This window comes from Strix uralensis, chromosome 19, assembly GCF_047716275.1.
Source record: "Strix uralensis isolate ZFMK-TIS-50842 chromosome 19, bStrUra1, whole genome shotgun sequence".
Taxonomy (NCBI): Eukaryota; Metazoa; Chordata; class Aves; order Strigiformes; family Strigidae; genus Strix; species Strix uralensis.
The window spans coordinates 8879350-9151834 of NC_133990.1; the positions used below are offsets into that span (position 1 = coordinate 8879350).

Genomic DNA, 272485 nt, shown 5'->3' on the forward strand with positions numbered 1-272485 from the left:
AAAGGGGACAATGAGAGCTCTCCAGGCCTGGCCAGGCACCACGGTGTAGGGCTGCGACGGCGCTTGTGGCTGCTGGCAGAACAGGCAGGTCCTTGCTCAGGAGGGTCCTGGGAGGGTGAACAGGAGGGTTTTCTGGCTGCTCCAAGCTGAGTGTCCCCAAGGCTGCAGGAGCAGCCGAGCAAGCTCACAGGGTGGCTGCATAACGGGTGTCTGCGTGCGGGCACCTACTGCTCGCTCGGAGGGACTGCGGCTGCCTGTGAGAGCACAGCGACAGAGAGGAGCTGGGGGGACGCTGCAGCCGAGCAGTGTGCTGCTGCCGTGGTGCAAGCAAATAAACATCCTCTGCCATGGCACAGGAGAGACGGGATTTGGGTTGGGTGACACCAGAACCATTCCTGCCCACCCAGAAGGGATGAGGGGCAGGCAGGAGTCTCCAGTGCTGGCAGCGTGAGGTGAAAGGCAACAGCCCCTTGTCTCACGGGGCAGCCCCTTGTTCCAGCAACCCACGTGTCAGGGCTTTAAGGAAGGAAACCAGATTGCTGCTTATGACGTTGCTTTGAGCATGTTTTGGATTTTAAGAGTATGTTTAATTAAGGGTATCTTCTGTTGACAAAGAGTTCAGAGCTGTTTCGTGGTTACAAGGCAAAGACAGTCGGAGTCTGGGGGGTCGGTGGCTGGAGACCCTTTTTGGCTGGGAGCATTCACCCACCCGTCACCCAGGCACCTCCCCAAAACCAGCCCAGCTACTTCAAATCTCCTAAAACATTTCCCAAGGTCCTTCCAAGCCACATCATCCAACCACCCCAAATCCTGCCTCCTCCAGCCCCTATTGGGATGGAGAAGGTCAAATACAAACAAAACTTCGGCAGGAAGGTACCTGGCCTGGGGTAGTAGCATCTTCCTGGATGGGGCGCAGGTGGCCAAGCAGATGGCACAGACTCCGTGGCCCCTGGAACTGCTGGGACAGATGAGGACACCCCGAGGGGAATTTTCCTGGAGGAGGAGAGGAGCGCTAAGGAGCTGGGTGCTAGAGAAATCCCTCCAGTGCTGGGGAAGAAACTCACGCTGGGAGCTGATGCCTCGAAGGTGAGGAGGGCTGTAAGGGGCGGTTATAATTTGCTTTTAATGGAGGGGGCTGATCCAAAGTGTGGGGGCAGCACCTTGCAGCTGCAGGGGGAAGGCTTGCAGGTGGCCAAATCCTGCAAAGGAGGAGGATGGGGATGGGAGAATTGAGGCCTGAAGTGCATTACCCCAGGCTGCTCTAGGAAAGGCCTCGAGATCTTGCTGCCTTCAGGTGCGTTTTTACAGGGGAAGGTCCTGCTCCGGACCAAGATGACTTGTTAGAAGGGCAGAAAACAGGATTGGGATTGTTTTCTGGGTATCGCTCTGCTGAAAAGCGAAATAGAAATTTCTGCTCCCCTGCAGCAGCGGGCCCCCCGGCGCATCCCTGGGTCCCCCAGCCCTGCCCGTCCGACCCCTCCAGGAGGGGCTCCCCCACCCCGGGGCCGGTCCCCAGACGGCCCCGTCTCAGCCAGATTGGCAGGTGCCCTCCAGCTCCCCATGGCAACGCCCAGACCAATGGCAGGGCCGGAAGCTGTTTACGGGGCGGAGCGTCGCCGTGGCAACGCGGGAAGCCTTTGGGAGCCGGTACTTAACGGCGGCCCCTGAGCGGCCGGGAGATCACGGCGGCTCGGCGGCAGGGCCCGGCGCCGGGAGCAGCGCGACCTGAGCGGGGACAGCACCGACCACCTCCCGCCAGCCCCCCCACTCCGCATTTGCGGCTTTTTTGATTTTTGGCTTTTTTTTTCTCCTCAGCGTGGTTTTTTTTTTTGCATCTCCGTGCTCTGGGTTGACGTTTGGAAGTTGGGGGCCATCGCTGGGACGGGGTAAGGGCCGGCAGCGGTGGCCGAAAGCGGCGGGGAGCGGCGGGCTGGCTGGGGAGGGCGGTGGGACAGCGGGACAGCTCTGCCGGGGGCTCGGCCGGGCAGCTCGGGCGATGCCGGCTGGCAGGGGCCGGAGGTTTGCGTGGGGGGAGAGCACGGACTGTCCTTTTTACGCTTTTTACTCTTTTTACGCATTTTACTCTTACTGCCTCTCCCGCCCCGCCCTCTTCCGCGAGCATTCCTGGGATCTCCCTTCCTGAGGGCGCAGGAGTTTGCAGGGGAGGGGGGGTGACACTGGGGACCAAGCTGCCGCTGCCCTGAGCCTTAATTTGAAGGGGCACAGGCCGTTTGGTGGGAGCGGGGCAGGTGGTCCCACGCCCGCCCCCCCCCGAGGCGGTTGAGCCCGGCATCATTCCAAGCGGGGAACCCCACCAGCCGCCGCGGCGCAGCCGGTGCGCGGCTCCTCGGCGCCGGCCGGGGTCTCCCCTGGCCCCCAGAGCCGGGATTTCGACTTTCCAGCCCGGCACAAAAGCCAGAAGCCACATCCCCAGGGGCCCGGCACTAAGCGAAGCCTCAGTCTGCCGGCTCGCTCGGAGTGAGGGTGCGCTCGGGGTGTGCCCGCGCCCCCCCGGGCCGGGCTGCTGGGGGGGCACCGGGTGAAGGGAGGAGCAGAAAGAGCAGGAAAGCGGGGGGAGTCGGTAGCGGAGGGGGGACTTGAAGGGACTTGGCGGAGGTGCCGGGTGCTGAGATTTTGTCCTGCTAGCGGCGGGGAGGAGAAACATCCTCCCTTCGTGGCATGGCAGGGCTGCATTTGGACTGTGGGGTTGGTTTTTTTTTTGGGGGGTGGGGGGGTTGTTGCTGTTTGTTTTTGAATTTTGCTTCGGCCGAAGGCTTTGCTGGGCAGCGGCAGCCGAGCGGGGTGTGGGTGAGCCCGGGGCACGGCGGGTTGAGGGCATTTCCCCGAGGTTCAGGGCCGCTGAAGCACCCCCGGGGGAGGTGTTGCAGCTCCCGAGTGCAGCAGCCCGGGGATGGGGCTGAGCCAGCGGCAGCGGGAGCAGCCGTGCCCAGCCCTGCCCGGCTGCCAGAGAGCGGCTGCACCTCAGGCAGCCTCAAGCCTCTCCCTGTTTTTCTTGCAGGATCTGCCCCGTCCCCTCCCTCCCCTTGACGTGCGTCCCGTCAAGGCAAGAGCTGCTGAGCCATGGCTGAGGGGTGGCCGAGCTGCCAGCGGGCAGGAAAAAACAACAGGAACACGGACAGCATGGAGGACTCGTATGAACTGGATGACAGCCTGACCAGCCTCATGTGGCTGCAGGACTTCTCAATCAAGAACACCAGTATGGGAAAGTCCTCCTGCTGCCCCAGTGGCCCAGGTCCCCTCGATGGTCACGGCATCCCCAGCTTTGCCGCTCCATGCTCGCCCCTGGCTGCTGACCCGGCGTGCATGGGCATGCCCCACGCTCCCTGCAAGCCCATCTCCTCCTCCACCTCAAGGGCAGCACACCACGCCATGGCCACGCACCCTCAGCTCGCGGACGACGTGGACTACAAGACCAACCCGCACGTCAAGCCGCCCTACTCCTATGCCACCCTCATCTGCATGGCGATGGAAGGCAGCGATAGGCCCCACATCACCCTCTCTGCCATCTACAAGTGGATTACTGACAACTTCTGCTATTTCAGACACGCTGATCCCACCTGGCAGGTAGGAGATGTGGAGACCCCTTGCTTGTTCTCTCTGCCCGCAGGGCTGGGGAGGGCTTTCCACAGCCTCCAGCGGGCAAGGCAAGCTCCCGTGGAGATACTGCATCCCGCTGGGAGCAGAGCGGCACCGGCAGCCAGTGGGGAAGGGCTGTAACGGGAAACTGTCCCCAGCTCCACCTTCCTGGAACTCTCATGGGGTGCTGGGTCTCTCGAGGCTGAGCACACACGAAATCACCAGGTCGAGCATCTCGGGGTGCTGAGGACCAGGTGTAGCAGAGGATCCCCAGGGAGATGCCGCTTGTTGGACAAAGCCCTCGCTGGGCAGGTTCCGAGCAGAAGTGCTGCTGCTTTCCAAGCAGGCCAGAGGGCAGGTCTGTCCCTTTGGACAGGCAAAGGAGGTTCCATCACTGTGCCGAGCTGGGGAGGCCTCAGAGGGGAGCCCGAGAGAGGGCCCGTAGGGCTGCTGTCCCCAGCTAGCACCAGCGTGTCCCCAGGCAGTAGGGGACAGCCCCGCAGCTCACCAGCTTTGGGGGCTTTTCCCAGCCACCTTGGCTCGCTGCCCTTCTCCATCATGCAAGGGGACCTTCGGCACGTGACGCTCTCTAGGATGCGGCAGGGCAGGAGGGACCCAGGTGGCTCATCCCTCCGCTCCGGTTATTCCCAGCCCAAATCCGCAGTGTGCCGGCAATCCCGGCGGCCGGGGCTCACCCAGGCAGGGCTGGGCAAAACCACTGCAACCCCCCTGTCCAGGTGTTGCCCACCTTCTCCCCAGGCAGGCGGGTCTCTGGCAGCTCTTGAAGCCCATCACGGGGAAGGGAACTCTCCGCTTCCTCTCCAGGGCCACCCGGGTCCCCTGGCCTCCCCTGTGCTGGGGGGACCTAGGGGAGCGAGGAGGGAGGACGAGCTGTGTGCCAGCGGGTTGACTTTCTCCTGCAAACTCATGGCTGGAGAATCACCACAGTTTTAATTAACGGGGTGCCTTCCAAAAAGAAAGAAGGTTTCCAATCCCTCTCTGCAGGGATGCAGGGGGTTCACAGGATTCTTGCAGGCAGGAATGATAAATATGTTCTCTGACCGGGTGATAATGGAGGGCAGCCCAGGCTGAATGAAGTTTGGCATGGGGAGGGCAGATGGGGAGCAGAGAATTCAGCTTGCAAGTCTCTGACCCTTGTAAAACTTTGTGAAACTGTAAATCTGGAGTTACCACAGCCTGGATTGTTTGCAGGGTTATCTGTGTTCCTGCTGCTTCTTTTTTCTTTCTGTCTCTTTTATTTTCTTTCTGTCTCTTTTATTTTTTTTCTGTCTCTTTTATTTTCTTTCTGTCTTTTTTTCTTTCTGTCTCCTTTTTTTTCTTTCTGTCTTTTCAAGGCTGTGTTCTCATCCCCTATCCCGATTCCCGTACGTGAAGACAGCCTGGAAAGGTCATGCCACCCATACTCCAGGGGGAGATGGATATATTCCTGTGGGAGCTGAGTGCTTTGGAGAGGAGCCAACACACCCAAGGAGCTTCAGCCTAGAGGAGGGTTTTGTTGTGTGTGTGTGTGTGTGTGTGTGTGTGCGCGTGCGCTCGTGTGTTTTTCAACAGCTCTAAGCATTCAAGCCTTGTTTTTCCTATTCGGCACTACGGATTATGGATGAATAAGCATAAAGATATCCAGGCAACATTAAAAAAAAAAAAACCTCTACCATATCCAATCTCTTAATACAGTCTTGGCTTTGTGGAGTCCAACACTGGGTTATTTACCCAATAACTGAGTTTCCTTTCTGATTATTCACATCACTCCAGGCATATTCATGTTGTCAGAACAACTCGACGGGAGCAGAAAGTCCTCTTTTTCTTTTTTTTCCTTTTTTTTTTTTTCCCCCCCTCAGCTCATTTGAGCAGTGATGAAGATGCAGTGATTCCACACCAAGCTTCCCCAGGCCAGGATGCACCTCTGGGGACACACGGGGCTGCAGTGGAACAGCCCTTGTGTCTCTCCAGTTTTGCCCATCTGGCTTGGGTCAGCCTGGCTGTGGGGAGGAATGGTGCTTATTTTTTGGCCTTTTCCCCTCAACACTAACAATAGGTGCAGATGAAGTGGGGGACTGAAGGAGGACCCAGATGATGCCATCTGCCATGTGTTGCCATTTGTAATGGGGTCCTGGCCACAGCAGTGTAAAGACCCTCCTCTCCTTCCTTAGCCACGGAGGAGGACCCGCCCTCCTCCAGCTTAGCTCCACACCTGGAGCAAGTCTGGCTGGGTCCTGCCAGTGCTCGGCATGATCCAAGGCCCCATGGTCACAAGTTACAGCCAAGGACAGTTGCCCCAAAGTTCCTCTTGGTTGGCAAGTCCTCGCTTGACCCCCTTGGCTCCTGCCACCTCTGGTTGGAGCAGACAAGAGGCAAGAAAACTGCCAGTGACTCAGGGCAGGGGACTTTCTGCTGGGCATGTAGCCCGGGATGGCTTGACATTGCTGTTTCTGCTTGCTTTTTCCCAAAGATCCTTGCTGAAAATGGCCTTTTCCACCAGCCTCTGCACACAGGTAGTGGCTGCAGCAGCAGACAAGCATTCAGCCTTGTTTTTTTTTCTCTTTTGGGTCTAGAATTCCATCCGGCACAACCTGTCCTTGAACAAGTGCTTCATCAAGGTGCCTCGGGAGAAGGGTGAGCCAGGGAAAGGTGGGTTTTGGAAGCTTGACCCCCAATACGCGGACCGGCTCAAGAATGGTGCCTCCAAAAAGCGGAGAATGACCCCAGTGCAGCTCCACCCGGCCTTCACCGAAAGAGCCCAGCCAGAAGCACAGTGCGTCACCAGCCCAGCTGCTTCGGGTCCCGCCTCCAAGAACATCTTCAACCTCAACGTGGAGTCACAGCAGCTGCTGGAAGAGTTTGAAGATGTCACCAGCAACCTGAACTCCAATCCAGCAGGGCGCAAGCGCAAGAAGCCCTCACTCGAGCAAGTGGCTAAGGTGCCTCGGCTTTCCAGCTCTGCCTTGCTGAGCCAGGATGAGCAGACTGAGCTGGGATCACTGAAAGGGGACTTTGATTGGGAAGCCATCTTTGACACCAGCCTGAATGGGGAATTCTCCCTTTTTGACGATCTGGAGCTCACGCCTCCGATCAACCCCACAACAGTCAACCTGGACTTGACAGGAGATGGGCAGCACATTGAGTGTCCCCAGGGGCAGGAGCAGGTGTTCACCAAATCCAACCAGAGCAACCTTGACTTTGGTGAGACCTTGATGGCCACTTCCCTCCTGCAGCATCCCTGGGATGAAGAGACAGAAGATGACCTCTCCAACTCTGTCAACATTGAGCAGTTGTTTGACCTCAGCGATGCCTCTTTGCCAGCGGATGGGAGTGACTGGAGCAGTCTGGCATCTCTCATCTAAGAGGCCAGACACCCTTCAAAGGCCACACAGACTTTAGGAGGATGCTCCTCCCCGTGCTGCTGGCACTCCCAAGGGACAAGATGTTCCAGAGACAGAGACATCTACATTGCCTTTGACCAGCTTCATTGTCAGATGATTTACTAGGGGGGAAACACCAGGGGAGAAAAAAATACCACCACAAGAACTGCTTGCTATATCTTTAAAGGACACATCAGCAGTCTCTAGTGCATGAGTTTCCTCAAAAGAACAAATATAACACTACTTATTTTTCTACTCTTAAAGTAAAAAATGTGAATTATCTTTTTTTTTTTTTTTTTCCCATGGGCTGGACATATGTTCCTTCAGGGCTAAAGGAGAGCACCTGTTAAATCCCATCCAAGACACAAGATTCCTGGTGGTTTGGGACTCGATAGGCTAAGTGCAATTCCCTCCCCGTTTGTCTGTTTCTCTTTCCTTTTTCTGTTTAGAGTAGTTGGTAGGTATAGTGTGATAATTAGCTAGCAAGTAGATAGGAGTCCCTTCTGGATTCTCCCAAGTTCAACCTCCCTCCCAACTTATGCTTAGAGAAGAAGAAAAGGTTTATAAATTCAGCACGTTTGCTTTTTTTTTTGTTTTTCTCTAATCTATTAAATATGATCTATTCAAAGAAACCTCTCTTTTTAACACTAGCATCCCTTAATAGCGGGACGCTAGGGGAAATGCAGTTTGGGCGTTGGGTGGGGTTGGTGTGGCGGCGTTTTGGTAGCAGGCAAGGGGCTACAGGGGTGGCTCCTGTGAGAAGCTGCTAGAAGCTTCCCCAGCTCCAAGTCGGCCCCGCTGCTGGCCAAGGCTGAGCCCATCAGCGCTGGTGGTAGTGCCTCTGTGAGAAGATATTTAAGACCTGGGGGGAAAAACCCCCAAGAAGCTGCTGAAAAACCTGCAGCAGGGAGAGGAGTGGGATGTGAGAGAAATCCCTACACAGACCCCAAGGTCAGGGAAGCAGCAGCAGCAGCAACAGGCTTCATTAAGGATGCAGGACCTGGTCACTCTCAGAACCAGCTTTCATCCTTTTTGTACCCCAAATCATCCCTGCAGTTGCTAGAGGGTCTAGACAAGCATCAACCCTCTCTGTCTTTCAGCAGCTGACATAGCCCCTCTCCCTTGTTTTGGTCCGAGACCGCTGCTTTCCACTTCTTTTGCTCATCCAGGGCAACACAGGACCCCGATTCAAGGTGCACTTTTGGGAGAGCTGTAAGGAAAACACTGTGGCATGGCCATCAGGTGGTGGCCATGAGGTCACTCCACAACGAATGCTCCCAGGTGGGACTGAGAGGGAAGAAATCCACATTCAGGCTCCATTCAGGAGCTCAGGCCACAGACGGGCCTGGGGACCGCAGCACAGATGAAGTCCCATCTCTTTGGGAGCAGCTCGTCAGCCAGGAGAGCCGGGGGGACTGACACAAACTGAAGCTTTGGCCCTTTGGCTTGGTGTGCAGCAAGAGCGTGGCAGGGTCTCTGCAAAGTAGCTCAGAAACATTTTGGGAGTGGAGCCAAACTCTGCCAAAATGGACTTGAAGCCCTCGAGAACTGGACTCTTCACCTCTCCTTCGCTGTAGGTTATTAGAGATAGAGCATCCATTACCTAATGGAATAAGTAGAAGCTGTAGTTTTCGTGGCGTGTCTTAGACTTGCCAAAAACCTGAAGATTGTAAAGTTTCTTTTTTGGTGACGAAAGCACTTGGGACCTTCAATGTGAGGTCCTATAATTTAGCAAGAGTATAGGTGCACTATAACAAGCTTAAAAAAAAAAAATTACCCTTGGAGTAATTTGCATCCGAATTCGGGGAGAGGGTTGGAGCTGTGGAGGTGGGAGTGCAGCTCCCACATCCCCCCAGTAAAGCGTGGGGCAGGCTGAGAACCAACATCTTCAGCTCATGCAAGCAGCAGAGCTGGGGCTGGGGACGCTGCTTTTCCTGCATACCAGAATCTGAAGTCCCATGCACGGCTGGGGATGGTGTCCTGGGGCTGGGGAGCAAGGGCAGTGTCTCTGGGGGGCTTTGGGGGTCGGTGTAGATGTTTATCTCTGTATTGGCAATGCTGCTTTTTATTCTTGTTATATTTTTCTGGTTTGGGGCCTCTATACTGATGCTGAAGAACTGCAGAGATACGTGTGCATTTAACCTTTTTCACGGGAAGTTATTTACCAATTTTAAAAAAAAGAAAAAAAACAATGAAGAAGAAAACCCCCTTAGGCCTCCTTGTTTCCTTCCAGCACCGCCTGGCTCTGTCTGACCCTCTTCCCTGGAAGTAGGGGACATTCCACTAGCCCATCCCTGGTTGCACACCAAGCCCTGGTACATGGGTGCTATCACCCCTCCTCCACGGTGGCACAGCAATGCTCCGCAGGGAAACTGAGGCACAAACCACCTGCGTGGCAATGGTTACACACTGCCTGTGTGGCACAAGGGTGGCTGTGCCCGCTGTCCAGACTCCTGGGAGCTGCTCCCAACCCCTGGAGCATCCTTCCCTGCCCCTGCGGGGAGCTCCTGGCGGTGACATGGTGTGCGTGCCTGGCACTATCCCTCTGCTTGTGCCACGTCTCCACCCAGCTCTGTGGATGCCCTGAGAAACACAAGTGGCTTCGGAGCCCTCCTGGGTACAGGGCGGTGAGAGAAGCTGCACAGAAGCTGTAGGAATTGCCAAGCCCTCGTGAGGCCAATTACATTGAGGTTGGGCTCTGCCAAGGCAGGGAGGAAAAGCAGCGTACACTCAGCTGCCAGCCCACCTGGCACAGGTGGGGGGGGGGGGTGGCGGGTCTGGGGGCAGTAGGTTTGGGGAGCCCCATGGGGAGGGCAGGTTGGCTCAGGGATGAGGGGCTGGGTGCAAGGCTGGCCTGGGCCGGGCTGTGGGCACCTCTCTGTGCTCACAGCTGTGGGGCAGGGCTGCCACTGGGATGGTGGGAGAAGGAGGCTGGAAGGGGACTCTGGAGAAGGGTGGTCTGGCCACTGCTCGGTGGCTGCCCAGTCCCCCCTGTCACATCTGAGCATCCCCAGGGACAGAGATCCCCCTCCAGACCCTGCCTGCAGCTCATCCAGATTGGCGCTTCAGATGGACCCGCTCCAGGGTGTCCCATCCCTCTTGCACTGGGGACACAGCCCTTCCTGTCTCCCCAGCACATGAGGAGCACCCTATCACCTCCCCAGTGATCTACTGGATCCCATCGGCACCAGGCACTGCAGCAGTCAACCCCAGGGCTGCCCATTTGCTCTGCAGTGGTCACAGCTTCTCCAAATCTGGCCCATCTCAACCCAAAATAAGAGCTGAGCTCACTGCAGAGGCTGGCTCTGGCTCGTGTGTGCTCTGTGCTGGGAGGGCAGGATGCAGCCCTTGGGATGAGGTAAGGTTATCCCTGTGGGGGACAGCTTTGATGTGTCTGGGGGGGAATTCTGGAAGCAGATCTAGGCTTTCCTTTCAGCCTGGGGCCATGAACCCTAAAAGGTGATAAGGAATTCCCTGTCCTGGCTTCTCCTTCTCATCTCCCCCTTGGTAGCACTTGGGGACCTGCTCTCTACTTCCCCCCAGTAGTGGTGGCACTGGCAGGGCTGCAAAAAGCTGGCAGCCTCTTTGTGCCTCGGTCCACTTATTTACTTTGTTTTGCCAGGCACAAGTGTGTAGTTTCTGTTTTTAAACCCCCTGGAAAAAGAGGAGCCCCCAGCAATCCCCACCCTGCAAGAGGACTGAAAAAAATTACCTTGCCAGGAAAAAATATTCCAGGCTGCTGGAGCCAGTTGAGGGTTTTAAAGTGAGAAAGGGTGAATATAAAGGAGGCACCAGGCAAGGCCTGAAACAACCTCGGTTTTGTTCAGCTTCTGAAAGCAACAAAACCAACTTGGATGTGAATTTTTTTTTCTTTCAGTGAGATGGTTTGGGGCGGGGGGGCGTAGTTTTTAAGCAGTAGCCATGAGGTGCACAAGTAGGGGTGCTATGGGTGGGAGCATCGCTTCCCGCGGGCATGGAGGCAGGCAGGACGCCACGCTGCTGCCCACACAAAGCCCATATGTGCTCGGGGTGAAGTGCGGTGCCAGGAAGGAGGTCGGGACGCGGCAGCACCCGGCCTGCCCGGGCTTGCCGGTGGCAGCGGGATTGCAGCCTGTGGCTGGGGCTGGTCCAGCCCTGCGGGCTGCCCTGGCTCGCCTGGCACAGGGGTGGTGATGTGTTGGGGACCCCCAAGTTGGCAGCGTCCCCCCTGCCCTATGTGTGGGCAGAGCACCATGCAGTGAAAACCCAAACCACTGCAGCCCAGAGCCAGCTGCGTTTTCGGGCATCCCACCATCAGCACCCACCAAAGCAGGTCTGGAAAGTGCCCAACTCCAAAAACTCTCTGCAAAGTCAGCCTTCACAGCCCCCACCAGGTCCTTCCCCAACCGGTTATCAAGCACATGGCAATTATTCCTTTATTATTTATTTCTGCTATTCCCCCAGCCCCCTCATCCATCATCCCTCCCTGATGGGCAAACACTGACACCTCAAACCAATCTCCCGCTCACAGAGGGGGAAAAAATATACACATAAGCCCTTCTTTTCTCTCCTTTTCTTGCCGAGTCTTTCTTTCCCTTCCATTGAGTGCGGGGCTGGCATGGAGCCATTCTGGCAACAGCCGGCTTTCACTTGCTAATCATCCTAAATATTGAAAATCAACGCTTAGAATAAACAGCTCAAAGATTGGGGCCATCTCTGCTCTGTTTGGAAATGCTAATCTCCCTGCCTTTTGTTTTTCTTGTGTGGATTTGGTGCTGTGCGTTTGGAGGAGGTCACAGCTCATGGGTTCTCCCTCCACCCCAGATTTCCCCCCCCCCCATCGTGAAAAATTCAGCCCATTTTAATGTCCCAGGCTGGGACGGCCAGAGTGGTGAGGGGGAAGAAGGGGGAAACAGGATGGAGGAGGGTAGGGAATGAACTCGCCTTGCATAGCAATGAATGAACCTCCAAAGTTTGGGAAAAAACAGGTTCCCAAACGTGCATCCAGGAGTTCACATGGATGGGAAATCTCATGGGAAGCACACTTGGGCGAGGAGCTCCACCCTTGGTACGGGACAGGGGTGGGGGTGGCATCGGGGCAGCCTGGCCCCCAGCCCTGCAGTGAGGGACAGAGCTTGGGGATGGCTCAGGGACTCCCTGCCCCTATGACACTGATTTTTAGAGGGTTTTCCATCTGAGGGAATGGAGGTGCCATAGCAAACCCCAGACAGGTTGTGACAGGCCCCAGGGCTGGACCCCGATGTCTTTGCCTGGAGGGATCAAGCTGGATGCAAACACCTTTCAGGGGGTTGCAGGGGCTCTGGGAAAGGTGGCTCTGAAAACTGAAAGCCCCTTTTCTGTTTTTCCAGCAGTGACTTTGCATTGCTAGCAGAGCCCTGTGGGGCCTGTGGCATTCGCATAGCTTGGGTGGTTTACAGCATCCTAATAGGGAAACTGAGGCAGGGCAAGGCAGTGGTCTGATATGGACCAGAACCTGATTATCTGACCCAAAGTACCTTGTGGGGACAACCCCCACGCTCTGGGCATCCCCCTGTGCCCCGACCCCTGGTCCTGCTCCCCAGCTCATGCTGCTGAACCTGGGTTAGGTCCCTCTGCGGGGACCGGGGCTCTGCTGGGGGCCACATCCAGCCCAGAGCAATGCTGGGGCAGCGCTACGGGAGCATGTGTGCACTCTTGAGTTTTCAGCTGTGTTTTCAGGGCACAGATGGGGGGTACACCCTCTGGCACTGGGGAGCCGCCCGGCAAAGCTCCCTGCCTCTCTCTGCGCCTCAGGCAGCCCCGGGACGGGTCAGTGGGCCGTTGCCAGCGGCCGTTCCCGGCGGCGTGGCTGGCACAATGCACCGGCAGGCCGGGGCTTGCCCTGCGGTGGGGGGAGTGCCGGCAGCCGCTCACCCGAGCCACAATGCAACAGCCCCTGTGTAAATGCCGTCACGAGGAGACACTCGGCATGCTGCCCCTTCCTCCTCATCCCTGCCATCCCCCCAGTGCGTGCCCGGGTAGGGATGTCCCAGCCCCACAGGGCTCCTGCTCCTCCAGCTCAGCCCATGTCACTGCAAGCGGCCCCCGCGGATGGGGGGGATGCATCCAGCCCCCGCAGCAGAGGGGCTGAGCCACTGGAGCAGTGCCAATATTGCCTCTTTCTTTGGGAAACCACGTCACGCCAAGATCGAAACTTGGCCAGTTTGCAAACAAGCACCGGGGCCACCATGATTTCTTTACAAAGGCTGTTTTTTCAGGTGATTTATTTCCAGGTTTGGAGCATTAGGGCCATCCCATGTCCTGAGGTGTTTTTTTTTTTCACTGCCATCAGGACAGTGAGAAACTTGCTTTAGAAATCCAAAGCAAACACCTCCTTTGGTGTCTGAGTCCAGTGGATGGGCCTTTAGCCCCCCACCCCCTGCCAAAAAGTACAAGCAGGGGCAGGCTCTGCACCCTGCAGACACAGTTCACCCCTTGGTGCTGCTGCGGCGGAGCTGGGCAGCAAAGGTAGCACAAGGGCAAGCAGGTGCATTTGGGGAATGGCCCAATTCAGGGCAACGTGGGCATAAGCCCCAAATATCCAGGGGTTATGGATGAGGCCAGCTGGGCTGAGCAGTGTGGGGACACTGGGTGCAGATCCCCAGGGATGTGCCCATCCTGCACACAGGGGCCGCTGGGCTGGAGGCCGGCGCAGGCAGCGGGAGGGCTCGGGGGCATTATGAGAGGCGGGTGTTGACCTAGAAATCGCAAAGAATTTGGCCTGGCGTTGTGCTGGCGGGCGGTGTGCCAGCCTGGCAGCAGAGGGAAGCGCGGCTCTGCTCCAAAACGGCGCTCCTGCTCCCCATGCCTGAGCAGGAGAGGCGACTGCCATCTGCCCTGGGAGCTCCGTGGGCATTTTGAGTTCACTGGTGTTGAGGGGTGGAATGCTCATCGCTCCTAGCAGAGGCAGGCATAGCTGCCTGAGCATGAGCCAGGGATTTGTTTTTGCTCCTTTGGGGAGTGCATGCTCCCACCCAGCATGGGGTCGGTGCCAATTCCTGGCTGGGGAACAGAGGGAGCAGACCTGCAGGTGCTGGGGGGGAGTAACACTCCATCCTGGTGGCTTTTGGCCCGTACAAGACACATTAACAGGCAGGAATGTACAAACATCCAAAGGTTGGAGCAGTGCAGTGACAAGGCAGCTGCGGCGGCTCCAGCCCCCCCAGAGTGCAGCAGGCGAAGGCAAGACCCCCACTGCAGGCAGAGAGGGATGGCAGAGGAGGGTCCCCTCCACAGGAGCGGGGTTCATTGGACCAGCACCACTTGGCGGACCCCCATGGCCTCGCCAGGCAGCTCCCCGCCAGCCCTGGGGTCACCAAGCGCATTCCTGTGGAGGGGACAGGGCCAGCTGCAGCCCTGCATGGCCTCCCTGTTCCCGTCACGTGGGGAGACGCATGCCCGATGCTGACCCGCATGGCAAACACCCCCCTTCCTTCCCCAGCAACGTGGCAGAGAGAGAAAATGAGCATCGTCCCCAACCCGGCCCCCAGCTTACGAAATACAGTGCCCTGTAGTTTCTCTGTCTGCAGGACCAACACTCCTGGTGCACGCACACACATCCCACCCATCCCAAACCCAGCTGGGAACCTCAGCCGCTGCTCTAGGGAGATGAGGAAGGGCTCGGCCATGTGCTGGGTGGCACCATGTTGGTCTCCAGTATGTATCAGCTCCTTGGTGTCCCAAGGGGCTCAGCAGGAGGAAGGGGTCTCTGCCCTGTTCCCCCCACTCTGGCGGAGCACTAAGTAAACAGTGACGAGGGGAACCTCGTTAATCCTGGTCATTCTTTTACAAAAAGCCATTTAGAGCTGGCTATGCAGGCAGTTATCAGAGCACAGGGGAGGTTTTCCCAGCAGGACCGTAATTCCCTCTGCAAATAAATCCAGAGGGAGGGAGCGCACAGCTTGTATATGCAATGGGTGAGGGCTTGGGGGACTTTTGGGGCCAGCCTTCAAGGGGCTGATCCCCATGAACCCCCTTCCTGCAAGAAGAGAGGGTTGTTGAGGGATTCCCCGTTAGGCGACTGCTTGGGCGCTGTTTCAGTGCCACTGCTGCCATGCCACATCCTTTCCCTGGAGCAGTGAGGCTGGCGTGGTCCTCAGTGCCTCAGGGGAAGGTCTGGGAAGCCCAGACATACAGGGAGCCCAAACATCAACCCTTGTCCCACATGGACCCGGTTTTCCGTGAGCACTGTGCATCCCTATGGCACATTGCAATGCTCTGGACCCAGGTCAGGATCAAAGCGAAGCCAGTAGAGCTTGGAAACATTACCAGGGAGGCAAAGTCCTTTGGTGGATTTAGTTCCTGTCTCATCCCTTCAAGTTCATAGGCACGGTAACAGCCCTGTCTGTGCACTTGTTCCCTCTTTCAGGGGCTCTCCCCTTTTAACCCCACCTGGAGGGGAAAGTTGGGGATTTCTCAGCCAGCTCAGAGCTCCTGGTTTTTCTGGCTGAAGATTAATCTGGCTAAAGATTAATCGCTTTTTCTATCCGGCTGACCTAAGAGGAGACAGAATAGGCTGCATCTGGGGAGGAGGCGAGGGCAGTGCCACTGGCGACGGTGTTCCCACGCGTTCTTGCAGCCTGGGGCACTGGCAGGTCACACCATGGGGGCACACAGCCCAGGACGGCCCTTCAGCCCATAATGAAAGTTTTGTAATTTTATGTTAATCCCAGCTACTCCATACTCTGATCTCTCTCCTCTCTCACATCAAATGCAAAGCCCTTTCGGAGGCTCCTGGTTGTATTAATCTTGTTTTGCCTTCGCCACCGCACGCTGTGTGCCTCGCAGGCAGCTCCTGCGGCTCGGGGAGCGCTGCTGCCCCGTCGTGTCCCGTCGTGTCCCCACTGTCCCCTCCGTGCAGGAGTGAGATTAACCCTGCTGGTGGGACGCAAGGGTAGGCATAATTCATTTTTTGCAATAAAATGACTATTTTTAAAGCAGGAACTGTTCCTGTGGTGAGCAGTAGCGAGCTACAATGCAGGGGACAGAAAGTCCCTGCTTTGAGAGCTACTATTAATTGAATTTATCCGAATCTTGTCAAGATTACACCTTTTTTGCAATGACCTTTGCCACCATAAAGGCAGCCAATAGAAATATGGATCTGGGGAATATCTGGGTCTTTCCAGTGACTCGGAGCCAAGCCCTGAGCAGGCAAAGCAAAGCCCCTCTCTGCCTCAGTTTCCCCACCTACAAATCAGATCGATTCTCTTTTCTGCAGCGTTTTCAATGACCAACGCCCTGAACACCTTGTCCTCAGACAGAAGCGACTGTCACGTCTCCACAAACAGGAGCCACTTCCTCATGCCTGTGGCAGCAAAAACTCCTGTTGCTGAACAACAGGGTCATGACGTTCGAACCCCACAGCCTCCACACCACAAAGGTGTTGGGCTCCGATCTGATCCTGTGTCTTGGGTTTCGGAGCACTGGAACAAGCTTTGCTTGGCAAATACTGCAAAAGGGACTCGTTAGCTCTCTCGTTAGTGCACCAAAACCCCAACAGAACATTGCACTGAGGATGCAATCCTTATTCAGCTGTGTTGGCTGCATTTTCTGCCTTCTGTGCCCATGCTGATAGTAAGCTCAGCCACCTGGATGAAAATCGCTTCTCCAGGGGAGAAAAAGGGGCTTTTCTCCCTCTTCTGTCTCATGGAGGGGGAAGCAAAGGGTGACTCAGCATTCCTCTGCAGCCACTGCTGAGTCACCACATTCACTTCTCAACTGCTGCGGCAGCTTCAGCACAGAAAGAAATTCCTCAAGGGCTTGCGGGGACCCTGCGGCTGGCGGTTTGCAGGGCGGGAAGAGCCGCGCGGCCGTGGCGCTCTGGCGGGAAGGCAGCAGGACCAGGATTGTCTTGGAGCTGTTGTTCCGCCAGCTGTACCCACCGCCAGAGAAACAGCCAGCAATAAGCTGGGGGGTGTATTTACAGCCTAGAGATCCCAGGTGTGCTTTGTGCCCTTTTGCACTGTATTTCAACACACGTTCAAACTGCAGTGTTTCTACGCTTTCTTTTTCCTTTTACCAGACGTAACCCCTGCTGCTTTGACTCTTTGCATTGACCAGTAAGCCAGGTTTTTTCTGCTGCCTCCCCTCAGATGTGGCATTGCACCTCGTGTTTACACAGACTCGGGCACTTTTTACACTATTTATTGGCAGACTGACTTTCTGCACACTTTACCACCCCAGCTGGCAGCTGGGATGTGGGCTGGGTGCCTCTATCCCAGCTCCCCCTCTTTGCTCTGAGGACTCAGTCACCCTATGAGGGGGTGAGGGAGCCTTTTCGCTGGCTTTTCAGGAGATAGACAGCACTATTCAGGGGAGCACAGATACCTGTTCCCCACGCTCAGTGAGGGGAGATTTCCTTTTGGCTCTGACTGCCCTTTGAATGGGGGGGTAAGAGTGCTCTAAAAAGAGATGGCTCTGCTGTACAAGGGAAAAAAACCTTCCCAATCACACCAGCCCAGTGGGAAAAAGCACAAGAGGCGCTGGGTACTGACCCTGGACAGGGACCTTCTCTCTTATACCCAAAGGACAAGATCCTCTCTAGCAGGTGTCCCCACAAAACACGAGCAGGCAATCATGGCTGGGCAATGTCACCCATAGAAAACACAGCGCCCCGGCTGTGCCTCGTCCCTCACACAGCCAGAGCCCAGGCACAGCTGTTTGCAGCATGATAAGGTGGGTTATGAAACACGCTGAAGTTGTTGAACAAAAGAAGCTCTTCGGGCTGTTTCAGCTCCTTTCCAGAGCCTGGGGTGGTTTGACAAGATGGATGGGAACAGGCTGCGTGGCAGCAGCCTTGCCTCAGAGCAGCACAAGACGGCGGGAGGCTGGGACTGTCTGTACTGATAAACCCAGCTCCCTGCTCCAGGCTGGACATGGTTTATGAGACGCAGAACCCTGTAATTGCCCCAGCATGTGACAAACCCAGCCACCCCCACCTATGCTGGAAGAGAGATCAGATGGCAGCTTCCCTGCGGTGGTAGCCTTTCTTTCTAGAAAATGCATGCAGAACGGGGGTAGAGTGACCTGCACTCCCGCAAATGCCTATATTTCCATAATTCACATTCAAAATTCTACAATTTCATTTCCCTGGACCCAAACCCCTGTAATCTTCTTCTACACCTTGCTTCTACCCTCAGGTGCGTGGCAGAGTGGGCCTGGGCTTGGCCACCCCCACAGCTTGGCAGCGGAGAAGCTGAGTGGCTTTAGACTTCCCCCAGGACGCCGTGTCCTGTGGGGATGTCGCAGACATCAGGAGGGGTTCGGCTCGACCAGGCCGTAGCGGGGATGGCGGGCCTGGGGAGCCAAGCCCTGACAGAAAGAGGGCGCTACACTAAGACCCCCCCCTCACCACCCCCAACATGGCGCCGCGGCCGTCCTGCCAGTGCCCGACTCGCAGTTAACGGCGGGCAGTGCGCAAGCGCCTCCTCCCTCTGGGACGACAGCGTATGCGCCTCACGGCCGGTGCCTTTCCGGCCCCTGCTTAAATGGCGGCCACTCTCTAGATGGCGGCTGGTTGTATTGCGCATGCTCGGTGTGTTTTGCCGCTCCTAAGATGGCGGCGCGGCAGTGACGGGAGGGCGGAAGAGGGTGTCTGCGGTGGGACCGAACGGCGGCGTGCGGCCCCGGTGCCCCGCGGCAGGATGATCCCCACCGAGGAGGTGTCGGCCCGCAGGAGGGAGATCGAGGACAAGCTTAAGCAGGTGGGACTGGGCTGGGGACCTGCTGCGGGCTCTGCCTGCGCCCGCGCCCCCAGCGCGTTGCCTAGGAGACGGGGCTGGGAGCTGGCCTGGAGGCCCTCACCGGGCCTGGGACCGTCCCGGGACTCCCTAAGGACCTGGTTACCCCCCTCCGGGCCTGGCAGCTTCCCCAGGTCCTCTTCAGGGCTTAGGGCCCCGGTTTTCACGGTGAAGGGGTATCTCTGCCCCCCCCGCTTCGGGCCTCGGGTCCCCCCTCTTAGGGCCTGGTAGCTTCTGGGGGCTCTCTCTTCAGGGTCTCAGGTCCAGCCTGTGAGGCCAGCCCTTGCAGGCTGCTATTCCCCCCCTATCTCAGGGCTTTGGTGACTTGAAAACAGACCATAGTGGTTGCTTTACGTTGGCCACTTGAGTTCACGGTTGCGCATGGGATTTGGATGGTGCCTGTGCAACACCTGTGCTGTGCCGTGGCAGGGAAGGATATTGTCTGAGTCAGTGTGCCTCTGTGGTAAACGCGTTAACTTTATATTGTGCTGTGACTTTAGTGTGCTAAGGCTGCTGGTATCAAAGGGATCCATAAAAACCTCACTCGTTATGTGTCTCTCACCTTGGGTCAGTGGCCCTGATTTCTGTTAAGAGGTGACGTGTTAAAATGTGGCCTCAGCATCAGACCAAACGTGGTTTGCTGCTGTGTTTACCAGGACTTGTAAAAATCTACATGTAATGTTTAGAGACTTAAATGCTTAGTGTTCAGAATTGAAGACTATTTTTTTCATTCTACTGACAGGAAGAAGAAACACTGTCCTTTATCAAAGAGAGCCTTGAGAAAAGTGACCAGCTTACAAAGAACATGGTGAGGAGGTCCTTGAAGTTCAGCCCTAATGTTGGGCCTGGATTTACTTTTTCTTAGGACAGTTTGTTTCAAGGGTGTCATTGTGCCCATCTGAGGAATGCAGCGTAATGAAGCACTTGCTCTGCATCTGTGTTTTACTTTTCAGTGGCTGGGCAGAGGGGAAAACTAATGAATGTTTCAATCCTAAGCTTCTCTCCTGGGGAGATGAAGGCTCAAATGAGCTGTTGAACTCGTCTCTTTAGAGTCTGCCCTCTCTCTCAGGAAGAGGTATTAATAGACCCCAGACTAGTTTGTGCAACAGCATCATGTTGTTGCTTCGTAAAGTCAGGTCTTGTTTGGAGTTTTATTTTGGGAGTGTTCTGTTCAAGAGGTAGAAAGTAATTACTGTGCTCTAATTGCTTGTAAGCCCTCAGCTAGTATATTATGTCCAGTTTTGGGGTCAATGCTTTAAGAAAGTCGTAGAGGCACTGCCAGAGAAGTGTGGAAAACATAACATAGGAGTGAATTTTGAAAGAATTATATTTTGGCTTAGAAAAGATGACATTAAAGCACTCTTTACAAGCTTACCAAGGTTTTCCACCTTTCAGAAGCAATATCGCAGTCCCTTATAAAAACCAAATGTCTATAATGGAAAAGAAGGTTCTCACTATACTGGTCCTGTGCCTTCATGTTGCGCATCTCATGTTTAGGTCTTAGTGGTGTGGAGCAAAGTGGCTGCCGGTTTATGCTTTTGTTGCTCTTTTTATCTAGGGCACCTGCAGGAAGTTCCTGTGGATTTCTTTTCTGCTGTCAAATAAAATTTTGCTCCTCCCTAGTATTGTCTTGGAACACTATCTTCACATTTTACAAACATTTAATTCAAGATTGGCCTGTATCTGTATGGCAGGTGATCTGCGGGTGATCTTTAATCATGTAATTATTAACAGAAATTAAGACATAGAGGGATTAGACAGCCCACATAAGGAGCTATGGCAAATTAGTAGCAGAGCCCAAAAACAAGCTGGGACCTGAAGGTCCCCAATTGCCCTGCTTTAACTATTACCATACTGTATGCATCCGTGTGGAAGGATGTCCTCAGCTTTCAGAACCATGTGAAAGGATGTCCTTAGCTCTCTGTTCTTCTCTTGGCATGTAGGTTTCTATCCTCTCCTCCTTTGAAAGTCGTTTGATGAAGCTGGAGAACTCCATCATCCCTGTCCATAAACAGACAGAGAACCTGCAGCGCTTGCAGGAGAATGTGGAGAAGACTCTGTCCTGCTTGGATCACGTCATCAGTTACTACCATGTGGCTAAGGACACAGAGAAGATCATAAAGGAAGGGTGAGTTGAGCAGCCAGATCTTGCTGGGGAGCTTTATCCTGTTGAACTTCTGGGGTAGAAGTTCCTCATACTCTTCTCATGCTCTTTCCCCACCATCAGACCACAGTAAAGCTGCCTGACTTGACCTTCAGCAATCCCTAGAGGGCAAAGCCTGCTCAGATTCTGCACTGGTGTCTCTTCCAGATTTTGTAGACATGCTGCCATGTGAATCTTATGAGCATTGGTGGCTTCTCTTCTTTCCTGTGCCCTTTTCTCAAAGGTCCTTCCTGCCCTGTTGATGTTGTCGCTGCATCCAGGACGAATCAGAACTGTTCTGGAACCTGCTTTCAGTCTCCAGGAGGGTGTTGTGATGGTCCTTCTCTAGGGTGGGATGTGCAGCTTCCTCTACCTTCCCATCAGGGCCTGACTGGGAGAGGAAGGCAAGGCTGAGGGTTGTGTGCTGCTCAGTCATCAGTACTTTTGCACTTCCTATGTGGATTGGGTATTCTCATGTGGCACTGAGTGGAAGCAAAAGGAAATCCCATGATCATATCCTAGCTGAAGAAAAGGGAATTGAAATTTTCTTTGTTACTTTTACCCTGAGTTTGGTCTAGTGCTTTTTTGATATCTTCTTTCTTTCCTTCTTGGGGCACTGCTTTTTATTTTTGGGTTTATTTTCAGCCCCACTGGGAGGCTGGAGGAATACTTGAACTGCATGGACAAAATCCAGAAGGCGGTGGAATACTTCCAGGACAACAATCCGGACAGCCCAGAGCTGAATCGTGTGGTAGGTTGTGGGTCTGGAACCTGGCATGGATGAGAGAGGGCCAGACGTAGCCCTGCTGCTTGCCCTCTTGCTGGGAGAGGCTGACGGGCTTGCTGCCTGGTGAAGGAGGTGTTTGGGCACAGCTGAAGAAATAATTGTTTTGGCTTCTGTTTCAGCCTGCACTCAGCAGCATTTCTGTCTGCAGCATTTTGCCCTCTCTATGCATTGTGCCAGCAGGACTTCTGAAAGTGTATCTTGTACATCTGGTGGAGTTGATTGAACCTCCTCCTGAGGAGCTCTTGTCAGTCCTTCAACTGCCTGAGCGGAATGGGAGATCTGTTTAAATCCCACTTGAAGACTGAGCAGCTCCCAAGCCTTTTTTTAATTTAATTTGTTTTAAAAGTCTCTTAGTTAGGCATTGTTGGAGTTTGAAGCATGCAGTACTTAACAGTGGTTAGAAACGCTGCAGAATGTACGTTCTTATGCAGAAATACTCATGAGTGACTGATTACAGAAGTCCTGTGCTGCTTCTGCCCTTCTGTTTTGTGCCAGAAATCCCTCTTTGAGAGGGGCAAGGAGTCCCTGGAATCGGAGTTCCGCAGCTTGATGACACGACACAGCAAGCCGGTCCCACCCATCCTTATCCTGGACCTGATCAGTGGGGACGATGAAATGGAGACGCAGGAGGAGATGTCTCTGGAGCACCTCCCGGAGAGTGTCCTGCATGATATCATCCGCATTTCTGGCTGGCTGGTGGAAAACGGCAGGAATCAAGGTTCGTAGTGCTGCATGTTGTTCCCTTGTAGGTTTGTATCAGGTGAGTGCTCTCCAACTGCTTACCACATGTGGTTGGGACCAAAAGTAGAGTGTTGAGCACTGCACAGCTTGGCTTGTAGATCACACACCTTCAGCCATGAAGCCTCTGCTCAGGTGCTGCTGTGGCTAACAAACCACGAGTCACGCTGCTGTTGGTGGCTAGCAGCACGAGCAGAGCTGGGGACTGCCTTAGTGGCACCTTTTGGGTGAGTAGTTCAGTCTCCTTTCAGTCACGTTCAGATCCTGCTTTTTTTACAGTGTTTGTAGTGAGACTGAAGTGATGGTTTGTCCGTTGAACAGAGTGATCTCCTGATGGATATGACGAGAGAAAGAGCTGTGTAAATAAAGCGCAAATTATCTTAATGCATAGTCTGTGCTATAGCAGAAATCCATTTGACTTGCATCCGTAATGCCCTCTGATGGAGCTGCAGCTATCTAGTGCTCAGGTATTGTAAATGTGTGAGCACCGGTCAGTTATTCCTATTTGGGAACTATTTATGAACAGAGCTTTCTGTATTAAATGTGACCAAGGGTAGGGGGAAAACAGCACAGAAGACTTAATTCAGTCAGTACATGTCTCTTCTTTCCTGTTTTGAAGCATCAAAATATGCCTATAGCTTTATACTCCTTTATTAACTTTTCCTTTGGGAGGGAACGACTTTGTGGACTTGTTACAGGAAACCTGTACTTTCACATATATACAGCTACTAGAAGCACCCCCTACCTCAATGATTTACTTCTGAGTGGGGATTACTGTGCTTACTAAGTATGATGAACGTCTTTAAAAGCTTCTTAAGAATTTTTCCATGATCAAAGGCAGCTCAAGCATATATAGCATATTTTGTTAGTGAGTTTATATTCTGCTTTCAAATGATGAACACCTCATTTAATTCCTCAGTGCCCTGAATCCTGAGAAGTGTGTAAAGTCTCTCATGCTAGAAACTGAGCACTTGAATTGGCAATGTTTGCACAAATATTTCCCAGCAGTTCCACAACTGATGTGCTCTTGGTAGTGGTGCACAGACTTAATGGTGTGTGTGGTGGGAGGGCTGGAATGAATACTGCAGGAGAAGGAAGAAGTTGTTTCTGAAGAAAATGGGAGAGGCTCTGAAAGGGAAAAACACTTACTTGGGGTCCCACATCAATGCTAGTAAGTGCCCTTAGGGACACACAGTGTTTCAGGAAAGGTTTGTTTTACCATATCATGTTCCCTGTTTGCTTATAATCTTGTTTCTACCTTGACTCCTTAGATTTCATGACTGTTTACTTCCAAATCCGCTCTGTCCAGCTTGACCGCTCCATCAAGGGACTGAAAGACCATTTCCGTAAGAACAGCTCCTCCACGGGAGTGCCGTATTCCCCTGCCATTCAGAACAAAAGGAAGGACACCCCCACCAAAAAGCCAATCAAGAGACCGGGTGAGTCGCCAAAGCAGGCGATCACTGTGCTGTGTATCCTCTTGCTTGGATATCAAACGCATACCTGCAGGCCTTCTCACTTCTGAGGTAGCCTCTGTGTCTAAAATGTGCTTTTAGGACAGGAGCAGGGGTGAGATTTCAGAGATAAGCACCTCTTCTCTGCCCTGCATTCAGCATTGAGGTTACAGACATTTTCTGTCTCTGTCAACTCATCAGGTTTGTTCTCTGGGCGATGTAAAGGGAGGAGAGGGGTCATGTATACAGGGAGAGAAAAGGCCGTTGCCTTAACAAAGGAGATAAGTAAAAAGAGACCTGAGAGGGCTATAAAAGGATATGATCTGAGAACACCTGTCCTCAGCCTTGGAATACAGAATATAGACTGTGCCATGGCAAAATAGAAAACTCCGATCTGATAAAACACATCACTTTAATCATTAGTTATGAATAAATGATTATTATTCTAGGCAACCAAAAACTCATCAGGAGTTGAGATGGGGACCGAGTAGGCGCCTACACAAATGAGATCCAAAATTGTCTGAATTTTGGAAGGGCTGTTAAAGCTTTTGCCTCAGCCTGTCTTTGGAAGAGCTGTGAATGCGGCTGGTGGGTTATTCCACCTCTCCTCATAATGGAGTTTTGCTGGATTTTCTGCAGCTTGTAAGGCCGGTCACTCCCATGTGCCGGAGCACAGAGCTGGAGTTTCTGTCTCTGAAATGTGCCATCTAGTGGGAGCAGGGCCAGGAGGAGGGCCGGCAGAAGCTAGCCAGTACCTCCCACAGCAGCACAGTGATGTCGTACCTCTGTGTGTCACAGCACCCCGTTGTCTCCTTTGTAATAGTGATGAAAGTCAGAAAAGCTCGTATTTCTGTGGGTTCACCTGGCCAATACTCTCCCACCCTAATATTTTTTCCTGTGTTGTCCAAATACTCTTACTGGGTTTAGGAGAATAATACATGTGGGTAGGGACTGGGAATGGATGGGATGGGGAAAGGGAGGAAAAGAAATACCCATTTTAATTGTGTTGTGTTTATTTTTATAATCCTGATGTGAATGCAGTCCTCATCCCAGGTAATGTGCGTCTATGTGTGTGTGTGCTGGCCCTGGTGGTCACTCTCTTCCCTTCTGTGTTTGAAGAGGCTTTGCTGGGCCTCTTCTTGCTAAAGCAAAGGGTGTGCCTGGGATATTGGGAGTGGGAGGGCTGTCTGGGGAAGGCTGTGACATCCAGAGATCATCCCTCTGGTCTTTTAAAATCAATCTGTACCATTGCTGCTGTGCCCTGGAGCTATTCCTGAAAGCTGATGTGTGAGGTGCAGTTGGTGAATGCAGTAGTCTGAGAATTTTAGTGGATTTTTCCCCCTGTCAGCAGAGAACCACCTGACAAGGAGATGTCTCTCACCCCACACTTGGCTTTCTTCTGGACTTTGGCAGGTAGTTATTTGCATAAGAATTTGCCTCCAGTGTTGGGACACCTGTAGAGGACAATATCCTCCTGCTAAGGAGAGCTAGCTATGCTGCAGATGGCAAAAAACAGTGTTCAAAAATGCTCCTAAGCTTGATGGCAGTCGTTTGTGTTCAGCTCCTGAACAGAGGTTCCTGCCCAACAGTGTGATTACAATAGGTAAAATTTATTTCTGTGTGGTTCAGTAGCTCTTTACTGGAAAGATGCTATGTGGGGGTCTGTAGTTGAGCCATGGGGAACTCAGGTGGTGGGTGCTTCAGATGTGGTCCACAGTTCTCAGTTATCCTCTGATACTGAAAAGGTCCCTGGGTTTTGATTGCTGTGAAGTCAGCGTGGTCAGCAAACATATCTGAGCAACCTGACAAATGATAACATCTCTCCTATGCTCTAGGTAAATAGTGAGAGATGGAGGATATTTTTTTTCAGGGGCAGATTTAAAAAAAAAATCGTTAGGATTTTTTTAATGAGTCTCAGATCTTGGATGCTCGCATAGAGAGTGCAGAAAGGAGCCCCCACGTTTGAGAGCACAAGCATTTGTTCCCTACAAACAGGGCTCCTCCAAAACGGATGCATTTGGACATCCAAAATTACTTGTCATGATGAATGTCTTGGCTGTAGATTTACCAGGAGATTTTCACATCTTTTTGCCCAGTTTAATTGGAGTTTGTGAGATGGGCCAGGCAGAAAGCACAGAACACTGTCTGAATGCACTTAGAGCTGACAGTGTATGAAGGAAAGAGCATTTCAAATGATCTATTGGGCTTTTGTCAATCTCAAGAAAAAATAGTGGCTGATTTGTCTCCAATCTTCTGTGAACAAGGACAGAGAACCAAACTGTAGCTCTTGAAGGACAGTGGTGGTTAAACCTCATACAGCAGCCGTCTCTTACGGCTACTAAATTGTACTTCTGTGAAATTAAAAATGGGGAAAAAAATAGTCTTTGAGCAGAGATCACCATTTTTACTGCAGTTCCATCAGCTTTCAAGGACAGTTCTTGAGGTGGAGGTCTTACACCCTCTTTGCACTGGCACAGTGGCCCTCTTCATAACAATATTCATCTGGTGGTGGTGGATTCCCCTGGTTTTAGCCTTTGTTCAGTTATGGACAAAGAAATGTTTTTCTGTGCTATTGCTTCAGTAAGTAAAGTCAAGTTCTGCCAATTTGGGTTTCAGACAAGGAGGTTTTCTCACGGTTCCAACAAGTGAGTTGACTTCCTTAGTCCTTAAGGAAGAATATCCCAGTGCACACCCCAATGCACACTTTAACCTGTTGCAAGGGATAAATAACAAACTAAATCTGATGTGCTGTAACTTGTTTACCCACAAGGCAAAGCGCAAGAGAGGCTACAGCTAAAGGGAAGGTGAAGTATTAGGGACAGGGTAACAAGGCAGAGAACCCCCCTCTCCCCCAAGTACTGTGTTGCATTCTGGAGAACATGCTCCATATCCATGTGTTGCTTCAGAGGGTCTTCATCTCTCTGCAACTGTTTTATTTGTTGGTGTACCCTGTACCATCATCTCCTGTTGTTACAGCATGCAGTTGAAAATCTGACTGTTGGAGATGGCTCTAAAGCAGAGTTGTCTCCTCTTAAATGAAACTTTGCCAAGTCAAGTTGAACTGATGAAGCAATCGGTGGGCTTTTTTTTTTTTTTTTTTTTTAGTAGTTTGCTGTTTGAAATATCATCAGTCTGTCTTGGAGGGCAAATGTATTCAGATTCCCAAGTCATCCTGCTGCAGACATGCACATAAAATACCACTTTTTCGTGATGCCTGTAGACCCAGTGCTCTCTTGTTGGTTTGAGAGAAGCAGGTAGCTCAGAAGCTCTGCACTGCTGGGGAAGGATGGGGCCAGAAGATGCTGGTAGGGGCACCCAGCCTGGCTGTATACAAGCAACAGCCAGAGAGCTTTAGCCACTTTTATGCAGACTCTGCACCTGGTGCTTAAGAAAAGAGGATGCATTGCTTCTGCTTGGTTAGAAAACTGCCTAACAGAAGAGAAGAACAGGAGAACAATGTGCAGTTGGAAAGCTGTGCCTCATGTATGCCCCAAAGCCACTTTATTTAACAGTTGGGCGACATGAATAAAAGTTTCAGGTGTTTTTTGACTTTTAGGGGTTCTGGGGGCTCTTTTCAAGCTATAGGGGAGCCTTTTTCCAGTGTACTTAGTGTTCCAGTTTACCTAGCAGTGAGGTGCTACCTGAAGGCAGGCAGTGGAGTCTGTGTGTGGCAGAATAAAGACCCTGTTCCTGCTTCCCATATTGATCACTGCCTAGCTTGAATGTGATGTTTTCATTAGTAACTGAAACAGCCCCATTTGGTTTGCGAGCTGCCTAATAGGGGAAAACAATCATGGAACAAAAGCATTTGGCTTCCACTAGAATCCATTAAAGCCTAATTACAATGCTAAGTAAGAGGGATACAGCAGCACTGAAGTGGTGCCCGTGACCACTGAATACTCGGTGTGTGTCAGCGTAAACACAGGTAATTGTGCTTATGCAAATAAAATGCAGCAAAGGCGTTTCAGCTCTCATCTGAGAATAAACTGTCAGTGGTGGGCTGTGGAGATGTGCCCTGCATACCTGTGAAGTGAGGTCCTATTGTCAGCAGCAGCGGTTGTACTGTCTGCTTGGTTTTCACACCAATTTACCTTCTTTTTTTATTCTTTTCCCTCCCCCTGGATGCTTGAAAGTGGGAAAGATGAAAGAACTGGTAGAAGAACAGTACGTGGGTTGAGCTGCTCTGCATCTGCTGGGCCGTGGTAACAGCAGTAAGAAAGAGCTTAATGTGTATCTCCAGAGCTTGCTACAGCCTTGCTTGCTCAGAGGAACTTGCTGTTGTTTTCAAGCTCTGAAGGTTTCTGAAAGTAGCTAAGAATAAAGTGGAAGTGTTGGGTGTGAAGAGCGTTGGGAGGCTTGAAAGAGAAGGCATAGCCCTCTTATTTATCACATGGCAGAAACTAGGAGCAAATGCATCAGCACAGCAAGGGCATAAGTCTTCCCACCTCCCTGCTGTGGGTCGAGAGGGGAGAAGTTTCCTGCTAGAAGAATGTGTTTTATGGATATTATTTTTTTCTTTAAGTGCTTGAGAACACTTTGAAGTGATAAGAAGAAAAATGTTGCCAGTGAAACGTTACGCTTTGCAAGCCATGTTCTGTTGTTTAGTAAGTGCGCCAGGTCAAGGCAGCTTGGTGATTCAGTAGGAGCCTCTCTCCTGTTCTTCCCCATTAGATGCACTGTCTGGAGGACTTGAAGTTTCCTTCCCCCTGCCATATATCCCTTCATGGGATGAAGCTGTCCCCCACCGCAGGATGCTGTTCTGCAGCAGTGTGCATCCCCTCAGGATAGCAGTCCTTGGCATTTGGGCAGCCAACACTCATTTCCAGGCTGCACTGTGGCTCACAGTAACTGGTGGTAGTAGGGATTTTCTGCATGTTTGAAGTATTTATTACTTTAAAGCGGAAGAACAATTCGTAATTTTGGCAGCAGCATTTTTATTTCTTGGATCCTTCTTCATTTACTCAGCCCAGTTCTGTTTCATCTGGGTCTCCTATAGAAACTTCTTCTACCTTCCCAAAACTTTCTGTTCCCTGTTGTGCAGGCAACAGCAAAGCTCTGCTGTGAGAGGGTGTCCATGTGCTTGTGATAATTGTAGCTTGTTGCATGACGACTAACCTTTTAATGTGGAAACAGTGCTTAGTCTTCAGTTGTCACATTAATGCTTTGTTTTGTGCTTTCTAGCTGTATATCCAGCACTGGCTTTTGTTCAGTTCTGTCTGTTTTTTGTGTGTGTTAAGTATAAATCTTTTAACCCAGTGTTATTTTTTTTTTCCATGGTTTTAATTGATTTGCAGTTCCTTAGAAGAGAAGTGTCTTGGGGATTAGGGTGACTTAATGCGAGTTAGACATGGGTGGGCAGCATCCATTATTCTATGATTCCTGTGATGGGAATTGCTGCTGCAATTGCTCTCTCAAGCCCAGAGGTTGTCTCCCTTTTATCGCTTCCTGTAATGCCAGAGATCATTCCTTGTCTTGGCTGTGGGGCTCCTGATGGGTCTGTATTGAGCATGCTCAGAAAATACCCCTTGGAAAGGCACCTTTCTGTAGCTCTAAGCAAGCAGCTGCATTGTGGCTCTGGGGAGCAGGCAACATGTTGCCAGACAGGAATTGTCTGTACTGCAAAGCCCTGCTTCCATAGCTGAGGAAAAGCAACAAACTTTGTACGCTTGGATGCAGAGTACCGGCTTAAACTTGATGCAGGGAAGGGTGCTTCATTGCTTCCCTTCTCTGATGGTGTTTCCTCACCTAGCCATACCACCTCACAGAACTGATCTGAGCACTCCCTGACTCTGTAACCCTGGCTGGAATTCATGCCCCCACCCTCGAAGCAGGGAAACAGTCTGGAAATGCCATTGTATCTGCACACTTGGACATGAGTTTGGGGTTCACGTTCCTGTACTGAGCATGCTCATTGGTGCCCAGCATCCTCTTGCTGGGCCCAGGTGACTTGCTGGTGGAGGGCTGGTGTTCTGGGTTTGTTTTCTTTCACTCATTTTCTAGGTCTTGTCTCTTCTCTCTGGCTCTGGTGACAGGCACGATCCGTAAGGCTCAGAACCTTCTGAAACAGTACTCTCAGCATGGTCTAGATGGGAAAAAGGGGGCCTCTAACCTCATTCCTATGGAAGGTAATCACAGCTCTAGCTACTTCACCCTTGACTTTCTCTGTGTATCAGCCTTGCTTTTCCAGGTGGGATTTCCATTTGCCTAGTGCTTGGTGGACAGCATTGGATAGGTACAGCTGTCCTTGGGGAACCAAGGAGATGCTGGAGGGCCAAATTATTTTTCTGAATTTGGTGTCTGAATTTCAAAGTCTCTAAACATGAGTACAGGTGGAGAGGAATGTTACCTTAAAGCAGTTGACCCACCATAGCCACCTGGCTAATGGAAGCTCTGCTCTGATGACATCTGCTTGTGGTGTTTCTGTTCTCTTACCTTTTTGCTTGAACTTTGAGACATTCAGTTTCCTAGTGACCTTTCCAAACCTGATGCTGAAGTGTCAGACCACAGCTAGCTCAGTGCATCATGCCTGTACATCTTCTTTGTGGAGACCTACCTAAACGGTCATCTTATGTATTCTGATCTCCTCTGTTTATAGAGGTTGTACCAGATAAGGGAGAAGAGGTCACTTGCTTCAAAGCATCTGTAAGACCTTTCTGCCTCCTGCTATGTACGCATCCAAAGTAGATCTCTGCAGCCCCTACGCTGTAGTCTAATAAATCCCAGGTGGTGACTAACATCACTCATTTGGGGGAAAAAAATTCCTGTGCTAAACAGGAGATGGGCTTTGAGTTTGGATTTGTAATGGTTGTGGGTACAAATTGGACTTCTGGTGCCTACTATTCCATTCAGAACTTATGGCAGGAGATTCAAGGGACTCCTGTGTCCGAACAAATGACTTAACTCGCACTTCTCATCAGGTTTCAAAGGGTTGCTACCGTTACATAGACCAACAAAGGGATTTGGTCAGGTAGCATTCCTGGGACTGTGTAGGGAAAAAAGTATCCCACAGATCAAATAAGCCAAGCTTGAAGCGGCTTCCAGCCAGTGTGAGCATCCATGCTGTAACCACCCTGGATAAATTGCGCCTTCTGTTTGTGCCGGCTGACATCTCACTAGGTCATGAGCATGATTTACGAGTTAAACACCTTTCCGATACCCTGAGCGACAAGCATGGGCCGGCTGCTGGTAAGTACCATGTTGTCACTTCATAACAAGCTGGCTAACATCCCTTCTTTTCAGCATGTTTCACAGTAGTTTTGTAGCCAGTGGCTGTTCATCTACGTGGGCAGTCCTGGAGCATGGGCCTTCTCTGGCTAAGAAGCTCTGGCTCTTCTCAGTAGAATTCACTCCTACTAATCACACACACCCCAAGCCCTCAAACAGGGAACCCCAACTTTGTCCAACCAAAGACTGGTGGCCACCATGCTGAGGGACACTTTCCTATAGGTAGCTACTGGCTTGTTCGGTGCTGAAGGGAAGCAAACTGGAAAGGGATCACACGTGGTGTGCAATACAGCGGCCCACTCCACCATGGACAGTCTGTAAAACCACATCATGTTTGCGTGTTCCCTGCTGACCGTAACTTCTAAAACATCAACCCGAGGGACCTGTCAGTGTAGGGAAGAATTGGTTCTTTCTCCATCAAAGGTTGCAGATATTGCTGGGAGGACAGAAGCAGCAGCAGCGGCCCGTAGCTTAGAGAAGGCCCCTCTGTGTAATCTTACTGTCTGTAGTAGTTACTACAGGAGTCTGAGTAATGCAGGATGGCGTGAGTCCTGCTGACACAGCTAGTGGTTGGCATGAGTTGGTGTGGGCCCTTGTATCATACCAGCACTTCTCATGCCTGCCATGTAGGTTCTTTGATGGATCTTTGTCTGAGACATTGGTATGCTAGGACTCGAATATTTGCATTTATATGCAGCATTGTGTGGCAGATAGCTCACCTAGCTGTGCTGATACTCCTGCTTCGTAGGATTTAAATGTTCATCTGCCTGGTTTTTATCTTCCCTTTCTGCCTGTGGGAAAAGGCTGCCTTCCAGGACAGCCTTGATTTCCCAGAAATGTTGATGCAAAATGGCAGTTCTTCATCTGCATGATGGATGGAGATAAAGAATTCTAAAAATACAAGCAGAGATGTTGAATAATTCACCTCAGACCTTCTGGAGTTTAGTACTCTGTGTTCAAGCCTTTGATTAAATTTAGTCTGTATCCCAGAAGAGCTCCAAACTTGCCCTCTGTCATGAGGCCAGAAAGAGCCAGTGTCCTGATGTGCCTGTTTCCTGAACTGCAGGTGACTTTGGCAGCTTCCCAGGCACAAACCCAGGGGGCAGGTTTGGTAAGAAGATGATTCTTGTTCTCACAAAAGGATGGGTGCAAAGCCAGAACCACCTTTTCCAGAAGAACCTTGTGCTCCTTGTTTAAACCAAGGCCTTGGAGTGAGCGGAGCTGCTGGAAGCTGTGTGAATTTCACTCTCTTAAAGCCCTCTTGCACTTACAGGGAGGGATGACGTCTTCGACATCGAGATTGATGCGTACATTCACTGCGTTAGTGCCTTTGTCAAACTGGCCCAGAGCGAATACCAGCTCCTGACAGAAATCGTCCCGGAGCACCACCAGAAGAAGACCTTTGATTCTCTCATCCAGGTCAGTTAAGCCTCTCTGCTTGGCTTTTCTTCTAAAGGATAATCACAGTCTTTTTTCCTTCCTTTTCATTGTGAGGATGTGGATTCCACCACCTGCTGTCGGTGCCCAAGAGCACTGCTGGGGCTGTCCTCCAGGACCTGCTTAGGGAACAGGGGCCGGCACAGACCGTGGAGAACATGTGCTCAGTGTCACTCACTGGGTACCACAAATGACCCACCATCAGCTAAATCGGCTTCCTAACGGATATCCTGCATTGAGCCTCTTGTGCTGCCTGGGCAAAAGCCATGCTGCTTCCTTCTGACTCTCTGGCTTTTGTTGCAGGAGTCATTAGATAACTTGATCATGGAGGGGGATAACATTGTCTCGGCTGCCCGGAAAGCCATCATCCGGCACGACTATTCGGCTGTGCTCACGATCTTCCCCATCCTTAAGCATCTAAAGCAGATGAAGCCAGAATTTGACCAGGTCTTGCAGGTGAGCGTGATGGGATTGGAGAGGGTCTGTGGCTTGGGTTTTCTGGAGAACTTTTTGAAAGGGATTCTCACAGTGGTTTTGAATGAAGCAATGCTGCGTCTGTCCTCCAGCAAGGACTGGAAGTGACACAAATGCAGCTTGTTCCTTTCTGTGATGGTGAACTAGAACTCAGCATCTCGCAGCAGCAGTTCTTTTCAGGTCAAGTCATGACACAGTGATGGACCATCTACATTCTGCTGTATACATGGCCTCTGAGGTGTTTCATCTCTGATATTGTTGAGCTTAGTTTAGACTGTGCTCACTGACATCTGGGAGATGGGCTGCTCTGAGGAGAGCCTGCTTGGGCTCTGCCACAAGCTTCTCTAGGTATCAATGATGGCATCAAGGTTTAGCAAGGCTCCTTTCCATCTGCTTCCAGCTGGTGACTGTGATGCACCAACCTCCTGTATCAGGTTGCATAAGAGGAAATGTGAGAGGTAGCAAGTCCTGGTCACCGTTAGGGTCACAACATCTTCCCTTTCTGGCTGGCAGAAGAGTGCAGGATTTCACCTGTTGATGGTTCTGTAAATATTCTCCTGGCACTTGGGAACTGAGAGTGAGATGCTGGGGTGGGGGATCAGGGAGGGTAGGTGCCGGATGAAGGTCCGGATACTGTTTGTTTTCCTTCTCTGATCTGTTACGGAACTATTCCAGGGAACTGCAGCAGGCACTAAGAACAAACTGCCAGGGCTGATCACTTCCATGGAGACCACTGGTGCAAGGGCACTGGAAGAGTTTGCAGACAACATTAAGGTAGGATTCTCCTCAATGTTCTTTCTGGCAAAACCAGCAGGCTTGGAAGAGGGGTTTTCTGAGCAGAACCCCTAGTTTAGCTTTCAGTTTTCCATGAGACCACATTGTTTCTGACTCTAAAGCAGGAGCTTGCAGGATGACATTGGACAGTCAGCTGCAAATACCAAACAAATGCTTGGTCCTGAGTTCAAATACAGAAGGCCTCTGCCTAAGATCCTTAACAGGCATACTACAGATAATTTGACATGAGCTTCCAGGCCTCTGCAGATATCAAGTCAGTCTCATAATTTGATTCTATTTAAAAAGAAAGGAAAGTTGCTGACTTGAAAAGTTTTGGAGGACTCCTGTTAAACTGTCCCTGTGTAAAGTGGGCTTGGAGAATGCCCTGCCCAGTAGGTGAGCTGAACATCTGATGGTCACATGCTGAACAAACCCCTGTGGTTCTGAGCTGCCAGTGCATAGGAGCTGTGGTTTCTGAACACCAGGAGATGGCACTGCAAGAGCCAGGTCTGAGGATGTTGAGAGAGGCTGGATAAACAAGCCTACAGCTCACTTGCAGCAGCAGTTGTATTGTAGGTGCCTTTGGTTTCCTTACATGCTTACCTTATGTCTCTCTCTTCCCTCCTTAGAATGACCCAGACAAGGAATATAACATGCCAAAAGATGGGACAGTTCACGAACTCACCAGTAATGTACGTGATGATGATTTGAACCATCCCTTGTGAAAAACGGCTTCTGAAGAGGTTTTAAAAAGACCAGTAGGGAAACTTCTTCAGTTAAGCTGTCTTGGTATTGGAAGGGCAATTAACTGGCTTCCATGGAGAGATTAGCTAGTTACCCTTGCTAAGCCACGATGTGACTGTGTGGGTAAAACGCAGCAACTCAAAGGAGTGTAGTGATTTGTTTCTTGAAGGCTTTTAAGTGTGTGGGGACAAGTGGTCCTTCATGATCCTTAATAGCAGAGCACAGGAGACACAATGTCGGCTGCTCATAACTTCCCTCCCTTGCTTCCAGGCCATCCTTTTCCTACAGCAGTTGTTGGATTTCCAGGAGACGGCGGGTGCCATGCTGGCTTCGCAAGGTACATACATGCGTGAGGCTTGTTTGGGCATGCAGTTCCTTCCCCAAATTGTCTGGACATAGTCCCTAAACAGATCAAACCTCAACATTGCTATGAGCTTGTTCTCTTCCTGTCCTTCACCCTGTGGTTTGTCTTGTCCTCCGATCTGCCATGACCAAGTAGTTGGTTATCTGGAGAACTCCAAGGGATGCAGAGGGTTTCCCTGCTGGCCTTCCACACTTGCTCCGATCGGGTACTCTTGGGATGGTGTTTATTGCCTATGTGCTCTGTGTATCAGGAGAGGATGCCTTAGTCATTTAGCTTCAAATCTGACACTGGGCTGGTCCTCAGTGACTGTATTGGAGTGAGGGTGATTGGTCCAGCTGAGTTAGCTTTAGTTAGGCTGGGTGGTGATGAAATGCCGCCTTTCTCTGCCTTATCCTCTGGTCAGAGTATGACAGCAGCAGCAGGAATATTCTCCTCAGCATCTGGCTATGGCCAAGCTGGGACTCCTGAGCTATTTGTGTGCCCTAGCAAAGACAAGTTTTAGCTCTGCTCTCCAGGATGCTGGAGACTAATTCCAGAAAGAAATACATAGATCAGAAGCTGAGAGCTGCTGCCTCATGTAACAGGATGCTGCTGCATATCAGCTAGAGCATGATTCTTGGTTCTGTGCAGAGCAGCAGCTCCCAGCTCTCTAGTGAGCCCTTGGCCTTGGCAGAGCTCATGCTTTCAAGTAGGTTGGAATAGAGCAGGCTGGAGAGGTGGAGAACTGGAGATTCAAGGGTGCAAGGACCTGAGGAGGTACAGGCCACTAGCTGGTGTTTGGAGAGGGTTAGGGAGCCCCTGAGGAGCAGAAGGGGGAAGCTTACAGCTGCCTCCAGAATTTATCTGCAATTCCTGCTTGAAAAATTCTGCCAGTTCTAAATTAACTCAAGCTAGAATGTCTCTGCTTCTTGCCGCATCTCTTGTAGCCACTGCCTCGTGCCCTCTCCACTTGCAAGCTCAGTGTGTTCAAAGCCTCCCAGGCCTTGACTCTTTCCTTGGCCAAAGAAGTAGTTTCAGTTTTTTCTTGGAGAAACCAACTGTTTCCCACGTCCTTCCCCAAATGGTGATGTCAGTACTGTTGTTTCAAAGCCTTGACATGTTGTCATGCAGTAGAGATCTGTCATAGGAGCTGATTCAAAAGGTAGCCTAGGCTTTTCTATTTTTTTATATTGGTCATATAACAAAATGTGACCATATCCACGACACAGTTTTTAATTGTGGCTTGTGGTCCCATTGGGTATAGAGGGATCCTGCTGTGTAAAGACAGCTTGAGAAAAATGGCTCTTTGCTGTCTGTTCAATTATTAAAGCTTGAAGTCAATGTAATTGTAACAGATCTGGTAACTTAGGCTGAGGTGTCGTACCTCAGAGCCATGCATGAGGTGACCCACAATCCAAGTATTGTAAATCATGTCCTCTCCGTCTGCAGTCAGGCCTTAGAGACTGTCTGCTGCCAGATGCTCCCTGCTTTCTGCCAGTGTTATCCTCATGCAGGAACAGCTCTGTTGCTCCAAAAGCTAGGCCTGACCCAGCACAGGGCACCCATGCAGGGCAGAGCTGGTCTTATTTTGAGTGATGCTAGTTACTGAATGTTGGCGAAGTTGTGGTCCCTGTCTGGCTGTGGACCTGATATCACCTTAAACCAGGCATCATCATATCAGAGGTGATGATGTCAGTGGTGGTTAAGGGGGGAGTTGATTCTGTGACCAGAGGCATCTGCTTTGGGATGGGGACTTGCCCCCAAGGGTGCCTCTCTAATGACAGCTCTCAGTTGCTAGCTCAGGTGTGGGTGTCTGGAGTTGCGTTAGGTAACTCCCACAGTGATCCCAAGGGGTGAGAAATACATGCAATTTTTTTCTGTGACGTTTGTCTCAAGTGGTAGCAAAAGCAAGTTGATCAGTTAAATGCAGTGATGCTGATCCCTTGCTCTTGCCCACCGAACAGCTCAGTAGGTCCCTGTGGAGCCATACAGGGATGCTGAAGTGCAGACTGAGGGTGGGATGCCTTTGCTTGGGTGCTTGGGAAGGTTATGTGGGCTCTGCAGTTCATTTTAAGGACCAGTAAACTGCTACTGGCATGAGGGGAAGCTTTCCTTTGCCTTGAAAGTGGGTTTGAGCTGAATTGGAATGAGGTGTCTTGCTAAATACAAGCAATGACAATACAATGTCTCTAGCAGGTGAAGGAGGTTAGACTCTGCCTTTCCTCGGTGATCTCCACTCTGCTTGTGGCCTTGGAGGGACTCCTGCCTGCTCTCCTGTGTAGCTGTCTGTGGCTGCTCTGTGTTAATATCTGCTTTGTTCTCAAATGGATGGTGGTCTCTAACCTGTCTTTTTGCACTTTGCGTTTCTTTTTCTCTCTCTTCCCTCCCCTTTTCTCTCTGCTCTGCCTAATCTTTGTAGTTCTTGGGGACACATACAATATTCCTTTAGATCCCAGAGGTAAGCACACTTACCCACACGTACCTGTTCATACTGCCTCGGACTCTGGTGATGTATGTTAACTCTTTGTCCTCCAGGAGTGGTAAATAAATTAACACATAATTGAAAAGGGAAAAAGGGGAGGGTAAGTAATTTTTGCCAGTGGGCTGGAGAGAATAGGGAGGGCTTGTCACCATCAGACAGTGAGGGATGCCACATGAGCATTTCTTTTCCTCTCTCCTCCCTCCCTTTTTCTCTCTGCCTAATCTTTGTAATTCTTGGGGACACATACAATATTCCTTTAGATCCCAGAGATAAGCACACTTACCCACACGTACCTGTTCATACTGCCTCGGACTCTGGTGATGTATGTTAATTCTTTACCCTCCGGGAGTGGTAAATAAATTAACACATAATTGAAAAGGGAAAAAGGGGAGGATGAGTAACTCCTGCCAGTGGGCTGGAAAGAATAGGGAGGGCTTGTCACCAGCAGACAAAGAGGGGTGCCACATGAGCTGAAACAGGCTAAAGACACTCTCATGGCACTGAATCTCATTGGCACGGGTAGCACATTGGCCCAGCTGGTATCATGCTTTGTCCCACGTGTGCTCAGCTCCTTATTGTCCAACTCCCAGCAACAGGAGCCTCAAGACCTTTCCCATGGGGTGCCTATGAACTCAGACCACCCGAACTAGGCCTGGCTGCCAAACACTCTGGTGGGGGGAGGAGGAGATAGCTACCCCACGTGTCCTGTGGGACCCGTGCCCACAAGCCCTTGAGGGCAGAAAGCCATCTCTTGTGCACAGATAGAGGAACATGTGCCAGCCTGGAGTCTCTGCTTGTAAGGGCAGGCTCCCATGCTGGTGCAGTCCCTTGTACAGAGCCAAGCAGGCCCTATCAGCAACCATGGGGATGGCTGAAACTTTCCAGAGCCCTTCTGCTTGTTTCAATTCTTGTTGTGTGCCTGCTGTTAACAGCTCCAGCTCATTTGTTCTCCGATTGCCAATTTCTAGTGCTTACAAATCCTTTCCAGGTGGTGGGGGAAGGATGGGGAGGATGTGTTTAATGACTCTATTTCTCATCAAGAGGGTGTCCTCTGAGCACTAGGAGGGAAAGGAGAGATTTCTGCCAGGGTGCTCAGCACTTGATGCAGATACAAGGATTGAGGGGTGCAGAGCTCTTCCACCCTCACCCTGGCTAAGCAGCTGACAGTCGGCACTGAAGCAGGGAGCTAATTTCACTGTCGATGGGAGCTCTGCACTAATTCCATAGCAACAGGGATGAGGCTTGTTTGAATAGAGGCAGGCTGACCACACATACCCCCCTTCCCCATAGCATGTTGACTGGCCTAAGACTTTTTTCTTTTCAGAGACCAGCTCTTCAGCTAGTAGTTACAGTTCAGAGTTCAGCAGGAGGCTGCTGAGCACCTACATCTGTGAGTACTCTGCACACCTTCCCCTTTCTGCCCCACCAGCTGTCCTTCATTTAGCTCATTCTTGGGTAAAGAACACAGGCTGTGTCTCTTACTCTATGTGATCTTTCCATGTTTGAGCTGGAGTCTGAGGGGAGCGATGGAAAAAAGGGTCAAACTGGGAGTTTAACTGTTACATTTAGACAGGGCAATGCACAGTGCAGCAGCTTGCTGTGCTGCAGAGCTTTTGTGATCAGTTGCCTCAAACCATTCTCACTAAGTACTTTGCACCATCAACCCCACAGAGGCTCCCAGCTGCCAAAGGGGCTCTGTAAAATCTCAGTCCCATGTTTAACAGTAAGATGGTGAGATGAATTCATGGTACTACCTCGTGATAATCTGTTACAGTGAGATCAGGTCCTTTGGCTTCCTTGAGATCTGAGCCTGCATTGTGGTCAGGCTGTGCCCAAGTCCTGGGACTTGTTCTGAACACAGGATGCACTGTATTGCTAGTTGCAACAAAGGCACTATTTCGCAGAGAGGTTTTGGTGACTTGCTGAGGAAAGATCTGTGTAAGGCTTGTAGGATTAAGCACAAGTGATTGTACCCTTGTCTGCACCTGCAGTTGGGGCTGTGCTGTTCACTGCCCTGTGGGCCCACAGTGACAGTACAGACTGCTCTGTTTGGATTGTCGCTAACGAGAAGTGTCAGTGCAAAACCTTGTTCTCTGTTTTTCCCTCTTTAAGGCAAAGTGCTGGGCAACTTGCAGCTTAACCTTCTTAGTAAATCCAAGGTTTATGAAGACCCAGCTTTGAGTGCCATTTTTCTGCACAACAACTACAACTACATTCTGAAATCTCTGGAAAAGTAAGTGTGTATCTGGGTAAATCTCCCTGAAGTCCCGGTTGATTATAAGCATGGTTTTGGAGCAGGGCTCTGCGTTGAGTGCATTTACGTTCCAGCCTCTCTCATATCTGCTCTTCCATTCTTGAAACTGCCCTTCTGAAAGCTTTGCACTATTATAAACATCACATTACATGAGAGTGGAAGATAAAAGCATCAGAGATGCCTTAGGTTGTAGAGAATCCTTTGATATTGGGAGGACTGAGAACATGGCTTTAGAAAGTAACTTGGAGTAGCTTCTGTCTCCCAATGTGTGCGTTTCAAGGTGCCTTTTATTGTAAAGGGCAGAAGAGAACTTGTTGATAGGGGCTTGAAATGTTGCCATCCTGCTTGCAGCCCTGAGAGCAGCTGGCTCACGTGCTTCCTCAGGTTTTCTGTTCTTTCAGGTCTGAGCTGATCCAGTTGGTAGCTGTGACACAGAAGACAGCTGAGAGGTCTTACCGGGAGCTCATTGAACAGCAGATCCAGACCTACCAGCGCAGGTCAGGTGACATCCTCTGCTCTTCCCTTAGTTTTGTCAGTTGGAGATCTACTTGGGAGCCAATGCTGCGGGAGCAGTGGGAGACATTAGCCGAAAACAGAAACTTGTCTAAAACCAAAGCCAATATTTTGGTTTTCAAATGATTAATCTAACTTGGGAAGGGGTCACTGGAAAGTTTTGGGGTGTCTATTGTCTGAGGTGACCTTTGGGTCATGGATGAAGACACAGATGTTCTGGTGAGGCATGAGTAACTCCTCTTTGCCTCTTCCCTATCTCATTTCACATGCAGCTGGTTGAAGGTGACAGAACACATCTTGGAGAGAAACCTGCCTGTCTTTCAGCCAGGAGTGAAGGTGAGAGGATGGGCAAGGATGGTTTTGACATAATAGAAATGGCCAGAAACATCTCCTTTGTCATTTTAAAAAATTCCCAGAAACCTTCTTTCTATCTCATGCAGAGTGAATACTGTAGCTGGGACAAGATGGAGAGCAGCACTGCTTTCTAATCAATCCTGCCCCAGATTCATACAAGTCTTTTAACCTCTGCCTCCATTCTTACATTTTCATCTGAGCCGATGCTTCTATTTTGGATTTGCAAAACCCTGAGACCTTCCCCTAGAAAGGGCTGGAAGCATAAAGAAGTCTATTTTTATGTCTGTTCTGTCCGAAAATTACCCTCGTTAAACCTACTTCAGATGAAAGCAAATTGCTGAATGTAGGGTGTGATGCTCGCTGCAGCGCTCTCCTCCCTGCTTTAGGAGAGGGAACTCAAGCCAAGTAGGTAGGATATTACTTAAACTGGTTAGGGAGTTGTGGTCAAACACCGATGTTGGAAATTTATTTCTGGAGATGAAATAAAATCCTTTCTCTCCTTGTTGCAGCTCAAGGATAAGGAGCGGCAGATGATAAAGGAGCGCTTTAAGGTAAGGAGGTGTTAGACAGCATAAGAACATCCCCTAGTTGATTGGGACAGACCAAAGATCTGCCTAAGGAGGAAACCTCTCTGTTGGTGATCAGCAGTGGACAGGAAAAACATCAGACTCCGTGTAGAGCTGTGATTGCAGACAGGGTGCTCACTGAGTTTTACTTTGGACAGGGTTTTAATGATGGGCTGGAGGAGCTATGTAAGATCCAGAAGGCCTGGGCAATCCCAGACATGGAGCAACGGGACAGAATCCGCCAGGCACAGAAAACCATTGTGAAAGAGACCTATGGTGCCTTCTTGAACAGGTGACGACCTCTTGCAACATTGTCCTCTCTCCTTTGGATTTACTGAGGTCTTTGGGGCGTAGAGTAGCCTGAACTGAGGTACTTTTTCTGCTGTCCTGTTTTAGCTTTTCTACTGTCCTGTTTTAGCTGTTCTCCCTTGCACACTAAAACATCCCCAAGCTGATCTCTACTAGTTGTGAACATCTGATGTCACCCCGATTCCTTGGTCAGGGTGAGTGCAGGTGTTCTAGCTAGTACAAAGCTCTGAGCCACCCTGAGACCAGTTGTAACCAGGTCACTTGCTCCCTACAAGATGCCCTGTCAGATTTAAGTGGAGTGTGCTGGAGTGGAGCTGATTTGTGACAGGAGAGGCCCGTGGGTCTCTCTGCTGCTTTCCAGTCCTTTGTCACCTGTCGTCTTTTGCAGATATGGCAACGTGCCCTTCACCAAGAACCCTGAGAAGTACATCAAATACCAGGTCGACCAGGTGGGGGAGATGATCGAGAAGCTGTTTGACACATCGGCATAGATCTCAAGCTGTTGTGTACTCTCCAGCTGCCAAGTACAAGTCAGCACTTTCTCAGCAACTGCTGGGACTCCCTTCCCTTCTCCCCTGCCCCATTGTGGTGGGCAGGGTGTTATACTTGTATTTATCAAATTTATAAACCTGTGGAAACACTACCTCCTGGCTGGTTTTGCCTTCAGTGGATCTGGAGAAAAGGCTGCTCTGTGGGCTGTTTGTGCATCTTCAGGCCTGGGTAGAAATGTTAATGCTTTGATATGCAGCAGACAAAAAAAACCCACCCCAAAAAGCAAAAGAAACCCACAGAACTGAAAACAAGAACAAAAAACCCCACCAAAAATCCAACAACAATAAAACAAAAAAACCCTAACGAACAAATAAGACACCCCAACCTTTTGTGTACGGCCCTTCTGTTAAGGGCAGGAGGCTGTGAGCTCTCAGTGGTGCTGCCTGCTTCCCTGATGGGCTTTGGGAATCTCAGTTCTGTAGGATCCCAAAGGATTTTCCAACTGTTAACTAATTCAGCTCGGTGATGGGGCGCGATGCCCATTCGGTGGTGTGGTGGTGTCTGGCCGGGACGGTGCCTGGCAGGCCTGCAGTCTGGTGACGTACAGGGGCTGTTTTCCCCCAAAGTTCCGTGAGCTACCCCAGCAGTGGTTCTCTGCTGTGTGAGGCACTGGCAGGCTGGAGTCACGATGGAGCAGTGAGAACCTGAGGGAGCTCTGTGGTGTCCTGACTGGTTGCTGCTCCTCTGACCTGAGGCAGAGTGTGTGTAGAAGTGTTCCCATAGTGATTTCTGCAGAGCACCTTCTTCCCATCCCTGCTTTTCTTCATCTCCTGTCTTAAATCAAACGTATCTTTCCTGCACGCAGCCAAGTCTGTTTCCTTCATTTAACGTGTGTTGCATCACATGAGAAACAAGTGCTCCGTTCCTGCGTGCCTTGGAGTGATTCTGGCAGGCTGTGATGCAGGAGCTGGACTCTGTCTTCACTCCAAGGCCTTTTGGAGCTCTGGGGCACGTATGTTGTTTCTGTGGTCTCTGGCCAGGCACCTCCTGCTCCCACCTCACTCACTCCTGCTGTGTGCTCTATTGTGGGATCTTTTCCATTATTTGCCCATGGTAACACTCGAAATACAGGGTTTCCATAGAGCTGGGAGTGCTCACAATAGCTGCTACTTTGCAATTTGGAGCAAATCCATTGTTCACCTGAGCCTGTTTTCAGGAGTGAATGTATGCTGGTGTCTGATGAGCCCGGCAGCGGAAGAGCTGCTGTGTCACTGTCTGGGGCGCTGCAAACAGAGCACGGGGAGGTGGAGAGGGCAAGGCAGACCTCGGCATGAAACTGGGGGAGAGAACAGATGGCAAAAAGGTGGAGAGCTGCATTTTAACCCTTCTGCTGTTGTGCAGCTGCCTTTTCTTTTCCCAGCAGGGGAGGGTGCTCTGTGCAGTGAGCGTCAGGGCTGTGAGCCGGGCTGTTTCCTGGGGAAGTCAGGGTTGCACGTCCTGGGAAGGGTCTGCCCCGGGCCAGAGAAGTGACGACCCATCTCACCCTATGTCGCATGGAGTTGGATCTTAGATCCTGGATGAGAACACGGGTCCTGCTGTGGCAGAACCAGCCCCTTGCCTGGGCTGCTGCCTCCAGACAGCTCTTTTTTGGGTAGCTCCTGGCTTTTCTGAACCCCTGGTCTCCTCTTCCTCCTCAGCCTGGGCCTGAGCATGGTCTGAAACACTACCTGCTCTCAGTGGTGTAGCAGATGCCTGAAAAAGGTTTGTCAGGCTTGTCTAGCCCAGAGCTGGACCGCTGTGTGGGTTCAAATCATGATCGCTCTTGCCTGGCTATTTCTCATGTGTGGCCATGCAGGCTCACAGCACCCACCCCAGAGCCATCCTGCTCTCAGATCTCAAATGCTTGAGGAAACCTGAAACTTCAGTGCTAGCTGGTTTTTTCCTCTGTCAGCTCCAAGAGCCCCTGAAGGCTGGCAGGTGCTGGACAGTGTTTTTAAGCATAAGCAGAGCGCTGCTGGCTTGCATTACATGTGGCATCGAGCCTGCTGGATACTTCTGCTGACGTTCACCAGACAGAGCTGGATTCCATCTTTCCGGATCAGTTTCTTCCACAGCAGTGTCCTAATCTGAATTTCTTTCTCCAGGAGAGCGTGTGGAATTCACTGTACACAGGCTGAGGCTGTAAAACCTATTTTACTGCAGCTGATCCCAGGGTGAGGAGATTCACCTGGAACGGTTGTAGGCAAAGCCAGGGGAGGAAAGGGGGGAGCTTTGCCTGCAGCGTTTCTGCAGCATCTGAGCTTTAGTGTGCAGGAGCTGGTATCCTCCCTGTGCTGATGCTCTTGTGCTAACCAGAGCCCAAAGAAAACACATGAGATCCTTTAGGGTCTGGGATGGGGCCACATCCCATTCTCCAGAGGCTCTGGGAATGCCTCTGCATGGCCTGAACTGAAAGGGGCATTTCTGGCCTGTGCTGTCAGCCCATTCCCCCAGGAAAGCTGTACCAGTCTGGGACTGGTGAGGAGCTGGTCCAGCTCAGCTCACAGGTGGGGCGATACAGCCACAGATGGGATGTAAAATGTCCTGCTCCCTCCTGGTCTCTCTGTTAGTAAGGCCAAGTTAGCCGGATTGTTTTTTACCCCAGGGATGCCCTGGTCACATCCGGAGGAAGGAAAGGGGGTAAGAGGCTGCTGGGGGCTGAGGGTCTAGCTTGGTGGCAGCCACGCAGCGAGGAGAAGCTGGAGGTGGTGAGTACCCAGGGAAAGACGTAGCTTCTGTGGCTCCCAGGTGTGTGGCTCTTAGTTGGGAGTCCAAGACCCTCGTTTTCCCTGAGCTAAAGAGGAAGCAGAGCCACCCAGTCCCTGTTTCCTAAATCCAGCCTCCCGCTCGCCCTGGTTCTAACCCTTTCCGCACCTCCTGCCTCTCCCCCCGCAGGGAACAAACATGGGGAGGCAGACGGGCTCTCAGCCTCACTGAGCAGCCGCTGCGGCAGCCAGACCTACGTCGGGAGCAGCAGCACGCTTCAGCCAGAGCCACCCCTTCCTTGGGGTGGGAGCAGAGGGAGCTGCTCGGCCCCTCCGGGCTGACCTCAAGTGTCCGAGTCGTGTCCGACGCTGCGCAGCACTGGGGAATGGCTCCGCATGCTCCTTGGCTTTTTATGGTAAGGAATGTCTTTGTAACATGTTAATTAAGAGCGATCATGGCAGCCAGCACCGTCCGGACACTCTCACAGTTGAGCATTTCACACCCCCTGCTAAGAGCTGAGCGTGGAGCCACGAGCGATGCTGAGACCGTGGGAAGGGGCCACGGACCCAACCTGGGGGGCTGAACCCCCTCTGCCTCCCCCTTTGCTTCCTCCAAGGCTCCTGCAGGGTTTAACACCCTCCCCTCACCTCCTGTTCTGCTCTGGCTGCTGGTGAATCCCCCTACACAATGGGGACATGCCGGGGGATGTGTCTGATTCCCAGGGTTTTGGGGCTGGACCCCCATTGGCTGCTTGATTTTTTTTTTCTGCAGTGGGCCAGGTCGGGGGGTTGTGTCAGGGTCTGGGTGCACTACCTGCTCCCGTGGCTGCCTTGGCACTGACTGTCACTTTGGTACAGCAAAAGGGGTTTATCAAACCTGGCTGGGATGGGGACTGGCTCCAGGGTCCCTGCAGCCACCCAGAACTGCTACTGGTGCAGTTTGCAGCTGGGAGCAAACCAGAGGGTGGGAGGCTGAAAAGCCTCAGCCCCCAACCCCCTCAGCTACCTCATCATACTGGGGAGCAAATTTGGCAGAGTGTTTGAAAACAGAACAAAACCACAGACCAAAACAACTTCTTCAACCCCAGGGATAAATCCGTGTGCTGGAAAGCTCGTGCTAACCTGAGGTTTCAGCCAAGTGCCCCTTGTCTCTCTGCCCATTGTTGGGCTTGATGGGAGCTGAGTTTAGCCTATTTATTTTCCACTCCCCGTTGAATCTGCTTTTATTAAACTTTGACTGGAACATGGGGACTTGTAATGCTGTTCATTTAAGATAAAACCTCCCAAGGGGACAGACCAGGAGCCTGTCCCCACACAGCTGGGAAAGCGCTGAGCAGCGGCAGGTCAGGATGCTCTTATACTTTCCATCTGGGCCAGATATGCTCCATTATTTGGGAGGAAAGTCGCTTCCCACCGTGGTTTTGTGTTGGCAGCAAAACCTTGTGCTTACCCTTGAAGGGCTCACCAAGGCATGGGCCGGGTGGGAGGGCGATGGTTTCATCCTCAGATGAGCAGAGGCAATGATGGATAAGCTGGAGGGTGCTTTTTTCTCTATTTCTGTAGTATCCTGTAAATGGCGTAATCATCAGGCAGCTGGCCCAGGCTTCACTCGCTGCCTGCAAATGAGTAAGTACCAATCGATGGGTGAGGATCCATAAAACGAGGAGGGCAGGTTGGATGTGTCACACCACAGAGACCTGTGAAAGCCCAGACCTTGCTGTCTAATCATGGCAAAGCACTGTGCTGCTCCTGCCTGAGGGTGAGAGCAGCCATGCGAGCCGTGGGGCATGTCAGAGGGGATTTGGGGGTGCTGGAGACAGGAATGAGGTGCAGCCCCACGGGCTAGGTGCTGTGCAGAGCCTGCCCCCGGCCTGCCATCACTCTCTGGGGTCTTGCTGCTGAACAGTGACCAGAAACGAGCTGTGTCAGTGGTGCCCATGGCCTAAGGGACAGAGTGATGGTTTGGGCTGGGAGCTGAGTTAGGGGTGTCCTTGGATGTGTCTTCAAAGCGGTCATGGGGATGGCTGGGCAGCTCTAGAGCAGGTAATAGGGTAGGGCAGGGCTCAGCCGCGGGCTTGGGAGGCTGTCGGAAAGCCTGGGGGCAGCTTTGCACAGGCTGGAGCTGGGCTTCCAAACTCCTTCCTCTGCCCCATCGGTTTTCTGCTGTTCTCTTAAGCTGTTCCCATTCAGAGCCTGGACCTTGCTGAGCCCCAGCACAAGCAGCACACGGGGAAATGTCTGTCTGCAGGTGGAGGGCAGCGATGTCCTTCCCGGCTCTGCCTTACAGACCCTCTCAAGGTCTCACGCCCCAGAGACCTGTTGTGTCTCTGGAGTGCAGCTCCCAACTCCATTAGTGCCCGCCTGGCCCTCGCCAGCGAGCAGGAGCCAGGCAGCAATGAGTTAGTGAAGTCAATTTTTGGGTTGTGTTCAATGTAATTAGTGGATGTGCTGGAAGTCTCTGCAAACCACCTTGTTCACCCAAAATTATTCCTTGTGATGCTTAAAAAAATTGCTCGTCCTTTCTTTGCTGGGCTTTTTTGCGTGTCCACGTACACGCTCCCATTGATTCTGTGTGTTCGACTGCAGCATCACAGCACTGCTTTTGTGTCTGTCCAGCTAAAGACAGTTCCTGAGTCTTTCCTTTGGGGGACCAGCTCTGCTAAGCTTTGGCAAAGGCTTTACTTCGTTATCACATTGCTCCCTTCTCATCTTGCCCTCTCACCTTGCCCTTGCTTGGGAAGATGCCAGCAGACCGTGGGGTACAGTGGTGGATGCACGGCTGGTCTGCTCAGGGGGATGCCCAGGGCTGGGTGTCCCCTGGGGCGGTGCAGGAGATGGCTCCTGTTTAATTTAGGGTGGGAGGCATCATGGGCAGGCTGTTGCATAGGTATTAGTTTGCTCTTGCACACAGTTATTTGTCCTTTGCACCTTCTCCCAGTGTCCAGGCTGCCGCTGTCAGATGCGGGTGACAGACGGGCCATGGGGTGCTCCAGCCATGTTGTACCTGCAGCAGTCAGCAGCTTGTTCACGAAGCTGTCCCAGTGCCCCACAGCCTGCAATCCGCCCCTGGGATTTGCCAAACCCCACCCTTTTCCCACCGATTCTTTATTATTATTATTATTATTTATTTCTAAACCCGTTTCTGCCAGGGCTGGACGTGAGCCTTGCAATGGGGTGAGAGTGCCTGCATCCCAGAGTATGCTGTGCTGGTGTTACAGCAACATCAGGGCTCCTCAAAAAGACCCAAAGCTGCAAACTGAGCAGCCCCCTACAGCAAAGCTGAGCCGAGGGGGAGCAGCGAGCAATGTTGCTGCAGTGTGTGTGGTTCTGATGAGCTGTTTTGAAGAGGTGACCCGTCCCCTTTTCTCCTTTGGCTGGTTGTCACGGCTCTAAGCTAATGCTATTTTGAGCCTCCTTTCCCGTGCAATGTCAAAATACTCGTGAAACAAACTGAGTTTACAAAATCTATGGTAATTTAGCACTTTTCTCCTGCTGGCTGTTGTGAGCCTGTTTTTGCCAGGGTGGAACTGCGGGATTCAGCTCGAGTGCTGTTAGTGAGGGTCAGAGCCACCCATCAGAGTCATCTCCCTCTTCTTCGGTTGTTTTGTGGTGGCCACGCTGCTGCCAAAGGATCCAACGTGGCTGCAAGAAGTGGGTCCTCAGAGACCCAGCTTTGCTGTTCAGAGTTGTCTCCCAGCCTGGGGACAGCTTGGTGCTGGGGGTTGGAGAGGTTGGTGGCCACACTGTGAGCCCAACTTTTCCCATGGCCAGTTCAAGGGTAGCACCAGGAGCCTCCCTGGGGCTGGGCGAGGAGTTTGGGGCACAGCTGGCTGCACTTTACCTGGCCCTGCTCCCCATGGGTCCCCCGGGGCCAGGCACCGTGTGCTGGGTCATGGTGAACAGCAGCAGTCCAAATACAGCCCTGGGGGGTTGCTCCCCCTCATAGGTCCTTCCCCCCCACCACGGTGAGATGAGATACCCAGGTACCAGCCCGGTTTCTCCCCTCCCCACAGGGCTCAAAGCAAAGGCTCGTTCTTTCTGGGTGGATTTTGAGCTTCTCATGGGGGCATGATGCATGGACTGAGGTTTGCTGGCTGGCTTGTACATCTGTGAGCTGGTTATTTTTATTTTCTTGTGAACGCTATAAAAAGATGAACTCAGGAGCAACTCCCGTCCTTTCTGAGAACTCAGCCCTGGGTGAAGGGGAACAACCTGGGCCTGAAAGCGAGCACTGACTCTGTGGGGCCTCCTGTGGTGCAGCCCCAGCACTGGCATCGTGATGCCCGGCAGCATCTCAGGTTGAGATATGCAGGTGTGGCCAGGTCTGATGGGAAAACAGGTCACAGGGGGGGTGAGAAGGAGGGGAGGGGGGTCAGTGTCTCCTCTGTGATGGCACGAAGGGACAGGGGACATTGCACCTCCAGCCATGCCAGCACAGGGACCCCTGTCTTTGGGCAGTGCAGAGGTGGTGGGACATCTCCATCCCCAAGGTGAGGTGATAACTGTGTCCAGGAGGGGGGGCTGACCCCTCGTTGTCAGGGGGATCCATCAGAGCCAGATCCCATGGCTCTCTGAGCAGAAGTGGATGAGGGCAGGAGGAAGATAAGGCTTTTAGCCATGTTTGCATGGCTGATTCAATGTTTTCCCTGGCTGGGAAGTGTTGAGCAGAGGAGATAAATGCAGATGTAAGTAATGGAGCTGTTTATACACTCGCTCTCTATGACTTATGCCATGAGCAAGGCTAGACTAAATATAATGGTTATTGATATGAGGCAGCGGCCGATTTATGGCCCTCTGTGCGAGGACAGGAAGATCTGGTTATAATAACACTCAGCAGGAGAAAACAAATGTTTTACAACCAAAAGCTTTCTGGGAAGAAAGGCCAAGTGCTGGGGATGGGTGGAGGGCAGCATGGTGTGGAGGAGGGCTGCATCAGGACCTGGGTCCTGGAGCAGACCCCCAGGGAGAGCCAGGGTACCGGACAGAAATAGTCTGCACTGCGTCCCAGCCCCGGGGAGCTCTGCTGTGGGGATTCACAAGGAGGAAATCTGTGCAGACAGACTGACAGCCTCTGTAATGGCAATTTATAGAGACCTGATCTTCACAGGTGCTTGGTGCTGTCGGGGTACAGACCTGGGAATTGTAGGGATGCTCAACACAGTTCGTCCCAGCTCCCCTGTGCTCTCACCACCTCCTTTAGCTGTGCTCTGACGCAGGGTTTTCAAAAGAGTTAATTGATCCTATTCCAGTGATGCTCTTCTGGTACAGAAAATGATGGGTCTTTAAATACAGCCCTCGGCTGCTGGTGGTTGCAGGGCTCAGTCACTCATGGAGCCTTTGCCGTAGGGGTACGTGAACCATGTCAGCCCCTCACATGTGGGTACAGCTGCACTGAGGGGAGTGCAGTGCCATTCCCCACACCGCGGTGGCCCCCCCTCGATGGTCGTGCTCAGACATAACCCACACCCTCCACCCCCTGCTGCCTGCAGCTTCCCTTGGGCCAGCGCGTCCCACCACCCCTCCAGCACCCATCTCTCCTCGCTGTGGGGTGTCTCAAGGGAGCTGGACATGGGACGGGGGGGCTTTATTGAGGCTTCCCTGGCTGGCTGAGGTCCCCTGCACTTGCACAGACCCCGATGTGGGTCCAGCCCCACACTGCGGCTGCAGAAAAGCAGTGCCAGTGCTCTGCTTTGCTCTTCGCCCAGGCTGAGACGCTGAGCCATGCCCAAGCTGCCTGAAAGCATTAAAATCCTCCCCCAGCGCTGACCTGCTGATGTCCCGTTCTGCTTCCCCTGGCAGCACAACCTCTCCCACGGGGCCATGGCTGTGCTCCCCGGCAAACAGCCTCCCTCCCCGCTGGTCCTAGGTGACCTCCGGACACTCTGCAGAGCCTCGCACGCACCAAAGCGTCAGGGATGAGCCACGATCAGGTGCCCTGTGCCCTCAGCAGTCCCGTACTTGGGCTACAGCACTTGTCTCAGCGATAGATGCTGCTCCCAGCTGTGCTCCATCCCGGGGAAGCCTTCCCTGAGCCACGAGCCCCAGGGAGATGTGAAAGCCCAACTGGCACCAGCTGCACCAGGAAGGTTTGTCCCATGATTTCTACACTTCTTTGCTGGATTTTCCTACCTGGGCCGGGTTTGTGCCCACGTGGCTGTGGCCAGTGCTGCCCTGGGACACAGCTCTTGAACTGGGACGCAAACAAACCAAGACTTCCCAAATGTCCCTAAAAATGCACCCCATTAACTCCAGCCAGACGCTGCATTGGTTGGAGGGATCAGAGCTTTCAATAGGCTCCAGGCGTAGATGCAACAGGGTGTAAGTCCGTCTGCAACAGAGGAACAGGTGATTACACAGGAGAGTTGATTTGGGGGTTTGATGTCTCTGCTGTCAGCAAGTGCTTGGTGAAAGCAAATGCTGCCTTTGGATCCTCGGTCGCTTGCTTGGCTGAGTCTGTAGTCAGCAGCATTGCTTTAACAGTTACAATATCTGGGTGCATTTGAATGAAAAAGGGTATGGTTTGATACATTTCAACCCAAAAAGTAGCCCATCCCCAGGCCTGTGATGCTGCAGGAGACTGCAAAGCCGTGGGGTGGGAAGAAGCTCTGCTAGGTGACATTGAAGGTGATGAAGGAACCATCTGCTTTCTGCTGATGTCCCACCAGCTCTGCCTCCCCCCAGGGCTGGGCTGGGACCCTGCAGCGCACAGACGAGCGCCCGGGCAGGGCCTCGCTGACGTGGGTCACCTCGCTGAGCTCCGCCTCCAGCGTGCTGACAGTGTTCATCACCTGGGCCACGTGCACCTTGTTGGCTGCCTTCTTGTGCAAGAGGCAGATGAAGATCTTCTTGAAGCCCTTGCGGAAGTGTTTGGAGACCAGGGCATAGACGATGGGGTTCACGCAGGAGTTGGCATAGGAGATGAGATGCGAGAGGATGCGGAGCACGTATGTAGCGTGATTGAGGGGAAAGTATCCGAACCAGACGCAGAGGATGACCAGGTGGTGGGGCAGCCAACAGAGGCAGAACAGGACAGCTACAATGATGATCATCCTGGTGACCTTCCGCTTGGCCTTCTTGGATTCTGACACGTCTTGGAGAGGGTCCACAGACCTCCACAGGTAGTGAATAGTCCGCACGTAAGTGAGGCTCAGGATCAGCACTGGGATGATGTAGCTGAAGATGAAGGTGCAGATGTCCATGACCTTGCGCTGGGAGATCTCCCAGATGGGGTGGCAGACGGTCAGGTTGGCCAGCTGGAACTCCTGGTAGTAGCTGAGGTAAGGGCTTGAGAAGATGAAGGAAAGCCCCCAGATGAAGCAGATGGCCATGAGGGCATTCTTGGGCGTCCTCAGCTCCCTCGAGTGCAGAGGGTATCGTATGGCCAAATACCTGCACGGGAAAGGGAGAGGGACATGACTGCAGTCCAGAAGCAGATTGGAGAAAGGGCAGAAGTGATGGAATTGAGCTTTCCAGGGCAATTAGTCACGCAACTGCTTCCCTGGTGCTTCTCAGGGTCCCTGTGCAGCACAGTGGGGTGAGGAAGATCTCCCCCAACCCTGTCCTGTCTCCCTCTCTGCTCCCAGCAGCGGCTGGGGGGAAGATGGGGATGGTCCTTTCTGTCCTCTCCCTAATCTGGCAGATCCTCACTTGATCATCAGTCTGTCTGGCACAAGCGATAGCAGTGGTGAGGATATGAAGGCAGGAGCAAGTCCCCAGGATCCAGACAGACCGTGTTCCTCACACCACAGAATCACAGAGTCATCTCGGTTGGAAAAGACCTTGAAGCTCCTCCAGTCCAACCATGAACCTCACACTGACCGTTCTCAGCTCCACCAGATCCCTCAGCGCTGGCTCAACCCGACTCTTCAACCCCTCCAGGGATGGGGACTCCACCCCTGCCCTGGGCAGCCCATTCCAACGCCCAACAACCCCTTCTGGAAAGAAATACTTCCTAACATCCAGCCCAGCACATGCAAAAGCACGTTGCCCATTTTCAGTTCTGCGATTAGCCGATTCCTTAATTACATCCAGATGTGGGGGCTTGTGCAAGCCCCTGCTTGCTTGACACCTCCACTTCTCCCAGCTCTGTGGGATGCTGGAGAAGAGGCAGCTCTGCTTTAGCTCCTGGGGGACTTGGGGGGCTGTCCCGGCAGCCAGTGTGATCAGACACATCCAGCCCTGACCTGGGGCTGCCGCAGCTCTTCCCAGGGGACTTTCGCGGGGACTTTCCACATCCCATCTCACATGTTTTGGGCACTGAGTGGAGCAGCACTAGGAGCTCCCTGCCTCTCTCTTGCTGCAAGTTGGTAACTCACCAGCCCTTGCAGAGGCTGGGGGCTGAGCCAGCATGGGGTAAAACACAGGCAGGAGCAACAGGCTGCCTTTTACAGAGCTTCTGGCTAAAACCCACCTTGGGACAGTCACTGGGACAAGGGACAGCACTGGGATAGAAAGGGGGTTTTTGCTAATAAAAGAGGAGGGTGGGAAAAGCAGTGTCCCAACTGAAACATCCCTGTGCCTTCTCCTGGAGGTTTGCCTGCTTTGCTGTGGGCTGTTGGGAGGGTAGGGGCTCTCTCCACGAATCCTGGGAAGAGCTGGGGCTGTGCAGGGACTGAGCTTTGTTTCTCTGGTTTTTTATCCCCCCTTTAGCTGCCAGAGCCTGTGGATAAACTCCAGTCCTACAGCTTTGGAGTCTGAAAGCTTCCTCCAGCAGGGCACTGGGGACAGGGATCCTAATCCACCCCTCTCTGCTGGACCCCATCCTTGGTAGTTACATTTCCTTGCACACAGGACCTGGGAAATGCTCCTGGATTCCCCCAGGAGGTCACTGGAATTGGGGCTTGGCTCCAGGGGATCCAGAGAAGGGGGAGCCTCAGGGTCCAGGGAGCCCCCCCATCCCCTTTCCTACCTGTCAAGGGAGACGGTGGCCAGGGTGAAGCTGCTGGCGTACATGGTGAGGTAGATGAAGAAGTGGACGGCTTTGCACATGAAGGGTCCGAACACCCAACCCTCCAGGGTGTAGATGGTGGCTTGGAAGGGGACGCAGAAGAGGATGAAGCAGAGGTCGGCCACCCCCAAGTTGAGGATGAAGAGGTTGGTGGTGTTCTTCACCTGCCCGTTGCGCAGCAGCACGGCCAGGACCAGGCAGTTGCCCACCGTGCCCACGAGGAAGATGATGAGGTACACCAGTGGGATGATCACCGACTCGGGCTGCCAGCCCGCCTCAGAGCCCGCCGCCGAGCCGTTCATGGCCGAGAGCGCACGGAGCGCGCAGCGGGGATGGACGGGGGGAGCGCGCGTGGAGAGGGCACTGGGGAGGCGCGCAGAGAGGGGGCACGGAGAGCGCGGTGGGGATGCACGGGAAAGGGGGTGCACCGAGAGTGTCACGGGGGGTATTCCAGGGATTGCACGGGAAAAGGGGTGCACGGAAAGGTCAGGGGGAGCGCAGCAGGGACGCAAGGAAAAGGGGCTGCACGGAGAGTGTGCTGGGGAGCACAGCAGGGATGTAAAGAAAAAGGGGGTGCACGGAGAGTGCAGCAGGGAGCGTACCGGGGATGCACGGGAAAAGGGGTGCACGGCGAGTGTGCAGGGGGACCCGTCGGGATGCAGGGAGAGCGGCCGCGGTTACACGGGGCGCGCAGGGGGGGATGCTCCGGGAGCCCCGCGGGATGCTCCGGGGGTGCAGGAAGGGGGATGCAAGGGAGCCGGGCGCCCTTCACCTCCTCCGGGTCGGCTGGCAGCCCGCGGCCGCTCGGTGCGGCTCCGGCGGCGCGGCTCGGCGCTCTCCCTCCCACCGGCGGAGCGGGGGGGGGTCCGGGGGGGGGCTCCGGGGCGGCGGCTCCCGCCCGGCCCCGCGCATCGCGCCCCGAGCCCGCTCCGCAGCGGCCCCGGCGAGGGGAGCCCGACCCACCCCCGCTCCCCGCAGAGAGAAATACCGGCGACAGCCGCAGGAACCACCCCCCCCCAACCCCGGGAAGAGGGGCTCGGGCCGGGGCCGGTTTGCTCCGGGGAGGGTGTAAATCCGGCGGGGTAAAATGTCCTTCGATGCCGCGACCCTTTGGGAAGGGGCTGGGGTAGCCGGGCTGGGCACCCCAAAGGGAGCTGGACACCCGAAGTGGGGTGTCCGGGTGGTTTCCTTATTGCTCCCCCTGCAGCGATCACTGGGAGAGGGCTCGCCTAACCCAGGGGCTGCAGGGTTGAGTGGGGGGGTCCTCTCCGACTGCGAATGTGTCTGAATTGTCCAGCACCCAGCTAAATCCTTGCACCAAAACACCCCAGAGGTGAGCTCAGGTTTGCAGGAAAATCTTTATTTCTCCCCAGGGGTGAGGGATCAGAATAATTCACTGCAGTGAGAACAAATATTTTTCACATCTGTCTTCTTTTCCTGCCTGCAAAATTGCCTGTTTTGTTCTTCAGAGCCTTCACAGATGGAAGTCTCGGGACTGCCCGGTGCAATCAGCTCTCCGAGGACACTTCATCTGGTCCCCAGGCTGCCTGGCTTTGTTCCTGTGAAGACAGAAATATTGAATGTATCAATTATTCCTATAACTAACCCACTCCACAGCTTCTCAGTTGTCTTAATGGACATTCAGATCTAAGGCTCCTGGCAGTGATGGGACATCTGGGGACAGTCACAGCCCTGGGACATTGCCACCACAGGATACAGAGCACTTTTCACCCTCGGCAGCCCAGGAGAAGCCCCACAAAAGCAGCTCCCATTCAGATACGTGGGTGAGGTACGTGGGGAAGCGAGTACACCACGTTGGTGTGGGGGTGCTCTGCTCCTGACGTTATCTCACAGGGAAAAGCAGGCAATGAGGAGCCACACAGAGCAAAGCTGGCCATCCCGCAGGGCACAGGGAGGTGCTGAGACACAGCAGCGCAGCTCTGCCTTCCTCTCCTGGTCCCAGACTGGCCACACGCCCCCGAGGAGTCACTCCTGCCCTCGGCGAGGGCTGTGCCGCATCCCCAGCCACGGCCATGGAGGCTGCAGGGCCAGCTCCTGGGGAAAGCCCAGCCCCAGGGAGCTTTCACCCTGTGGGAACTGCCCCAGGTCCCTGTGCCCTCAAATACCCACGGCAGGGCACTGGCGTTTGGGTCTATTGTGACACCAGCGGTGTCTTTGGCTTCCCTTGACCCCCTTGCAGTCAGCTCACAGAGAGGCCAGGTCTACCCTCAGGCTGCAGTGACTACTAAAAAAGATGAGAGAAGACACCCAGTTTCTCCCCAAACACCAGTGCAACTTGTAACCCACAACATTGTACGCAAAGATCAGTAGCAGGATCCCCCATGCAGAAACTTCAAAATAAATTCCTGGCCTGAGAGGTAGATGGGTTATTTGGGCAGGGGTGTGGCAGGCTGAGGATCTGTCCTCCAAGAGCGGCCGAAAGCAAAAGGAAAAGGCACGTTGTAAAGCTACCAACCCTCCCAGGCTGGTGGCACAGGGATGGTCCATGCATGGTGTGAGTCTCTGGAGCCAGTAACCCTCAGTGGATTTATTCTCTGCAGCTCTCCCTGCAACACCAAAGGCAGCTCAGACCCACCACCTCACTGCAAGGCGCTCAACCAAGGCTCTGCTCGATGCGGTGCCGCAGGTTTCTGTTGTCGTCTTCTCTCTCTGCCATTGGGGAAGAGCAGACCCAGCTCTGCAGCAGGAATCCATGCACCGAGCCAGCAGTTGACAGTTTTATCCTCCCACTTACAGGCTCCAGAGGAGCAGAAAAGCTTTGTGCCAGTATTTGAGGATGGTGGCATGGCAGAAATATGCCTGTGATAAACCTGACAGCTGTTCTGCCATTGGAGTGGGTCCCTTGGTGTGCAACATGCACGTGTTTGCATTGGGCATCTGAGCACGTGTGATGCAGTGCCAACCTAACCCCAGTCTGTCTGAACTACCACGACCATGAGAGAGGACTGTTGTTTGTAAAACACGCTTCAGCTGACTTGTCTCTGCTTGGTTCAAGCATCATCTTGAAACACAGTTTGGTTTAGATAGAGAATGTATCCCTGGGAGATGTGGTGGAAACCCAAGAGCAGACAGAAACAGCTTAAAAGATTTGCAGTGAAACGCTGCAGCTTGAGGACTTGGGTTTTCTTTCTCCCCTTTGAGCTTTCATGTCCACATGAGGGAAGGAGAGCTCTGAAATCATAAATAAGAGGTCATAGCTGAGCCCTCTGAAGGGGAGAGCAGCAAAAATTGCTGCTTGCCATAGTATGGCAGCAGCAAACTGGAGCCAGCCTCGTTGGTCCCAAAGGCAGGCAAAGCCCTGGGCTGGCAGAGACAGGTCTGGGGGGGTGAGCCCAGTGGGAACAGCTGTCAGAGCAGCATGTGATGCTCAGTGTTATAATGGCTTTGTTTGCATAAGTATTTAGAACGGTAAGTAAGTATCCAGAAAACAATTTGGTGTTTGTCGCTAAAGAGGTATCTCTAAGCTTGGTTCAAATATTTAAACCCTTTGTGCAAGAGGAGCTGGTCTTAACTGCTTCCATCAGGTTTATATCTTTAAATAGCTGTAGGGAAGCGCTCCTGGATTTGGGTGAGTTTGGGGCTTTTAAGTAACAACAGAAGGTCTCTTCTTTTACCAGGCATACAGTCAGATGGGGGTAAAGGTGCTCCCTGCTGCCCCCAGCTGTGGCTGGAGGTGAGAGATTTTGGCTAGTGCTTGGCCTGGGGAGTTTAAACCCACTCCCCTAAAGGGCTGCCCAGACCAGCACGCTCGAACTTGTCCTGGGAAGGTGCTAAGGGAAGGAGAAGCTCCCCCGGCACTGCTGCAGCAGCATGGACGGTGCTGCACCAGCCAGGTACAGCATAGCCCTGCTGGGACCAGGTCTGCAGTGCCCGACAAGTCCCTACTCCCAGCAAGAGGCACCTTGGGGGTCTTTGAGGACCAGGGTGGGTACGTCTGCCTTTGCCCCTCAGCAGCCTGCCATGAGCCATCTCAGCTCAGGCACTGTCCAGGTTTGCAGACTCCTGGCTCCCCAGGGCTGCAGCTGAGCCTGCAGCCACAAACACATCCTTAGTCCTTTCCTGAGATGCTTTGGGTCATGAAGGTGCTGCCATCTGCTCAAGACTCCTTCGATCAGTTCAGCCAGCTCTCGGAGGTGAAAACCTGAGCCAGCCCTGTAGAACAGCTTTTCGTTAGAGTTTCCAAACCTACACCCTCAAATCATGCTTATTTTCCTAGGAAAGCCACGGTTTCACTATGTTTCATCAGCCTGGCTGGTGCTGTGCAGGGAAGAGCCAGCCCTTTAGCCAGGGGTTCAGGAGGGATAGGGGGAGGCCGGGGGGGTCAGTCCCGGGTGGGCTGATCCTGGGGGCTGATTTGGGACCTGGGGGGTCAGTCCTGGGGTGACTGAGGGGGACAGGGCAGGGGGAGGCTGATCCTAGGGCTGGGGGGTGACCCTGCGGCCTGGGGGATCAGTCCTGGGGCAGAGAAGGGGCTGGGGGCCCGATCCTGGGGGCTGGGGGGGGGTGGTCAGCCGCGGGGTGGATGAGGGGGGGCAAGGGCAGGAAGGCTCGATCCAACCGGGGGTGGGAGATGTATCCAAATCCTGCGTGAGCGCCCGGACCTCACCCCTGGGAGCCAGCCCACTCCCCGCCTCGGGTCCTCCCGTATCCCGTCTGCCCCCGCGCCGGCCGCGCTCGCCATGGCCTCGGCGTGCGCCTCTCCTCCCCCGGCCCATGATGCAGCGCGGCGGCGGCCCGGGCACAAGATGGCGGCGGAGCGACAGGGCGCCGGTGGCGGCCGTGGCGGGGCGGGAGGCGGCAGCGGAGGAGGAGGAGGCGGCGGCGGAGGAGGTGGCGGCGCGGACGAGAACAAGGAGAACGAGAGGCCGGCGGGGCCGCAGGCCGGCAGCCTCGGCGATAGCCTGGGCCTGGAGAGCATCCTGCGCCCTGGCGGTGGCGGCGAGGGGACGTGGCAGGCCCGGCCCCGTGGGTGGCGGGGGGACGTGGCGGCCGCTGTGGTGGAGCGCGGGGGCTCGCAGGCCCCGGGCGGGCGGGCATGGCCGACTCTGCGTCCCCGCGGGAGAGGGCCGGGCGGGACGGCGGACACTCCGCTGTCCCTGCGCGGGGGCGGCGCTGAGGGCGGCGGGTCCGCCCAGGCCGCGCTGCCCCGTGCCTCGGGCGGGAGCCGCGCTGCGAGCTGGGGGGTCGGGGCCCCGGAGGTGCCGGGAGCGTGTCGGTGCGGCGGCCGGGGCTAACCCGCGCCGTCCCTGGCGGTGAGGGTTTGGTTTGGATGAATCGGGGGAGTCAGCTTTGCACCTCTGAATTGTGGATTTATGCTTTACCTTCGCAGCATCTCCTTCTGAGCCGCGTGACAGCTGTCATCAGCCTTCAGAGCACAGCTCTGTGCTAGGCTGCGTGCTTTAGTTAAGAGCAGGCTGTCAGTAATCTTCTGGTGGTAATATTAATGCTTGAAGCAGGCAATAGTGGATAAAATAAATCTTAACAGGTATGCTGAGATGGCAAACAGGCTCCTCCAGATTTAGCACTTCTAAAATCTGATGTATGTAAAGCTCGTGGCATTTTTGTATGTGAAACTTTCATGTGAAACTAGTCTAGCTACACAGCTGTGACAGAGCTGAGTTTTATCTTCTGGGTAAGAGGAAAACCCGAGTAAAATAAGGTTGTAGTTTTCCATTTGGCATATGGCAGGTGTTGTAAAGTTAGCAACTGTTGAGTAAGATGTGGACGTAGTAATTGCTCTGGTAACGTTAGGAATACCTAAGTCAGTGAAAAAGTAAATAGCGTAGGGGGTATGAATTCAGTGAGTAACTGCACTGGTAAAAGACAGTCTGAAAAAAAATCTGGTTGGCAGCAAAGATGAGGAGTGCTATGTTGAGACATTGAAGTTTGACTTGTTTGTTCTACAAATGCAAACTAATTCAGTGCAATAGCTATTCATGCAGATTTTTAATATTTAAAGAGAATTCCTTTTAGGTGTAATTCCAAGAAAACAATTTGATAGACATCTTCTGTTTTAAATTTTAAAAGTCTGGTAGTTTCTCCAGCTGTAGGAATAGTGTTTCTTTTAACGGCATCATTGTATAGTCTGGTTTTGGTTTTGTGGGTTTAAGGCTTCTTGGTTAAAGCTTAAAAGGGAAATTTTGGGATATAAATACATACAGCATGGAGATTTTATTTCACAAAATAATCTGCCTTGTAAACTGAATAACATCAGCAGGTTTACTAGAATAAAGCATGATTTTATTTGGTAGTGTAACTAAGTGAATAAAGTAAGGACAGGATGCACAGAAATCAGCAAATGTGCTAAGGAATGCAGAGGCTGGATGGAAATCATGGATTGATGCTATCACAGGTCACAGGACAGTGGATTTTGTCACAGAGTACTTGTTATATGCAGTAAGACTTAGAAGTGTGTTGAAAAATTGAGTAGAAAATAAGCCCCCTGAACACTTCCCAAAAGCTCTTTTTATGAGTTTCTCTATTCAGAAAGCAGTTTGTTTGTGGAAGCTGTGCCAGGAAGGCAGCAGTGATTCTGCTCAGTGTACTTCTGTTCTTTTCCTGAGAGATGGGACGTTTGAGGCAGGAAGGCTGCTCTCTATTTCAGTTTTGCCAACAAAATCGTGTCACAAGTGTGACTGGGAGGCGGTGTAGCACAGCTAGGGCAGTCAGTTATATTAGCCTAGATGCATCTGTTGGCATAGCTTATTATCCTGAAACGAGCTCTAGTAACAGCAACACTCTTGTGGTTATCTGTAAGAGGTGGTGCTTGTGGTATGTCTTAGTCTTGGCCTTGATGACAGTCATAAAGCTCTGAAGTAAGCAGTGCAGTCATGAGGCCTTTTAGGACCATCAGTTCTCTCAGTTGTGTGTTTTTAGGAGGTTTTTGGGTGCCCCTCTGTTCAAAGTGCATTTACTTAATGGAACCTATAGAGTTCCCTTCTGTTATTTTGGGGTAGAACGAAGAACTGGTAACAGACTGTACTGTCAATCTGCCTTAACGCAAATCACAGTCCTTCAGATTGTGAAGGAGTCTCAGCAGCAGCATGGTTTACGACACGGAGACTTCCAGAGGTACAGGTTAGTAACACTGTGGGTGTCTTGGTGACTTACTTCATTTAAGCAACAAAGACAATCTGCCAAGTAAATACCCCTTGACAAGTTGCTTCACGTGAAGCATTGTACACTTCTTTTCATTAGATGTAACGTGCTGTGGCTGTTCTCTTTGGAAGGATATCGACTGCCTCTTGTTTCTCCACTGCCCTTCAAGAGCTTGTTTGTTAACACCTCACTAATACTCACTATACTCTTCCAGAACTGAGTGTTCAATAAACATACATAAAGCAATTAGTAAGAACATAATTCTGATTTTTCAAGATCAGGAATTATTACATATATTCTTATCTTCTATTCTGTTAACCACTGGTTTACAAGTAGTTCTGAACTACCTCTTACTGTATATGGAGTTCTTAGTCATTAAAATGTTGCCTGTCACAGCCTTTAGTCCTTTTTTTTCTGGTTGAAGGGAGCAGTAAACAGAAACAAAGTTGTTCTTTGGCCAAACTGACTGTGATTGTCTTTTCTTTAGGGGTTATTGCTCCCGTAGGCTAAGGCGGCTCCGAAAAACTCTCAACTTCAAGATGGGAAACAGGCACAAGTTCACTGGGAAGAAAGTAACTGAAGAGATTCTCTCAGACAACAGGTACAGTCACTGGATGGAATCGAGTCTTCAGTATATTAGTGAATAGTTTCTTTCATTTAGGTAATTTATTTTCTTGTGGGTGTGGTGGAAAAGTGTTTTGTACAGTATACTCAGAAATGTTTCTTTTCAGAGATGTGTGTTGTAGATACTAATAAAAGAAGACAGTCAGGCTGCAGTGCAGGGGGAAGAGGCACTGCTCAGATCCTGCTTCATCATGTGAACAAGTGGGAGAAGGGGGAGAAGCAACAGCCAGTTCCTTCTCTTCCTTCATAGTTGCCAGAATGGGTTCGTTCCATAATCGGTGAATTACTTTGATATTAAAATGACGATTCTTATTCGGATAAGTTGTGAGATAGTCATGTGAATGCTGATAACGTAAGTGGTGTAGCCAGCAAGGTTGTGGTTGGCAACATAATCCATATTGGATTGCAAGTTTTACTTAGATTTTCAAAATTTGACAGAATGCTTGTCTGATAGAATATGTGGAGAATAGCCAGGATTTTGGGCTCATTTCTTATCTTTTAGAAACACTTGAAATGTCTGCTGTCTCGTCTTTTCTTGTGGGGAAAAGAAAACATGGTGCTGTTTTCACCTGTATTGTTAAGAAACCAGATGCATTTATAGCATTAGCTGGTGGGAAAACAGACATGTTTACCCATACTGAACCAGTTTGAAGAGCAACCTAAAACAATAAATCACTTGTCTTCGCAATGTCTTTGGTGCTACAGAATGATACCAAATTCTCTTCCTCAGTTGGATAATTACAATTATGTAGCAAGAAATACAGTAGAAAACAGTTAGGAATAATAAAACTGTGTGTGCTTAGAGTGTTAAGAAAGAAAAGCATCTACCCCTTGTTAACCAAGCTGAACTTCTGTTAACCAAACTTTGCAGATCACATGGCAAAGGACTAGAGGTGATGTGGTAATACTTGTTTGAATGTCATTACTTCTTCATTAATCTTCCTCTGCCCCGTAGGTATTTGCTGTTGATTCTGATGGATGCAGAGAGAGCCTGGAGCTACGCCATGCAGCTGAAACAGGAAGCAAACACAGAGCCTCGCAAACGATTTCACTTGCTGTCTCGCCTGCGCAAAGCTGTGAAACATGCTGAGGAGCTGGAGCGACTGTGTGAAAGTAACCGAGTAGATGCCAAAACAAAGTTGGAAGCTCAGGTAACCACTGATAATTTGATCTTGTGTTACAGCAAAAGCTGAACAAGAAACCTTTGGATTTTAGGTGAAGAGATTATTCTCATCTAGCAGTAGATAATCAAAATTGACTGATTCTACAACTGGAAAATGTCTCCCTTTGGATAGCTTAGACTTAATGCAGTTGCTGGAATTGCAGAAATAACCAGTGGCACCAGTCAAGATGAGGACCTGGTGTTTAGAAGTTAAGTGTATCAAAGGATTGTCCTTTTTTTGAAGAGCAGAACGTTTAATAAAGGTAAAAAGAATTGAGAGAGACTAAGATGAGGCAACACAGCCTAAGAAACTGTGCCTATCTGTTGAGTTGCCTATTTGTTAAATGCCCTAAAGTAGCCATTTAGAAACAAGACTTGTGGCTTCGGTTCCTGGAACACAGAAAGCAGCTGTGTTGTGACACCAGCCTCTTTGAACAAGGGGCTGCAGTAGTATTCAGTTAATTTAAATGGCCATTTTGTAGCTTATTCCTGGGGAAAAAAAAAAAGTTTTGTGACATCAGTGGGCCATGTTGATTGCATGAAAGCAAAGATGTTGCTTGTTATCTCCTTGGAAATGTAGCAATGTCAGTTAAAAAAAAAAAGGTAGGTAGCTATTAACCCATAATCCAAATCAGTTGTCTTCTGTGGGAAGAGCAAATGAAAAGGGCAAGGCTTAATCACTTCTTGTAGGCGTTGCAGCAGCCTTCATACTAAAGGTTGTACAAACTAGGCTGTCAGTTCTGGGGAAATTAACTTGCCTGTGTGCTGTCTGCAGGCATACATGGCTTACCTCACAGGAATGCTTCGTTTTGAGCACCAGGAGTGGAAGGCAGCAATGGAGGCTTTCAACAAATGCAAGTGAGTTCCCCAGTTTCACCAATTTCATTTAGTAAATAACATTGGATCAGTCTAGTAAGCTGTTGTGGTTTAAACCCGTCCGGCAGCCAAACACCGCGCAGCTGATGGTTCAGCCTTCCCCTGCCCCAGGGGATGGTGGAGAGAATTGGAGGGGTAAAGGTATGGAGACTCATAGGTTGAGACAGAAACAATTTAATAATTGAAATGAAATAAAAATAAAATATTAATAATAGTAATAATAGAATATACAAACAAGTGGTGCACAATGGATTGCTCACCACCTGCCGACTGATGCCCAGCCCGTTCCTGGCTAGTGATCCCAGAGGAGGAAAAATCCCGAAACTGCGGTCCCCGAAGAGTGAGACAGCTTCCCAGACAACCTTCATCTATAGACGGAGCATGACATTATAGATAGGGAATATTTCATTGACCCGTTTGGGTCTGTTGCTCTGGCCATGCTCCCTCCCAGCTTCTTGTGCACCTGCACACAGGCAGGACATGGGAAGTTGAAAAGTCCTTGGTTTCTTAGGAGCAACTGGAAACATCAGTGTATTGTCAACATTCCTCTCATCCCAAATCCCATACTGAATCCAAAACAGCACTATTCTAGCTACTAAGAAGGAAAACTAGCTATATTCCAGCCAAAACCAGGACGTAAGTTTATATACTTACTTATATACTGTATATACTGCAGCTCTGTGCGTTGTTTAGTTAATTATGCACTTAACTGGGAGGTACTACTGAAGAAATAGCATCTTCCAGAGTGGAGACACAAACGCTTCCCTTAAGATAGCATCTCACAAAATGACACGTACTGCGGTGTTAATGCTTATTTTTTGCTGTAGGACCATATATGAAAAACTGGCCAATGCTTTCACAGAAGAACAAGCTGTACTGTATAACCAGCGTGTGGAAGAGATCTCACCCAACATTCGCTACTGTGCCTATAATATTGGTAAGGGAAGGGGGGGGTACCTAATCTTCAATAAAGAGCAAGGCTTGTTCACAGGAAAGGGATATTGACTTGATAGTTAAATACTAGTCTAAGTGACACTGCATTGAGTCCATAATATTTTGGGCAAGTTCTGCACACATTCTGGGTCAGTTTAGCAGTGGAGAAATACTCACTTTGCAACAGTGCATGTGGTTTTGTGTAAAAAGACAAAATACCAGTTTGCAGTAGTTTGCTTATGAAGTCAGAATGAAATTGTAAATTTATCCCCTTTGTCCCCAGATTGCCAGTAGAAAATCTATTGATTACCTTTTTGATACTAAAATAATTTGTGGACTCAGATGGAAATGTGATCTTGATGTGTTAACACTCTCAGGTGACCAGTCTGCTATGAATGAGTTGATGCAGATGAGGCTGAGGTCTGGTGGCACTGAAGGTCTTCTTGCAGAAAAACTGGAGGTAACCTGTTTGCATGCTTCAAGTTGAAACGTTCATTATCACTCTGTTGAGCATAAATACTGCTTCAGCACACTTTTCAAGAGCCAGAACGTATCAGAGTGGGAAACCACTTCCCTAAAAAGCCCTTTGATTTCAAAATGGTTAAGTGTAATGTGAATTTGAAAAGTTTGGTTTTGGATATGTTAAAGTTCAAGCTCGTAAGTTCAGTCTGTTCTCTTCAGGCACTGATTACCCAAACTCGAGCAAAGCAGGCAGCCACAATGAGTGAGGTGGAGTGGAGAGGAAGAACCGTTCCAGTGAAGATAGACAAAGTGAGGATCTTCTTGCTGGGGCTGGCTGACAATGAAGCAGCGATTGTTCAGGTAACTCAGAAGCCATCTCCAGTGCTGGGGTTCTAACTGTCCTCTTCCCTTCAGTGTGCAAGGTAATACATGATACCTGGACTGAAAGATTTTTGAATAATCTGTTCCTCAACCTTGGGGTTGGAAGGCTAAAAGTAATAGTGGGAATATTGACTATAACCCAAAGCTGAAGTGTCAGTTGGGGATAACTCCTGTAATCTAAGTGGTAGTGTGAGAGATCTGCCCTTTTGAATGCACTGTGCTGCCCAGAAGTGCTACCTTTCCGTGGCACGGTGATAACCATTATTATTTGTAAGTCACTTGGAAATGAAGGTTACAATTTTAGAGTAACTCGTTTTGAATTACTGTTCTGATTTTTTTGAGTGTCTTGCTCAAATGCTCCAACTTCAAAGCAATCAAAATCTTTTTTTCAGCAATAAAAAGCAATTTGCCAGGTGAAGCAGGTGCTATGAGATTGCCAGCATTCTCTTCTTAACTTAGGCAAATCCTCTAAAGCAGGAGGAGGATTACTAAATGTCAGGATGTAAATCAATTTCAAATGTAACAGTTCTGAAACACTTGCAGTGGCACGTACTATCCATGTCTTTAGTATTGCAGCCAAATTTTTCACATGAGGCTTTTTCCTTGGAAAAGGTGCCCAGATGACATATTCTGCTTCCCAGTGGCTCTGTACAGCACCCTTGCTGTTTGAAAAGGCAGCGAAAGGGTCTTTAGTAACAACTGTTGTCACTAATAATGAGCTTTTTGTGTATCAAAAAACTACTTATCATCAGCAGAATAATGATGCTAAATAGAAATTTAAATGATAAAATGAAAACCCTACAAAGGTGTAAGGCAAGTGGATAAGAGCAGGAGATAGTGCTAAGAAGATAGTGTGAATAGGATAAGGAGGGTATGGCTGAGTAGGAGGCATTAGTGTTAGCCAGTCTGGTCATAATGTTATGAATTGTATGTTGCTGAATTTATTTTTTTGTAGGGAGTACATTAGTATGGCCAGCAGGTGGAACTGCAGCTTAGAGTTCAATGTTCTCTCATTTATTTCCATCCTGCCAGGCTGGCAGTTGGACCTTTTTAGTTTAGTTACCCTCTTTGTTCCATAAAGCTGAGGCAGAACAGTGATCTGAATTTGTTTTCATCTTTGTGTTCCTTGGAAGCTCTGACTAAACAGAGGAGTTTTGTGGTGCTGGATCACAACTAGTAATGGTGAGAGCTGAGCACGCAGCAGCAGTATTTACATTCCCAGAGGACTAAAACTTGGCCTTTTGAAAGCAGTTCTGCTGTGTCAGCTGTGATGGGCAGTCCAGCTTCAGCTAAATGCGTTGTGGTTCCTGAGATCTTTGGCACCTTTCTGCTAGTCTTCACTAAGTTGAAACCCTGACATAACAGCAGCACTCTTCAGGGTTTGATTAGAAGCAAACAGAAATGTGTGTTTTGTGTAAAACTGAGATTCTCAGCACAATTACACCATCGCTTTCAGTGTCTTATTGGTAACGGGAGAAACAGAACAAATAAGTCAAACTGAAATACGTATCCCAGTTTAAAACTACTTGTGTCAGCTCTTTTGTAGACTTGAATGCACAACTTCAGGGGGCCATCGACTCTAACCAGGTAGAAGTGAGAAGGCTAAAGGGCAGAGCAACAAGTGTGCTCCTGTCTGGTATTGCCTGAAGGATTCTGTGGTCATCTTTGGTAACTAGGACTGTAGCAAAAATGGGGGGTAGTAACTTTCAGAGATGATACACAATGATTTAGAAGAAAATAAAAAATAGAAGTGAGCACTCCTAGACTTTCAGAAGTGGGTTCAGTGGGATCGGCTCCCTTGATCCCTTTAAGATGAGCCTGTGCTGTTCTATCAGGGCACTTGAGTCACCAGCTGTAGCACTTGTATCTCAGTTTTATGATCTGGTATCTCCCAAATTGGAACATATGTGTATTTATGCATAGAATCAGCTTAACCTTAGGAGTTTTTGCTTAGAAAGGAAAGCCTTTGTTTCACTGCACGGCCCAGCCCTTTCCCTGTTTGTACTTGACTGATGATCTAGCTACGTCTGTTTTCATTTTTGTGCATACAGTGAAATTGCTGTGCTCCTCTGGGTGAGGTTGAGAATGCTGTCAGACTTGTCTCTGGTTATTCTCAGTAGTTAGACCCACCTTAAAAATTCTTGCAGCAAATCTTAAAAAAAAAATAACAAAAAAACCCCAAACCCAGAAAGGCTGCCTTCATCTCAGGTCAAGATAGCTGAGGCTTTGTGAGGGAGTAAAAATAGCATTCCTTAATGGGTTTGAAAACTTGAGGAGAGGTAGAGACTTAGAGCTCTATGGAAGATAAACAAGGAAGCATGTTTTTAGACAGTTTTTTATTCATTTGGACAATTGCAAATTTGTTGCAGCAAAGTTCATCTTACACTTATAGGACACGGAAGTGGTATAACACAGTGCTGATACACTTTAATTTGTGCTCTGATTGCTAAGGTTGAGGCTTGTTTCTGGACAGTTTCTCTTACTGAATCAGGAAGAGTCTTGTGATCCCCATCTGGTTACCTTCTCAGTCACCTGAATGGAAGTCGAGTTTGGTTTTGGGTGCATTGTTTCATTGGGAACATGATATGCCAGTCCATTAGGCAGAGATCAGGCTTCAACTTGTTTTTAAAAGTTGTTTTCAAATTTTGGGTTTGGGGCAGAAGGCCAAAAGCTACTTAATTTTGTAACAAAACTTGTGGTGACAGCAGAAAAGCACTCAGTCACTCCTGCTACTAAAATACAGGGTTACTTTTAAAAATGTTTCAAACAAGCAAATTATTGCCACTGTGAGCATTACTAGAGTGGGAGTGTAGAAAAGATAATCATCTACATGTTCTTACCACATGAGAAGTTAAATCAGCATAACAAGAACAGTCTGCATTGGTAGTTTGCCAGTTCAGTAATGCTCAGCTCTCCCTCTGTTGCTGGGCCTTTCCCACAGTGCAGTCTGACCTCAGCTGTTCTTGGAGCAATGGGGGTGCCATCCTGGAAGGGAAGGGAGTTGCAGAGAAGGTGGCTGTTGCAGGGATGAGGCGATCAGAGCTGGGTGTGCTAGGCCTTCAGTGCTGCTAAATTCTCAGCACTGACCGTGTTCCCTGCAATTTCTGGCAGTTTGCCCCCTAGAACATATTGCAGACAGATACGGATTGGAGTTCTAGCTATTCGTGGATCTTAAAGCCATAATTTGGGAGAAACTTTGTTTAATTTCCTCAGTTAATTCTTGCATCACGGGATGCAAAATGCAGACGTTTCTAATAGATACTTGTCTTAACTTCTCTTTGCTCTTAGGCAGAAAATGAGGAGACAAAGGAACGTTTGTTTGAATCTTTACTCAGTGAGTGTAGAGATGCCATTCAGGCTGTTCGGGAAGATCTGAAACCAGACCAGGTAAGCAGCAAACATCAGTGTTTCAACTTTCAACAACATAGCGTTTCTTTGGGACTGATCTGTTACTGTTAAACTTGCTTAACACTAAGGGTGGCTGGGATTTCTTTAAGAAAAAGCTGCAAAACAGTCTATCACCTTTGATTTTACTCTTTTCAGAACTGGAGAAGGTGAATAAAAATGTAGAAGCCCTCATTCTTTTGCCTGGAAATCTGTTATAACTTCCCTGGTTTATCCAAACCTTGAATTGTTTTTGATGTTTTCTTCCCTCATCTGCCAGTTTTAAGTAAATCATATGGTGTTTTGTCCACAATTTGTGCAGAAGCAGCGGGAACACTCTCTGGAAAATGATTCTGGGAAGGTGTCCAACATCCAGTACTTACACAGGTAATAGGCAAACATTGCTGCCTGTACTAGCGTGAAGAAGTCATGCTCTTATGTCAAGATTTTATTTTTGTTTGTTTTGGTTTATGGGGTTTTTGTTCTGGGCCTCTCAGATCTCAAAGGGTGACTGTACAGGTAAGGATCTGATTCATGCCGCTTTGAAGACATTTTAGTGTTGACTTTCCAGGTGTTTTTTCCCCTACTAGTATCAGCTTAGACTGGGGGAAGAATTTTTTTCAGAACAAAGAGTAACGTCTGAGTAGCTCTGACAGTCTGCTAATGGTATTTTATCTTTTATCCTTTTAGTTATTTGACTTATATCAAGCTGTCAACAGCCATCAGGCGCAATGAGAGCATGGCGAAGTCTCTGCAGAAGGCACTGCTGCAGCAGCAGCGGTCAGAAGAGGATGGCAAGCGCACAGCACGGCCTCAGGACCTGATCCGTCTTTACGATATCATTTTGCAGGTAATGCTGGGAAAACTAATTCTTCATACTAACTAGAGGACTTTGGTACAAAATTTATTGTAGAAAATACAGCAGCGCAGGTGAACTGCCTGTGAATTCTGAAGAGCAACTGAGTACCTACAGTTACCTTGTTGAAGATGTTCAACATCTACATGAACCACAAAAACCCCCTTGTAGTTGTGAACAGAAAATGCTGCTAGAATGGGTGCCCTTGGTTGTACACTAATGCAGTTTTAAAATATTTTTTCGGACTATTTTATGCAGCACCCTGATACTGCCTTAGTTTCTGCTGTCCAGAGAAAGTAGCAGCTAAAAATACTTAAAATGTACTTGTTCTTCATAAGCAGTTTCTCAGTTTCTCACATAAATTTTCTATTAACTGTGGGAGCCTGTGGCTGAAGCGGTTGTGAATGGGAAAGAGAAATGCTTTATGAAATAATTCCTTCATGTGAAATCTGAGGAGTCTCTGTCCCCTAATTCCTGTTTGTGTCAGGAAATCTGTCCTGAGGGCAAACTTGCACAAGTTTCAATGACTGTCCTTCACAAGGTTACCATACTGATAATTAGAAAACTGCAAGCTATTTCCATGGGAGTGTACTGTTGACTTGCTAAAAGGGGCAGCTTTCTCTTACTCCAGCAGATTCCAGAGGAAAACAATGCCTGCATTTGTTACTCTGACTCTCTTTTGCACAGAACCTCGTGGAACTGACACAGCTTCCTGGCTTAGAAGAGGACAAGAACTTTCAAAAAGAGATTGGATTGAAGACACTTGTGTACAAAGCTTACAGGTGACTGAGAAACAGCCATGTTTTCTTAAGCAGACATTACATCTTCAAAGTTTATTATTCCAAAGTTCTGTGTGCTGCACAGAACTTTAATGCTGTTTCCTCTGCTCTTTTGTGAAATGAAGACTGGATGCAAAGGGGAAACTGGCCAGTGCTGCTTAATAATGTCTCCTGTTATCAGTCGTTTGGGTTGGCAAAAGGTATGGATAACAAACATGTCAAGGATCCACTCTTTGCTGTTGCAGGTGTTTCTTCATTGCACAGTCCTATGTCTTGGTAAAGAAATGGAGTGAAGCTCTTGTTTTATACGAAAGAGTGCTGAAATATGCCCGCCAAGTTCAGTCAGGAGCTGGAGCTTATACGAACAGCTTGAAGGTAGGAACCCAATCCTGTATGTAGAGTTTATGAAAAAGCTCTGTCCCGGCACTTACTGTCAGTCAGATGCTAGGCCATTACAATTCAAGACTGATCTTTCAGTAGGGAGAAGAGTCGTACAGGTGTGACTTCTTGACACATTATAGTAGAGACTTTCTAGTGATGTGGAAATGCTTCAGCTGGCCACTTGCTTTGGAGGAGAGGCAGACTTGCTGCAACAACTCCATAACAATTTACCACTTTTTCCTCACATGTGGGTTTTTTGTTACACAACTTCTGTAATGCCTGAAGGACTGTATTGCAGCTTTTCCTCTTCTGGGAAGGCTTATCAGCACTAGGACTTAATTTCTTAGGTCTTACTTTGTCAGGTTTCACCTTCACCCTAACTCTTAAACTGCCATATTTCAGTCTCTCCATTTTCTTTAATGACGTAGGAGCTGCCTGATGTTCAGGATCTGATCACTCAAGTCAATGCAGAGAAATACTCCTTGCAAGCAGCAGCTATATTAGGTGAGTTGCACAATTATTCTAGAGCTCTAACATCTCTTGAATAATGCCCCTGCAGCTATTTCATTCCTTTTATTTCATTTCTGAAGCTCCAGATGTTTTTTTTCTGCTTCACTCTGATGTGTGTAGGCTCTGGAAAACACTTTTTTTTTCCTCCCAGTTCTAGCTTCTTCTAGCTGTGTGTAGTGTGGCTAGGCAACCAATGACTAGACATTTGGCATCTTGCTCCCTGCCCAGAGATGTGAAAACGCTTCATGAGGATGTGCACCTGTTGTGGTAACCTGCACAGAACGCTCTGTTCAGTGTTTTAATTTTTTTGCTGAAACAAGTTGGCCTTACTCATCCCGGTTTTGCCTAACTGGGAGGAGCTACTGAGACAGGGGAGAGCAGTGCTGTTCTGCTCTTTGTCAGTGTCCACCAGGTTAGTGGAACTTTGGGGGAATGGATGAACTTGTGATTTCTTGGGCTGCTGTCTTTGCTGTGCCTGCTGGTGGAAACCCAAGATAAGTAATGGGTTGCCTTGTCTTTTATTGCCTTAATGTTGTTTTAACAGACCCCGCTGGGGTCTTCTCATCATCGGCTGCTTTGTGCTTAACTCGGAATCTGTGCTTCTTTCAGGAGTTTCTCATGACAATGTGAAGAAGCTCTCCATCACTGGAGAGCTGTGTTGGCTATAGATGCGTACATGTGATCCTCTTAGTCTAGAAAGCAAGTTGGTTTTACTGAAAATACTGTCTTGCATATCCCCGAAAGCAAGGCTCATAGCTAAGCTTAGAGGACAGCTGACTCCTGAGACAGTCTTACTTTATGCCAAGACTTTGCCTGTTATTCTTACCACTTTTTCTTCAATTTTGCAGATGCAAATGATACTCAGGAGACTGAGTCTCCGTCTCAGGTCAAGGATGGCAAGGTAAGACCTGAGAGCTCAGGTAAATTCCAGTAGTGTTCTTAACGAACGTTACTTCTAACCTGTTACCTTGTCTCTTGCAACTCAAGAATGTCACGCTGGTGGGAGTTTGGTCATGACTACTGTATTTAAGATATTTTATTAGGCTTGTTTTCCTTCTGCAAGTCATGAAGGTGGCTGACAGAGTGAGGTTCCTTGGGTAGGAGCTAGGCAGCTGTTTGCAGCTTCTAGTGTGGCATCTTCTTTTTTATTTAGCTTTCTCCCTGCACGTGGAAGGTTTTCCAGAAATCTTGCAGTGGTGCTTTGACAGGGGTCCGAATAATTTTCAAGGGCCCAAGATGTCACGCAAGGGAACTTCAGCTTGTTGTCTCAGTTTCTGCTTAATCCTTGCTTGTTTGACCCTTGTCAGCTTTGATTTGACACATGTTTAATTTGTGTTTCTGCATTGGTCTCTTTCAGCCACTCTCGGAACGGTTTGAAACTTTCTGTCTGGATCCTTCTCTTGTCAGCAAGCAAGTCAGCCTCGTGCACTTCCCTCCGGGCTTCCAGCCCATTCCGTGCAAACCCTTGTTCTTTGACCTGGCCCTTAATCATGTTGCTTTCCCACCTCTGGAGGACAAGGTGGAGCAGAAGGCCAAGAGTGGCCTCACAGGATATATAAAGGGCATCTTCGGATTCAAAAGTTAACCAGGACCCCCTGAGGAACAGAGGTTTTATTCTGTATTGAAGGAAAAGCTCCAAGAGGTTCTAGGACACAAATACCTGCACCTGAAACCAACAGAGGGAAGTTTTACCATCTTCTTCCCTGTGTTCTGTGTATATGTCTGTGCACTTACATTCTCTCCCAGTGTATTAAAGACAAACAATCTATTCAGAAACATACGTACACTATAAATAGCTGAAAATAATCTGGAGCACAGAGAAATTCCATTCTGCTTGGAGAAGTGGGAGCTTGCTTTGTGGCCAGTGGCCTGTTCAGGGCCAGTACACATCTACTTACCACGGACCAGGGCACAGGTATAATTTGATTCCTCTCTCCACCCCATTGTTTGACGCCATAATTTGGTATTTTTGTCTAGAAATCTGGGTGTGATGGTGAAACAGAGGCAAAAGTAGATGGGGAACTAAACCAGCAAGGTGGGGCTGCCTACACAAAGACAGTAGCCAAGGGGGCTAACTTCTCCTTCCCTTTCAACTCCAAAGTGTGTATTTTTTAAAAATGTAACATTCAGAATTGACAAAATAGAGCCTCTGTCCTTATCAATAAGGATGGCGAATACCTTACTCGATGTTAATGGCTACCCCACTTGTGGTGGAGTATAACCTGAATTTGTACTCTGGGCCAACAAGATCCTTCTTTATTGATACATGTTTTGTTAAATACCTAAATACAGTATAGAACCTATTCCTACAGGGCTTTTCCTGGGAAACTAAGCTTCATGGGTGGCTTTAGAAGTAGCTACTTGCTCTTCACGGGAAGTTGGGTCTCTCAGTGTTCATTTTGTCTTATCTAAACCTTGCCTGAAAACAAGAAGATCTTTTTCTGGAGTTCATCTGTTGCTTTTTTCCTCATCCTCGGTCAGTAGATACACCTGAAATGAGGAATAAGCAACAGGCAGTAGGTTCTTGCGTGATAGATCTTCTCTGTCACGCCAGACACTCTATAAAAAAGATGCCCAGGTGCTACGGTGATAGGCACTTTCAAAATGCGGGTAATTTCATAATCGTGATCATTTAAATGGGAAAAAACCCACAGCACATGGGCAGAACTGTTCCTAAAGAAATTATTTGAAAGCTTCCACCAGCAGTATTTGGGTTTTCACTCGGTCTGTAGCTGGAAGGTGAAACAGCAGTTCTAGCTGCCTTAACTCTTCTGCACCAGTTGTCTTGACTTTGTGTTTTCTCCACTTTTAGGCATTGGAGTTAATAGGGCTGGAAACAGAAGAACGGTTTTGAATGATCAGATTGTTGTGATGGGAATTTTCCATGCAAGATGCATGTCAGATAAATGGGGGAAATTAACAATTCCCATTATTCTAATATGAATGTTTGCTGCTTTGTTCCAAGTTGATCTGATTTGCAAGTTCTCAAAGTACAAAGCAGCTTTCCAGAGAACTCTGTGCTCAGAAAGGGGTAAGAGAAGGAGGAGGAACTTCTTGTTTAATTTCTGCAACATGGAAACAGAATGGGAATTTCTGGTATTCTAGCTAATTCCATTTGCCTCTGGGTGCTGGGGGATTTTACAGAAGAAAGGGAAAGTGTAGAGCTGAAACATGGAAGACTATTCATCAGATTTCTGGAAAACATGGTCTTGAGTGACAGACTTCACTTCCCCGTGAAGCCTTTTTCCTTTTAGACAAGGAAGGGTCATGCAGTAACTGGCACAGGCATCAGCTGGTTGATCTGCTTCACGGTACCTCTTTCTGTGTAAGTTAATCTGAGCTTCTCTCTCCTCTTCAGCTTTTATATCAAATCACTTTGAAAACTGTTCTGTTTGGTTTGCAAACCAAACTCCTTTCTGCTTTCCTACCACAAATCTATGTGGTGCCTGGATTGATTCCAGTGAAACTTGTACTGCGGCCACTTTCTAATTGGTTACTGTTACAAAAAGCAAAGAGCAATTGGCCTCTTTATGTCAAACATCTTTTGACAGATAACTGATTAGTTTGAACGCAGATAAGAAATCTGAAAACAATAAAGTTTTATTCCTGACCTCTGAGGCGTGTAGTTTATGTTGAGCATTGAGAACACCAAGCACTCTGCCTCCGAAGCATTCAGAGGATCAAGGTCACACCATCACCTGGGACTACTTAACCCCTGGAGGATGGCCACTTAGTTCTGGAGGAGGATCTTCTGCCTGAAGGCTCAGATAACGTGCACCACTCTCAGAGGTAACTTGGCTTATTTGTTTTGATGTTGGGTTAATGGGAAGTGAGTAGAGTGGGGTTTGTAAGCAGTGTTGTGACTTAATGTGGAGGGCACTGATGAGGCACTAGGAAAAAAAGAAATGTAAAAAAAGGAAAAAATAAAAGTACTGTTAAGTCACCTGTAGGATGAAAATCAAACTCAAAAGTTTGAGGCTTTTGGCCCTGCTGTGGAGCTTGGAATGGCGAAGGCGAGGCTTAGGCAGCAGCAGTTAGACAGGACTGGCACAGGCGAGGGAAGTGTCTGACGTGACGTGCGGAACAATCCGCTTCCCCGGAGCTGCCAGGTGTTGGTTGTGCCTCAAACAGCCCCAGCAAGATGCAGAGCACTGGCGTATGGTGCTTGGAAACCTGCTTCCGTAGTGCTCTGTTCTTTCATTAGGCAGCACTGTTTGCTTTAAAGTGTTTGCTCTCTTTCCATGAATTAATTGGCAGGTAGGCCACATGATTCCCTCAAACAGGAAGCTCCGGCAGAATGGTCAAGATTATTGCTTGCAATCAACTTTTCCTGTGGAGTATCTTTGGACTTAGTGCTCAAATTTTAATTACAGGCTGAGCTAGCCATGCCTGGTACCACTGCATCAATTGAGATGTGCATCATGGCCCTCGGCCCCTCCACCAGTGATACACCCGTGTCTGGGGTGATGTTCAGGTCTGGTTGTGCCTTCTGAGGAGTCTAGTGATAAGGGATAGTTCTTGAGGGATTAATGGCACATAGGAGAAATGATTAGCATGAGACAAACAGCTTAAAGAGACAAATGAGAGGTGACGTGGGATAGTAATAGTCTGGCCTGAGAGCTCCTAAATAGCAGTCTCTGTCTCCTTTAAAACAAGGAGTTGGGGGTATTTTAAACTGAAGGTATTGCACCACTAAAGAAAATCATTGCTTGTCACTTGTGAGAGCTACAAGCACAGGCACCCCGTGGTGTTCAGCTGGGGATGTAAGTTGGGTGTTTTCTCACTTAAAGGAGTGATTTGATGGGATCTTGATTGTATATGGCTGCTCCTCTTCAGGCCAGGATTGCTAGTTTCAAGTTTAAGAGCAGCTGGAGGTTGGTTTGTCTGCCAGAGAAGAGCCCTTTGTGATCTGGGGGGGAGGAGTGCATGGTGGGTGCCCCCGGTGGGTATCGGAGGCTCAAGAGGAAAGATAATAGGAAGCAGACAACGATCCTGAAAGCTGCTGGGCAGAGGTGGGCTGGCAGCAGCCTGTGTGCTCTGAGCTTTCCTGGGGCCGAGGCAGGAGCAGCAGCAGCCTCTGGCAGCCGCTTTGCCTTCTCCTCCCTGCTCTGGATCGAGGAAGTGCTGGGCAGCGCTGCAGGCAGCAGCTGCCTGTGCAGCCCAGTGCAGAAACCTGCCTCACTGCTCGAGTCCTTCTTCGTCCCGGGACCTGTCCCGACCACCCCCTTGTCCCTGGCACGGGGAGGGTTTGGTGTGGAGCAACTCTCTGCTCCTGGAGCTGATCACGCAGCAGTTCGGAGGGACACACCTACAGCAAAGGTTGGCGCTGGGCTCTCCCTTCTCGGGCTCACCCAAACCATGTCGAGGGTGAACAGGTTTGTGAAATGCAGCCGCTCCCTGACCCTCTCCCTCTGGGTGAGGTCTCCTCGGCCTGAGCGTGCTGCTTTGTGTCTGAGGAGAGGCTCGGTGCTTCACTAGCCTGCTACAGAGTCGCCTCAACTGCTGGTCGGGTAACTGGGGCCGTTGCTGCAAAAATCCCATTTCTTGTGGATCGTGGTGGGATTTGGCTGGGGATGGAGCTGGTGGGTCCTTGCGCTGGAGCATCCGGCCCAAATACCTGCAGTGTCCTCGCTCTTTGTGTTGGGGATTTACTTCTTGCACTGGGGAGTGAATGATTAGTGCCTTGCTCTGTGCCAAACGCTGGATTACAATGTTTGGGTTAGAGCTTAAGCCCAAGTGCAAATCTCTGCATCTGAGTGTTGGCGTGGCAGGGAGGTAGCTGCGTCCATGTCCCCCCCTGTGTCCCCAGCCCCTCTTTGGGCTACTGCGAGTAACCTGGAGTGAAAACCTTCCCACCTCTGGCCTGAAAAGCAGTACTGTCTCAAAGGGGGAGGTTTAAAACCACTTTCAAAGGATATGGTTTGCATGTTTGTTGTGCGCATGTGGCCTTGGGTGCAGCTTTCATGTTCTCCAATGCCACTGAATTCAAATTCAGACCCAGCTCCTAGCGTGTACTTGCCGTTTCTAGGCACTGCCCTACTATGATCTTTGGCAAACTCCTCCTCTGCTGGGCACCTGTGGTGTTGGGGTTATTAAAGTTAAAATTCTTGCTTTGGAAAGAGTCTTCTCGTCCCTCCCTTGCTGGGCTGCAGGATGGTGGTGTCCATGCACAGAACAGACACAGCAGTTTGCCCGAGGCTCATGCTGTGCATGAGGATTAGTGACTCTCATCCCCAGCCCGTGGTCAGTCCAGGGAGTGAGGCCGTGGCTGTGGTGCCCGAATGACTAAAGAGCAGCATCAAAGCCTCTGAATTACCTTCAGTGCTTGCCTTTTTCCACAGAAGCAGGAGAACTTCTAATTTTCTCAGAGCATCAAATTAAGTTGGGGAAGGCGAAGTCTGGCCACATAGAATTAGTTGTGGCAGACAGATTCATCCCGCTCTGGTCCCTGTGACGCAGAAGCACTCGCCACTGAATCAGGCAATAGCAGCTCAAAACTGGAGCTTTGCAGGAGATTCGTGTCTGATTAAAACACACTCAGGGCTTCTGGGCTGGCTGGCTGAGGCAGGGGGTGTGAGCCACCCCAGCTCAGCAACGCTCCTGGCTGCTGCACCCTCTGCCTCCGCACTGCCCTCCTGTCTGGGACGGGGTTTACAGGGGCTGTCACTGCTCTGTTCCCAGCCTTGGTCACCCAGGAGGGATTTGTCTCCTCTCCCTGCTAATCCTGCACTGCAAGTGGAGCCCTTCCCTGGGTTTGGTTTGGAGGGAGTCTGAAAGCATGACCCTTCCTAGCTGGTGTGTGAGCATCCTCCTTCCACATGGGGTGCTTCAGCCTGTACCCCTCTTCTGAACGCCTTCTCCTTCAGTCAGCTCTTTGTATCGAGGCCAGGAGTTTTTCTCCCAAGCAGATACACCTTTGAGCTGCTCCCAGTGTTTCAGCTGGCCACCACCTACAGTACAACATCCTGCAGGTATTTTTGCACCTAATAAGGCCTTTGCGCTTGAGCGTGGAGGCAGAGAGGAGAGCAAACCTGCCCTCGTGTTTAACTTCCCCTCATCCTGACATGGGCTGATTGCCTGGTGCTTTAACCCGGCATTTGTGCAGGATGGTCCCTTCTCCTGGGTGCTGCCATTTGAGCAAAGCAGCTTTTTGGGGAGACATGAAAGAAACCTTGATCAATCTCCCACCCTGATTTCATGGGGTGCTTCTCCACCTGTGTCACCTGTGTGAAGGTTGCCTTTCCAGGCAGGTGTTTAATTACCTCTCATTGCCTGGCTAATGATCTAGGACACATCTTGTTCAGATCCAATCACCGTGTTTGGGGAGCTGCTCCCTTCAGCAGTGTCACTGGATAATAAAGCCAAATTTGCAGGCTGCATCCTGTAAGTTATAAACAAGTTTTCCAGACAAAGTGTCTTGAGAATCTGCCATTAGTGAATTTATTTAGTGCTATTACAGCCTTGCTAATCCTCTGGGGAGAGGAAAATTAGGCTAACATTAGCTGCTGTAGGGAATTGCCTCGATGTCCTGCTCATTAGCTCTAGGGCTTAAACTCAGAAGAAGCTGCGGGATGCTGTAATGAGGCTGGAGAGGCGATGGGGTGGGAAGCAGGCAGGTCCTTTTGATGTCTAAAGGGTCTAGGGATGAGTAGTCCATAAAAGCCCTGGGACTGAGCTGTTAACGAGATGGCGTGGTGCGAATGTCCCCTTTATTTAGAGACATACAAAGGAGCAGGACCGGGACTTTCCATTTGTGCTGGGGGAGCTGTGCTGGATTTGGCCTCCTCTGGTCTCCTGGAGAAAGGTCCCTTGGTGCTGAGCCGGTGCTGAGCCGGCTCTGAAGCCAAAGCCCGCTTTCCTCTGCTGACTCAGGGAGGGTGCTGAGCCCAGCCCTGTCCCAGGAAGCGTTTTAATGGGTCTTAATCAGACCTGCAGGGAGAAGTGCAGGGGCCTTTGCACTTCCCCTCTACTTATAAATTGGTAAAGATAAAGCAAAGCAAAACAAGGCTTGAGGACTGAGTAATTTTAGACTTAAGCAAGTGTCCTATTTTCCCAGTGGGATGGCAATTTTTTTAAAACAGGCAGGCTGTTCTGAGGCTCTGGAGTTTCACTTTGGCTTGTATGAAAACTGATCCACAAGGAAGAAAAAGGGCTGGGGTAAAAATTATATGAAAAGATGCTGTCCCTGGTGTCTGCGAGGAAGAAGGAGGCTGACTTGTGCACGGTGGGAACAGGCTCTGATACCTCCCAAGGTGGTGAGTGTCCGGGGGCCCGTGGCTCCTGACTCCCATGGCTGCTCTGTGTGCTCTGCTCTTCATGCTCCCCTGTTCTCCATGGCTTTGGAGACTCTTAGGAGGGTTTCCCTCTCGCTGACGACAGCTCAAGTCTCATAGCCTCCATCTCCAGTTGCAAAGACCATGTATCCTTTGCAACAGGTCTTGGTCTGGGCTGGCTGTAGCTGCTGCTCCTGTTGCCAAACAAGCAGCATATCTGCATAGCAAAGCATCTGTCACTGTTATGGAGGGCTCCTGCCTCTGCAGCCTCGTGCACCTCAAACTATTAGAAATAAAAATCATATGCTGAACACAGGCAGGAGTGGCTGTGACTTACCTCTGCTTTTTCAGGGGAGTGAAGCTGAGAGGTGAGATGAGACAGTAGGAAGCCTTTGTCCAGCCACTGGGCACTTCCCCGACCGTGCGGCTGTGAGGCTCTTCCTAATTTTGTCCTTGGGGACGTGGTGGTGGGTGCTGCTGGACAGGGCAGTTGGTGAAATGGGCCCTTGGTTTTACTTGGTGTAAATCAGGTGAGGAGATGCATTAACTGCTCTTCTGTAGGTGGTGTTTTATGAACAAATTGAGGCTGTTTCCAGGTGTGTTGAAGACTAAACCCCAACCACCCTCCTGCATCTGTGCTCACTGATGCTTCCTGCTTTCCTCCTCCCACCTGTTCAGTTTGTTTTAAAGGTCCTTTCATTGCTCTGCTGTAGGTACCTGCCACTTCTACAGGGTCATTTAAGACCTTAATGGTGGAGTTATCCCTGAGGTGTCTGGCCAGGAGCAGCTCTCGGTGATGTGACATGGGAAGCTCGTGCAGTGTAAGGGCTCTGCTCACTGCTTTGATTTCAGCACATCACTTCCCAGGAGAACGATTTCAAGAATGAAGAAGTTCAAAAACAAGGAGGTGAAGTGAGAAGAAAACTCATCCAGAGGACTGGTGCACAGAGGGTGGTGAGAGGTGCAGAGGAGGAAAGTATGTTGTCATCCAGAAGGGCAAATGGTCTTAACAGGTAGTAAGTAGTACATCATTTATGGGTCATATATAAGCCGTCATCTCCTGTTAAGTTTTTACAAAGAGGCCTGCCTGATAACGAAGGCACGCCATCCTCTAACCTCCTCCTCTGCCAATTTCTTGTGAAAGATTAGTCCAGGATTGTTCCTGAAATCCTCCTTCCCTGAAATGTTACCTGCTCACCAAGGTCCTCTACACAGCTGTGCCTGCTATCTGTCCCTGCAGGCGACCTACTCATCTGTGTGAGCAGCATCTGGTTATGCGACTGCTCTGTAAAACCCGGCATCTGCATCCTGGCACAGCTCCAGGCTACTGGGATGAAGCCCCAGATCCTGTTCTGGAAAGCAAATAAAATGATTATGATGTGACTTCCCCTACCATCTCCTGCTGTGCCTGGAGCCGTGCCAGAGCAGCCAGCCCCACGCCTATACCCCCAGGAGATACGTCTCAGCCCCCAAAGTGAGCTGTAGCCTAGCCAGGGACCTGCCTGGGCAAGACACAACCTCCTCTTGGATTGGCATTGTCTGTAGATCAACAGCAACATTTCAAGGCTGGTCCACCTGCAGCGAAATGAAGGTTGCCCACCCCTGGCCCGTCTCCCCATTGGATGAAATCGCCTGGGCACAGCAGCTCTGCCAGCTGCGGCAGCAGGGAGCTTAGTCCCTGTTGCAGTCCAGAGTGATCCCCTTGGAAATAGAGCTGGGGTGGGGGGCTGCCTGACTGTGGTGTGGGGTGGCCGGGAGATGGGAAACCCTTGGTAATGCTGTTTTGGATGGTCTTGAAGACCTGTGCTGGGGCTTCCAGCTGAAAGGCACAAGTATGTCTCAGGGCAGTCCTGCCCAGGGACTTGAGCTCAGTTCCAAGTGCCAGGCACAGCTGTGTGGGTGGCTGTGGTGGAGAACTGGTTGAACTGGTCTCCTTGCCTGTTGCTTCTTGCAGAGCCTGGGTTAACTATCGTACTCTGCCCTGGCACAGCCGGGGCTGGTCTGAACAAAACCTGCTGAGGATCTGGAAGTAACTTGGGCTGAAGCAAGCAGTGCCCGTCTCAAGCGTTCCCCTGAGGATTCTTGTAGTGACATCCCCTTAACCCGCACAGGTCGTGATGGTCATCGCAGCGTGGGGGAGGCTGGGCTGGCAGCAGGCAGAGCATCCCTCACTCGCAGCAGGTGTTGGGCTGCAGCAGAAGCTTGTTCTGGGCTGGATGTGGTGGCAGAGGCACTGGGCTGGCAAGACCTGTCACCCTGGAGGTGTTGTTGGCTCTACCTCTGGCTTTCCAGAGGCTGGGATGGTGACAGACCCCTCGGGGCTTTGCTGAGGGCTGGGTGAGCCCTGCTCCCCTTACAAGTGAGCAGGCAGCAAGGAGCTGCCCCCTCGCATGGGCTCTGTGTGGGACGAGCGGGCTGGCTCTGCCTCTCCTCCTCCCACCATGGCTGCCTGAGTGAGGAGGAGGCAGGTCCCTTCTCTGTGGTGAGACAGGCTGGATGCTCAGCATTGCTCCTGGACCAGGGCTCAAAACCAAGCAGGATCTGGCCCGTTTAGCTTGTGTCCCACACTCTCTGTGAGCAGGCAAGTGCTCCTCTGCCAAGCAGCTGCCTCTCCTCACAGCAGCCCCAAGATTAGCCCCGTGTTTATCTCTCCTGTCTGCGTGTGGCACGGAGGTGGCTGCTGCCTGCCAGAGCGTGTGTCTGTGTGTGCACAGGGATGAGATCAAAGGGTGTTAGTGTTTAAAATGCTCTGTCTTTCCAAAGGATCCTTGCCAGGTGGAGACTTGGCCGAGGGAAGGATCACACCTCTGCCTTGTTAAACAGAGGAGAGGAAGGTGCTGTTTTTAAAGTTTTGCAGGCGAGGAGCTCTGTCCCTTGGCTCCAGGCTGCAGATGATGGATGGCTTGGGAAGCAGGTTGTGTCCGGGGGGGGGGGTGTTGGTATGTGCCTGGTTTGCTTTTTGTGTTAATTCTTAGAACTTCCTTCATGTGCGAGCCTGCTGTCTTCCAGGGCATTACAGACAGCTGATCTGGTTCAATTTAGTTTGAATTCACAGGGGATTGATCCCCTCCTGCCTTGTGCAAACAGCAGCCCTGCAGAGAAAGGGTTGTCCCATACAGCCGTGGGCCTCTGCATGCTCCTGTTTTGCGTGGGTACAAACTGAGGTCTACTTGGCCTCAAATACTCTCAACTCTTGTCCCTGGCAAGGCTGCAGCTTGCTTTAAGCCTTTGAATGCAAATGCAGCAGGGTCTGGTCCTGTGGGCTAGAGGTGATGTGCTGTGCTGGTTCTTCCTCCCTGGGGCTCTCCAGCAGCTCAGGTCAAAGAGCATCGTTGTTGTCATTGGTCAACTGGATGTTAATGGCAAAGGGGTGATCTCTCAGCAACCACTTTCTGTCCTGTCTGTAGACCTCCATGCAGCAAAGATTGGCCCCCAAGCAGGTCCCCGTTAACTCCAGCCCCCTTAGAGGAGAGGTCACCCCTTCTCCTAAGGTCCACACCAGCTGCCTCGCAGTGCTTTGAGCTGGGGGGACCTCCTGTCTTCATGCTTCTGAGATCATGGTGTGAGAGGCAGTGCCCAAGCTATCATAACACCATGAAAAGGTCGGGCTTTGCAGCTTGTAGGAGGGCAAAACCATAGCAGAAAGCAAGACCCTTGCAGAGGAGCCCTGTCCCATGCGTGTCTTTCCCTCTCTCCTGAGATAAGCATGATTTGTTTTGTGCCAATTTAAAGAGAACCAAGACATCAGCCAAGAAGTGACAATGGACCCCAGGCCCTGGGTTGTCCTTGGGCTATAGGAAATGGGGAAGAACAGCCACAAACTTGTGTCAGCATCATGGATGTCTGGTGCTTACGATGGGGCTGTGGTCCCCATCTGTTCCTGTCCCCCTTTCTCCTCCATCCTCTGCCCTCCCTCCCTGGTCCCGCACTGGATAAGGATCACATGTCACTGTGGGATCTGTGCTGGATCAGCCTGAAACACGGGGTTCCTGGTCTGTGGGGAACTTTGAACTTTGCTTTATCTGAAACCGAGAGGATGTAGACAGCAGCCAGCCCTTGCTGTGATTTAGGAGAACTGTAGAGCTGGGCAGCCCCACTTGTGCAGCACAGCGTGTACGGGCATCCCCAGGAGCCATGGAGATGCCAGGGGGGTGTTGGGCTGTACTGGGAACCAGTTGGGACTCTGAACCTTTGCTCTACAGGGGAAAGAAGTACCCAGAGGCCTGCTCTAAGATCTTGTGTAGATGGGGTGTCTAGGTAGAGCCTCAGACCCAGGTCTTTGGGGCTTTGGTACCTGAGTTTGTCCCAGAGCCTGAATCCTGATGGCTGAGGCTCCTGTGATGCTGTGTTGGAGCTTCATTCTGCCATGAGCCCTCAGTGTTTTGCTGGGAGCCGGGGCCACCTTGTGCTGAGCCTGGGCCAGATGTTTACTGAACTGCAAAATAACATCATGTTCTGTGAATTGGTCATTCCTAAACTGCTGCTGTCGTCTTGGAAAACTGTTGGTTGTTTTCATCTGTAGGAATTCTGCTACTTCTCTAGCATTTTAAACAGCTAATACAAGAAGATGTTTTAAAATGTGTTTCAGTAGTCACAGTGCACTCCCTCAAAGTCATGTTTGCAGACTTTTCCTCCCTGCAAAGGCCGTGCTCTCTGCCCCTCTGCTGGGAAACTGCTGCATGGTTGTGACTGTGTGTGCCAAAACACTCTCCAAGCCAGGGCGATGTCTCCCGTTCTCCCTCTGGGGCTCTGCTCTTTCCACCCCAAACTGGTTTTTCGAGTCATTTTTTCATATGTGCCTCCATCTGTGCTGCTCACCTGCGTTTGGGGAGGAGCCTCCCAGAAACTGCTCTTTAGCGTGCCACCGACCTTCCCTCGCTGAGTCTTGTCATTCCATCCCGACAGACCAGAGCGGAGAGCCAGCGCCCGCGACGACTTTGCAGACTCCAGGAGACCAGCTGGGACCACACCAACATGTTCAAGGGGGTGAGCAAAGGCTCCCCGAGCAGAAGTTCCCCTGTCAAGCCTAGCAAGTAAGTGCGACTCCTCTCCTCTCTCTAAGTTGTCCTGTGGACCCTGGGGGAAGATGAGGGAAGAGTGCTCCATGTCTCCTAAGCCACCCTAAGAACCATCCCTCATCGTGGAGCAGACAGAAAGTTGGGGCTTACTGGGAGCTGATGCCAAAACGTGCTGCCCCAGCTATTGTCCTTGTCTTTGGTGGGCTTTGCGCTCCAGCCAGAAGTATCTGTGCAGCCCCTGGGATGTGCAGTGCCTGAAGATGTGCTCAGAGCTGTGTTAACTGAGCAGGGAGGTGCAAAACCCTTTTTGGGCAGGTAGGAGTAGGGAGAATAACCGCAGCCTCTCTGCTTGGGTGGAGCAAGATCTGCTTGATGGCAAAGCAGATACCAGCCTGGATTTGAGGTTCCAGGACTTGCTGGTTGTGTGAGATTGGTGTGATGCTGCCCTGGGATCCCTGGAGAAGGACGCTTAGTTTGGTGCTGCTCAGGTGGTGAAGACAGGTGAGGGGTGGGTTTGCTGGTGACTGCTCTAATCCACCCTGGTGACTGCTGGGTCTCGGCAGCTCAAATAGCTGAGGTTGTCTCTTTCAGGCCCATCTGAGGCACCACCAAAAGGATTTGACAGCCACGTCCCCTTTGAAAAATTTCCCTAAGCTCTGCGGAGCAAGGTGTGTGATGAGACCAGGATGCTTCCCTAGGAGGAGGGTCTCCTCTGGGAGAGGGTGCTCCTGCAGAGAGAGCACTTATCCCTCCCTTCAGCTGCAGTTGCTAACTCAGGGTTATTTTCCACCTTTCTCAGCAATTTTGCATTTCGTAGTGTTAGTGGACTGATTCTACAGGAATCCCTGTCCCCAGCCAGGGTTAGAGGCTGAGAAAATTGCAAGGGAGATTGTTCTGAGGAGGAGGGGGCCTGCAGGGAGAAGGGGGGTTGGCCCCATCTCTTGGGGCCACCAAGAGCAGCAGCCCAGGATGGTGTGTGTACAGACACCTGGGTGGGCACAGCACGGTGCTGGCGCCCACTGCGCCGTTTACGGGGACCAAACCCAACGTTAGCGAACAGCCACTGAGGGGGGTGGTGGCCCTGTGCTGCTGGGCAGGGCAGCACGACCTGGGGAGCAGGTGGCCCCCACAAAGGCTGAGGCTTCCCTGTGTGGACGTCAGGAGTTGGAATCCTATGATAGGAAGTTTCTGCCTCAGTGGAGCTGAGCACTTACAAACTCATCTCAAAGACAGATCTGGGGGCTCTCTGAACACCAAGCCTTTGTCTGGGCCTGACTGCTGTGAGACACCTCCCCAGAAGCCCTGGAGATGTGTCAGCCTCTGTTTTCAGTCTTTCTAATGCAATCTATCCACCTCCTCAGCTGGCTTCCAAACCTGGGATGGGCATTTCTCATGAGGATTCCCAGGACAGCTCGCTGCAGCCCCTGTGGCGCTGCAGGAGGGTTTGGGCCAGGTTCCCCCCGCCCCAGCATGAGCCTCTTGGGATAACTGGAGTCACATCACAGTGAGACCTCAGAGCTCTTCCCTGTGCAGGATGGAGGCTGGAGCCAGAAGCACGGCAATTACTGAGCTAGTTGTGCTTGTTTTAGGAGGCACCAACCATCAGACAAAGGCTAATTCATTTGACCGTGGCCCGGGGCTTGGTCAGCACCCATATTAGCTGAGAAAATGAAGGTGAATGAGTTGTCTCCAGAGCAGCCGCTAGCACACGCTCTGCAGATGGCCCCAAGAAAGTGTTGGTGTCCCATAGCTGCTGTTGGTGGCCCCAAGGCCAGAACCTCAGCAGCAGCAGCTGAGGTTCCCTGCCTCTGAGGGTTCACGATTAGCAGGTGCCGCTGCTGGCACGGACCCTTAGAGAGGTATCTCATCTTGGTCCTTGGGACCATGGTGTTGAACATCCTGGCTTGCAGGGCCTTTTGCTGTCTCCACTTGGTGGCTGCATTCCAGGGAGGCAGGTTTGTTCCCGAGGAGCATCCTCGCTGTGCCCTGCTCTAGGAGGAGGCACACTGTGGGGCTGAAAGGGAAAACTCGTGAAAAGTGGAATTGAATCAGATCTGGCTGGACTGGCTGCCCGGGTACGATCTTGACAAAGGCTGTGGGTGGTTTTGGAGATGGATGACAAGTCATCTCCTGGTTTAATTGTCTCCTGTGATTGCTGCTTCTGCTACTGCCTCCCTCTGCTTCTCCCCAGTCAGTCCAGAGCAGCATGGTTCCCGGAGTGACAGGCACAGACTCAGGGGTGTAACCCAGCACTGACAGGGGGTTGCTGGTGGTCTGCTGTGAGCAGCTCGGACTGGCAGATCAGAGCATGTGAGGACTTCTGCGTGTTGGGGAGAACAGACCCAGCTTTGGGGTCTGTCTTGTGGCCCTAAAGCAAAGTCCCCTGAGAGGAAGGGACGGAGGGGCTCAGGGACTAAGGTGAGTGGGTGCTGTGGTCCTGCCCAAACGTGTTGTGGCAGGAGTGACCAGGAGTGGGGGACAGTCCTGCTCCTGCTAAGAGGCACTGTCCCTTGCGTGCGGTTGGACTGTCTAGGAGGCAGAAAGTGGTATGAGAAATGAACAAATTAATAATGATAATAATAGTGCTCTGCCTCTTCTAGGCATGAGATGGCCCTAGGGAGGAGGCCTGTCCTGATTCTTGAGGAGGAGGAGCAGGAGGAGCTCTGCCAAGCCTTGCCCTCAGCCATCTTGGCCAGCCCGGGGCTGCGGCTGTACGTACACACCGTGCGTGGAGTCAGACCCAAGCCCCAGGAGGCCGAGGGATGCCCCGTGTGAGCGCAGGCGAGCTCGTGGCTCCTCATATCCCACCCGATGCCAGGCTGCCTCTCTGCAGCCCAAGCGTCAGCATGTTCACTCTGAAATGTGGGGCCCAGCTGTGGTCAGCCCTCGTTGAGTGAGGGCTCCTGGCCAGGGGCAGCAGGGATGGGGCAGGAGGGACAGCCCCGAGGAAGGACGGTGATGCACCTGTGTCACTGCAGGCTGTGTGCATGGGTGTTGGCATGGACAGGAGAAGCTCACACTCCTCTCAGCATGGTCTGTGGTTAGGATAGGAGGGTCTGGGGTGGTTTTGGGCACTTCTCTAAGCATGCATGGACCAAGCAGGTTCCTCAGCATTGCTCCCACCTTGACCAAGGAGCATGACGAGGGTGGGAGGCTCAGCTGAGGACAGATGGCTTCTCCACTTGTGCATCAGGCCTTACTCTGACCCCCAGGACAGCGTGTAGACACCCTTCTCCTCCCAGGACATGCCCTACCTGGCTTCAGTGCTCCTCAAGCATCCAGACTACTCTTGCAGACTCAAGTGGTTCATCTGCTTGCAGGGCTGGAGAGACACTTCCAGCCTGGCTGCTGGCTACAGGGTCTCAGTCTCCTCCTCTGCCAAGCTTCCTCCCTTGGCCGGCATGGAGACCTCCTGGATCCCCACTCCAGGACACACAGGGCAGACCCACTCTGCTCCTGAGACAATGTTCTCCAGGAAGATCACTTCTTCCCTGAAGATCAGGTTGTTTGCAACAGCATCCTCATTTCTAACCTCAGGTGCCCCATGCAGTGCTAAGGCAGCGCAGGCTGGGGATGGGCAAGGCTGAGTCCCCATGACTGGGAGGTTGCTGGGGTCTTTTCAGTTCATAGTTTTGTTGTGGCTTGGCCTAAACAAAGCTGATTCTTGTGTCCAGCCTTGTGAACCAAGAGATGGGATGTCCCAGTGTTTCCTTCGGCCAGAAAAGGGATGCTACCAGGAATGAGCAGGATTTTATTGGCCATCTACCCTCCCTGGGAAGGATGGATCCTCAATCCTCCCCTCTTGCAACAGCACAGAGGTATCCACAGTCACATCACAACGGGGCTCAAACTGAACACCCCGTTCACGCTCTTCTCAGGCAGAAGCTGAATTCAGCCAGAGCTCGCGGGGCGGACAGACCCCCCCCGGCATGTGGGGAGAGGCGTCCATCCCCTGGGATGGCAGCCAGCTCGTGACTCACCCTCTCCTCCCTGTGCAGAGAGCCCGGGCAGGAAATCTGGGTGGTGCTCAAGTATTTGCTCATGGGACACCACCTCATTCCAGGCATGTTGGGGATGAGTGGGAGATTGTGTAACCTCCTGGGGAGGGGGGACCTTGTAGAGCTTCCAGCCTGCAGCATGCTCAGGCTCACAGGGACCGAGTCCTGGCTCTGCACTACTCCCATCCACCCTGCTGTGCTGGGACTTGGGGCCACCGTTCATCTCCCTGAGCGCTGCAGCTTACCCCAGGAAAGGCATCCATGGGGCACAGATGGGGTAGGAGGGATATTTAATGGGATATAAAAGACAGGTTGCAGCAGACAGTGATGCTTTGATGATGAATGCCCTGCTTGGGCTCTTTGGCTCTGTGATCCCTGGATTTAGACCCTGTAGAAGAGGGCACTGCCAGAGTGCAGCAGTCCCCCGTTTACTTTGCTGATGTGCATTTTACAGGCAGGGAAGCTGAGGCATGGCCAGGAGACGCTGCCAACCTAAAGCCCCCGAGGGAGCTGAGAGCTGCTGTGTCGCAGGCCCACGCCGCCCTCTTGGGAAATCAAAAACAAGGGAGGTGTCAGAGAAAGGAAACAGGAGGATGCTGTGAGCAGAAGCGCTGGGGCTGCACCTCCTCTGGAGTTACACAGACTCAGCCGCGGTCAGCGTGGGCTGAGCTGACTTGAAACACGAGCTCTGTCTGTGGCATCCGAGTGCTTGGCTTGGGGTGACCATAACACTCGCTGGCACTTTATAGTCACTTGGGGCTGTAATAAATGAACATCCCAGCATCTGCTCTAGCCTTTGGTATGAACTGTGGAATAGCTGGAGCCACGATGACGAGCTGAAGCAATGATGGAGCCATTAAGGGAACTGCTTCCCCCTGTCCTTTGCTAGATTCAGGGGCTGGGAAGGAAACTACATAGCTGGAGGGCAGATGTGGTGGCTCTGCTGCAGGACATCACCTTTCTCCTACCTTCTTCCTCCACCAAAGACGTACCAACCAGCACTGAAGAAGTGTCCCCCACCTTCAGCTGACCCCTGTGCAATGTCCCATTGTCACTGCTCAAACTCTTTCCTTCTGGTCTCAGACCCCAGAGTCAGCACGTAACCAAGCTGAGCCTCTGGTGAACTTTGTCCCATCAGCAGTCATCCAAGGGCTCGAGTCCCTGGGTGGTGCTATCAGTCCACACCCTCCCGCCTCTGCTCGCCCACATCCTGGCAGCACTGCAGTCTCCCTGCCTGGAGGGTAGGGCCAGTGCTGTCCTCAAGGGCAGATGCTATTAGAAGCAACAGGACATGAGGACAAAGGTGACACCAAGGTTTGTGCTTCCTTGTCTGCAGGGAACTTTGGGAGCCATCCCATGCCTTGCTGCAGGCTCTGGATCCAGCTGTTTCAGCAGGGCTCTTGGTGCTCATTCACCATAATGGTGATGGAGTAAGGGCTGTGATGGTACCCACTGGGTGTGTGATGGCCCCGAGGTGAGACACAATGAGGAATGGTCTGATGGGGACCTTCAGTGAATCTTCACTGGGGCGAGGAGGACTGGTAGTTGTGCTATGGCCTTGGGAAATTTGTCCCCAAGCCCTGAAAGCAGCACAACTGCAACAGCCTACGCAGTGCCCAGAGGAGCTTGTACTCTGCGTATCAAGTCCTTGTCCACTGCAGCCCAGTCCTGTGGTGGCCCTGGGCTCTCCAGCATCTCAGTGGGCGGAACTGAAGAGCACTTTGCATGAAACAAGACCACAGGATGGCAGTTCTGGGTCAGGCTGAAGGGCCATCTCACCCCCTCTACCAGCAGCCAAGGGCAGATACCGAGGGAAGCGTCTCCAAACAGGGCAAGCACGTTGTGCTGCCTCTGCAGGGTGCTCTCATGGCCTCCAGCCATCTGTGGCTTCCGGTCTTCCCAACCCAGATGTTGTGTTGGTGCATTTGGAAGTCATATGTCATTTTTAGTTTTTTTTTTCCCTCTAATGCTTTTTGAATCCACAAGAACTTTTGAGTATCTGTGGTGTCCTGTGGCAAGGAGTTGTGCAGGTGAGCTGCGTGGTGTGCAAAAAGCCACCGCCCGCTCGCTCTGAACACACAACCTTTTACCTTCACTTGGCTGAAGGTAACAGCCAGATATGGACCACTTGTATGCATCCGTGCCCTTGGCCTCAGCTCAGACTCATTCTTTGGAGACCAGGAGGACACGGGGGAAAGGCCTGAAGAACCACAGTGTCAGGTCCTGGGCAGTGATGAAGAGGGTGAGAATTACCTTCACCCACCCATCTGCTTTGCTGCTCCCTCTCTCAGGTCCTCAACAAATGAGCTGGCTGTGCTCATCTCCCGCATGCAGACAAATGCTGACCAGGTGGAGAAGGACATCCTGGAGACACAGTCCAGACTCAAGCAGGTGAGTTATGGCAGAGAGTGATGTGAAGGTGAAAGGCTTTGCTTAGAAATGCTGTGTCTAGGGTAACAGGTCAGGTGTCTGCTCTGTGCATCAGCTTGCTGGTGCAGGTTTGGGGGCTGTCTCGAGGCTGGGGAGGAACAGAGCACCTCACAGAGCCTCCCAACCCCTGGGGCTGCATACTGGGGCCTCCCAAATTCTAGCCTCCATGCTTTCTGCTCAGTGCCTCATGCTTCCCACACCCAAGGCTGTCTCACCTACAGCAGCACAGCCCTGTGCCTCCCAGCAACCCCAGAGGCTGGCAGCCAGCCTGACCCACACTGGTTCCTGGGAGGGAGAGGTGCTGAAGCAGGCAGCTTGGCTGGGCACATGCTCCCCAGACGCACCCTTGCACCAGGGTTCCTCTGTGGTTGGCATGTTGAGCATCGAGGCCCTCTGCGCTGGCCAAGGAGAATGTTGTGAGGTCTGTGTGATCCAACCAGGCTTTTTTCTCTGTCTTTCCTGGTATCCAGGATGCCAGCAATCACCAGAAGAACAAGGCTTTTGAGTTTCAGCCAGAGAACGCCAGGAATTTGAAAGAAGCGGAGACCCTGCTGAAGGACCTCTTTCTGGATGTGGACCGCGCCAAACGGCTGAAACACCCTCAGGCCTCTGAGATAGAGAAAGAGTGAGTACAGCGGGGGTGACTGGTGTGGTGGGGGCACTGAGCAATTGGGAACCTCCCTAGGATCTAGACTGAGCTCCAGCCATTGCCATGAGAGGCAGAGTTTCACTCTTCTTCCCACAGACTTTAGCCTTAAAATCAGGGCTTCTGTCAATATATTGTAAAGCTACTGGTGTGTAGGGTGGCTGCCAGAGTGATCACCCAGTCTCATTTGGGAGCTCTTGCAAAAGGTACCAGAAAGATGCAGAGCTAAAATGTGGCCCCACTCCCAGGGCAAATCCCCTTTTCCTCTGCCTTTCCTAAAATGAATGCTTTTCATTCAGGCAAGCAGAGTTGGGTGTTGAAATGGGAGAAGAGCTTCAGTTGTCCTCTTGGTGCTCAGCTCTGTTTTACTCTCCAGCCCTTCTAGGTAGAAACCAGGAGGGAAGTGTTGTTTTCTAGCTGGGAAGGGACAGCCCTGATCTCCCTGTGGCTTCCTCCTGGGTTATAATTCCTGACACATCCCTGGAGATGGAGAACACCAGGACAAATGCCTCCACTGCTGAAGTAGGCCAATGTCACAAAGGGAAAACAAAGTAGCCTGGGTCTTCTGAGTGAAATCTGGGCTCCACAAAACCCCAGCTTGGTTCTACCCCTTCTAAACTGACAGAGAGACATGTGCCTTTTCTCCTTGGCAGCATCCAGCAGCTCCATGACCGCGTGACGCAGCTGTGTGGAGAGTACCGGGCCCTCTACGAACAACTGAACATCCCTGATGTGGGGCCCAGGGTAGACTGGGCCAGGATCCTGGACCAAAAGATGGTAACAGCAGCCGGTTTTAGATGTATCTCCCAACTCTTACAAGGGCAGATAATGTCCCCTATTGCCTGTAGGGCTCTGCCAGTCATTGTGTGCCCAGCATCATGCAGGGTCGTTGGGGGTGGTGGAAGTAACTCTGGGTAGGAGAAGGACTCTCCTCTCACCTCTTAAAACCTTCTGGAGGACACTCTTGATTGACCCCTTCAGCTTAAGAGCTACTGGAGGGGGATCGGGTAGAGATGCCCTGCTGTGGGATGAAAGGACGGAGAAGGTGATGTCTTCAGGGACTTTATAGCCCTATGTCCTGGGGTTTCATGCTGCAAGGTCTTGGGTATGTGCAGTGCCCAGTTTGGAGTCAACTTTGAACGTTGGATGGTAACTATGCCCATCCACTGCCTGTCACCATGGGAAGGGTGGCTGTTTCAGCTTAGGTTGGTACATCAGGGTTTTATGGCCCGGTTCTCTTTGCCCCTGAGTATGGCTGGGGAAATGGCAACCAACAGTAATCACAGTAAACAACAAGAAGATCCCTTCCTCCTGGACTGGTATCAGATATCAGATCTTTTCATATCCTGCCAGAACTCACTGGGGTTTCTCCCTGAAATAAAGTATTTTGCTTTAGTCTCTGCCTAACTCCTTTTGCACAGAAACAAGTCAACGCAGGACAGTATGGCCCCAGCATGTCGGAGCTGGAAAAGCAAATAGCTGAGCACAACATTCTCCAGAAGGAGATTGAAGCCTACGGCCTCCAGATCAAGAACCTCCGCTCCGGGGTAAGGCACCCTCTGCCCTCTCCTTGTTCCTGTTGGCTTCACCCGGGACCTGGTGGGCTCTGCTCTCTGTCTGGCCACGTGTCCCAGGGGGAACGGGGACACCTGAGCTTGGACAGCCATGCAGGGGCCAGGGAGGTGATTCCTGAATGGTTTCTAAAGCACCTTCCATAAACTAGCTCAGCATCTACAACATGTTTTGGTAACAGCTTTTTTCTTTCTTTTTTTTTCTCTTTGGTCTTGGCCATGTTGTAACCCAGGATGTGGCAGATTTAAAAAGCCAGTACAAGGACCTGCTGGTAAGCTTCTCAGTGGTTTTCTGGATAGATGGGGTCATACAGTAGAGTTACACCATCCCTGCTCAGGGCAGGAGCTACCTCTGGTCTTGCACAGTGAAGTCATGTCCCTCATCTTCTTTCCCCATTTCCTCCCCACCTTGGAATGGGTGTAAACTGAGAGCACACTTGCTGCCCTCAGGGCAATTCTGTGGGTGAGATCCGTGTTTCTCCTCTTTGTGGATCATTGATCTGGCATTGCTTGTGTGTCTGTGAGTGCAGGGTTACGCATGTGGTAGCAGGAAACCCTGTCCCAGCCCACACGCTGTTCCAAATCAGGATTGCAAATGTTGAGGCTTGTGCTGATCCCTAACAAAGGCTCCAGAGAGGAAATGAGCAGCCAGAGCAAAGGTGGTGGCCAGGAAGAAGGTCCTGGGTTTAGCCAGCTGGGCCTGTAAAGGTTTAATGCTGAAGAATGGCATTTGTGAGAAATACAGCAAAGCTGGGCCAGCTCTCAGACTGCTCGAGGCACCGGCCCACACCTGAGATTCTGGTTAGACAAACATATCCTGTCTGTGAAGGAGAGAACGGGAATGCAGCCCCATCAGATAAGAGCAAGCAGCAGATGTCTCACCAAGGTCTCTGGGAATCTCCTGGTGGATGTGAAACACAAGTGGGGTTCTGGTGAGGAGGAGGAGGGGCAAGGAGCTCCTCAGCCTGAGCACCAATGCTGTCTCTCTCCTGTGTGCATGGGCAGAAAGCCTCCATCTGGCGAGGGCAGAGCCTGGGCAGCCTGTACCACCACCTCCAGGGCTGTACCAAGGAGCTGGGCTACCTGACGGACCAGCAGACCAGGATTCTGAAGCAGGACTGGAGTGACCAAATGATAGATGTCCAGAGCGTGCGTCGGGAGTATGAGGTGAGCTCTTGGGGGATGGCAGTGTGTCCTGGCTGTTGGAGGCTGGCCAAGCCCAGCGTGTGAGATCTGCAGGGTGGATCCCAGCCTCCTAGACATCCACCCCCAGCCCTGAGCCTGGCACTTTCCCAGGGCGGTCCGACAGTGTTGGGCACAGAAACAGGCGGAAGAGAGGCTCTGGGTCCACACTGGAGTTAAGGATGAGCCACTCTGTGTGTCCCCTCCTGTGCCCTGAGCTGGCACATGGGCTCATACATTACAGAGCTGTTAGTGAGGCTGTCCATGATCAGAGGGGAGGGAAGGGCTCAGCGTCCTGTCAGCCTCAATGTCCAAAGCACAATACCCAGTGACTGCTACATACAAGGACCAGGAAGAAGAGAGGGATAATTGCTTAGGAAAATGCTCTTTGAACAAATGCCCTGATGCTTTCTGAGGCCCAAGCGTGTCTAATTTGTTTTAGCTTTGCCTAGCCCCTTCTTTTTTTAGAAACAAAGATGTCTATGCTTTGGGAGCCTTTTCTCTGCTGCATGGGGCTTGGTGCCCCAGGAGACTGCTGTGCTCCCTGCATGCTCCCATGGTCATGAAGTTTCTCTTCTCCTTCAGGATTTCAAGTCCAGTGAGCTGCTGAGCCAGGAGGAGTTTGTGAACCATCTTCAGGATGATGGGGATAGGATGATTGAGCTAAAGCACCCAGCTGTCAAGCCTATACAGGTAGGGGAAGGGGGTCTCTTCCCAAACCCTGTAAGAGAATGAGAATGTCTCTGTGCATCGAGAGCCAGGAGGTGGGTTGGAAGAGACCTCCTCACCTCTTCTACACAGCTGTTATGTTATTCTTTCCTCCCACACTGCACCAACTGTACTGCAGCATCTTTCTGCCCGCTCCAGCCCTATGGGGAAGCTGAGGGCAGTGCAGGCTCTTCATCCCTTCAGAAATCTCCAGGAGATAGTGGCTAACATCTGTGTGCTGGGCCCGGCTCCCACTCTAGTGCTCAGACATGTGGTTGACTCAGCCGCATTCACGCTGCTGTGAAACCCCAGCTATGACATGGTGTGACTTCTCCCAAGTGAAACCAACTCCCAACCTCCAAGATTGTATTTCCAAGCCTGTAGACACAGTGACAAGCTGAGGTGAGCTCTCAGCCACCCACACTGCTGGAGCTGGAGCTGAGACCCCTTGAGAAATGGTGGCTGCTCTGTGTGAGGCAGGTCCTTGTGGAGCAGCGTCCTTGCTCAGGCTCAGCGTCAGACAGTGCCTAGGAACAGCTTTGCTTCTGCTCAACAGCAGCCTTCCTCTGATCTCTGGGACTTCTGGGGAAAGGAGACAAGTGGTGGGGGAGGTAGGGTTAGCTGGAGCCCACTGAGTCATGCTCTGTCCCACCACAGGCTCACCAGGAAGCCTTGAAGAACGAGTGGCAGAATTTCCTGAATCTCTGCATTTGCCAGGAGAGTCAACTGAAAAGTGTGGAGAGCTATAAGAAGGTAAAAACCAACAAGAATAGCATGGTCCATGGGGCTGCAGGGTCAGGCTGGAGTGGGCAGGCTGGGAAGAGAGACAGCAAAGGGATGAGGATGGGAGATTCTTTGCTTGCTAGTATACCAGTCTGGGTATTTTGGGGAAACGCCTCTCAAAACATGGTCCTTCAGTGCAGCCCTGAAGGACTGGCTCATCACCCCTGTTGCGTTAGTGTGCTGGCTTGGAGAAGAAGTGCAGGGGGGGGGTTTGTCCGCTGTCATTACTTGGGACTTGTCTGTTGATTTGAGATTACTCGCCTGTGGCTCAGGCAATGGAGAGTCCCTGTCCATGCACACACTCTGAGAGTGGTCTGTAGGGTCTTGTGAGCCCCAGACAGGTTGCAGAAGAGATGCTGGGAACTAAGAGACCCCACTGGACTTGGAGATCGTAATGTCCTCCCATCCCTGACTGTTTTTCTACCCACACCTCCAGTTCCAGGATGATGCCGAAGCTGTGAGCCGCTCCCTGAAGAAGATGAACTCTGACCTGGAAACCAAATACAGCAAGTTCAACAAAGACAGCCCTGGCGTAGTGTCAGATCTGCTGCTTCAGCTGGAGGTGAGGTCTTCAGGGCTGGTGGCACTAGCCAGACCTAAGGGGCAGCCCAAACATTACAACCTCCCGAGTAAATATCAGTGGGGAAGGGGAAGGGGTGAGTAAATAACCCTACTGGGACAGCTCGCCCCAGCTCTGTGCTGGGGAGGAGGAAGCCCATGGCAATACTGTGCTCTGGACGCTGAGTCCCTGTAGCCCCAGAAGGTCCATGCTGTGGGGCAGTTACCCCTGGGAAGACACTTATCTCCATCAGTGACACACAGCCAGGCCCCAGGTCACTGTCAGAGTAAAGAAGTGCAGGGAGGAGCTGCGCGTTGCCCTAAACACGAGACACTTGGATTAGAGGGCCCGCAGAGAGCATGAGCTGCTGGCATCCACGCAGTGGGGAAAGATCCTCCCATCTCCTCAGCACTCTCATGAGCCAAGGGCGAGGGAGGGAATAAAGAAATCTGACCTCAGGGGTGAGATGCAGATAGGAAAGGAACGGTTTGCCTGGGAGAGAGGGAGGGGACACGTTCAACACGGTATCTTCCCATGCATGCAATGCATCTCCCTCCCAAGAGGTGCTGGGATCTCAGTACCTTCTGACACTGGAATGTGGCCACCTCTTGGCAGGTCTCTGTTTCTCTTCTGAGAAGAAAAACTTCTCCAGGAAGTTTAATATGACAGTGTGGGAGCATCTAAGGTTAACTCAGGCTGTGCCTTCAAGGGCGGATCTGCTGTGAGCGAAGGAAACCAAGTAGAGTGTTGATAATGAAAAGGGGAGGAAGAAGGGACATGAGGGGTCAAGAATGGAGACACTTCTGACTCCACCCGAGCAGTGACCACACAAGGATGGACAACTGGCCCCAGCGTACCCGCTGTAGTGTGACAGCCCCCTGCCCTTCCTTCTCCTCTGAGCCTGGTTACAACCACTGTCTTCCCTGTTTTATCTAGAACGAAGAGAAGGCAGTGAAGCAGGCAGAGAAGAGCATCACTGACCTGAAAAGAAGGAGCAAAGAGATCAGCCCACTAAAACTGCGCAGGATGCCTCCCTCCCAGACCCTCACCTTGGACACCCTCTGTGACTGGGATGCTGGGGAGGTGAGGACTTGACTAGCAGTACCCTCAGACGAGGCAGGCAACTGGATTCTTCTTTGGTTGCACAAGATCTTGGCTCCATGGTGGGAGGAACTGGCCTAGTGTCAGAAAGCCAAGCCTTTCACTGGCTTTTGTGTCTTTGTCCTAGGTGCAGCTGACCAGAGGTGATAAGTACACTCTGAAGGACAACAGCAACCTGGAGATGTGGGTGGTGCAGAGCAGCACCGGTGTGGTCCAGGAGGCACCTTCTGCTTGTTTCTTCATCCCTCCACCAGACCCCGAGTCCATAGACAAGGTCAATAGGTGAGTCTGCAGTGAAGAGCCTGACTCAGGGAGACATTGCTCTTAGATTGTTGCCAGCCTGCCTGCCTCAACTGCAGAGAAATAGCAGCTGGGAACAGACCTCTTGACTGTCTAGTATGAAATACCATCTGGAGAGGGATTGTTCCCTGCACCCAAGTTCTCTCATCCACGTTCCTGCTATTCCTCGACAGCGCTGTATGGACCTTGCTGTCAAAGAGTTTTCTGGCAGTCAGGCTTGATTTCTTCACTCAAACATGTGACTCGCATAGGTTTGACTAAATTCATTGCAGAATCAGTCTGGAGCTTGGGACTTGCCAGACAGGACAGAGTTATCTGTGCTATCTCCTCTCAGCCAGCCCCAGCTGGAGACTGAGAAATCTTCCTTGAACCACTGTGTAGTCTACTGCCTGGTTGCTCATTCAGCTTCTGTGGTTCCCACAGGATGGGGTGGTGGTGCAGGCAGCTTTGGCATTACCTTTTTAATCATGTCCCCAGGTGCTTGGATAAACCAGTGCTGCTCAAATGCTGTGGAAAGGCCCACAGCCCAGATTCAGAGTTACTTGGGCAAGCCCCTGATGGGAATTTCGTTCCCCAGTCACGCAGGCGTGATTATTTCATTGTGTTGCTCTTCCTGGGTGCGTACCCCTCTTCACATGTCCCACATTACTGAATCCTTTGGATTTATGGGTTTCATGTGTGTTTTGAAACAGAAAAGAAAAAGTTTGCAACATCCTCCTGGATTTCTGCAGGTGTTGCCTGCAAAACTCTTCTCCTTTTCAGGCCACATCTGACAGCTTGTTTCATTTCCTGGTGTTTGCTTCCCTTCCTACATGCAAAATACTTGTCTTTGTTTTATTTCATAGCCTGTTCTACCATTCAGTCCCTCTGCATGGAGCTACATCCTGGCCCCGCAGAGGGACAGCCCTCATCTGACAACAGCCAGGCAAGCTGGGACTTGCTGGTTTTAGAGCACGGTGTTTAGTTGGAGCAGTCCACAGCAGGGATGTGAACTAGCCTGGTCCTTCAAAGGCCCCCGCTGCTGGTTCCATCAGTCTTCACTCAGGTTTTTGGTCCTTCCAGATCCTGCTGATCCCAGCTCTAGTTTCATTAGAAGGGAACCATCCTTACAAATGAGACTTTGCGTTTCTAGCGTAGCAGCTACAGAAGCAGCTGCTCGTACTCGCTTCTTGTGAAAGTGCAAAGCACTGCAGTAACATGAAATAAATTTCCAGCTCTGATAGCTTCTGCTGAGAGTTGGCAATACTAGCTCCATTGGGAGAAATCAGCTGCTCAAAACAACCAGCTGCTTGTGCTGCTGTCCCCTTTCCTAAGGGACATCTCTGAGTTACAACAGGCTGCAGGCTCCCAGCCTGCCCCTGCCTTTGGGAACACCTTCCCCGGCAGAGACACGGAGCTGCTGCTGGGCCGGGCTCTGTCAAGGCTTGCTAAGTGCAGCAGTTTCCCGTCCTGCTGACTGACGATGCTCTGCTCTGCTCACAGGCTGGAAGGGGAACTGAACACGGTGAAGCAGAAGCGAGCAGCGGTTCAGAGCACCTTGAGACACAGCCACAAGGAGCAGGTTCAACCTAGTCAGCAGGGTATGTCAACTTCTTAGTCCAGCCCCCTCCAAAGCAAGCCCACGCACCTTCCTTGCAGAGGTTCCAAACCTGGCTGGAAGCAGAGCAGCCCCCGGGCAGGCAGAGGTACCCACGGGTCAGTGTGAGGACGCCTTCTGCTCTGTGGAAAAGAGCAACCGATGGGATAACCTGACTCCTGGTGCTGCAGAGTCACCACGTGATCTCAGGCAATTCACTTAAACTCTCTGTTGCCCTTCTCAAGCCTCTCAGACTGACCTCCAGCTCCATCAACACTTGCAGAGTAGGGTTGCAGGGCTATGTGCCTATGCAGAAGCCTTAATTTAAGCCTTCTTTGGGATGTGGGTCCCTTGCAGTTCTCTTCCCTAGCTGGGGGCTGTGGAATAAGCAGGCAGCCATGGCTAAATCCCAACCCTGGCTAGCTGTGTTACTCCCACAGCTGTAGTTCAAAAGCTCCCAGCAAAGCTGAGCAGGGATGTGTCTGCATGGCAGCCCATAGCTTTGTCCCTTGTTTGGACTTGAGCTATGGCTGGCCAGGGAAGAGCTAAAACCATTTTCCTCAGCCTTTGCCATGGGTAGGCACATGCATGTGCTTGATGCTCTGTGGATTAGAAATGTTAACTGAATCGTTTATGGTTGCATCAAAACCCCATGCTCAGGAGAAGCCTGTGTGCTTCAGAGCTGGCAAAACACAAAGGGCAGAGCTTTGTAGCTGGGCTGTCATGAGAGGAAGTTGGAGCTTTAGGGGACCATGTATGGGAGCACTCGGGGAAAGGACTGTGCACCAAGATGGGATGGCAGATGGGGCTTAACCTAAGGTATGTCTCACTGCAGCTCTGTCCAGAAGCCCCCCTGTAGTCCAGGATGATCCCCAAGCTGACCAGCTTCTTGGTAGCCTGGATCTTGTTGGCAAGGACCTGGTTCAGGTAGAGAAGGAAGTCTTGAACCGAGTGAGGTCACCAGTGAACTACAATGACCCCACAGATGACCTTGCCAGGAGGATCAAACACCAGCAGGTGGGTACTGCTGTGGGCAGGTTGGAGCAGGATGGGTTTAGTAGCACTGTGTCCTTGGCCCAAAACAGGTTGAGACAGGAACTACATGGGAGATGACAGCTGGTGCTTCGAAGGAGAAAACCATGCTGCAGTTGCAAGGGTTTCAGGCTGGCTTGAACCCTTGAAATAGGACAGGTTAAGCCAAATCCTAGGGAAATGCAGGTCCTTCCCTTGGCTCAGCTCTGTAGCAAGATGGTCCATTTGTTTCAGAGCTGTGGACAAAGTGCCAGTCTGGGGGAGTCCTCAGCCTTGTTGTGGGGATGCTGTCACCCTTCACTCTCAAGTCTGTAGCATGAAAGACAATGGAATAGGGGGAATTAATCCAAGGACCAGCTCTGGGTGACCTGATGGGAAGTACAGACTGGTAGATGTGAGTGGGACAGGAAAAGAGGCAGTGCCCTGAAGCCCCCCTCCTTTCCTCTGCGATAAGGTCTGGGTCAGTAGTAGTTCAGTTTGTTACATGTTCGTCTGTGGGTATTTATCTGGCCCCAGCAGAAGGATGGACGCAGGCAGATAGGCTTCTTCCATCTGTGTCTATTTGGATCTCTTTCCCACACCCTGCCATTGCCAGACAGCCACTGTCTGGATGGGGCTGTGTCCCAAGGGCCAAATCCTTATGAGAGGGCTACCGCACCCTTAGCCCCACAGCAAAATCCGCCCCTGAGGGAGACATGTTTTCGCAACAGCACTGTTATGACTGTGTTGGGTGACTCTGCTCCCATCTGATGTGCCAGGAAACAACAAAGAAACTTGAGGACCTGGGGGCAGCCAAGGATGCCTTGCAGAAGGAGTGTGAGACCTACCTTTCCAAAAAACCCACCAGCACCTCAGCTTCCCAGCTCCCTGTCACGTTGAATGCCCTCAGGAGCAAATACAATGATGTCAATATGCTCTCCAGCCTGTACAACGAGAAGTGAGTAATGATGGCAAGGCCTGATGGGGATGAGGGAAGGAAGTCCTTGCACAGAACTGTCAACATAGAAGCATGAGAGAAAATGCTTTTGGTCTATATGGGCGTTGGTTGAGGTCCTTCCAGCCCAGTGCAGGATGGAAACCTCCCATCCATCATCAAAGGCACCTCTGAAGGAGTTCCTGTATGTGATCTGTGGTCAGATCCCCCCACTGTGGAAAGTCCACCACAATGGGTGTGTGTCTCAGCTCTGCTGTGTGCGGTGAAATGCAAAGTATCTGACTTCTGGGCAGCATGACAGGGTTGTGAGTGCATAGTGCTTGTTCTCTGCCGTGCTGCAGAAGCTTCAGTGTTAAATAAGCTTAAACATGCAAAATCAGAGAGAAAAGGGGGAGAATGTAGCCTTCTGTAGCTAACCTTGTCCTGTCATTTTTCCGTTACCCAGGGCTAAGGCTGCCCTGAACCTGGAGACTCAGATTGAGAACACAGACAAGATTGTCAGCACATTTGAGGCCAAGCTGGCTCAGGACAGTATCATTCCTGCATCCCCTAATGCTCTGCAGGATCGGGCCAACGATCTGCAGGTAGGGAAACATCAGGCCCTTCATTAAGGAAGGGAGATATCAAAGCTCGGGTAGCAATGGTGGGGAGAACTGGACTTCGCCTATTTGAGCTCCTTGAGGTGCGAACGATGAATCTTTTCTAAAGACTTGTTCCTTGAAGGCTTTACATTAGTGTTACAGGCTGACCTGCACTCACTGGCTAGCAAAAAGCTCTGTCCCTCGCAGGTTACCTTTGGGGTCCCTAAAATACATGATGAACCCCTTAGCATCCAACCTCTGTTGCTCTGATTCACACCCATCCTTATTCTTTCCTGCTCCCAATCTCCCTGCCCCATCATTAGCACTCACAGTGACCCTTTTTTACCTTCCCCAGAACTTCTCTCTTCTGCTCCGTACGCTGTCCAACCCACCTTGCTTCCCACCTTCTTTACCAAACAGTCTCACTGCTCCATCTCTTCCATGTTGCATGCCTATCTTGGAGAGCCTGACTAGCCCCCAGGTGCTGCACAGTTAGTAACGGTGTTAAGGAAGGTATTTCTGGTTGGTGCATCGACCGATGCAAACCTGAAGGTGTCTTTATTCCTCCGCAGAAGATGAAGCGGGACCTGGTGGCCCAAGAGGACTGTGTGCTGAAGCTGAACCGGGGGCTCAAGGATGCTGAGCACACCTGCAGCGCCGTGCAGAACAACTTCCAGGAGTACTGCCCTGACCTGCCCCGGCAGAAGCGGGAGGTGCAGCTCCTCAATGATCGCTACCATGCCGTTGCGGACCAGCTGGATCAGCGGTGAGGAACTGTGGTGTCTTCTCTGCTCCTGGAGTCATAGCTTCCTCTTAGTTAATGTGGATCAGCATTTGTCAGTCCCAAGAGTATGTTCTTCATCACAGGACCCTGACCGCTGTTCTGTAATACTGAGGACCAGGTCTGTCCTGCTGTGTAGTTTCCACCTTCCTACAGGCTTTGAGCTTCCAGATAGCTGTGAGAAGGCAGTCTTAAGTAGCTGACCACTGGCCTCTGCCTGACCCAGTGACCCTACCCAGAGAGACTCTGGTGCTTAACCCTTCTCATGGGCATTGCTGCTGGCTGCCTGCCTTTTCCTTCTCTCATCTCTCAAGCTGCGTTCATGCTGCAGTAGCAAACCTGATGTGCACAGAGTTGTGCTCCCCACTCAAGGACCAGTTGTCACTCCCTCGTTTTTGTTATCTTGGTGTTTGTTGTGGTGACATTTCTCACCATAGTGTCTTTTTAGGAATTTGCACACGAATCTTTACCACTGCCCTTAATGTTTCTGCTCACCTTTGTGCTGTGCAGAGAGAAGACCCTGAGAAATATCAGCCTCACCTACCAGCAGTTCCAAAACTCCAATGAGAACCTGATGTTCTGGATGAACAACCTACCCAAGCACCAAGTGAAGACCACCGATGGGCCAAGCCAGATCAATTATAAGCTGCAGGCACAGAAGGTGTGTTCCAGGGCAAGCGTCATAACCTGTAACGTTACAGGAATGAGGGAATTTGCTTGTGAACAGTATGCAGAATAATACCAACCAGCTCCTAGTTGTGTGCTCCACCCATCACAGTGAATGAACTAGAACAAGGAGACAATGGATTGCAGCCCACAGATGATGTATCTTGCCCCACTGTGTTCATCTACAGTGCTGTGTCCTCATCTCTGTTGGGCACCCCAGACTGATATCCTCTCCATGGAGAGGACACACTCAGATCCTGAAAGATTGCACCTCGGGCTGAGATGTTGCATCTGGCTCCTGGATCTTTCTCCCTTTGAGCAGATCCTAAGCTGACTAGCTCACATGGTGAGACGCGGAGGTCTTTGTGTTGGCTGGTATTTATCTCATACATGATAAATCAGTGTGGCAGGTCCTAGGCAAGTGAGAGCGCTGCTGAGATCCTCTAAAGCCCCAGAGATTCTTCCTAATGTCCTTCTGTTCCCTCCAGTACTAGGCTGAGCTACTGCTTTTGGCTGCCAGAGTGTTACTGGGTTGCTGTATTTCAACCTGTCCCTAACATCATGTGTCTCTCCTGCAGAGGCTAGTGGAGGAGATCGAGAGCAAGGAGTCCGAGAAGAAGGCGGTGGTCAGGCTGTCCCAGAACGTGCAGTCCACACTCAATGTATGGCTGGGTTTTCCCCTCTAGCGCTCCCTTAGCATCTCACCTGAGAGATCCCACCTGATTCTTCTGTTTCTGCTCTGAACAGGACTATGAACTTCAAGCAGGCAAATACAGCTCTTCTCTGGACCCCATCCTGACTGACTCTGCTGCAAAGAGGCTGCGTGTGACCCCCCTACAAGAAAGCATCCAGGCCCAGGTAAAATGTTAAGATGAAGGCATGGAAACCATTGTCTAGCTCCTTACCTGAGCCCCATGTCCTCTGCAGGGCCTTAATCCACTTTTACAGTCACAGCTGATTGTGGTCCTAATCCCAAGGACAAATGTCATCCGGGATCTCTGTCTGTGGGGCAAAGCAGCACGTGAGATCCAGAATTAGGTGTGTGTCTGGTACCTTTGGTTGAGATTGTTGATGATGCCTCCTTACCATATTGTGTGTGAAGATAAAACTTACAGGGTAGGTGTGTGAGGACAGGACTGACACAGAGCTCCTGTGTGCTCTTCCCAGTTACACCCCAGTTCTCCTGCATCACCTTGGGCTATTTGCTAACTGCCATTCATATGTGGCCCAAGGTGAGTTTGGAAGTCTGGACCCTGTGTAGGCTAGCAGGCATCTAACAGGCATTTAAAAAAAGGGGACAGGATCTCCTACATGAGTCCTTAGACTCCGTGTCTCTCTAGAAAATCAGATGTGAAGACACTAATCCCTGGAATAGTGCAGTACACAAAGTGCATCTGGGTGAAAGGGGTGGGAGAGTGTGCCATCCAACAGAGCTGTGTCAAGGTGAGGGGGACGAGACTCTCACTGCTGTTTCTTTTTCAGGAAAATGATGTAACCAAGCTCTACATGGAGCTGGCAGCAGAAAATAAACAGCAGCTCAGCCGGCTGGAGTTTGCCAAGAAGATTGTTGAGAAGGTATCAGCTAACAGTTCATGGCACGACTGGGGTGCTTTAGATTGGGGGTTGAAATGATTTTTCCAAAGCTGTCAGCGATCTGCTCAGCCTGGGATCCCCCCACCCTCCCTGGATCTCCACATCCAGGTGTGCGGAAGGACAGGGATGGAAACCCCTGTGAGAGAAAGACCATGAGAAACCACAGTTCCACTGACAGTGATCTTGGGTTGTGACTTTCATCACCACTGTGGGCCAGAGATGGATGACTTTCAGTGTGCTCAGGAAGGACAAGAGATGAAAGTGGGGTGCTCTGTGATGCTGCAGGGACTGGCCGTGTTACCCTCCCTCAGCTGCAGATACAAGAAGGCAGCACAAAGCGCCTTTGTGGGCTGCTGCAGCACCTCCATGACAAGGAGAAGACACACCAAGTCAGTTGCTTGACATGGTGGGAATGTGTCCTCATTTGCCATTTACAAACAGCCTTATTTGGAGGCTTCCTGGGGATTCCATACCAGTTCTGTCTCCCACTGTGCCTTGTTATAGAAAAGGCCTCTGTGCCAGATTCAAAGTGTGATTTGTTTTCCCTGCCTTTTTTTTTAATTATTCTTTTTTGTTTTTCCCTTGCAGAAGGAATTGCATGATGACATTGAAGCTGTACATGAGCAAACCCAGCAATCTGAAAACAAAGCCACAACAAGCAGGGAATCTGAGGGGTTGAAATCGCAGCTGGAAGAGGAAAGGAGGAAAGTGGCCAAGATTGAAGAGGACCTGGAGGAACACAGAAACAAACTGCTAATGTTGAAGACTCAGAAGCCCATTGAAAGAGTGGAAGAAAAGGAGGTGTTAGAATATTACAGAGACCCCCAGTTGGAGAGCAACTTGTCTAAGATGGCACAGCAGGTTGAAGAGGAAGGCAAAAAGAGGCAGAGCCTGCAAGAAGACATTGAAGTGATGAGCCGGAAGCTTGCCCAGATGGAGAGTGAGAAGAAGGTCATTCCTGCCCAGCTCCTCACCAAAGAGATTACAAAAATTGAGAAAGATCCAAGCCTGGATAGCCAAGCAGCCAGTCTTCGTCAGGAGATCAAACGTCTCCAGGAGGAAAGCTTGGCTGCTGCTTCTGAACTTGAGCAGCATAAGAGAGAACTGCACATGCTGGAGCGAAAGCAGCCCAATATCCGAGAGAAAGTGGTGGTGAAGGAGCTGATCAAACTGGAGAAAAACCCAGAAATGCTGAAGTCTGTTAGGACCCTGCAGCTACAAATCGATGAGGAATCCTTCAAGAGGAAGTCTGCAGAAGAAGCAATAGTGAAAGTGAAGAACAAGATTGAGGAGGTGGAAAGACTAATTGAAACAGCAGAACCCAAAATTATTGTTAAGGAGGTGAAGCAGGTAGAGCAGGACCCAGAGTTATTGAGAGAGTCTTCCAAGCTTAAAACCCTGATTGAAGAAGAGAGGAACAAAAACTTGATGCTTACAGGTGAGCTGGGAGAGCTGCAGAGCCAGTGCAGTATTGCAGAGAAGCAAAAACCAAGGGTAGAGGTTAAAGAGAGGGTCAACGAGATTTTCCTGGTGGATCCCGAAACAGAGCGACAAATTGCCCACCTGAAAAGGGAACTGCAGGAAGTTACTCTGAAAAGAACAAAGATTGACAGTGAAGTGGAAGAGGCCTTAGCAGAGCTCAATGTCCTCAGGTCACAGAAACCAGTGGTCGAGCTTAAGGAGGTTATAGAGGAGGTGGTGAAACATGAGAAGAGTCCAGAGATTCTTAGAGAAATTGACAGGCTGAAACAACAGCTCAATGAACTAGTGAACACCAATGGCAGGACCCAAGAGCAGCTCATTAGACTGCAGGGTGAAAGGGATGAATGGAAGAGGGAGAGATCCAAGGTGGAAACGAAGCTGGTCAACAAGGAAGTCATCCGATATGAGAATGATCCACTCTTGGAAAAAGAAGCTGATCGTCTTCGTCAAGAGGTGCGTAACATGTCTCAAAAGAGGAGAGCTGCAGAGGATGCAATCTATGACTTGCAGAATAAATACATGCTACTGGAGAGGCGAAAGCCAGAGGAAAAGGTAGTTGTTCAAGAGGTGATACTGACTCAAAAGGATCCAAAGCTCCGAGATGAGCACAACAGGCTGAGTCGGAGTCTGGATGAGGAGGTGAGCAACAGGCGTCGTCTGGAACGTGACGTGCAACAGGTTCGTGCACTGGTGGAAGAGCAAGAGAAGTTGCTCAACTTTCAGGAGGATCGAAGCAAGAGGCTTGCACTAGAGAAGGAGATGAGACAAATTACGTTGAGAATAAAGGAGCTGGAGGAGACCCCAGCCCCAGTGCAAGAAAAGATCATTATGGAAGAAGTGGTCAAGTTGGAGAAGGATCCAGTCCTCGAACAGTCTGCCAGCAACCTGCGTTTGGAGCTGGACCATGAGAAGATGGAGGTGCTGAACTTGCAGAGAGAGTGCAAGAACCTGCAGATGCAAGTCGATGTCCTGCAGAAAACAAAATCCCAGGAGAAGACCATATACAAGGAGGTGATTCGAGTGGAAAAGGACAGAGCGCTGGAGAGTGAACGTGCACGCATCTGGGAGCTGCTGAGCAGGGAGAGAGGAGCCAAGCAAAAGGCAGAAGAGGAGGTACGGCGGCTCAGGGAGAAGATCGAGAGAGCTGAAGGCATGAAGAGGACATGGGCTCGCGAAGAGACGGAGCTGCAGAAAGCCAGGAACCTGGCCATCCAGGAGAGAGCCAACTTGGAGAGTGAGCTGAGGGAGCTGGAGAGGCAGAAGCAACAGAAAGTCCTCTTCCTTCGGGAGGAGTCCAAACTGCTCAACCAACGGACTGAGAATGACAGGCAGAAGAAGAAGCAGCTGGAACATGAGTTTTCCCTGCTGGAGGCAGACATCCTTAGGGAGAAGGACCAGATCTACAACAAGGAGAGGTTCATTCGAGATCTCCAGTCAAGAGTCAACCGGGAAGAAATCAATCATGAGACCCAGATGAGAGAGACAAACCTCTCCACCAAGATCTCTATCTTGGACCCTGAGACAGGGAAGGATATGTCCCCTTACGAGGCCTATAAGAGAGGTATCATAGACAGAGGCCAGTACGTCCAGCTGCAAGAGCTGGAGTGCGACTGGGAGGAAGTCACCACCCTGGGCCCAAACGGGGAAATCTCAGTTCTCCTTGACAAGAAAAGTGGGAAGCAGTACTCCATCGATGATGCACTAAGGCTGAGGAGAATCACAAAGGAGGAGTACCAGCTGTATCGGGATGGCAAGATTCCCATCTCTGAATTCGCCTTGCTGGTGGCTGGAGAATCCAAGCCTCCCCCGTCCCTCTCCATTGGCTCCATCATCTCCAAATCCCCGCTCTCATCACCTACCACCCACCAAACCCAAAGCTTCTTCCCCCCAGCCTCACAGAAGGGCTTCTGTGATGACACTTCCCCCATCGCTGGAGTGTATGACACCACCACCGACACCAAGTACAACATCAAGACTGCTGTTGCAAAGAAGCTGCTTGATCCCATGACGGCTCAGAAGCTCCTGGAAGCCCAGGCTGCCACGGGGGGCATCATAGACCTCATTTCTCGGGACCGGTTCTCTGTCCATAAGGCAATTGAGAGGGGGCTGATTGACAGGACCTACATGCAGAGACTGCTTAATGCCCAGAAAGCTTTCACAGGGATTGAGGACCCGGTGACCAAACGAAGGCTGTCTGTGGGGGAAGCAGTTCAGAAGGGATGGATGACCAGGGACAGTGCTTTCCCCTACCTGGAGGTCCAACATCTAACTGGAGGGCTCATTGATCCCAAGAAAACTGGTCGCATCCCTGTGCTGGAAGCTGCCCAGACAGGGATGATAACAGGTGACCTGGCCAACAGGCTCCAAGATGAGTCCAACTATGAAAAAGATCTCATTGACCCTGTCACTAAAGAGAAGATAAATTACAAGGAGGCCATGGCCCTCTGCCAGAAGGATTTGTTGAGCTGCCTCCTGCTGCTCCCAGCCACGTCGGAGGGCTATCAGCGGTACCACCAGGCGAGCCGTTCACCCAAGCTTTCACGGTTCAGGCACTGAATGGGTTCAGGCATGTACTGGATCTGGTTCCTTCAGGAGTTCATCCCTTCAAAACACCTCTCCCCATGGAGGCAGCAGCGATCACAGGAACGGAGCGTCTAGCATTTAGGGCTGCATACTCTTCTATCTTAGCTATCTCTGCTTCCCAACGCAGCTTGGTTGTGCAAGGAACAAAGTGTGATCATGAGTGTGTAAGGGCCTGACACAGGGGTCCCAGCAGTCCCCCGGGTGCTGCTGTGACAGCAAAGGGGGGTTGACTGCGAGAACTCCACTGGCAATAGGTTAAACGTGGTTAGGCCCAGAAAGGGGGGAGAGCCAGAGTGTTTTCCAGTTGGGTCATTCTTCTGCATGCAATAAACATAGAAAGTGTGTGTCTGGCTGTGTTGTCTCTGCAGGCTGAGGCTGCAAAGTGGCTAACGGCATGGCTAGTCTTGCCCCCCATGAAATCCTAGGCCCTGCAGCCCGATCTACAAAGGGGTTGCAGGCTCTTGCTTCCTCTGATCTCACAGCACTGAACCCCCTAAATTTCTTTCTGCATGTCCATATTTTTAAAGATTTTGTTATATTATTTTTGTCTTTAACCCCGGTCATTTGGAAACCTCTGAAAGAGGGACTTGGTCATCAAAGGGTGCAGTTCCATGTCATGTTTGATCCAGTCTAAGTGAAGGCAGCTACCCAATGGAGCAGCCCTGCTGCCCCCTCCAGCTGCCTGTCGCTGGTGCCTCTCTGGCTGCAGACCAGTGACAGTGTTGGCTGTACAATGACTTGTGTCACTTCACTGAGCTGCTGGCAGAGGAAGCCAAGCCCCAAGCAAAACCAAGCCCTGTTGAAGTAGATGATTTGGGGGTGCTTGTCCTGTACCTGTAGAGAGGCAGCTGTGTTGCAAGGGAAGGGACAGCCTTCAGTAGCAGACTGATGATACATGCAGCCAGCGATGATGTGAAACTGCTTTCTACATCCCTTGGCTGCAGGATCAGTGGAAAATCTCCACTTGCTATTTCTTTAGGTGAGCTTTCACTCCTTTGTGTAACTTCCACTGCTCAGCCCTTGCTGAAATGAACAAGCTCATGTTCCAAATGTTCTTCCCTAGTGTCTACCCCACTGTGGAGCATCCTCTGGCTTTGCGGGATGAGAAAAATAACTCTATTGCCATGAGCTACTCTAGCCCCTCTCCCAAGGGCTCTTTTAACTGATGCTGTTTGGGATGTACCCGAATGTACCCGAAAGAATCCATGAGGGTAGAGGCTTTCTCCCCCTTCTTCCCCCATCAGAGTAGCAGCATAGCCTCTATTTCCATAGAGCCTAGCTGGGATTTGAAGTCTGGGCTCCAAGAAGAAATTGTTCCCATGCCAGCAAGCGCAGCACAATCACAGGTCCCATTACCTTCCTGCTGGTAGGCAGTACTCAGCATTAACAATCTGAGTCCAGCTATGGAAACGCCAAGTTCCCAGTTCAAGATCTGCCTAGGCTCTGTCCCGTGCTCTGCAGGGTCTGTGTTTATTGACAGGCCTATGGCTGGTGTCTGTGGCCATCTCAGCTGCCATGATCAATATGGGGCAAATTGTTGGTTTACAACAGAGAAAACTCTTGCACACACCCTAGAGCATCCCTTCCCAGCCTGTCTCCTCTTGGTAGAGCACTGCTGGCACACGGGACGCTGTGCACCCCCTTCCCGGCTGGTCTGGACCAGCAGCAAGGGCTGGAGCTGGGCTGTGGGGGACCAGGGGACACATCAGGAGAGAAACTCTGCCCTGGCCTCCTGCCGGGGTGACCAACAGCTATCAGTGCGCAGGAACGCGGCCAGGTGAGGATCACGACCCAGGGCAACCAAGGAGCCTGGGACCAGTGCAGGTCCCAGCAGTCCTTGGGTCCCAGCTCTTCAAAGCTGCTGGGAGCAGCCTTGCTGTGCTTTGGCTTTGCTCCCCTCGGCTGGCTGAAAGCAGGGAGGATCCATCAGCAATGGGGCCTTTGCTGCAGCTCGGCTCAGCCCCACAGGTGAGTTTGCTGTCAGCCTTCCCCTTGCCCGGCTCCGTGGGGCAGGGTGCTGGGCTCTAGGGCTGCCCTCCTTCCTGCTGCTCCCCTTGCAAATGAGGTAAAACTGTGCTTGTTTTTTTAAAGCAGTACCATGTTCACGTGGTGACTCTTTCCTGAAGTGCTGATTAAATGGTTTTAGGGAATGCTCTGTAACTAAGGGACTTGCAGTTCTGGTAATTAGGCAGTCAGTTAATCATTTTGGATAAAGTGCTCTCTAACTGCGTGGTGGGAGGTATTTACCTAAGGCTGGGTGAAAGCGTTAAGAGATGAATAGGCAGCTGAGCAGTGGAGCTGGCTGAGCAGTCCCCCTCGAAGGCTGGCCTGCCTTTTTTTTTATGAAAAAAAAACCCACTAAAAATCCTTTTCTTTGCTATCAAGTGGTCCTCAGCTGCAGACAGCAGCTCGTTTCATGTCCTCCTGACGTGTCCCCAGAGCTCAGCTGCCTGGCAGGGTTGTGGGCTGCTCAGGAGGAGCCCGGTAGTGCCTTTCCTCCCTTCCCAGGCACAGGGCGCTGGGCGCTGCATCGTGGCTTTCCCAGAGCGGTTATTTCGACACGGCTGTTGTTGGTTCCCTTTGCTGGCAGTGGGGTTGGGTCATAAACTTTTGAAATTCAGCCTGTTGCTTCATTTTGTGGGGCTAGATGAGCTGCAGTATTTTTATTTGTTTCTGGACTGGATTAACATCCTTGGTATTTATTTCTTGATGCAGATCTTTTTTTTTAAAAAAAGCAACCTCTTCTGCAAGCAGCTTGTCTGGTATAGCACAAGCATTTTTTTGCATAAAGCAAACAGAGAATTGTCTGTACAAAATGAATTGACTTTAAAACACGTAGGAAAGGCAAGGAAATGATTCCCATAGCCGAATTCATCCATGTCTCACAAACGTGCCCCTGCGAGCTGGGTGTTACCATACAGAGCCCAGGAGATGCTGCGTGGGCCCAGCTGCCTGCTCTCCCCTGCTCAATCACAAAACGGTTCCTCCCAAACACGAGCAGGGCAACTTTTTCCAGGCAGCCACTCCAGCATGACTCCTACCAACAGCTTCAAAAGCAAAGCAACCCCCCCCCGCCCCCCCAAAAAACCTAATTTGTGCAAATTGCAGAGGCAAGCGAGCTCCCCAGGTCCTGGCGGCTTCCAAACCTGCAGGAGAAGTACAGCCAGGCAGCGCGGCAGGGCCCGGAGGGAGGTGAGCAACAGGGCCCAGGGTTTCGCTGTTGGGGATCTGTCAGGAGGTGTGGCCGCTGCAGCAGGGATGACAAAAGTCTTTTTGAAGTCAGGAATTAAGCAGAGCCGCCTGCTGCCTTTTGTTGGGCCGGGAGAAGGAGTGAATGATGGAGGAGGGCGAAGGATGACAGAGCTTGGCTTTAGACAGGCAGGTCTCGGCCTGAGAGGGGCTTTTTCAGGAGGGACTCAAAGGTTTCTCTCCCCTGTGCAAATTCTCTGGCATGCAGTAGGTGGGGAAGGAGGTTTGTGCTACAGCTGCGTGTGCAGCTGCCTCTCTCCTTTACTGCATTGTTTATCTGTCATGAAACTCTAGGAACGTGATTGCTTTGGAGAGCTGTTGGGTTGTGCTGAAATCACTTCTTGGGATCACAGTTATTAGGAGCACATCTGTGTGCACGTGCATGAAAAACAGGAGTGCAGAAGGTTGGCATCCCTAAGTCAAAAATCTGTCTTTTGAGTATTTATATAAGTAGATTATAACTCTGAACTGGTTTGTGGCAACCTGTGGTGGAAAGAAAGCCCACCTTACCATACCGAGACAGCACGTGGCTGCAGAACCATCAGCCCCTCATTCCACAACAGAATTGAGAGCACATCTCTGCAACTGCCAAGGATTTGGGCTGGAAAGGATAAAAGAAAGAGTGCAGGAGGTCATGAAGGGAGAAGAGCTCTGTGGAAAAAAGGACCAGCCAGACCGTCCTACGTCACTAGTCCAATGGGCCACGCCAAACAATAGACACCGAGGTTTGTGAACAAATGACAAGCTTTTATTTTTTTCTGCACTGAAAGGAAAAAAAATGAAGATGTCAAAACCACACCGAAAGTTTGTGACGATTCTCCAAACATTTGAACAGCAAAAACATGTCCAAGACAATGAAGCGAAGGAAACAGCGTTAGATCTGGTCGCACGACGGAAAGCCAGTGCTTTAGCTGTTACTGTTCCAGCCATACGCAACGTGTGCTTTATGATAACTGGATCTTTTGGCTTCTCAGTCCAAGCTACGGCACAAATGAAGACACCTGACAGGGCTCTTCAGCTTGTGAAACAGCAGAATGTCAGCTCTGTTCAACAGCTCAGATCAAACAACTTGTCTAGTGCTGACAAGCCCAGCCTTTTAAATCAGCAGCAAAGGGCCGAGCAGGGAAGCGCTCCCCTGCCCAACGTGGAGCTCCAGCACACCCTGGTGTCAGAAACTGCCACCGACAGACCTGGGGATGCTCCAGTGCTGGACAGACAGACATCCCTGTGTGTCCCCTTAGCTCACTGATTAACGCAAGGACAAACCTCTGAAAGATGCGCTCTCATCTACATTTCAGTGTTTTACGCTGATAAATACCCCTCACCCTTTTGCACGCGACCTCTGCAAAACAGCTCTACTGGCTGTAACCCAGACAAACCTTTCCCCAGCAACGGGCTGAGAATCTCTAAATGCAAGAACGTCCCTCTCCAGGCGCCTCCCGAGAAATGAGACCCTGGATGCCGCTGCCACCCGGAGCTGCAAGTGCACGGGGAGAGCTGTGTCTTCTCATCTGCGGTGTCTCTGCAGCACGCGTCGCTCTTCAGGGCTCTGAGGACTTCTCCAGAAGTACTTGTGATCGAGGGCTGCCTTGGCTGCGATGCGCCTGCTGGGGTCATACAGGAGCAATTGCTGCCGAGAGAAAAACACAGCAGATTTAGGATTTTAAAAAACAAATTATAGTTGCACCTTCACATGGCTGGGCCCAGGTGCAGATGGTGGTCCTGCTTTTTCCCTTCTCTGGGCTTCGGGAGTAACCCTCAGCTGAAGTTACCATGGGGATTACACAAGAAGGGTTCCTTGACCCTCAATGCAGTGGTTTCCTAGAGGAACTTGCAATGGCAGTCCTGCTTCAGAGCCAGGACTGAGCCTTATTTGATGATTCCATATTTCTGCAATAGCAGGGATGAGCGTTAGAACCAGATCAGCTAACACGCTTCCAGGTAGGTCAGTCCCAAATATCCCTATTCTTTGCCCAGTTTGAAAAGGTCCTGTCTGTCCCTGGATCTTGTTCTGAGCTCTCACTCACCACCAGTAAGTCTCTACCATCTTGATCTAAGTTGGGAACAATTTCCTCCATCTCCTTCCTTGTCCACCGGGGAAAGGCCTCCTTGTAGTCAGGCAGCTGGGTCACCCCAGGCCAGGTCACCTCGGTGGGAGTGCCCAGGGTGCGAAAGATCCGGAAGAGCTGATCGATCTCAGAGTCCCCTGGAAACAGGGTCTTCCTGGTAACCTGGGGGAAAAAAAAAAAGCACCTGTTCCCACCTTTCTTTTGGCTGTGTGCCCTATTTGCCACTGCAAGCAACCCTTTGTTCCAGCAGATGCAAACTGCACAGACCAGGGCAGTTACAATGCAGCGATTCCACCAGGAAGTGGCTGGGATAGTCACGGGTGTCTGCTTGTCTCCAGCTCCTCTCCAGGGATCTGTGCCTCCCCAAGGCTGCCCCTGTTTCAGCCACTCGCTTAGACTGGCCCCAAAGAGGGCTTTGTCTCTAGTTTTCTAACACTCCCTCTTGCAGGCTGGCTCCCTCCCCACCTGCTTGCCCAGGCTCTGCTGATCTGCAGCTTGGGGGCTTTGGGAGCTAGGGGTAGTGCTATTACACTGCAGGGATAGCAAAAACTCTGCAAAGTGCAGTATGGACCCCTCAGAGATCCACTCTGCCATGCTATGAGAGTGCTAGTTCTCTGCAAGCCGCTGTGGGGACATCTGCAAGAGAGTCATCTCCTCCCAAGATCAAAATGCTGCAGCAACAAGACAGAAGTTACCTTTCTGGAAGGAGAGGCATCACATTCTCGTGTACTTGAAACTGCAACTGGATTACAGAGGCTTCTGTGCCTTCTGCCAGGTCCCTGCTCTGAGCCCACAGCTAAGGATCAGCTAACCCTCAGGGTGGACTTCCCATAAAACACACGCCAGCACAGAGTGGGACCACAGTATCACAGATCTTTGGCATCTTGTCCCTCCTTCCCCTCTTGCCATTGCAGCTGAATCCTCCCTGCTCATTAAAGAGACTATTTAAGCCCATTCTACCATTTCTGCAAAGATGCAGCCGATGCTCCAGATATCCACAGCGGTCGAGTAGTATCTGCATCCCAGCAGTAGCTCAGGGGCTCGGTACCACAGAGTCACCACCTGGTAAGGAACCAACAAACAAGCTTTGTCTAAGTTCCCTGGGTGAAACTAGAGGCATGGGCTCCTCTCCTCTCAGCTGTAAGGCAGTGACTGTACAAATCAGAGTGTGCCAAGGCCACGCTGAAGTAACAGACACCTTAGTGACAGCAAGATTGGGATTAACAGATCATTCTTCAGCAAGACACTCGAGAACAAATAAATATACCCCGTGCAGAGAAGGTGAGAACCCAGCTTGCAGGTAGGCTAGGGTCGAAGCAGTCAGCACGCTTTGTGGGGACATGAGGTAGACCCTTAGCTGCAGGTTAGGTTAAGAGCACATGCCCGGATACAGCTGTGCCTCCATTATGGATGAGTAACTTGTGATGCTGCTGTTGTTCACCCACTATGGATTTTGTACCCCACACTCAGGTGGCAGGGAGCCTCAACAATACCTCATGAGTGTATGTGCGCAGGGGGACTCCAAAAGTTCTTGCCAGTCCAAAATCAGCCAGCTTGATTGTTCCTGCTTCGTTAATGAGCAAGTTCTGCGGCTTCAAGTCCCTGTGGATAACTCTGTGTGAGTGGCAGAAACTCACACCCTGCAGCAGCTGGAAAAGGTAGTTCTAAGGAGAGAAGAGATTTCAGACAAGGCCATGATGAAACCACTTTGAAAGCTGGATCGCATGAACCAACACACTTTGGATCATTTATAAACCTGAATGGGAAAAAAAGACCTTGCTATAATGCAACACCAGGCTTGCGGGCCACTACTCGGAGATGGCCACAGACTGATCCCACCCTACATGAGGACAGAAAGACTGCAGTCCAAGCAGTGGCAGTCCCTTCCACCCATCCGTTACCCTGCACAAAGGAAATTAGTAATAGATCCCTCAGTTGCCCTCTTAACAGCAGTTTGTTCTGCAGCGAGATGAGCTGGACAGCCTGGAAACAGCTGGGAAATAAATGCACTGAGCAATAGTGCCACGAAGTTTTCCCAGCTGAAATGTTTGAGATCCGAGAGGTTGAATGCCTCCAGCCAAGGATGTATCTCTTCCAGATGCAGTCTGGCTAAGAGCAGCTCAGTGCTGGCTCTGCCCAGCAGAAGGCAGTAAGGACACACGCTCTCTGCCCTGCCTGTTAGCACTTCTTCCACACTGTACCTTGACCAAGCTTAAAGGAATCTCTCCGGTTTGGGATGAGTCCAGGTATTTCTTCAGGTCCTGGTTCAGATACTCAAACACTAGATAGAGCTTCTTCTGTCCATGTACGACATCCAGGAGCCTGCAAAAGAAGTGCAAGCACTCCCTTAAGTACCCTTCAGCATCTTCATACCTTTCCAAACATCCTTCCTCCCACAGATGCCTCTGAGTCCTTTAGAGCAGGCAGAGGCAGATGGAAAAGCAGCATCTAGTATGGGGCAGCAGCAGCTTGGACCAGCCTGTGTTGCTGGAGTGAAGGGGCAGTGCTGTGAGCTACTTTGAGAACCAGGGAAATGCAAGTGATTCCTGCATTTTCCTGTTTATTTTTTTTTCCTGTTTGTACAGTCAGGAAAGGACAGGAAAACCCCCCTTGGTGCCTGTAGCCAGAGCTCCCTGAGCAGGAGCTCATCAATGAGCTGGTGGGGAGTGTTTATCCAGGTCTTACCTGACTATGTTGGGGTGCTTCAGCTCCTTCAGCAGTGAGATTTCTCGGATGGTGGTGCTGGGGACGCCCTCTGTCTCCCTGCGGCAGAGACAGGCTGTATGGCACCCTGTTCCTCAGTGGGATCCCACAGCCATCAGAGTTCTGAGTCCCTTCTCCCTTCCATTGTACCCCATCGCCTGCCCAGGGGAGGGTCTGTTACACTGGGCACCCTGAGTTTGGGATGGAGCCGTGCATGGGGTGGACTGGGGTGAGGCAGGGGGAAATAGAGCTGTGGAGAAGGAGAGGGAGGGGGTCACCCAGACAGTGAAAACTCTGGGGACTTGTTTGGGAGCACGTGAGAGCACATTTGGAGAAGCAATGACAGTTTAAATGCCCAAGCCTCACTTGGCGGGAGATGAAAGCTCTTTACCCCTCAGGCAGCCCCCTTCACTGTCCTGAGGGGCCACCATGGGGTGCAGACCTACCACCATGGCCCCCAGTCCACACTGACACCCCTCATTGTGGAGACAGCCCAGGGCTGACTCAGGGGAACAGTAATAAACTTTTATCTGCCCAGTCCCCACCCTGGAGGGGTTGAAGTTGGCTCTGCCTGGAGGCTGAGCCTCACCAGGCCCTGGCACCACACCCCTGAGGGAGAGGCCACCTCCTAAAATGGTGGCTACTTCCCCCTGCCCTGCACCATGAAGCTGGGGCCAGGTAGTGCCAGATGAGGCCCTAGCTGCTTGCATGAGCCAATAGAGACATTTTTTTTCCCTCATGTCAGGCTTTTTGAGCCTCTCGTGCCATTTTGGACACTGGGCTGGGCTCACGGCCTGCCTGCTCACTCCCATGGCAGGGCTGGGGCACTGCTGGGTTCAGCTGGTGGCCATCTCCCCACAGATAGCCCTACCGGCCCCAGAGGAGCCATTTGCCTTCCTCACCCCCCTCCCCCCTCGACTGGGCACCCTCTTGCTGCCATGCTGAGGAGGCAGCCGGCCTGGTGCCATGGCAGGCCGGGTGGGTGCTGGGCTGGGCCGGGCCATGGCAGCCCCAGGGCCGAGGCTTTGTCCTACTCACGAGTCCAAGCGGATCTTCTTGAGGGCCACCAGCTGCCCCGTATGCTTGTTGCGGGCCTTGTACACCACGCCATAGGTGCCCTCCCCGATCTTTTCCACCTTGTGAAATGCCTCTCGCAAGGTATCCATGGTGCTGCCTCAGGCTTGCAGTGGTGGCGGGGAGCGGGGGGGGCAGCTGGCGCTGCTTTCTGAGGAAAAAAAAAAAAAAAGGAAATAAACCCTCAAATATGCAGGTGTTTGCTCTCCTTGTGTGTCCCCTGAGCTGCTTTTGGGGTCCCCCCTTGCTGCTCCCCCAGCACAGGGACGGGCCTTGAACTGGGGCAGCTGCAGGCAGACAGGGCTGCCTGGGCACACTGACAGGCGTCTGGGGTGTGGGGCGTCTCTGGGGGGCTTCGGGCAGACCCCAAGAGCCAAACACGCTGTGCACCAACCGCCCAGGACTGGTTGCTCGTGACCCAGATCGTGCAGTGTGCTGGCTGAAGCAAAAACTGAGCAAAATGGATGTAAAGAAGTGCTTCGGGCCTGCAAGAAAGGCAGCAGGGACTGCACAAGGCCCAGGGAAGTTCTCCAGCTCTGTTTGTACAGTGCCTGGTGTCAAGGGGATGTGGTGCATAATTAGGATTCCCTTGGACATGCTCAGGTCAAACACACCACAGAAATGTCTTTTTGGGGGGGGGGGGGGGCGGGGTAGGGGGTGCTGGTGGTATTTTTGTGTGTTTTGGGTTTTTTTGGTCTTGTGCAATTGTCCCTTGAACCTTCCCACCGTGGCCTGTGCTGCTTGGTCAGTCTTTCAGAAGATGTCCTTGGGGAGGGATTAAACATTGACTTGACAGCTGACAGAAGACAAGATTAAAAAAGTATTACGCATTGTGGTAGCAGGAAAGGTAGAGCCACAGGGACTGTCTTCTGAAGGGCTTGGGAGCTCCATGTCTCTGGGTGGGCATCGCAGGACACAGCAGCCCACTGGGTGCGTGGGTCCACAGCGCAGACCCCAACATTCAGGTGACCTAAAAAGGACTGATTTAGCCCATTGCTGCGATACCAATTCAAAATCTTTTCTAAATTGATCCTGATTTTGCCACTCTGAAAGAACAAAAGCATGGTTGCTCTGTGGCTGAGAAGCGATCCATATGGCCATGGCAAATTCCTGTGTGGGTTCGCTGGTGGCTTGTGAAAGTTGTTTGCACTCACATCTCCATCTGGAGTCACTGCCAAATTTGCTTTCCTCTTCCTGGCTGGTTGGGTTTGTGGGGTTTTTTTGGTAACACTTGTAGGAACCTGGTATTTTGGATATTCCCAGTCTTGGCATCTTGGATATTTCCAACTCTCTGGCAAACCTGGCCGTTTGGATAAAATTTAAGCACACGGAGGACAATAAGAGAACAGACAGGAGATGAGGTGTAAACATAAACACATCATGACAGACTCATCATTTTCTCTTACAAAACCAGGTTAAAATCTTGCTTCTTGAGGTCATGTTTGTTATAAATGCCGAGGCAGAGGCGAAAATATCTTTTATAAATTTATTTGCAATAAGAACAAGCAAAAAAAGTTCGGCACGCCGGGGGGCAGGGGGGGCTTCCCGCTCCGCACCGACGAGCACCGGGTGGGGCTACGTCACTCTCTTTTATAGTCCCATCTTCACATGCGCAGCAGGGTCCCTCAAACTTTCCCGGGCTTTCTGGTGTCGCCGGGGCTCCTGGCAGGGGTTCCTCCAATCATTTTTCACCTGCACAATCCGGTGTTGCTGGGGACTTCTGACAGGGGTCCCGCCAGTAATTTTCCACCTGCTTAGCATCTGTCACTGAGGGGAAAAAACCTCCAAACTCCTTTTAACAGTAAAACTATGACAAATCTCCTTTAACTTATGTACACAGTAAACTCTTAACAAAGTCATCATATTTTAACACGAATCACCACCATATTCTTCACATGTTTTTGGATGTGGGCTGAACAGAGAGTGTGCTGAGACAGGACTTTTGGATCTCTGTAACTGTGTGAAGACAAACATAAGACTAAAACATGATTAAAGATTATAGCAAGCACTGTAATTACTGAGCCATCTCAGGCCCTTAAATCAAGCCTGCTGGTAACAGGGGACTTTGCCAATACCTGTAGCATTTTGATCTGCTGCTGTGCATTGTATGCCTTCAGTCCTTATTTTCTGAACATCTCACCAGAGTATCTGAGCAAAAGCAGAAAAGGCTGCAGGTGGCTGAATGCCCCTGCAAACCACAGTCTCAGCACACTCCAGGTCTGGGGATTCCTATAGCACACGCAAGTCTTCTCTCTTTTGCACTAACATTTTATTCTCATCTCACATTAGTGATTCTCTGTCTTTTTGTTGATGGTTTAATTTTGTTAGGTGGGTCTGGCACTGTGTTCTTAAACCAGAGTGGCTCTGATGTAACTTCATCTTCTCTTGCAACTTTTTCAAAGCCAAGCACTTCCTTACACACCCAGTGCATAGGGGGAAAATTCCACATTGCTAAATTTTCTTAAATCATCCATGGGGATTCTGCAGGGGCTAATGCACTTGCTTTAGCAAGAAAGAGGTTTTTAATCAGTAAGAGACAGGCTGCCTTCTCTTTTCATCTTTATTTAAGAAAATATCAATCAGAACCTTTAGATGCTTCAAAAAATAGTGATTTAAGGTCTCCTAAACTTAGTGCGTCAAGGAAGAAAGTCAAGTGGTCGTTCTCAGGGCACTGCAAATACTTATTTTAGAGCTCAAGTCAATCTCCCGCCTTGGACACCAGCTCCTGAAAACCCAAAGAGGCTGGTGCTACTGAAAATAGTAATTCTTTGTTCTTCTTGTTTCTTTGTTGGTCAGTCCAGATATGTGAGTGTTTTGCCAGGAATGCTCCTGTGGGGCAGCTGAGTCACAGTAACCAAATGCACCCACTCACGGACCCACAGCCACGCAGGGCTAATGAACTTTGCACTAATGCCCTTTACCTCCGATCTGCCAACAGTAACCCTGTGCTTTGGCAACGCATGTGGGTGTGAGCCGTTCAACTCATTTGATTCGGAGATTTGGAGACTTCTCCTTTTTCTGATGTCTCCAAGCCTTGCATTACAAAAGGACCAGTACAACTCAAGCCTTCCTTTCCTTAATCACCACTTTAAACAAACAACAAACCTGCTTCCCAGAGCTATTTTCAGTGATGACACCTGGCATGAACAAACAACCCACAGTCACATACTGACTCACAGCCTTCAAGTGTTTCCCTGCTTAGTGACTTTGCTTTGCTATTTGCCGCAGCAAAAACCCATCCTCTAAATTTACTTTTCACATTTGTTGCAAATGGCAGAGCAAGGACCAGTGTATGGCTGTTCTCAGAGCTGCTGTCAGGACGTGCTGCTTCCCATCCGCTCCTGCCTCTCGTTGAAGTATTTCCTCTGCTCCTGTATGGCTTGTTCCAGCAAGGGCACATTCATCCCTTCCACACAGGTGAATATTCGTGCCTTTACTACGAGGCCCTCACCTGGGAATACAAACAGGTATAGAAATATAAAAGAAAATATAAATTTTCTTTCTCTGTTGAAAGAAAGACAGATTAGCTTGGAGGCAAACAGGTTCCCTCAGGCAGCATATAGCTCCGGCTGGCCAAATAACCATAAACTCAGAACTTGCAGGAGACAGGACTGGCCACGTGCCTCCACTGATGTGAGCAGCAGGCCCAGGAGCAGGGTAATTCAGTGACGTGCTTTCCCTCTGCCCCGTTGGCTACAAAATGCTGGTGACTGACACTGCTATCCTTGCACTGGGGAATGCTGAGCCCAGGCCCTGTCAGTGCCAGTGCCTGCCATGCAGCATCTGTCTACTTCATGGCTGGATGAAATTTGGTTTTCCCTGTCTAAAAAGCATCAGGGATGGGTCTAAGCTCATTTCTGAATGCCTCTGTGCAGACAAGAAGAGGACAGAACAAAGCTGTGCTTAGAAGAGGCTGAATGCTGACTATAACCAACAGTTCATCAGTGGCATTCAAATGGTAACACGGAGCTGAACAAAACCGGCCAGACCTTGGTGACACAACCACCACCTCAGCCTGCTCCCCTTCCACCCCTGCAAAATGGGGCCAACTCACTCCAAAGCTGTAATGACCAACATAACGTGTCTTTCTAAAGGAATTTTGCAGCAGCACAATGCCACGTGCAGTGTGGCTTTCCACATGCCACTAAGGATTTCAATGGCATGAATGTGAACGCTTGTTATCAGGTGTGGCCAAGACAACACTTGGGATTTGCTTCACAACCCCACAGCCCAGCCCAGCCCAACTCCCCACGCAAAGGACTGTGCAGCTGGAGTAATGCTCAGGGCACCCCAGGAAAGGACAACAGGGTGCCCTGCGTGACAGAGCCTGCCTGCATTCCTCATGCCCAGTATCTGGGGGCAGGGGTATAATTAGATCTTTCAGGGATGGCAAAGACCAACCCAGCCAGCTCGCAATGAGGTATTGCTGCAATCAGCCATGTTTGGAGTGAAGATGATGTGGTGGCTGGCAATGATGCCAGAAGGCTTTAGCACAGGTTTCACAAGCTCAGTGATGCTGCTGAGGTGCTTCTTGTCTCTAATGAAAGCTGTGCCAGAGCACCGGATTTTCACCAAGATAAGGGTGGTTCTTCTCATGGCCAATGGGGAGAGACAGGCTGCTCCTGCCCTGAATCACACGCTCGTGTGAGCGGAGGCAGCTGCAGGAGATGAGCCTGCCATGGCCAACACTAACCTCAGTGACAGTATCTCACCATGCACCCAGGGAGCCACGAAGGAGCTGATGAAGCATGAAGAGCAGCAATGGGCACTGGCTCCTGGAGCATTTACCTTCCCTGTGTTCAGCCTCTCCCAGGACGATGTAGCAAGATCCCAGCTGGGCTTGGAACGGCTCCACAAACTTGGTGTCAACACAGACCCGGTACTGAGCTGAGCTGTGCTGAGCGGTGAGAACAGCTTCGGACCGGACCAGGTCATAGCAGCATAACCTGGGAATGATCAGTTTGGGAAGCTCGGGGTGCAGAGATACAATTACAAACAAAGGGAGGGGGGTGAGCCAGCAAAGGAAAGGCCTGGCCTGCGAGGAGAGCGGGGAACCCTTCTCACCTGCCAAACGTCCTCAGCGCCTCCCCCTCTGGGACTGAGCTGTTGATCTCCCATGGGAAGTAATAGACACCAGCACTTGGCAGCATCTCACACAACCGCTGTTGGGCCTGCAGTAAAGCAGAAGATCTGAGTTCACACCACCCCAGTAACCTGATCCAGCTACTAGGTGACAGTGCCCCAAAACTCCTTCCTCTGGGGTCTGGGGCCCCCCATCCAGGGGCTGCAGGAGCTTCAGAGCTTCCCTGCTGAGTCCTGTTTGCAACTCAGTGCACGTGCCAAGCCTCAGGCATCCTGGCGTAAAGAGGGGCTACCTTCCCCCACCGCAATCCAGCGTGAACAGCAACAGGCTGCCCACCAGATCCTCCAGGTCTCCCCAGGCTATGGATGGGTTGAGAAAGATTGAGGAAGTGGGAAAAAAGGAGTGTGAGGGACTGAGATGCAGAAATGGACCCAGCTGCTGGGGTGATGGGGTACCATGCAGCCAGATTTGAGGTATGATCCCGAGTCTGTTCTCCTGCTGCAGGATAAGAAATTCTGGCAGTGTCTGATCCTGCAGCTGGAGAACAAATACTTGGACACAGGCCAGCCTGGTTTCTTCAGTAGTCTAGTAAGGCTTAGAAGACAGTGATGAGTGAGAATGATTCACCCCAAGACAAGACTTAGGTGGGACCTCCTGGGAGGTCCCGTGGTGGAGCAGGGCTGGCACAGGCACCAGCACAGCATGAAGCACACAGAAAAGCAGGAATGCAGAGCAACTTTGGCAAGATCTTAATCCTGCCCAGCCAGTGCTGTAGCCAGGCTGCTGGCTGTGCCCCGAAGTGGGTTTTGGTATCATTTTCCCTCTGACCTCCCTTGCAGGGTGCCTGTGTTCAGTGTGTTTCCATGCTCCAATTACTGCTTTTCTCTCTGGTTTCTTGCCCTGCTGCCCGGGACCCCAAGAACTGCACAAGAGCCCAGGCAGAGACTCCTGCAATTCAGACAAGTGGGGCCACCCCAGTGGGTTCGAGGACCCCCCAATACTGATTGTGCAGCAGTGGGGATACGCTGAGCTGCAACCCTGTGGCTTTAATGCTTGGTGCCCCTTGCCCACCCCATGCATTGCTCAGGGTGTTGAAACCTTGCAAAATGCCCCACCGCCATCCCACAGAGGACTGCCATGGGAGGTGACTGAAACCAGGGCGATGTTGGCTCACCCCTTCTCTGCTCATGCCTGAACTGCGGGCCTGGCTGCCCCACGGCCCTGCACAAGGCTGTGCTTACCCACAGCAGGCTGTAAAACCCCTCTGGCAGGGCCCCAAACCGCAGTGCCGGAGGCGGAAATCCACTTCCGAGCGCCTGCAGTTCCCTGCCTCTCTGCCTCTCCTAACCCAGATTTCAAAGGCAGGTTCAATTCTGCACCTTCCGAGTAGGGCAAAGGCCATCCTGCATCGCTCAGGTTTTGCTCCTGAATCACAGAGCCCGCGATCCGCCAGGAATGCGAGATGCTCCATGTGCGTTTAACGCACTTTTTAACACCCGGCCAACCCCACATGCTATGAGCCCACTCAATGCACTATTAATGCAACGTGCAACCTCAACTGCAGCACGTTACGTGCACATTTAATGCACGCTTGGCCCCAAGCGCAGCACATTATCTGTAGATTTAGCGCGCTAATGCAGTTTTTAATGCACGACCAAATGCAGCATGCTATATCGGCATTTAATGAACTATGTATTTAATTAACTGTTAAATGCCTGGCTGCATGTGCAGCACGTTATGTGCACTCTCAGTGGTCTATTTAACGCACTCCAACCCCGAATGCAGCCCGTTACATGCACGATGTGCTGTTGAACGCACGCCCGGCCCCCGCTGAAGCCGCGATGCCCAGCGCGGGCCCGCACGCGCGGTTAAAGGCCGCTTGAGCGCGGGCCCGCGCGCGCCGCTCACCGCCCCAGCGCCGCCGCTGTCGCCGCCGCCCGCGGGAGGCGCCAGTCACGTGGCCGGGGGCGGCGTGGTGGCGTCACGCGTCTGGGGGCGTGGCCAGGGGAAGCCGGTCGGGGTCGAGGGGAGTCGTCGTCGTCGTCGTCGTCGTCGTCGTCGCCGCCGCGATGATGGTGATGAACGCGGACCTGCGGAGGGAGCGCGCCGCCGCCACCTTCCAGCCCGAGCTGCTCACCCACATCCTGGATGGCGGCGCTGAACGCACCCGCCGCCGCAAGGAAATCGGTGAGGGAGGCCCCGGGCGTGCCTCCCCCCTCCTCCCCGGCCCCGCGCTGAGGGCAGTGGGCCCGCGCTGAGGGCTGTGAGGAGGGGGAGGCAGCCCGCGGTGGGGTCTTGGGGGAGGCTGTGAGAGAGGAGGAGGAGGAGGTTTTAGGAGAGGGAAACCGGGAGAGGGGAGAGGCTGTGAGGAGAGGTGGGGACCCAAGAGGGCGCTTCCAGGGAGAGGGAGACTGGGTTAACGGGGGGGGGGGGGGGGGGGCGGCAACGTTTGAAGGTGGGAAGCCCCGGGGCAGATGAGGAGGAGGGAAGTTGTGGGGAGAGGGCGACCCGCAGCGGGGCAAGGAGGCTCTGGTGAGAGGGAGGCTGGAGAGGGGAAAGCTGTGAGGAGAGGGTTTGTAGGTGGGGGGGGCTGCCTGAAGGAAGGGGTTTTTATCTAATGGGTTAGAAGGGAACAGAAGCAGTGTTATGTCTCTGACGTCCCCTCTTCTCTCCTTCCCAGGGAGGATTTTGGCCCTAATAAACCAATGCCCTTTTTCCTCTGTCTTTCCCCTTCCTCCAGAGGGTGAGAGGCAGCTTCCCATGGGCATTCCTCTCGGGCCCTCTTCCCTTCTTTTTCCTTCCTGGTATGCTCTTGTCCAGCAGTACAAATATGACTTGCCTCTCACCCACCACTGCCATGATATGTGACATTAATGAAATACCTCCATCTTCTTTCTCTTCCCAGCCTGTGCTGGGGTGGAACTGTCAGAGGCTGGTGTTGTGTAATTTGTGTGCCAAAGGGGACACAGAAAGTCAGCGGTACATTGGCTTCCAGTCAGCACAGTGGGAATAATAGCTGTGCCCTTCTGCAAGGAGTTGTACGGGGATCAAAGTTCATGAGGCAGTCTGATCCAGCAGTAATGATGAGGATTTGAGATTGTTATTGAGGGGCCTGTAGGTCTTGCATCAGTGAATTAACCTTCTGCCAAGTCCAAAGTGCTCCTAACTTAAAATATGGTTTATGTGTGGAATGGGAGAGTCTTCTGTTTTCTCCCTCTCCAAGACCTCTGACTTTTTAATGATTTCATTAGCTTTTAATTTTATTTTTAATTTTCTGATATCTGTACCTTGAGGTACAGCAAGTAAAATGCTGAATTGTTCCTCACCCACTGTCTGTTGAGCCTTGTTGTGGAAACTGAGTTTATTTTGCTCTTCTGTTCTGTCCCCAGAGGCCTTAGTTATTAATGACCCTGACTTCCAGCACGAGGATTTGAACTTCCTGTCCCGTAGCCAGCGTTATGAGCAGGCCATCAGGAAGAGCTCTCTGATGGTGATGAAGTTAAGAGAACATGGAATTGCAGATCCAGATGAGATCTACTGGTTTAAAAGGTACCTAACTGTAGAGTTTGCTTCTTGTATGTACTTTGATCATCACCAAGGTCATTAGAGTTGTGCTTTTTTCCTATGTTTGCTGTCCAAAGGAAGCTAAAGACCTGTACGAAAGCCCGCTGAAGTTGGCTTCAGTGAATGTCAGATGAAACCCTGATTTCCTGAATATTGTATTTTCTCAGATTTTTGACTAGAAATGCACCATGAATAATGAGACCTTTTTTATAATGTATGATGCAGAAAGTAAAAAATGGGACTTGTAGTCTGATTTTTTTTTTTCCAAAAAGAATAAAAAAATATACTGAAATATTTTGAATCTGAATAGATCTGATGAGATTGCAGCTTCTAATGAAATCTCTTAAAGCTGATTACTTCATTTTGCACTTGGACCTAATAAAGTTGCATTACAGGCACACTTGAAAATATTCCAAGATAGTTTATAAGTTCTTGTTTATAACTGTCTGTCCTGTCTCACTCCTTCAAGCTCCTGCTACTATAGTGTTTCCCTTTGATCTAGAGGCTTTTTGTTGTATCTGACCTTTTGTTTATCTGGTAGTATTACCCTTGGATTAAGTTAATAAAAATAAAACTATCTTTACATCTGAATTTTGTTCCTTTCAGCTTGCAGGGAACTTAGTTCTGACTTGGAACTAAGTTGGGGAAATATATCAGTTAAGCTCATTCTGATATAATCAAACAGAAACTGCCTAACAGATTGCACAGTTCTAGAAATCTGGATGTAATACCATAAGTATATCCTCTGGCACATTAAATGAACATAGCACTTAAATAATGATCCAGTAGAATCACAAGCCTCCTCTGACTAGATTTGTAGAAAAGCTGTCATTGGCCTCAGGTCATGAGTATTGGGACTAGTTAGTTTAAATCATCTTGTCTGCTGTAGTTTTAATTTCAGAGAAATTGGTCTACACTGACCTGTGTCATGAAAGTTCTCGTGGAAGTAATGTATATGTTCTTTTGAAAATTGGCATCAGTGGACAATGATGACCAGAAAAAAGTTCAGTGACTGTATTAGATTCAGGTACTGCATGGCAGAAGTTAATCATTAATTTTTCCTACACAAGGATTATTGGAGGTGATAGGGAAGATTCTTCAACTATTTTTATGGAGAAAATTCAGAGAAGTCTATCCAGTATACCAGCTGGCAAACTTCAACAAAGCTTGCAATGTAAATGCCGTCTTTTGGTAGCATTACTGACAATATCTTATGAAAACAGGACTTTTCTGAAGCAGTCAAATGATAGATTCTAGTTTTGTCTTTCCATAAACTTATTTGGAAGTCAGCAATTCTTAATTTTAAATGAGTGAAAGCTTAGTATTTCATATAGGAACCAAATAATACACCTGTATCTTAGGTGATATGAAGAGGTGGGTGTGACTAGTCAGAATTCATGATCCAAAATCAACTGAAACAATGAGGAAGACTTACTTTTTTCAGAGTCAGTTGTAGACATTCAAGATTTCAAAAGATAATTGAAATTACTGTAGACTGACTGTATTTTCTAGTGTCTCATCTGATACCATGTAGAAGAGTGAAGAGCAGTAGATATGTTTCTTACCTGCAAGTGAAGTTTGTTTGCTCTAAGAACTGTGTGCTGTTCATATTCTAGATCTGAGTTCTTTACTACAATGTCTGGTGTTTGCAAGGGAGGATATTGTCTTACTGCTTCTTAATAAATGGAAGAAATGAAAGGATTATTTTTTTTTCATCCTTTGATTTCATTTGCATTTTAACATCTGTCCCCACTTTCTAACCTGCTGAGTGTCAAACATTTTTTTTTTTTTAAACTTGGTGAATTCCACCCAACTAGCAAAATTAAGTTTATTTCTATCACGTATCCAAACATGCTAATTGGTGCTAATTAGGAGGGACTTCATTTATGTAAAAGCTGACCTGGAGAAACTGTGTTTGGGTTCATTTGTTTTTCCAAACTGGGAGATTGAAAGGATATGGTGTTGTGACATGAAATGAGGTTGTACTTATTGTGATTGACCATCAGATTTTTACGTATGGAAGCTTAAGATATTTGGCCAATAATCCTTCATGCCTTGTGATTATCCCCAAACAGCAAGGACAGATTTACTTACATATGCAGTTTTTGAGAATTTTGAGCTAGTTGTTTTCCTGTAGCTTTTGTATACTACCAGAACTTCACTAGGTAGCTTTGCATCATGTCTGAACAACTTTATAGCTTGATTTATGAACAGGCAAGGAGAAATGCTTCTTCCTTCAGCTGTCCTGGAGTTATGCTTAAACAGTTGTTGCTACTGTGACATGTTGAACTGAATGTTCCTTCTTCCTGTTTCCATAAGGGCTTTGTTGCACTCAAAACCATAAGAGGATCTATTAAATATATTTAGAAGCCATTTTAATTGCTTCTCATCTAGTCAATTCTTCCTGTGTCTTAACATGTGTCAGCACTGCAGTTGCTGCTGTGACTACAGCTTTTGAAGACCAGCAGCCTTAAAGTGCCAGTATTTAAGACTTTTTTTTACAGTCTAACTGCAGCAAAATGTAAATCAGCATGAAAAATAGGAAATTGTTCTGATATGTAATGCTACACAGCTCTTTGAAGAGAGCAATCTGGTCAGTTTTAATTCACATTAAAGTTTAAATAACCATCGAGGAAAATGGGATTACATGAAGAAGTGAAAAACGGTTGGGAGAAGCTGGGTCACAGAAGAAGAGATCTGAGAGCTGCAAGTCAACAGACGATTCCTGTGTTTGTAAGCATTGAATGAATGTGCACTTTCCCTCTGAGAATTTGTCCTTACTTCTATTTTGACACTAAAATTAAGGCCTGGAGTAGCTTTCAGCAAATCAAACCAGAAAAACTGTAGCGGGGTCCTCCTAGCCACTGCTAAACTGATTTGGAGTGGATGAGTCTGACTTGAGTTTTTTGATACATCTGGGAAAGGAGTTCAGTACCATAGCATTTGTTAACTCTGAAGTGCAGTAAGCACAGGTCAGACATACCTCCTGCTCCTTCTCCACTGAGGCAATCCTTCTTGCTCTTCCTTGAGAGAGTTACCTCTAGAACTGCAAAAAGCTAGAGAAGTTTGTTTGCAGATTTTGCTTTAAAGTAAATGACCTCATTCTGTGACCCAGTTCTGCAGCCTGAGGATGTCTTGGCAATTGTTCATTTAGCTTTGGAGTATCTGAAGACATAGACTTTGCTTCGGTTGTACTCTGTTCACTGATGGATAGGCTTTCAAACTCACCTGTGAAATACAAGTGCTTTTTACTGTGTAGGTGGCATCGATTGCTGTGAAATTTGGAAAGATCTATGTTGCTAAAGTAGCATATTACTACACATCCTTCTCCCATAAGTGGATTTGGAACTGCAGCCCTTAACTCACTGATCGTTGTAGCAAGTCTGACTTCAGACCAGCAAGGCGCTCGCTGGCCGTTGATCGAATGGCTAGTGCTAGGTGTAGCTAGCTGCGTTCAGTCCTGAGGTAGTAAAGTACTTGAACTTACACAGGGCAGCCTTTGGAGAACAAGCTGTATAGGGAGTGGGAAATGCCAAGTGGGAATGTAGAAATTGGGAGGGGAAGGAGTAGGAGTTCAGAGAAAGAAAAAGGAAAGAAAACCGGTTGTTCCTCCCTTCACAGCTAGTACCTCCTCTTTTTGCCCTGTGTCATGAGGGAAACAGGATTCTGTCTTGTTGTCATTCAAGTTGTTAAAAGGCATGTTAAGAAAATCCTGATCATTCAGTGTGGAGCAGGCAGAGATGAAAAGTTTCTGCTGTAAATTAGCTGGCTTTCAGTTCTGCTTTCAGCTTTGTTAATGCAAGAAACTGTTAAAATGCTGCATGTTTGGTCAGTGAAATAGTATGACCTTCTGACACAGGGATGTTAAAGTATCTGCTTGCAAAATGTCATTCTTCTTATTCCTATCACAGAAGGTGCTAGTTAAGCATGAAATATCTGACACTTGCAATTAAACTTACTGATAGGTGGTGAAAGTTGCTGGTGTGACCTTTAAGAAGATTATTTTTTTTCTGGAGTGTTACCTTCAAAGAAGCAGTGTCTGACCTGATTTTTTTCTGACAGCAAAGCATGTGCTGCACCTTTTTCACAATTTCTTTCAATGGCTCCTGAAGACACACAAAGAACTATTCAAGCTCTTCCCAAGCTGCCCTGAAATAGTGTATTTCAAAGTCAGTGCTCATTTTCTCCCTGTAGGTTTGTCCTTTTTGGGCCCAAGGAGTAGATGCACAGTAATTGTGCTGTAGGCAGTGAGGAAGTAGAGGGTGCTGCTATTGCTCTGTGGGTCCTGGACTAAAAGAATAACCCACGTAGGAAACCACAAGAATGCTGAAAAATATTCCGTCTCGCTGTCCTTGTAGCATTTTTAAGGCCTTGGTCACCCTGATAACTTTGGCTTTGTAAACATGTGCTGCTGTAGATGATAGAATATTTTCTGGTAAGAGAACTCTCTGCCTCGATTTCAAGAACTCCAGACACTGTACCTGCACTCACACCAGATTAAAGCACAGTTAATACATTAATCATCAGCATTAGGTTACTTGATTACAATATTTGCTCCTGGAAAAACCCATGGCTCCTTCAGTCTTGTCCATTTAAAAACTGTTTCATTTAAAATAAGAGTCTTCAACATGCAGTTCGGTGGTGCTGAAGCAGCTTTGTCCTGCTTTCTCTCACCCTAAGGCTGGGTTTCACAGTTTGTACAGGAATCTGGTTTTGAATTATCAATTATTTACTCTCTGCTCCCAAGCACTCATTCATTCCAGGCATGGTGTAAAAGGCCAATCACCAATACTGCTGTAATTTGCCAAACTATATGCATAGCATCTTCTATGCAATGCAGATCTGTGTTGGCAACAAACTTAGATGTGCTTCCTGGGCAGGTATTAATACCTTGAGATAGAAAGATATATTTCCCTTTTAGGTATCTTGGGTAGGTGGGAGAGATCTTTTATGTAGGTGTTCGTGCAGTGTGCTCATTTTTTCCTCCTCCATCTTAGAGTTTGGATGGAATAAGCAAATGTGTAGAGTAGATTAAAGATGAAATAACTGTTCAGACTGCTGAACGTTGAAGGGAAGATGCTGTCGTTTACTACATAGCTTTTACACAGCGAAACTTTCCAGCATGTTTGTGTTACAGAGCTTGGTTTAATTGAGAATCTACTTTGACTGCCATTTTGGCTACTAAATTAATAGAGCTTTCTCTCATGAAATAACTTCTGTTTCGATGAAGCACACCTAAAATGTCTGATTTTCCTTCCGTTCCCTCCATCACTAGCCTGTAACAGTAATTTTAATTGAAGGTGAGTTCCTGATCTCACAACTGATAGAAGGAGTTACAGAGCTCTTCTGAAAAGCACCTGGTCACCTAAGAAGCCTTTTCCTTTTCAATACCTAGTGCTTCTAGCTAATAATGGCCTCATTCTAGGCTACCAGCAGCAGTGGGATTTATTCCCACCAAGCCTGAGAGATGGGGGAGAAAATTCATGTCCTCAGTTTTAAGTTCCCTGTGAATCTTTGTAGAATAATATTTTTCCAGTTGCATAGCAACAGCAGGATTTATGGGGTGAAGAAAATGCTTGAAAGAAACATTTATTTCCCCATTAGCATTGCTTCTGATGCCTCTATATTTGGAGGTCGTTTTTGGGACAGAAAAGTGTTGAAATAGGCAAAGCGAACGTTTGTCTTATGCTACAGTTGGAGAAAAGCCTTTCAGGATCACAGTAACAGTAAGACTGAGATCCAGATCCCTCTATTTCTCTCCTGTAGAACATGCTTGGGCAATTTTCCTGAACCTTTTGGTCTCCACTTCAGCATGTTTCAAAAAACCTTAGAGATCCAAACGACTGATGCTCAGAAGGAGAAATGGCTGCCCCTGGCCCGTGGAGTCAAGATAATTGGCACCTACGTCCAGACCGAAATGGGACATGGTTAGTTCCCTTCAGGGATCGATGGGTAACCTCTTTTCTGTAACTCCAGTTTGTAAATTGATGATGCTCCCTAGGTAAATCTAAAAGGGGAAAGATAAAATGGTTTGGTTAACTGTTGATGTTTCCTGCCCTGTAGTCGGACAGCTGCTTCATTCCACATCCTAACAATCACAGTTAGTTTTGGTCTTTTCCAGAATGCACCTCTTAGCTGATCACTGACTTTGTAGTTGTTAACCATTGTTCTAAGCCCTGGGAGTCTGAATTTCACTTGAACTGGCTGGAACGTGTCAGTCAACAGTTCTGTGGTTTTTATTTTTGCCTGAATTTGGGGCATGTGTATCTCATAGTTCTTAGTGTATGACTGGCCTGCATAAACGTGTCAGAAGTGTACTTTCAGATGCAATGTAGCATGGTGAGATTGTGCATTTTTGTCTTGGAAAGTAAGGTATGCTTTGCCCCAAGCGCTTTTCTTCCAGATGCTACTCCATTGCAGCTGTACAACTTCACAGAATGATCTTGGTTTCAGAGAAGAAAAACATCTTACTCCTACTGTTGTTGAAAACAACTTTCACTTCGTCAAATGGAAGAACATTTAATGGATCATAAAACAGTCTTTTAGCCCAGAACCTGGAATTATGGTTACTAAATATCAGCAAGAATAGCTGAACAAATCAAAGACTTTAGTGCTTGTGCTGGCATCTAAACTTGGAAGGCATGATATGTACAAGTCTGGACAATCGCAAAAATTAGATGTTAATGCCAATTGCCTGGCTGTTCAGTTACAGCAGCTCGTGGTAGCTGAAACGTTTGTAGAAGATGCAATGAGGGAAAACCCTGTCATCTGTTGTGCTTGGGAGAGACGGCGTGAGCAAACCTAGCTCAACACCAGAAGCTGAGACAACCGAATGGCAACACTAAATGCCTGCTGACCTTGTTTGCTTTTCACACCAGCTTCTTTAAATCAGACACACATCCACACCAAAGTGATTTATTTTAGTTGATATTTCACATTAGATCGTTGCACTTTCTTGCCTGGTGATGGTCTGATTTCCTTATAGTTGTCATGTTGTTTGATAGAATTAGTATTTTGGCACTTAATAGAACTCATATGGTGTTAGAATGGTAAATATATTTTCCATGCTGCACAATTAAAATGCAACCATTTGGCATTCCTGCTGTGAATGTTGAGTTTCTAACTACTTCATCAGTAAAGCTTTTGCAGTAATTGTCACTGAACTCTGCTTAAATTAATCCTGATGTTTAGAAACTGGTGATGGGGAAACGGACCTCTGGATTATTGAATTGAATCCTAGCTTGGATGTGTAGTTACTCAATTTTATCTTAGTGAGTACCTACTTGGTAACCTGTGTTGATTTTAACCTACTCCACAGTGAATAAGTCTCTCAAAAATAAAAGAAAGAGAAAGCACAAATAGCACAGGGCTGAAAGAAAACAAGAAGCAGTAATGAACATAAAATACTGTACTGTTTCTACCTGGTTTATGCCTATTGCTAGTAAATAAGGATTTTTTTTTTGTCTTTGACTGTGAGCTGTGTACTTCTCACCAGTACTGGACTCACTTAAAATCTGATATTCCTGGTAATCCATTAGCCCTCTATTGAGCTTGGTCACTGTTCAGTCAAAAAGCTTAGAAAACGTTGCTGCTGGGTTTATTAGATGGTTGGATTTATTTGTAGGTGCCTGAGAATATCAAAGAAAAGACCTGCAGTTCTTAGGAAGCTCTAGGAATAGAGCTAGTTCATATTAATGGCTGTTTAGAAGGCAACACAGAAATACATTCTTCCCACTTTGAGAATGCCAACTGAGTTTGAGCTAAACTCAGATCAGTGCTCTTTCCATAATGCATATCTCATATGTTTATTAATATTATTTCTATCATATATTAATATATTCCTGTTAAAGACCAATTACATTAATGGACCAGATGGACAACCTTTGTAGAGAAGGTACTGATCCTCAATCTGTATCCCCACTATTTTAATACTCAAAGCTATCAATATTTAAAGGCATTTAATTCTTTATATCAAAAAGCTTAATAGACCATTTAGCTCCCTCTTTGACAGAACTTGAAGAGTAATTCTAATGAAACGTGTTTAACTGGAGATACTTTGTGCTGGTGATTTACAGGTTGAAAAATGTTAGCTTTCTTGCCAGGTTGTTTATGTTCACCACTTTGACTTACACATGCAGAGCACTGTCCTTTTAAGAGAGCTTTTAAAAACAGCAAAAGTGGAAGGGAGTTGAGTTGAAATGCAATATATGCTAGTTGTGTCTGATCTTTAATAAAAAGTGAAGTAGGCTTTCCTTTTTTAAAAAAAGTTCAGTGAGAACCTAGCTCATTCAGCTTGATAAGCTGGCACATCTGTCAGGTTGTACCCTCAAACCATGGGGGAAAAATCTGTATCTTTGGGTGAAGGCTGGCTTCAGCCAGCCAGATCACATCTTCAACAAGCTGACATTCTGACTCAGACTGTTTAACTTAGGAATGCTCTTGTTTTCAAACCATAGTGAAGGTCTGGTCTGTCTTTTGCTTTGGGTTAATCTTTTTTTTATCAATCATGGTGCATCAAAAATACAGGATCGTTGGCAATGCATTTTATGTATGATTAGAAAGAAATACACTGCAGCATTTTTATTTCAGAATAAGTGTAATTCCTTATTATTCAAGCCTGAGAAAAGGACAGTGCTCTGGCTTTCTAAAATACACTTGCTGAATTCTGATTTACACATGAATCTTTTTTTTTTCTTTTTGTCTCTTCCTGAATTCACCACAAATCCTCATGCTTGCTTCCCTCCCATAACATCCCCTTCACACTCCCATCCCATGAAACTTCTTCACAGCTTTATTCATCGTGGACGTCCTGAGCCTCTGGACCTTCATCTGGGCATGTTCCTCCCCACCCTTCTCACCCAGGCAACCCCAGAGCAGCAGGATCGCTTCTTCATGCCTGCCTGGAACCTGGAGATCATTGGCACTTATGCCCAGACTGAAATGGGACATGGTACAGTACATTCACTAATGCTATTTCTAAGAATGGCTTTGTGTACAAAGGATTCCCCTGCCTGGGAAAAATGGTGTGTGTTTACCCCACAGTCTTTACGCATGCAGTTGTGGCTAGAGGGAAAAGTGGACTGTCTCTGAAATTTTTAATATGTCATTATGCCACATGCTGCTTCCCCTTTTTTTTTCCTCCTATGGGAGAGTTTGATGTCTGTAGTTCTATACATGAGCAATCCCAGGTGCTCCTCTTGTGCCGTTCAGACCGGTATAGATTATTGCATATGGCTATGGTGATGTCAACTTGATGACATCTGTTCATTTCTACACTTACCATTCTTTCCAGTGTGATTTCTGCTATGCTCTACTTAACATTCAGTGTGAAGACAAAAGGACAGAGCTTTAAGGTATTGAAAGAGATGCCAAAAAAAAGAATCGCTTGTCACCTTGGAGCTGACCTTGGATCAGAGAACATGTCAATGACTTAGTTCCAATGCTCATGTTTTGTTCCCCCAGTTCTTTAGTTCACTCCCATGTTTCCTTTTTAATTGAACCATGAAATGTTTTTGGTTTGGTTGTGGTTTTAATTCTCTGTCTTGAGTAGATTTTGTTCTTTGTTGCTGTTATTTTGCTTTCAAGCTTTGAAATGGATTTTGGTAACTCCAGCAGTATTGTGAATGCAACACTTTTAATCCAAGTTTCAAAGGGAGCATATTTTGCCTTGGGAAACTTTAATTTTGACATCTGAGAGTTGCAGATGAGAATTACTTAAATTGAGCAGATTCACCTTTGTGCTGAAGTGAAATGTAGAGACTGTATGAAGCATAAAGTAACTGCAAGTCTGTGGAGAATCTCTGGCAACTAGTGAGGTTTGAAGATCCTTTACCAGCAAAGTAAGTCTGCGTTAAGCTGCCTGTGGATGTCTACCATTAACTCCATGCTCTGGAAACATGATTGCATAAAGGTGATAATCCTTTTTCATGTTGCAGCTCTTGTGTAGAGTCTAGTTTAAGCAAGCAGGCCTGGTGAGTTGGGTTTTCTTTTACACATGCAGGGACAATGCCACTACTGAGACAGTGTGTGTGAAGCAAAGAGTTGGGGGCAAAAGACAGAGTGTTCCTGGAATTGTTACCTTCATCTCTTTGCAGTCTCTTCATCTACCTGCATCAGTACCCTAGCACATGCATGCCATTACTTGCTGTCTTGGAGCTATGGATGATCTTGTTTGGGAGAAACTGCTCCATCAAGTGAGGAAAATGTAGGCCTGATGAGGGAATGAAGAGATGATGGGTACTACTTATTTGATCGTGTGGCTGAAAAGTATATTTTTTATTTTGCAATTTAATCAGATTGCAGTTTTAACAAAATTCAGGTGAGCCTGTTTTTGTGGACCTTTTTAACTGAGAAAGGGCTTCTGGTGTGTAACAGCAAAAAGGTGTCAGATTGGAGGTGCTTGGAAAACTAGTCTTAGACCACTGGGCAAAAAAACCCAACATGTTTTCTGAGAATTGGCTTCAGGTCCCAGAACATGGTCCGACTCTCACTTGTTCTTCCTTAATTGGTTGATAGTTAGTCCTCTGTATAGCCTAAAAGCAAAGTTAAAATTTGTACACTACTACTGGAGTTCAACTTTCCATTGTCCAATTCTGTCCTTGTCTCTGTTTTGTGAGTGACGTTCTGCCAAAACAATGTGTTTACTTACTTTCAGGAACTCATCTTCGGGGTCTAGAAACAACAGCTACTTATGACCCTGCTACCCAGGAATTCATCCTCAACAGCCCCACTGTGACCTCCATTAAGTGGTGGCCGGGTGGACGTAAGTGCATCACTGTGTCTAAATCTGGAAGATGTATGGCAGAACTTCCTGAGGGGATGTCATGTATTATAGCTACAGAATGATGGTTGAAAGTTGATCCAAAGAGTTGGCTGAAAGGCAGTTACTCTTGCACAAGTCACAGACTTGTCAGAGCCTACTAAACTTTGGATTATCTGTGTGCTGTGAATTGTTTCTCAGAATCATTCATGCCATATGGATTTGATGTAAATTTTGATGGGTTATATCAAAATCTTTATACCTCCTTCAGCTCCACTGTCAGGTTTGACAAGGACTTGGTATTGTATAGTCAAGAGAATCATATTGTGCAAATTTCATTGGCTTGAGCAACATTGTTTGTCTAGCTCTAGAATTTGGATGTTAACCAGTGCTGTAAATCTGATTTTCTAACGTGTGATGTAGTTAAGGTAGTCTCAGATCCTGCTTTAAGGTAAGAGACTGTGTGTATATAAGTATGTTGACAGGTTTTTTTTTTTTCCTTCTGATTCCCACTCCTTTTGCAGTTGGAAAGACGTCGAACCATGCCATTGTTCTGGCTCAGCTCTACACTCAGGGCCAGTGCAAAGGGCTCCACGCCTTCATTGTTCCCATACGGCAGCTGGGCACCCATGAACCCTTGCCAGGTAAAAATTAATGTTAAAGTTTAGCACTCATGGAATACGTTAGATCCGTTTCTCTCCAGCTATACGCAGCTGCATGTCTCTTGTTAATGTACATGGCTTATTTCAGTGAGTAGTTAGTAGGTCACAGGGCTTAAAGAAGTCTTATGACTGAACTAACACTAAGTCACCTCTCATGTCACGCTTGCAATGTGAAGGTTAGTTTGGGATTTGATTCAGTCCCAGTGTTTCCCAGCTATGCATTCTGTGAGGCAGCATGTCCTACTTTCTAAAAGGGAAAGAATCCCTTTCATCATTGTCTAGCTAGAAGTGAGTGCGATGATATTTAGAGACAGCTTCCCCAGTGACTGCATAGTAGGACTGCCTATAAATTATGAAGATCCCCATGTTTTGATGTCCACTTTTCCATCAAAGAGATTAAGTTCCTAGTCAGCTATTATTCCTAACGATGCCAGGACTTGCTAGAAAACTAAACAGTCTCTTTATTGGAGCTCTTGTGTGGTGTTTAGTTCCTATTTCTTAATGCAAGTGGCTTTGTCTGTGGCAGGTATTACAGTGGGTGACATTGGGCCAAAATTCGGTTATGATGAAATGGATAATGGCTACCTGAAAATGGACAACTTCAGAATTCCTCGGGAAAACATGCTGATGAAATATGCCCAGGTAAAGCAGTGAATTTCAGCATGTGCTGTTAGAAATGGACACTTCAGATGCTCTTGCATGCTTGAATAGGTACCACCAAGATTGTAGGTTGCTTGTAAGTGCTACTTGATGAGTTTAGAGCTTGAGATGTGAACATGTAAAAGGGAGGAAACTTCAAAAATCAACAGGCTGTTGTTTTGGGTTTTTTTTTCCTTGGTAGGTTGAACCAGATGGCACCTATGTGAAACCACTCAGTGACAAGCTGACCTATGGGACCATGGTGTTCATCCGATCTCTCATTGTGGGCGATTCAGCTCGCTCCCTGTCCCGGGCTTGTACCATTGCCATCCGCTACAGTGCGGTGAGACACCAGTCTGAGCTAAAGCCAGGGTAAGCGTGGTGAAATAAGAGCAGCCTTAAGTGCTGAGCAAAAATTCTCAGATGCTGGAGAGAAGAAGGACTGTGGTTGATGTTTGTTTTGGCACTTGATAGTTTCAGATCACTTTCGTCCTGAGAAGGGAGTGATCTTTTCATTCTTGACTGCCAAAATGCCTTCCCCCCTGCCAGAGGCTTTTGCTGTATCATCTTAGAGAGTCTGGCTTGATATGGATGCAGCTTGTACTATCCAAGTGGAGAACCTACTTAGAGTCAAATAGGAATTCTGCAGCAGTTTGCTAGCCACTGGCATACTAACTTGTCTGTATCTTGCTCTAGAGAACCAGAACCCCAGATCTTGGATTATCAGACCCAACAATACAAACTCTTTCCTCTCCTGGCAACAGCATATGCTTTTCATTTTGTGGGAGCCTACATTAAAAACACCTATCATCGTATTAGTGGAGACATCCATGAAGGAGATCTGAGTGAGCTGCCAGAGGTAGTGTGTCCTCTGATTTTATGTAAGGTTTCTTTACAGCACAGGAGAAAAGGCAGCAAGCCGTTTTGGGTTTCGCTTATGAGACATCTTGTAATTCTTTAGATTCAGAGATCCCAAGCCCAGTATGTGCTGGTGACTTTTATTTCTTTATTTGCACTATTTATTTAGCAGCCTTTTACAAAAAAAATAGGAAGTGATGCACAGTGAGAAAGCTACTGAGATTATATTTTTTTTAAAAAGGTAACTTTCCAGGAATGATGGTGTATTGCTTGAGTGGAGTTAAGAGTGGTCTTATGCTTGTGCTGTAGCTTTTTGATTGTTCTTCCAAGTCACTAGGGTGGAATTGGTGTGTTAATCAAAGGTATTGGTACTATACTGAGGGGTTAGGGTTATAAAATGTCAGTTTTCAGTTAGGGATTCTGTCTGAGAACCTAATGTGACAATAGGCAATTGAAAACAGTCTTGTACATAATGCATAGTGACAGAAAGGATGGGGTACTCAGAAGGAATCTTTACATGTACTGAGGCTTTTATATAAATAGTTCAGCTCAGGAAAGAGTCCTTACAAGAAAAACAAGACCCTGTGGGACACTGGAAGGATGGTGTTGACTCTGTTTTCTGGGAGTTTTAGTACTTAGCATGTATGTATGCAAGTTGAGAATGGAAAATTAAAAAATCTAACCTAGCTTTGCTTTTGTCCATCAGCTCCATGCGCTGACAGCAGGGCTGAAGGCGTTCACTTCCTGGACTGCCAATGCTGGTATCGAGGAATGTCGGATGGCATGTGGTGGGCATGGCTACTCCCGCTGCAGCGGCATTCCTGACATATATGTCACATTCACCCCATCTTGCACCTATGAGGGAGAAAACACAGTCATGATGCTGCAGACAGCGAGGTATGGTAGCTTCTCTCCAGAGACATTCTTGCCTTGGCATTATGGTCTTTGTAGCTGGAGGGATGAGCAGAAGAGTATCCTGTATTACCATGAAACTGGTGTCTCATATTTCTGTCCCTTGCCCTATTTTTGACAGAAAAGTATATGCCTACAACTGTTCTTTGCTAGTCTGACCCTAGGTAAGATGACTTCTCTCCATTCACACGACTCATGAGTTCAGAGTTGCTATTTGTTGTTTCTATTTTCAGGTTCCTTGTCAAAAGCTACACCCAAGTTAGTTCTGGGCAGCAGGTTACTGGCATGGTGTCCTACCTTAACGATCTCTCCAGGCAACGCATTCAGCCACAGCATGTGGCTGCCAGGGCTGTGACTGTGCGGCTCAATGATCCCATCAGCTTGGTAGAGGCCTACAAAGCACGTGCTGCCCGGTGAGTTCGCACTTGCCAGACTGAACCAAGCACCAATAAAATTGTGTGTCTTGGGAGATGGTAGCGATGCGCTGCCCTGTTAGTGTTAGGTTTTCAGGACGTGGTTTGCAAAGCTTGGCTCCATGTGTTGTTTTCAAGAAGTGACATGCTTTACTACGTTGGGTCAGTGTTAAGTGCTCTGAGGTTACAAGAGGCTACATACAGCCTCTGCATAGCATAGTTATTCTACTCTGTTCCATTTTGATATATCTTTTTTTAATTTAAATGTAAAGTATATTTGAGCATACAAATACCAACGTTGTTCAAACTGCTCAGAGATCTATCTGGAGAGAAACTATCCTGATATTAAAGCCTGTGGTGAAGGAAGTGTGAAAGTAGAACAGATACCTAAATGCAAGTAAGTATTCAAGCACCACAAATGTGCTGTCAAATGTCATCTTACCCCTCTGTAGCTGTGTTCCAGCTGCAGCAATGATAGGGGTTTGAGAGCCACAGCCGCTCACTCCAGGCAATGTATTCAGTCCTGGCACACGACCTCTGAGTTCTGATGTGTTAGACTGAAATTCATATGAATTCAATGTACATAATCTTGTTAATGTGGTGTTATTGTATAACCTGTTTTTCTTCCTTTTATGAAATAGGCTTGTAGAAGCTGCAGCAAAGAATTTGCAAGCTGAACTGAACCACAGAAAGAGCAAGGAGGATGCCTGGAATAGAACTTCTGTTGATCTTGTGCGAGCATCTGAGGTCAGTGATGTGCCTGATAAAGAAACAGACTAGAAGAGCTTCTCTTCATGAACCTGATTCACCTTCCTTTCATCTCTTGTAGGCACACTGTCACTATGTGGTAGTGAAGCTTTTCACAGCAAAGCTGTCTGAGATCAGTAATGCAGCTGTCCGTGCTGTCCTGACTGAGCTGTGTCTCCTCTATGCGCTGTATGGCATCAGTAAGAACACAGGGGACTTCTTGCAGGTTGGTGTCTTTCTCCAACACTTTAAATTTCTAGAGCCAGAGTCACTGTTTGCAAAGATGCTTTAAGTGCAAAGTTGCATGAACGCTTAGGTGTGAGGTCTTGATGGTTGACTTCCAGAAGGCCTTTAGCAGTGTGGGTCTGGTGGAAGGCTCTTGTCAAGTTTCCCTTGTGATCTGCCAGAAGCAGAGTTAGATGATAAATGGTAACATGGCATCTGTCTAGGTTAGCTTAAATGTTTTCCAGTCAGTGACCAGGTGGTATATGTTAAAAAGCAAGGCATTAATAAAGGAGATGTAAGTTAGACATCATTGGAGAGCTGTGTGCATTGGTAAATTAGTGCACAAAAGGGAGATATTGGACTCCAAATCCTAACCCATCCTTCAGTGAATGGGTTTAAATTGTCAGGCATTACTTCTCTTCATTCTTTCAGTTTGAGAATGTATTTCTGCAGCAGTGTTTTGTTTTGTCTTCAGGTAGATTTGTATGTTTTCCTCTTTGCTGCTTACCAAAAAGTTCCCTGAAACCAGGAAGAATTTAATACACACACATGCACATTCTTCAAGAAAACTTGCTACTGAAGTTAACATACTCTCTAAAGAATGAGTCTCCCATCAAAGATAAACAGCTAGGCAGTATGGTGGGCTGTGCTGGGCATCTCCTTTTGCCTGTACACTGTGGCAGATTGCCAATTTACTAACTTAGCACTTAGAAAAAAACCCTAGTGTGTTACGAACTGCTGCATTTTGATGTGTGGGAAGGCTGATCTATGTTAGACCATAGTGGGGAGGGAAGGTTCTTGCGACTTGCATACTTTCTGATAATCTTTTTTTCTCCTCACCCCTGCCCCCCCCCCCCCCAGGCGGGTATTCTGACCGATGCCCAAATTACTCAAGTGAACCAGCATGTGAAAGAGCTCTTAGCTACAATTCGTCCCAACGCGGTGGCGCTGGTAGACTCCTTTGACTTTCATGATGTTCATCTTGGATCTGTGCTTGGCCGGTATGATGGCAATGTCTACGAGAACATGTTTGAGTGGGCTAAGAAGTCCCCACTGAACAAAACAGAGGTAAAGAAACTTTATTTCTTCATCTTTAGGTTACATGTGTCCAGAGAAACAAACCCAATTTAGGGTTTTTTAATTTTGATCCAGTGATCTTGGGGCATAATTAACGAAGGGGGAACAACAGTCACTAGTGGTAGTGAACCAAAACTAGCAACCTAATTATCTGTTTTCATTATATGTTCTTCAGTTACTCTCTGGTGTGTACCTCACATGCATCCCTGTGGGATACTTTTGAGTTTCTCAGTTGAGGGAGGAAGTCATAGTCTCCCTAGAGAAACAATGGAATAATCTCATTGAATTTAAAAGAAATTGTCACTTGCTGTTAATTCTGCTTAGTGACAGTAGCTGTGAAAACCCTACCTGTTTTCTGGCAAATCTTCCAGTACCTTCAGGCAGTAGTAGTGACTGGAGAAGAAAATAAATTGATCTCATGTAGTACTTAAGTGTCAGATGTTGCATATCTGCCCTAAGGCTGTAGCTACAGCTGAGCTAATAAAAGAAACTGAGCTGAGAAGAGTTAGTGTCCCTCTCCATCAGTCAAAACAGAACTCTAAATCCTGTCTTGGTGGCCTTTACTGCCTTTATTTGATTTGGACACACTATCTCCTACAAAGGGTTGCCAGACACTGTGGTTGCGTTTAAATCCCACCAGAACTTGCTCAATTTTTTGTGCTTCTAAAGTCAGTGGGGCTTAGGAGCTTCATTGCAGTCCCCTTAGGAGACCTCTGCCAGTTTTCTTTGAATTAAAATGCCAAAGAATTGTCTGTATGGATATAAGATGTCTTGCATTCTTTTTTCTTACAAGAAAGGTAGTGGGGAAGCTCTTTCTTCTGACTTATATTCTCATCCTTTGTGTCATATAGACACTCAAATATAGGATTTAGCTGGCTATTCTTAAATCCCCAAAATGCCTCTGATTAAAATTTCCCTAGTATAAAAACACACTGCAAGATGTAAAGAGCTAAAATTGTTTTAAAGCTCAGGTCTGACCTTGTTGTAACCGCTCTCTTGTTCTCTTACAGGTTCATGAGTCTTTCCACAAACACCTGAAGCCGATGCAAGCCAAGCTGTGAAGCCTGCTGGTTTTGTTATTTTTTTTTTTTAAATGCACGCTTCTCCTGACCTGAAAACTGGGTGTTTTCATCCTTTTTTCAGGCACCTAAATCAAACCTTTCAAATCCTGGTAGCTGTAGGACAGTGAATAATTGTAGCATTTCTTTCCACTTTTATAAATTGAGGAGGTGTTTGAGGAGAGTGCATAGGGATTGATGCCTGTTTTTAAAGTGCAATTATAATGGTAAAATTAACCTTTTAAAAATCTGGGAAAGCTTTATGGATTCATACAAGGATTGCTTTTGTGAAGCTGCTAACTAGAGAGAAGTTACTGTCAACTGGAAAGGTAGCAGGATTTTTTTTTACTAAATAGTTAACAGCCCTCAGGTAACAGCTTCTAATGAGCAGTTATGTCCTCCCCCAAGAAGCTCAATGTCACGATTTTTTTTTAAGATTAGCACCACCTCTCTCCTTGTTTGGCAAATAGTTAATGCTATCTAAAGCCTGTATAGTTTTGTGCACATGAATCTGCATGTGGCACTACTTTCCTGATGTAGCTGGGAAATAAATACCCATCCCTCTCTGGAGCTCTGCTTCATTCGTCTTTCCAGAAGACATCCTCATGTTTTCCAGTACCTCCTTCTTTCACTGCCCTGCAGAAACTCCTTTTGCCTGTGTGCCATCTCCAACACTGGCACCTTACTCTTTGTTAATGCTGCTCTGAGGAAAAAAAACAAGTAGTACTCATCAGCTACATGCTGATAATAGATGTTCCACCCTTCTTTTAACAGTTAGTATTTTTGTAGCACTATCTCAAAGCACTTTACAAACTTTAATTATGGTGATTTGATGTGAAAAACCACATGTAGTGGTAGAAACTGCAAATTTGACCTGGAATGATGAAGCCAGTATTTGACAGCAGAAATCAGTTGACCAAGGTCCTTGAGTCTTCAGATTGTTCTGGGATGTTCCTCTGGTTTTTAAAGGCATTCTTCAAGAAAATGACAATCCCAAGTGACATGTCCAGATTTTTTTTTCCTATCCATGCATTTCCAAGGAGCTTTCTCCAATTTGCTTAATTTTGGTTTTATATTGACTTGGGACTTGCACAGTGCTCTCTGGATTTAACAGGTGGAAGATTTAGCTTGTAACAGAACCTCCTGATGCCCAGTCAAATAAGTGCAACTACAACTAAGCAAAATCATTGCTGTTTTTCAACACCAGTAACTGTCCAGTAACAATAAAACCTCTTTTCACAACAGAGCAACTTTGAGCTTAAAATAATAAAAAGCTTCAGCATAAACCCAAATCCTGCAATTCTGAGGCAACATCTGAGAAGCTGGTTCTCTGGCAGCTTTGGTATCTGTTAGTCTCTAATTTTGGATCAGTTTTCTTGGATGAGTTTTTCCTGGCACTAACAATGATCAGACACAATGTTTGGCTCTACATGCAGTAGCTGAACAGAAATAAATGTTTAATTTTAAATAAAATAATTAAACTTGCCTTTTGGCTGCTGAGTCTTTCAGGTCGAATGGAACCACTGCTGTTCAGGATACCAGAGGAGGCAAAGGGCTTTGCCTTCCCTTTGTTCAGTAGAGCAGACTGCTGACCTGAGGAGGGATGATGGAGGAGCAGGTTAGAAATACGTTAATGAGAACAGTACTAGCTAACTATGTACAGATTTAATAAATTACAAGAATGTGTTTTCAGACAAAATGTCTTTCTTTCATGCATTGCCTTCAGTGGATCTTATTTAATGAAATAGGTGGAGTAGAATGAAGTATTCAAAAGGCCTTAAATTAGTTGAATTTTATTTGTTTTATTTCTAGTCTGAGCTTTCTGGCTTTGCTCTGCAGTGTTCTAGGGCAGCCAGCCCCGTCCCCCAGCTGTCCTCGCCTCTGCTGCAGCTCTCAACCACCGGAGGAATAAAACTGGCAGAGAGCAAAGCTGTCTGTGGCATGTTGCTCTCTATTGTTATGGTTCACAGGCCAACAAAGGCTGATCACCGCCAACAGCAAAGATTTAACAATAGTGTCTGGCAGCAGGAGCTTTAATTCATAGAAGCTATTTCTTTAAAGCTGTTTCCCTCTTTTTTTTGGAGTAGATAGTGATGTAATGGCAAATGCTGTACTTCCTTGCTCTTGGGGAGGATATTGTACACTCCTTTTTCCTCTTGCTGCCGTTAGTGGTGATACCTGAACGCCACAACCTGGTCTGACTTGCCATGTCTCATGGTCAGCAAACAGCATTCAAACTCTGTCAAATGGCCCTGTGTCCTCGTGAGGGCTTGTCCATCTTCGGGCAAAACGGGATGGTGCCATTTCCACGAGGGTTGAGTGACTTCCACTCAGTGACTTCCACTCAGTGACTTCCACTCAGTGACTTCCACTCAGTGACTTCCACTCAGTGACTTCCACGTCAAGTAATGACACTTGTGAGCTACACTGTTCTTGAAGAGTACTGAAAGGAGCAGTCTGTGACTGTGGTTTCCAGTCTGATTTGAATGACAGACTTAAAACTGTCACCTTGTGGTGAAGACTGTAGAAGGAGCCCGTGTTCCCACCGGGACTGGCAGTATCCACGGTGAAAGCCACAGTAGATGGGCCTGTGGGTTATAACATCTCAAAGGCAGATGTTTCCCCAGGGATTTTCAGAAAGTAATGTAAGTACAAGCAAACAAGGCAGGAGCAGGGCTGGCTTTGTCCTGTGCCCAGCTTTGGTTAAATGTGAGCTTTTTTTTTATTAACCTGAACTTGTAATGTTTCCAATTAGCCATTTACCAGCAATGCCAGTGCACCACACTGCAGAGGCTGTTGTGGTTGGATTTGCTACATCTTGCCCCTTTGGAGCAATGGTCACTAATTCAAGTTCAATTAATTACTGAACAGTCCTGGCTAGGCTGCAGGGACCTGCTCCAGCTGGGCTGTGCCCCGGGGCAGTGCCAGGTGGGGTGTTCAGGGCTTTTCCTGGGCCCAGGCTGGAATTCCTGCTGCCGAGCAGGAGCAGTGACTGCACGCTTCCCAGGAGCTGTAACCCCAGGGCCTGGCCTCTGGCAGGTACCTCCTGCTTGAACTGGTTTCTGGGTGGCTGGAAAGGAGGACTGTGATTATCCTTTATCAATTAAACACCAAGACAGGGCTTTAAAGCCCAGTGGGGCGGATTATTGGTGCCAAAGCCAGCTTGCTGTCTCTGAAGGTACGTTTTGGGGGTGTAGCAAACCCCCTGCTCCCCGGGTGTCTGAGCCCCGCCAGCCTCTCGCACGTGTCTCCCTGCGGCGCCGCTGCAGCGTCTCCTGCCGCGCTCCTCGGCCCGCGGCTGGGGGGGGTCTGTCTCTTTAAGAGCCGCGCGGGCGGGCAGAGCGCGCCGCGCAGCGGGTGCGGAGAGGCGGCGGTTGGGCCGTTGGGCGCCCGGCGGCGGAGAGGTGGGGGCTCCCCGGGGCGGCGGCGGGGGGACTCGCTCCCTGCGGGGCTCTTTTGCAGCGCCGGAGCCTTGTTCCGAGCGGCCGGGCGAGGCGGAGCAGCGCGGAGGCGGAGAGGGGCCCCGGCAGGAGCAGGCGATCGCGTGGGCCAGAGGTAACGGGGGTGGTGCGGGCCGGGCCGGCCGCTGAGGAGACCCTTGTGTCCCTGCGGGGAGCGGCGGAGAGCGGGAGCAGCCGGGAAGGCGGCGGGAGAGCAGGGGAAGGCCGGGGCGCCGCGGTGGTGAGTGCGGGGGGTGCTGAGGCGGGCCCGGGCAATGCGGCTGTGCTGCTCCGGCCCCTCTGGGGGGGGCAGAGGGACCCCGCGGGGGGCGGGAGGGGCTGTGCTCGCCGCTGCCGCTGCAGTTGGGAATGTGTCGGGGTTCCGGCGGTTCAGGGGCCGTTTCCCGAGCGGCGGGGCCGGGAGGGGGACGGGGGGGCTTCGGTGTTGCTTGTGGGGTGCTCTGGAGAACCGTGCCCCTGGCTCCGGCGGGGTTGGAGCAGGACCCGGCCAGCCCCGCGCCCTTTTCTCATGAGGGAATTTGTCTCTCTCTGTAGGCTACAAAACCCCAGAGAAGTTTCGGCGGTACGTAGCCTGGGGCGCGTTTGCTTCGCTGTCCGTAGGCGCTTTGTTCTGCGGGAACGCGGGGCCGGAGGCGGGGGGCAGTGGGATCAGGTGGGGGTCCTGGCTGCGGCGGTGGTTCCTGGTCCTTGGCTGAGAGCTGCAGTTGGGTGCGTCGTCTCATCCCTGAAGCAGAGACATTGACCTGCCTCTGCCAGCGAGGGGCTTTGCTTATCGGGGTCCTACAGTCCTTTCCTGCGGGCTTTCCCCAATCCAGAGCAGAATAGATGCCTTTATTTCAGTTCTTCCCCTCACCTAACGCCCAGGTGCCTGTTTGGGGGCCTCTTGCAGCCCCTGATAATTGAAGCAGCGCTTTTGGGGTTGCCCAGGGCCTCTGAGCCACTGTGGGGTGAGAGCTCCCAGAGGAAGGGCTGCTTGTGGCCAGAGACTGAACAGGAAGCCGCTGACTCCTTGATAAAGAGAACTCCTTTCTGGCTAAGTGGAGTGAAGTCTTTTATCCACAAAATACTAGGTCAAGTCCTGGCAGTTCTCTCTAGGAAGGCCTTATGCTGATGGTGCTTGAGACTAAACCTTTATTCTTGGGGGATTTCAAAAGAGCAAGGCATACTGAAACTGGGAGCTTTTCTGCACCTGCGTGGTGAGCTCCTCTGCCTCAACACCTTTAATGTGTCTGGTTTCAGAGTCTGTGGATGATCTGCTTGGCGACCTCCTGGGATACTAGGATGGTAAAAGGAACCTTTTTTGCAGCTGAAAGGGCAGCATCCTTATCCTCTTACTCCCCTGCTAGGAGCGGGAGGTGCTGGTGCAACAGCCAGTGATCTCTGAGGGGGAGGAAGCAGCAAACAGGGTTTTCCAGAGTCAGAGGCCATTGAATAGGCTGGATGTCAGCTTGGGGAGGCCCAGTGAAGTTCACCTCTGATTAAAAGCCTCTGTGTCCCTTGGGGAGACAGCAAATCCCCCTTTGGGGTGCCCAGGTCAGGTATATGCCCATGTCCGTCATCCTCACATCTCCCTGTCTTGTTTCCAGACGAAAGCCCCGTGAATTCTACAAGAACTTCCTGGCTGGCCAGGGGCCGCAGTGGGAGAGCCCGGGGCACCAGCTCGCCAGCCAGAAGTGAGTGCCTTTCAGACACAGCCTCTTGCTCTTGGAGATCTCTCTGTGCTCCCCAAGTCCTTGTGACGTGCCCCGTCCTCGGCTTCTCCCCCTCGCTCCCTGCCCCGACAGCGATTGCCCGGGAAGGCGAGTTACTGGCGATGCCTTTGGGAACTGGGAGCCCAGATCCTGCAGCTTTCCAGCGAGAGCTGGGTGCGCCCAGCCCGGTACATCTCCTGTACATCTGCCTTAGGAGAGTTGCTCGCTTAACTACAGCAGTCCCAGCGCTTCTGTCTTTTATGCGGGTGCTATTTTCGCCTCCTTTTCTGTTGCACAACGTGGCTGCCGTGGTGTGCCCGCGTGGTCCCCTCCACCTGCCGCCACCTGGCCTGGCTGTCTCCAACGCGCCCTTGCCGAGCTCACGGGTGCTGTTGCTGACCCCCGGGCTTGTGTCACAGGTCCCGTGTAGCGGAGGATTTCTTCGACAGATTCCCTGCAGAGGACGTGGAAGCTGCAGAGGTGAGCCCGAATTTTGGGAGAGAGCCTGGGTATCCCGAGGGCTGGGACTGAGCTGGGCCAGGCTTGCCCCTGGTGTCACCCCAGCCAAGTCAGCAGTGGGATATCGGGGGGAGCTGTGAAGTCTGACTGAAGAGGTGACCCCTCTCTGGCGTGGCTGTGGGGGAGCTGGGCTGGGGGGAGCGGGTAGATGGTGGGAGAAGGGGTTGTGGGTGCCGTGGGTGGGCTGGAGCAAAGCCAGGGGGGCACGTCGTGCTGCAGCCCAGCCCTGCTGGGTGCTCTTGGGAGGAAGCGTCACAGGAAGGACCCTCACCCAAAGCACCAGCCTGGGTGTTCCTGACGCTTCTCGCAGAGGCAGTAGGATCTCAGCAAAGGAATCAAGGCACGGGGGGTTTCCAGTGAGGGGCACACCAGGAGGAGCTGGGCATGTATTCTCCCATTCCAAACAATGAGGAAAACTGGGGGGTGGAGCATGGAAGCGAGGGGTGAGGAGTTTCCAAAGTCTGCTTGTCTCTGATCTCTGCCCTCCTTGGCATGCAGGGATCCAGTGAGTCCGGCAGAGAGCCCCAAGGTCTGCTATAGAGCCTGAAGGTCAGTGCAGAAATATCCTTGGTCTGAGCCCCGCGTGGGCTGCAGCCGTGGCCTCCAGCACCAACCTCCGAAGGGAGAAGCAGCGCTGAGGCAGGAGTAGCACTCGCCCTGCTCCCGTTGCTGTCCTGTTGCTTTCCAGTATTTGGACGACCCGGAAGCGGATCTGCTGGGAGAGTCGAGACCCGGTTCTAGGCCAGGGAAGACAACTGTGAAAGGTGCTACAGGTTACAGAACTCACCTTTCCTTTCTGGGAATGGAGCCTCAGATCTTCCCTTGGACCTCATCCAGCCTGTTCTGCACACGGCCAGATGAGAACCGGTGTTCTGGGTCAGGATTTGGGTGGCTGAGGGCGTCGCTGGTCCACCCCAAAGCACAGTTGCACCTCTGGGTGGGATCCAGCTGCACTGTGACCGTGTTACAGTCACTCGTCTCTCTTGCTGCTGCAGCAGGGATGCCAATGGGTCTGGTAGTCCCCTCAAATCTCCTTTCACCCTGAAAAATCCCCTCTGGACACGAGTAGCAGCTGGTGGGTTGGGGCAAGGACTAAGGTGCATTGGTGGAAGAGGGACCTTGGGCAAAGGTGGGGAGCAATTCTCTGAGTAGAAACTTGCAAAGCTGAAGAAGCTGCTCGTGTCTGCCAGAGCTGGAAACCCCAGTGTGAGTGACACCCAGCAATGTCCCATCAGTGGCCATGGATCAGGCAGTAGCATGTTGCCACTTTGTCACTTGCTGTGAGATTTGGTCACTGAAAAGAGCTATTTAAAAGTGACTCTGTAAACGGTCCTGAGAGATAAGGAGGAGAGGCAGGGCTGCTCTGATCTCTTGTTGGGAGGAAAAAAAAAAAAAAAGACAAGCCCCAAGCCCAGCCTAAACCTCGTACCATGTGTGATCCCACTCACAGAGCCACCTGAAGCCCAGACGCCCCTGCGCACCGCGACCCCAATGTGGAAGAGGAAGGAGCTCACCTTTGAAGAGGACGGTGACGACCTGATGGCTGCCCTGGGACTTGGCAGTGGCCCAGGAAGAGATGGCAGGCAGGGCAAGAAGGCAGAAGAGTAAGGGCGGTGAAGGGGTGGCGGGAGTAAAGGAGGGGGATGGCTTGTGTCTTGAGATGGTGCCGCCATGGTGGGTGGGGGATGCTGAGCTTGTGCCTGTGGGTCCCCGAAAGGGGCAGGAGCAGCCTTGTGTGGCAGAAAAGAGGCAGAGCAGGCTGGCAAGGCTGTGTGAGGAGGACCAGCCCTGCCTGTGGGAGAAACCCATCTGCTGCTGTGTCCCCAACAGAGAGGAGGTCCGGCCAGCCCGCACCAAGCTGGATGAATTGCTGGGACGAGGCTCCATGACCAGAACCCTGGAACTGCCAGACCTGGGAGAGCGCCGGGAGGTCAAACTGGCGAAGGAGTACCAAAAGCAGCCAGGTGAGCACAGCCAGGGATGCTGGGAAGGGCTGCAGAGGTGGCAGCATTGGCTTGGGCGAGCAAGATTGATTTCTACTGCCCTTACAGGGGAAATGCCCTTCTGCCCTCGCGGCAGCCTGGCAGCATTTGCACAGGAGCTGTAACTCGGCTGCCTTTGGCCGTGGGCTGATTCTCAACAAAAGTTTTTTGCAGCCACTCCGAGGAGGCCCCTTGCTCGCCGGTTTCTGGGCAAGACGTTTCCAGCTGTGTTTTCCCAGATGCAGCACTGTCAGTGGGAATTGCAGGGGGGGAGGAGGAGGAGGGCTGGAGTCTTTGCCGTTGGCTGCTCCTCTGGGCGCTGACTCAAGGCCGCTTGTCTGAACAGAGAAAGAAGAGGGCCGGGACAAGGACGATTTTGTGTTTGGAGCATACCAGCCCACGGTGGCCTCCATAGCCAAGGGCCGGCCGTCGAGAAGGCAGCCTCTGAGGTATTGTGCTCTCTGTGTGTCTGTAGCTGCAGCCACCGACCACGCTGCCCCTGCAGCAGAGCGGGCAGGGTCCCCGGTGTCCCTTCGCAGACAGGGATGTGACTGCTTCTCCTCACAGCAGGTTTTCAGCCGAGAAGAACAGCGAACTTAAAGCAGAGCCCCTCTCCAAAGCTCCTCTGTCAGCCAGCCAGAGCCCCGCACGGGGCCGCAGAAATAGAAGTGGCTGGCTGGGCTTGAAACATGAAGATTTTTTTGATTTGGAGCTGTCGTTTCCAGCAAAGGCCAGTCCTGCAGGGAGCTCCCCCAGCCCTGCCGCAGCTGGGCAGCCCGGCCCTGCCAGACAGCTCCTGGCTGCAGAGGAGGCAGCCACTAAAACTGACCCGGTGGAGAAGGAGGACTGGCTGAGTGCTGCCTTGGCTCAGAAAAAAGCCCAAGCGCAGGCGAAGGCCCAAGAGAGGACCGCCAAGCCCTGCGAAGTCCCAAGCGAAGGGGTGAATCCCGGCTCTCCTGTCAGGTAAAGGCGTGGTTGATGGCCGCAGCGCTCCCGTCTGCTCCGCGTGTAGCTGCTCCAGCAGGAGCTCTCAGAAACCCTGGGCTCGGATGTGAGAAATGAATTTTAAGCACTGTCTTGTCTCAGGTTGGGGTAATAATGTGGGGCTGTGTCCCACTGATCCAGCCCGCAGTCCCCTCACACCTCTGGGCTCTCCTGCCAATTGTAGCCAAGAGGGCACACAGTGCCGTGGGTCCCACGGAGCTGTCCTGGATCAGCACACCCCCGCGAGCTCCTCCCTGTGCTCCTCGTTCCTGCCTTCATTCCGCTTCCTTCTTCCTAGTTGAGGCAAACCACCTCCTCCAGCTGAGTTGACACAGAGCCAGGTCCAGCCTTGTGCCACTGAAGGGGACTCTGAAGCGAATTGCAGACAGAGAGCCCTGTGGCGTGGGCAGGGCTGTGTTGGCTGGGGCTGGTGCTGCCCAGGGGAAGGGGGTGGATGCAGCAAGGAGAAACAGCGGTGAGGGAGGTTTTGAGGTGTCTTTGCTCCCACTGCAGCCCAAAGGCTGAATCCTGCCACAGCTGAGTGGGACAGAGGCTTTCCCCTGCCAGGCAGGAACTGGTGTTGGGGGAAAGGATCTTGTCTTTCCTCGCCTCCTTGGCTCTCCCACATCGGATGCTTTTTGGTTGCAGCCCGCCAGCAGCCTCCCCAGGAGCACGGCCACAGGCAGCCGCCGTGCTGGACAAGGCAGTGAACACAGACAGCTCCAGGTAAGGCCACCTTCGCCTTTCAGGCGTGCTCCACGGGAGGGGTGTCTTGCAGAAAGCAGCTGCATGTGGGAGATGGGGCAACGGGGAGGGCTGGTAGCCAGCGGTGATCACACTGCCCTGGCACCTCTGTAAGCGGGAGGGCAGGCGGCTCTGAAGTTTAAAAACTCCAAGAAATGGCAAGCAGGAGAATGTCTGCGCGCTTCTCCCTGAGCTGCGGCGCTGCTGTGCATCACTCGTGTCTCTGTGCCCACGCAGGCCACCGCTCCCCTGGCTCAGCACCATGAAACAAGCCTCAGCTCGCCCGTTGGAGGCTGCACAGGGGGATCCCTCGAGCGACGCCAGTGCCTTGGGTGAGTTTCATGTGGTTGTACGGTTTGGGCAGCAGGAGGCAGAGAGGGTCCCCCGGCCCTGCAAAAACAACCAGCCACAGAAAGGCAGGAGCCGCAGCATCGCCCTTGTCCATGTGAACGCTGCCCAGGCTTTGCCCAGCTGTTGCTGGAGGGGGTTGCCAGGCTGCAGGATCCCACCATGCCCATGTCGTGGTGTGGTGGGGACATGGTGCTGGGGTGCACTGAGCTCCACAGCGCTGCCTGTGGGGTTTCAGAGGGCTGCTGGGGACTTGCTCTCTCTGAGCAATGGGTGGGCCTAAGTTTGTGCTGCCCCAACACTCGTCCCACTAGCGTTGTGTGCTGGAAGACCCCCTCCTGCCCTTGGCTGAGGCTGAGCACCACTTCAGATGCCACTGAAAGTGGCTGAGGGGACCCAGCCTCCTCCCAAGTTGATGGAGATGGAGGAGGAGCCATGCTTTGCCCCCAGACTTACTCTGCAGAGCAGAATCCCCGCCACTGTGCATGAGGTGGGGTAGGGATGCGGGTCTGGACAAGCCTGTCTGAGCGTCCATCCCCAGCTGCCAGAGCGGGGCAGGACCCTTCTCGCTCTGCCGAAGAGACCCAGGCCCTCGTCCTTTTGGGAGGGAATGGTTCCCCTTGGCCTGTCTGAATCACAGACTTGTTGAATTTTCAGTCCCCGCAGCCTCGTTCCCAGGAGAGCAGGAGACGCAGCGCCCTGCTCCGCTGGCTCAGGTAGGTCTGATGGGCCTGTGCCCCCGAGAGGTGCAGGATCGGGGTGGTGATCATGAGCCCTCCCCTGCCAACTCAGGGTCACCCAACTGTCCGTGCTCCCTGGGCAGGAGGATGGATGTGCTCCGCTTTGCAGCTCTGGGAGCCTGTGTTCATGGAGGCAAAGGCTTTGGAGAGCCCCAAGATGCCACGAGTTGTATTTGTCAGGCCAAAGCGTGTGTGCTGTGGCTGCTTTGTAAATCGTGTGCATTGACAAGCCTGCATTGCCTGAGCAGTGTTGACAGAGTTCCCCAGGCATCTCTGTATCCTATTAATGAGACATCAGAGGCTCCAGCTGACGAAGGACTTTTTCTTCAGCTGGTTTTCCCCAGTATGGTGGTGAAGATGCTCTGAGATTGTTTCTAGACAAGTGAAGGGGAATTGGAGCCTGTGACAAGGAGGGCAGCTCTTGCTTGGTCTCATCGAGCTGGGCCTCCTGGCCCAGCCCTGGTGGCAGGACACACACTGTCTCCCTGAGGACTCATGGTCTTATCCTTGAGTCTGTCCCCAGAGAAGGAAGAGCCCAGCGTGCTTGTGGCTGGGTAGGGGCTGCCGAGTGTCACCTGGGCAGCAGTGAGGTTGGGCTGGAGGTGTGTAGAGGAGGGACTGCAGGAGGCTGGGGCTGGGTCGCCATTCCCGGGCTGGGAGGAGATGCTCTCCTCAGGGCTTTACCTTCCCAAGAGCGTCCCTGTGTCTGCGCAGGTTAGCACAGCCAGGGCACAGCTGCAGGCAAGGCACATGCCTGCCTTTGGGGGCTGATGGCCACAACACAGAGCCCCCGATCCTGAAGGGCCTGGGTCTTCTCTCTCTGTCCCTGTAGGCAGAGTCCCCAGCCCTGGGCTTGCTGCCTGAGAGGAGGCTGGGGGCTCCCGCTGCCCAGCCCCAGGAGGATGCAACGGGCTGTCAGGCAGCACTGCTCCGTGCCCAGGACCGTGTGGCAGAGCTGGAGAGCCAGGTGAGCCACATCACCAGCTGGATGGGGGAGCAGGGGTGACCCAGGGGGAGGAGCAGGGGCCACGCCTGCTCCCAATCTCATCAGGGGGACAGGGCAGAGAGGAGGAAGCTGCGTGTCCAGAGAAGCCTGCGGCTAGCAAGTGCTGCTGTGGGAGCTCTGTCCCCTGGGTGGCACAAGGACCTTCTCCCTGGGTGCCCGGCAGGTCCGGACACTGGAGCTGGCACGGGCACAGGACAAACTCTTGATGGAGACCCTCCAGCAGCGGCACCAGGAGGACCTGGATCTCCTCCAGAGCACCCACAGGCGAGAGCACATACTCCCCTCCTCTGCCAGGGCCTTACCTACAGCCCTGTCCCTCTTCCCGCTGCCCAGATCCATCCCTGGGGCGGGCAGGCCCAGAGCCGTGTGGGTGTGGAGCTGGTGGGGGCAGAGAGGAGCCCCATAGGTGAGCCAAGGTGGGGGTCTGCTCTCACCCACACTGTCCCGTGGGGGAGAAGGAGGAGGAGCCGGTCCCAGGGCCAGCATATCCCCAGCCAGGGCTCAGGCTGCGGAGAGTTGCGTGTTTCCCCGCGCCCCCAGCGATGCCACTCTGCTCCGAAATCCCCGCGTGCACTGTGGGTGGAGAGGGCTGGCTACTGCCCTGAAAGTAACACTTCTTCCTGGCTGTGACTTCTGCGGGCAGGAGCCAGGTGAAGGTGCTGGAGGAGACCTGCAGGCAGCGGGAGCAGAGGCTGCAGCAGGAGAAGGAGCAGCTGGCGGCTCAGCTCCTGTCGCAGAGGCAGGAGGCAGAGCAGGCGCAGGCAGAGCTGGAGCAGCGGAGCGCGCTGGAGCTGGAGCGGCTGCGAGAGCAGCAGAGGTGAGAGCGGCCCGAGCGGCACACGCGTGGGGCTGGTGCTCCTGGTTGTGGCAGAGGAACTGGGGAGTCGTTTGGGGACACGGTGAAAGGAGACTCCAGAAGCACTGGGCTGTGGGCAGTTGGGTGGCTTTTGGAATGGGGATTTGCTTTGTAGCCGGACAGAGGGAGGTGTGGCTGGAGACGTCCTTTCAGAGTGAATGCACTGTATTTTGAAAGATGCTGAGCCCGGTGTTTTATCTCCCCCAAAGCCCTTTTATCCAGGTCAGTGAGTCACTGGTGTCCACACACTGGGGGTCAATGAGAAATCAGTTTCTGGCGGAGCAGCCCATCCCCCCCAGCTGTGGTCCGTGCCCAATGCGGATGCCTGTCAGTGGATGCCCTGGGACAGAGCCCCGTGCCAGCTCAGCTCCTGGGACCTGGTTCTCAGGCCCTTGACCAAGCCTTGTCCCCACTGCCCGTCCTGGGTAGCCCTGGTTTGTAACAGCCCGTGGTGGGCTCCTTCCCCGTGTCCTGCAGGGTGTCTGTGCAGGAGCTCCGTAGAGAGCACGAGGAGCAGCTCCAGCGGTTGAAGTGGCTGAAGGACCAGGAGGTCGATGCGGTGACCAGCGCCACTTCACACACCAGGTACCGATGGCCAGCGTCGCGTCCCCGCGTTGGTCCCTGGCCACGGTGTTCCCTGTCCTCCGGGGAAGCAGCCTCGGACCGTGGCACCAGAGGCCATCCCCTCTCCCACCCCCTGCCTCCAGGGACGCTGAGCTCTGCTGATGCAGGAATACTGCTCTGCTCTGCCCCAGAGAGGTTCGGGGCAGGGCTGCCCGGCCTTTGGCCCACCACATGACCCCCTCTCCATTTCGGGGAGATGAAGCGTGTCCCCCCGGGGTGACCCTCCCCTCGCTGCTCTCCGCAGGACTCTGAATGGTGTCATGGATCAGATAGAGAAATTCTCCAGCAACCTGCGTGACATCTTACAGAAGGTGGAGGCCACACATCAGACCACCTCCCAGGAGCTGGCCATGGGGGCACAGATGCAGGAGAAGCAGCTCAAGGGTATGTCTGCCATTCCTTTGTGCCGAAATGGCCGCGGGGTCCCCGCCGGGGCTGGGGACACCCAGGAAACAGGGAGAAGGTGCTCCGAGTTGGCCAGAGGCTGGGAGCCAAGGCTGGCAGAGCCTTGCCTGCCTCGGTCACTGGGCATCTCGGGGTCTTTCCTTTCCAAAACGGTGTCCTGGGGGGGGGTGCAGAAAGTGCTGAGCACAAATGTGTGCTGTTTTTCTGTGAATGCGGGGTGGACAGAGCGGGGCTTCCCTCTTCATGCTGCTCATGGCCCTGCTGCTGCCTCTCCCCAGTGCTCCAGGACAGGCTGTCCCAGCAGCAGAGGGACGCAGAGGAGGAGCGGCACCGATTCCAGGAGGTGGTGGCCAAAATGGAGGCCAGGCTGGATGAGCAGACTCGGCTGCTGGAGCAGGTGAGCCCAGCCTGTGTCCTCTGCCCAGCTCAGCCCTCCCGTCTGGGGATGGGCCGTAGGTCTTGCCTACTGGAGGTCCCTGGCCTGGAGCCTGCTAATGGCATCTGTGTCTCCTCTGTGTCTGAACCCAGGAGCGACAGACGGTGTTGGCGGAGCGCTCCAGAGCAGAATCGCTGGAGGAGGAGCGACGAGTCATCACCCAGCAGCTCTCCGTGGAGCGAGCAGAGCTGGAGAGGGCGAAGGTGAGGTGGGGCGGAGATCTCCAGGTGCTTTTCACATGTCCTGTGAGTCTGAGCGGGGCTGCACTGTGGTGTGTGGTGGAGGAAAGTGCTGGGCTGCAGCATCCTTCCTCTGCCTCCTCAATCCCACACCCAGCTGCATGGTGAATTGCCCTCAGACCAACACTCTGGCACACGGATGTGAGAGGCTGCTGTGTGCATGCACGGTGCTGCAGCTTCTCGGGAAGCCTGGGGCCAGAGCTTTCCATGCAGGGTTCACGCCAGGCGCCTTGGGCTTGAGGCAGCCTCTAGGTGTTGGCTGGGGTTCAGTGGCAGAGATGGGTTTAAAGGAGAAAAGTGCTCCAGCAAATGGGACTTAGTGCTTCCTCTCTCCCTCTCTGGCGATGCTCTCCAGAGTGCGTTGCTGGAGGAGCGGAAGTTGGTGACACAGAAGCACACGGAGGAGCGACAGAAGCTGGCGGCCGAGTGGGCTGAATTTCACACCCAGCAGGCACGGAGCAAGGAGCAGGACACGGCCCGAATCCTGCCGATGGACTCCCAGGGGGAGGGCCACGTCAGGAGCCTGGCCAAGGTACCGCAGCAGAGCCCCTGCCCGTGGCCTCCAGCACCCCCTTGGCAGGCTGCCGCGTGGGTCCTGCCTACAGGGGAGACGTGGAGTTGTTCGAGGCAGACACATCGCTCGGGGTGGTGAGAATCAGGCTGTTCCGGGAGCAGCCCAAGGCTGGGTGGGTGAGGGTACTGCTGGAGTACCTGGTGGCTCTGCACCCCAAACTGGCACACACGAGAAGCTCAGCAGGGGCAGATCTTTCCCATCTCTTGGGAAGACACAAGAGAGTGTCCAGGACAGCAGGTCATACATTGGTTTCCCCTGTGCCCATCCTAGGAGCGGGCAGAGGTGAAGATACGGGTCCGCGCACTGAGAGCCCAGGAGGAGCAGCTGGCGAGAGAGAAAGAGCTGCTGGATGAGGCCTGGCAGGAGCTGAAGGCGGAGAGGGAGGAGGTGAATGGGGCTGCGCTGCGCGTCCAGCAGCAGGAGGAGGAGCTGAAAAGCGTGACCAAGGTAAGCGGAGCATCTGCACTGCCATTCCCAGCTGCACACGGGCTGGCAGCAAGCTGGGCTTTCACAGCCCTCCCAAAGCAGGGGCAGAAAGCCTGTCCTGAAAGGGGAAGGAAGGGATGCACAAAGGAGTCCTGCCCCAGGGCAGCGAGGGTCGCTGTCCCCAGCCTCCCCAGCTGCTCTGCCTTGCAGCTCTCCTCCCAGAAGTATGAGGAAGGGCAGCGAGCCCTGCAGGAGGCACGCAGGGTCGAGTCGCAGGACCAGTCGAGGCTGCAGTCCCTGCAGCGGCAGTTGGAGCAGGTCAAGCAGCAGCAAGAGCGTCTGCACCAGGCAAATACCCCCTCGCCTTCCCTTCTGGGCCTGGGGCCGCTGTGCCAAGGGCCCGAACCTTTGCCAACAGCTTCTCTCTCTCCCTTTCTCCCTGGGATGGGGCAGGACCGGCTGAGCATGGCTCAGCAGAAGAGCCAGCTCCAACAGCTGCGCCAGGAGCTGTCCAAGAGCCCCACGATGCTGCAGACCACAGGCCAGGACTCCAGTGCCCCTCTGAAAGGCTCCAGCATGCTGTGTAAGGCTTTGTGCTTGCTGCTGGTGGGAAGGGACGTGCTGGGGGGCAGCTGCACTTGTATTCCACTTCTCAGGAGGCTTGGGCTGTTCCTGGGGGCTGTTTTAGTTCCCCTGTATATAAACCTCAGATGGGTGTTGGCCTCCTTGTCCTCTGAAGGAGCTCAGTGAAGCTCTGAGCCAGGGCAGTGCCAGGAGAGGGCAGAGGGGCCAGGAAGGGAGAGGCCGGTGGGTTAAAGCCCATTTGCACTGGGAGCGTGGGGAGGACCCTGCTGCAGAGACACGCAGGCAGCACCCAAAGGGATGCTGTGTCATCTCTGTCTCCAGTTCCTCTGATGGCGGCAGCACCACACAATTGGGCTTCTGTTCCAGGCTTTCCACCTCCCATCAGCAGCCCGGGAGGTATCCAAGAACTCCTGGCCAGGGCCAGCTCCGTCGAGCTCAGCGCCACCCTGGCGATGATGAAGTTCCGAGCCCTGCAGGTGAGTTGGTGGGAGACTGGGGTGGGAAGGGGCTGGGTGAAGCCTGATCTGAGCCTGATGGGAGACAGCCCAGGCTGTGGCTCAGATCATTACTGAGCTGTGGGGCTGGGCGGGCTTGTAGAAGCCCTGGTAACCTAGAGGAGTGATGCTAGAAGCAAGGACGGGTGGATCCTCCTCACAGCTGGTCTCAGGCTGATGGATAATGTCCTCCGTGGGGTTGCCCTTGTCCTCGCCCTATCCCTGGGTGGGAGAAGCCAGCTCTGCTGGCCTCTGGCTTCATGATGTCCCCATCCTCTCCCGTCAGCCCCCCGATTCCCTGCTGGGCCCTTCCCCAGGCAGGGCTGCTCTTTGAGGCTTCCGCTGGGGGTCTTGCTCAGAGTGTGAGGTTGTGGACTCGGGGCGGGGGGAGCCCCCACACCCCAGGGGGTACCACGGATGGTACCTGCCCCCTGCTGACTGCAGGAAGGAGGGTTTGGGATGCTTCCCTCCCTTATGAGTGACACCCGGGACTGTCAGCCCCCTTCTGTGGCACTCTCTGATATCTCTTCCCTCTCTTCTCAGGACCATTATTACTTAGAAAACGAACAGTTCTTCCTCGAATCCCTGAAGAAAGTGTCCTACAAAGTTGTTTCTCTGCCAGGCTGAAGGGGTGGCCTCCCCATGCCGTGCCCAGGGGATGGCTGAGCAATAAACCGATCTTCACACGCTCAGGAGAGTTTCTGTACTTATTGAGGCCTGGGTGCTCGGTGGACCTTTCCACAAATCAAGCACAGCAACAGCAGGTTTTTGTGCTGCTTGTATACACAAAAATCAGAGGCTTTTCCAAATACGCCTGTTAGATACTGATTGGTTTGTGATTAACATACTTCATGCTTCTGCTACTGCGTGTGCTCAGGGAAAGGGTCTCAACCTGGGCAGTGGTCTTTCTGACCTCTGTGTGTGTGTGTGTGTGTGGTTTTTAGTATTATAACGAGGGTAGTTCACTTCCAGGACACTCAAAAGTTAGTTTTATTGCCACGTTAATTTAATCGGTTGTTCACTTTGCCAGGTTGTCCAATATTTCATCCTCAGCACAATCCCAGACCTTCTCTTTATGTTCCAGGGTGTTCCACTTGTTTCCTAGGGTTTGGAGATCACAGTCTATCCTTGATGAATTTCTCATCACTAGTGCAGGTTGTCTTGACCACGCTTCAAAGTCCCACTTGCCCGAGCTTCAAACCCTTGGGTGCGGTACCTGTAGCCCCTGGCGCGATCCTTAACCACGGCTACGAGCAGATGTGGAGTGTGCCAAGAGCCACGGTGTGTCTGGCCTCCATCTCTGGGGGTGGCAGCAAGGGCCGCTCTGGGCGTGGGGCAGAGGGACAAGGGCGAAGGGAAGAGCGGGTCCCTGCGGGGCTGTCGGGGGGTTTGTAGTCAGGCGCGGTGCCAGGCAGCCCCGTTGCTCTGGCAGCGGGGGCCTTGCAGGGCCGGCGGTGCGCGGCGCAGCCCCTGTCGCCATGGGAACGGGGGCCTTGGACTGCTGGCGGCGCGCACCATGGCGGCGCCTTTGCTGAGCGCGGCGCTGCGGGGCCGGCGGGCGTTCGGCACGGCCGGTGAGGCGCGGGCCGGGGAGCTCCGGTTCCCCGTGAGCGGACAGTGGGAGGCGTTTGGAGTGTGTGTGTGGCGGGGCGGGGAGCCCTCGGCCGCCTGGGTTCCGCAAGCGTGCTGGCGGGGCCGGCTCCGGGGGGGGGGCGGTGGCAGCGGCCAGGGACCGCGCTCCCGCTCTCCGCCCGCCCCGGGCGCTCTTGGTCTTGTTTCTCGCTTTCTGTCTAAAGCGGGAACTCTGTCCGCTTCCAGCTGCGCTCTGCAAGCGGGCGGCCCCGCTGGGGCCGATGCCCAACGAGGATATTGACGTCGACAACTTGGAAGCGCTGGAAAAATACCGCAGTTTCACTCGCTACTTCAGGCTGGCGGAGAAGGAGAGCAGGAAGCCCCGCTGGTGGAAGACGTACCGGCAGCACACCTGCCCCCCGCCAGGTACTGGTGGGAGGAGCTGCTCCGCGCGAGGTTTTGCTGCTGAAGGTCGGGGCAGCTGTGGTTGGGTTTGCCCCAAAGCCTGCCCTGTAAGGAGCTGATGAGGTGCTTTGGCATGAGGTTGGCCCTTTCCCGGTGCAGAAGTTTGCAGAGTGCAAATGTCTTCCGGGGAAATGGATGTTAGTTTTTTGGAAGGAGGGCGGCTGACCTGCTAAAAGACGTGGAGCAAAGTAAAGTCGTGAGTCCTTGGAACCCCAGTAGTATCAGAGAAAGCAGATGTGGACCCAGAGCTTTAGAGCTGCAGCAAATAATAGCAAATTTGGCTGCTCTGCTGAGCAGGCGCAGAGACCAGAGCTGCTCCCCAGCTGGCAAACCTGCGGGCCTGGGAGTGTGATGGTTGGGGAGGGAGGAGGGAGCAGAAGGGTGGAGATGCAGAGGGAGGGCAGAGGTGGTAGAATCGAGTCTCTGACATCTCGGAGTTTGTGTCTCTTTCACATGCTTTCTACCGTTTGGCAGGGGTTTTGTGTTTGGGTATTTGGAGATTCATGTTTTTCCCATACATGATTTTTTCACCCCTCTCTGAAGAGCCAAAGACCGACATCAGCCTGCCGCGTGCTAAGCTGCTGCGGGCACAGGAGAGGAAGGAAAGAAAAAAGATCCTGAGGGAGAACCGCCAGAGTGCCGAGATGGAAAGAGCAGCGCGGCTCCGGACTGGTCTGTGCCCCACACCTCTCTCCCTGCCCCAGCCGGTCTGGGCCCCCAGCCACCTTCTGCAGCATTTCTCTCTCCTTGCAGTGCTGATTCCCCTCGACGAAGTCAGAGCTGAGTGGGAGAAGACCAGCGGCCCTTTTCACAAGCAGCGTGTGGCGGAGCACTGCGGGATATTTCGTGACTTGTTCAAGGGGGCCACGTTCACCCCCTGGGTTCCCTTGAGGGTGGAGTACAGCCCGGAGGACGAGTACCTCGTGCCGGTCTACTATGGGAACATGGTGACGCCGTCAGAGGTGTGTGAGGGGAGCTGGGAGCAGCCTCGAGCCCATGTGTGTTTCTGTCAGATGCTTCTAACAGGCGTTACTTGTTCTGGGGATTTCTTTTGCAAGGGTATTTCCCCTGTGATGAAAGAAATATGTTTCTTGGACACGACAAGGACAGAGCTTTGCAATAGGGTTGTTGTCTGTCAGCAGGCTGGTGTTTATTAAAGCCCTCTGGGGGCTCTGGGTGGAGCTGGCTTACTGGGTGGTGGTGTGGCTGTGCCCAGTCTCCTGGCCATGCCCGTGACAAGTGCATATTCTTTGCCTTGGAAATTGTGATCTGGTCTGAATGGAAGCTGTTGTTTGAGAGATTTACATTCCCTTTCTGTTGCTCTTTTAGGCTTCCAGTCCCCCTGCAGTGTCATACGAGGCAGATAAAGGCTCCCTCTGGACTTTGTTGCTGACAAATCCAGGTGAGTAGCGGGTTCTTTAAAAAAAAATCTTTAAACTGGGTTGTTTCACTCTGCTTTTGGTCAGCTCCTGTTTCTTTTGGCTGCACAAGCTGAGGTGAGGTGATATCTGGAAAGCAGGGACATTTTACATATGCAGGAGAGATTGTAGCCTCCCCAAATTTCTGGCAGTTGAGAGATGGAACAGTGATGCAACGGGACCTGTGTCAGAGTGTAGAGGGAAGAATTCCCTGACTCCCATCTTTTGTTTACCCTCAGAGCCCTCTCTCCCTTGGCAGTCTGCCTGGGGGGTAGGTTAGCTGACACTGTTTGCCCTGAGAAACCAGAGCACAGTGACGTGAAGCAGCTGAGCAAGAAGTCCTTTTACTCTTGGAATTCCATCTGTAGAGTTCTTTGCTCCTCCTTTTAAGCTCAATCCTATAAGGTTGAGTTACTTTTCTGGTAGGAAAGGAGTGCTGGGAGGTCTCGAGCTGCCCACTCCCTTCAGAGTGGATCCGGGCATGGGGTTGGTGCAAACATCAGGGTGTCCCTAAGTCACCTTTCCCTGTTGTGTGCGTTTGCAGATGGACATTTAAGAGATGCGGACTCGGAGTACCTGCACTGGCTGGTGTGAGTACGGCACCTCGCAGCTGCGCGCTGCTTGGCTCAGGGAAATCCCAGGCGGAGCGGGCAGAAACTCCTCCAGCAGAGCTCGGGAATGAGCGTTGGCTGCGGCGGTTCCATGGCGCTCTCTGGTGCCGTTGGCCTCTTTTCCCCTGGGTGCTGCTAAAGATGCTGTAGTTCCAGGCGTGGCTGCTGTTTGGCACTCAAGTCACTGGGTGTGATTTTTCTTCCAGTGAAAGCAGCCTCTGTTAACTGTTTCTCTGTCAAACAGGGCGTAAGTCATGTCAAAACGTAGCAGAGAGCAATTGGCAATGCTGGGTGAATCTGCTGGTCCTAATGGAGGGAAATGGGTGGGTATATAGTGAAGTAAACTTGTTTGTGTTCAGGACGAACATCCCAGGCAACGACATCAAGTCGGGTAAGGAGATCTGCCATTACTTGCCCCCGTTCCCTGCCAGGGGAACTGGCTACCATCGCTTCGTCTTCCTCCTCTTCAAGCAAGACTGCCCCATAGATTTCAGCGAGGATGTTCGGCCAGTGCCATGGTAATTCAGGCTTTCACTGGGCGGTTCCACACTCGCTTGGCTTGGCTTGGCTTATTGCTCGTTATGATCCCATGCTTGTTACTGCTGTAGGAGAGCAGTTCCTCTTCATCTGCAGGGTTGTTTGGGGCTGCTTTGAGTTTGTGTGTCGCCTGAGGCATTTGAAGTACTCGAGTGTATCCAAAGAAGGGTAACAAAGCTGGTGCAGGGTCTGGAGGACAGGTCTTATGAGGAGCAGCTGAGGGAACTGCGGGGGTTTAGTCTGGAGAAGAGGAGGCTGAGGGGAGACCTCATCATCCTCTACAACTACCTAAAAGGAGGTTGCAGAGAGGGGGGATGAGTCTCTTAAACGAAGTAATAAGCAATAGGACAAGAGGGAATGGCCTCAAGCTGCACCAGGCCGGGGTTAGACTGGCTCTTAGGAAGTATTTCTTTGCAGAAGGGGTTGTTGAGCGTTGGAATGGGCTGCCCAGGGCAGGGGTGGAGTCCCCGTCTCTGGAGGGGTTTAAGAATCGGGTTGACCCAGCGCTGAGGGATCTGGTGGAGTTGAGAACGGTCAGTGTGAGGTTAATGATTGGACTGGAGGAGCTTCAAGGTCTTTTCCAACCAAGGTGATTCTGTGAGGCCGCAGCCGCAGCCCTGCAAGCGCTGCAGAGCGCTGTCACTTTATCACGGGCTGTTGAGAAAGAGGTTTGCCCTGCCTGGGGCAGAAATGTGCACAGAGCTGAGAGTTTTTCTTTTGGCGACTTCCTTTTCCACCTCTGTTTTCTAGCCTCTGGGGTGATGTGGGGAAGTAGCTGCCTACCAGGGTGCTGCAGGAAGAGGCTCACCTCAGCTCTTTGCTTGGGTCTTGTTTCCAGCCATAGCCTGAAGATGCGAACCTTTAGCACGTTTGACTGGTACAGGAAACACGAGGATGCAATGACCCCGGCAGGACTGGCGTTTTTCCAGTGTCAGTGGGACAGCTCCGTTACTCGGGTCTTCCATCAGCTTCTTGGTAAGAAATGCAGCATGCGGGGCTGTGGGAAGGGGCCTGTTTGTGGGCTGGGACATGGCCCCTGCGCGTGACACAGAGTGTCAGTGGGCAAGCTGTGGCTGTAGGCTCTTGTTTGGGCCTGGCCTCTTGTCTAGGAGCTGTTACAGCTCAGGCTGGGTACAGAACGAGCCCTCTTCCGCCAGCCTCACATCAGTCTGAGGAAGCAACCCGTAAAGGGCCGTTTTGAAGGAGCATTTTACCATAACCACGAGAGAGCCTTCAGCGGGGCACGCTGGAGCAGCCCTGGTCCCGTGTGCGCGCCAGGGCCCTTCCTTGCTGCTGAAGGGGAGGGCCGGGGTCTGGATCTGGGCCATCCTGCTAACGGCGTCGCCCCTTTGCAGATATGAGAGAGCCTGTGTTTGAATTGGTGCGGCCGCCCGTTTACCATCCTCCACAGTTAAAGTTCCCACGCCACCAGCCTCTGAGGTACCTGGACCGATACCGAGACACGGAGGAGCCCACCTATGGCATTTACTAGGGACCCGGCCTCCTCTCCTGGCTCTTGGCAGATGGGGCTGCCGCCTTCCCTGCACTCCCGCAGCGGCGCAGCTGGGAGCCACCTGCGCCTCTGGAGGGAGACCACAGTCTCAGCCCCTCAGCTCCCAGTTCCCCTGCGCTGGCAGTGCTGGGAGGTGCGTGGCCGAGGGCAACAGGCGTTCATAGTGCTGGCAGCTGGGTGGTCAAAAGGCTGCTTAAAGAGGACGCTCCTAGATGAAAGCAAATCCATGGCCAGGCTGAAATCTTGCCCTGATTCTGTAGCAGAGCTGATCAGTAGGGGTGGCAGGTAGAGTCCCCCCCGAGATGTCCTGCCTTGCTCCTCTGCACGGATCACCGTTCTCCTTTTGCCTGTCTATGGAACAAAGAGAGCCAGGCCAGCCTGGATTTCCTCCTCTTTCCAGCGCTGCGGCTCAGGACCGTGTTGGCTTTCATTTGTGCAGTCCTCATCTGATTAAACACACCCTAGGCGATGCTGGCAGAGCTGTCTTTGTTGGGAAGAGCTTGGAGCGTGGGAAGAGTGCGGCTGTGCAGGTGATAAACCTGCACAAGGTCAGCGTTTGTGGAGCTGGCGTCTGCCAACAGCTGCCCCAGCATGCGGACCTCAGTCTCCTTCCCCTCACTCCCTGCACGCAGGTGGAGCAAAAGCAGAGCTGCAGAGGTGCTGGGCTTGGAGCAGACGCGGGGTGCTGGGCTGGCGCTGCTGCTGAGCCTGTCCCCAGGCTGGGGAGAGACTCTGCTTTCTGCTGTGCTCAGCAGGGCTCTGCGCATCCCCCCTTCCCAGCTTTAAACCCCCCAACACCAACATGCTCTTGCTGTTGCAGCTGCCTGTTCCCAGCTCTGGTTCCCAGTCCCTTTTTTCTAAGGTTCCCCCCTTCCTCCGGAAATAAGGGCCTCCAGCAAACAACTGAGAGTGTGCTGAAATGCCTCCCCCCTGCCCTTGCTCAGGGCCCTTCCCAGCTACACCTGAGCTCCCTGAACTTTCCTCCCGCCCTGAAGGGACTGGGGTCTGGTTTAAGCTGGGGTGAATTATCTGGTGAGGTGACCACAGCGGTGTGAGAGATGACTTGGAACTCCCCCAAAAGATCCCCGTGAGAACAAACAGCCTGAGAGAGAGAAGGGATGGGGGCAGTGGAGGCCCTCCCAGCCGGGGAACGTCTCAAGCACTCGCGAGTAGCGGAACTGTGGTTGAGGGGTGCAGAGTGTGGAGCTGATGAGGCTGCCTGGGCAGCACAGGGTGGGCTGGAGGAGGGAGCCCTGTGGAGACGGGACGGTTCTGCTCTGGGGCATCTTGTAAAGTTTCAAGGGCATCTGTCGGGTGAAGGACCTTTGCTTCATTATCCATGAAATGCAAATTAAAGTTGACACCCTGAGTATGCTAATAAAGATTAGCAAGATCGTGCTAATTACATCATCCCATGAAGGACCTTACCCCTCCCCATAGGAATGTGGGTCGGTCTAGGGGAGGGACCCAAGGAAAGTGTGTATAAACTGAGGGGGGGGTGACAGAATGGAGAAGTGAAGAAGACGGATGCCTCCCTGACAAACTGGGACGGGACCAACACAGGAACCCAGGCATGTGCAGAGAGCAGGAGCTGTCGTTTAAAGTGGAAAGGTGCAGGAGCAGGATGTGGCCCTGGCTGGCCGCTGGCATGTGTCACAGCCCTTGTCACTGCAGAGGGAGGTGGCGTGTGGCTGCAGCAGCGGTGGGTGCCCCTCTCTGCTGGTTCCCAGGCTGGCAGCTGCCGGGAGCACTGTGCTGCGGTCTCTGTGCCCCGCTCTGCTCGGGGACCCAGCCCTGGCAGAGGGGAGGACGCCAGGAAGTTCCCTCAAAGGGCGAGAAAGGAGCGAAATCAAATCCCCGATGGTGGGTGTCCCCCTGCAAACCCCTTCCCGGGCACAGACGTTGCTCTGAGCCCCGCCAGCCTCTCGCGTGTGTCTCCCTGCGGCGCCGCTGCAGCGTCTCCTCCTCTCCAGGGTCTCCTGCCGCGCTTCGCAGCCCTCCCGGTGCTGGGGGGAGCGGCTCCAGCCCTCAGAGTGTGGCACAGCCAGCGTGGCCGAGGGGGCACCCCTGGGTGTCTCTTTAAGAACACGTCTGGTTCGAAGCCTTGACCCGCCCCTGAGCTCAGCGTCACCATCTCTTCCTCCTCGCAGCTGAGTTTCTGTTTCCCCAGCTTCTTTCACCGGTTTCTTTCCCCGTCGCCCTGATCCCAGCCGCAGGCAGGATGGCATCAGCCATCTCGCAGAAGCTGGAGGAGAAGCTGGTGTGCTCCATCTGCCTGGAGCTGTTCAGAGTGCCCGTGACCTTGCCCTGCGGGCACAATTTCTGCAAGCGCTGCATCAGCGACCACTGGCACAAGCAAGAGCAGGAGCCTCCCGGGGCCAAGAAGGGGTACACGTGCCCCGAGTGCCGCAGGGGCTTTGAGCAGCGCCCGGAGCTGGAGAAGAATGTCACCCTGTACAGCGTGGTGGAGCTGGCGCGGGATGGCGAGGCGCGGGTCTCGGGCACAGAGGGGTCTGAGGTGGCCCACGGCGAGCTGTGCCCGCAGCATGGGCGCCCACTGGAGCTGTACTGCGAGGACGAGCGGCGGTGCATCTGCTGTGTCTGCACCGTGCGGCAGTGCCAGCAGCACCGGCGGGTGCTCTTCGAGGAGGAACGCTTTAAAAAGCAGGTGGGGACAATGGGTGGCAGGACTGGGGCGATGGCAGGGGGTGGTGAGCAAGGGGGAGTCACAGCACCTCAGACACAGCACGACATCCCCCTCCACTGGCCCGTGCCCTGCTGTGGGCGTGTGATGTGCCTCTGTGTGCTGAGCTGTGCCTGGCCTCAGCTGAACATGGGCTCTGGCCAGGGAGGTGCCACCAGTGCTTGGCTGCTCCCCGAGAAACCGGGGGCTGTCAGGAGCAGCAGAGAGCTGGATAAATCCAGCAGCACCGGATGAATGGTGCCATGTGTGTTTGTGATCCCCAATCTAGAGGAAACAGCTGAAAAAGTGGTGAAATTCAGAACAAGATTTCACTTTTCAGCGACCCTGGATGCAGCCTCTCCCCTTCCCAAGCCTTCTCCTTCCCCTGCAAGCCTTGTCCTGCTGCCCTGAGTGAGCTCCCAGGGGCCAGGCGGGCAGCAGTGTGCTGCACTGCAGGACATTGGTGACTCCCTTCACAGGCTCTTTTGAAAGAGTCCCTGGAAAAAGCCCAGGAAGAATCAGAGAGGATTGAACGGGTGATGCAGGAGCTGGAGGAGCGAACGTGCAGCATCAAGGTAACACTGTGGCCACCTGTGTGGGGGGTGTGCAGGTGGGAGTGTGCCGGCTCTCACAGCTCTTCCCTGCCCAGGACTCCTCCGAGGGGGTCAAATCGGTGATTCTGAGCAAATTTGCCCTCCTGAGGAAAGCCCTGGAGGATTTCCAGTGGCAGACGGTGGCCAGGATTGAGCAAGAGCAGGCAGCAGCGCTGGGGCATGTGGAGGAGGACTGGAGCTTCCTGAAGGACCGTCTGGATGTCCTCGGCCAGCACAGGGAGAGGGCTCAGGGGCTGCTGGCCTGCCCTGACCACAGGACCTTCCTCCAGGTACTGTGCCTGCACTGTGTCCCCCCCCGCACCCTTTCGGTGAGGACAGAGACGTGGTCAACCCCTTCCCCATGGGGGATGTATTCTCAGCCCAGCTTAGGGATGGGATGGGGCTGTGGGGAAGTGCTGCTTTTGGGGGGGTCCCTGAAAAGTTGAAGGGGGTGATGCTGGATGGGAGCAGATGGTGCTTCCCTCAGGGCCATGGGCAGCATCTCCCACCCCCAAACCACTCAGCAAGGCTCTTCCACTGCAACAAAACATAAAGTCCCGTGCTGCAGCCACTCTGCTCCCTGCAGCCTCTCGCTCCTGCTGCGACTGTCCCCTGACCCCGAGCGCCAGCCACAGCTAATGGCAGATGTTTTGGGGATGCCCCCATCACCCACTGGGGAGACGTAGTGTGTGCAGATGGGATTCGGAGCTGCGGATCCTCCCCAGGCTGGTGCATGGGTGTCTGTGCATCTGTTCACAGGAGTTCCCCCTGCTCCCAGCTCTGGAGAGCCCAGAGGCGCTGCTGCCCGTGGAGTTTGATGTAGCTGCTGTGATCAAGCCCATCGATGAGATCCTTGCCAACATCTCCAGACTCCTGCTGGAGGACCTGCCCAGCTCAGTGGCCCCCAAAGCCCCTGACCCCGCTGGCCAAGGTAACCCCTCTGCTCACAGGGTCACTCTGAAGGGCTCCAAGTCATCCTGAACCACAGCCTGGCCCGTGTCACCGTGCTGGGGACACAGCTGCTGGGCACAGGGGTTCGGGATGAGGACACACATCTACTGTTCAGCACATGGCTATCAATGGGGAGGGATGGGCTGGGTGGCTTCCCTGTGGCCTCCTCCTTGCTGGTAATGCCAAATGCAGTGGCATGTGCCCACTCCCAGGCTTGGATGCGATAGACTTCCTCCTTCCCCTGCTCCTCCCATCAAAGCCAGGAAGGAAAAAGTTTTTGAGTGGCATCACTCAAAATGCCTGTCCCCATTCTCCACAGGCCCAGTGCATCCCCAGGAGCTGGCGGTGAAGGTGGTGGCTCCTCTCCCCGTGTGCCAGATCCGAGCGGAGCTTCTGAAGGGTGAGGAGCACGTGGGGGTCTGGAGGGACAGAACCCTGCTGGGGTCCCCAGTAGGATCTGGCAACCAAGCCAGACTCTTGCCTGGGAGAAGGGTGGTCATGGCTGTGGGGGCAGGGGCTCCTTCCCTGACTCTCCTAATCCCTCTCCCTAAATGCAGAGAAGGGTGCTGCAGGGCCGGGGTGGATGGGTTGGGGGATACTGCGTGGATGGGAAAGGGCTTGTTAGGGGCATTAGCAGCACCAGAATCACAGAATCACAGAATCACAGAACCATCTAGGTTGGAGATCCTCCAGTCCAACCATTAACCTCACACTGACCGTTCTCAACTCCACCAGATCCCTCAGCGCTGGGTCAACCCGACTCTTCAACCCCTCCAGGGATGGGGACTCCCCCCCTGCCCTGGGCAGCCCATTCCAACACCTAAAGCAGGCGAACAGGGAACACTTTCCTGTGGAAACTGGGGCTCTCAGTGCCCAGCATTGGGTGAGCCACTGTCCCAGATCTTGCCCTGTCTCCATCCTCTCCCTTTCACCCACCTCAGGCATCTTGCTCGAGCAGGAGTGATGTGCCTGTTCCCCACGGCCCATATTTAGACACAGCACTGTCCCGCAGGCAGGCAGGCAACGTCAGCAGCTGGCAAGCGAGCACCCACAGGGATGTGTCGTGGGCTGCCCCAGCCACCCCTGGCACAGCACCAGTCCAGAGTCCTGCCTGCAGAGCCCTGCCTGCAGTCATGGCTCTCTGTCCAGGGATATGGCCTCAGCACTCGCAGCCGCAGTCCTTCATGTCCCCTTCCCTCCCTGGGCCCATCCCACTCCAATTCCTTAGTGATTTCCTCAGTGCTCCTTTTCCCATCTCCTCCCTGTTGGGAACAGGGTTGGATAATGTTTAGGGCACGTTGGTCATGTCACTCTTGCCAGGGAGGCGACTGATGCCTAGGGGACCTGTAAGATTCCTTCCATCAGGCCCCACAAAACATTCTCAGGGATATTAATAGGAAAAAGCCATGATTTATGTGCAGCGGGCATGACCCCAGCGTAACTGGCCAGGCCGGGTTGTTGCGGGAGGAAGGTGAGGTGCTGGTGGCCTGCAACTGCCCATGGCAAGAGGATTTATCGCAGCCTGTGCAGAATAGAGTAACCCCCTGCAATACCATGTTTGCTCACTTAGTGCCTGGTTTTCCCCCCCTCTCCCCACCCATGTTCATATTTTTTGCTCTTAAAACCAAGCAAAACTCTTCCAAAATGACCACAGAGCCACTGCTGCTTGCTGGCTGTGAGCTGGGCTGTGCAAGGACAGCGCGAAACGTCGCGTGTCGGTGCCTCACCAGCTATTTCTGGGCTCTTTGCGTTCCTTGTGGCAGGTGGGTGGGCAGGTATCGCATCTTCCCCTCCAAATGTGCTACAGCCTGTTCTCTTCTGTTTTGGGAGCCAGCCTTATGCAGTTTAAACCATATCACTGTTGTGGGGGCTCACATGAAGGGTGTAAAGGTGTGATGAATTTAAGCCCCATCCATGTCGTTTCTCTTCTTAGACCACCGCAACCTGACCTTCGATCCCAAGACAGCCAACAAGTACCTGGAGCTGTCGAAAGGTAACCGGAAAGCCAAACACGGCCCCAGTGCCATCTGCGGGTGGCAGGAACAGGGACCCCGCTTCGAGCCCTGGCAGGTGATGTGCACGCAGGGCTACGGCCATGGCCACCACTACTGGGAGGTGAAGATCTCCAGCCACTCTGTCATCCTGGGGGTGACCTACCGTGGTCTCCCCTGGGAGCGGCAGCAGGGCCACAAGTTCAACATCGGCCTGGACGGGGGCTCGTGGGGGCTGCAGGTGCGGGAGGATTGCTACCTGGCCTGGCACAAGGGCCAGGCGAAGAAAATCCAGGAGCAGCTATATAAGAACCTGGGGGTCAGCCTGGACTATGGTAAGGGGCTCCTCTCCTTCTACGGCCTCGGGGAGAAGATACAGCTCATCCACTCCTTCCACAATGTCTTCACCCAGCCCCTCATTCCTGTCTTCTGGCTGTGCGAGGGGCGAGCGATGACACTGTGCCGGAGGGACTGAGCCGGAGCCGTGGTGCTGCTCTGTTAGCCGGGCTGGCAAGCCCCAGGCTAGTGCCATAGCCAGGCTGCAGCCAGGGGCTGTTGCGGTGCGAGTGGGACCCAGATGCTGAGGCAGGAGTGGGGTGCAGTGTTTTAACAAGGGCTGATGAGGACAGACATGCAAATTAACCCACTCTGATTTGCATATGCAAATATCACACTGATTACACAAGTTAGGGCAGGGGAGGGGACGCAGGGCTGTGCCCTCGCTGTGGGGATGAAGCTCCTGGTTGCTGTGTGGGGGCACATGTGGGTGCCTGTCCCTGCAGAGGGGGTGAGGGGTGGGTAGGGAGGGTGCAAGAATTAGGTTTCTCTTCTCTCTCCTGTCCTGGCCAGACCTCCCAAGCCTGGGGGAGATTTGAGGTGAGGAGGACCCCAGAGGGGGTTGCTGCAGCCACTGGGTGCCGTGGAGCAACGCGGCGGGAGCCCTGTGCTCCCCCAGCTGCACACGCAGGCAGGTCCTGCTCCCCCAGCCCCTCACAGTTCCCTCTTGCCACTCTTGGACATGGCAGAGCAACTTTTTGAGGTGCCACACTGCGGCTGCTCTTTGTACAAAGTTGCTTTCCCCAATAAAGCTCTATGTTCCTATGGGGTTCACCTCATGTTGGTGGGAGCTGTGGGAACAAGCAGCACTGAGGGGGTGAGCTGGGTGCCCCTGCTCCCGCACCCATCCCTGCAGGGCCCCATCCTGTCCCTCCGTGTCCTCGCAGGGACCAGCACCATGGAGTGACCAGCTGGCAGCAGAATTAGAAGGTGCTTAATTTATAGTAGCACTGCGATAAGGAAATCGGGTTTCCTATGGCTCTGCCCCAAGGTTGATCTGGCGCAGAGGAAAATCTGAAGCTTTGATTGAAGCTCTTCCAAGGGCGAGACGGCAGGTCCGGCATCTCCCACCGCCCCCGCAGGGATGCTGGTGAGGACTAACGGGGCGAAACTGGGCACCGGGTTCAAAGGTGCTGGGAACGTGCAGGCAAACGCGTGGGGAATGAATCACATGAGCTTGTTTCCTTTGGGGAAAAACAGCTTAAAAGGATCAATCCCCTTCTTCACAGACAGATGCGATTTGTCTTGCTGTGCTTCCTCCTTCACTCTGCACCTCCCCACTCCTGGGCCTGTCCTTGGGTGGGACCTTGGGCCGGCGTGGACCTGGGAACTTATCCAAGCCAAAAAATTGTCTGTGCACAGGAGGTGTCCGGAGATCCCATGTTTACCAGACAGATCCTCATACTGAAAGCACTCTGGTGTCTCCCCAGCCCCATCCCTGCCTGGTGCCTGCGGGCTCTGGCCGGGCCCCAGAGGAAGAGGGGACAGGGTTTGAGCCAGGACCTGGGCGCTGTGGCCCCTTTTTGGCCATGGGAACGGCTGACATGGATCCATGGGCACAAGGGCTGGCAGGAAAGCACCCGCACCTCTGTACTGGGGGGGGGTCAGGATCCTCCATGTGGCCCCAGGGTGCAGGGGGGTGGCAACAGGTTCTGGGGCAGCACATCTCAGGGGGCAGGGGATGCTCGTGGGGGGGCAGCAGACCCCTGGGAGGGGGATTGGAATGGGCAGATTTGGGGGGTGTGCAGCAGCTACCCCTGGGGCAGCAGAACCCCGGGGAGGGTCCGGATCCCAGTGGGGCCGATCCTTTAGGAAGTTGTAGCCCCTGGGTGAGAGGCGGGATGTCCTCAGCAGGGTGGTATCCCCCGGGGGAGGGGGGCGCAGATCTCCCAGAAGGCAGCAGATGCCGGGGTATGGGGGGGAAAGGACCAGATGCCCGGCGGGGGGAGCAGATCCCGGGGGTGAGACCCTCACCCCGGAGGGTGACTGGGGACCAGGTCCCGCGGGGTGTGGGGGGGTCAGCCCCCACCTCCAGCCCGCCGGGAGGCAGCAGACCCCCACCAGCTGCGGGGAGCGGAGCCCCGGCGCGGCGGCGGCCGCAGCTCCGGGCGTGGGGGAGGCGGAGCGGGCGGGCGGGGCGCGGCGGCCGCCCGCCTCCCGCCGGGGCTGGGAGCGGGGCCGGGGCCGGGGCGGGCGGCGGGGCCGGTTGGTCGGGGCGCTCAGGGATGGAGACCGCGCCCGGGAGCGCCCCGCCGTCCTCCGCCGTGGCGTTGCGGCTGGCGCTGGCGGCTCCGGGGCTGCCCGACGGCCCTTTCGGCTGCCCCATCTGCCTCGACCTCCTGAAGGACCCGGTGACGGTGCCGTGCGGGCACAACTTCTGCCAGGGCTGCCTTGGGGCACTCCGCCAGCGGCCGGGCCCCCCCGACGGCAGCGGCGGGGCGGGCGGGGCTGCCCGCTGCCCGCTCTGCCAGGAGCCCGTCCCCGCAGCCTTGCGGCTCCGCAAAAACCGCGCCCTCTGCGAGGTGCTGCCGCTGCTGGCGGCCGCCGCCGCCGGTTCGTCCCCTCCATCCCCAGCCGCCTCATCCCCGATGGCACCGGGAGCCGAGGAGGAAGATGCGGCGGGGGAGGAAGGAGCGGCGGTGCTGTGCGACGTGTGCCCGGCGGGGTCGCGGGTGGCGGCGGCGCGGTCGTGCCTGGTGTGCCTGGCCTCCTTCTGCGGGGCCCACCTGGAGCCCCACCGCCGGGCCCCCGCCTTCCGCGCCCACCGCCTGGTCGCCCCGCTGCGGCGGCTGGAGGAGGGTCTCTGTCCCCGCCACCTCCAGCCCCTCGACGGCTTCTGCCGCGCCGAGCAAACCTGCGTCTGTGCCCGCTGCCGCGCCCACGAGCATCGTGCCCACGATGTGGTGCCCCTCGAGCAGGAACGGGAGCACAAGGAGGTGCGTGGAGGGTGGAGGCGGGGGGGGCACGGAGGTCCCCACGTGGGGATAGACCCGGCAGGGGCTGGGCTGGGTGGGGAGGGATGGGGGAGGCTGGGTGGGCAGGGTGCTGCACCCGTATCCCGACGCGGGACCTAACCCTGGCAGGGGGGTGTCCATACGGGGTGCAGTGCCAGCGGGGGATCTTGGGTGAGGTGAGGTGTGGCACCCCTGGGAGGTGTCCATGCTGCACCCACATCCCCACGGGGGACCTAATCCCCACGTGGGAGGGTGTGCAGGTGTGGTACTGGTGGAACGCCTTGTGTGGGGTGGGTGTGACAGCCCTGTCCCCTCAGGGGACCCCACGCTGGCATCGCAGGATGGGGTGCTGTGCCATCAGGGCACCCTGTGGGGTGGGGACAGGGTGGGCAGCCTAGGACAGGCATTAGGGGGAGACTCGCTGCCAGCCAGCCAGCCCGTGGGGTTTGGTCCCACTGTGGGGCTGAACTCACAATCCCTGTGGGCGTAGGGCCGGGAGCGAGGGCGCCTGGGACACCCCACGGTGGCCGCCCCCGCGGTCACGGGGCACCCGTCTTCTCCGTCTCGTTCCCACAGTTTCGTCAAGGCGGTTTTTCTTGGCGCGCTGGCAGCCTGCCCGGCCTCTGCTCCCCCTCCACCAGCCCTTTGTGTCCTGGCGTTTTGGCAGCGGGATTTTTTCCGTCACTCCCATTCCCAGATGCGGCTGAGTCACCTCCCAAATTCGCACCCACGAGCCTCCCGAGGAGCCCGGCACAGTTGCTGCCTTCCTGGGCACTGCTGCCTCGAGTGCGTGGGGCCTCTGCGGGGCTGCAGGCAGATGGGAGCCTGCGAGGCTCGTGGTGTGGTGGCATCCCCGCCTCAGCATGGGGCATTTGGGGACCTTGGAGGGGGGGTGTATTTCTGGGGGAGGGCCCAGGGGCTGCAGACACGCTGGCAGGGAGCACAGTAGCAGCCCCGAGCCAGCTCCCATTCCCTCATGGGCTCTTGGGTCTGCAGGAAAACCCTTTTGCCGACGTTATTAGTCATCAGGTGCCTTAAAATAGAAAGTGTGTGTGATCCCAGCCCTGAGGAGCTGTCGGGCCTCAGCAGGCGCTGCTTAACATCGCCTGCACGGCCTCTGCGGCCGCTCTCTGCCACAGCCCTCGCGCTGCGGGGTGGGAAGGACGGATGGGTCCTGTCCGTCTCGCCAGACACGATGGCCGCAGGGAGCTGGGGGCTGAGCATCGGGGCGGGAGCTGCCCCGGTTGGGGAGTGCGATGCCCTCCTGGCTCCCGAGGGACCCATCCTCGTGCTGGGCAATGGCTGGCGCTAACAATAGCGTGTCAGGAAACGCCGCGTTCAGGCAGTGCTTCCTTTGCAGCCACGCAGCACCCCGTGCTCCCGAGCTGGTTTGCTTTGCTCCTAACAAGAAACCTCCAGGGGACTCAGGGCTGAGTTTCCGAGTGCTCTAGGTCTGCCCTTCAGCTTCCGCACCAGTCTCAGGCGTTTTTTTCCCAGCCTTGGGATACACACTAAGAGCATGCGGCTCAGCTGCGCTTGCTGCAATCGCTGCCGAATGGTTTTGCTTTCAAGTTCCTATTTTGTTTGGCCTGTGCTGGGACCAGGCTGGGGACCGTGGAGCTGGGCATGACCCTTTGTAGCCCAGCTGCTCCTTTTGTTTTCTAAGCGAGTGAGAAGGGATGTTTGCAGGTCAGGTATTGCAGGGGAGGAAAACAGGAAAACAACTCGCAATTCTGTTTGCACCCTTCACCCAAAGCCTGATAGCAAGGTCACAGTCAGAGAGCGGGCTGTGTGTTGAACTTAGGGAGGGACAGGGTCCCCCGCACCTCCCTGCCGCTGGGATCGGGGGGCAGAGCTCAGTGTTTGTCCCTCATGTCTGCAGGCCCAACAAGCCAAATTCCTCAGCGATGTGGAGAACGAGATGGAAGAGCTGACAGTCACCATTGCACAGGCCAAGAAGATGGTGGAGCTCATTAAGGTGACTCTGCAATGGCTTCACTCCGTTAGCGTGGCTCTGCTGGGCCAGGGAGCAGAGGCGAAGAGGTCATGAGCTTCTGGGGATTGTGGGGTGTAGAGGTGGTGCTCCCAGGGGAGCAAGCGCTCCATAAAATGGTGGTGACCCTGGTAAGGGTCCATGAGGATCCTTGTTTCTCATCTCTGTTAACCCTGATGGCATCTCTGATTGCTTTTGTTTGCAATCTGGAAGGAGGAAAAGGGCAAGGACCATGCTGGAGCATCCACTGGCTCTTGCACCTTCTCTCCCCAGGCTCATGGGGTTTTGGTCCCCTTTGGCTCTAGTGCAAACATGTCACTTCACCGCCTGGGGACATGAGACGTGGTGGAGCAGTAAGTGGCTGTGGCCAACCAGGTCCCTCAACACCTGGGTTGTAAAGTGCTCTGAGCTCTTGGGTGAAGAGGGTTACAGGGTGTCAGGGGGACCCCACAGAGCTGAGAACTGGGTGCTGGGCAGGTGACAAGGGTGCTCTCCTGCACCCTCAGCTGCAGGAGGTAACCCCAACCCCTTTCTCCCTACGGTCAGGGTGCTGCCACGAAGGAGAGGGAAGGAGTTGAGAAGCTCTTTGCAGAAGCCTCCAAGGTCCTGGCGACCTTCCAGAAGGAGGTGACTGGTTTCATCGAGGAGGGGGAGCGTTCCATGCTGGGGGAGGCTGAGGCTGATCTCCGCTGGAAGGAGGAGAGACGAGCGAAGCTGGCCCAGTGCAAGCAAAACCTGGAGAACGTCCCCGGCACTGACACCATCTACTTCCTCCAGGTGCCTGGGTGGGATGGGGCGAGGAGATGGAGCTGATAATGTTGTCTTTTGGGGTTTTGTCCCCATTTCATGTGGAGCTGGCTGCCAGGAGCCCTGGGATGTGAGAGCTGCAGAGTCTCATTCCTATTGGCACAGTCCTCTCCCCTCCCGCACATCTTGGTGTGGGGGGCAGAGAGCGAGAGTTTGGGGTGCCCCAATGCCCCCATCCAGCATCCCCCCCCCCCCCCCCCCCCCCCGACAGCCCAGCAAGAGGAGACCTTTTTGGGAGGAGATGCTGCTCCATGCGAGGTGAGCATGGTCTGGGTCCAGGTTTGAAAGGGAGCGAAGAGAAGGTGCCAGGAACGCGTGGCCAGGAAAGCGCTCTCCTCCCTTATGCAAGGCTGTCCTTGGGCCAAGTCCTGTGAGCTGCCAGTTCCCAAATCCTCAGGGGCAGGGTGGGGTTGCGGAACAAGAGACAATTCCGGCTTGTTTAAAACCTCTTGAAACTCTTTCTGGCTCAGGAATTTCAGGCCTTAAAAGTAGCCATGGAAGAAAACCTCTCCCCGTCTCTGAGCTTCCAGAACGAGCTGAACTTCACCAAATGCACCCAAGCCGTGAGTGCCATGAAGGATGTGCTGTCCGCTGCCTGCAAAAGCCAGTGGGACCACTTGCAGGGGAAAGCAACTGATGGGCTGAGCTTCCAGGAGATGGAGGAAGGTTTGTGTTCACCCAGTCCCTCTGTGCGGAGGTCACCCCGTCACCCTGCATCCTCCCTGCGTAGGTGGGAGATGCCTGCAGGCTCGATGGCTCCTGCGAGTGCTGGCCCCTCTCCCAGCAGCCCTGGAAGCTGACCGGCACGGTTGCGCTGCACGTTGCACAATCCCTGTCTGGGTTTACGCCTCATCCTTGAGGTTTTATGAATTTTTCCACGGAGACCAGAGACTGGAGAGGCAACAAACAGCCTGAGAGTTAGGCAGGGCCCTGTGGGAGGGGGCAAGTGGCCAAAGAGGCCTCCCATGAAAGGGGACTCTTTCTTCCCAGGATAGATGATCCTCTTCACGGGGCAGGCTGTGGTGTCCCACACCTGCCAGGGTTAGAAAGCCACCGTGGCAGCCTTGCCCGCGCTCTCTCGTTTAGTCTGAGCTCTCTCCTCTCATTTTCTTGGATGCCTGTGGGAATTGCAGCCGGTTCGTTGTCCCCCCCTGCTCATCTCCCTGGGGTGGCAAAGGTGGCATCTGTCCTTTCCCATGTCTGAGCTGGCAGGGACGTGCAGGGGGAGCTGGGGATGCTGGCTGGGGCTTGGGGGCTGCAGCAGCTGGGTGCCGTCAGCGTGTTGGGTGGGGCGTGATGCTCCAGTAACACCCTTGTTTGTGGCATCGGTTTCTTTTGCTGACGGCAAACCCTTCTGTCCCTGTCCCTGCAGCTGAGTCCCGATTTCCAGACAAGTCAAACAATCCTGCCTGCCGGGAGAGCCGTGATTACTTCCTGAAATGTAAGTGAGGGACTTTTGCTTTGACAGTTGTTGCTAAGGTCCATCTTCCCTTTCCCCTCTCCCTGCCGGCTGGCTCCTTCCCGCATGACTGGCCAGTGCTGGTCCCGAGCCGACGGCTGGCAGGAGCGCTGCCGCCACCGGAGGAAATATTGCTCAGCCAACAAGGAAGCCTCCTCGCTTTCCTGACAACGGTCATAATCTGTTTAGGTGATATTTTTTTTCCCTTGTCTGTGGTTCTGCTGGACTAGCTGCCAGGGGGGTTGCAGGCATATCATGTAATTTCTGCTGCCTTCCAGCCCTTGACAAATTGGATCCTCTGTTAAATTAGATCAGAGTTTGTGCATCTGCCTTGTTTGCTGCAGAACAGCAGTGTGATGAGGGTCAGCTTCAGCGGCAGCAAGCAGATGGATAATTCAGTGGCTGAGCAGAGACAGTGGGGCAGAAGGGGCTGAGTTTGGAGGGTACCAGGCTGGGCTTGGGCTCCAACATCCCACACACCCCCCCCCCCAGCCTTACAGGGGATGTGGGGTCATCTACTGAGATGTCCACAGGGGACAAGATCTGCCTTGGCGGCACCAGTGCACCCCACTGGGAGCCAGGCAGCAAAGCCTGGGCTCAAGCAGGATGTGTTGTGCCACTGCTCTAGGGTTTGGATGCGCCAGTGGTTCAGACCTGCAATGCAACTGGCAGCGATACGTGTCCAGGGCTGTTCCCACTGGACACCCCCTCCTCTGTTTGGGATCCAGCAGCAGTTCTCACGTGGCCCCCCATGCTGGGGGCTGCCTCTGCTCCCACAGGAGCCGTAGGACAGCGAGAGCTGACCGCAAGGAGCAGCTGGTTCATAGCCATGATGTGCCTGGAAGTGCCTGGCTGTTCTCCTGTCTTCTTGCGGTGCCTCCCTGCTGTGTTTGTCTGTGGTTGCCTGAAACCTGCTTTTATATGGGATGTTCCTACTACCATACTACCTACATTCCTCAATGTCTGATATCACTGAGCAGCCCTTCTGCTCGCTCCTTTGCCAGGTTACCTGTATTCATGCTGCTTGTGGGAATGTCACCTCTTTCAGCTCCTTATCCTCAACAACTGAAATTGGCTGTGGGATTTAAAAGCAGAGGGACAGAGTGATGGTGGAAGTCAGGCAGGATCGTGTTAATCGCTGAGGGCTGGAGCAGGGGATCAGAACGAGGCAGGCTTGGGGGATTTCCTCCTGTTTCCCTCCTCATCCTTATGTCTCCTTCTTGCCTCACACAGTTGCCTTCATCATTGACCTGGACAGTGACACGGCCGACAAGTTCATCCAGCTGTTTGGCACCAAAGGGGCCAAGCGAGTGCTGTGCCCCATCCCCTACCCGGAGAGCCCGACCCGGTTTATCAACTGCGAGCAGGTGCTGGGTGTGAACCTCATGAACAGGGGCAACTACTACTGGGAGGTGGAGCTCATCGATGGCTGGGTCAGCATTGGCGTCATCGCTGAGGACTTCAACCCCCAGGAGTCCTACAACCGTGGGCGCCTGGGGCGGAACGAGAAATCCTGCTGCCTGCAGTGGAACGGACAGAACTACGTGGCCTGGTTTGGTGGCTTTGAGTCTGTCATCCAGCAGCCGTTTTTTCACACAATTGGGGTCTTCCTGGAGTATTCAGAGAAGGCCCTGACCTTCTATGGAGTCAAGGACTCCAAGATGACCTGCCTGCAGCAGCTCAAGGTCTCCCATCTTGCCAAGGGTCAGTTTGACCCGTTCCAGAACAAGATCAACAACAAATTCACTTCTCTTTTCTTATGCAAGCTGAAACCAGCCTTCTTCCTGGAAAGCGTCGATGCCCACCTGCAGATTGGGCCACTGAAGAAAGATTGTGTTTCGGTGCTAAAGCGTAGGTAACTGCCCAGAGAGCAGGAGCATGGGAAGACCCAGGAAAGTCTTTCCTGCAGTGTGTCGTCACCATCACGGCTTCTCTTTGGTAGTGTTGTATTTCTCTGTGGCAGCCCTCCCTCCTCACTTTATGCTGTTGGTGACCCAGGGGTGGATGAAGCTGTCTGGTGAGCAGAGCTGCGGGCTGGGAGCTGGATTCGAGTGCTGGCTCTGCCTCTGGGCTGCTGAGCAAACTTGGGTGAGTCTCTGTACTGCTCCCTGCCCCTCAGTTTCCCTTTCTGGACATCAGGGACCGTGATACAGCCTTTCTTGGTAAAGTGTATTGCTCAGGAGAAGTGCCACATAGATTTGAAGCTGTATCTTGGCCAGCTGCCAGGCTGCCTGGTCCCTTTCCTTAATATCTGCTTGCACTGCCCTGGCGACTTGCACAGACGTTCTGCTTTGTGCCTTATCTCGGTCTCTGTGTCACTGCTGCTTTTTGAAGCGCTGGCTCATCGACACCTTCTGCATGCTCCTTGTGAAGTGCCTTCGAAGTAGCAAACCCAGAATGGACTGGGTGAACCCCCAAAGCAGATGAGGTTGCTTCCCCAGTGCCTGCATCACCATTGTGCCTTGGTGTGGGTGAGCAGGGTGCTCCGGGGCAGGTGGGATGCAGAGGAGCCTGGCTGGGTGCAGGGGCGATGCTGCAGTGACAAAGTACCTCTCCTTGCGGGGCTGACCACCCGTTAGTGCTGCAAACGTGAAACGAGGCTCTTTGCCCTCCTCCACGCTGCGGCTGGTATTTTGAGTGCTGGTCTGTGGACAGGCTCATTTGGGAAAAGCTGTGGTCCCACGTGTGTTGGAGCCCTGTGGCCATTGGGTGGTTCCCCACCACAGCCAAAAATCCCAGCTGGGAAAGGGGAGAAACCTCCTGTCGAGAAGCAGCAGCACCATTCCTGCCTTGAGATGGTGAAGCAAGTAGCACAAAACAATTTAGAGGATGTGCTTTTAGTAAACACATTCCATGGGAACTGCTTACAGAAGCTTTACAGCCAAATTTCCCCTGATGTTTTTGATGACCCAGCTATTTTAGGGGATTTTAATACTGTTAAACTCCCAACTCTTAAAGTACCCTGGGCACACTTGAGCTCTAAATGTACCCCTTAGCTGAGAGAGTTTTTTAAGTGACAAAGAGGTGCTGTGAATATGTCCCAGGAGTAAATGGTCTGGTTTAGGGACAGCTGTGAGCTGATTGATAAAAGGTGCAGTGTCAGTCAGTAATTAAGTAACCCTTTAGACCCCGGCAATAAGTAACAATTAACAAAAACTAGTCTCAAGCAAGTGTCCCCTCCAGAAAAGGTGGAAACTTGAGGCTGAGAGCCAAAAATGCCAGTTCACGTGTCCTGAGGGAGCTTTTCCAGAAGGAAAATACAGAAATACTGCCTGTAAGGGCAGCACAGTGCAGGCCCTGTCTCAGTGCGCCGTGCCTTTCCACAAGTTTATTTTTTCTGGGATTAGTTTGCTACCTACCTCCCAAAGCTTGCTTTACAGAATCATAGTGCTGTGTAATATATACCTAGAGAGAAAATAAAGAAATCAGGTTCTTCACTGGCGTGAGTGAGTCAGTGATGACGCATCAACGGTCAACAGGGATAGAAAATGGCCCATTTAGCTAAATATATGAAATATATATATATTCCCCGAAGGATAAGATGGAAATCATAGTGGTATATTCAAGCAAGAGCCAAGGGAAAAAAGTGAATGTGAATAAAAAGGCAGCCACAAAGCCAAGAGGTTTAAAGTTAAAGCCACGTTTACATAAACACTGAGGCTTAAAGAGCTCCTTTACTGCAGTTCGTTTGTCAGCGCAGCCGATTCCTGCTGGCACAGGAAGAGGTGCTGGGCCCCAGCAAACGGCCGCCACTGTGGGCTCTCGTTTGAGGGGCTAAAGGGTCCAAATGCAGCCACCCCCTCCCCAGGGCAGGGCTGGTGAGTCGGTCTGGGAGGGGAACCGCTGGGATGTGTCTGCAAATCCCTTCTCCTCCTCCTCCTCCTCTGCATGCGGCAGCTCCTAAAATGCTGCAGGCGGTGGGAAAAGCAGAGGTAGAGCTTGCAGAGTGAAATCTTCAGATGAAATCTTGGGCTTTCCCATCTGGCAGGAATGCTGCCCAGGCTTCTGTCCAGTGGGAATTCACTCCCTGTGTCCTGAGCTCCTACCTCAAAACCGCTTTGTTTGGCTCTTGCCAGTCACTCTCCTGCAAAACTCAGCCTTTGCACGAGATGTCAGCGGTGACACAGTGCAGGCATCGCTGCTGTTTTGCTATCACTGGAGAGGACTTGGTATCAGAAATGCCTTACCCGATAACAAAGGTAGAGACGTGCAACAGCCCCTGTGTGGTCACGTCCTGGGAGGAAGAGGAAGGTAACCTGAACCTCTGCTGCACGCCTGCAGGAAGAGATCTCACATGCGGACTCCCATTTCAGCTCTTTCTGGGCCCAAAATCTCATTTATTCAGGCAAAACTCCCACCGTTCACAGTGAGGAGTTTTGCCAGAGTAAATACAGCAGATCTGGGCCTTTGCCCCACTTCGTTTTGCCGTAGGCGGATTGATTGCTCCGTGGGGAAATCCATGCTTGAGCCATGCATCCCTCCCTTCTCCGTGTTGCCCAATGCACAGACACAAGTCTCTGTACCGTCAGGGTTTGGGATGGTTTGGAGGGATCCTATGTCTTTCCCTTTCCATCCTGTAACCATACGGGAGCAGCTCAGGAGGACACGTCTGGTGCTTGGGCTTCGCTTCTGGTTGTGCCACTGCTTTTGCTTCGTTCACCTCTGCCCCAAGAGCTGGGATGCTGATAGCAGCTTTACGGAGGGTTTTGAGTGCTCCTGTAGGTGCGATGCAGTTGGGAAGTGCTGCCCAACCCTCTCCTCCCTGCTGCTTTTTTTTTATCCTGCTTGGAAACTCTATAAATCCTCATGGTTTAGGGCATGAAGCAAATTCTGACCAATTTGAGATGGGGGCAATCCCCCGGGTGTTGGACCAGAGTTTGCTCTGTGTTGCCAATAATTTGGGGTGTAAACTGGAATGATTAGGAAATGTGTACTACACCAGCTCTGGATTGCTGATTTTGTTGCAAATGAAGGGCCAAATGTGTGTGATGAGTTTAGATGGATAGATAGCACTTGGCAATTTAAACAGCCTTTCCATGTTCTCTTGAGTTATTTCTGCTGTCACAGAGTATTCCTCTTTTTAATTAGGATTTTTAAAATATAGTTACTGTATTTTACGGTGTGTGAAAAAACTGTAACAGAATAATATAATGATGTTAGAGACTATGATTTGCCATTAAATATTATACAGACATCGCTCTGGGTTGTCTTTCCTTTAAATACCAAACTGTTAAAGTTGTCCCATTATCTCGTGTTTATTTTTCTGTGTCCTGTACATCTGGCGTAAAATAACACAGATTTTATTTTCCAAGTGTATCTAAGGGAATTGTGCCAAATATGCTTTTTTTATTGCTCGACTGCAAAAGGAGCGGAAGAATCCTAAAATCCAATAACAATATTGTCAGTCCTGGGCAATTCAAAACAATGAATTGTCTCGGTTCTCTCTTCTACCTCTGTCCTCAGTTTAGAAATAACAAAGATGAACAGATTAGGCCCTTTTTCCTTAGTGTTTTCAGTTTTTAGAGTATAAATTTCCAGTCTTTCTATGTGATGAGGAGGTCTAGAGCTTCCCACGCACACTGGCACTTAAGACCGGCACCTTTTTTAAATGAAGGCTGCGTTTGTTAATACCAAATGTCATCTGGAGCTAGGAGAAAAACATTTGGCGAGTCTTAGTTCGTACGAGGTGGCAATGCTTCAGCTGGGTGCTTCAGTGGCAGCCGAGTGGATGTCTGCTACTGACTTTAATAGGAGAGGAATCAGGACTGTTTGTTATAACCATTTCTTAAAAGGGAAACTTACAGCTTATTGAAAAAGCGGATATGAAAAGCACAAACTTGCTCTTTTCTTGCCAAGAACTGTACAGATTATGTCACTGCATTTATTTAAGTCTGGTTTCCATTATGTAGTTTTTCTGCTTTTTCCCCTGCACCCCATCTGAGGCGCTCAGACAGGGCTGGGCTGCAAACCCTGAAGGGAAGAGCTCAAATCCATATAAAAAGATATAATTTAGGGTTAAAAAATTATATGATTTAGGGTAATATATGCTCTTGATATGTATTTGTATATTATTGATATACAGTTGTCAGTTATTGATATGCAGACCCCTTCAAAACAGTTGATTAGTTTTGCAGGGCTCCCATTTTTGATGAAATCATGCAATCACTGGTTTTTTAAGAGTTCCTCCTGCTTGCACACCTGGAAGCAGAAGGTTAGACCCTTACTGTAGCTTTGCAAATGCTGCAGGTATTTTCCTGCTCCCAGGTTCCCTCCCTCCTTCCCTCCAGACAGACAGACACAGTCCTGACTTGTTTATAGGGCGACTGGTTAGTCCTTCCAGTTTAACACTCTCCAATACAAAAGGGTAATTTTAGGATGTGATTGACTCCAGCATGGAGCGCAGCCAATATCAGACTCCAAAATCCATTTGCAAGGGTGTGAAACATGGAATGTGCATCAAACATGAAGTAAAAAATTGTTGGAAACGGAGCAAGCATCTTCGCTGTTTAAGGGGATAAGCCTCATTTTATGGGCAGTGCTACCAGGTGTGTGGGGTGATTTTTATTTTACTCTACAGACATCTGAATTCTGCCCTGCCCACCTCCTGAAAGGCCAATTTTGTCTCCGTTTCATTTAATTCTGGGCTTTTCCCTGGGAGATCCTGCCAAACAGTGTTAGAATCACTTGTGGTTGCATGGGATGTGCGAACAGTCCCTTCTTACGTGCAAAGCTGGACAGCCTCCTAGGGAAAATGTTTTATCCACTAGCGGGCCGGCCAGGAAATGTCTTCAGGATAAAAAATGAGGTGCAAACTGCAGCAAAATAGAGTGTTTTAAAACAAAACATTGATGTGAACGCCGTCGGGGTGCTCTGGGAACTCCCACCCCTGAAGCACCTCTACGCCAGGACGCTCTTGTGAGCAGAAAGGCCAGAAAACCTGCTGCCAAGTTCAGGCGAGTTCCAAAGAACTTAAATCATTTTATTGTATATGGTCAGCAGGACACATAATGGGATGATTAATGAGTTTATAAACATGTTACAGGGTTCTCCCAGACAGGTGGCTGGCTCTTTGGATTAGCCCTACTGTTATGTATTAGAAAACTGAGGAAGTTTAATAAAACCTAAGATGGATTAAGCTCAGTAAATGAAGATTGATTCTAAATCGTGGTGGAAGGGGCTGGAGGCTGTGGGTCTCCTCTCAGGGGGGGTCAAGCCGAGGATAGCAGCTCCCCACAGCGGCTGGGCCTGCTGCCCCTGGGCTGTGGGGGGCAATGGAGGGGGGCATCCCGGAGCCGCCCGCCGGTCGCCATGACAACGCCCCCTCCGGCTGCTGAGGAGGGCAGGGGTGTCATGGCGACCGGCTCCCGGGACTACAACTCCCATCATGCATCGCGCTCATACGTTCCCATCACGCCTCGCTCCCGCTGTGACGTTAAGCCCCGCCTCCCGCGCAGGCGCAGAGCGGCCTCGACGCTGTGAGGAGGAGGAGGAGGGGGAAGAGGAGGCGGCGTCGGCGTCCGCGGCCATGGCGCTGAACAGGAACCACTCGGAGGGCGGCGGCGTCATCGTTAACAACAGCGAGAAGTGAGGTGCCATCCCCTTCTCCCCTCCTCCGGCCGCAGTCGCCGGGGGATAGCGAGGAGCTGCCTCCCCGCCGCCGTCGCCTTCCTCCCCCCTTAGGGGCAGCGGTTGTGTGGGGAGGGGCGAGGGCTGCCGTGGGTCACGTGGTTCCGAGGGGCCAGGGGAGGGGAAGGGGGGGTGGTTTAACCCTCTCCGTGCCGGCGTGGCTGGGCGCGTCCTCCCCTCTTCTCCCTGCGGGGGTAGGGGTGTGCCTATCACCTGCCCCTGGGCCTTCCCGGGGGGATCTCTGCTGGGCCGCTCCTCTCTGCAGCCTGGCGACCCGCCCCCTGCCGTCCCCCCTCCGCCTTCTGCTGGCTCTTACTACTGTCCCCAGCCTCTTCCCCGAGTGCTCAGGGAGGGCTGGCAGAGCTCAGTCCCCAGCCAGGTGATTCTGGCCTGGACCCAAGCCTCGCCCCTCTGTCGCTACCCGGTGCTGCGGGAGAGCTCGGATGCTGCACCTGCAGTGTGCCTCTGTTCAAGAGCTGCCCGCTGGGCGGGCGCTAGGCCGTCTGCCCGGTTTGGTTTGCTGGTTTCCCTGCGTGCGCATCTCTCCGTGTGCTCGAGAAGGAGCAGCAGTGTTGGAAAAAGGTGCTGGGATATAACCATGGAAACAGCAGGCCTCCACAGAGCTGCCTCTGTCTGCATGGCAATGGGCTGTTCTCACCCTCTGTGCCTTCCAGCATGCTTCGATTCTGACATGGCACTTGCCTGCTTCTGGGACAAAGGAGTAGTTCATTCTTCAGGGCTTCTTTCCATGAGGCTAGTGAAACATTGGTATAGGAATTCTGTGCCTGACTTCCATTTGGCATGTGACCCTTCTTAGAAGAATTTAGTAAGATCAACTCTGGGACTTAAATTTGCATTTGCTGAAATAAACCGTGACAGCTTGTATTGCTGTTCCCAGTTGTCAGCCTGCCTCGGGTCAGGGGTTACCTCTCACGCAGCAGCCCAGGCTGCTTGTGATGGTTGATTGAGCAGATACGCCGTAGCCTGAGCAGAGCTGGTGGCCCTTGTGCCCTTCCAGAGCTTTTGCTGGAGGGTCGGGTACTTGCTGGCAGAAGGGAAAGGCGAGTGACTGAGGATGGTAACATGTAAGCTGCCAAAGATAAAGGTAGTGGAGATTTCTTCAGCTTTAAGGATTAGAGTCCCTAATGTGGATGCTGTTATGTTAATACAAGTTACCTGCTCTATCTATGCAAGGGTATGGCACTGGTTTTAATGAGGTCGATTTCTAATTGGGAATTAAGGAGTCAGGGCAGACAACACAGGTTAATGAAGTCTAATGGCAAGAAAGGGGAGTTCCTCTTGATCACATTTTTGTGACAGAGGTTAGACCTTCAACAGCCATGTTGCGTAAGCCAGCCTGAGCAGTTCCTGCTTCAGCAGTCCTTCCTCTGTTGTGTTACTTGTGGTGAACCAAATTGGGGAACTGATCCAGCAGAAATGCAATACAACTTTAATAAATAAATAAATATATGTCTTGAGATCTTGATTAGTTCAGTTGACTAGATAACTGCCTGTCTGTGCAGACAGCGGTAGCTGCACCAGCACACTGAGGAGGGAACACAAGGCTGAGAACAAGCAGCCAGTACTACTTAAGCTGCTACTGCCAGCAAAAAAAAAAGCAAGTTAGACTGATTTTGTCTGCCAAGCACTGGCCTGAGGTTAGAGGCAGTTTTGGTAGGTCAGTAAACATATGCATATTGCACTTCTGCCTTGAGCTGTTACCCTGTAACATCGTGTCTCCTCTCATCTTGTTTGCAGCATTTTGATGACCTATGATCACATAGAAATTACTTTCAGTGATATTGAACCTATGCCAGATGCCTTCAAAGGGACCAAGAAAGGGAGCGTTTTCTTGACTCCCTACCGAGTAAGTAGTAAAAGGCTTTATCTTGTGTAAGGAGATAAGGGCTCTTTGCAATTCTCTATTTAAATGTCCTCCATGCATGAAAGTCAGGATAATCTACTACCCCTTGAAGTATGGCTCATCCTTTCCCTCTGGGGAGCATTATGAATTCGTTGCATATCCTATCTATTTGTTGAAAGATAATAAATCTGATTAGTTCTTATGCAGGCAGCTGTTTAGTCCATCAGGCATCTTGAAGATTGGAAATCAGCAATGGTCTGGAAATGCTGAATGCAACAGCACAGCTACTAAATCATAGCTGTGTGGAGCAGCAAGTTCTCTAGAAGCTGGGAGGAGTATTATCTGAGCAAGGGTAGTCTTCCTGGAAGGCTTTATTGCCTTGAGGCTTCCGTTTACCCTTGTGGCTGTTCTGTGTAGCTTTTGGCTTGCAGAACTGACGGGGAGCTTCAGATGTGGGAGGGAGTTTCAGTCCATCGAAGAGTCTCTTCAGATAATAAATCAGGGCTGTGTTTCCTGTTTGTTTTAAATAGTCTTTGTGATATTATTTTCTTTCCAGGTTATCTTTGTATCGAAGGGAAAGGATGCTATGCAGTCTTTCATGATGCCCTTTTATTTGTTGAAAGATTGCGAGATTAAACAGCCTGTCTTTGGAGCAAATTATATCAAGGGTACAGTGAAAGCAGAGGCAGGAGGTACGTATAGTACAGATGTACGTTCCATGTCTTGGTACAACTACACGATTCAGAGCAAAGTGTCCAGTGTAACCGAAACTAGATACTGACCAAATGGGTTTTTACAGTACTGCTAAAATGTGTTTGTTTCTTTGAAACTAGCAGCTAAAAATATTCCCCTTATCTGCTCCCTGTACAGTTACAATGAGCAGATCTGTTCTGCAACTGATCTCACTCCTGCCCTCTGTGCAAGATATGAAGTTCAGCCACCCAGGTGATCTCACCGAGTAAACATCAGAGCAGAGTTGGCAAGAGTGACCATGTCCTGTTGCTTTGGTCAGTTGGGGCTGCCTGTTAATTCTGCATCCAGCTCCTCCTGTGCCAAAGACTCATGATCCTTTCTGGACCTGTTTGGGTTTCCAGGTGCAGATCTCCAGAGTGCTGTTCCCTATCATCCCTTTCTTGTGCAATTCAAGGAAAAGCATGCTATTGCTCTAGTGCGTCTTAGCAGTAAAAATGACCCTTGGAAGAGAAGACTTGGACTGTCTTGAAATTAAGGAATCTTCAAGGGCCAGTTTCATACTATGTTCAATGAGAATGTTGTGGTAGACATTTTCAGGAAGAATTTTTTAATCACCGTTTTATGTTTCCCCTTTTTACCGAAGGCACATAGTTCAGTAAACTCTTTAATTTCCAACTTGATCTAGTCTATTAAGTTGTGGCACTGAAATCACAGTGCAGTGCTTAGGAGGCTTCAGTCTGTAATCCTGAAATTGGCATTGTAGCTTCTGTACGGGAGCAAAGTGGGACCATCCGGTGTGAGAGGAAGCCCGAGCAGTAGTGACAAACTCTAAACTCTGTGAAAGGCAAATGGCTTTAGCTAAATCTTTGTGAATTTTCCCCCAGAGGCCACCTCTTTCTAAAGAGGATGTTGCTTTAACAGCCATGAGAGTCTGGTTTAACTCAAAAGACTCTTTAATCTACATGTCCCTGTTTAAGCACTGACACAGCTTCTGCTTTGATGCATTGTTGGGACTCTGGGCTGTACATGTTTTCCTTTTTTAGTCTGTAATATGAGATGTCACTAAATTTTTATTATTATTATTATCCTGACTTGAAATATCTTCCATGGACTCTAATGAATTTATGTGGACCATGTTTTTCATTAAGCTCTTTGCTTCATTGGGCACTCAAACTCCCAAACTAATTTATAGCTGACAGTTAGGTGTAGTTGCAAAGGCTTTTTAGCAAACAGGATTAACAAAATCCCTGTCTTCTACACTAATCTTACACAAAGCTAGAGCAAATCCAGTGCTTCTGATAGCTTGGTCTGTTGGCAGCTGGTGTGGTAGCAGGCACAACTTCAGAAAGCTTTTGAAGGTCTCCCTTACTGATGTTTCTTCCTCAGGTGTCTCTTGACCTGAAAATACCCCAATATGAATTTTTCTGATAATAGGGTAATTCTGCCACTTTATCTGCATGGCTTTTTTTCCTTTGGATTTCTGGGATAAGCTCTTTAAAATTTATATACAGGGCATCTGTAGATAAAGCAGGGAAACTAAATAGCATCGAAACGGCTTCTCCTTGCTTCTGAATTCTGTCTTTCCTCCCTGCAGGCGGCTGGGAAGGATCCGCCACGTTCAAGATGACTTTTTCAGCTGGGGGTGCTATCGAGTTTGGGCAGCGTATGCTGCAGGTGGCATCGCAAGGTATGGGAGTCTGGCAAGGTCTGCCAGACAGTTCTGTGGTTTCAGGAGGCCTTGCCTTCATCTCGCAGCAAGGGCGGTTTTAGGTTGCAACAGGTTGGATTCACGTTTCAGGTTTCAAGAAACGGCAAGTTTCGGGCTTTATTTAGAACTTGCTTGCTTTAAAAGATACTTTTTTCACATCCAACGAACAGCAGATTTATTAGGATGGAGCTTGTTTGATTTCAGATAAGGACAGATAAGTTTGTTGGAGTTCTTCGCCTGCATTTGATGCAGGCTTGATGTTTTGATGAGGTCAACTTATCTTTACTTTTCCAGTCTCCAGAGGTGAAATACCCAACGGAGCTTACGGCTATTCCTATATGCCAAATGGATCCTATGCTTTTGCACCAGCTGCAGCTAATGGGGGCTATCCATACCCCCCTCCACCTCCTGGTAAGTCTGGGAATTGAGGATGGGGCTTATTCTCGTTAGCAAGAGTTAAAGTAGGTAAAAAGGGAAAGAAACACAAATTTTATGTAGTCTTTTAGATTGGATCTGATGCCTTGTGCAGCTTTTGTTTCCGAGCTTCATTATATTTGCCTTTGGCTTGTTTTGGCTGTATGCTGTGACCCACCCAAAGGAGTTAAGTCGTTTGCTTTGTTATTTCCTCTCCTGACAGAGTTTTATCCTGGTCCTCCTGTGGTGGACGGAGACATGGGTTACATGCAGCTCCCACCCCCGCCCTACCCCGGGCCCATGGAACCCCCCGTCAGTGGTCCAGACCTGCCTGCCACTCCTGCAGGTGAGAACCCTGTTCAGGTCACTTAGCTCACTGGTTTTGTTACCCATGAAACAGACGTTGTTTCTTGTCAGTTGTCTACTGGGGAACCTAGAGTCAATTTAGAAGCTCCACTTAGAAGTTAAAATTGTTTAGGGGAGGGATTAGGGAGCTCTTCTAATCTCCAGCCTTGTATATCCAGCTCAGTCTGGAGGCCAGCCTGATTCTCTCCAGGGTAGATACCATTAGCAGATACTTTGCAACTGGATTTATTGTTGTTGTGACAGAAAGAATAGAGTTTGTGATTTTCCTGTTGTGATAATCTTGCTCTGATAGATGAATAAAAAGAAATTGATGGTGCAATGTGTTTCTTGTCCATTTCAGTTAGCAAATGTGGCTTTGGTGATATTTGCTCCCCCTTCCTCCGTTTCACTCTAACCTGATTACTTTTGCTTAAACAATATGAAACAGAGGAATAGATGATGGAAATGAGTGTGGAAATACCAGTCTCATTTTTACTCATTTGGGATTTATTTAAATGATTTTGAACACGGTCTTAAAAGGTCTGCATGTTGGGGGGCGGGGGAAAGGGCTTTTGTGGTTGTACACATCCATAGATCTCTCACGGGTAAGGATATTTGTCTGGATAAGGATTTAACTTCTCTCTTTGATTTGAATAAACAACCAGTCATCTTTAAACTGTTATTTGGAAAGTGGCACTGATCCAGATGGTTGTATAAGATTTTTGTGTTCTGCAGAAATAGAGGATCTGGATTATCTTAATAAATTACCATGTTTGAAGTATGAATCCCCTGAGCTGCTATAAACTTGTGCTGATTTTTGTTTTGTCTTGTGTTTTGGATGGTTTGTTGACTGCCTTTTTTAAGGAGTGTTGCCTGTATTTGGGCAGAACAGCTGTTAGCATTCATTTGTTGGCCAACAGGCAAGTCCCAGGTGACACTTCCAAACTAAATCTTGGTCTGTTTCACTTGGGACTTCACAATCCTGTGGCAACTGGAAGAGATAATGCTCAATTGTGTTGTAGCTATTTTGCAACTCAAGTGTTGGTCAGATTGTGCTCTGTCAGTAACATTTGATGGCCAGGAATATGTGAAGCTTTTGATTGTAAAAGTTCTCTGTGTGTTACCAAATCTGTAACTTCTCTTTCTGTGACAGCTGAAGCGAAGGCTGCCGAAGCTGCTGCCAGTGCTTACTACAGCCCAGTCAACCCACATAACGTCTATATGCCCACGGTAGGTCCCTGTATCATTCTGTGTTTGCAGTGTGAGCCCAAGTGTGTATTTAGCAGTTCTTTTTCTCAGTGACACAGCAAATGGTTGGACTAGATGATCTTCAAGGTCTTTTCCAACCTAGATGATTCTGTGAAAGTTTGTCTGACTTGATTTTGGTGGTTTGTTTTGTGGGGTTTTGGGGTTCTTAGCCATGAATTGATGTTTTTTTATTGTCTTTATTTCAGGACCAACCACCCCCTCCTCCATACTTCCCACCAGAGGACAAGAAAAACCAATAAACTAACACGGAACTTCCCCACAACTCATTGCTTTCTTACTTCCCATTTTGGCAGAATCTTGGGGCATGGTCCATAGCGCTGAGGAGTAGAGCCTTCCCCCAGGGCGCAGAGCTGTCTTGGACTCTGGTGGTAGATATGTGCAGAGCAAGGGGAGAGATTTCAGCAGCCTGGGTTACCTCGTAGAGCTCTGAGGATTTGCTGTCCTACCACAGTATTCCCTTCTCCCTGTGCGTGGCATCACTAGAACTGGAGGTTCTCTTCACCTGTGATTGTTTCCCTTCTTTTTCTTTTGATACCTAATTTATATCTCTTAGAATAAGCAGCTGCTTCAAACTGATGATTAATGTGCTCATAACATGGAAACAAGGCTCTTGGGGGGTGGGGGGCATCTTGAATGTACCTTAGTGTGCAGCCAAGAGCATCTCTGGACACAGGGATGTCTGGGTGTTCCTCTCAACCTAGAGTATCACATCCAGCTTTTCTCTCTGCTACTGAGAAAGGGCTTCAAAGGGAACCTTTGGGATCTCAAAGGAAATAGATATGTTACATTTTTCAGATATCTGTTAAACTTTCTTGGGTTTTTTTAGCTAAGTCATTCCTGACAATCATAGCAGTCTGGTAGCCCTCCGAATTTTCCTGCTGTGCACTGTGTATCATGATGCTGATGAGCTTCCCCTCTTAAGAAAACATACTACTCCTTACAGGGTTGATTAGTAGCATCTAACTTGTTATAGATCATATGGGAACACTAATTTTCTCTTGTCTCTTTTTTCCAGTTAAATATGTGGGCTTGAGATTAAGTCCTCAATATTCTCTTTATAGTCTATAATGCACTTTTTTCTTTGCTGTAACACAAGTTACACTTTTTGGCCAGTGAAGCATCTTACCGCTGTGATTTAACTGGTGAATTAAGAGCTAATGGGGAGAAAGTAGTTGCTTTACTTCTGCCCTGGAAGCACTTGAGAGAATATGCAAACTGTTGGAATAAGCTGTTGGGTACAACTGAGCTGCTCATTTGAATGTTGTTTAATGCTGTTAGTGTTCCTGGATCAGCTGTGAATTTAATTCCCAGTAATTTGAACGTGAGCTCCTTGGACTGAGGGTTCAGGCATTTCCTTTCCGTAGCACTGATTCATCGATCTCACTAGCAACGACTCCATTATGCAGAGCCTCTGCAGGACTGATCAGAATCCAGGTTGTAAAATTTTGCATTGTACAAAGCTTTGCACAAATCAGACTTCACTGACTTCTGACAGCTGTGAGAGAAAATCCGTCCCAGCAAGTGTGAAGAAAGATCATGTGCTAGGAAACTGCTGAGACTTGCTGCATGCAACCTGCTTGGAGAGAAAAAAGGTCCACCTCTTGTTTTCTTTTTGTTTGAGTCTAGCTGGTTAATCAAATTGCTACTGTCTGTGCACTGACTTTTCTAGAATTGCTACTGCAGTGATGTAAAGAAATGGTTATTTTAAAAAAAATATTTATTTTGAAAACGTTTGATTAATATATTAATGTGAAATGACTTTTGAATGCAGATTTGTTTTGCCAAGACTGTGAAGTAAAGAGAAATCAGCTCAAAAGTTAAGGTGTTTGTGCATTTCCGTGTGTGTGAGTGGGCAAACTTGGTGGTGACTTGGTAGCTTTGGATGGGGAGAGGGAGAATTAAACAGCAGAATCACTTGGATTTTGTTGCTGGCTGTTCACTGGTGATATTAGTTGATTGATTTCTCTTGCCTGACTTTGCTGGGTGAAAATAAGACATTAAAATCTTTTAACATATGCCCATTTTGCAATTCCTGTTGTAAACTGGTGAGCTGGCTGCTTAACACTTTGCCCCGATGTTTTTTCCAGATTGATTGTCTTTGTAAAAGTTGCAGGAAGTAGTTGAGGGATGCAGCATAGTTGTTCCTCTAAAGTACGTCTCTAATTAGAAGCAATCTATAAATTTATCCTGCGTGTGTGTGCAGAGGTGCCTGGGTAGTTCTGCTGAGTTAGGTCTGAACCCTCGAAGGTGCTGGTGCGCCGGCAGCGCCAGAGCCCTTCCTCCTTGCGCGTGAGCACAGCGAGGGGTGCCGGGGCAGGAGGGGGGGACGTTCCACGCGGGGTCTGGTCCTGGGGCTGCTGAGATCAGGCGAGTCCCTCCGGTTTGAGCTGACACGTGTCAAGCAGAAGTCGCTCAGAAGCTGCTCTACAGGTCCCATCCAAACCTTGCCTAGCTTCATTCCTCTTCCCAGCTGCCACGAGCTGCCTTAATTCTCTTGAACTCCCTGACCAACTGGGGTGGACATCTTCCAGCTTCTGCTCTCCTCCTACATCACTTTGGACTCTCACGTCCTCCCACACGGTTGTTTTACTGCATTTTAAGGCTGGCTGAGCCACTTGGGTTTTTTTTTCCTGTAGCAAGAGGTGGGTGGGGAAGGAAAGCATTGAGAGAAAAAACGTTACAGCCCAGTAGGAACCTAATAAATCCTGTTTTGTGAATTAAATTACTTCAAATGGAGGTTTTCTGAATCGCATCGCTCCAACTGTAAGATGCTGCAGAAACATCTCTGTACTCTGTTCTGTTTTAAAATGGCTCCCTCCCAGCTACCCTCTCCTCCCAGGCGGATAATCCTAGAAAATAAAGATTGCATGAAGTTTCCAGGTCTCTTGCCCAGCACCACTCACCATGCAGTTCTCATGCCAACAATCAGCACAAACCCATGAGGATTTTTTAAAAATCTTTCCTCAACTAAGCGTGCGTGTGAGAAAAAGCATTTAGCTATCTGCTCTGATGAGAACTTGGCTCCGTGGTTCAAGCTGACTCTCTCTTCCACTAGTGTGGACAAGTGGTAAGATCGGCAGAGAGACCATGAGGTTTGCTGCCTGGAAAAAGGAAAATATGTTGAGAGGATGAGTCAGGCTGGAATAAATGAAGTATTCCTCTCCTCGAGTTGGGTATTAGTGAGCTAAATCAGCAGCTTTTGAGCTGTGCACTTTTTACAATGGCTTGTTGGTGAATGTTCCCGTTCCTCCAGGCTAGAGCTTGGCATGGTCTGTGGGGTGGTGAGAAGGAGCAAGCCAAAATAGATTGATCATGGTCTTCTCAATGTGTTTGGAGCGTGCTGATGAGAAGTGAAGCACATTCTGGGAGTGCTGAAGCTGTGGGGCCAAAAGGCCGGGCAAGACACCCAGTCAGCAAGGCTCCTGCAGGTATTTGGTTGAGTGGAGCAGCATGATTCAGGAGGGTGCAGATTTGGGCTGGTGAGAATTCCTGCCTTGCTCGTTAAAACCTGAAAACCCAGGTTTGGCTTAGATATTCAGGGCTTGCTGCCATCTCCCTGACGAGAACCTGGAGCTGTGCTCTGCTTTGGAAAGGGCTTAGAGGGGGTGGAAGGGTCAGCCGGTCCTGCTGCCCACAGAGAAGATTTTAAATATTAAAGCAGGGAAGTGCAATTGAAAGTCTGCTTCTGCTCTGGAAGGAATAGGGCAGGAGGAAATGTTGTGCATTAATACCTCTCCAGATCTGGTCCCTGCTTGAATGATTAATCAGCTACGCGGCAGAAAGGCTGTCCTGTGAAAGCTAGATCAGCACCATTCAATTCCAACATTTGGATGGTATTATACTACTGAAGGAAAAGAGGGGGCATAGGGAACAGTTAGTGTTGGATCCAGTTGATTTTTTGGCATAGACAAATTTTCTACCACCATGTACAGTTCTGTCTCCCTGATGTGACTTTAGTTTTTCATTTGTAAAGTCGCCCACTGCACCCTGTGCCTGCTTCCCCACTCGGAATACACAGCTATTTCCCTCCTTCACGAGAGTGTGGTGTAACTGGGTATTTCTAAAGTGCTTTGAGATCTTATGCAAAAAACTGTTATTGCAGGAATTGCAGGTACAATTTACAGGTTTTCTACTATCGGCTTTGAAATCTTGCTGCTATCCCTGGGGGTTGGGGAAGGTTTTTACCGTGGAAGGATGGAGCGTGTGCATGCTTGCCCAGGATTGCCTCCAGCTGAAGGAAGACACCAAGCCCTCCTCCTCCACACCATTCTGCCCCGATTTTACCTAGAGCATTTCTGCTTCGTGTGACATACTACCAAGAAAAAAAATAAACCAAATCATTATTTTGCATTAATTTCTTTGTAGCTGGGGGGATGCGCTGAGCAGTCATAGGGACTGGGGTTAAGCCAGCCTGCCCGGCGCCTGCCTGCCCTGTGTACGTACGCGTGTCTTCCTTTGGGGACCACGAGGGCTTCCCACCGCTCTCCGAGCAGTAGACGGTCAAATTGCATCTCTGCCACGTGATGGACACTGTGATTTATGAGCTTGCAGCGCTGGCTCCCTTCGCAAGCGCCGCTGGAGGTGGCAGGAGGCGTGGGGTGAAGTTCGGACCCAGCTGTTCCCACAGCAGCCGGAGCGGGGCCAGCCCTCGCCAGCGAGTGGCTCACCTTGGCCGATGCAGTCGCATCGCAGACACCTCCAGCTGTAAGCAACTGCCAGGTTGGTATTAGAAGATGGGTTTTGCTAAGATGGGCTTTGATCAAGAGGTAGTTTCAGGTTTAAGGCTGTACAAGTAAGCCCAAGTGACAAAAGTGGGTTTTTGTGGGTTGGTAGGAAATGCTGGGACGTGCAGGGCACAGATCTTTGTTTTAGGCAAGGGGTTTCTTTGCAGCCGTACCGGGTATTACTCACCCGTCTGCTCTCCTACGTGAGTCAGCTCAAAGAGCTGCCATCATGAGACTGAACTGGAAACCGGTATTTCAGCACCCTCCTTGCTCAAGGGCTGTCACTGTGCTGCTGAGAGAGGCCACAACGGGATGTGAAGAGACCCACGTAGCAGCGAGCAGGAGCGGGGACTCATACCTGCCGACGGGGGGTGCTGGATCTCACACTTCAGGGTGAAACGGACCGAGATCCATCTCTGCTGCCTCCTCCCAGCCACCCGCCTGCCATTTCCTACGCATTTCCTTCAGCGTCCAGATACTGGAGCAAAAGGTATCAGCTTGGGCTCCATGCGTGAGCTCAGTTCAGCAAATCCCATCTTTCTAAACCTTTCCTTTCCCCTGCTCAAGTTCAGTCTCTCCTCCTCCTCCATGTACTTTGCTCCATAAGGGTTGGGTTCTGCTTGGGACATGGTGTCCCTCCCCACCACAAGATCGGCTGCAATAATATTCAGTGTTTTGGCATGTTGGTCTGGGATCCGGGGGCAGTGGGGGGGGGTTCAGTCCTGCAGCTTCCTCCTGTCATCCAAGTGTGTGGCTCCACGGGGCTTGGTGGGCTCCTCAGGGGGCTTTGACACACGTGTGGGGAGAGGTGGCGGCAGAAAAACCAGGGAGGGACCATTTTGGTGCTGAAGCTGGTCAATAATTTGGCATGTGTGCTCCAGGATAGGCACGAAGGTGCTTAATATGCACCATGGGGCATGTCTGGTACCCAGGTGTCAGCCCCAAGTTCTTTCACCTTCACAAGCACCTACCCTGGTCCCTCCTTGGCTCACACATGTGCTGAAGGTCCTGCTGCTCTGAACTCAGTGCCCCAGACCAGCAGATGAAATGGCCTTGACATTTGTGTCCCCCCTTTCTTGTCCCTGCAGTGAGAGCAGCTGCTGTCCCGACCCTGCTGAGAAGGGATGATAAATCCAGTGTCTGACACTGAATTCATCTCACCGGGAGAGGGAGGTGGATGAAATATTTGCTGCATACACATAGCACATGGCAGTGATGGAGAAAATGTTTTAAATCTGTCACAGGGTGCCCCAAGCCAAACAAATGGCATCCAGGTCAATACATAAAGTTTTTGATCTTCCAAAGGACAAGCCCGGGGGGGGCTGTGCTCTCCCCCTGCCTTGTGCATGCACGCAGGCAGCTAGATGCAGCATTTAAGTGGGGGTGGTGTCCGGACAGGTCAGCTCTGTGCTCTGGGCCCCAGGGGGACAGCAGGGAAGTGGGGTCAGGGTGGGCAGGACACGCCGTGCTTTCCCCTTCGGGACCCAGCCAGCTCCACGCAGCGGTGGGCAGAGCTTGGCATCACAGTGGTGCTTCCTCCGGAGGGGCTGGGGCTGGGGCTAGCTGGTGAAGACCCCCAGGGTGACCGGGGTGCTGACTGCCTCGCGGGCAGCGTGGACGGAGTCATCCTCACACGCTCTTGCACCAAACCCGTGCTCCTGCTCGGGCTCCAGGGGGAAACGCAGCTTTCACAACCCCACGTAGGTGGCTGGAAGTCCCCTTTGCTCTTCCCAGAAGGACAGGGTTTGCCTTCTAAGATATCCCAAATGGGGTGGGGGGGCTGTGTGTCCCCCCGCATCCTTCCCAGGTACCACTGCTTTTTGCTAGGTGCACTCAAAGCACTCAGGAGAGCCTGTGGAAGAAAAGATGTAGGTTTAGGGCAGAAATAACTAGCAGGCCCCGCAGTAGACAAGGAAGTGAACTGACTGACATCCCTCCTGGGTATCAAATCGCTGGTCCCAGAGCACACAGCACCTGCAGGTCCCTGGGAGGGTGCCCCGGCTGAGCACAACTGTCCCTGATCTCGTTTTGAAATCACCTTCATCTCCTCTGCACTGGGTTTTCACTGTATGCCTTGCCAAACTCTGGCAGGCACAGCCTGGTTTTGCAGAGTCATTGGACCCCGTGTTTAAAAGGAGAAGTGAGGGAGGGACATGTTGAAATCAATTTTTTGACTATTTGCCCATTTCCAGACAAGAGATTGAGATAAGAGTGAGGGCAGGCTGCAGCTCCAGGATTATCAAGCTGAGAGGTAGGGAGATAAACTGCTGTTAATGCTTGTAGAGGGTCCTTTCATACCAGGTTTTCCTTTAAAGGGAAGATGATACCCTTTAAAGAGGGCGATAAGGCTTGTTCTTTGGAGAGCTGGTCTCTCAGCAGCACCTATAACCCTGTGCACAAGGGAAAGGGTTTTCCTTTCAGATGAGTTGTTCTTAAAAGGGATGGAAGGGTTCACTCTATATTGTGCATGTGTATGGTACATGCCCCTGGCTAGTTGTTTTGGGAGGAAGGCTCATGTTGTGGAGAGGGAGGGCTATTTTGGGGAATGCAGACCCACTCCCTTTGGAAAACAAAGTCCTTTTGCAGCTCCTGGCTTGGGGTGTCTGGGATGTTTTGCTACTTGCCTGCAGGTTTGGGGCATGGAGTTTATTGGGATTGTCTCTACTAAGCAGAAATCTGTGCTAATTCTGGAGCAGCTTTTAGGACTTTTCTTATTGTTTCCTGGACGAGGATTAATTCAAGGTTCAAATATGATGAGATGTGTGAGCTCAGTGATTTTTGTCATTGGTATTTTGTGGAGCAGGTGGCTGCTGGTAAAACCCAGGGGAAAAAAGGCTATTTGCTCTTAATGAAACAGGATCACCAGATAACTCTCCCTTTGCACACGCAGAGGCTCAAAACCATGCACAGATCATGTTGGCCTCTGATGGGAGACATGTGCTGCCCACCCTGCCGGGCTCTGCCTGAGCATTTCCAGCCACAAGCGATGCAGTGATCAGCTGGGGAACTTTCAGGGAAAGTGCTTTTTAACAGACATGTCCATACTGAAGGTGAACTTCTTCTTTCTAAAACCTGCAAAACCCCAGCACAGCCACCGGCTCCTGGCTGGAGAATGATTGCCTGATGCTTAGCAATATTTATGATTGCAGTGGACTTTATTTCTTCAGCGTTACGAGGAGAAGGGAGGTGGATTTGAGGTTTAACTCAACTCTTAGCAGTTGTTCTCTCTGTGCTGTTGAGGTAAGAGACATTTCTTCGACCCCTGTTATTTTTTGTTGGCAAGAAGCAGCAAAAGGTGTGAGCAGCTCGGGGATGCTGAGTCCGCGTCCTGCCTTTATCTCAGTGGTTGCTCTTTGCTAGGCCAGATTTTGCTTTTGCAATCAAAGCTAAAAGCAAAGATGACAGCAATCACTTTCAAATGCCATTGTGCATTTTACATCTCTACTTCCCACTGACAACATTTTGCAGTGGAGCACGGTGCTAATGTCCCAGATCAATAAACAGCATTTGTGTGTGTCAAGGGAGAGGGATGCAGAATAGAAATAGCCATCAGCAAGGGAGGGGATGCTTTTAAACTCTTTGCCCAAGGTGAAGCAAGTGCTAGGCTGGTTAAAGTCAAGGCTGGCAGGGCTGGGTGAGCACCTCTGAGCATCTCTGCCAGTAAAGGAGGGGACGGGCACCCTCACCGGGCATGGGGCATGCGGCTCCACTGCCAAACTGGGAAGCCCAGAGGAAGTGATGCTGCAGCCCAGTTCCTTGGGGCTACTGTGCTGGTGCCTGGGGACAGTTACAAAAGAGCCCTCCTGACATGGGAGAGAGCAGAAGTGTAACGAGCAGCTTTTTTCAGACCTCAAGGGATGAGGCTGGATGATCGCTGTGAGAGCAGAGATGGATTTCAGCTTTTCAGTGCCTCGCTGTATCTCTGGATTTTTATTCTGTAGATTAGCTCAGCACACACACACACACACACCCCCAGCCCCATCTCTGGGAACTCACTGTGTGTGTGCTGTGCAGCCCCTCACAGCCCCAGTCCTGTGCTGGCTGACCTGGATAAAGAAAACCACTGTCAACACCACCAGCCCTTTTCCCACCTCCTGGTCCCCCAGCACCAGAGAACCACTTTTGCTCCTACAGTGTTTCAGGGCAAAGGGAAGTTGTGTCTCTCTTAAAGTGGCTGAAACAGTGCAACCTGCCTTAATTAAAGGACTAGATGATTGCAAGGATGAAAGGGACTGGCTGCCTGCCTCCCCCCATGTCCTCTCACAGAGATGCTGCTGCCAGCATCCTCCTGCAGCTCTTTGCAGCCCTGGTTCGAGCCAGCATGCGGCAGGGTACCTCTGTGCTATTGGAGTCAGCTCTTCACCATGTCTCATATGGTAGTTAAGGGCACAAACTTTCCTGTGCAGTTTCCATGGTCATGGTTTCCTGTTTGGATTAATCAGAAATCCTTCCAGGCTGCACAGCACCACTGAACCCGATGTAGAGCCTCTGCCCCTGAGTCGCATCTGAAGCATCCTTGCTTACGGCTTCCAGAGTGTCTGGGGGCTGGAAATAGGAAGGCTGGAAAGACAAAAACTCCCCTTGATGGAGAGCGCAGCATCAGCCGTGGTCCCAGTCCTGCTTCACAGAGCCTGTGGCTCCTCAGCAGCCCCAGCAGTGACATGCAAGTCTTGAGCACAGGCTGATGTCCTTCCCTGGGCTGTGGGTCTGTCTGCTGAGCATCAAATGCTTGCACAGCTCAGCAGCCCCTCCAAGCCCGAGGGTGCTCTTAGCTGTGCATGTAAGTACGTTAGACATCCAGCAGCAACCCAGCTCTTCTCTTGGCCATCTCCTGTGGCTCATCCTGGTGCCCACCTGTGCCTTCCCTCCCTCCCTCCCTGTTTGCCATCAGCTCAGGCGTTTCGATAGGGATCTTAGAGGGGCGGGTGCTGCTGCCAGTCTGTGATAGGCAACTGCCTTGCCAGTTGCAATCAGATAAAGTGTTTACAAGAATGAAAGCTGACAGTAGAGCACAAGTTTTTAACTCCGTTTCCTGCTGCTTTTTTTCTCAGTAACCAGCTCTGCCTGGACATCCTGTTTGGGAAAAAGGCTCCGCACCCTTTCCCGGTGCCATCCCCGGCATGTGCGCTGGCTGCATCAGTTCTCAGCCCAACCTTGTCCAACGTGCTGGGGTGCCGCAGGGATTTTCCACCCTGCAGCTTTTGCACTGGTTTTCATATCCCCTCCATACCCCGGGGCTGAAGGTGACTTCTGCAGAGCCCCTGTCTGTGCTTCCAGGGCACGATGGATCCCAAATACACATCAGAGCCCATATTCTCCATGCTGCCCTCACCCATCCTTCCCATCACCCTTTTCCCTGCTGGGCTTTGCCTTCTCAGGACTATTTCTGTCCACTTGCTCCCAATTCCTTGCTCATAAATAATAGCAGGGACTGGATGTGACACCTTTCTTTTGCCCCTGTCCCGTCTGTGCATTGAAGTCCCCATGGCCCAGGGGCTGCTTGCGCAGGACAGGGTGGTGGGAAGCAGGGCCGTGGCGCCTGTGTTCCCATGCTGCTCTTGAAGGAGGCCTGCGTGTGTTTCCGCTTGTTAAAATGGTCACGGCAAGATAAGGTCTGTGGTTTCCTTTGAACACGTGAGTGAGGGGAAGAGGCAGCAGCGGCAGGCAGAGCTGCAGCCGCTCCCCTGTCCCACGCTGAGCCTCTCCCTGAGATGGATGCTGCTGGTGAGACCCCCATGGGGACTCTCCCCAGGGAGGAGAGCCCCGAGGTAGGTGGCCTTGACCTTGGGGGGCTGAAGAGTGTGTTTGGGACTGGGGAGGGTGTTTGGGGTGCAATGAGCCCAAGGAGGGGGTCAGGCTGGCTGTGCCCAGGGGACCCCAGGGTGCAGAGCTGGGTGCTGAGGCTGTAAAAGGGGAATGAGAGAAACATGGCCAGGTCCCTGTCCCAGCCAGGATGCTTGGCAAGGGCAAGCAAGGCATGGGGATGGGGCTGTGGGGCTACCACACCCGTGCAAACGTGCACCTGAGGGCTGTGTAATGGGATCAGCTGCAGCTCTGTGCTGGCACTGAGGGTCCCCTCTTAGCTTGGCTACAGCTTCCCAGCATCAAACAGCCCCTCTGGGCTCCCCGCTGCCAGCAGATCTCCCAAAGTCCTGCTCTTGGCCAGCCCAACCCAACTGACTTCCTCTGCAGTGGCCGGGCAGATGGTGTCCCTGTGTGTGCCCCCGTGGAGATGGGACTCACAGCTCTGCGTGCTCAGCCTGGTGCTGCTGGGAGCATGCAGGAATGATTCCCCATGGTGGACTCCCTGTATGAGTCCTCCCCGCCCAGGACTTGTCCTTCCTCCCAAGTGTCACCATCCCTGCAGCCAAGCTGGCATCCCGCACCAGTGACACTGCCACAGCTAGCAGGGTGGGAGGGATGCTGGTGGCTGTATCCAGACCTGGATTTAAGCACTGCTCCTGGATTTGAGCTGGGCTCTTGGTGTGGGGATTAACATCAGTAAACACATCCTGGTGGCTCAGCTCAGCTTTAGCTTAACCAGTCCCATGCGCATATGGCTAAGCACGAGGGTGGAAGAGTTGAATTTAGACCAGATGACTGGGGGATCATGCCAGCCACAGATTTGCCATAAGCAAATGCTAATGTTTCAGCCTGGGTTGGGTTTTTTTTCCTATTAGGGGGATCCTAAGGTCATTCTGGGGCCTGGGCTGCCCCACAGGTAGGCTCCACCTTGACTGAGTGGGGTGCTGGAACTGTGCTTGGCATACGCCCCTCAGCACAGAAAGGGCCAAACTTGTTTCAAACTTTTCCATTATATTTTATGGCGTCACTCCCTTGGACTCCCAGAGGCTCCAGCACTGGGAGCTGTAACGGATGGTGCAGGGTCACCGGTTCCCCTCCCTCTGGCTGCGTCACCCGGCTTGTGACAGTGGCAAAGTCACCGTCACCCAGCCAGGCCTCACAGCAGGAATGAGTTGCTCAGCCGTGGTGGTGGTAGAATCCAGACCGTGGTTAGAGAAGCAGATGCAGGACAGTCTCAGCCTCAGCGTCGGGGAGAGAACAGGGAGTGAGAGCTGGGGATTGTCAGGGAAAAGGGTATTTTTGGTAGTGGTGGTTTGATCTCCCAGCTGGACCCATGTGGATGAGTGCGAAGTGATGTTTGAGGTGGGGGTCAACAGGGGCTGCGAGGGCAGCAGGACCCCCTCAGCCAGTGCTGGGGCTGTGCCTCGTCGCGTGGCACCATTTTAATTCAATTGTCTTTTAGAAAGTAAATGCTATTGCTGGTCATCCTTCAAGTGGGGAATGGACCTTCAGCTCAACGATGAACAATGCACCATTGCAGCAGTGCTCATTTTTCTTTCTGCCAGTCATGAATCCCGATGGCTTTTTGGTGGCTCCTTGCCCATTGCTGCCTTGCCCAGCCTGCAGCTCCCCGCTGTGCTTTGGCCACCTGCCCTCTCCCTTGGCTAGTTTGCTCTCCAGCCTCGTCCTGCTGGGCCTGGCCTGGTCAGCAAGAAGCTCTGTGGGGTGAGACATGGCTGGCTGGCTTTTCAAGCCTCCTATGGGTCACCCCCAAATTGCTGTTGCTATCAAATAACGGGGCTTGCTGGTGAAGACCCCGTGCTGCCCACTGGTGGGTGATGGAAGAAGTGGTCCACCGGCCGTGGGGTGTTTGTGGGGTCTCATGGCATCCTTTGGGGCAACCCTTCCCAATGGGCTGTGGGTGATGCCACCTCTGCCCAGCCCTGCTTGCCTGCAGTTTCGTCCTAAAATCATGCTCTACCACAAGACCTGATGGGAAACCCCTCTGCTTCTCTTCTTTCTCTAGATGGATCTGTCCCACAGGTTTTCCAAGCAAGAGGTATGAGTGTGGCTCTGCCACGGTCTCCCTTGGTGGCACAGGAGGGGGTGGCAGCACTGCTGGGGCTTGGGGACATGGCTGAGCTCCCAAAGATGCTCGCCAGGGACAGCTGGTGGTGGCCAGGCAGCGCTGGATGCTGGGAAGCGGGTGACAGGGACAGGCAGGGAGCTTGGGGGGCTGGCGGGAAGGGATGCCCCGCTAATCCCAGGGGATGCACGGAGCATGTCCCTGCTGGCCTGGTCCCACACGAGGTGTTGGTTGTCCCCCTGCAGCTGGCCCTGCTCTATGAGGAGGTCCTCTACACCATCCGGCACCGCCTGGGCAAGCCTGAGCACCACCATGTTGCAGACTCCCAGGAACTCTATGCCTACGTGCAAAAGGTGGGTCCCCACCTCCCCAGTGGGGTCCCCAAAACATGTCCCCTGATATGTCCACCCTCCTGGCTAAAGGAGATGGGGAGCACTTGAAAGGAGCTCTCAGCAAGCATCTTAAAAGACGTAGCAGCGGCATCCAGCTGGACGGCTGGAACAGCTTGTGGCTGGGAAATATTAGCCTTAGGGGGAATTATTTATCTTAGGCTTGGGGTGGTGGGAAGAAAGCTCTCCCTTGAGAGCTTTCAGCTGGTCGCCAGCCCTTCTGCTGGGCTCTGCTCTTCTCCTCTCCCCTCAAGCTGCAGCTGGCTCCTGGGGAGCAGAGGGAAGCCCCTGGCTGCTCTCCAGCCGCTGTTAACAGGGCAGCATCCGTTACTGACCATGATATCTACAACAGGCTTTCGGCATGGATGCAGAGGAGCACAGCATCATCATGCAGCAGGTCAAGGAACTGGAGGTATGCAGCAAGATGACATCTCCCCAGTATGTTGCAGCCGAGGGGGGTCCCCATATTGGGATGGTGCTGGGGAGCTGCGGTGCCTCCCAGCCCCCGTGTTTGGGCTTTGGGGTATGGTGTGCTCCAGGCTGTGCTGAGGGAGTTGCTCAGGAGCTGTTTGCTGGCACAAGCAGCAGCTGATGATGCAATCCTTCTCAAGCCCCATCCTTCTTTGTGGGGTTGGTAACCCCACATTAAGCAATTTTTTTGTTTGTTTCTTTTCTTACAGAGCCCAATTTTTTGCCTGAAAGCAACCGTGAAGGAAGCCAAGGGGATTTTGGGTAAAGACGTCAGTGGTAAGTGGAGATGGGTGGGTGTCCCAGTCAGAGAAGGGACAGCTGCTGCTCCCGACAGCAACTTGCACACCTCTACCCTCGCAGGGTTCAGTGACCCATACTGCCTGCTGGGCATCGAGACCAAGAGCCAGGAACCGGCCCACCCCGACCACAAGAAGCGGATGAAGGCTGTGGTCAAAGACCTCATCCCCGAAGACCAGATCCATCGCACACAAGTCATAAGCCAGACCCTCAGCCCAGTGTGGGACGAGACATTTATCCTGTAATCTGCCACCCATTGGCTTTGCTTATTGGGGGCTGCAGGGGGTGCCCAGGGCTCTTGGGGGTGGATGGAGGGGTTCATTACTCACCCCAACCAGGAGCTGGGGCTTTGCCGGGGCTACACCCACTGGTGTTTACCAGGCTTCTGGTCTAACTCATGCAGCAGGTCCAGGGAGGTGAAAAAATAAACTGTGGCAAAAATCCCTCCCTCGGGTCTCTCCCACCACTTCCCAGGCTGTGTGGGGTGGTTGGGGTCTCTCCCAGGGAGGAGCCACCTGCCTGCAATGCCCAGCTGTCCTGCCTGCTTGCTGCTGGTCCCTCGGATGCTGCTCAAGTAACAGCATCCTGCTGGTGCCTTGCAGGGAGTTTGAAGACATGGAGACGGCCAGCTTCCACCTGGACATGTGGTGAGCAGCAACACCCCGAGCCAGTGACCCCAATCCCTGGCCCTGATCAGGGTCCTGCTTCCTGGTAGGGTTCCTGGGGTGATCCTTCAACCTGCACCCTTTAGAAACCAGCTGGGGACCCCTTTCCCCATCACTTTCTGCTGGAGCAGTGCACAGTGCAGGATGTGACCAGCATGAGCAGAGATCCCAGACTGGCTTTGCCCAGGCAGGGCTGACCCTGAGCCCTGCTTTTATTTATGGAAAGAAGTCACATACTTGCAGATTTTGGCTGGACATCCAATTTTGGGGGTGATCTCAGTCCCGACACATTCCCCCGCCCAGCACCTTCCCTTCTCTGTCGTCATTGCAGCTCCCTGAACTGTTTTGCAATTGCCTGAATTTCCTCCTTTCCCCGGCGGTGGGTTTCACTACCCACCCTTGCAGGGACTCGGACGTGGTGGAGTCAGTGCGGCACAAGCTGGGGGAGCTGACGGACCTCCATGGCCTCAAACGGTTGGTGCTGGCATGGCCCTAACGGCTGCCGAGAAAGAGGGTTTGGAAAATGCTTATTTTTCCTGCTGGATTTTAAAAACCACCTTTGGAAGGAGGGAGGGAGGCCCTCAGGTCTGTGTCACCCTTCTTCGCCCCAACTGCAGCTGGGTCATGGCTACAGGAAACTTTTTCACGCCCTCCTTCATTTGTGCCTTTCAGGATCTTTAAAGATGCTCGCAAAGACAAAGGGCAGGATGATTTCCTGGGGAACGTGGTCCTTCGCCTGAAGGTGAGTGCCACGGTGCATCCTCTCCTCCAAGTGACTCCCCAGGCGCCAGTTAAACCTCGTGGGGTCTGAGCAGGATCTAGCCCTGTGTCAGCACCAGGCTCACCCAGGATCCTGGCTCAGAGCTGCAAATTAATGCCAGGTCCTCCAGCTTGATGACAGGTGCCCTGGCCACTCCAACATGTTTGCTTGGTCGTTATATATCTTTTTTTCAATCAAATATTATAGTTACACAAGACAGCATCTTTCTGCCCCGTAAATGCAGTGGGACCTGAGCAGGATCCCTCCCCTGGGAAGGCTGCCTGAGGCCTCACCCCATCTCTGTGTGTGCAGGATCTGCACTGCTGGGATGACCGGTGGTACCAGCTGGAGCCACGGACGGAGACATACCCCAACCGGGGACAGTGTCACCTGCAGTTCCTGCTGACTCACAAGAAGGTAGGAGGGAACGGGGAAGGGGGTCCCTGTCCATTGCCCTGGCAGGACGGGGCAGCTGCCTGTCCCTTGGGGCCTATCCTGGATCACAGATCCCTGTCCCAGGGCCAGAGGTGCCGGCACCAGGGTTTGCATGTGCTGGAAACCTGCTTGACTCTCCCCTGAGCTCCATGCCAGCATGGGGGGCCTTGCTCCTAGTGCTCCTGCACCCCTTGGCTTGGCTTCAGACAGGACTCTCCGGCCCCATGCTTTTGGGGTTCCTGTGTCCCCACTCTCTGCCTGCATTCCTGTGTGTTCGGGCAAATTATGGTTATTGCTTCTATGCCTTGTGTCTTTTCAGAGGGCCACCACAAGCAGCCGGACACAGCCGAGCTACACTGTCCATCGCCACCTCCTGCAGCAGCTGGTGTCCTATGAGATCCTTCAGCACCAGGTACCGAGGGGGAGAAGCAGCCCCCCAGCAGCTTGCGTAGGGTGAGGGCTTCCATTGGTGTAGTGTGATGGGGAGGAGGGTTATGATGATGTCTGCCTGTGCCTGGCATCCTCATGGGGCACCCATTCCTCCTGTGGCCCTGCAAACACACCCCACTCTGCTGCCAGTCCCCCTCCTCACTGAGCCCAGCTTACTCCAGGACATGTCACCCTCCTTTTGCATCCTCACAGGCCGGCAGCATTTCCTGGGATGGGGAGCTGAGCCAACACGCCAGCACCGTGCTGTACCTGCACGCCACGCAGAAGGATCTCTCTGACTTCCACCAGGTCATGGCGTGAGTAGCCCATGCCCAGGGAGCCACGATGCAGCATTGGTGGGGGTCAAGGGCCCCGACACCTTCCCTGGGGCCATCTGACTGCAGCTGGTCTCTCCCATGAGCTCAGTGTGGCTGGTATTGCCCCCTGCCCTGAGCAGCACCAGGAGACCCGGGTCCTCCCCCTGCAATCCCAGCTGTAGCTGTGGTGTGGGGAGCCCTGTGCTGTCTCTTGGGTGCCCCCCAACCCCCGAGGGTTCAGTAAAGCCTCTCCCTCCTCCCCAGGCAGTGGCTGGCGTACAGCAAGCTCTACCAGAGCCTCGAGTTCAACAGCAACTGCCTGCTCCACCAGATCACCAGCATCGAGTACCAGTGGGTGCAGGAGCGCCTGAGGCCAGAGCAGGTGAGAGGGCTCCGGCACCACATGGGGGGCAGAGATCAGGGAAACGTGCCCTGTGTACCCTACCCCGAGCCTCTCCTCCCAGCTCCCCAGGCTGTTTCCCTCCCTGTGTTCCAGGAAGAGCAGGAGCTTATGGGATACAGGGGTGCCAGGGCAGCTGGAGGGTCTCTGGGGAGAACCAGACACAGGGACCAGGACAACCCACGGGTCAGGGAGCCCCTTTACCCTGGGGATTTATTCTCCCTCTCCACAGAGAAACCCTTACCCTTTGCACCAGCATCCCCCTCCTCCATAGCTGCTATCAAGTCAATCACACCCTCTACAAAACTTAAATATGACCCCATTCCTAATTTCCCCACCTGTTTTCCAAAGGCATCCCAGCACCATGCTGAGACTCCAGATTTTTCATGCATAGAAAAAAGGTTTAAGCTCAAGCTCAGTTACCCAAGACATCAGGGGGTTTTCCCATCCCTGGAGAAGGCTAGAAAGGAACAGGAGCCACCAGCTCCTTCCACCATGGTGCCACAGTCCTGCCAGCATCTCTGTCCCCCGCTGAGGCGGACAGCACATGTTTTCCTCCTTCTCCCCAGAAAGCAGAGCTGGCTGAGTCCTTCCAGTCCTTGCTGACTTATGGGATCTCCCTCATCCGGAGGTACCGCATCATTTTCCCCCTCTCTGTCCCGAGGTCCACAGAGAGGCTCCAGTCCCTGCTCCGGTGAGTCGAGCACTGGTGTCGGCTGTGCGTGGGGTCATATGGCTGAACAAAAACTCACCTGAGCCCTTTCTGCCCCCTTCTAGGCTGTTGTGACACTTGCCCTGGCCTGTCCCTCCTCCTGGGCTCCCCCTGGGGATGTTGTTGGGAGGGAAGGTCTGTTTGGGTAGGGTCTCTGCGGGGAGAGGTGGCTGTTTCTGATGGGCTGGTGCTGGTTTCACTCGAGGGTCTCGCTTTGCAGGGTCCTGGTCCAGATGTGCAAAATGAAAGCTTTCCATGAGCTGTGCATGCTCAGCCCTGATCTCCCCCAGATGGTCTCCATGGCACTGAAGGTAGTGGGGACCAGGGGTCTCACCCTCCTCAGCCCTGGGGAGGTGGGACGCCCCAGCTCTCCCCTCCCATCCATCCCTTGCCCAGTGCCCACACCACAGCAAAGCCACACACACCACCGTAGCAGGGGGGAAAATACCCACCCCTCTTCAAGCTGGTGGTCCCAGCCTGTGGTTCCCACCACATGGAGCTGGGTTCTGACCACACTCAGGGGACAGTGAGAATAAAGGGGGTGACAGAGCTGGCTTTGCTCCTCCTGCTTCCCTGCCATCTCACCAGGACTCCTCTCTTGCAGTCAGGCACGACGGAGTGGTTTCACATGGAGAAGCAGCACCTCAAGCCCATGGTGAAGGTCAGTTCCCATCTCTGCATCTCTAACATTATAAGAAGCAATTTCCCAGGCTTGAGGTGAGAGGCCCGAGGGCGTGGGAAGACAAGACTGAAATGAAGCTTCTTCATTTTTTTGATGCAGTCAAGGCATTTGGGTTTTCAGCTTAAAAATACCATGAGCCATGTTACCTGCAGCCACTGAGGTGTGTTGAAGCTTAAGGCCTTGGTGCAGTGCTCAGGAGAACAGGAGGTGGCCCCCAGCCCAGCCATGTAAGCATAGGATGACAGTGGATGTTACCAACAACTTCTTGGTGCTCCTAATGTGTATCTAATGATAGATTGCTACCCCACGAGAACAAATCATAGAAACAAAATGGATCAGAACAGAGCCCAGGTCATCTCAGAATCACTGAGCATCCAAAATAAGCCGTTCCTTCCTTTGTAGAGCATGGAGGAGAATGGCAAAGCCTTGTCAAGACTCCTCGTGGAGGTGATAGGAGATCTCCAGCAGTGCCAGAAAATCTGGAATAAATTCTTCATCAGGTAGGTTTCAGAACTTGATCCCCCCTCATCCACCTTCTCTGGGGTCACGAGCAGCAGGTCACTTTGATGCCTCACTCCTTGGCTCTTGGGCTTCACAGACAGCATCTGTGGTCCCATCTCTGCCTCTTAGAGCTGTACTGTCCTTGCCGTAAGGGCATGGCCTGGGAGGGTTTGCTGGGCTGGGGTTGACAGGCTCCTGACTCCACGTTTCTCTCTTGCAGCACCTTGAAGTTGAATCTCTTCTCCATTGCCTACCTGGAGCTGGAGAGCCTGGTGAGCAAGCCTGGGCTTCTCTGCACTCGCAGGAGTAAGGTCTAAAACCCTGCTGAGGTTTTTGGCCACCCTTCGGGTGACAACTGGTTGTTGCAAGCCTGGAAAGGGAGCAAGCCAGGGAAACTCTCCATCTTTCTTTGCATGCCCATGAAGTGACTATCATCTACTTACTTGACCCAATGAATCTCCTGAAATGCCACCCAAAAGGAAGAGGAGTCCCCTGAGCTGACCCTCACCCCGTGGCTCCAGAGAGCCCCCAGCAGACCAAACTTTCCTGGCTGGACCCTCACTAACAGCCACCCCCCCTTCTCTTGCCCACTGCCAGGTTGCGGAGCACGTCCAGGAGCAGCTGCATGAGGTCGACAGCAGCATGTCCAAGCCCACAGCTGAGAGCCTTTTCCAGCTCTACATGAACCTACAGGAGCTCTATCGGATGAAGAACTTCCTCCCAAAGAGGTATCTAACCCTGAAGCGAGGGAATGAGCAGTTAATTGAGAGAAACTCCAAATCCTTCCCATTCACCTACCTCACTACACACAAGACAGACCAGGCAGTTGGTGTCTGATGTCAATGTGAGCATCACCAGAAGGGTTTCAGGCTTGTTTCTGAGTGGGGTTGATGGAGATCTCAACTTCCAGACAAGGGGATGTTTCTCCTTAGCATGGTGTTATGTGTGGCCTCTGGCTCAGGGCAATTTCTTCTATGTGAGAGCAAGGAGGGATGATGGTCCTGTGCTGTTGCTGTGCGGTTGGAGAAGCTGCTGCCTTCATTCACAGGGACGGACCTCTGGCTCTGAGCAATTTCCACCAGTGGTTCAAGGAAGCTGTGCCCCAGTGGCTGCAGAAGGCCTACACCATTGCACTGGAGAGGGCACAGAGAGCCATCCAGATGGACCAGGTAACCCGGGGAGGAGAACATCTCTGTGCTTTGGGGACATTCCAGCTTCCTCCATGCCTTGCTGCTCTGCCTGGCTCACAGCATTGAGACCACCATGTAGGTGCCTCTTGCAGCCCAGGAGCAGGCTGGTTCCCCTCCCAAATCCCTCTCACAAAGGATGTGGTTTCCTGGACCAGTTGATCCCACCCTGGTTTCCTGGACCAGTTGATCCCACCCTGGCGCCACACTGCATCCCCATGCCCCTTCCTTCTCTGCTCTCCAGCAGCCTGACAAGCTGATGAGCCTGCATTTGGCCATGCTATGAGCATCCCCTTTGCTTCTGACCTTTAGAAAGAGGGGAGGGGAGGCAGCCATGGGGCTATGGGCTCCTCACTCTGTTCTTCAGTGTGGTCCAACAACGCTGGGTTGGAGGATGGACAGCCTGATGCAGGTAGCTCAGTCTGCTCCATCCATCCTCATCTCCTCCACTCTCCAAAGTGACCAAGTGATGACATTGGGACATATGGAGCTGACGATGGGCCACAGACCCCCAAAGTGAAGGAACAGCTCTCCTGTCTGGGATCTCTTCTCTCTTACAAGCTAAGTTGCATTTATTTTCTCTGCCCTCTCAGCTGACGCCCTTTGGAGAGCACAACAAGCACAGCACGTCCACTGTTGACCTGTCCACCTGCTACGCCCAGATCGTAAAGACCTGGCAGCAGCTCAACTGGCCAGACCCTGAGGAAGCCTTCATGATCATGGTGAAGCTCGTGGAGGTTCGTACACCGGGCCCTCAGGCATCAGCAGCCAGAGTTTCCTCTCCTGCTCTTGGAGACATGCCTTGATGAATGGGGACAGTGCCCCACACTGATGTGGTGGGGTCCCCTGGCACTGTGGTGGTCCCTGTGCTGCCCAGCTCAGTCCAGTTGTCATCTTCTCTATCCTGCAGGACATGTGCAAAATCGCCCTGATGTACTGCCGGCTCATCAAGGAGAGGGCTGAGGCTCTGTCGCTGAGGGAGCAGAATGAGGGTGAAGCGGCCAACAGGGTTGGTATCGGGACAGGGTCCACTGCTTAGGGAGAGGCAGGATTTGGCCGTGGTTTTGGAGCAGAGGGGGAGAAGAGCACCCAGCCAACATCCTGGGTTTGGGTTTCATGGGGATCAGTTGGCCCCCGATATCTGTAGTCCTGGAAAATCAGGAGGGAAATGGTGTAAGCAGGGGATGGGGATGGGGATGGGGATGGGGATGGGAGTGGGATGGGAATGGGAATGGGGATGGGGATGGGGATGGGGATGGGGAAGGAAATGGAGATGGGCTTGGGATGGGGATGAGAATGAGTATGAAGATGGAGATGAGGATGGGGATGAGATGAGGATGAGGTTGAGGATGGGGATGGGGATGGAGATGGGGCTGGGATGGGGATGAGGATGGAGCCAGCAGGAGATGCACCAGGGGGTGTGGGACACCTTGAAGCAGACCCACCTCTCCCAGCTCTGCGTCGTGGTGAACAACATCAAGCAGCTGCGACTGCTGATCCTGAAGCTGCCATCGCAGCTGGACTGGGCGCAGCTGGTGGAGCGCACAGAGGCCGTCATCGACCAGCAGCAGATCCAGCACACGCTGCACAACCAGCTTGACAGCGCTGTCTCCTGCCTAGACCATGAGGTCCGGGATGTGGTGCAAGCCCTGGCCACCAAGGTGACCACCTGCCACTGACCCTTCTTCCCTGGCCCAAAGTGGGGAGGTTTCACCTAAGGGGACCTGGAGCCCGTAATGTTCCTGGGATGGAGACAAGGTGAACCTGGGTGTGAAGCTGGTGAAGAGGGCAAAGCCTAAGTATCTCCATGCATTTCTTCCCGACAGCTGGAAAAGGGCATTGCCAGACACATCCAGGAGCTCTCATCTTCCAATGATACCCGGGAGCCTGAGGATGTAAGTACCTGGCCCAGCCCCTCCTGGACCATCTTTTTCAGGCAGCTGTGAATAACCCTTGCCTACTTGGTGGAGGCTCCCATCACCCTTCCTCACCTCTCCCTGCCCCACACCAGTGATGGGGCCCAGACCTTCATATGCTTCATTTGGTGCCCATGTCGGCAGCAGGACCAGACCAGGCACAGCCTGTCCATGTCCTCACTGTGGGAAGGAGCTCCTCTGGACCGCCCCCTCTGCCCTGCTGGCTCCAGTCAACAGTTCCCTGCCCCTCTCCCACTGTGCCCTCCCCAATGCCTCTCTCCTCTCACTGCAGTCCATCATCCCACTCATGAAGTTCCTGGAGTCGGAGCTGCAGTATCTCAATGAGCATCTGGTCCAGGAGAACTTCAAAAGGTGACCAGGGCACTGGGGATGCACCATGGCAGATGCCAGCAGCATCACCGGCCCTCAGCAGGAATGTTCCCCCAGCCCCACGGGGCTCAGGGACATCCTGCTTTTGGGGCTGGCTGCTCAGCCCAGCAGGATGAGCCAGTTCACTCTGGGGCTTTGCAAAGCCCCTTGGCTGAGGGCCAAATCCCCCAGCCCACTTCCCTGGACCCCTGCTCACAACCTTCCTCTGTTACCCCCACAGCCTCCTCGTTCTCCTCTGGCATCACACCTTGGCTGTGCTGTCGGCGGCTGCGGGGCAGCAGGTCCCCTCGACTCAGTGCTACAAGAAGCTGCACTGTGCCCTGAAGGTACCAGGGGGGTGGGGGTCCCCAGCAGGGATGGGTGTTTGTATGCCAGCTAACAGCATCCTTCTCCCCAGAGCCTGGAGCGGTGCTTCTACGCTGAGGGCTGTGGGCTGCCACTGGAGACTCTCCACACCGCAGCCTTCCTGGTATGGGGGGCATGGGGATGGGGGGGGTCCCCAAGGGTTTCCTTTGGGTGCTTTCCAGGGAGGGCATCCCCAGGCTGCAGACTCATCCATGTGCTTGACCGTCACCTCTCATCCTCTCTGCAGTCGCTGGAGACCCACCTTGCCCTCTGCTCCTCCACCAGCCGCAAACTCATCCAGAAATACTTCAGCAACAGGATCCAGCAGCAGGTAGGAGCCAGAATGGTGCCCCCAGACCCTTCCCACATCCCATCCTTGCACACATGAGGCTGCCTGGCCCAGCCTGCCTGTGGAAACGTGGGATTTCCCCACCACCCTCCCAGTCCTGGGGCTGTTGCGGCTGGTTTTGCCTCAGCAGTGGGTTCAATTGCATCCCAGAGGATGCTCATCGCCCGCCTGGTACCTCAGAATTCCTGCTCAGCCTCCAACAAACCCCAGGCATCCCCTCCACGAGCATGCCAAAAGGCAGCACCCTTATTCTTGTACCCCACTGCTCAGCTGGACGCCAGCTCAGAGAAGTACGGGGCCGTGACAATCAAAGCGCTGTACCGCCCTTCGGAGCAGAAACTCCGCGTGGAAGTGCTCAACGCCGTCAACCTCATCCCATTGGACTCCAACGGTGGGTGTGGGTGGGCTGGGGAGCCACCGCCCCAGGACCCCTGTCCTCTGTCCCCAATATGCCCCTGGGTAGTAGATGCTGGCAGTGCTTGGTGTAACAGGACTCTGTCTTGACTCGCTTTTGCATCCAAGGAGGTGGATTTGGGGAAGATGAAGGGTTATTGCACTGGTCCAGCGCGGTCCAACGGGATGTGGCAGGCAGGACCAGGCCTGTGCCCACATCCCACTGCCTTCAGTTTTCAGCACAAGCCAGCAGCCAGCTTTTTTCCACCATGTCTCAGACAAAAAACATATGCCAGGGTGACAAGGGAGAGTGTCTCGGGTTGGCTGTTGTTTGGGGAGCTCTCCAGGAGAGGTCACTCCTCTTGCAGCCACCCGTGGCCGATCGATGTGTGGGCAGGGTTGGGGATGTTCCCGCATCCTCCCAAGAGCGTGGGCTGGGCTGGGGGTGGTGGTGAGGGTGTCCTGACCCCCCCAGCCACCCCAATCTGTCCAGCTACCCTGGCTGGGCTCGGCCAGCTGTGCTGGGGCAGAGGGGGCGGCGGGAGGGGGCTGACATCTGCACCCCACCAGGCTCGAGCGACCCCTTTGTCCAGCTCACCCTGGAGCCCCGGCACCAGTTCCCCGAGGTGGTGGCCCGGACTACCCAGTGCAAGAGGAACGAGCTGCACCCCCTCTTCGACGAAGCCTTTGACTTGTATGTAGGGGCTGACACCCCCCTGGCCCCCCGTCCCAATCCCCATGCTTCAACCAACCCCCTGCTATGGGGCTACTGCTTCAGGAACTGGGTCCTGCCCTCGGATTTCACCCCCTGCACCCCACTGGGGGTTCAGCTGTGAGGTCCCACTGTGGGAGCTGGGGTAGGGGCACCCCAAACACCAGGGTCCTGCAGGCTGGTGTGGGGTTGTGCCGGGGCCCTGTGCTTTGAAGGGGTTGGGGTCAGTGCGGTGGCGGGGGGGTGGCTTCCCACTCTGGGGAAGCCTGTTTGGTCCCTGGAGGGAAGGTTGAATTTTGGGACCGAGGGGTTGGGACGTGACCGTCCCCTGCATCCTGTCCCCCTGCAGTTTGATCCCCCCTGAGAAGTGCCGGCAGGAGGGGGCCTGCCTGCTGCTGACTGTGTTTGACTACGACACACTGGGGGCCAACGACCTGGAGGGCGAAGCCTTTTTCCCCCTCTGCCACCTGCCCGGCCTTGACGCTGACGAGGACCAGGCTGACACAGGACGGGTGCCCCAGACCCGCCTCCCCCTCACCCACCCCAAACCCACTGGTACGTGGTGCTGCAGCTGGGCTGAGCCCTGCTGAGCCCCCGCCAGCCCCATGGTGTGGGGAGGGGGCTGTGATGAGCATCTCTCACCATCACTCCTCTCCTCTCTGGCAGGAGATGAGATCCTCCAGCTGCTGGAGTCCAGGAAAGGGGACAAAGAGGCTCAGGCCTTTGTTAAGCTTCGCAAGCAACGAGCCAAGCAGTCCAAGGAGACAGAGTGAGGGAGGTGGAGGAAGAGGGTCCCGAAATGAGGGTGTCCAGCCACTGGGACCCCAGCAGTTTTGCCAGTGCTGGAGCCATCGCCATCCACAAGGGCCGGGGGGACAGAGGGGGTCCCTGTGCCCCCCACCACCTCCCAGCACCCATCTCACCCCCAACTTCAGGTAGCAATGTTCTGTGGGGCTGGGGAGGGTGGGCACATGGTATTTCAGGGGATTTCTTTGCCTGTCTGGACTAGCAACACTACACGGGGGATGTGAAAGTGTGTGGTTGTCCCTGCCTGTCCCCCATTCGCTTGTCACTGCCGGTGCCACATCTGCTGGCTGTGTCCTCAACCCTCCTGTCTGCAACACTGCGTCAGGGCAATGCAAATGCATCGTCACTTATTTGGGGTGGGGACAACCCATGGCCAAACCTGCCTTTTTTTTTTTTTTTTTTTTTTTTCTTGTGGATAAGCCTCTTATTTTAAATTAAAAGCAACAGTGCTGATGCGTGGGCTGAGTCTGTGCAGGGAGTGCTTTGGGGCAATGGCCCTGCGCCGGGAGCAGCTGTGGCAGCAGTGCAGTGGGGTGGGACATGGTATTTGGGGTATGGTGGCGGCTGTCCCCTTGCATGGGGTTAAGCTGGGAAGGGGCAGCTGACTGCAGGATTTCAGCAGGAGGAGCTGGCACATGAGTGGTTTTATTCAAGTTTCCTGTTGGAAACAGGATGGGGAGCTGGGATGGTGCTGAGTCCTGCACCGCTGGCGAGGAGCTGTGCTGGCACTGGGAGGCAGCCGGGTCCCTCGCCCAGGGACCAGCAGCACCGGCGTGGCAGTGGCTGGCACTGGCAGCTGCCTCATTCTCCTCTCCCAGCCTTGGCCGGTCCCTGCAGGCAGCTGAGGCTTCGGCCAGGGCTTGGCCGAGCTGTTTCTCTCTGCAGGGAATAGGGTAGCATTACTTTGAGTTATAGGCCATTGCAAAATAGCACCTCCACCGAGGTAGAAATCAAACGGCTGGGAAAGCTGCCGCTGCCCAGCGGTGCTGGAGACAGGCAGGGCTGAGCACGCAGCACAGCCGGTGCGCATCAACCTGCCCATGGAGCCGGGTTTGGGCCTGTGAAAGAGCCTGACAAGACACACGAAAGGCCCAAGTCTGGCTCAGGCACGGCAAAAGTCTTTCAGGATCGGCAGCTGGTGATGAAAAAAGGGCCCTGGGCAGATATGTGTGTCCTCGGGGCTGGGTGAGAGGGTCTGGGAGCAGGAATGATCCCTGCCCGGCCTGGCACTGCCAGCTCCAGAACTGACACCTCCCTGTGTAGCCAGTCAGGCTTTGTGGGGTTTTTTTGGTTCATTTGTTTTCTTTTTTCTTTTTAAAAATATGTTTTTGTATTTTACCACCAATCGAATTCACCTGGGGGTGCCTGCTGGAGCTGAGGGAGCTTGGAAGCTTGCTGGAGCCTGGGCAGCAATAAAAAGCCTCGCAGCCTCATCAGCCAAACCACGCGGCGCTTCAGGCTGCCGAGAGCCCAGACACAGTGGGCAGGTCCCTGGCATTGCCCCCAGCCTGGGCCACGGACATGGGTCCCTCTGGCTACAACACACAGTGGTGGGCAACTCCGAAGGGTACATCACATGTGGGGTGACCCAGGTGTAACAGGAAAAATGCCCAGCAGGGCAGGCAGTGGCTATTTGCTGGGTTTTGGGGGTTTGTTTTAGCTGTAATTATTACTAATTTATATCTGGAGCTTCCTCTGCCTTGACCCTGCAAGGGGGCAGCTGTGTTTGAGCTCCAGCAGGTCCCTGGGAGCTGCCATGGCCCGGGGAATTAAAAGCATCACCCTCCCAAGTGTCTGAGCACCAGCTGCTTTCTCAGTGGGCAGAGCAACCACTGGGTCAGTTCAGGTCAAGCCCTCCATGCGAGGATGGGGTGGGGGCAGGGGGAAAAAAGCTCCTTTGGTATCTGTGTGACATGGCCAGGCTCAATCGAAGCCACAGCAGGAGGGATTAAAGCGCTGCTCGCTCACAAGGAAGCCATTTGCTGGCTTAAACCACTTGTTTCAGTCCCCCCTTGTAGCTCTGCAGAGAAACATTTCCAGAGAAGGGTCCCTGCTTGCGGATCAGACGCTGTCCCAGGGTGTCATTTCAGCCGGGTTGTCACTACTGCTCCTGGGGAGAGAGAGGAACCCCCATGCCTGTGCTCTGCACCTGACCTGGTGTTGACACCAGCTCGCAATCGGCCCCGTGCTTTATTGCAAGGCTTAGCTGTATGGGGCTGCAGGCTTGAACGTGGTTTTAGCTTATTTTTAGCTGTATGTTTAAAAATTGTTGTGCTCTAACGTGCTCTGGGCAGACCATCACCCAGGCTGTCCTCACTGCAGCGTGTCCCAGTGAGCAGGTGGCACGGACTAACCTCTGTTTTGAGGTTGTTTGAGCTGTATTATCCAAGGTGTTTTAGCTTAATTTTTGCTCAGCTCCGGGCAGTTATGTGGGTCTCACCCCAAAAGAAATCAGAGAAGGACTAATAAACTTTAAACAATCAGAGCATAACTAACCCCATGGACCAGAACAGCCTAAGCATTAAAATATATGGCTTGAAGCACACAAACCCAGCTCCTAGCAAATGCAAGACTGAGGAGGAAGAAATCCCCGTCATCATCATCCTGGTGAAGAGCCCTGACACAGACAGATTGCTGCAACACAAGAAGGAAGGGGGCAGGCACTTATGTCTTCCCATTTTATTGCGTTACTAATTATCTGGCATATAAATGGAGTGATTCAGATTCTTGTTGTGATTGGACTAAGGGCAAGTGGTTGATGCATCTTTGAAGCATTAATTAGACCAAAAATAAAAGGTAATTCTTGAATCCATATCTAAGGCATGTTCTGTTGGGTGCCAATGCATGAAATGTTCATATCCCCTGAAGCTGCACGAGCACACAGGCGCAGGCAGAGCTCACCTCTGCCCAGCCTGGCTCTTGCAGGAGATAAATTCTTGTCCAGACCAAGAATCTGGGTGATAAAAATGCTTTTTGCTCTGTGGTTTTGCCATTTCAAAAAAATTTCTGCCGTGCCTAACCACATTGCATTGACTCTCTCCCTCTTCCATTGCACCTTGATCATAAAGGTGAAGGGCAACCCCCTGGAAAAAAGGGGCTTGATCCAGAAGGGAGCTCAGGAAGAAATTATTCTTGGCCATGTCAAAGGGTGAAGGCAAAACTGGCCACGGAGATGATGTTATTTTGAGGGCTTCACTGCACAGACTTCACCACACCTCCCCAAGCCCCAGAGCCGGGCACGGGGCTGCACATCCACCCCGGGCACGCATGCGTGCACACACACACACGCACACACTGCTTTAGTATATATTTTTTTTCTTAGCAAAAAAATAAAAATTTATTGTCCTCTAAAAAAAAAAAATCCATCCTGCCCTTGGAAACTGTGACACAGATTGAGTTCTTTCCAGCCCCACATGCAAATTCACTCTGCCAAGAAAAGAGTCTAAACCAGGTTTCCGACAGCCAAAACACATATTTACAGAGTACGAGAGAACGACAGCTGAAATCACAGTTCTATACATGGAATCAACAACACGTTTTACACACCACCGATCACCATTCTGCCAACTTCTACACGGACTAGGGGCGCTTCTGCCCAGTGCCCTTCCTCCCAGGGAAAGCGGGGAAGAGACTGGTCAAGAATTGCCACCAGAAATACTGCAGTGTGTATTATTATTATTTTTTTAAACGTATACTGTATTTATTTTGTTTTAACAATGGAAGCTACGGAGTGGGGAAGCCCCAGAAATCTCTCCGATGCAGTCACTAGTTTGCAGGAATACTTCACCTTTAAAATACTAGGTTTTACATCAGTAACATCTATTTTGCTGTTGGCCATCACTCCAAGGATTATTATAATTCTGGAGGAAAACACTGGTAATATTCTTCCTTCCCAGATGGGGGAAAAGGAGAAAGAGAGGAGGTTCGGAGGCTGGTGGAACAGCAATGAATTACTGAGTCCATTCAGTGTTACGGGCTTCCTCACAGGGTAAGGACTTCTCTTCATTGTCTCAGCTGCACAAGCCTTGCAAGTGGCTCAGGTTCAGCTTCAGAGATGTACAGAAAGTATAAAACCCTTCGGCAGGGGATCAGCTGCAGTGGCCCCCTTTGAAGGGGGGGGGGGATCTGCTTAAGGAAAGTTGTGCTCCAGCTCTGAGACTTTCCCCCAGTCCCTCCTGTGCCACCGTGTCTCTGCCACAGCTGGCATGCAGCTACATCATCTAAGGCTGGAGATGATCTAAAAGTGGTCCTGTTAGCCCAAAGCGATGCCAAAATTCTTCAGCTCCTGGCTATCACCTACAGCTCTAGCCTTGCTTTTTGATCTCTATCTACCCAGGATAGCATTGTCTTAAGCCATCTGCTTCTATATTGTTTTTCCATAATAATGTAAAAGTTTATTGACCTTTAAGATACTGTGGTTTCACAACACCATCAAGACTCCCTTTCTGCAGCTCAGAAGTGTCCAACCTGCACAATTAGTCACCAAGGTTAACACTTCCAAAGCTCCCAAAAATTTGGGGAGGAAAATGTCGTTATCCAATAAGGAGTCTGTGTGAAGAGGCAGGACCCAGACGTGTTCATGGCTGTTCAGCAACAGCCAGCTGGGCTGCTCGTCAAGAAGCCTTGTGGACCAAAACTTCATTTTGAAGCGTGACTCGGCCAAAAAAGCCCCCTTAGTTCTGATGTGTTACTGCGTGTCCTGTAAAAGGGAGTTCCTGCTTCAGAAGGAAGCTTGACAGTACATTACAGGGGCTGTACTTATTAGCACCAGGTTTATTTCAACAAGACTCTTCTTACACCATACAGAAGCTGACCACAGACTCTTGAGCCTTAAGCGCAGTGCTGTGATGACAATTCATCCTTCCTGCCTGGGGCAGGCAGTAACAACTGCTGGAGGGGGTCAGAAGTGCTGCCCTTTTCCCCTGCTCTCACCTCACTCGGTTATGAAATTGTCATATAAGTGGCCCCCCAAAATATTTGAAAAATATGCAAAGATGAAGTTCTCTCTTCCATCTGATGCTTAAGAAAATAATTCACATTTCAGATTTTTTTTTGTTTTTTTAAAGCAGCAAACAAATTCATAGAAACCTAAATTTAGGAAGTGTTTCTTAAAGAACCAGAGGAAAGCGAGAATCAGCCTATGTGCTTGTGCAAAGAGAGTGCCGAGATACATTGGGGTGGGGGCAAGGGAAGGGGCTAGTGCTAATTCCTTCAGGCTGCTCTGCCATGAGTGCAGTGTGGCAATGGAAAGTTAAAATTCAAGGGCCACAAACGGGTGAAGTTTTGAATTCTTTGGTCCTTCAGTATAAGTTTTAAAACAGAGAAACTCTTTTACTCAAAAGGGAAAAAACGTGCTTTCTCTGGCCTGGAATTTTCCTTGTACCGCCCCTGCCTAACCACTGCGCCCCCACAGAAACTGGGGGCAAATATCTCTTCCCCCTAGACCCAACAGCCCTGCGTCACACCGCGACTGGCAGTCCCAGTGAGACAGGCAGAGCTGCCATCAGGGGACAAGCAGCATCTGAAGAGAAGGGACAAAGAAGTGTCCCTGTGGGAAGCAGATGCAGTCACGCAGCCGGGTGTCAGACAGTTCTGAGAAAAAAAAAAAAAGAGGGTTGGCCAAAGGCAGCATCACCCTGAACAGTCCCACAGGGTGGTAGGAGAGCAGATAAACCACCACGCTAATAAAAAGTGTTACAAACCAATAGCCAAAACAGGCTGATCAGCTCTGGTTCTTATAAATATTAAAGACCTGATTCAAGAGTTTATTTCCTATGATTTAAGTTAGTTACAAAAACTTTTTAGTAAATTTTTATCTTAATTGGGCTTTTTCCCCTCCCCCCACTTTTTTTCTTTTTTTTTTTTTTCTAAAAAAAGAAATGTTCACGTATCTTAATAAAAGGTCTTTCCTTAAGATCAGACCAAGGCAGATGCGCTGCCCCATGGCACAGACATTCAAAGGCTATAACCAAACAACATAGCCACAATAGTCACTCAACAGTGTCTCTCCATAAAAAAAAAAATTTAAAAAACTGATGCTAGTTACAATAAAATACACATGGAAAAAAAGCATTTTTACCAAAAAACCCAAAAACAAGTTAATGGGAAAAACATAAAAAAGAACTACACAGAGCTGCACTTAAGAGATCATCTGGGAATGCATATTAACGCCTTCCATGTAAAGGAAAGGTGGAATTATGGAAGCAAACCTAATTATGTCTTCGCATTAAATATGAAGCTTTCTGAGAGGCTCCGGTAAAAATTCAGTTTTCCTACAACAGTGGGCTGCTGGAGGTTCCAGTGCTTTTCCAGGTCAGGGAGGGATAGCACAGGCTGCATCCCTGTGCAAAATAAAAATGTTTTAAGTCAACTGAGTGGCCTTTTGGTTGAGATCCCAGCAGGTTACTGCAATCCACCCGATGTAAAAATCCAGTGGACACACTGGTAAAGAAAGTCACAGGAAAGCTCAGCTACTGGACAGGTCTAAGCTGGTGGCATTTCTTTGTCACGCTGGACTTTCTCTGTCACCACAGGCATATATGGTCTCTAGTGTAAGGGCTTCTGGACCCAGCAGTCCACAAACCATCCTTGAGGTGCTGACACTGGCAACATGGACTCTGTCCAACAAAAGTGTCCTCAGACTACCTGGAATTGTTTCATGCATTTCAGTAGTGACTATGAATGGGGTCCCTGTGGCTAAAACAAAATGAATCTGGTCTGAAACAGTAAGAAGTCTCTAGACAGCCACCAGACAAAGCGGTGCCTGGAGAGAACTAACCTCTGCATCCATATTTCTTTCATAAAGGGCTTTAGCTGACACAAGGGAAATAATTCTAAGGCTGCTCAGACCTGGAACATGGTAGCTGTATCAGCAATGAACACTAGTCACTGAATTTTGGGGCTTGGCTTGCTCTAGGTCCAATACATTTTTTTCCCTCTTTTCCTCTTTTCATACAAATATACAAAGAGTGTAAAAAAATTTAAAAAGCGAACTTTGCTGATTAAATGACAGACAAAGTTCCTGCACATTCAGAGATCGGCAACGTGAGGCCCACCAGGCAGGCACCCAGCAGAGCTTCCATCAGGGAGGACGGCTTTAACCAAGCTGGGTCAGCGAAAGAGCAGGGAGACCGAAGACAGGAACAAGTCATTTCAATCCACCTCGATCCTCCCCGTGATCTCAACTCTTCCTCTGGAAAGCACATGGAAGCCCCTCTTGCCCACTCTAAATCCTTCTGGAAATAGTCAAAAATTTGTTATCACCTAAATAGAAAAGAGGAGAAACACAGACTCTTTGCAAATGGCCCTTTGATCTGTATTAAAAACAGCTCTCAAAGTTCCCCAAGAGTTAGAATTAGTGGGGCACGGGTGAGGGGCAGTTTAGATACGGGATGTAAAATATTAAAAAGTGCTCTGCAACTAATTTTTGTTTTATGTGTGTATGTGCATGTGTGTGCATATATATACATACACAAACATGCACATACGCACACATATATACATATATATACACATACATATATATATGTACACATACATATATATGTACGTATGTATAAAGTTAAAAAGTTCTATACGATATGATTAGAACAAGTGTCCTTGGAAGGTCACGATTGGAGAGAGTGGGGCCTGTTGGGATGGCAGATGGGGCACTCGCCCTCCTCGGCGCACGTTTCACACAGCACTGCGTGTTGGCACGGTAACACCACCCGGTTCTCCTCCTGACACTTAAGGCATTTCACTGACTGCATCTGAAATACCGCCTGCAAGAGAGGGGGACAGGGCAAAACATAAGCATCAAAGTCACAAAGCAAACGGGCTCCCGTTCTGTGCTACGCGGTTTGGGGAAGGACTCGCAGCTGTCTGCCCATTCCGCTTCGGAAGCAAAAGCAAAGCAGCACAGCATGATGTCTTTTTAGGACCTTTCGGATCAACAGAGCAGCTTTGACTGCCTGAAACTCTGTACTTCAGGCACAAAGCAGAGGCAGGTATTTCCCTGTAGGTTGGCTAAAACTCACTTAGGCTACACCCACATGGAATTGCTTTGATAGGCTTCTGATTTCTGGCTGAATGAAAGAAAACGGAAAAAAGCCGCAATCTGTAGGAGCAGAGAGAGCAAAGCCCTGCCCTGCAAATCCCTAGCACTCACCTTATCGACTTTCTCCAGGTTTGCCCGCAGCTGTTTCTGTAGGGTGTAAAGTGAAGAGAGCGAGAGCGTTTCCAGGTCAGAGAAAGAACGCAGAAACTGAGGGTCCTGGCCTGTGTGGATCCTCTCCAGCTCCTCCTGCAGTTTCTTCACTTGCAGCTCCAAGGCTTCCCTCTGCTCCCGGGCCAGTTCACATTCCATGTTAGCTGTGTTGGCGCGATCATTTGCTTCCTCTGCCTCCTTTTTCCAAGCATCACAAGCCTACAAGTTCCAACAAAGAGGGTAAAAGAAGCAGTCTGAAAACTCGGTCAGCCTCCAAGAGAGAATCCCGGGCAAAAATATCCATTTCCATACACTCCCCACCAGAGGCGTGTTCTGTCCAATCTGCCCTGTTCCCAAATTCTGAAACATCCTTGGAGCTTTGCTTCAAAGTGCAGCTCGTTCCAGAGACCCCATCTGGCTGGACTGTGGTTCTACAGACTTGGCTCATACCATTAAGGGGACGAGCTTTGCATACCAGCAAATTGTCATGGATCTAAGTCAGCTGGCAGGTCTAAGAGACTGACAAGCACTTCAGTGTATCTGTTATGACACCTGGCCTCACACTTCCAGTATCTGAACACAGACGACACAGCAATTCAGACCCTCATTCCAAGGCAGATGGAAGAATAAGAACACTTGAGAGAGTCTGTTTGTAAAACCTACAGCTGTTTCCATCACCTCAATGTCTGGAAAGTTTCTCTTTAAAGGCTGACACCCTCCTACTCCTTTACACTCCCTAATCCCTCTTCCTAGGAGTTGCTCAAGTACCTGTTTGGCTTGTTTCCAAGACTCTTCCCACTGCTTTATTGTGCTGTTGGCTTCATCCAGTTCTTGTCGCAGCCGTGCCAGCTCCGCAGCACCTGGACCTGACAGAAATGCAGGTGAGGTACTGGGCGAAAAACTCCCCGAAGCAAAGTGTTCCCATATGCTGCTGTTCATCCCATTTAAACCTGTTTCACAGGGAAATAGAGAGGGTTATGTCACAGGTGCTGGCAATTTCCCCATTTCCTCCCTACCCTTGTGAAATCCAGGATTTGAAAATGTGTACATAGCAAAAAGAAGATCATCTTAAGAATTACTTTCATCCCCAGGACACAGGAGTCCATCACAGAGGGACTTTAAAGGGGAAGTTTCACACTGTCAGGCCTCATCTTTAATGATACAGGGAGGGCCCAAGAAACTGAGTGGGGGCAACTTTTGAACCAGGCTGTTTTAGAAGCATTGATTTTAGAGCAGAGCTGACTACCAGCTTGAATCCCCCTTCTCATATGAGAACCTCTGAACTGCTTACTACCTTCCTACTTTTCTGGGCAGCACAACCTTCAGTGTTGGTGAACAGATTGGTTCACACAGCCAACCCAGGTGGTGCTTCCTCTCACACTATATCCCAAGAAAACTTCTGCTTTTGTCTCCTCAGCTTGGTGCTTAGAAAAGCAGCATCATTTCCCAAACAGTGAGACTAAACTGCACCATCCTCATTACTGTTTGCAGATGCAAGAAACAGCACTAACTGGAAAACCCTGTTTATAAACAAGTGGAGGCAATAGTATATACACCAGCTCCATCCCCTGCAGAGATCTAGCAGAAAGCTAGTGCTTGGCACTGGAGAAGACTAACTAACCACTTCCCTATTTTAGCTTGTTCAAATAATTTCTCTTTTCAGGAAGAGATTTAGGGCTTAGGAGACAAAGCAGTAGAAAAACAGCTGTAAACAAAAGCGGCTGTTTTTCGCAGACTCCAAGGTTTGTACTCTTTTAATAACAAAAATATTTTTACTTAAAATAAGCATCCACACTTTGCACTCAGGGGAGAACTAGCAGGAAAAAGCTCATATTGAGACAGAGCTACTGAGTGATGTGGTTGCTTATGCATACAGACATGCACCAGTTCGATGTAGCAGTCATTTTCATTTAGTGGTGCTCACCACTGGGTGTGGACATTCCTAAATCTAGTTGCATTTGATAATTCTGATTTTACGGCAGCTGAACTGACTGTGTCTGCAAGCAAGGCCTGGGGCCAGTAGCCTCTCAGTGAGGGCTAACCCAACGCCACTTACATTTAGTGCCAGCCAAGACACAAATGGTTACAAAAAAATACAGCTGAAAAGAATAGTAACTTGTCTTCGCTAAGGGCTTAGGTGCATTAACAAGTAATTTAGCAGAGCAAGAAGGGCTCTTCACGGGCTCAGGCCACATAGCACAGATCTACGTCAGCTGCTCTGAAGCACGCTTGGTTGAGAGCAAGAAGTTTTAATGGAACCTCAATTCACATTTTGTTTTTCAAGCTCCAGTTTTCTTGAAAAAGGGAATCTAGCACTAAGCAGGATGCTGGCAAGCCACAAGTTCTGCCCTAATGCTGACCAAGCTTATCTCGTCGTTTCTTTTTTGCTCCCTCTTTCCACCTGCTGTTCTCATTTCATATTGGAAGTGGCAAGGCCCTTTGGTCAGGAATGCCTTCTCTGCACATTTTGCATCTAGCACAGTGGAAACTAGCCCAGGACTAGGTATTTTTAACTCAACTGCAATACAAATAAGTAATAACTACACACACTACACACTAACTTATGTGCATCAGCAAGTCACATGGAATAGATAGATTCCAGATTCCTAACTGTTGGGTTACTGTTTAAGTATCTTACCAAAACCTCAGCAAAAATGGTTTTGTTATATTACAGAAAAACAGCTTTTTTCTTAAAAATCAAGTATTTAAATTCATTTGTGAATTTCCTGCATTTCTTCGGCTTTTTATTTGTATAACTACATAGGCAAGACAGTTATAACTAACTTGTTTCTTCTGAAATTAAAGTCAGGCCTTATCAGCAAGTTTTCCTTTTCTTACTGCAGCTGGGATGAACAGCCAGCCTCAACACTAATTAATAGCAGAGATGCCCTCTGATGTCTCTCTTTTCTTATTGCAACAATTGTAAAAGCTGTTAAAGCCAAACAAATAGCAATTGCAAGGCACGGAAGCATGGTTTCGGCCTACACAAACAAGGGATGCAGTTACACAGGTAAGTGCATGCAGAAATAGATTACAAAAGCATGTAATCATTTTATCAGGTTAAGCTGAATATTAAAGATTAAAGCATATCTCAATTCTGAAGAAGCATTTACGTCTAATATCAATAGAGAGAATTAATATTTACTAACAGAAATAAGCAGAGGCAGTGTCACTGTAGTCTGAAGCCCAAAGAAGTTTGTTTCTCCTGGAAACCCTGTGCCTGGATAATAAAATACATTTGGCCCCTCAGTTCCCAGTTCTGCCCAATACAGATGAAGCTCCAAAGCAATTTCTCTTCCCTTCACAGTCCCTCATACAGGAAACAGATCCTCAAGGAGGTGGGGGGGAAGGAGCAAAGGGGCAAAGTCCATACTGCAAAAATGTGTGCAGAGTGCCAAATAGGAGAAAAAAGCACAATGACCCAAGTCTGTTCTAGAGCTCCCAGAAGCCAATAAGACCTACAAGCAGTCCCAAGGGCAAACTGCAATCCCCACCTTAAATAAGCAAAGCTGAGGACCCAACTCTAAGTTTTTTGTAAAGTGAAGGCTCAGCACAGCATTGTTCTCAGGAAAAGGCAGAGCTCTTTCCCCTAAAAGGCATCAGAGCAAGTCACTTAACCTATCTGTCCCTTTTTCTCAGCCTAGAAACATGGAAAGAAGAGGGAATTGCTCCCTTCTTCACAAGGTATTAGCTGATTTTTGGTAAAGCAGCTTCTAGTACTGTTGCTGTTCTCATGGGAAGAAGAGATAACACATGGCAGCAGTGAAATACATTAAAATTAAAGCTAACTTAAAAGAAAATACTTACATGGCACAGACAGGCATGTACATGGGACACACACACTGTGCATTTACCTAATGATCCATGAGAAGCTGATGTCCCCAGGAATGTGTTTTCTGATTGGCTTAAGTGTCCCTGGGGCTGATGGAGGAAATGCGATGAGAGGCTGACCGGTGGAGAAGGAGAGGCAGAGTGAAAGGAGGCAGAGCTTCCAAGGGACCCGGGGATATTTACAGGAGCAGAACTTTGCAGCAAACTCCCACCTGGACAAAGAACACACAGAGAGGATGGCTATGTGTGACCATGAAGTATGGGCCAGAGCACAGTGCAGGAGTTCAGAGCAGAAGGTGTTAGCTTCCCTCTCTCCTTCCTAAGCCCCTCGGGATTCCCTCTGCTTCTCATCAGGTTTCATTCCCTTCTCAGCCTTTAAGAGGAGCACTGAAGCTGCCATCCCATGAACCACATAGGTTAAGACCCTCCAGAGTTCAATGGACCACTCTTTCATTGGCCAAAGCAACAAAAGGTTCTCTGAGCAGAGTGCAGTCCCTATCAGCCTAGAGAAGATGAATTTGGTATCTGGTGAAATACTTTGTAAAGAAAAACTCACTTCTAAAACATGTGCCTCTGCCTTTAACACTTCCAAACAACCTGTAGTGAGAAGACTATCATGCTGGGTCAGGTCAGGATCTGAACTGCTAAATATCAGTGACTAGCTTTAGGCATTTTAGACATACTTGAGTGCCTGGATCTATCAGTAATAAAAAACCCCAACTAAACAAAAGCCCATCCTCCAAAGACATCACACTTCCTTTATACAAGAGGTCATTCTGTCTGCCACACACAGACTGAGGGAGATCTCCGCCCTGCTCCCCACTCTTTCCTGATCTCCCTTCTTAGATCACCAGGTAACACCCAGACCTGATGTGAACAGAGGGAAAAGCAGTGTGGAGGATCTCTAAGCCACTGCAGATGGGTAGTGGCAGAAGCAGGGCTATCAGCAAACATGCACAGTAAACTTTTTGACCAGGCTCTTATCTTTGGCAGGGAAGTGGAAGAGATACCCTTTAGGGTTCCCTTCCACAGGTCCCTTCCTACCTCCATACAGCTCCAGGCAGTGTAGTTCCCTTGGAAACCTTCAGTCCACCAAAGTTAGCTCTCATTCAAAACCTGTCTTACACAGCAAGGGTAGCCAGAAACTACAACAACTTCCAAAAAGCTATGAGACGTTTTTTTTTCCCCCCTGAACACTCATTAGAGACAGGTAGAAGAGGCCTTAGCCTACCTCCACATATTAAAATGAGACAGACATTACAGGAATCAAATCAGCAGACCATGATGACACTGTGTGACAGATGGATAGCATTACCAGGTCAGTGAGTTTCCTGTTACTGCTAGGGAGAGTTTTCTGCTTAAGATGCAAATCGTTATACTTTGGCCTGTTTTTAAAGGTATCAGATGCCTTCTAGAGTCTACTTGCACACTTAAAAAAAAAAAAAAAAATATCAAGCAAGTCCCATTCAGTCTCAAGAAACATCCCCAAGACACCTGGGCCCAATGGCAAGAACTCAGCTTTGCTAGTCAACAAGGGCAAGCTTTCACTTCAAAGATGCTCAGCGGTTGCCAGAGTTTGTTATAATTGCTGTTTTAACCAATGTTATTTTGGGACTGGTTTTAGAGCTTTGTTGGGCTGGCTCCACTGAGGTGACTGGGCAACACTGCTTGGCAGAAGATAAAGAAAGCTCTGTTGCTTTCATGTACCTATCATGATGCCACTCGTGTGGGGCACTGTGCTGCTGTCAAATGTCTTCTCCAGGGCAGCCACTCCGAATTCATTCAGGTCCAGGTCATCCAAGGCAGACTCTGCCAGACACAGAGGTACCAATTATGTTATAAAGGACCAACAACTTCAAGAGATAGGATGGCCCAAAGAGCCTACATGCAGAGGAGCCTTTGCTCTCTATTTGTCAGTCTGCACGGCCCTACTCTCCGCCCTGTGCAACGCTGCTCTTAAATGGTTTGGCAGAAGTGTCATGGGCAGCTTTTCAGTTCAGGTTCTTTTGCCTGATCTGATTTATTTTTGTCTCAAAGTATTCCCAAATGTTATATGAAAACAAAAATTTGATGAAGTAACAGCAGTTCCCATAAGTCTTCCCCAAACTGCTCTTTCAAGTCTGTCTGTAATATGCAGTAACACTGGTTTATGACATGTCTGGGTCTGGCTTATGCTTTGTCCCTACTTTGCTGAAGAGCCACTCGGAAAAGAAATACCAGTAGAAGGGAACACTTGAAAAACATCTCTGAGGTTCAGAGATGGGTAAAATAAAGCAAGCTTATGAATGCCTCCAAATGTTACATCTATTTGAACATGCCTCATCACTAATCAAGATCAATGTAATTCCATCCCACACATGCCCACTCATTTCTATTATTATTTTTAACCAATTAGTGAGATCACCTCAGAAACGTCAGATTGGAGGAAAAAAAAAAAAAAAAAAAAGAAAAGAAAAACAGGTGACCAAAAAACCTGTACCTATCTAAGAGGAGCGATTCTAGTCTCTGGACTCTTTTCTTACAGCCTCTGTCCTACACTCTAGGAAGGGCAAGTCCTTACAGTCTACCTGGTAGTAGCTATAAAATTGTCATTTAGAATGTAAGGGGTTATAACTGTGGAAAATGCCCCTGTGATTTCCTGCCTACTCCAAGATCTCTTTGTCACTTTGACAAACCTAAAACTAAGGCCCTTTACACCATCTGACATTCTGAGTAAGTGGCTCAGAGGCCTTTTGTTGGTCCCGTGGGTGAATTTCATCCATAATGACCTGCAGAAAACATCAGATGTGTCACAGTCACAGAAAAAGCTTACAGCCTCAGGAATCTGCCAACACTGACAGAGATGAAAAACTGGAGTTCACTGGAACACCCAAGCTATTCCAATTCTCATACCTGGTGATCCACGTCTGAGGAAGCCCTATTAGCATAAGTAAAAAAGGCAAAGTTACCTATGACAGACTCAACGGTGTCACTGGTTGGGTAGAAAGGAAGGGCATTGGCATTCATGCCTGGTATGCTGCTGGTGCCGGCAGGGCTTGGTGGCGTTGCAGCCAGACTGGAGGTGATACTAGAGGAGATGCTGGATGTCAGCGGGCTCCCCACTGGGAGAATACCCAGTATGTCCTGAAACAAGAGTTTTAAAAGGGAAAGAGGTAGGAAATAAAACATCTTTATAGAAGAATCCCTTTAGAAACATGCAGAAATGAGCCAAAGATCAGCAGCAAACCTGTTCCTGCCTGCTTCCAACCTGACAGATGGCTGGTGCTACTACTGGGCTGGGGGTGGGGGAGAGATTAACAGCTTTTCTTTAATTTCTGCCAACTGTTCTCTGTTACATGTCCCCCCCGCCCCAGTATTACAAACATCCTTCAGACTGCCCCAGAATTAACTCCTGTGACCCACAGGTTGCATGCAATCATAAGGATGGGTCACACAATCACTCACTCAGACTTAGTTCAGCCCACGACTTAGAACCTGATATTAAATTCTCTTTGCCAAATCCTTGAACTTAGATGACTCCAGAGATCCATTCCAGATCAATTTTCTGTAATTTGGAGACTCTCTCCAGCATGGACCAGGCCTATAAATCTATCCTGAATTCACACAGGTCTAGCCATTCACAAATAACACCTTCAGCAAGTCATCCCATCTTCATAAAATAATCACTCAAGCTGAGCATCCCTAATGGTGTCCGGACTGTCATTTACTCCCTACAGAGTTGTCTGGATCCACAGAGATTTCTCGTGTCCTTGTCTGTGGTGGTGTGAGCACTGAGCCAAGTTCAGAGCCCTGCTAGCAGTACTGTACCTGTTTGGGCTGTAACAAAGGTTGCTCCTGGCTCCTGTGTTCCAGTGAGTGGGACTTCATTTTTGCTTGCTGCAGTAAAGAAACAGAACAGAAGATAAGCAGAGGGATTAGCAGCAAAATTAAAAATGGCTGACTGTTGGCTTTGGAGAGGCCATGGGAAACACAGTCCCTTCCTCCTGCTCTGGGCACTAGAGAATTCGGAGAGCAGGAAAGCATAGCAAGCTGAAAACACTCTAAGTAATTTGTTTTCTATATACCAGAACATCACCCCTAGAGTTGTGCAAAGGCTTGTCACAACTACATTTGGCTTCATTGCTGCTATAAGTCCTCTGCTAGCACAAAGGACATCTTAATGCATTTTTGGTCTTGGTTCTTATTTTGCCTTGCTATAAATAATTCATCAGCCCTACTAGTATCTAAAAAAAGGGCCAGAAATAGTGGGAGGCATACTCTATTTTTTAAATTACATAAACATTTTTCAGCTTTGGGAAAATCAAGTATGTAGATTATGTTTTCCCTCAAACATTTCCAGTTCCCAGCTAGGATTGCAAAGTAAAATATACTGATAACTAACAAATTTTAAAAGCAACATCATCAAAACTGACTTTAAAAAAAAAATCCTTTCCCCATCCATTATCACTGAGAGCTCAAAGCTATAAAACGCAAGTGAGGTCAAGGCTGTCTGGAATTGCAAAACTGTATGAACGCAAACATACATTTAGAATTCCACTCTTCAGCTTAAGGACCTTCCAGCACTACACCCTTAACTGACAGCAACCCTCGTGCCTCACAACATCAGTCAATTCTGAGCTAAATAACCAGAGTTGGGAAGGAAGTGGCCCCATGAGCTTGTCAGTGTGTAACGGTCTGTTCTGCAGGCCCTGCTCTGCTCCTCCCAGACTGCTACATGTGTAAGGCATAGGGAGATCAATCACACCCTCTGGGCACGGAGGGGGAGAAAAAAAAAGTGCTAAGAGTCAGGGCTGCTTGTTTACTCCCTCTCCAACCCCCCAAGTCCGACTCAGGGACATATTCCAGGCATAAAGTCCGCTCGATTGTTTTTATCACAAATGCAGTCAGTCACCATCTCTGCAGGGGAGATTCGGGCACGATGTACAACAGCAGTGCATGAGACGCCACACTGACCTGAAGTGATACGCCTTGACTTTTTGGCTTAAAGACCCTTATGAAAAAGATAAATGATTGCTGGAGAGGGATGACACATCCAGACAGGCGAAAGAGCAGCAGAAGAATTCATCCCCTGATTTTACTTAATTAAATCATTTTCTCTGCTCAGCTCTATGCCTATGGGCAGATGGGGAGGTCAAAGCCTGGCAAACAGGCCGTTGAGATACGGACACAAAGATCCTTCTGTGGTGGGTACCATTCTCTCACGCTTCCCTGAACAACATACAGTGTGTTTACATACAGCAAAACTACCACTGAACCGATCACAAGCTTGTTTTCCTTTGTGTGCAATAGATGCGTTACATTAGTGCATCTGTGTGTGTCTGATAACACGCCTGCTAGATTATCCAACACATCCCTACCCTGTTTGACACTCATCTGAACACAAAATGTGCTATCAACAGACGTCAGCAGCTAAAGTGAAGGCATACACGCAGCCATGCCCCCCCCCACTGAGAGGTTTCCTGCCAATGTAGCTAGCTGGCTCTGGTGCAGTTAAGTCTTACTGGAAGGCTTTTTTTCTTTAAGGAGGAGAAAAACTGAACACATTTCTAAGCTAGTCTCAATTCCCACTGCGTGGAATTCATGTAAGACCAGTGAAAAATGGGACAAAACGACTGTCACCACTAAGCCAGTCTCCTTTAACTCTGAATAACATTAAAAAGGGCATACATCAAGACAGAAATGCAAAGGGCAGGCTGAAATTCTCCAGCTCACTCTGTTGAAGTCAGGAAAGAAAACAGGGCACATAAATTACAAGTGAAGCTGAATGTTTTCTGACCAGCGTGGAACAAACCTACTGCACTTTGTGTCAGGACTTAGGAACACCTCCCGGTTGTGGCACAAGTCCTTCCAGTGCAGCCAGCATTTTTCCAGCTTGCTAAATCTTTTGGGACTCAGGAAAAGTATTTTTAGCTTTAACTGCTGGCTCAGCCTTACCACAAACTATGTGGAACTTATTAACACAGAAGGTGCATTTTTCAGTCTAATAAGATAGAAACTATTTTACAGAGGAAAAATGACAAGCTGATTGCAGAGCTGAGCCAGAGTGTCTCTTAAGTTTTCAAATACGAGTGAACAAAGTTAAATGTCTAATTATTGGTCTAATTTACAGGGTACATGAGAATCTCTGGTGCTCACTGAAGCCAAAGGGAATTACAGAGGATTTTTAAAAGTAAGTAATTACAGATTAAAAGAAAATTAAATCAGGACACTTATGAGACACCTAATTTTGTCTGTAGAAGCCTAGCATAAGGCAACTGTGATTACTTCCATCTATATCTTAATAACTATTCATTCCAGTCATTTAACAGAGGTTTTTGCTTAAAGCCACATAAGAAACTACCTGAATACAGTATCTTTGTAGCACAGCCTGGACTTCAGACATAAATGCTCATCATCTGGCCCTCCTTTTAAAAGTCCTATTCATGCTCCATCCCCTTTCTCCTTGGCTTAGGCTTGCTGCCCATTTTCTCCAAAGCAGGGCCTCCCTGGCACTCTGCCTCTGCTGGCAGGAAACAGGGGTTCTCTCAGTCCTTCGGCTTTGGGTTCACTCCTCCTTTGCACCAGAGGCAATAGAGAACGAGCACATGTTTTTTCTTTTGTTTCTAAACAACTGCTACAAGCTGTTGTGCCTGCAAGAAGTGCCAGGATCACAGCATGGTCTGCTCTTTACCCCCAAAGACGTGTTGCATCAATTTGCAATTTCCTAAGCCACATCCACGTGAAGCAAGACAATGGAAGCATTTATAAGAAAGCGCACATGCATATAGCTTAATCTGTATTTGTCACTAAATCATTTTAATTAGACTAAACAGTGTTCAAGACTGGTCCTACTGCAAAGTTTGGTCATATTTTCCCAAAGTTGTAAAAATAAATAAAACAAACCCCACAGAGTCTGCTTCTAAATCCAACTACTTTATGCAAGATCTTGTCTGGACAGGATATTTCCACTGTTTTCTCACAGCAGTGCAATACTAACGCAGCAGTATAAGCTTATTAAGGGTAGCTTCTTTAATATTACAGACGAGTTTAAACGTAGCCAGGTTGAAAGCAGCCTTCTTGTCATCTCTGTTTTCAAGCAACATAGACCAGGCAATTTTATTCCTTTCTGTATTTTTTTTTTAAAAAGAACTTGTAGGAAATATTTTTGCAGGCACCTCTTCATACAAGTAGCTATTCCTTCCCCTTAATTGAGATGTTATTCTATCACAATTACAAACCCAGTGAGGAATAAAAATTGAGACCCAAGCTCTGTATTGAACTGAGCTGACTTGGAAGGGATGGTGCAGAGAAACTATTAATTGTAACATCAAGAAAGGAAATTCACGGTAAGAAGTTGACTGTGGAAAAGTTCATGTGTGGTAGAAGAGATGGAAGAGACTGTTCTAGGCTTAGTGAGCTGTCTGAATAAGGCATGACACCAAGAAGGAGAAGACTGAGGAAGCAGCAAGGCAAGACTGGGATATCCAAAAGGGATAAGAGCGAATGTTATTAGAGATGTGGGTTGGGTAAGATTGCAGAGGGTTCTTCAAATGAGAATGAGGAATTCAAATTTAATACAGAAGCCACAGGAGAGAGAGTCAAGGATCAGAGTGATACAGCCAGAGAAGCAAGAGACAACTAACATGACATTTTTTAAACACTGGAGGAATGAATGGTGAAAACAGAAGACAAACCAAGTCACGGAGATCAAGGTAAGAGTTTGGAGTGAGAACAGAGAAGGAAGGATGAGTTTCCATGAGACAATACAGCAAAAGAAACAGCAACTCTTGGCAAGGACCTAAATAAGGAAAAAGAAAGAGCAAGAAGTGATATGTGGGAAGCTACCCAGGGTCAACACAGGACAGAAGTTGTGAGGAATTAGGAAAACAAGCAGCAGCTCAACTTCTACAAACTGAGTGTGTGATGGCAGCTAGGCAGACAATAGATGTAAGATGGAAGAGACTGGAAGGGAGGCTGAAAGCAACAGCAGAGATCTGAGAACTGCTAATGAGAATACTGCCTTCTCATTTTTGTTCCTTGAAAAATAAAAATACATTCAAGCTAGACTAGGCAATTTCTCATTCTTCCTCATCCCCCCAACTCTTCCAGCCAATATTCCCTACTAACCTGGCATTTGAAACTCTTCAAATACTCGGCCCCCACCTGATCTTCTCGCTCAAACCCCGGTGCTTTCTTGTAGCTGCCGGCTGCTGTTACTGAGTCTGCAGGAAAACCAATAGTCTCCAAGCTGTGTGGCTTTCCAATGGCACCAGGAGGAGACCCACATATATTAGATGGGCTTCCGAGACTGCTGTTCCTACAAAGAATCTAATAGAAGGGACAAGTGTCAGGAAAGTACAGCCAGTCAGTAGCAACAACTCGAAGAGGAGAGGCATCCCACAGAAGAGCTCATTCACTTCACTGTGCATTGATTATACTGACAGTCAACACAAGCGTACAAGTTTCCAGTAAACAGTAATTAAGAACCACGAAAAAGCTACAGTAGATACTGGATTTATACAGTTCCACAATTATGGCTTTATTGCCATTACTTTGTACTGGTTTGCAGTCTTATAAAAAACAATCTCCAGCTCTAGTGACATTTATTCTTTTTGAGGCCTCAGATACGACTGCTCAAGTTTCCAAACCTGACCAAAACTCTCTTCACTTTCCTTAGGCTACAGTGGATCCTGTCTGCACTCTGAGTAGTAGTGTGAAACCTGGAAAGGTGCTATGGCAGTCAGAGCAACCAAGCATATCTGAGCTACACGTAACACTATCTTTTGATTTCCAGTTGGAAATCTGAAAGTTTTAATGCAGGCACAAGCCAAGTATCAACAGCTGCATTAAAAAAAACAAGGATTTCCAACAGTTCCATTCTTTAGACTAATACCAGGGATCACAATCACATGCAACAAGGCTAGTTTTGCACTGTAGATGAAGCCACAGACAGCAGCAAAGGAGATTAAGATGAGTTTTACTGAAAGCGCCTACCTGGATCAATGCAGATAACCCATTTTTCTGGGACAAGAAATTATTTGCCTGCACTGGCAAGCACAACTGTGCTTCAGACACCATTTAGACAGCTACTGCTACCACAGATTCAAATGTGGCACAGTCTGGGTTGGCATTAGAAAGAAGGAGCATCCTACAATGTTTTGATTTTATTTTTATACAGACATTCTGCTGTCCACGCTTCCCTACAGTCGCAAAGATACTACTCACTGTGGTGGAGGTGGGGCTAGTTGGCAGAGTTCCTGATTTATTCCACACCTACAGTACAAATACAAAACAGAACAGGCCATGTGAGGCTGGCTGCTAGAGGGACCTTTTTCTCTGATTAATTCATCACGTAAAATGATCACCAGCAAAGCCATATTTGTTTGCAAGCTACATACAGATGCCCTGTGGAGTGATGAAGTCACAGAAAGACATGTGTTGCTGTTTGGCGTATATCCAAGGATAAGGAAAGACTGTTTAAAAGACTAAGAGCCTGAGATAGAAAAGACCTGAATGGTCTATTAAGTGGAAGATATCTTCCATTTCACTGCCATTTTCAGAGAATTTAGATGATACATTCATAAGACGAAGGGATTTTGGTTTTTACTGCTTTCCACAGTGTTATTTAGTGAGAGAAAACATTACGTCCAGACTTTAAGATCTGTTTGGAATTCTAGCTCCAATCAAATTCAGAACTTTGAACTGCTAGGCTGGCTTTGGCACTAAAAATCAAACTATCAGCTTCTCTTTTCAAGGAAAGGGAATAAGATAAAAGAGAGGTCCTAAATGAGTTCATCTCATTCTGACCGGTTTCAAATGAGTTAAACTCATGTCATTTTACCTTCTCAAAACCTCGACCAACCATCTGAAAAGGTTACACACCTTATCAAAAGGAAAGGCTTGATGAAAAAAAAAAAATCTCAGCAAAAATGATGTGGTCTAGCATTCCATGGGCTTCTTATCTGTTTGTGTGTATCTATTCAGCATTTAAAGATCTCTCTTCTTGTATGTACAACTGAAATAAAGTACTACCAACAATCTGGGGCATTACCTAAACATATTTCAGAGTTTAGCTATCTCCAGAAGTAGGAGGGGAAGCGAATCAAGGATATCCTATAATGCAACACACAATATGCACAGGCTAAGCCTCTGAGATTATATATGTAAACAAACTCAATTGTAGTTATGTACTTTAGACATTATTGGCTCACAGCCTTTAATTAGAGTGTTTGGAAAGCAAGCCCAATATGTACCTCCAGACAGGAAAGAGTTGGACTTCATGTGCGGATGTATTCCACTTTCCTGAAAGTACAAGCTCTGCGCAGAACGGAAGGCTTAGAAATTTTACAGGTGAAAGGACAATACTAAAGCCACTGAATTGTATGTTCCAAACAAATAGATCTCTCAAAATGTGTGGAGATGAGATTTAAAAGAAAAATGCCATATCCTTTGGGCTTTTGAACACTTAACATTTTCTCTTCTTGGGAGAAAGAAGTACAGTGACTCAGAGAAACTCAGATTTATAAAATATGAACCAGGCTTCCTCACAGTGCTACATACATTGCTAAGGTCTGGGGCATGTGGACTGGAAGGGCTGACTGGAACAGAATCACCAGCTGCCGATGGCATATACATCACCGGGCCTGTCTGTGTTGGGCTAGACACAGCCGAGGATTGCTGTAAATCTTCATTGAGAGCAGGCTCTGGAAGAAATAAAAGCACATGGAACATTACTCAAAACTGTACAATTGCAATGGAGCACAAGATGTTTAGGAACAAGAATACCTAGATATTCTTGAGAGAAGAAATATTCCACAAGCACCTACTTATAAGTATAGAAGCAAGGAGAAACATTATCTGGCAAATGGCTACTCCTTATCTAATATTCCTTACATTATTACTGTCATCACTTGTACACTGTGCTGCTCTTTAGTCCATTAACGCTGCTCCAAAATTATCTTCCCTGCGTGAATTGTGTGTTATTCATTCAGCCATCTTGAACTAAGCAGAGCTTCTTTCATTGCTAGTTGATGGGTGCATTATAATTATCTGAGGGAGATAAGTTTCCATCTGTGCTCACTACAGACCATTACCAAGAAAAAAGTAACGTACATAGAAAGGCATACACAAAAAGGAAGTGTCACTGGCTTGGAAGGTAAAGTAGAGATGCTGTAGACTTGTAGTATTTACATCTAACACAACTCAGCATCTTTACAAAAACTATATAACTGATACTATGCCTATTGCAATATCTGGTTTCAACACATTTCTTGCTAATAATTAGCAAAACTCATGCTAAGAGCAGATATAATAAATGGATAACAAATCCTGTTATTTTTAACTGAATTAGACCCTCAGTGTTCACCTTGCTAAGAAAGTACTAAAAGATGCAATTCCGTAAGACAGCATAAGAAATAACCTGGTTGGAATAACCTAAGTGCCACAGAATGTTACTCTGGCTTTAAAGTAGTATAGTGTCAAGTGCAGTAATCTTGCTAGGAATAAGGCATCTCCTTAACAAAAATACTATGTTACACACAAGGGAGTTTGCTAAACACTGTTTCTTTATCAAGATTTCATTCTCTCTTAAGCTTGCTGGATCATACTGTGTAGTTGGACTACTGTGTTTTGGGCCATTATAGCCCACAGCTCTAGCTATAATTACTGGTTGTTGACGAGGCTTCCTATAAAAGGCACTGCATAGCCTGTAGGGAATTTATCCTCACCATTCCTTGACAAAGGCAGTAATTACTAATGCCATCATTTATAAAGGCTAATCAAATATCAAGAGATTTGCTCAAGGCCATGTAGTGAGTCAGTATCAGAGCCAATCTACTGAGTTCTGAGTAACCTGCTCTAATTGCTGCAAATTCAGCAGTGAGATTGGAGTGCAGAAACTGAGTAGGAGCCATAGGAGCAGGAGAGCTAACCGGTTATCTATGAGTGTTAGTATTCACCAGAACTCCCACAACCAAAACAGCATCACTAGTTTATAGATGATGAAAGGGAAGATTGAAATAATGCCCTATAAATCAGGGAGCTATCAAGAAAAGAGGATTTGAGGAAAGGCAGACAAAAAAGCTGCATATTTTTCTTCTCCAACCTGACTTAAAGATTTAAACTTTAAGCAAAACTTCATAAATAGTAAAATATTATTTAGTGTATAGAACAGATTAATACATTACCTATAATTATCAATTTTATTCTCAGTTTTTTAAAATACAATACTTTGCAACTTAGCTAGGTACAGTTCATCTACGTACAGAGGAGAAGCAGCTTTCTCTGTTTCTGTCCTCCTAAACCGACATACAGAGAACTGAGCAAGTGAGAGGGAACAGAGGAAAATACTTCAAGAGACAGAGCAGAGAGCTAAGGGCTGAGTCCCACAGACTACCTACTGCCTTCAGCTCTGCCAATGCCTCCCACACTACCACAGTTTCACAGGAATTGTCAGAGCTAATACTTTGTTTTTGAAAATCCTTCGTGGAAGCTCTAGTTCCTATGTTTTAAACTATCTATTTTGGCCAGAAGCTCTCCATAGCTCAAACATCCATGAAAGACAAGAGAAGCAGCCCACGTACGTTCTACATGTGCAAAGGCACAGAAGGGTCCTCGGGGACAGCTGCCAGACTGCTGCATATCATTGCATTTGGTGGATTTGTAGATCTAAGGATGGGAAAAAAAAAAAACAAAAAAACCAAGACATGAACAAGAAAAAAACAGTGACCAGCAGCCCAGGTACAAAAGTACTACGGAGAGACTCGACAGCAAGATAGGAACACAGATAAAAGGCACAAAGGCCAGCAGAGTTCAGGGTGACCATTTCAGTGCTTTGCTTCAAAGAAAGGAAAACCCACTATAGTTACAGAAACACCAAAATATGCCCATCACAGCTAGAGCTCACCCAAAGATCAACCCATCACACGTCAGCTCACCCAAAGGTCACCATTTGCCATAAAGTCCCTCAGTCTCACTGGAAGCTCCATGGATATTACAAATGGTAAAAGGTAGGAAACAGCTGACAGATGACAGCACAGAAAGTTACAGCCACATGTTTGCAAGGAAAATAACAAACCATTGACAATGATTGTAGGAAATGGATTATTCCCCTTCCCCCCAGTTTGACAGGCGGTGACAATGGTTACTTTGCCGATACAGGCCCAACAAAGCTTTTCAACACTGTAACATGAAGCAGACTAGGACAAGGTATTAATTACACTTTCTGTAAGGATATTGGAATGCTCTGGGCATGCTCACAACTAAGAGCTTGGTGGTTCATATCTATGGTTTAATGTGATCATCACCAACCAAGAATTTTTCCTCAAGGAAACAGATGCTGTATGCTCACCTGCAAACCCACATCATGCTTTCAAAAGGACCCCCATACATGAGACTGCTCTTACACTTGAGTTTTCCCCTACTTTTCTTACCTTCTCCCATATGATCTAGCTAAAGAAAAGGCATCCCCATCAAGCAGCTGAGTTTCAGCTTACTTCTAACATGCAGTTTCTCTGTATCCCAGGACCACCCTGCAAGCAGCCCACATACTCTCCCAGCTGGCACACTAATTTACTTCGTAAGACTGGAATGCTTTTGCTTTTCTAGCCAGCTACCAATGTAGCAAGCAGGTTACTGTACCTCTGGATGGAACTGCTGTTCTGTGCGAGTGTGGCAGTATTGGCATGAGTCTCCGTTTTCACACTTACTGGGATCTCCCCACTCGTCTCCATGTTTCACACTGGGACATGGTGAAGATCTGTGTAAATAAGGTCGCAGGAGAATGTATCGGACTCACAAATGTGCTTTGAGCTTTGCTTCCTTTGAGCAGGTTGAGGGGGGCAAGTCTCCTCCTCTACTCCACTCTCGTGAGACCCCCCTCTGCAGTGCTGTGTCCATCTCTGGGGCCCCCAACATAAGAAGGACATAGACCTGCTTGAGCGGGTCCAGAGGAGGCCACAAAGATCAGGGGGCTGGAGCACCTCCCCTGTGAGGACAGGCTGAGAGAGTTGGGGGTGTTCAGCCTGGAGAAGAGAAGGCTCCAGGGAGACCTTAGAGCAGCCTTTTAATACCTACTACAAGAAAGCTGGTGAGGAACTTTTTACAAGGGCATGTAGTGACAGAACAACGAGTAATGGCTTTAAACTGAAAGAGGATAGATTTGGATTAGATACAAGGATGAAATTCTTCACTATGAGGGTGGAGAGACACTGGCACAGGTTGCCCAGAGAAGCTGTGGCTGCCCCCTCCCTGGAAGGGTTCAAGGCCAGGTTGGACGGGGCTTTGGGCAACCTGGGCTAGTGGAAGGTGTCCCTGCCCATGGCAGGGGGGTTGGAACTAGATGATCTTTAAGGTCCCTTCCAACCCAAACCATTCTGTGATTCCTCAATCGGGAGGCAGGTTTGGCAGACCCATCCTCAGCTGTACAATCTGTTTGGCTGGCTGCTGCTTCCCCAGCCCCCACCCTTGCTGCTGTTGCATCTTCCCCTTCTTCCAGTTTTCCAATGAAAGAAACATGGCTTAACTCTCCATCTGAAACTGAATACAACCTGAACCAACATAACTTAACAATAGTAGCAGCTGATGTGATTAGTGTCAGAGATGCTGGGTCTGGTTTCTGTTTTGGAACTGTACACTCATAGAAAGCTCGTAAGTTAATTGGCTAATCCTAAAACACATAATACCCTTACAGTGGTATGTTTCCAGGGTTATAGTATGGCCATGTGGAAAACAGACTGAGTCAGGTCACTGGGGAAAAGGCAAGTCCATTTTCTTCCTCCCAGCCAGGAACAGTTCTTTTTCCCAGTTTTGAATTTTTGCCGTGACCTACTTCCCCTGCTCTTTATGCTCTTAACCATTCCCTCAGACAACAGCAGAGGGAAGCAGATAGCAGCAGCAGATGCCTGCATGAAAGGCAGCCACATCAGCTGGGGGTGGGGAAAGCAACACAGAAGTGAGTGGAGAAGCTTTCACCTCTTCCCTTCCCAAAGGGCCCAGTCAGGGGCAGAAAGCACATAGCCGCTGCCTGAAGACTGGCTTAGTGTTTCTCTTTCTCCTGAAAGCGTTGGGACTAATGTTCCTTTGATTTTTATTTGTTTTATTTTTTAAATATGGGATTTCAGTGCCAATTCAAAAATTTCTGTGAATGTTGGGGGTGGGGAAGGGAAGTGAGAACATCCATGGTATTTTCTCTCCTGGCTTTCTGGTCTGCTCTTATGTTTTTCAAAAAGGAACTAAGGAAAAGCCCCACTGAGACCACAACAAAAGCTCTGTTGTGTTGGAGGAAATGAGGGCCTATAACTTGGATGAAACGCGTTCAGGGAGACGCGGCATGCTGAAAAATCCAGTGACAGCTGAGTGACAAGAACACCCTGGTGCCTCAAAAGCAGTCTTTAGCAGTTGGTTAGGAATGCATGTCCAGCTACAGTACTGGTCACACCGTGCCTCACGATCCCCATCACCAGGCACACACAAGCAGCAGCTTGATGATTCCAAATCCTTTACCACAAAAACACTGTTGCATGAGTTTGTTTCTAGATGGGGATTAAAACTTTCTTGTGTTTTCTTTTTCCTGTACTGGTTTCTAAAGCAGAAGTTTATATGGTAAGGGGAAGCCAGACTCTTTTTTTTGCTTTGTTTGCTATAAAACCAGAGTTGTAACATGATTTAACAACAGTCTTTTATTAGAGATACTGGTTGCTATATATAGGAAAACTCCTTGTTTAGTTTGTTATCCTTCTCCTAGGCAGAAGTAACGGTCCATCACATCTGTCAGTACAGGCCTTAGAGACACACTAAAAAAAACCAAACCACAACCCTATCTAGTGGACAAAATCCTAGATGCTTCATTACAGATTTCTACACCTCACCACTCAGCTGGGAAATAGAATATCCAGGACCATGGTACCTGTATTTGTGTTTTCTTGGGCTTCTTCTTCTGTCTTTGCTATTGTGGTAGTAGGGACAGGCATAACCCTGCCGACAGAGACGGGGGGGTTTCTTACATTGCTCTGTCTTGTAATTTCCCAACACATATGTTGTATCTGCAAAAGAAGCAACTGGTTAGTGGGAGATGACCATGATTTATATTTACTATGCAAAAGTTTTGACAGGAGCAGGCACTCCACAAACACCAGACTTTCCCAGCCCCACAGCCCCTAAGTGACACTCACCTTGCCACCTTGGCTCCTCACTGAGTATTTTCTCTATCATAGCATGGCTAGCAGCAACTGCAGACTGACCCTCTATGCCACCTTCTGACGTAGTCTGACCATTCTGCAAAGCCTCCATCGCCTGAAGCTCCCTTTGTGGACAAAGTTAAATGAACATACAGACCGAGCAGATGAAGAGACAGATAAATGTGTATAAAACCTGACATACTGGAGTGCAGTAACAATTCCTAGGTGGGTGCATTTCATTCATGCATTTCTTGTCAGAACATCTTTAGTCAAGCAGCAACTGCAATACACGTTCTTCATTCCCTGGGAATTCTAGATGCATTATTTTGACACTCCCCGCATCAGACTCCAAACCACAGCACAAATAGTTTAAAATGTGGTCCCTTCTCCCATTTTGAGTATCCTCCCTGGAGATTTTGTAGATTTGCCTTATTAGGAAGGCATATATCATTATCACTCCAACGCACTGAAGTAGTACTGTCCTTCAATCATCTGACTTTTCATTCATTCATGACAGAAATTACATTTTTCATACAGAGCCCCGACCTCTACTAACCTGATGTCATACACTGGAGAGCGTAGGTCATGGGGCCCATGAGCAAACGCACAGTGGACTCCATTCTTCGTGCAGTTTCCCTTGGAGTCTGTCTCATGAATGCAGATTCCAGTTTTGTAGTAGCGCAAGTGATACCTCCTCTCTGTGTCTCCAGTAGTTCTATGCAAGAAAGGACACCTGAGGTACAGAAGGAGGGGAAGAACAGACAACGTTTAGTCACACAGGTGATGGACTCAACACTACCAGAAGGATGCTGCAGCTGACAACACCTTTGCTAACTCTGCCCCTTCTCTTATTCTGTGCCTTCCAATGCTACACAGAACCCCTAAACCTGTCACCACACAGCATAGTAGTTTCCCTCCCAAAAAGACAACTGGATTATTAAGCCAGCAGCAGCTTATTATTCTAGTCTAGTGACTGCCAGGGATCTGGAAAAGAGCAAGGACACTGTCAAAGTGTTCTGATATACTAGCCGTGATTGAAGGGACATCACATGGCACATACCATTTCCTCAGCAGCCCATCTAGACTTCATGCTGCTACTGTTTCCTGCTGATGTACTCCTACAGGGCTGCGACAGTCTATCTATAGCCAGATGCATCCTTCATGCAGAGCACGGGACAAGAAAGGAGAATTACAACACTACCATTTTGACTTATGTTTTGTTTCCCCTCTTAGGGAGAAAAAGAGCAATCTACACTGAGAAATAAAAAAAGTAACAAGACGGAATAGGTAAAGTTTAGATATTGCAGCATCAAGCTAAAAATACTAATCATCAAAGAGTTCTGAGATGGCAACAGTTTTCATTCACTGAGTTTGAGCCAGATATGAACCAGTGATCTAAAAGCCAAAGCGCCCAAATATCCTATTCCTAGTTCTCTTCTAACAAGGAAGAAAGTATTGAAACTGAAGCTTCAGGATGGGGGAGTATTCCATTCTGCTGTAGTCATAAGATCTTTACTTAGCTGGGTAAAAAAAAAAATATTGTTTTACCGATAAATGGCATTTTTCTGTGTGTTTATACTGGCACCATGAAAAGGAACTGAAATTCCATCTTTCTATAGCATCTCTATATAAAACAGTCCCTATATTTGACCACAGTTTGGCTACACTATTTATTCTTCCATATCTGTCACGTGACTAAAGTTATATTACTGGGTTAACCCTTTAATCGCTGGAGTCTGCCACATGCACAGCAGAAACACTTGCATCCCTGCTCCAGTTAAACTTACCACAAGAGAAGAGCCAATAAAACAAACTTCTCCTCATGTTGCCTTATTCTGGGTACCTGTCCATTTCCTTACTTGCTTCTTAAAAGTCCAGGAAGACAAAACAAACTGGCAAGTAACCACTATGATTAAAAAGATGGGGATAGATAATTCAGGGGGCAGACTAAAGGACAAAGCTCCTCCTCTTTCTTAAATCTGCTAAAAACTAAGCTACCCTGCTAGTGAGCAAGAGCCATTATTTGACAGTCAGGGACTTACAGGAACAGTCTTTCTGAGCCCATTTGTCAGCGAGCTGTTTTTCCCACCTCAACTCTGCTGAAGATGCCAAGGCTCATGAGGACAGTGAACTCCCACCTAAGTCACCCTTAGCATCATCTCTGCAGCAGGCCTGGAGCACATGGATTGCTATTACAGTTTTTACAGCTGTTCTCATGTCACGTATGTTACAAAGCTGCTTTACTGCTGCCTTGCCTCATCTCTACGAGAACTGGCTGGAATCATCACCTGGACTGATCCCAAAAGCCTAATGCCTGAAAAGCAGGGTGCAGTCTTTACTTACTCATCTCCTTCTGGGCAGATTCCTGTGGTCTCATCATACTTGGTACAGTAAATGTCAGGGCTGTAGTTAAATGTACCATCCCGGCGGCGGATAGATCTGCGACGACGCTGGTTGACAAAGTGCCAGTGGAAACAAGTGTAGGGCCGGTGCTGAGTGCACTTGTGCTGCACGAAAAGAGGGCACTGCTCTGTGCGGAACTCCTTCAGGTAACTGCAGGCAGAAATCCAACAGCAGGAGATTAGGACCAGGATGCTGGTTAGAGACAATATCCAATCACCCCGCAGAGTCCAGGCCAAACCAAGCTGCATCCATCACAGAGGTGCCTGCTGTCCTTCCCACACCCTCCCCTGCTTTCCCTCGCTGGTTGTCTGTAATGGGAATAGATCAGTTACCAGGTCAGTTAACACAAACATGAATGCTAAGGATAGCTGAAATCACTTTCTATTGTGCCTGTGGTATAATTTTGAAGAGGCTTTTTATGGGCTTAGAAAACAGTTTGTGAGAATATAGAACTCTTAAGTACCTTTAACCATTTCTATCTCTAAATCTGAGAACAATGTGGGCAAAAAGGGGTTTCCTTCCTATATGTTCAGTTTAAAAAAGAAAAGAAAACAAAACACTTCCTTGTAGCAATGTTTAAAGCTTCAAGTTTCTGACAGAGAAAGATTTTTAAAAGACTCTTTCATGCCTTGTCCTCCTGGTTTAACTCGGCTCCTTCAGTGCACGGTCAACTATGAAATTAAAATTAATCAATTTCTCTTGCAACCTTGTGAATTCAGGACTCAGTCTTGAAAAGTGGGATAATTATCCTCAAACTCCTGTATGTTTATGTTGCTTTAATTTTAATATATAATTCTCTGAAAGTACGTGTCTTCTTTTATCCTCAGAACTAAAGAAGTCACAAGCTTTTATTTGTGACACTAATAACAGTCTCTAAACCCAGATTGTAGAGGATTACAAAATGGTTTAGATCAACATAATGATCTGACTGTGATCTGTGTGTAGGTGCTTACAAAATCCATGCTGCCTGAAACCCACTAGCTGCCCTGTATTTATAGGCAACATATGAACAATCCAAGTAGCTCAAACACGAATCCCACCGGTTTCAGTCTCAGAGACACCTCCAAGAACACAGAAGGCCCAGAGCATTCTGGTCTCTTACGTTTAGAGGTCAGTTTAAACAGTGAGAAACAAAATTTGTCGGTCAAAATAAAAGCGCTAGTATTCTGCTGGAAGCAACAGGATGATATAACAGCAGATATGGACTCATTTTAAACTGCGTATGTACTCCGAGGAAACAAAACAGAGTATAGGAATTTGTCGAGTATTCTTTCCCATATCAGATGATGTCTCTATTATGTTTCTAAATAAATGGAAAGATGTCTGATGCCCAAAGATGTATTTGCAGATAATATCATCAAGCTAGATTCATTCTGAAAGCAACATCTGTAAAATAAAGCTTTCTTTACCCCGGCTGAAGAGAAAGCCTCAGGAAAACACACAAATTCAACCAAAGTGGTTTTATTTGTTTGCTATGAAGAGAGAATATCACTGGGAAGAGCTTTCCTACGCTGGATTTTGCAAGCATGAAAGGATAAAAGCCCTTCCTCCTCCTCTTCAACCTCCAAATACACAAGACTTGCAGGTTCCACTGCTTCCGATCTGCAGATGCTCGGGGCTGGAGAGCCCCCCAGGCAGCCGGCTGTAAGCCCTTTTCAACCCAAGCCCATCTGTCCCCTGCAAACCAGAGTGGCTGGAACAGTATCTGCATCGGGGCTCAAGGCTTAACATCAGAAAAACGCGAGCCAGTGTGCAAAAACAGGTCTGTTTGGAGTAGGTTAGGGCTAACAACATCACTTTGCTCCTCTTCACTTTTAAAAAGCCAGCTCCATTCAAATGGAGATCCCTACTCCAACCACAGCAGCAGTTCATCTGAAAACTGACTGCCGCAATAAAATGAATCCATTCTTGAAAAGTCTTGAAAAGCTTTCTAAGCTGTTGGACCAAGTACAGTTGTAAAAGGTGGAATATTATATTATTTTATCAGCACACTAATAAGACTGAGAACAAAAGTGACTAACCACGTTTAGGTTAGAAATTGAATTAAGTAAACTTAAGCAGCATGATACTTAAGACTGCCCATCCACAGATACTACACAGTCACCAACCAGTCCCTTCCACCCATATATCTCCACGTAAACCTTAGAGACATGAGATTTATGTTACTCCCATTTTACATATGGACAAACTGCAAAACAGCTGACGCTGTGCCCCAGCCAGCATCATACAGCAATCAGAGTCGGAAGAAACCAAGAGCATTTAAACTCCTCCACCGTCACTGAAATGAGTCCTGGGCTTAATTTGAAGAACAGCAGCTTGAACCTCTTCAATGCTCTGGAAACTAAGGGAGATGTATCAGGCCTACACAACCTGGGTATCAAGCCCAGCGCTCCAGAGCTGTAGTGATAGGCATGTATGAAACGCTGTTAAAACCCCTAGAATTTAACAACTGCGTGATCAACCAAGCTGAAACAGCTTCCCTTTAGCAGGAGAGTTAAAAAATGTACACACTGACTAGGGATTTCAGTCTCTGGAGTGTCAATTGTTGCTGAAGAGCATTTGAAAATTAATTGCATTTCATGATTGGCTAAACTCCCCGGAGAAACATTTATTATAATGTAAATGAGAGATAATTACATAAGTAAATGGTTCACCTGAAAAGTGTTTAACACCTAACTTGCTTCATCAGAAACGCATTCTTTAATGCTGTCTATTAAATAAATTATCTCTCTCTTAATTTCAAAGCAAGTCCTGCAAACAGGTACCATTGTGCTCTGCTTAACACATTAACTGTGCATGATCACCTCTGCAATAGACCCAACAGAGGAAAAGGAGAGTTGTCACATTAACTCAGTCATTTCAAGCCTTTCAATCACGGCTTTGTTTTTTTTTGTTTTTTTTTTTTCAAGCCACTACAACATTTTAAATCACCCTCCTCCACAATAGCCTGAATGGTAAACTGTCTTATAGCCCTGTATTTTCTTGATCCATGAAGCGAGTTTTGGCTCCTCTGGGAGAACATGGACCACTCAACCAGCCACTTTGTATTAAAATATATGAAAAGCATCTAAACCACATGTGTTTTGGGAACATAGAAAGGATACACAGACCGCACTACCGCAACGTGATGGCTCACAAAGCAGAAAGCTATTAATATTTCAGTAGCCTCTTTGCAAAGGCTCTAAACAAAAACACAGAAAACACTGCCATGACAGATCCTTCTGGTGTCAATGGTCTCTATAAATTTTTTTCCCAGAACAGCTGAGAAAAGGAATTTTTGAATGACCCTTGAAACTGAAAACATGTTGATAACTGGTCCACACATTTCATAGCGTGTCAGCCAAACGCTGCGTCTGTACAGGAAGAGGAAATCCAGCAATGATAACTTGTATTTCTCAACTCCTCTCTAAAGATCTCAGGAAACTCTACAACCCCCACATGAGGGGCAGAAAAATTATTACCCCCATTTTATATACGAGTTACTTCTATATTTGTTAAAAAAAAAAAAAGGTGAAACTAATCAGTTCTGTGTTGATCTACTTTACATGCACTTTCCTTTGTTTGTGTGTAGATACCATATTGTCAAACCCATATAATTTTTTTTAAAGTGGAAAGCACGTAGCATGGTCTTCTGATACTACATTAACATCAACAGCAACACCCGAATTCCTGCAGGAAATGTTATCATTTATAAGTCCTACTAAACAAAGGCAAATGTAATTCTAAACAAATAGGACAAGACTGCCCAGAACAATGCAGATCAAAGTCCCCAGGCTGAATTAAACTTGCTGCCGAACAGGATGGACACTACTGGAAATTAAAACTTCTTTCACTAGGAAGACAAGAGGAGAGGTTCTTAGACTAGCTTTCAGAACTCCCAGAAACCAACAGGAGCAGCAAAGTATTAGAAAAAAACCCAATGCTACTTTGCTGAAATTCCACTTCCTCTGGGGTGCGATGTGGGAAGAAGCAGTAATTACCCTCTGCAAGAATTTACACTAGCGGGGGCACTGTTAACTGTCTTTAATTGCCAGTAGCAGTTGACTCTCCAGGGCAGGGCAGCAAGGGTTTACATCTGCAGCTAGTAACTGCAGCTAGTTCCCCCTCTGCCCTGGAGGAATTGAGCGGCAACCTGCTCTGGGAGCTGCAGCAAAAAAGATGAGCGGGGTGGTGAAAAAGAAAAAAACCTGTACTTGCAAACACCACCACCAAAAAAAATCAAACCTAGAAAGAAAGAGGGAAAAAAAAAAAAATAAACCAAACCATAAACCAAGAAGAAACTAACCTAGAAGCTTTGTTTTTAAACTCAACAATTGCAGCCTTGTCCTGGTCGCATTCATTGCCTGCTGCAGCAGAGATTTCTTGCCTTGCTGCAGCTTTGCAGATCTGGTCTGTTCACACCCGGTGCGCTCAAGCAGCTCAGTACGGGAGGATACCTGCATCCGTACTGTGTTCCAGGGCTGCAAACTTCCTGCCAAACTTGACCTAAGTCACACATGCAGTGGCATGAGCTCAATTCGAAAATTTGCTGGTAATGCACGAAGACAGCTGAGCTCCAAATTCCTCATTAAAAGCCTTCCCCAAAGCTCCCTGAAATCACTGGAAGATGCACAGTGATGCCAAGAGAGAAGTCTCTGCTTTGTAACAGAAGAATCAGGAAGACTGGGGGGAGAGAAATAATACTGAGGAGCGTGGAAACAGAAGGATTAAAACCAACTCTTCCAAACTCTTGTTTCTCCATAACACAAAACCAGGCCCTCCTTTGCTTCCGACACCCCCTGCACTATTTGAAATCTTTACATAGGCCCCAAGATGAGCTCCTCTCCTTTGCAGCCCTCCTTGCTCCTCCCAGTCAATCCCCTTTCTGCCAAAATTCCTCTCGGGCCCAAAGAGAGTGCGGAAGCTCATAAACAGGATCTGAATCTTCTGCAGCAGTACAACACCAGAGAGAAAACCATTAGATAATTGTTTGGCTAATCCAGACTAGGACCCTGTCTGTAAATGTAGGACAATAGCGAGATCTAACACCGCTGTCATCTAGATGTCGCGTACAGTGGGTGTGTGTTTACACTCACAAAACTATGCTACAGCACCCTCAGTAAAGGCCCGCCTTAAGTCATTGGTACCAGTGCTGTTTATATAGTGTTAGACCAGTGTAAACTACTGACATCTTTTACACTAGCGACCAAGCTCACGCTCAAAGCTCTGGCTGCTGTCAGTGGGGCTCCATCCCTGCAGCTGCTCCTTGGCCACACAAAACTAACCCAGGCCACGTTCAGACAGCACAGGCTCCGGTCGTTTCTGTGAAGTCCAGCCTGACATGGACACTTCACTTTCTTATTAGCACTAATGTTAGAAATTACTAGTTCAGGGCTGTATAAAGACTCTTAGTACTAGCTACTGTCCAAAAGAGCCCACAGAGGCAAATCTAACCAGGAAATGTACAAATAAAGTCTTTGGTTGGGTGTTGTTTTTTTTTTTTTAAACCAAGGCTTAAGCTCCTGGTAAGATTTCAAATATCAGGAAGAAAATGCTCTTCTGCCATTACCATTTATTTCAGTCCTGTCTGCCTTCTCTCAGCAGAGGATCACACTGGCAAAGATACAATTTCATCGGCACAAAAGTACATGGGAATGCTGGGGACTTTTGCTGGCATTTTTGTATCAGTCACGTCCTGCTGTTTCAGACAGAACTGCATGAGGCTGTAGACCTCGTCATAAAGTTTCAGGTGGTCCCAGTTCACCTCACTTGTAGACAGACGTCTTTCCTGAAAAACGCAGTCTGCATGACAGAGGTCACTGCTCTCAGCTGCTCATCAGCTTTCCTTTGCTGTAAGCTCTTACTGGCACCGATGTGTCCAGACAGCAAGATGGGAAAAGTTTTCCTAATTCAGTTTAGGCAAAAAAGAAAAATAATAAAAAAATAAATTTAAATCACCAGCTTAGCTTTAAAGTTTAAATTAGGGGTTTGAGCCAACACAGATAAAATTATCTGAAGTAAACCAGGGTGTGCTAGCCCAAGAGACTGCCTGCAAAGTCGGCAGCATTGCAAAACCCAGGAGAAAGTATCTAACTGTAGACATAGATGTTTCTAATTCAATAATGCTCATCTATTGAAAGTATTTTCAAAACTGCTATCTTCTTCTTAAGCAAAAAGAGCCACCCCAGCACAAGAGGAAAAGAACTGTCCGTATTTAATCAACTCTCTAAATTCATTTCACCCTCATAAAATTTTATTGCAGAAGATGATATCAGACACACTTTAAGTAAGAAACCCATGACTCAATTATTTTCTTTTACTGAACTGTGGTATTCCAATTGAAATGAGTCAGTGGTGCATGACAGAATCTACTTATTCCAACAGGATACTCAATAAAAATCCTACTAATGCACCTTTCGTTTAACATATCATTATTGATAGAGAAAACCCATGATATGCAGCTTTGACATTGCTCATGAGTTTTTGCTCTTAGGGCAAAGAAGGTGTTCCAGAATAATTGGGGGGAAAAAAACTAGGAACTTAAAAGAATAGTGTCATTCCAAAATAATTCAGAGAAAGTGTTTGATACCAGCATTCCCACGACGTCTTATAAAATGCTGGTATTTCAATGCAAAGCAAGCTTCCCAGCAGGGAATATAGCCTTCGACTCTCAAGATTTCTTGGGATTTGGGAGAAAAAGGTGAAACAAACAATCCAACTTCATAGGAGTTGTAGTTCCTTGTTCCCAGGGGTGGGCACAAGGCAACCCCAAATCCCTCAACTGACAGCTGCAGACTACCAGCAGCCTGGTTTACAGCCTGCCCAAACCTCTGCAAGGAAATGTTTAGCATCCTTCTAATAAGAGCAGTAGTTAATACAAGTCTGTTTCAATAAACAGTATTTTTCACTTACTGGCACATGTAATCTAATAATGAAACAGAGCCTCAAAAGAATCACTGCTGAATAGCAAACAATAACAAACACTTTTAGCGGCAATCTTGAAGGTTTTCATCATGATTCTAGGAAAAGTTCTGACCAGGTTTTACCAGTAATCTTTATCAGTTACTGTGGCTCACCACTATTGGATATTTCTGCTTTTCCATATTTAATGGTATTTTTCTAAATAACCTCACAGACCTGACCAAATCCTCACACTTTAAGGCTATTGCATACGCTGTGCCTCACCTGACACAAAATGCAAACATCTCTCTTTGAGCACATCTCCACAACTATCAGTCTATCTGCCTTTCCATACCCTCAACAGCCAGGTGCAGTTTTGTAAACCTTGAAAAAATTAGAAAGCATTTAAATCCCAAAGAAAAATATATGGATCACTTTCTAAAAACAAAAGGCTGACTGTGAATGTGCGGAAGGAGAAAAGGATGAGGAAAAAGTTTCAGTGAGCTCACATCTGTCAAGAAGATAGACTTCACATGCCTCAGTGTTTTCTTTATCACCTAAATAAATTGAACCATCAACTGGAAAAAGGTCACACAGCAGACAGCACTGTGTGATTTTAAAGCTGTTAGATTTCCCTTTCTCCATTAGAGCTTGACAATAATGTCAGTCTAAGGTCAAATAAAGAAAGTGAGAGTTGGAGAGACTTATTACAGATGCATGGAGTTGGGCTTGTTTGGTTGTGGAGGTTTTTTTGTTTTAAGAGTTCATATAACTCATTGTGTACCTTAGTGATCAAAAAGACAACTGCTCACATCCAAAGCCCATGGCTCCCCCACTTTTCACTACAGAAATAGGTAGGCAGCACTCACCAGTTTTCCTTTTCCTAGACATCTGATCGATTTAGCAAGTAAAGTTGAGCTGGATGCTTTCAAGTAAGTGCTAAAGGATAGTGTTTACTGCAGAAGCTAAAATTCAAACTGCTAGATTACAGAGAAGTAAGGATAACACACCAGCAAGTACAATAGTCATATTCAACAGTAACCTGATCGCTACTGTAACTATTTCTGGATTTCAAAGGAGATCATGAGGTGGACAACAATGTAACTAATTCAATTCAGCTGCAAGAAAAGAACTACATACTAGCAATACTTTACAGATAATAACTTTAGCTGAGTGACTGCAAAAGTTCATGCTAAAAATAACGTGTTGGCAACTATCAGAAATGATCAGGCATTTTTCAATTAAAAGAAAAATGTCAGACACAAACAGTTGTGTCTTGTCTATGCTGAAAAAACTAAGGAAAAACAAAGAGAGACACTAACTACAGCATGGTGCCAGTCCACCACGGGAAGACAGCCTTGCACCAGCTTCAGGCAAAACGCTGTTTGGTGTTTCGAGAGAAATACCATGTTGTAGCTAAGTAGCTCACCAATGCTCTGTCTTGATGAGGAAGGAAAAATCAAGGCTTTCAACTCGGAGTTAACTCAATGAAATGAACATTTATTACATTTGTGAACAGCCAAGACACAAGCTCTGCTGAGTTACAATTGTGCTGCAGTCTGTGGGTGTCAGGGGAAAGAGGTGCGTGTTCAGACTTCCCTCGAGCTGTGCATCCCTTAGGCTTGGCATACATCGAGTTGTGTCATTCAAACCCGACGAATAAAACAATTTGAGTCATTTTTTTGGCAGTGCTCTCTTTGAAAAGCATAAACTTGTTGCATCAGTGGACCATGAAATGTGTATGACCAAGCCATACCAATAAAACCCATTTTAAACACAAGTGTTTGTTTACACAGAGCTTTCACCTTTTTTAATTAAAACAATCCAAGCACAGGCATATGCAAACATTTAACTGCATTACATTTCAGAGATGTTTCCTTAAAAGCCATTGAGCAAGATCCAGAACTCTGCAGAAAGTCTTGAGTTTACATTTACATTTCCTTGAGTTTTATGTTTTTCCCCAAATTAGTTGGCCATGAATATGTATTATTTGACATGACCTCAAAATTAACTAAGCATTTTGACAGTTCATGTGATGTTTTAAAAACACAGCCATTTTTTTCCAAGTTTAAATGACATATTTTCGATTTAACACCGCTAGTTTATGTAAACGACGCAGCTGTGCCTAAAGTACACCTCCCTGTTTTCAAACATGGATCGCCCCCAGGTGAGACAACCCTCATCACTCTGTGGGTTGGTTTCTGCTCTACAAACTATTTAGCTGCCATTAATCCTTCCCTACAGCACCTGTGTAAGTGCAGAGTCTATGAGAACAGGATCATATTGAAATAATTATTTTTCAATAACATGTGGGTTGAGCCTAACTGTTTCAGTGAAAATACTGGAGCTTACTGCATCCAGACAGCTGTACACTGCTGAAGGTTTATACCTGGTTTAATTGTCAGCACAATATATCAACATGTGCTTAAATATGAGCAGTTCAATATTTTACTACTAATTAGTTCGCAAAAACATCCATCCACAGACTTGTCTATTATGGTCATTTATTCACCTTATATCCAGATAAATTTTCTATCTTATATTAACTGGATTGGATAGATGATGCTTCTTTATCCTGGCGTTAGTGTTTGTAGCCTCAGACACATGGAGAACGTCTGCAGAAAGGCAGAGTTCAAATGGCGTTGACGTGCATCAGGTTTGCTGCACTAGACTACAGTGAATTAAGGTCTCAATAATACACTGATGTCCTGTACTGTAAAAATTAAAGTTTTTCCACACTGTACTTCTCCTGCCATCGATTCAACCACTAACAAAGCCTTACCCAGCGCTCGCAACTGTAGAAACACTAGCGAAGGCTGGGAACAGGGCTGGGCTGTTTTAAAAACTTGTGTTACTCACTCTGCTAGTTCCTAAAACAAAACATCCCACATGCAAGAATTCAAAAAGGCTAATTCAGAAAAATATTATTTCCATACAAGCCATTACACATAGCTCAGGGTTTCAGTTACAGATTTTTATGAGCATTTTTAGGCAGCTAACCCTCAACGTCTTGTCTCACAAGAGGTGCTTCAGAAATAGAGCACAGTAACCTTCCTTCTCCTGACCACACCAAAACCCCTCATGATTTAACAAACAGCCTGTAGATCAATTGCAGCCCCACACTCACAACAGACAGTACGTGAACTGTTTGAAGGTCTACACTTATGCTGGACCAAACCCAGAAAACCAAAACTCCACAAGAAATGACAGATCTATAGTGCTCTCATCCAGACCAATCTACATTTGAAAATGAAATGGCATCTGCTTCTTCTCAGGTTAAATGCCAACCAGATTTGCAGCAGCCTCTCTGGAAGGGCTTACATTTGTGAACAGACATTTTCTGTTCTGAGCCTGAAACAAAACACGGTGATTATCTAACAAGCATGAACCTGCATCCCATAACACATGTGCCAGCGCAAAGATAAGAGCCAACTCTTACTGGTTGATTTTTGAAGAATCAATGTTAGCTATTCAATCAATTTTCTCTTCTATTCAGCAGTCAAATGAGACTTCATTCATGTCTGCTACAGCCCAGGGGACTCTTTCAACACTCCATAAAAGTCCTACACGCACAGGAGGACTGGTCCAAAGAAGCACCATTATATGGCCCCATGTGAGACTGCGCTTCAAACAGGTAGGCTGACATCAAGAGGTATACCAGCTCTCCACCAAGGGGAAAGCAGTCAAATCCCAGGCTATACCACAACTTCTCATGTTCCATTTTGACTAATCAATACAGGAATAAATCTGGTGGCATTCTCAAGATATTTTAAATGTGCAAACGATTTTTTTTTTCTTGCTGTAAAGCTGCACAATTGCCCTGAGGCATCTGCTAGTTTTATTTCTGCTATGATGGTAATATTCAAGTGCTATTAATGAAAGCTCACAGTCTATTGAAAATTAGAGAAAAATCACCTCTGAGCATATTGGGTTGGGACTGACAGCTTCTTTTTGAACTGTGGTGACATGCTGAAGATGAAGGCTAACAAGTAAAACAATACTGACTTTAATTCAGATTTCTGCAGATATTCATCAGGTATAGTTTCAAGAAAATATTTCCCTTTCCATATGTGCATAACTGCTTATTAATCTAAAGAAATTCTAGGCATACGATCATAAAAAGCAATCCAACATTCATTTCTTAACTGTAATTAACAGTGACATCATTCTTAAGCCAGTATGCTCTACTAAAATACATTTGCAGTTTTTGACCAACAGATAGCTAGGGATGGCCTAAGATTTTTCTTGTCTAACCACAAACTCAGTATAAGTTCCTCTTTTGCCAATGTTCTGACAACTATATTCAATTAAACGTCTCTGACTTTTAATAAGAGATAAGAATCAGGCCAGTAACAAGCATCTCAGTGAGCTAGCACTTTTCTTGCCATCATTGCAATTTAGCACTTAAAATTGAAATATTTCTTTCAAAGAAAACCTAGAACTTTTCTTGTTGTAACAATAACCTTCTAAACCTGAATGAACACTACGGCGGGGTGAAGGTGTCTGAGTCAGAAGACAGCCTGCAACAAATGTAAGAAGAGAAGAAATCATTGGTATTCATTTTAAGGGAACATTCATTCCAACTGATATTTCAAATGTCAAACTGGTATTAACTGCATCAAGCACTGATCAAAATACACAAGACAGAGATTGCTGAGAAAATTATCACAAGCATCTAAATTGGCTGTCATCACTAGGCGGAGTTTGAAGAAGTACAAGCCTTCAGCATCTCCCTATGTACCCTTCTGGTGAGGCTTTTTTTTGATTGCCCTGATACTGAAGACAAACTATTTCTCAATGAAGTGGAGAAAAAAGGTAACTAAGAAATTGCACTTGCTCTACAGCCTGCTGGCACATTCATTCATTTAGGAGACCAGGGGATCTGCTGGCTGGCTCTGTGCACGCACAGGGCATAGCTTTCAGTACCAACTTTGTACCTGATTTGCAAGTGATGTGCTGAATGTTACAAAAAGCTTATAGAGTAGATAAAGGCCTTATAATGTAGAAACCTCTGTGATCGTCTCCCTCTTGTAGCCTAAGATTTCACCAAAATCTAGTTTAAGGAGTCTTTAAGGAGGAAACTGACACAATATTAAAAAAGTAATGACAATTAGACAAAAAATTCTTAGATACCGTTTAGGTGTAGGTGATCCTGTTGGGCAAAAGGATGGACCAGGTCACTTCTCACCATCTCTTTCAGCCCTGTTTCTTGTGCTTTCAAAAAGATTTATGAAGTTTTTGAAAAGCAAAAAGTTAACGGAAGGAACAAAACACCACCTTGGCATCCTCTGAAAATGAACGTAGCTCTTAGGGTCCAGACAAACAGGTTCTCGTGAGCCTCAACACAGCAATTCAAGACATTATTGCACCAGCTTTTTGTTTTGCTCCTCTCTTAGAAATTACAGCTCCTTATAGCAGGGTTAACAGAAAGGAACATGTGCCTGCTCTCTGGTGGCTCCAGTTCACAGCCTGGTATATTAATACAGTCTACCAGTGACAGTTAGCTCATGCTAATCACGCTTATTGTGTTGCATATTAACTGATGTACTGACACATTCCCTCCTGCCACGTTGTTACAGGGGCAGTAACATCCAGCAAGCAGCTAGGCAGAAATGTTGTAACGCACTGCCGGAAGATTTTCTGGAGAACATTGGTCAGACCCTTTGTAACAAGAAAGCTGCACATTGCTGCTGCCACAGAAGTTAGAAAAACCTTATTCTGGTGGAAGGAGAAGATCTAGAGAAAACTAAAATACTGAACTCCAACAGAATTTTCCTTAAAATAAAGCCACACAATATAAAAAAAAATAAATTAGACAACACATAAACCTACAAAATGAGAAAAATTGATATAACGGGAAACTCTAAGCTCTGAGGTTTTCTAAAAGAATTATTAATTTAAATTTTGCCTCTCATGCCACAGAAAAATATCCTATATGCTAATGTAAGCAATGTATAAGCATTAACACAATACTTTTTAATCAGAAAATTGAAGGAACCATTTTCCAAGTTGGAAGAATCCTGCATGACTGAATCCCTCTCCTCTTTCACAGAGTTTTGGATTTTTGAAATGCCAAGCCTTGCCAGACCCAAACTAATTCTGAAAATGTCAAAGCAATACATGAAGCTTTTCACTCTGCCAAATATCTATACGCTGCCGATAGAGCAGTCATCTGTATGTGAATTCCCTGTCACTTTTGATACCCAAAAGCACTCACTTATTAAGTGTAAGCGTAGCAAGAAACCCACAGCTCCAGCACCCCCTTCAACACAAGGGACAAGAAATACCTTCTTGCCTCAGCACGTGCATTGATCAGCAGGACAACGCAGAGCCTGACTGATCAGGCCCGAAAGACCCACACCACCCACCGGCCCACCTCTCAAGCTGCAGGCTTTCGACACTCATCCTTTGAAGGGCCATAAAATCCAGTGTTATTTTTCAGTCTATGTATTCGGTGGTAAGCACATACTGTGAAGGCAGCTCTTCCTGTTCACACTCCAGTACTTTATATTTCCAACTTCCTGTAACTATTCACACTTCCTAATAACAGTTTGCGGTGGACCTGTGTTCAGTGAAGTTCACACAGACTTAAAAAGCAGCAGTAATAACCAGCTTATGCTTCCCTGATAAGCTGACATACACAGGTAACTATGTAGTAGACCAGCGGTAAGTCCCTGGTTTAGAAGTATTGACTTATTCTGTCCTTTCCCAACTATCTCCGAGGGTATTACCAAAGTTGAAACCTAAAAACGCATGGGGGTTTTTTTTGTTGTTTTTGTTTTCTGGGTTGCTTGTGGGAGTTCTTGTTTGGGTTTTGGTTGTTTTTTTGCTTTGTTTAAACAACAGGGCTAGTTTCTATTTATGTGTAAGTCCATATCAGCTTATTGATCTAAGAGTTGTCACCAGTAAAACCAAAGCAGAATTAGGGCAACAGTTTGTTATTTTAAGAGTTCTGATGGTTTAAAAAGAACACAAAAGGTTTCTAAAAACAGTTTCAAAAGCCTAAATGTATTTGCCAGGTTCTGAAGACCACCCAATTCAAGCACATCAAAAGTATAATCTAACAGACTATGCAGACAAATGCCAAGGGTTCTAGAAGAGCAAGCCACTTATAGAAAAAGCAACAACTCTGGGAACATGTTAGCTACACATCTGGTTTTTTAGTTTTCTTTCCACAGACACTCAGTCTGCACATTTGAGATCAGACACGCTGTGTTTGCCCTGCCAGTGATAAGACACTGTCCACTGATAAGAAGATAAGGATTACTCTCTGCTACTACAAATGCTTTGAGGTGCGTTTTCGTCTGCTGTTGGTCTTGAGTAAGAATTTAAACACAAGCTTTTGAGATAAATAAGGCTGCACGTGCAAGCTCTTTATTGAAATCCAAGTCCACCTATGATCTTGCTATTTTTATTTCTTCTTCGCCCGTATTTCCATCACTGTCCTAATCATAGTTCCTATTTAAGGCTGAAAAACCCCCAGACAAGGCACTACTCAAAAACATGCAGATACAAAAATGTCTTTGATTTCAGCTGTAAGTAAAGCATTGCACCAACCTGATCTTCATCCCCACTTAAAATGTCCTTCACTCTCAAGTGCACTAGTCCTTCTACCTCTAAATGGCTGGCATCAAAATGGTTGCAAGATAAAGCTTGGGTGAGTGCAGGCCAGCAGTCACTAACATGACATCACGATCAACTGTGTGGATGCAGGTCTAGCACTTCTTACAGGGTACTAATCCTTCAGGAATTTCCCACAATTCCTTCCCTCGTGCAAAAAGAAAGACAAGTTTTTTGTCTTTTATGCTGCAAAGGCATAATCACAAAGCTTATCTTGCTGTAGTACAAAGGAAGACAGGATGTGCTCCCAGGCATCTTGGTCCAGAACTCAAGTGAGGGTACAGCCTGCGGGGACACGGAAACCTGACGTTTATTTACAGGATGGCTGCTCATATTTAAGACAGGCACACTCAAGAGAATTATCTTGAGTAGCAACGATCTGGGTTATGCCCCGCAAATCTGTGTCCCAAAGAGTTTATCACCTAAATCAGAATAGTTTCAACACTGCTTTTGAGCATGTGTATTTTGAATAGAATAGATAGAATGAAGGCACTCTTCGTCTTTTCATTAAATGGGTTAATTTATCTTCACTGGAACGTTTGCTTCCCTACAGAGTTATTAAACTGTCTGACTTTCAGGTGAATGCACAGCAAACAAAGGACTGCTCCACTTTCACTCATCTAAATTCTGCCAGATCGATAAACACCTAAGCAGTGGATACAATCTTTACAATTCACAATTAAAGAGTCCAGCCTGACTGAAAACCAATGAAGACAGAAACAGCCAAATGGAGAGACTGTACCAAAACAAAACTACACCATCCTACTCGGTATCTACAACTCCAAATGACTGATCACTTGCTTTCAGTTTCTTTGAACTCAGCCTCTATCCACATTTGTAGGTAACACATTAAAGACAGAGATAGATACACACAGAAATAACCCTGCCAGCAGAGCTAAGAAACGGCGCAAAGCCAACACTTAGTTGAGGTTTGACAGAGCGTACCCAAACCAAATCCACTTCCCACTATGAGCAATCAACAAAGCCCTGCACAGCACATCGCCCCAAGCAGATCAAAGCCACGCCAGCCCGCAGGTACCCCAGGCAGGAGCCCAGCTCACCCCTTTGTTCTGAGGAGTACACCGACCTCATCCCGCTACGGGATTGCAGGGAACAGCCACACGCAGAACTCTCTAACCCAGCAACCCAGAGAGCTGTCGAGTGTTTCATTACTCATGTGAAGTCTACAAACGGAATAGCAGATCCCCAGATGAGAAACACGCCGCTCGTCATTAAATAGCAAAGTCTGGCATATACCAGAATGACTTGGTCTCCGGGAGTATCCAGCTGCACGGCGGACACAATTGAAGGGGTTTTTTAAGCTCTTCCACCAGCAAACAGTGCCAAAGGTGCGAGATAGCATCACTACTTCTATTTTTTTCAGATTTTCTTTTGCTGTACGTCTAGAACAAATACAAAGGCTTACTGACAGGATCTAGAACTGCAGTTCAAAGTACCTAAAAATCTCATGCAAATAATAACAAGAGTTTAGAAATCGACACTAATATGGAAATTGGAACGTTTCCTAACAAACACAACCAAAACTTTCCAAGGCAGAGATCCCCAGCACCAGATTGCCTGTCCCCAGGGAACAGCAAAGTATGCAGATAATTAAGCTTACTTGAGTTTACAACTTGTAACCTTCATGTCATTTTATGGAAACAAACTATATTTAAGGAAAAAAAGGAAGAAAATATTTACATTTTGACAACATACAACTTGTTCACATGAACGACCACCAAATAAGTTCCCATATGTTATCAGAAGGAGGTTTACAGTATGATGTGACCTAGTGTACAAATCCAAGACTTTCAAAGTATGGCTCACATCCCGCTGTCAGCACACTGCAGCCCCCAAACCCATCCTTCACTTATGGTTATTCAGCTTCTCTGCAACTGTTTCCACTGAAGTATTTTTAGCATCCATCTGAAAATCCGTGTTTTGCCTTCTGGAAAGCAGCTAATTGCACCACCACCTTTGTTCCACACTGTTCCATTTTCCTCCTCTGTCCTTTTCTGCTACCAGATCCTGACCTTCCTCTTCTCCTCCCATTTCTTGAACTGTTTCTTCCATTGATTCTTTCCTAATCTTTGATATCCTTGTTTCCATGGTCATGCTTAGCCACGTTACCACCTTCGGCTTCCTCTCCCTAGCATACTTATAATCGCTCTACCTCATTCTCCTTGTCACCTGGGTTCTTCCCCCCCTCTCACTTTTGACCGATTGCTTCTCTGTCGTTGGTGTCACTCCACCTCTCACTCTGTACTCCACCTGCACCCTCTCTTACCACTACAGCAACACTCCTAGGAGACTCCTTCATGCCAGTTTTTCCTATAAAGCTGTCAAACTTTAACTGTAGACACCACCAGAAATAAAGTAACCGATGAGGCTGTGGCTTGCCACCTCCCTGAAGATCACAACGGGACCTTCACGATGGATGTAAAACCTAGAAGCCCAGACTCAGTCTTCTGAATAGCCCGAAGAGGATGTCAAATAGCCTGTGATCCCTGCAGCAGGCATACCGGTTGTACGGATCCGTGCCTCTGCTTCTCTCGCAGCTCTTTTTATTCCGTGTATCATAGCGTGAACGCAGCAAAGAAGTCCACCAACTTTATGAAAACGAGAACTAAAAGAACACAGACCACACTCTGAACCTGCCCTTCTCATTGTGGGTGGGGGCATCAACACAAATGAGAGATACGGGTAACTTGTATGACATTTCTTCTGTATGCAGACAACACCCTAAAATGATAAGGGTAGACAGTTTGGTACACATACTTTATTCACAAGGAATAGTCCCAAACTTTTTCCTTTTAAGGAGAACAGGCAACACCTGACCTATTTCCATCCATTACTCGTCCATCACTAGCCCATCCTCACAAAGACAACGCTCACTCTCAATCCACCCCGTTATCCCTATTGCAAAAGAACTGAATATCATTGCCACACTTTCCAACCCAAACAACTTATCACAGGCCAAGTTCACACAGCACAAGCTCCAGGAGACCGTATATCCTTGGGACAACACTCTGAAATGGTATTTTCTGCTTAGGGAAGGCACATTCCAGCAATAAGCCTTCACTGAGGCACCGTCTCCAGCAACGGAGGCGATACGCACCAAGAGGCACCAACTTCCCTTCACAGAGGAATCGCACCAGAGCGGTGCGAGAAGAGGTGGGAACAGGACAAGCGCGGCTCGTGACTTCGGGTAACGTTTCCTACGGGGGATATTTCTCACACACACGTGTAAAACATTCCTTAGCTTGCCCGTGGGCAACTTCTCAAAGACGCCTGTCCTGACGAGGGGCCCCCCTCGAGCCATCTCTCGCAGGCACACACCGGCCGGCTTTCGGTCCTTGGGGACAGTCACACAACGTGGCACCCGTCTCCTCACGACGCTTCCCTCCACAGGTGCTCGAGGAGCCCCTCCAAGACTCCTCAGGGGGTGGAGGACCGGGGTGACAGCCCCGGGCCGCGGAGCTCGAGGAGCCCAGCACCCCAAAGTGCCACCTCCACGCGTGCCACTTCCACACGGGGGGAAGGAGCCACCAGGCCGGCGTGAGGGCATGCAGGGGGACCCCGCCGAGGGGGACGGGGGGCAGCAGGACCCGGCGATGACAGCCGGCCGGCCACCCCCTCGCAGGGGCCGGAGCTGGGATGGCGGCCGACCCGCCACAGGGGCCCCCCCACACCCCCGGGGGAGGCCGCGGCCGCCGGTGCTCCGCCGCCCCGGTGCGTCACATCACGGCCGGCGCGACCCGCGGGAAGAGGGGGGGGGCGGGGGGGGGGGGGGGGGGGGAGGGGGAGTCGCTCATCCCCCGCCCCGCCCCCCCCTCCCTCCCCCCGCAGGCGGGACCCGCCGGCCCGCGCCGGCTGGGGCCGGTTCCAGCCGGTGCCGCGCGGGCGGGCGGCGGGTCTCCGTGCGCGCGTGCCGCACGCTGCCCGCTGACGTCAGGCGCGTGTTGGCGCGCGGGCGGGCGGGCGGCGGCGGGGAAGCTCTCGCTACGTACGTGTAGTGCTGCGGCTTCTCGGGCTGCGCCTGCAGCGCGCTGGCGGCGCTCGCCGGCCCGGCCGCGGCGGGGCCGCTCGCCACCGGGCCCTTGGACATGCCTCCTGCCTTCCGCTCCCGCCGCCGCCACTACCGCCGAGGAGACCTTTATTATTCACTCTGCGCGGTCCGCACGGAGGGCGCCGCGCGCAGGCGCCGCCGCCGCCATTGCCGCCCCGGTGCGCGGGGCGGGGTGGGACTTGTAGTCCCGCCGCGCGCGCGCGCTCCGCCAACCCGGGACGCGGCGGGCGGCGGCTTCCGGCCGGCGGGACTACAACCCCCAGGGGCGCCCGGCGGCGGCGCGGGCCGCGCTTCCGGCCGCGCGGGGGGCGGCGGGACTTGTAGTCGGTGGTGAGGGGCGGAGCGCCAGGGCGCCCCCCGGCGGCGGGGCGGGACGGCACGGCGCCCGCTGCGAGGCCCCGGCGCCGGCCCTCAGGAAGGGCCCGGGGCCAGGGACAGCACCGAGCCCCGGGGGCGGCACCGAGCCCCGGGGACAGTGCGGCCCCTCCAGGCGAGCAGGGACGGGTGCGGGGGAGGCTGGGCTGGGAGGCCTGTGAGAGGATGGAGAGTTATTTGTGGCAGGCGGCCTCACTTCCTTCCTCCCCCCCTTCCCTCCGCCTCAGGGACGGAACGTGGACGCGGGAGCACGGCGTCCCGGCCAAAGGGTTATTTTAGTGTTGGCATCTCTCATCGCTCCACGGCCTTCCCCACCCACGGGACAACACCATCCAGGAAGTGCCTGGGAATAGCACTGCAGTCCCAGAGAGGAGGAGGAGGAGGAGGAGGCGGAAGCCCCAGCGAGCCGCGTGGGGAACCTACCTCCAAGTAGGTGACACCAAAGGCCCCTGGATGCTGGGTCATCAGAAGATCGCACGAGCTCCCAGTCCTCCCCCAGGAGAAACTCCCCCCCTGAAGGAGCCATGTCCAAGGAAGCAGCTGAATTTCCATGCAAAGAGCTTCCTCTGTAAATTATCTTCTCTCCCGGGGGAGGAAATGATACGAGTTTCTTTTAATAGGACTTTGATCTCTTGGGCTCTACACAGAACCACTTCCCGCGCTGGGATCCTCCAGCTGTGTGGTAGAGGGCAGAAAGGATTTATAAGGCAAACACCTTTTTTAAACTCTGCCAGCACGCGCAGGGCGAACGATGTTAATAATAAACTTTTGGGCCTGGTCTGCGTGCTGTCTGTGCAGCTGTTTTGGGGAGGGAAATAACTTTTTTAATTCTCATTTACACTGATTCAGCGTCTGCTGTGGGCAGGCTTTTACTGGGGTAATTTAATAGCCTATTCCCTTGCATTTGCAGAAATAAGTCACAGAATGTCAATACCTTCTTATTCATCTAACAACCCTCCATGGGAGGCTGGAGTACTATAATTATGCAGCTCTTGGTCAAGTAGGACAACTTTTTTCATAAGTCAATATGTGTGGAGGTATTTCAGTTAATATCTACACATACACACCTATATACCCAACACAAAATCACTGTCAGCGATGAACCTGCAGAAAAAACCCTTCAATTATCAACGAATCACGCTGAAAACACTATCAGTGTGCACATCATGCCCAGGGATTTGGAAACCACAGACTGGAATCCTCATACACTGATGTTTACTCTACAATCTGGTACTGACACCATTTCCTCTTCTAGCTCTCTTTTGTTTCACAGTCGGGACAACTCGCCAAGAGCAGAGAAATGTTTAGGACGAGCCAGGTGCATGTGCCCAGGGCGCATTTACTTCATCTTTGCGCAGGTCCTTGTTAACGTGCGCTCGTTCGCTCTCTTCAGCTTTGGCGTGTACGCCCTTCCATCAGCCTGTTTCATCCAAGAGGATGCACAGCTCTTATCCATTCTTAAAGAGAGCAAAAAATCAAAAGTATCTCTAAAATTAGCAGCATGAGCAGCCATTGCTATGAAAACATGGGAAATTATCTAAGGAGCTTCTCAACTCCTGGTAACAAACGTTAAGCACTGGCCTCCTGGCACTAGTGACAGCGGAGTACGCTCTTAAAAATAACAAATTTAAAGTATATGCTGTTATCATCGGAAGAGGTTTCTAGATTTCTTTTTCCTAAGCGTGAACAACTCAGATGAAAAGGGAATTCTTTACCTCAGATTTTCCAAAACACGTATAATGCAAATGATTGTTTCCTGACACCTCCCAAGTCATTCCACTGATATGCAGGTTTTCTCTCTGATAAATAATTAACATTTTCCTTTACAACAGAGAAAATGAACCTGAAAACGAGGACCAGAGGCAGAGGAGACAACGTCCCTCCAGCAGTCCCGGCCCGGGCACACGTGACGGTCCTGTCGCACCATATTGGCGGGCGTTTGCTTGACTTACCGGAGCAGGCAGAGGAGCAAGAGACGCGCTCCCTACGTGCCGAGCTCCGGCGCCGCGGCGATCCTCGCTCTGCCCGCCACCACGGGTGTTGGCCCGAGACAGGCTTACGCATTCGGGGAGGATGCACAACCTCATGCAAAGTCTGCATGATTACAGCTGCGCTCCAGTTTGCGGAGCTCACGGATACCTTTGGAGCGGCGGTTAAGCGGGCGTCTGTTTGTGTTCGCAATATATTCTGCGCTCTACAACTGCGGGGCACGTGGGACCTGTTCTTCCTGCTCATGGTACCCTTCCCATGGGGGCAGGGACCTGCCTCTGCTCCCAGCAGTTGCTACCATGAAATAATAATATATAGCCAGGTACAACTTAAGACAGCAACTTCCCCCAAAAGGCTGTCCTTTTATTTAATTGCTATTTATCTTCCTAGATGCTACCTACAGGGAAGATGGATTCTGGCTTTTTACTCGCAATGAAACTTTGCGATCCGTGTTAGCATTGCGGGCGACCCACGAAGCCAGTGGGATTCGGGGAAGGGGGACACAGCCCCGACCCCTGCGCGCTGCCCGGCTGGCTCCCGGGCCGGGCCTCCCAGGGCCCAGGGTCACACTCTCCCTGGCTTCTGGGGGGTCACAGACCAGCGGGGGTGGCCAGTCCGGATCCAAGTCCCGTGACGCGCGTTCCCCGGCTGCTGCCACGATCCAACCAGGCAAGAAATGCCGGCGGCGCCGCCCGGGCCCGTTCCCGTGCGAGGGGCTTCACTCGTCCCCGCCGACATACGCGAGCGCGGCGGGGGGGAGGGGACGACGCGGGCCCCGAGCGAGCCGCCACACACCGGAGACTCCCGCATCTTGCCCGAGGGCCGCCGCTCCCCGCGGCCTGCGCGCTGCGGCTGCCGGGGGAGGCGGAGGGCGGCGGGGGGGTCCCGCCACCCCCCCCCCCCGGCGGCCCCGCGGCCTGGCCCGGCCCTCGCCGCTCGCAGCCCCCCACCGGGCGCCTCCGCACCGCACGCCAGGAAAGGCGCTTTGTGGCGGGGGCGGGGGAGGGGGGGGCGGGCCGGGAGGCGGCGGGGGCCGCCGGGGCCGGCCGGGGGGTGCCCGGGGGAAGCCCGCCGCCCCGCCGCGCCCCGCCGCCGCTCGCCCCGCTCCTATTGACTTCCCATTGTGGAGCTTTGCAACAAAGGGTAGGATCCAAACCGTGCCTCGTTTCGTCCAATCAGCGCGCAGAGCGCCCGCCCGCCGTCGATTGGCCCCTTCTCGCCTCACAATGCCCAATCGGGCGCCTACTTTAACAACCAATCAGCGGCCGGGCCTGCGCCCAATCAGCGCCGAGGAACCGGAGCACGGCCTTTGTGTGTCGTGACGCCACGGCGCCGGCGGAGGTCCCGGCCAATGGTGCGGCGCGCTACTTCCAGGCATTGTGACGTCACCGCGCCGTGTGCCGCCCCCGTCATAAAAGGCGCGTCCCCGCGGCGGGGAGGGCGCAGTGAGGGGGTGGTTGGCTGCGGAGCGGCTCCTGGCAGCAGCAGCGCAGGCTTCGGTGCGCAGCGCTACCGGCACCGGTGCTTCCCTCTTCTCCGAGCGGTAAGTGGCGGCCCTCGGGCGCGTTCCGTGGCGGGCGACGGGGTTGTGCGACCGTTGGCGGCCTTGGTTCCTCCTAGAGCCTGGTGGACAGGCCGGGCCTTGCCTACGTGCCCTGAGTCACGGCCGGTTCCCATCCCCCCCCTCTTCTCTGGGGTGGCCCAGGAGGAAGCAGGAGGCGGCGTGACTCAGTCTGCTTCCCCCGGGGAGGGGAGCGGTCGGGCCACGACGCGAAGCGGGGGCGGAGGGGGGAACCGTGACTCCTCCTCCCCCTCCCGGGGGAGGCTGCTGGCCGCCTGCCCGCCTCAGCGGCGGGGGAGGGGGGCAGCTCGCCGACATCTGCCGCTTCTGAGACTTGAGGGGATTGGACGGGACGGAGCGCGGGGGGGTGGGGGTAAGCGCCGTGTTGCTGGGCCTGACGGGTCGTGCCGCGGCGGGGGTGGGGAGAGCTGGGCCCCGTGTCACGCGTGCGTGTTTCCGTAGGTAAGTGAAGAAAAATGGCCCGTACAAAGCAGACCGCCCGTAAGTCCACTGGGGGGAAGGCTCCGCGCAAGCAGCTGGCCACCAAGGCGGCCCGGAAAAGCGCCCCCTCTACTGGCGGCGTCAAGAAGCCTCATCGCTACAGGTAAGGCCGCCGGCTCGGCTCGGCACGGCCCGGCCCGGCGCTGCCGCAGCCCCTGCCCCGGCTCACCTGCTCCCTCCCTCCTCCTCCTCACCCAGGCCGGGCACTGTTGCCCTCCGTGAGATCCGTCGCTACCAGAAGTCTACGGAGCTGCTGATCCGCAAGCTGCCCTTCCAGCGGCTGGTCAGGGAAATCGCCCAAGACTTCAAAACAGACTTGAGGTTCCAGAGTGCAGCCATCGGTGCGCTGCAGGTATTTA

At 50.6% G+C, this 272485-nt stretch overlaps 16 protein-coding genes across 44 annotated transcripts in view; 12 read left to right on the plus strand and 4 right to left on the minus strand.

Annotated features, from left to right (window-relative positions):
• Positions 1 to 3064: 3064 nt before the first annotated feature.
• Positions 3065 to 7807, plus strand: FOXJ1 (forkhead box J1). Its single transcript, XM_074889011.1, has 2 exons — positions 3065 to 3585; positions 6171 to 7807. The coding sequence occupies exons 1-2, from the start codon at positions 3082 to 3084 to the stop codon at positions 6957 to 6959; spliced, it is 1293 nt and encodes a 430-aa protein (XP_074745112.1). The 5' UTR covers positions 3065 to 3081; the 3' UTR covers positions 6960 to 7807.
• Positions 7808 to 18524: 10717 nt separating this feature from the next.
• EXOC7 (exocyst complex component 7) lies at positions 18525 to 41972 on the plus strand. Of its 12 annotated transcripts, XM_074889052.1 has the most exons (22): positions 18525 to 18697; positions 19476 to 19541; positions 20677 to 20861; positions 21522 to 21627; positions 22159 to 22381; positions 23673 to 23840; positions 24897 to 24908; positions 29888 to 29980; positions 30972 to 31040; positions 32353 to 32498; positions 32820 to 32972; positions 33666 to 33764; positions 34394 to 34456; positions 34779 to 34845; positions 37271 to 37309; positions 38658 to 38723; positions 39446 to 39566; positions 39989 to 40084; positions 40373 to 40436; positions 40964 to 41005; positions 41179 to 41312; positions 41718 to 41972. In XM_074889052.1, the coding sequence occupies exons 1-22, from the start codon at positions 18638 to 18640 to the stop codon at positions 41818 to 41820; spliced, it is 2175 nt and encodes a 724-aa protein (XP_074745153.1). In that variant the 5' UTR covers positions 18525 to 18637; the 3' UTR covers positions 41821 to 41972. The 12 variants fall into 12 exon arrangements, with proteins under 12 accessions (XP_074745153.1, XP_074745157.1, XP_074745154.1 ...); XM_074889056.1 differs by lacking the exon at positions 30972 to 31040 and having other exon boundaries at positions 18526 to 18697; XM_074889053.1 differs by lacking the exon at positions 24897 to 24908 and having other exon boundaries at positions 18526 to 18697.
• A 4162-nt stretch (positions 41973 to 46134) lies between these two features.
• GALR2 (galanin receptor 2) lies at positions 46135 to 53814 on the minus strand. The gene is made up of 2 exons (XM_074889067.1): positions 53474 to 53814; positions 46135 to 51954 (listed from the first exon to the last, which is right to left on the minus strand). Exons 1-2 carry the CDS (start codon positions 53812 to 53814, stop codon positions 51174 to 51176), a joined length of 1122 nt encoding a protein of 373 aa, XP_074745168.1. The 3' UTR covers positions 46135 to 51173.
• Positions 53815 to 58263: 4449 nt separating this feature from the next.
• SRP68 (signal recognition particle 68) lies at positions 58264 to 74589 on the plus strand. Its single transcript, XM_074889066.1, has 16 exons — positions 58264 to 58447; positions 60544 to 60610; positions 61119 to 61232; positions 62211 to 62406; positions 63193 to 63275; positions 64121 to 64230; positions 64604 to 64686; positions 64908 to 65048; positions 68358 to 68456; positions 68776 to 68840; positions 69144 to 69303; positions 69997 to 70091; positions 70334 to 70463; positions 70898 to 70973; positions 71828 to 71880; positions 72337 to 74589. The coding sequence occupies exons 1-16, from the start codon at positions 58279 to 58281 to the stop codon at positions 72562 to 72564; spliced, it is 1869 nt and encodes a 622-aa protein (XP_074745167.1). The 5' UTR covers positions 58264 to 58278; the 3' UTR covers positions 72565 to 74589.
• Positions 74590 to 74638: 49 nt separating this feature from the next.
• EVPL (envoplakin) lies at positions 74639 to 109102 on the plus strand. Of its 2 annotated transcripts, XM_074889050.1 has the most exons (23): positions 74639 to 74768; positions 84158 to 84285; positions 90560 to 90659; positions 91169 to 91323; positions 91998 to 92121; positions 92766 to 92891; positions 93149 to 93187; positions 93921 to 94082; positions 94683 to 94790; positions 95463 to 95558; positions 96025 to 96150; positions 97084 to 97230; positions 97376 to 97530; positions 99031 to 99128; positions 99960 to 100141; positions 100915 to 101093; positions 101536 to 101674; positions 102244 to 102437; positions 102963 to 103113; positions 103697 to 103780; positions 103866 to 103976; positions 104601 to 104693; positions 105300 to 109102. In XM_074889050.1, exons 2-23 carry the CDS (start codon positions 84227 to 84229, stop codon positions 108747 to 108749), a joined length of 6078 nt encoding a protein of 2025 aa, XP_074745151.1. In that variant the 5' UTR covers positions 74639 to 74768; positions 84158 to 84226; the 3' UTR covers positions 108750 to 109102. The 2 variants fall into 2 exon arrangements, with proteins under 2 accessions (XP_074745151.1, XP_074745152.1); XM_074889051.1 differs by lacking the exons at positions 74639 to 74768; positions 84158 to 84285 and adding an exon at positions 86618 to 86688.
• A 3649-nt stretch (positions 109103 to 112751) lies between these two features.
• CDK3 (cyclin dependent kinase 3) lies at positions 112752 to 119240 on the minus strand. Of its 2 annotated transcripts, XM_074889531.1 has the most exons (8): positions 118699 to 119240; positions 117836 to 118022; positions 116780 to 116857; positions 116296 to 116416; positions 115588 to 115758; positions 115055 to 115156; positions 114053 to 114256; positions 112752 to 113655 (listed from the first exon to the last, which is right to left on the minus strand). In XM_074889531.1, exons 2-8 carry the CDS (start codon positions 117961 to 117963, stop codon positions 113533 to 113535), a joined length of 927 nt encoding a protein of 308 aa, XP_074745632.1. In that variant the 5' UTR covers positions 117964 to 118022; positions 118699 to 119240; the 3' UTR covers positions 112752 to 113532. The 2 variants fall into 2 exon arrangements, with proteins under 2 accessions (XP_074745632.1, XP_074745631.1); XM_074889530.1 differs by having other exon boundaries at positions 117836 to 119240.
• A 103-nt stretch (positions 119241 to 119343) lies between these two features.
• TEN1 (TEN1 subunit of CST complex) lies at positions 119344 to 124917 on the minus strand. The gene is made up of 4 exons (XM_074889532.1): positions 124863 to 124917; positions 122936 to 123042; positions 122660 to 122817; positions 119344 to 121322 (listed from the first exon to the last, which is right to left on the minus strand). Exons 2-4 carry the CDS (start codon positions 123019 to 123021, stop codon positions 121186 to 121188), a joined length of 381 nt encoding a protein of 126 aa, XP_074745633.1. The 5' UTR covers positions 123022 to 123042; positions 124863 to 124917; the 3' UTR covers positions 119344 to 121185.
• A 57-nt stretch (positions 124918 to 124974) lies between these two features.
• Positions 124975 to 145355, plus strand: ACOX1 (acyl-CoA oxidase 1). Of its 3 annotated transcripts, none has more exons than XM_074889527.1 (14): positions 124975 to 125141; positions 126344 to 126503; positions 132285 to 132445; positions 137173 to 137280; positions 137802 to 137921; positions 138466 to 138581; positions 138781 to 138950; positions 139275 to 139437; positions 140143 to 140333; positions 140582 to 140761; positions 141403 to 141508; positions 141591 to 141734; positions 142595 to 142801; positions 143821 to 145355. In XM_074889527.1, exons 1-14 carry the CDS (start codon positions 125024 to 125026, stop codon positions 143869 to 143871), a joined length of 1995 nt encoding a protein of 664 aa, XP_074745628.1. In that variant the 5' UTR covers positions 124975 to 125023; the 3' UTR covers positions 143872 to 145355. The 3 variants fall into 3 exon arrangements, with proteins under 3 accessions (XP_074745628.1, XP_074745627.1, XP_074745629.1); XM_074889526.1 differs by lacking the exon at positions 132285 to 132445 and adding an exon at positions 135308 to 135468; XM_074889528.1 differs by lacking the exon at positions 124975 to 125141 and adding an exon at positions 135308 to 135468 and having other exon boundaries at positions 126364 to 126503.
• On the plus strand, positions 144751 to 160674 carry FBF1 (Fas binding factor 1). The gene is made up of 25 exons (XM_074889118.1): positions 144751 to 144865; positions 147864 to 147891; positions 148916 to 149002; positions 149440 to 149500; positions 150228 to 150312; positions 150990 to 151143; positions 151370 to 151503; positions 151868 to 151970; positions 152089 to 152484; positions 153154 to 153231; positions 153487 to 153581; positions 154255 to 154313; positions 155170 to 155304; positions 155507 to 155607; positions 155987 to 156160; positions 156677 to 156784; positions 157068 to 157207; positions 157507 to 157625; positions 157757 to 157867; positions 158259 to 158435; positions 158748 to 158924; positions 159114 to 159251; positions 159357 to 159486; positions 159855 to 159964; positions 160526 to 160674. The coding sequence occupies exons 1-25, from the start codon at positions 144751 to 144753 to the stop codon at positions 160607 to 160609; spliced, it is 3099 nt and encodes a 1032-aa protein (XP_074745219.1). The 3' UTR covers positions 160610 to 160674.
• A 366-nt stretch (positions 160675 to 161040) lies between these two features.
• Positions 161041 to 166575, plus strand: MRPL38 (mitochondrial ribosomal protein L38). Of its 2 annotated transcripts, none has more exons than XM_074889453.1 (9): positions 161041 to 161263; positions 161801 to 161980; positions 162563 to 162691; positions 162773 to 162981; positions 163349 to 163421; positions 163982 to 164027; positions 164408 to 164566; positions 165424 to 165560; positions 165941 to 166575. In XM_074889453.1, the coding sequence occupies exons 2-9, from the start codon at positions 161836 to 161838 to the stop codon at positions 166075 to 166077; spliced, it is 1035 nt and encodes a 344-aa protein (XP_074745554.1). In that variant the 5' UTR covers positions 161041 to 161263; positions 161801 to 161835; the 3' UTR covers positions 166078 to 166575. The 2 variants fall into 2 exon arrangements, with proteins under 2 accessions (XP_074745554.1, XP_074745553.1); XM_074889452.1 differs by lacking the exon at positions 161041 to 161263 and adding an exon at positions 161474 to 161556.
• A 1332-nt stretch (positions 166576 to 167907) lies between these two features.
• On the plus strand, positions 167908 to 173416 carry TRIM65 (tripartite motif containing 65). The gene is made up of 7 exons (XM_074889422.1): positions 167908 to 167961; positions 168072 to 168766; positions 169261 to 169356; positions 169431 to 169664; positions 170134 to 170305; positions 170645 to 170725; positions 172259 to 173416. The coding sequence occupies exons 2-7, from the start codon at positions 168320 to 168322 to the stop codon at positions 172789 to 172791; spliced, it is 1563 nt and encodes a 520-aa protein (XP_074745523.1). The 5' UTR covers positions 167908 to 167961; positions 168072 to 168319; the 3' UTR covers positions 172792 to 173416.
• A 1429-nt stretch (positions 173417 to 174845) lies between these two features.
• TRIM47 (tripartite motif containing 47) lies at positions 174846 to 185059 on the plus strand. The gene is made up of 6 exons (XM_074889191.1): positions 174846 to 175588; positions 177489 to 177584; positions 178146 to 178376; positions 178877 to 179072; positions 179779 to 179847; positions 181099 to 185059. The coding sequence occupies exons 1-6, from the start codon at positions 174878 to 174880 to the stop codon at positions 181722 to 181724; spliced, it is 1929 nt and encodes a 642-aa protein (XP_074745292.1). The 5' UTR covers positions 174846 to 174877; the 3' UTR covers positions 181725 to 185059.
• A 2271-nt stretch (positions 185060 to 187330) lies between these two features.
• WBP2 (WW domain binding protein 2) lies at positions 187331 to 195600 on the plus strand. Of its 2 annotated transcripts, none has more exons than XM_074889009.1 (8): positions 187331 to 187454; positions 189250 to 189358; positions 189912 to 190047; positions 191643 to 191735; positions 192051 to 192167; positions 192394 to 192516; positions 193669 to 193745; positions 193970 to 195600. In XM_074889009.1, the coding sequence occupies exons 2-8, from the start codon at positions 189257 to 189259 to the stop codon at positions 194021 to 194023; spliced, it is 702 nt and encodes a 233-aa protein (XP_074745110.1). In that variant the 5' UTR covers positions 187331 to 187454; positions 189250 to 189256; the 3' UTR covers positions 194024 to 195600. The 2 variants fall into 2 exon arrangements, with proteins under 2 accessions (XP_074745110.1, XP_074745109.1); XM_074889008.1 differs by having other exon boundaries at positions 187338 to 187449.
• Positions 195601 to 198950: 3350 nt separating this feature from the next.
• On the plus strand, positions 198951 to 221364 carry UNC13D (unc-13 homolog D). 6 transcript variants are annotated; one of them, XM_074889457.1, is made up of 32 exons: positions 198951 to 198998; positions 206340 to 206372; positions 206645 to 206752; positions 207141 to 207200; positions 207469 to 207535; positions 207620 to 207797; positions 208159 to 208203; positions 208627 to 208695; positions 208894 to 208963; positions 209294 to 209398; positions 209736 to 209828; positions 210059 to 210162; positions 210427 to 210544; positions 211132 to 211256; positions 211495 to 211585; positions 211879 to 211935; positions 212359 to 212456; positions 212678 to 212729; positions 213055 to 213185; positions 213506 to 213626; positions 214238 to 214381; positions 214555 to 214653; positions 215099 to 215305; positions 215471 to 215539; positions 215853 to 215932; positions 216171 to 216276; positions 216348 to 216419; positions 216543 to 216626; positions 216915 to 217035; positions 217608 to 217731; positions 218099 to 218304; positions 218416 to 221364. In XM_074889457.1, exons 2-32 carry the CDS (start codon positions 206340 to 206342, stop codon positions 218520 to 218522), a joined length of 3144 nt encoding a protein of 1047 aa, XP_074745558.1. In that variant the 5' UTR covers positions 198951 to 198998; the 3' UTR covers positions 218523 to 221364. The 6 variants fall into 6 exon arrangements, with proteins under 6 accessions (XP_074745558.1, XP_074745559.1, XP_074745556.1 ...); XM_074889458.1 differs by lacking the exon at positions 198951 to 198998 and adding an exon at positions 200738 to 200759; XM_074889455.1 differs by lacking the exon at positions 198951 to 198998 and adding an exon at positions 204174 to 204276.
• Positions 221365 to 221854: 490 nt separating this feature from the next.
• Positions 221855 to 267833, minus strand: UNK (unk zinc finger). 7 transcript variants are annotated; one of them, XM_074889463.1, is made up of 17 exons: positions 267642 to 267833; positions 249073 to 249282; positions 247286 to 247462; positions 246724 to 246854; positions 246459 to 246594; positions 244193 to 244310; positions 243136 to 243220; positions 241115 to 241257; positions 239780 to 239827; positions 238718 to 238882; positions 234383 to 234451; positions 233524 to 233698; positions 232283 to 232384; positions 230599 to 230787; positions 227513 to 227694; positions 226706 to 226963; positions 221855 to 226319 (listed from the first exon to the last, which is right to left on the minus strand). In XM_074889463.1, exons 1-17 carry the CDS (start codon positions 267737 to 267739, stop codon positions 226164 to 226166), a joined length of 2442 nt encoding a protein of 813 aa, XP_074745564.1. In that variant the 5' UTR covers positions 267740 to 267833; the 3' UTR covers positions 221855 to 226163. The 7 variants fall into 7 exon arrangements, with proteins under 7 accessions (XP_074745564.1, XP_074745566.1, XP_074745563.1 ...); XM_074889465.1 differs by having other exon boundaries at positions 227513 to 227610; positions 238682 to 238882; XM_074889462.1 differs by having other exon boundaries at positions 238682 to 238882.
• A 3586-nt stretch (positions 267834 to 271419) lies between these two features.
• The window catches only part of H3-3B (H3.3 histone B), a 1859-nt gene continuing 793 nt past the window's right edge, over positions 271420 to 272485 (plus strand). Inside the window, exons 1-3 of the mRNA XM_074889469.1 lie at positions 271420 to 271607; positions 272088 to 272229; positions 272325 to 272478. Of these exons, the coding sequence (XP_074745570.1) occupies positions 272102 to 272229; positions 272325 to 272478 (282 nt within the window). The 5' untranslated portion in view covers positions 271420 to 271607; positions 272088 to 272101. The remainder of the gene's footprint in view (positions 271608 to 272087; positions 272230 to 272324; positions 272479 to 272485) is intronic.

Coding starts and splice junctions, on each gene's coding strand:
- SRP68 (XM_074889066.1), top strand. CDS start 58,279: ATGGCGGCGGAGCGACAGGGCGCCGGTGGCGGCCGTGGCGGGGCGGGA. Junction 62,407..63,192: donor AAACAAAGTTGGAAGCTCAG/GTAACCACTGAT, acceptor TGCTGTCTGCAG/GCATACATGGCTTACCTCAC. Junction 68,457..68,775: donor AAGATCTGAAACCAGACCAG/GTAAGCAGCAAA, acceptor CAATTTGTGCAG/AAGCAGCGGGAACACTCTCT.
- CDK3 (XM_074889531.1), bottom strand. CDS start 117,963: ATGGATACCTTGCGAGAGGCATTTCACAAGGTGGAAAAGATCGGGGAG. Junction 115,157..115,587: donor TGCGCACATACACTCATGAG/GTATTGTTGAGG, acceptor GTTCCTTACCAG/GTGGTGACTCTGTGGTACCG. Junction 114,257..115,054: donor GCTGCATCTTTGCAGAAATG/GTAGAATGGGCT, acceptor TTTTTCCCCCAG/GTTACCAGGAAGACCCTGTT.
- TRIM47 (XM_074889191.1), top strand. CDS start 174,878: ATGGAGACCGCGCCCGGGAGCGCCCCGCCGTCCTCCGCCGTGGCGTTG. Junction 177,585..178,145: donor AGATGGTGGAGCTCATTAAG/GTGACTCTGCAA, acceptor CCCTACGGTCAG/GGTGCTGCCACGAAGGAGAG. Junction 179,073..179,778: donor CTTCCAGGAGATGGAGGAAG/GTTTGTGTTCAC, acceptor CTGTCCCTGCAG/CTGAGTCCCGATTTCCAGAC.
- EXOC7 (XM_074889052.1), top strand. CDS start 18,638: ATGATCCCCACCGAGGAGGTGTCGGCCCGCAGGAGGGAGATCGAGGAC. Junction 37,310..38,657: donor TATTCCTTTAGATCCCAGAG/GTAAGCACACTT, acceptor TTTTCTTTTCAG/AGACCAGCTCTTCAGCTAGT. Junction 40,085..40,372: donor ATCCAGACCTACCAGCGCAG/GTCAGGTGACAT, acceptor TTTCACATGCAG/CTGGTTGAAGGTGACAGAAC.
- ACOX1 (XM_074889527.1), top strand. CDS start 125,024: ATGATGGTGATGAACGCGGACCTGCGGAGGGAGCGCGCCGCCGCCACC. Junction 138,582..138,780: donor TGCTGATGAAATATGCCCAG/GTAAAGCAGTGA, acceptor TTTCCTTGGTAG/GTTGAACCAGATGGCACCTA. Junction 139,438..140,142: donor ATCTGAGTGAGCTGCCAGAG/GTAGTGTGTCCT, acceptor TTTGTCCATCAG/CTCCATGCGCTGACAGCAGG.
- FOXJ1 (XM_074889011.1), top strand. CDS start 3,082: ATGGCTGAGGGGTGGCCGAGCTGCCAGCGGGCAGGAAAAAACAACAGG. Junction 3,586..6,170: donor ACGCTGATCCCACCTGGCAG/GTAGGAGATGTG, acceptor TTTTGGGTCTAG/AATTCCATCCGGCACAACCT.
- TRIM65 (XM_074889422.1), top strand. CDS start 168,320: ATGGCATCAGCCATCTCGCAGAAGCTGGAGGAGAAGCTGGTGTGCTCC. Junction 169,357..169,430: donor AGCGAACGTGCAGCATCAAG/GTAACACTGTGG, acceptor TTCCCTGCCCAG/GACTCCTCCGAGGGGGTCAA. Junction 169,665..170,133: donor ACCACAGGACCTTCCTCCAG/GTACTGTGCCTG, acceptor ATCTGTTCACAG/GAGTTCCCCCTGCTCCCAGC.
- WBP2 (XM_074889008.1), top strand. CDS start 187,391: ATGGCGCTGAACAGGAACCACTCGGAGGGCGGCGGCGTCATCGTTAAC. Junction 190,048..191,642: donor AGTGAAAGCAGAGGCAGGAG/GTACGTATAGTA, acceptor TCCTCCCTGCAG/GCGGCTGGGAAGGATCCGCC. Junction 192,517..193,668: donor CCTGCCTGCCACTCCTGCAG/GTGAGAACCCTG, acceptor TTTCTGTGACAG/CTGAAGCGAAGGCTGCCGAA.
- FBF1 (XM_074889118.1), top strand. CDS start 144,751: ATGAAGCCAGTATTTGACAGCAGAAATCAGTTGACCAAGGTCCTTGAG. Junction 157,626..157,756: donor AGACTCGGCTGCTGGAGCAG/GTGAGCCCAGCC, acceptor GTCTGAACCCAG/GAGCGACAGACGGTGTTGGC. Junction 157,868..158,258: donor CAGAGCTGGAGAGGGCGAAG/GTGAGGTGGGGC, acceptor GATGCTCTCCAG/AGTGCGTTGCTGGAGGAGCG.
- UNC13D (XM_074889455.1), top strand. CDS start 204,220: ATGGATGCTGCTGGTGAGACCCCCATGGGGACTCTCCCCAGGGAGGAG. Junction 209,399..209,735: donor TCCTGCTGACTCACAAGAAG/GTAGGAGGGAAC, acceptor GTGTCTTTTCAG/AGGGCCACCACAAGCAGCCG. Junction 213,627..214,237: donor GAGCCATCCAGATGGACCAG/GTAACCCGGGGA, acceptor CTGCCCTCTCAG/CTGACGCCCTTTGGAGAGCA.
- TEN1 (XM_074889532.1), bottom strand. CDS start 123,021: ATGCTGCCAAGTGCTGGTGTCTATTACTTCCCATGGGAGATCAACAGC. Junction 122,818..122,935: donor GCGCTGAGGACGTTTGGCAG/GTGAGAAGGGTT, acceptor GATCATTCCCAG/GTTATGCTGCTATGACCTGG. Junction 121,323..122,659: donor AGAGGCTGAACACAGGGAAG/GTAAATGCTCCA, acceptor TTGTATTCCCAG/GTGAGGGCCTCGTAGTAAAG.
- GALR2 (XM_074889067.1), bottom strand. CDS start 53,814: ATGAACGGCTCGGCGGCGGGCTCTGAGGCGGGCTGGCAGCCCGAGTCG. Junction 51,955..53,473: donor GCCACCGTCTCCCTTGACAG/GTAGGAAAGGGG, acceptor TTTCCCGTGCAG/GTATTTGGCCATACGATACC.
- MRPL38 (XM_074889452.1), top strand. CDS start 161,499: ATGGCGGCGCCTTTGCTGAGCGCGGCGCTGCGGGGCCGGCGGGCGTTC. Junction 162,982..163,348: donor ACATGGTGACGCCGTCAGAG/GTGTGTGAGGGG, acceptor TTGCTCTTTTAG/GCTTCCAGTCCCCCTGCAGT. Junction 163,422..163,981: donor TTTGTTGCTGACAAATCCAG/GTGAGTAGCGGG, acceptor GTGCGTTTGCAG/ATGGACATTTAAGAGATGCG.
- EVPL (XM_074889050.1), top strand. CDS start 84,227: ATGTTCAAGGGGGTGAGCAAAGGCTCCCCGAGCAGAAGTTCCCCTGTC. Junction 91,324..91,997: donor GCCTCTGAGATAGAGAAAGA/GTGAGTACAGCG, acceptor TCTCCTTGGCAG/CATCCAGCAGCTCCATGACC. Junction 96,151..97,083: donor ATCTGCTGCTTCAGCTGGAG/GTGAGGTCTTCA, acceptor TGTTTTATCTAG/AACGAAGAGAAGGCAGTGAA.
- UNK (XM_074889462.1), bottom strand. CDS start 267,739: ATGTCCAAGGGCCCGGTGGCGAGCGGCCCCGCCGCGGCCGGGCCGGCG. Junction 244,311..246,458: donor CCAAGAAAACACAAATACAG/GTACCATGGTCC, acceptor TTATTTACACAG/ATCTTCACCATGTCCCAGTG. Junction 234,452..238,681: donor TGAAGAGTTTCAAATGCCAG/GTTAGTAGGGAA, acceptor TCTTTACTGCAG/CAAGCAAAAATGAAGTCCCA.